Source organism: Wyeomyia smithii, chromosome 1, assembly GCF_029784165.1.
Source record: "Wyeomyia smithii strain HCP4-BCI-WySm-NY-G18 chromosome 1, ASM2978416v1, whole genome shotgun sequence".
Classification (NCBI taxonomy): Eukaryota; Metazoa; Arthropoda; class Insecta; order Diptera; family Culicidae; genus Wyeomyia; species Wyeomyia smithii.
The window spans coordinates 14,212,718-14,501,075 of record NC_073694.1 but is presented as its reverse complement, the minus strand read 5'-3'; the positions used below and the strand labels follow the sequence as shown (position 1 = coordinate 14,501,075).

Genomic DNA, 288,358 nt, shown 5'->3' with positions numbered 1-288,358 from the left:
GGACAAGCATAGCGTCAGTCTATTGGTAATTCTCTGGTAATTGTTTAGTTTAACTTGGAACTGTTTAAGTTCAAAGTAGTAAGTGTGATTTATACAGGGGGTAGACAAAATAATTGGGATAAATAAAATTCTCTCGAATTTCAAATGGCCAGAACTTTACGAAAAATGAATCAATTTTGATAACCGGTTTCATTTCACTGGAAAACAGTATTATATTAGTATTACTTGGGAACTTGATGTGACCAACCTACACCGAAAATGTTTCGGATTTCAAGAATGTGTGTCAAAGTGTACATTTTTGCAACGCATAGCACGTTTTAGGTAACTAAATTGTCTATCTAAAATACTTCATTTAAAAAAATCTAAGATCACCGATATTTTCTAAAATCATTTTTTGTTTTTAAAATTATATTTTTTTCAGAGTAGGATCTTAAACTCATATTTTTATATTTTTGAAGGAAAGTTCAGATAATTTTTACTAAGATATATTGATTCATAAGAAAAAGGTTCAAACACAGTTAGGTTTCCTTACGCGAGGGATACATGCCTCGTGAAAAAACCATGTTAATTCAGAAATCCGATTCATTTTTCGGGAACTTTTGGCCATTTAAAAATTGGCAGAATTTTGCCTGCTTCAATTATTTTCCTTATTATACAACCTTCAAAATATACTTCGGCTTGAAACTATTCCGTAGAAAGCACTCCCGGCGTAAAACCCGAAGACTTTCCTAAACAAACTGTTTAACTCGTCCGGTTGTTTGAATTTTCATTCGCAGTATCGTGAGATTTGTCATTCAACGCCTTAACACAATGGATACGTTGCGGCTGCGTTTGCGGCAATTTGACAGTTAGCCCATACATTTACTGTCAAATTGACGTCAACGCAACACAAACGTATCCATTCTGTTTGGGCAATCACTGTCTCTGTTTTTAACAAATTTATATAGCAAAATTGCATTTGTCGAATAACGTTTTCGGTAAAAAAAAATGGACAAAAATTGCCGATTTTTCATGGGTTTACCTTAAATCGCACTGACGAAACTACTCATGCATCATCAATCATAGTAACCCATGAGTTAGCAAAACAAATTTGATAGCTCTATCAGTCAAACTCTAACTGTGATGGCGAAAAAAGTGAAGCTACTCCGTTCAGGAGTGTGTTCAAAGAACGGTACCCCGCCGCGTCAAAAACGGACATCGTGCGGCACTTTGTGGACGCCGGATATGCCGGTTCTGGCATCTACAACATCTTGACATTATTGGACAACGATCAGAGCATCGAAAGAAAGCCCGGTTCCGGGCGGCAAACGACCCTGAGCGACAAGAAGCTTCAAAGGATGCTGAAGAGGAAGACCGAAAAAAAAGTGGCTAAATCGCTGCGTACACTTGGCCGAGAGGTTGGTGCATGCTCTAAAACAGTAAAAAAGTATCTGGAGAACATGGACATACATGCAGGAAGCGGCATTCCCGTCCACTGGTCTCGGAGCTGCAGGCAATGACGCAGCGACAGCGGTTGAATAAGATGGTTTAGTCGATTTTCCTGGCGAATCGCGATGTGACAGTGGTGATGGACGACTGGACCTATCTCACCATGGATGGCAACGACTAGCAGGGCTCTTCGTATTTCACCTCCCCCACGAAATAAGTGAGCACCGAGGTAAAGTTTATTCCACAGACCAAGTTCCCCAAGAAGGTGCGGCTGTGGCTGACAATCAGCGAGAAAGGGATGTCAAAGTTGCTCTTCTTTCGCTCCGGGCTGGCCGTGAACGGGGAAATTTATAGTACGAAGTGCCTGACAGAAGTTGCGTCGTTCATCAAGAACTACCATAAGCGCGAAGACACGGTGGTCTGGCCAGATTTGACGTCGGCCAACTACTCGAAGCGATCGTTGGAGGAGATGGAGCGGCGGAATATCGATGTGGTTCCGAAGTCGGCGGATCCGCCCAATGTCCCCCACCTGCTTCCCATCGAGAATTTCTGGGCAAACTTGAAGCGCAAGATCTGTTCCAACAATTTTGTCGCGAAAACGGAGGAAGAATTAATAAAAAAACGAAGAAAGAGCTTAAAAACATGGCTACACGCATATTTTCGTCCGCCATGGCGAATGTTGCGGTTAACTGCCGGAAGGCCGGACGCAAGGACGTAATATTTTTTGCGAGGAAGCTAACATGATAAACTTCCATGGGAAATTTATCCAACTCAATTATCTGTCATAGTTTTTTTCATCACCATCTAAAATAGTTTATTTTTTTCATCACCATCTGAAAATTCTTTTTTTACCGCAAACGTTAGCTGTCAAATTATCGATACTTATCGATAATATCGATTAAAGCCCCGGAATTATCGATGGTTACCGATGTCCGTTTTGGGCGATATTTCCCATCACTATCACTGACCGACATGCTTACATTGAAAAAAAAAACCAAGGGAATGGTATGGTAGCCTTCAAGCGTTACGAACATCTATTTCTGTACCGTTTGTCACAAAACTACTTTTTCTGCTGTCACAGTTTGCTTTACTTTGCTTTGGGACACAATTAATGTACTAAATATCACTTAGAATATCACATACCATGTGAAAACCTTAAGAAATTGCTCAAAACTGTCTGATCTGCTATTATTAATTGCAGTCAATATTTAGCCGGTTTGCCCGAATCTACATGAGATATCAAATGTATGGTAGCTGACAGCGATGCCATTCCCGTGAAAAAAACAGCCTGCTCACACTAACATGACGTTCCGTTGACGACTCTGCTGATATTTGTCTGATTTTTGCTTGCGAAAAAGAAGGAAGGAATATGTTTGCTTTTGTTCTCACACATGATTTGATAGAATATTACATATGAGAATTCGCGTAGGTGCGAACAGCATTGAAAATCTCTTTTACCTGTACAGCGCCAATTAAACGGATTCAACCGTCAGAAAGTTTGCAAAGCATAATATCGATAATGTCTCTCTCTTCCAACACTGGAAGGTTGCCAAACATGTTATTTGCAAGTATATTAACTCTATTTTGTATACATTCGCTAGTGACACATTTTTGAGCAAAAAAAAATTAGTGGAAAATTCGAAAGTTTCCTAAACTTGCTAAACTTTCCAAGAGTGAATTTTGACCGCATGCGCTGATTGATATTTATCTATCGATTCTTAGTATTTGCATATATAATCATTTCATACAGTAAGCATAACTCTTTCTTATACCTGCTCTGAATTTAATAATTGCTTGATAATTGCTTCTAGATTAAAATGCTGCTTGGAAGAGTATCCAGTGATATTTGGTATCATTTCACTAAAGAAAAAGGAAAAGGTATTTGTCGTTATTGTAACGCATCTATTTCAATGTCATCCGGCTCCACATCGAATTTAAAGCGACATTTACAAGGAAAACACCCGTTGATTCCTTTGAATAGACAGGAAAGTAAGGAGAAAGGAAAAGATGCTGTTGTAAGTAAGGAGAAAGGAAAAGACGCTGTTGTTGACATAAGTACGACTGAAAATAATTAAAGCGGAGAACCATCTCAAAAATCTGCAGAGCAACGATCGCTTCCAGTTTCGATCTCGTCTGGGAAACCACAGTCTTCCATGACACAGTTCATTGTAAAACGATTGCCGGTTCAGAAAAGCAGAAGTATTGATACCCAACTATTAACAATGATATGCAGAGAATATCATCCGTTATCCATAGTAGAGGATAAGGAGTTCGTCAAATTCGTCGAACTTCTAAATCCATCGTATAAATTGCCAAGTCGAAAGACATTATCAAATAGTTTGTTACCTGCCGTATATAATGAGCTATTGGAAAAGGTTAAACTTGACCTAATAGATCCTCCCGCTATATGTCTCACGTGCGATGGTTGGACAAGCCTAACAAACACAAGCTTTTATGCCCTGACTGCACATTTTATCAAAAATGGTAACCTAAAGTCGTATTTGTTAGAGTGTTCTGAGTTCACGGAAAGACACACAGGAGAAAATATCGCTGACTGGATTAGTGGAATTCTTCGTAAATTCAATATTGAATACAAAATTACGGCAACAGTAACGGATAACGCTTCCAATATGAAGGCAGCAGCTGCAAATTTAAAACTGAGACATTTGGGTTGTTTTGCTCATACGCTGAATTTAATTGTTCAAAGTGCAATAACAAATTCAATTGCGGAGGTAGTAGACAAGTGCAAGACCTCCGTTCAATTTTTCAAAAAGAGCAGTCATGCGTCTTCAAAATTACGAGAAATGCAAATAAAACTAGGACAAAAAGAATTAAAACTTAAGCAAGATGTTATTACGCGGTGGAATTCCACCTTCGATATGATGGAAAGGTTACTACTTAGTAAAGAAGCAGTCGTATCTACGCTAGCCCTGCTAGATGCTACCCGATGCACACTAAATGACTGGGAAACCATCAAAGAGAGTATTGAAGTTTTACAAACATTTAAGGACGTGACTATTGAAATATCATCTGAAAAAACCGTTTCTCTTTCAAAAACTACAGTTATATCACGTTTGCTAAGTAGACGCCTTCGAGAGTTAGAAGAGTCTCCAATTCCAAACGTCAAAAAACTTATTTTTGAGTTGCTCGAAGGGTTGAGTTCTCGTTTTCGAGGGCGCGAGTCCAACGAACTAATAGCTCAGGCAATGCTCTTAGATCCCAGATTTCGAAAGCAGGGATACGGAGATGGCCAAAAATTCCGTGCCGCATATCAATCGTTACTGCACAAGATACAACAGCTTCCAAAATCATCAAATGAAGAGTCCCAAGTTAATCTAGTCGCTCAGCAAATAGTGAGTCCCTCTTCTTTTTGGCAGCAGTTCGACGAGTCTGTATTTAAGCTACAAGGAAAAACGGATTCAACGGCAGGCAGTATCGTTGAGCTTGATAAATACTTATCAGAACCATTCATCCATCGAACTAGTGATCCACTAGCCTGGTGGGAAACGAGGAAGCATATATTCGAAACTGTACCAGATAATGCTCAGAAGGTTGTGTATCAGCCACATCAGTTCCGTGTGAAAGGATATTTTCGAAAGCAGGGCCGTTGGTCTGTGAGAGACGTTCAAGATTATCGAGCAAGCATGTTTCCGAGATCATGTTTGTAAATGCCAATACCCATTAAGAAATCCCGCAGCTATACATAAAGTGGCAGAAAAATGACCGGGGAAAACTAAATGTAATGAACTAAATGTACGATAATTGTTTTAACATGAATTTTGTATAAACATACCATTTTTTCTTTCAGATTTTCTCCTTAAGCTTCAAACTAAAACTATATTTCTCAAGAGAAAAGTGCAGTCCAGAAATCACTAAAGAAAATCACTTCGCAGAGAGTAGAAGATGAACATCTAGAAGAATTTTTGAAGGCGTAGATCTCATGAACAGCTTGCTACACAATTTGCGGAACGAAGACCACTCGTACAACAGCATTCTATTTTTTTCACAGGAAAGTGAATTTACGTTGTAAGTTAGCTCTAATACTTTGTTGTTGTTACTGTTTAATACTTTGTTACTGTTTATTACTTTGATACTGTGTATTACTTTGATACTGTTTATAACTTTGATACTGTTTATTACTTTGATACTGTTTATTACTTTGATACTGTTTATTGTTTTGTTACTGTTTATTACTTTGTTACAATGTTCTTCATATGATTGCTACGAGTAACTTTTATACCAGAAAATTAAAGTACACGCAAAAGTTGAAGTCTTGTACAATCATTGTGTCTTCCCGATTCGCACAAATGTTGCACAGAAATCGCACAATAAATGTGTGAAACGCATAACGCAACAGTTGTACTGCGAATACATTGACATAGAATGAAATCAGAATATGTATCATATACCGACACTTTATTTCTCACGTCGAGTGTATTGGTGACTAGACTAGACACACCACATACAATTTGCATGTTGCTCTTTCGCTTCTCTTTCGGTTCGGATTGCGACGCGCAAGGCGATATTTCGTTGCTTCACGAAATGAGCGAGACACCCGTGCTGTACATACTTGATACCATAGTGTTGTTAGTCTCACTCATACTGTCGGTGCGTGCTTGCTGCTATTCAGAGGAATGCATGAAGAAGAAAAAGTATCTCGAAAGCGTGTGTGCAAAAGACTTGAAAAGCGTAGCATATGTCTCGTCCTCAAGTAGAAAGGAGGAGAATGGTTTTGCTTCTCGCTCGCTTTGCAATGCTGCTTGATACCAGTTGAAACTATTAAGGTGTAGTAGTTTGGAGCTGCCAAATACATTGGAGAAACGCTAGAGCATTAATTGCGTTATGCCCAACACGCAACCATTGTACTGGTTCCGAATTACATCAACAATTGCACTAAAAACGCACAATTTTGTACTGGTTTCGCACAATCCAACTTTTGCGTGTACATATAAATATTCACAGAAACCCTGATTGTTTCCATTACATTTCAACCGACTTTTAAAGAAAATATTTCCCTATGTGATTAATTCAATAACTGACAACTGCGTATTTTCCTAAACTACTTTTCAAAATTCAACATGTTTTAGCTTTTATTCAATTCATCACATACTGTACTGCGGAGAATATGTCTTTTCACTAATCGTTACAGCAATACAAACTGGTAAGCATTTATTCTGTACTTGAAGCTAAGAAAAATAAAAAAATTCTTCGAAGACGGGTTTCACAAAGGTAATATAGGCATTCAAAATTTGAGTTTAACCTCGTCCTCTTTCTTTTATATCTCTAAGCACTCTTCTAGCCAATCTCGTATCGGAATCCGTGTCCACAAACAGCATTATATAAAACAAATCTCAAATTTTCGGAAAGTAGAGATCAAAATGCTTTCGAACAACACCACGTCGGTCGGATAGATGACAAGTTTTCGGTCCGGACAAACGGAATTTGTTCGATAATCGTACTCGTTAATTTCCACCTTTATCCATGCAGAACATCTTACAGCGTTTTTAGCATACGCCGCTCGTTGAACGCATCCGGATAGTCAAAGTTAAACTGAAGTTTCTCTGCTACTGCCAACACCCGATAGAAACTATTCTGGCTTACAGTTACCACTAGTCGCAGTGTGTGATCCATGTCTTCCTGGCTTAGATGGTCCATAATCCATTTGCGTATCGTAAACTTGTCGCTAGCTGCCACCGCTATTAAAGGGCCAATCAAAGAAAAAGTTCTGCTGGATGATTCCATAGCCATATTACTGAACGAAAAAACTGTATTATTTTTAGTACCTGCCACGGTGTCCACATCAATTCAATTTTGTGCCATCAAACCTTGGCAATCGCAATATCCCCAAAACGAATAAAATTATTTAATTTCCACTCGCAACAGAACGAATCATTTCGACAATGACTGATGACAAAGTAGTAACTGAATCTGCCCGTCTAATTTGTCCTAATTTGCACAATCATGGACAGCGATGCCAGGCGTATGAGTAGCAAAATAAATTATTTGCTTTGTATCAAAAGAGCTGATTTTCTGCCAAGTTAATTAGCACAAGAGTGAGCGAATGTGTTTACAACGTTAATAGCTTTAAAAACTAGTAGATTTATAATTTATGTCTAACCAGCTTGTCGGTAGACGTCTTAACATGTGCATGCAAATCTGGAAATTAATCAAGAGCACGTAAATCTGGCATGCCTGCTCATGTAATAAAAAACAGAAGTGAGCGAGTGAATCGTTTGAAAGAACTAGCTCACTTGAATGAGCGGATCAGTTCAGAGTCGCTCACTCTGATGAATTGTTTTGCCCATCACTAGTTCAAAAACGTTAGTGTTTATTTTTCGTAATGTGATGATATTTATCTGGCCAAAACACACACTTTTCACCGGTATGGTGTTTTGGAAGAAATGGACTCATAATTTCGTTCGAACATTAGTTATCAATCAAACTGTATGCCATCAGTTTGATTGATAGCCAAGCCAACTAGGCTTGAACCATGATTTAGACAAAAAGGAAAAGTCCATTTTCTGTCCAGTACTCTGGCTGATCTTCCACTACATTCCTGGCAGGTTATTGTAGAGGTTTGCAGGAAATTATACACAGTAGAAACCGGAACATTTACAAAATGAACATTTTTTTTCTGATTCAATTATATATACAGTGGAGGAAAAAATAATAGGTTTGAGCATTGTTTATAATTTCTTCTGAATTTTTATTTAGAATATTGCATAAAATGAGAAAAAAATGCTATCTGTCAAAATTCATGGTATTTTGTCCATGAGCGGAGAATAACTTTCATTGACAAATATTTAAGTGGAAAAAATAAAATAATAGGTGTAAAGTAAACTATACATCGTGACGTGACTGTTGATACTATTTGCTTATTGATAAATATCGATTTACGGTTTTTTGTGAGTGGAAACAGTATATCTGTACTGATAAACTAATATTTCATAAGTTGGGTTTATAATTTTGCTTTTTGTTTACCGGTAAAGGGTCGCGGTAAACATTTCAGCCCTGATAAAAAACGGCTGATCAAATACTACAATATAAAGCCGAAACTTTCATTGATGATGATGATGATGATGGTCCCACTTCATACCCTTTCATCGGTTTGAGCTGGTCGATTTATCTAAGTAAGATATTATATAGAGCCATACAATCTAACCAGTTGACAAATAAATAACGGACTGGTTATTAATACAGACACAGTAACCCTTCAATAGAATACCAATAATTTGAAAATAAATTAAAAAAAACGGTTTTCCAATAACAATGATCCAGGGCTCATCCAGAACGTTTCAAAAAAATAGCAGAAACTATCGGCTGTTCACAGAACATAGTTGAAAAATCGGCGAAATATCTGAAAAAAAATCAGAAACACGAGGGTGGAAAGGAAAACTAATTCTAGGAAAGACCGCCGAGTACTGAAATTCATAAAAAAGATGCATTCCTCACATCTATAGCCATCTAAACGGAACTTGAATTAAAGGTGACGTTTAAAACCATCCGGAACCGTCTGGTTGATTGTAAATACCGTGCTCGTACTATCAGAAGAACTCATTTCGCATGGGGAAGGTTTTGCAAAAAAAAAAACTTGTGTTTTTGTAAATATCATCTGGAAAATCTAAAACTATTTCTCGCTATTTCTGAATCGTCTAACATAAAGTTGGCCATCTGTTCCGGATTGAATTACCTTTGTCCCGTCACTCCATAGCATATTATTAATATAGCTAGTGTTTTTCGCTTACGGACAAAATACCACGAATTCCACAAGTAGCACTTTTCTATTCATTGCCCACAATGTAAGCAACCTCACACGGATATTGCGTTCAAAAATGCCTCAAACATAATAGGTTAAAATGCAGATGACTACAGACTACACTTAAATGTTTTTTTACGCGGATTTCTAAGCGAAGTTGTTTTTACGCGGCATGTTTTAAATGGTTTTTCATTTTCAAATAGTTCATTTAGAGAGTCCGATGAGTTGAATATTCACTGATTTACCCTAACCTTTTAATATTTTTTCTTGATTTTAAGCACAATTCGTAGGACAAGAATGATGTTAATTCTTTTTCGAAAGAAATTTAGCAGAAATAACTGAAAACCATTAGCAAATGAAGATTTCGGGATTCACGCGATTTTTCATGCGGATTTCACGTATTTTTAAGTATCTCCCGCATAAAAAAATTAAGGTGTGTATGATCTTACCTGTACCGTATTTGACGCCAATGTGGTTATGAGTGAGGAGTTCCACAAAAAATGTTCCAGTTTTAACATTTTTTTAAATTGTTATTTTTGATTTGGCTGAAACTTTGCATAGACGCTTCTATAGTCTAAAAATACCATTTTGTGCTATTAGTTAATTTTTTTGAAATACGACTCAGTTCTGAGAAACTTTTGAAAAATGCTACCTTGGGAAGCTATTGATGATTACAAATATTCTTAGAGCCAAAACAGTTTGTTTGATCGGTGTGATGTCTTCGGCAAAGTTGTAGATAATAATTTTGTCTTTCCGAAAAAAATATACACTCTAATTTATTTTTTATTTTTTGAAAAAAAGTTTGAAGAAAAATTAAAACTACCTATCTAAAAAGCTTATTTTTTGAAAATCCATTTTTTGAATAAAAACTACAAAAGATAACCCAAACAATGAAACCGGTCCGATCATGGAAAAATCAAAAGAAAAAATGAAAAATCAAATCAAAAATGGCTTGGCTTGGCTTTAAAGTTAAGGAATAAGGCTTTTTGATTTTGGATTCTTGATTCAAAATTCAAGATTTAGAATTTTCAAATTGCGCTTAAGGTTACAGAGTTAAGGACCTGGAATTTAGAGCTCAGGCTTCAAGATTTTGGAGTGTTTCTCAATGTTTGTATGGTTCGAAATTTGGGATTCAAAATTCAGAATTAAGGATGAATAAATAATGATTAAATAACGATTTGTGATTGAGGATTCAGTGTAATATAATTAACGATTGACCACCGATCGGAAGCCAAGAAGTGAAAGAAAAAGTATTCCATACAACACCAAAAATCACAACCGCGTAGTTGGGGCCTTCAACCGAAATCCGAACGCCTCCGTTCGGGATGTGGCTAAGAAGCTGCACCTTAGCCGAAGTTTTGTCCAGAAGGCCAAATTTAAGGCTGGACTTCGAACGTTCAAGGTACAAAAGGCCCCTAATCGCGTCGAGAAGCAGAACAAGTCCGCCAAAACCCGTACCAGGAAGTTGTACCTCAACATGCTGACGAAAGTTGAATTCTGCATCATGGTCGACGAAACATATGTGAAGGCCGACTTCTAAAAGCCAGAAAAGGCTGAAATAGAAAATGATCCCAAATTAAGCTCAGAATCGCCGAAAACCCCTTCTAAAGGCTGAAATAGAAAATGATCCCAAATTAAGCTCAGAATGGCCGAAAACCCCTTCTAAAGGCCAGAAAAGGCCGAAATAGAAAATGATTCCAAATTAAGCTCAGAATCGCCGAAAACCACTCCTAAAGGCCAGAAAAGGCCGAAATAGAAAATGATCCCAAATTAAGCTCAGAATCGCCGAAAACCCCTTCTAAAGGCCAGAAAAGGCCGAAATAGAAAATGATCCCAAATTAAGCTTAGAATCGCCGAAAACCCCTTCTCAAAGCCAGAAAAGGCTGAAATAGAAAATGATCCCAAATTAAGCTCAGAATGGCCGAAAACCCCTTCTAAAGGCCAGAAAAGGCCGAAATAGAAAATGATTCCAAATTAAGCTCAGAATCGCCGAAAACCACTCCTAAAGGCCAGAAAAGGCCGAAATAGAAAATGATCCCAAATTAAGCTCAGAATCGCCGAAAACCCCTTCTTAAAGCCAGAAAAGGCTGAAATAGAAAATGATCCCAAATTAAGCTCAGAATGGCCGAAAACCCCTTCTAAAGGCCAGAAAAGGCCGAAATAGAAAATGATTCCAAATTAAGCTCAGAATCGCCGAAAACCACTCCTAAAGGCCAGAAAAGGCCGAAATAGAAAATGATCCCAAATTAAGCTCAGAACCGCCGAAAACCCCTTCTAAAGGCCAGAAAAGGCCGAAATAGAAATTGATCCCAAATTAAGCTTAGAATCGCCGAAAACCCCTTCTTAAAGCCAGAAAAGGCTGAAATAGAAAATGATCCCAAATTAAGCTCAGAATGGCCGAAAACCCCTTCTAAAGGCCAGAAAAGGCCGAAATAGAAAATGATTCCAAATTAAGCTCAGAATCGCCGAAAACCACTCCTAAAGGCCAGAAAAGGCCGAAATAGAAAATGATCCCAAATTAAGCTCAGAACCGCCGAAAACCCCTTCTAAAGGCCAAAAAAGGCCGAAATAGAAAATGATCCCAAATTAAGCTTAGAATCGCCGAAAACCCCTTCTCAAGCCAGAAAAGGCTGAAATAGAAAATGATCCCAAGTTAAGCTCAGAATGGCCGAAAACCCCTTCTAAAGGCTGAAATAGAAAATGATCCCAAATTAAGCTCAGAATGACCGAAAACCCCTTCTAAAGGCCAGAAAAGGCGGAAATAGAAAATGATCTCAAATTAAGCTCAGAATCGCCGAAAACCCCTTCTAAAGGCCAGAAAAGGCCGAAATAGAAAATGATCCCAAATTAAGCTCAGAATGGCCGAAAACCCCTTCTAAAGGCTGAAATAGAAAATGATCCCAAATTAAGCTCAGAATGACCGAAAACCCCTTCTAAAGGCCAGAAAAGGCGGAAATAGAAAATGATCTCAAATTAAGCTCAGAATCGCCGAAAACCCCTTCTAAAGGCCAGAAAAGGCCGAAATAGAAAATGATCCCAAATTAAGCTCAGAATCGCCGAAAACCACTCCTAAAGGCCAGAAAAGGCCGAAATAGAAAATGATCCCGAATTAAGCTCAGAATCGCCGAAAACCCCTTCTAAAGGCCAGAAAAGGCCGAAATAGAGAATGATCTAAAATTAAGCTCAGAATAGCCGAAAACCCCTTCTTAAAGCCAGAAAAGGCTGAAATAGAAAATGTTCCCAATTTAAGCTTAGAATCGCCGAAAACCCCTTCTAAAGGCTGAAATAGAAAATGATCCCAAATTAAGCTCAGAATGACCGAAAACCCCTTCTAAAGGCCAGAAAAGGCGGAAATAGAAAATGATCTCAAATTAAGCTCAGAATTGCCGAAAACCCCTTCTAAAGGCCAGAAAAGGCCGAAATAGAAAATGATCCCAAATTAAGCTCAGAATCGCCAAAAACCCCTTCTAAAGGCCAGAAAAGGTCGAAATAGAAAATGATCTCAAACAAACTTAGAATCGCCGAAAACCCCTTCTAAAGGCCAGAAAAGGTCGAAATAGAAAATGATCCCAAATTAAGCTTAGAATCGCCGAAAACCCCTTCTAAAGGCTGAAATAGAAAATGATCCCAAATTAAGCTCAGAATGACCGAAAACCCCTTCTAAAGGCCAGAAAAGGCGGAAATAGAAAATGATCTCAAATTAAGCTCAGAATCGCCGAAAACCCCTTCTAAAGGCCAGAAAAGGCCGAAATAGAAAATGATCCCAAATTGAGCTCAGAATCGCCAAAAACCCCTTCTAAAGGCCAGAAAAGGCCGAAATAGAAAATGATCCCAAATTAAGCTCAGAATGGCCGAAAACCCCTTTTAAAGGCCAGAAAAGGCCGAAATAGAAAATGATCCCAAATTAAGCTTAGAATCGCCGAAAACCCCTTCTTAAAGCCAGAAAAGGCTGAAATAGAAAATGATCCCAAATTAAGCTCAGAATGGCAGAAAACCCCTTCTAAAGGCTGAAATAGAAAATGATCCCAAATTAAGCTCAGAATGACCGAAAACCCCTTCTAAAGGCCAGAAAAGGCGGAAATAGAAAATGATCTCAAATTAAGCTCAGAATGACCGAAAACCCCTTCTAAAGGCCAGAAAAGGCCGAAATAGAAAATGATCCCAAATTAAGCTTAGAATCGCCGAAAACCCCTTCTTAAAGCCAGAAAAGGCTGAAATAGAAAATGATCCCAAATTAAGCTCAGAATGGCCGAAAACCCCTTCTAAAGGCCAGAAAAGGCCGAAATAGAAAATGATTCCAAATTAAGCTCAGAATCGCCGAAAACCCCTTCTAAAGGCCAGAAAAGGCCGAAATAGAAAATGATCCCAAATTAAGCTTAGAATCGCCGAAAACCCCTTCTTAAAGCCAGAAAAGGCTGAAATAGAAAATGATCCCAAATTAAGCTCAGAATGGCCGAAAAGCCCTTCTAAAGGCTGAAATAGAAAATGATCCCAAATTAAGCTCAGAATGACCGAAAACCCCTTCTAAAGGCCAGAAAAGGCGGAAATAGAAAATGATCTCAAATTAAGCTCAGAATCGCCGAAAACCCCTTCTAAAGGCCAGAAAAGGCCGAAATAGAAAATGATCCCAAAATAAGCTCAGAATGGCCGAAAACCCCTTCTAAAGGCCAGAAAAGGCCGAAATAGAAAATAATCCCAAATTAGGCTTAGAATGGCCGAAAACCCCTTCTAAAAGCCAGAAAAGGCGGAAATAGAAAATGATCTCAAATTAAGCTCAGAATCGCCGAAAACCCCTTCTAAAGGCCAGAAAAGGCCGAAATAGAAAATGATCCCAAATTAAGCTCAGAATGGCCGAAAACCCCTTCTAAAGGCTGAAATAGAAAATGATCCCAAATTAAGCTCAGAATCGCCGAAAACCCCTTCTAAAGGCCAGAAAAGACCGAAATAGAAAATGATCCCAAATTAAGCTCAGAATCGCCGAAAACCCCTTCTAAAGGCCAGAAAAGGTCGAAATAGAAAATGATCCCAAATTAAGCTTAAAATCGCCGAAAACCCCTTCTAAAGGCCAGAAAAGGCCGAAATAGAAAATGATCCCAAATTAAGCTTAGAATCGCCGAAAACCCCTTCTAAAGGCCAGAATAGGCCGAAATAGAAAATGAATCCAATTTAAGCTCAGAATGGCCGAAAACCCCTTCTAAAGGCCAGAAAAGGCCGAAATAGAAAATGATCCCAAATTAAGCTCAGAATCGCCGAAAACCACTCCTAAAGGCCAGAAAAGGCCGAAATAGAAAATGATCCCGAATTAAGCTCAGAATCGCCGAAAACCCCTTCTAAAGGCCAGAAAAGGCCGAAATAGAGAATGATCTAAAATTAAGCTCAGAATAGCCGAAAACCCCTTCTTAAAGCCAGAAAAGGCTGAAATAGAAAATGTTCCCAAATTAAGCTTAGAATCGCCGAAAACCCCTTCTAAAGGCTGAAATAGAAAATGATCCCAAATTAAGCTCAGAATGACCGAAAACCCCTTCTTAAGGCCAGAAAAGGCGGAAATAGAAAATGATCTCAAATTAAGCTCAGAATTGCCGAAAACCCCTTCTAAAGGCCAGAAAAGGCCGAAATAGAAAATGATCCCAAATTAAGCTCAGAATCGCCAAAAACCCCTTCTAAAGGCCAGAAAAGGTCGAAATAGAAAATGATCTCAAACAAACTTAGAATCGCCGAAAACCCCTTCTAAAGGCCAGAAAAGGTCGAAATAGAAAATGATCCCAAATTAAGCTTAGAATCGCCGAAAACCCCTTCTAAAGGCTGAAATAGAAAATGATCCCAAATTAAGCTCAGAATGACCGAAAACCCCTTCTAAAGGCCAGAAAAGGCGGAAATAGAAAATGATCTCAAATTAAGCTCAGAATCGCCGAAAACCCCTTCTAAAGGCCAGAAAAGGCCGAAATAGAAAATGATCCCAAATTGAGCTCAGAATCGCCAAAAACCCCTTCTAAAGGCCAGAAAAGGCCGAAATAGAAAATGATCCCAAATTAAGCTCAGAATGGCCGAAAACCCCTTTTAAAGGCCAGAAAAGGCCGAAATAGAAAATGATCCCAAATTAAGCTTAGAATCGCCGAAAACCCCTTCTTAAAGCCAGAAAAGGCTGAAATAGAAAATGATCCCAAATTAAGCTCAGAATGGCAGAAAACCCCTTCTAAAGGCTGAAATAGAAAATGATCCCAAATTAAGCTCAGAATGACCGAAAACCCCTTCTAAAGGCCAGAAAAGGCGGAAATAGAAAATGATCTCAAATTAAGCTCAGAATGACCGAAAACCCCTTCTAAAGGCCAGAAAAGGCCGAAATAGAAAATGATCCCAAATTAAGCTTAGAATCGCCGAAAACCCCTTCTTAAAGCCAGAAAAGGCTGAAATAGAAAATGATCCCAAATTAAGCTCAGAATGGCCGAAAACCCCTTCTAAAGGCCAGAAAAGGCCGAAATAGAAAATGATTCCAAATTAAGCTCAGAATCGCCGAAAACCCCTTCTAAAGGCCAGAAAAGGCCGAAATAGAAAATGATCCCAAATTAAGCTTAGAATCGCCGAAAACCCCTTCTTAAAGCCAGAAAAGGCTGAAATAGAAAATGATCCCAAATTAAGCTCAGAATGGCCGAAAAGCCCTTCTAAAGGCTGAAATAGAAAATGATCCCAAATTAAGCTCAGAATGACCGAAAACCCCTTCTAAAGGCCAGAAAAGGCGGAAATAGAAAATGATCTCAAATTAAGCTCAGAATCGCCGAAAACCCCTTCTAAAGGCCAGAAAAGGCCGAAATAGAAAATGATCCCAAAATAAGCTCAGAATGGCCGAAAACCCCTTCTAAAGGCCAGAAAAGGCCGAAATAGAAAATAATCCCAAATTAGGCTTAGAATGGCCGAAAACCCCTTCTAAAAGCCAGAAAAGGCGGAAATAGAAAATGATCTCAAATTAAGCTCAGAATCGCCGAAAACCCCTTCTAAAGGCCAGAAAAGGCCGAAATAGAAAATGATCCCAAATTAAGCTCAGAATGGCCGAAAACCCCTTCTAAAGGCTGAAATAGAAAATGATCCCAAATTAAGCTCAGAATCGCCGAAAACCCCTTCTAAAGGCCAGAAAAGACCGAAATAGAAAATGATCCCAAATTAAGCTCAGAATCGCCGAAAACCCCTTCTAAAGGCCAGAAAAGGTCGAAATAGAAAATGATCCCAAATTAAGCTTAAAATCGCCGAAAACCCCTTCTAAAGGCCAGAAAAGGCCGAAATAGAAAATGATCCCAAATTAAGCTTAGAATCGCCGAAAACCCCTTCTAAAGGCCAGAATAGGCCGAAATAGAAAATGAATCCAATTTAAGCTCAGAATGGCCGAAAACCCCTTCTAAAGGCCAGAAAAGGCCGAAATAGAAAATGATCCCAAATTAAGCTCAGAATCGCCGAAAACCACTCCTAAAGGCCAGAAAAGGCCGAAATAGAAAATGATCCCGAATTAAGCTCAGAATCGCCGAAAACCCCTTCTAAAGGCCAGAAAAGGCCGAAATAGAGAATGATCTAAAATTAAGCTCAGAATAGCCGAAAACCCCTTCTTAAAGCCAGAAAAGGCTGAAATAGAAAATGTTCCCAAATTAAGCTTAGAATCGCCGAAAACCCCTTCTAAAGGCTGAAATAGAAAATGATCCCAAATTAAGCTCAGAATGACCGAAAACCCCTTCTAGAGGCCAGAAAAGGCGGAAATAGAAAATGATCTCAAATTAAGCTCAGAATTGCCGAAAACCCCTTCTAAAGGCCAGAAAAGGCCGAAATAGAAAATGATCCCAAATTAAGCTCAGAATCGCCAAAAACCCCTTCTAAAGGCCAGAAAAGGTCGAAATAGAAAATGATCTCAAACAAACTTAGAATCGCCGAAAACCCCTTCTAAAGGCCAGAAAAGGTCGAAATAGAAAATGATCCCAAATTAAGCTTAGAATCGCCGAAAACCCCTTCTAAAGGCTGAAATAGAAAATGATCCCAAATTAAGCTCAGAATGACCGAAAACCCCTTCTAAAGGCCAGAAAAGGCGGAAATAGAAAATGATCTCAAATTAAGCTCAGAATCGCCGAAAACCCCTTCTAAAGGCCAGAAAAGGCCGAAATAGAAAATGATCCCAAATTGAGCTCAGAATCGCCAAAAACCCCTTCTAAAGGCCAGAAAAGGCCGAAATAGAAAATGATCCCAAATTAAGCTCAGAATGGCCGAAAACCCCTTTTAAAGGCCAGAAAAGGCCGAAATAGAAAATGATCCCAAATTAAGCTTAGAATCGCCGAAAACCCCTTCTTAAAGCCAGAAAAGGCTGAAATAGAAAATGATCCCAAATTAAGCTCAGAATGGCAGAAAACCCCTTCTAAAGGCTGAAATAGAAAATGATCCCAAATTAAGCTCAGAATGACCGAAAACCCCTTCTAAAGGCCAGAAAAGGCCGAAATAGAAAATGATCCCAAATTAAGCTCAGAATGGCCGAAAACCCCTTTTAAAGGCCAGAAAAGGCCGAAATAGAAAATGATCCCAAATTAAGCTTAGAATCGCCGAAAACCCCTTCTTAAAGCCAGAAAAGGCTGAAATAGAAAATGATCCCAAATTAAGCTCAGAATGGCAGAAAACCCCTTCTAAAGGCTGAAATAGAAAATGATCCCAAATTAAGCTCAGAATGACCGAAAACCCCTTCTAAAGGCCAGAAAAGGCGGAAATAGAAAATGATCTCAAATTAAGCTCAGAATGACCGAAAACCCCTTCTAAAGGCCAGAAAAGGCCGAAATAGAAAATGATCCCAAATTAAGCTTAGAATCGCCGAAAACCCCTTCTTAAAGCCAGAAAAGGCTGAAATAGAAAATGATCCCAAATTAAGCTCAGAATGGCCGAAAACCCCTTCTAAAGGCCAGAAAAGGCCGAAATAGAAAATGATTCCAAATTAAGCTCAGAATCGCCGAAAACCCCTTCTAAAGGCCAGAAAAGGCCGAAATAGAAAATGATCCCAAATTAAGCTTAGAATCGCCGAAAACCCCTTCTTAAAGCCAGAAAAGGCTGAAATAGAAAATGATCCCAAATTAAGCTCAGAATGGCCGAAAAGCCCTTCTAAAGGCTGAAATAGAAAATGATCCCAAATTAAGCTCAGAATGACCGAAAACCCCTTCTAAAGGCCAGAAAAGGCGGAAATAGAAAATGATCTCAAATTAAGCTCAGAATCGCCGAAAACCCCTTCTAAAGGCCAGAAAAGGCCGAAATAGAAAATGATCCCAAAATAAGCTCAGAATGGCCGAAAACCCCTTCTAAAGGCCAGAAAAGGCCGAAATAGAAAATAATCCCAAATTAGGCTTAGAATGGCCGAAAACCCCTTCTAAAAGCCAGAAAAGGCGGAAATAGAAAATGATCTCAAATTAAGCTCAGAATCGCCGAAAACCCCTTCTAAAGGCCAGAAAAGGCCGAAATAGAAAATGATCCCAAATTAAGCTCAGAATGGCCGAAAACCCCTTCTAAAGGCTGAAATAGAAAATGATCCCAAATTAAGCTCAGAATCGCCGAAAACCCCTTCTAAAGGCCAGAAAAGACCGAAATAGAAAATGATCCCAAATTAAGCTCAGAATCGCCGAAAACCCCTTCTAAAGGCCAGAAAAGGTCGAAATAGAAAATGATCCCAAATTAAGCTTAAAATCGCCGAAAACCCCTTCTAAAGGCCAGAAAAGGCCGAAATAGAAAATGATCCCAAATTAAGCTTAGAATCGCCGAAAACCCCTTCTAAAGGCCAGAATAGGCCGAAATAGAAAATGAATCCAATTTAAGCTCAGAATGGCCGAAAACCCCTTCTAAAGGCTGAAATAGAAAATGATCCCAACTTAAGCTCAGAATGGCCGAAAACCCCTTTTAAAGGCCAGAAAAGGCCGAAATAGAAAATAATCCCAAACTAAGCTTAGAATCGCCGAAAACCCCTTCTAAAAGCCAGAAAAGGCTGAAATAGAAAATGATCCCAAATTAAGCTCAGAATGGCCGAAAACCCCTTCTGAAGGCCAGAAAAGGCCGAAATAGAAAATGATCCCAAATTAAGCTCAGAATCGCCGAAAACCCCTCCTAAAAGCCAGAAAACGCTGAAATAGAAAATGATCCCAAATTAAGCTCAGAATGGCCGAAAACCCCTTCTAAAGGCTGAAATAGAAAATGATCCCAAATTAAGCTCAGAATGGCCGAAAACCCCTTCTAAAGGCCAGAAAAGGCCGAAATAGAAAATGATCCCAAATTAAGCTTAGAATCGCCGAAAACCCCTTCTAAAAGCCAGAAAAGGCTGAAATAGAAAATGATTCCAAATTAAGCTCAGAATCGCCGAAAACCCCTTCTAAAGGCCAGAAAAGGTCGAAATAGAAAATGATCCCAAATTAAGCTTAGAATCGCCGAAAACCCCTTCTAAAGGCCAGAAAAGGCCGAAATAGAAAATGATCCCAAATAAAGCTTAGAATCGCCGAAAACCCCTTCTAAAGGCCAGAAAAGGCCGAAATAGAAAATGATCCCAATTTAAGCTCAGAATGGCCGAAAACCCCTTCTAAAGGCCAGAAAAGGCCGAAATAGAAAATGATCCCAAATTAAGCTTAGAATGGCCGAAAACCCCTCCTAAAAGCCAGAAAAGGCTGAAAAAGAAAATGATCCCAAATTAAGCTCAGAATGGCCGAAAACCCCTTCTAAAGGCTGAAATAGAAAATGATCCCAAATTAAGCTCAGAATGGCCGAAAACCCCTTCTAAAGGCCAGAAAAGACCGAAATAGAAAATAATCCCAAATTAAGCCTAGAATCGCCGAAAACCCCTTCTAAAAGCCAGAAAAGGCTGAAATAGAAAATGATCCCAAATTAAGCTCAGAATGGCCGAAAACCCCTTCTAAAGGCTGAAATAGAAAATGATACCTAATTAAGCTCAGAATGGCCGAAAACCCCTTCTAGAGGCCAGAAAAGGCCGAAATAGAAAATGATCCCAAATTAAGCTCAGAATGGCCGAAAACCCCTTCTAAAGGCCAGAACAGGCCGAAATAGAAAATGATCCCAAATTAAGCTCAGAATCGCCGAAAACCACTCCTATAGGCCAGAAAAGGCCGCAATAGAAAATGATCCCAAATTAAGCTCAGAATCGCCGAAAACCCCTTCTAAAGGCCAGAAAAGGTCGAAATAGAAAATGATCCCAAATTAGGCTTAGAACCGCCGAAAACCCCTTCTAAAAGCCAGAAAAGGCTGAAATAGAAAATGATCCCAAATTAAGCTCAGAATGGCCGAAAACCCCTTCTAAAGGCTGAAATAGAAAATGATTCCAAATTAAGCTCAGAATGGCCGAAAACTCCTTTTAAAGGCCAGAAAAGGCTGAAATAGAAAATGATCCCAAATTAAGCTCAGAATGGCCGAAAACCCCTTTTAAAGGCCAGCAAAGGCCGAAATAGAAAATGATCCCAAATTAAGCTCAGAATCGCCGAAAACCCCTTCTAAAGGCCAGAAAAGGTCGAAATAGAAAATGATCCCAAATTAAGCTTAGAATCGCCGAAAACCCCTTCTAAAGGCCAGAAAAGGCCGAAATAGAAAATGATCCCAAATTAAGCTCAGAATGGTCGAAAACCCCTTCTAAAGGCCAGAAAAGGCCGAAATAGAAAATGATCCCAAATTAAGCTCAGAATCGCCGAAAACCCCTTCTAAAGGCCGGAAAAGGCCGAAATAGAAAATGATCCCAAGTCAAGCTTAGAATCGCCGAAAACCCCTTCTAAAAGCCAGAAAAGGCTGAAATAGAAAATGATCCCAAATTAAGCTCAGAATGGCCGAAAACCCCTTCTAAAGGCCAGAACAGGCCGAAATAGAAAATGATCCCAAATTAAGCTCAGAATCGCCGAAAACCACTCCTATAGGCCAGAAAAGGCCGAAATAGAAAATGATCCCAAATTAAGCTCAGAATCGCCGAAAACCCCTTCTAAAGGCCAGAAAAGGTCGAAATAGAAAATGATCCCAAATTAGGCTTAGAACCGCCGAAAACCCCTTCTAAAAGCCAGAAAAGGCTGAAATAGAAAATGATCCCAAATTAAGCTCAGAATGGCCGAAAACCCCTTCTAAAGGCTGAAATAGAAAATGATTCCAAATTAAGCTCAGAATGGCCGAAAACTCCTTTTAAAGGCCAGAAAAGGCTGAAATAGAAAATGATCCCAAATTAAGCTCAGAATGGCCGAAAACCCCTTTTAAAGGCCAGCAAAGGCCGAAATAGAAAATGATCCCAAATTAAGCTCAGAATCGCCGAAAACCCCTTCTAAAGGCCAGAAAAGGTCGAAATAGAAAATGATCCCAAATTAAGCTTAGAATCGCCGAAAACCCCTTCTAAAGGCCAGAAAAGGCCGAAATAGAAAATGATCCCAAATTAAGCTCAGAATGGTCGAAAACCCCTTCTAAAGGCCAGAAAAGGCCGAAATAGAAAATGATCCCAAATTAAGCTCAGAATCGCCGAAAACCCCTTCTAAAGGCCGGAAAAGGCCGAAATAGAAAATGATCCCAAGTCAAGCTTAGAATCGCCGAAAACCCCTTCTAAAAGCCAGAAAAGGCTGAAATAGAAAATGATCCCAAATTAAGCTCAGAATGGCCGAAAACCCCTTCTAAAGGCTGAAATAGAAAATGATCCCAAATTAAGCTTAGAATCGCCGAAAACCCCTTCTTAAGGCCAGAAAAGACCGAAATAGAAAATGATCCCAAATTAGGCTTAGATTCACCGAAAACCCTTCCTAAAGGCCAGAAAAGGCCGAAATAGAAAATGATCCCAAATTTTACTCAGAATGGCCGAAACCCTTCCTAAAGGCCAGAAATGGATCAAACAGATCCCCGGCAACCTGTTTTTCACGGCCAAGGATAAGTTCAGCGTTCCGGAGCATGAAGCAGCACCTTCTTAAACAACCTAAGGTAGTGAAGACAGTCGACTGAAGACTGAAGAAAGTATGGGTTTACATGCAAAAAACGGTTGATTCACAGGTTGTGCACAATCTTATGGCCGGGGTTAAGGCCAAGGTGCGGGCATTTGGACGGCGGCGTATGGACTGTAAATAACATACGAGTGAAATGGTGAAATGAAGTTTAATAGTTATTTTTCAATCCCTGAAAGTTTGATGGCAATCGGATGAAAACTCGAATTTTGCGAATCAATTTTGTGTGTGGCAATTTTATCGCTTTTTATACGGGGGATACAGTACCGCATTAAAGGAAACCGCGTAAATTCCGAAATCCGCGTAAAAAATCGTGTGAAAAGCGACCTTAGTGTATTCAGATTTCTGCTTCAGGATTCAGAATAACTCGGAATTTAAGATTCAAAATTTATGATTTTGTGTTCAGAATTTTCGGTTTTTAGATTAGAAATTCACGATTCGGATTAGTAATAATGATTCTGGATAATGATTAAGGAATACGATTATTGATTAAGAATTTTTGATGACTAGTAAACACAGGAGCTCAAACTAACTTTTCAAACTAACTTTTTCAAAGACTTGCATGAGTTTTCTCAAAAACCAACGTAGAAACGACGAACCCGTTGAGCAACAAGTCTGTGGCCCTTCCACGCGCTTCTGCGTATATTAGGGGCATCAAAATTCAAAAAAATGTTGAAAAAATTATAATCTTTTTAGGGTAACTGTTTTTTCGCTATTGTAGACCAGTTTAATTTACTTTTGTGAATTCAGGATCAGCGATGGAACAAAATCACTTCTAGCGATTTTGAATACATTTAAATCAAGGCTAAGATTCGTTGACATCGTCATCGGCATGCGAGTAAATAAGTGTCGGTGTTGGTGCACTATCTTAGCCTTCTCTTTTTTCTTTTCTCGTTGTGAGTGTACACCACAACACGTGGTTCTCAGTGTGCACAACTCAGAATATGAAGTTATTCGGACAATTTGGCACCAATCGAATGAACCAAATCTACTCGTATTTATTTGGCTGATCATCGTGATTTTTTTGTCAAAAAAGAGTGTAATAGACAGTATATACTCTCCTACTCTCACTCAACTCAACTGCAGCAAGGGTTGCCACTAGGTTTTAAATAAAATCTGGCAAAACGCTAATAAAAAGTGTGCTAATAATTTGGCACTCATTTCGTTCGACAATGGACCTTTTTTCGTATAAAATTGCGGACGAAATTCAACGAGTGACGCGTTTTAGTGAGCTAATGTAGTTTAATCATGTATCTGTTGTCTCTTAGAAACCAATGCACAAAACCTGTTATTCCGATCTGATTGAAAAGTCTGATTGAGAGGATCCAGGTTCGTTCGCAATCTGTACAACTCATGAGTTGTGAAGCTCAAGATAAAACGACGATTGAGTCATATTCGTTTCATTTCCATCCCTTAATCCAAATGTAGGATCCAGGAGTTGGAATTAACGTTTTCGAGTTAAGATTTGGGGTTGTGGATTTGGGATTTAACATTTGGGATTTAAGGAGGTTTCTCCATCAGTCGGCGACATTGAGAAATAATCTTTTTCATTTTTGAAGGTTGCTTGGACAGGAAAAAAGCAAAAATTTTCGAAAGCCTTCGGCATGCTTTCCCACCTGTTACACACAATAAAATTATTCATATAGGGTAGATGATCCAATAGTTGTGGTAGCACCAATAGTTGCGGTATCGCTTTTAAATTCATCGTTCAAATTAATTAGAGGGGAATTGCTTATGCTACATGTTGAAGAAACAATAGATTAAACATAAGTACATACGTTACTATATCAATATATACTGAAAATATCCAAACTACTGGAAAAAACTGTATTTTCCAGAAACTTATCTGGAAGGCACCCTTCACTACCTATTTTCTTATTTTGTCCACAAAGTTTTTAAGATATGTGTGTGTTTTCAGTACGATTAATACTCATATAATTATTTTCCCAGATAATAGATTATTATAGAAACTGTTTCACAGGTGAAGTTCGTTAATTGGTGATCATATTATCTATCAATTACTTCCTCCACTATTGGATCACAGGATATACTGTTCTCCTGTAGTTGCGGTATGTTCCGCATTTCTGATTTACGTTTATTAGAAAAGATTATGTGGGACTAATTGCGAATATTAAGGATAAGTAGGTACTAGGGGACATACTTAAATTATGTAACTTATCACTGTGGAAGGGGAAGGTTGGGTTCAAAAATTATCACACCTTCCCCTTCCCCCGCGTTTACATGATCGGTCACAAAGTCTGCCCCCCTCAGCCCTTAAACGCTACGTTACTTATGTATGACCTCTTAATCGATGCTTACTCACTGCTTATGGTCTTGTAATTCTTTTGACGAGCCTTTCGCAGTATGTTGGTGTGAAACAGTCAGAAACTAGATGGCTCTTTTAGTAAACACTAACGTAGAAAATGTAGGCGCAGACATGGTACGAAGCAGAGGTAATAGACTCTAGCTTTTTTCAAGAGAAACACAAGAGAAAGAGACGTTTAGGAAAGTGTCTAAAGTTTTACTTGAACAAAAAAAAAAGATTTCAAAAGAAAGTGAGTTGATATGGAAACTGTTATTTCAGATTTCCAAAAACCAAGGTTTATAGACAAACACTTTAGTCGCCTAAAATTCTTCTAAGCATTTCAAAATGAGCGCATTGTTTTACGTTGAAAATGTTCCATAAACATGACTGAATTTTTGTTAGAAAAACTTTTTAAATCGTTCAAAAAAGATTTAGGTAAATTGACTATCTAAAAAATCAAAATTTAAATCACTTTTTATTTTTCATGCATGTAGGATCTCAAATTCAATTTTCCAATATCTTTATATGAAATTTCAAGCAATTTTCTAAAAGTCATTCCTTTACAACTTTTTTCAATATTGGTGGCGAACCAGCCTGTGGCTGAAAGCCACCCTAATGAAGTAATAAAAAAAACTTTTTTCAATATCAGTCAATATCCAGATACGTTGGTTAATAAAAAAACTGCTCAAAAACTTCAGCCCTTTTTAAATGTTAGTCTAGAGAAATGTTATAAAAAGCATGCAAAATTGTTTAGTTTAATAAAACCTACATAACCACAAACTCTCACTGAACTCTGCCAAAATCTGATCAAGTTGGTGCATAATCCGTCTCTTGGTTAACTTCGTGCATTTTTGTATTCACTTGTCAACCTACTAGTCAACCGATTAAAAACAACATGATAAATACTAAAACAATTAAAAACCACTTCAAGCGAGTTGAAAACCTTCATTTAACCAAGCAAACACGAATGTTTTATATACCGCAACTATAGGAACACGCATTCGCAACTATAGGAACTCTACCGCAACTATTGGAGCAAAAGCGTACAGCATATATTTGTTAATTTCAAGCCTCAAAACGTGTTTAAAGTCAATTTTAAGGCGCAATACTATCAAGTAGAGCCCATTTCAACAGAAAATAATGAAAAGTACCAGCTAGACTCGTTTATCTTAGCCAAAACATGGCTAAACATGCATAACTTGTGCTTAGCTCCTCCACTATTGGGTCATTTACCCTAATCGAAAGAGTCTGCTGCATATAGTCAGTCCGAAAATAACTAGAATAAAAAAATATTCAATAATGCTCTTTTTTCGCTAGTTATGTTTTGCCCTAAAAAAATAACAAAAAACCAGTCACCAGTTAGTCTGATGAGGAGACTGCCAAAGGCAAAGGAATTAGGATTTAGGTTTTGAGATTTAAGATAAGAGATATCGGGGTATTGGGATTCAGAATTGTGGATTTAGGCTCCATAATTTTGAGCAAAGGATATGAAGTAGAGTTCAAAATTGGGGATCTGAAATTTGAAGTTAATTGTAGTAATCTAGTCTTTAAGAATTGGGGTTTGTTCAGCTTTTAATTCAAAACGTAGGGGCCGTGAAACTGTTAAATAAATTTATAATGCATTAATAAGAATTTAGGATTCTGGAATTACCAATTTGATTTTATGTTCTTAGAACTTCGTATTGAGAATATTGGAATTAATATCCTAAATTTAAAATTTTGGGATGGAATGTAGGCATTCAGATTTAGAAATGTATGATTTATCAACATCATCGTTTTCCATTCATCATTAATCAATTTTCCAACTCTCAGTTCTACTATTTACGTTTCAGATTTTCAACATCAGCATCGCTTCTCCGCCACTAGTGACTGACGTTGATTTATTTTACAGCGATTATTCAAATGCTATCAAATCCTTCCGCAGAACAGGCCCCGACTGGTGGCAGTTGTTCGAATGGATGGATGGATGGATAAGTTGTAAATTAACTGATTCGACCATGGGTATTGTCGTCTGGACGCAGACGATCGGGAAAAAATGCGACTGCGCATGTACGGAACCGAGAGACACAGTGCCTGCAATTGATGAGTGTAGAAGCGGTAGCAGCAGTAATGGCGGCAGAGCGGCGGCGGCTGGTGACTTGTTTTGCTTGGAAAAGAGATGAACTTGTTTTTCTTTCATTTTCATTGCAATTCATAAGTTTTTTTTTGCGCTGCTCTCTACGTTGAATGCAGCGCACTTGCAGAAGAAGAGCCAACCCGTCAGGTTTGCTTTTCACTTTTTTTGCACCATGTGTGTGTGTGACTAAATCCGCAAACACTGATGGCCATGGTGACGGCAGCAGCAGCGGCGGCGGCAACCGCGGCGTCCAATGGCAAGTGCTTTATGTTCGTTCGTCCCAGAACCTGCTTGCAATGGGATGCGCGACTTGGCCAGCAGCGGTTGCAATGCAACGACGGATAGAGCGTTGCAGATGGTACCGTACATGGATCTTGCCGCCGTCAGCAATCGGGTGGTAGAGTGCAGCAGCGGCAGTATGTGGACTCGGTGGACATTCAGCCAGACTCGTCGGTCGGTCGGGCAAAGAAGTACCTGTTTGACACATATTTTATATAGCGTTTGGCCACCGGAGCCAGTTGTCGATTGATGGCGATATTTATCAATTGATTTCTAATCGCGCGCCCCAAACTCGTCCAGGAACTCAACGACGCCGACGACGACGATGACAGGGTCGACGAGGATCGGAGGAATGAAAGAGAAAGACGCACACGATAGCCGGAGATGCCTGTTTTTTTTATTTGTCGTCGGTTGCTCTCCTATAAGTCAAACTGGAGTGATAAGTGAAATCGGTTTTGCGCATAGGCAACTCTGGTAGTCCGGTGTGGTGACCAACAACGGCAGCTCCGGCGCAATTACCAAAAACAGCTGGTACTAGACTTGTGCAGTACCTGCGAGATTGTGCGGATTGAATCCCTGATTGACGCTTGCGAGGGATAGGGAGGTGCGTATGGAAAAAAGGGAAACCCGAGCTAACTCACAAAAAAAGTCCGTTTAAGCTCCCGCAAGCAGTGAAGGCTCGGAATCAATTTTCGCACGAATTGCCATTAGATATCGATTTCGGTCCGAAACGTGCTACGAATCCGTCCGGGGAGTCGCGTTCTCCAAAAAAAAAAAAAAAAACTTTCGCTCATTAGCGTGATTTTTGTTTTGTTTCGCAGATTGGGATCAATTGCTTGCTACCACGGCTGGGATGACCCAGCCCACGACGGCCTGACGGAAGGCGGTTCGGGTTTGCTGCTCATTTGACATTCCGTTGACGTGATTTCGCAGCAGCGAACAACTGGCTTATGGCATGCCTCTTTCCGTTCGATCCCGATGCTGCCGGGGACATACCGAGACAGCAGGCATGATCTTCATACGTAACGAGATCGCGTTCAGGTTTGGCTGACCGAGGGCACCCGGAACTGAAGCTTCTCGGGTTTAAGGCTGAAACGGTTACTCGTAGATAATTGATGAGTGAATTATATTATTATCCAATTGTTGAGGAATTTTGTGAAAAAAAAACAGATGACTCACACTCGGTACGAACACTTTTTGGTTAAATCGAGTCGTTTATGCAAATCGGTACATCGGAGAGGATGTCGTTCGCATAATCATCACAAATGGCGCGCGGTACCCTACAAGATTGCTTTTTACTCAGTAATGCGAGTCGTAAAATTTCTCTTTCACTTAAAAATGCGAAAAATCAGCATATTTTTCCGTACTTTGCTGTACGTCAATTTAGTTGGCGAATATTTTCACTCTAATTCGTATGCTGCACCGAGCCTAGATCGCGTCTCCTTTTCGCTGCTGAAGGAGGGCCCAAGCGATCTTTTCTCGTTTCGCCATAGCTTTTCGCGTTGTTAATTGGCTGGGTGACTTTTCTGTGTAAGATTTTAGTAGATTTCTTTTGTAAGTTAAATAGTTTTTTTTTAGGTTGGTGGTTCAGCAGCAGCAAAACGAAATGAAATTTGGTTTCAGTTATTATCATTTGCTTACGACACTCGCAGAATAACATACCGCAAAACATCGATAGTGCGCTGAATGTGCGGTGTAACGGAATTATCAAAAAGTAGGCGGGGGATGGAGAAGCCTTTTCTTCGTTAAATGTATAAGGGCTGTAGTACTCTCACTCTTTGACCAAGCGTAAAATATTTGTCACTTTTTGACAGATCAAATTTTACCAAAATGTTGGTCAAATATAATTGTTTGCCAAACTTTTTGACGGTTGATGCTTAACTTCTTCAGTCGCTGTCAAGATAAGCTATAGGGGTTTGAAAGTTCGTTTATTGATTGATTGTCGCGTTAAAGCTGGCTTGCGTTGACGTTCATCAAAAGAAATTTATACGTTTGTCACTTTTAAAATTTTGAGGTGAAATGGGACGGAATCCAAGCATCATAGCATCATTGTTGACACCACTACATCTTCACACTCATATGTGGTTGTATTGGTGCAACACGATAAAACAGTACATGGTTGCCAGATTATTTTATTTAACTTAATATTAGAAATTCCATTATTTGATCCGCTGTGTTGTTCTTCAGTTATGTTCAAGGATTTAGGCTCTCAACATTAGGCACAAAAAATAGAAATCTTAAACAAAATGTCCCTCCTTTGCCAAAACAGCTGTAATGCCGTTAGATACAGAACCGTCAGATTGTTTGCGAATATGTAGTTAAAGTCACTCTGTACAGTAATTCTTCAAGTAAATGTAAACCATTTAATGCTCCACCGTAGCTACAAAACCGAAAAAATTGCTTGCGAATATGTAGCTAATTCACTATGTTAAGCAATTCTTCAATTTAAAAAAATGCACACCCGTCTCGTACAAGTGCTTACTCTAACTAACTTTATTATATTAAAACCCCGATTCGACACCGACTCCACGACAACTGCACCGGTGTCAACTGCTTACTTAGCTAATTTGTTCCCTCAACTACTGACAACTACTGCTACCACCGAAAGTCAACGGCCAGCTTCGATCAGCTGTGCCGCAACGTTCTGTGGTGCTGCACAGCTTTTGAAAACTCACATTCAAAACAATTGCAAGGATAAAAAGGTAAACAAATGATAAAGAATTTATCTCACCTTTACATTCGACAGACTAATCAGAAAATACCACATCGTTTGGGATATGTACAGGAACGTTAATAGATGATGAGGTTTCACAATCGTCGGAACGTGTAAGTTTTTGTTTTTTCGATTTATCTAACTGGTTGGGTTGCTCCACGGATTTTCATATGTTCATGCCAAAGGATCAACAAGATTTCTCTTCATTTTTTTTTGCGTTCTCGCGAGCAACCGCTGGCGCTGCTCTTCTTAGTTTAGTTAAACGCGGCATGATGATCCAAAAACCACTAAAATCACACACACTTCACAAATGAAAACACTACTACTTCACACAACTCATTTCAAACTTTATGCTCTAAATGCTCGCGTAGTGTGCTGACTTTGCTGCCAACACGGGCGCACAGTTTGACAGGTGCAAACGAGTTGAAAATAGAAAAAAGCAAAAACGGTAATTTCGCGACACTTAAAGGCAAGTTTTAGCCCATTTCGGTCGAATTTTTGTGAAGATTAGATACGATCTCGTTGATCATAAGTGTAAAGAGTATGTATACGTAGTTTGAGTGATTACGCGACTCGTACGTGCCGGTATTCGTGGAAAACATTCTCGTGGCTACCGGCGTGAGAATATAAACAAAACCGGGAGAGAAAAAACAGAGGTGTGAAAAAACCAAATGTGCAAATTTATTGAACTAGGTGCTCCGGTGCTGAGTTAGCATTTCGACAATAAACAATTGCAGGTTAGTCGTATAATTTATGATATTTATTAAGGCACTCTCGAAATGCATTAGTATGCAGGAGGAAGCCATCGCTCCTCCCATGCTTGGATCCGGTCCCGATTCACCTTAAAAGCGGCAAACACGGCCAAACAACAATCATGAAAAAATTTGATCAACATATTTGGCAAACGTCTATACACCTTCCAGTTGGTCTCGAGGTACGATGCTGGCCTAACAAGCCAGTCGTCGTTGGTTCGAGTCTCGGCTCGGAAGAGACTGTTAGTGTCAGTAGGATCGTAGCGCTAGCCCCGCAATTGTCCAGTACACTAACAGTTGGCTGCGAAGTCTGTGTAAAAGAAACAGAAGGTCAAGTTCCGAATCGGAATGTAGCACCACCAAGGCTTTGCTTTTTGCTTTACACCGTCTGACAAACACACTTAAGATGTTTGGCGAAATAGTAATAAAATATTTGACAGAAGTGTTTGATGTCAAACAAATTAGACCATTACAATGACGGTCAAATATATTTTCGGAAAAACATCAAACATTTGGTCGGCGTGCGACCAGACCGAACCAAGTGCCATTTTTTTGAAAATTGAGTTTTTAACACTAGTGGATGTTCAAACTGATAATCTATCTTTTATGAAAAAACGAAATCATTTGAACAGTTTATAATGGTATTATAACAACATTTCTCTGCAGCAGCTTGCAGGAAGCATACGGGGTGGTTAAACTTTGATCGCCGATTACTCGAAATAATGTTTCTGGCGCTCGGTTCGGTCTGGTCGCACACCGACCATTTGATCATTGGTCAAAAAGTGTACTAGAGCCTTAAGAGATGATCCGTTATCTAGTACAGTTAGCAAATTATTTTCGTGTTTGTTTACAAATCTTTTCTTCCCAGTGGAAAGTATCTCTCAAACAGGAATAGAAAAAGTTGTATTCTATGGTTATTTGCATTACAAGATAGAAGTTTTTCATGGCAGAACCGCCATTAAGCAAAAACGTTGAAAAGACGGTTTGCAAATGGTTGGTCACGTGTAATCTGAGTCCCTAATGTGGTCATTCACCTCTGTCCAGCAACTCCTATCCCAACCTCCACGAGGTGCCGACCGGGATACGAGTAACCTTAGCGGAGATCGGGTAACCACCCCCGGTGGAAACTATGGTCGTATGCTGACTGGGAAGGGGGTCGTAAAGGGTGTCCACGATGAAATTGCCACACACAAAATTGATTCGCAAAATTAGAGTTTTCATCCGATTGCCGTCAAATTTTCAGGGATTGAAAAATAACTATTAAACTTCATTTTACCATTTTACTTGTATTTTATTTACAGTCCATACGCAAATGCCCGCACCTTGGCCTTAACCCAGGCCATAAGATTGTGCACAACCTTCGAATCAACCGTTTTTTGCATGTAAACCCATACTTTCTCCAGTTCCTCGACTGTCTTCAATACCTTAGGTTGTTTAAGAAGGTGCTGCTTCATAATCGCCCAGTATTTTTCGATGGGGCGGAGCTCCGGAGTTTTGGGAGGGTTGAACATTTTCGGCACGAAATTGACCTTATTGTCCGCATACCACTTCAGCACGTCCTTGGAGTAGTGGCATAAGGCCAAATCCGGCCAGAAGATTGTTGGGACGTTGTGGGCCTTCAGGAGAGGATGCAGCCGCTTCTGGAGGCACTCTTTTATATACACTTGTCCGTTCATCGTGTTCTGGGTCACGAGAGGTGCACTCCGCTTCCCGCACGTGCAGATGGCTTGCCAAACCAGGAAACAACGTCGTCCATGATGCAGCATTCAACTTTCGTCAGCATGTTGAGGTATAACTTCCTGGCACGGGTTTTGGCGGACTTGTTCTGCCTTTCGTCACGATTAGGGGCTTTTCGTACCTTGAACGTTCGAAGCCCAGCCTTAGTTTTCGCCTTCTGGACAAAACTTCGGGTAAGGTGCAGCTTCTTAGCCACATCCCGAACGGAGGCGTTCGGGTTTCGGTTGAAGGCCCAACTACGCGGTTGTGATTTTTGGTGTTGTACGGAATACTTTTTCCATCACTTCTGGGCTTCCGATCGGTGGTCAATCGTTCCTCGAACCGCTTTATCACTCGCGACACCGTGGAATTCGCGATTCCCAACGTTTTAGCGATGGAACGATGCGAGAGATCCTTGTTCTCGTGATGAATGCGCAAGATTTTATCACGCACGAGCTGTTCTTCCGACTCCATTTCCGCGAGTTTTGATCGCAGGACTTTAAAACTTGCAGCATGTAAATAATGCACTATGAACTAAATCCACCCAAATTTTCATTAAATTCTACCCAACGGTTAAAAAGTTAGAGCAATTTCATCGTGGACACCCTTTACGCGGCTGTGTCCCCATATCAGGGGCGGCGTACAACAGCAACTGACCCGGAGCGGGAAAATTCTTCACCTACAGTGTAATACAGTGCACCTAACCACCGACAAACGACAAATCCGATGAAATCAAAGATGAGTTCTATGACAAGCTTGAGTGAATCTATGACGGAGATGCACAGGTTGGGAAGGATGAATTCTTCCGTCCGGTCAATGGAAGGCAGGTTGATAAACTTTGCTGCGACCAGAGGAATGGTCATATGTCGGTCCTACTTTCCACGTTTAAATATTCTGAAACACACCTGGAGACATCTAAATTGAGAAGCCAGCTCCCAAATCGATTACATACTGATTGACGGTCGGCACTTTTCGGATGTTATTGATGTTAGGTCATTTCGGGGACCAAACATTGACTCTGACCATTATCTCAACGTTTGTAACATCCGCGCACGGTTGTCGACGTGCTGAAATCTCGCACTGAGAAGACGACGCGTTTCAACATTCAGCGGTTGAAAGCTGATGGCGTGGCAGCAGAGTACGCCAGAGAGCTGGATCAACGGATCGCAGAACAGCAGGAGGGGAAGTGGAAGAAGCAGGAATGTCCCTGTGCCGGTCAGATGCAATGACAAGGACGACAACCTGCTTACTGATAAACCGACGATTGCAGCCAGGTGAAAGGAGCATTTTCAGGCACTGTGGAGCCACCAATACAGGAGGAGGTGAAAAAAGCGATTAGTGAGCTGAAAGACGTCAAGACCGCTGGGAGTCCCGGCTGAACTTCTAAAAGTGGAAAGCTAGCGGATGTACTTTGTGATCCACCAGATAATACTAAGGATCTGGGTGGATGAACAGGTGTCGAACGACTGGTTGGAAGGCCTCATATACCATATCTATAAGAAGGGTCATCGATTGTTGCAACTATCGAGGCATTACGTTGCTCAACTCCGCATATACAGTACTCTCCCGTATCCTGTTTTTCAGATTGAGACCGTTAACGGAATCCTTTGCTGGCGAATACCAGGGTGGTTTTCGACAGGGGCGTTTTACGACGGATCAAATTTTCACCCTGCGACATATCCTCGATAAATTCCCTGTATAACCTGCAGACCCACCATCAGTTTATAGATTTTAAGGCGGCATACGATTCGGTGAAAAGAAACGAGCTGTGTCAGATAATGCTGGAACACGGTTTCCCGACGAAACTAATTGGGCTGATTCGTATGACGCTGGAGGGATTGAAATCAGCATTGAGACATCAGCCGCGTTCGTATTTTTGTACATTTTTTTTTTCAAAATAAAAAACAATAGTGAGATTTTCACTGAGTCAGCAGAAAAAAATTAACTCGAACTCTAGCCGTGATGGTAAGTGACGGTAAAAACAGTGAAACTACTTAACCCAGAAGTGTGCGCGTTCAAAGAACGTTGTTCTTCGATTTTTAAATCACGAATTAAAACTGCTCGGAATCTGCTCGAAATCTCTACAATGACAGTTGGTATATGGACGAACTGTTATTATAGCGCTTTAGTGTGATTTTTAAATCTTCATTTAAAAATCGAAGGACAATGATAAAAAAAAATTTAAAAATCATGTTTTGCTCAGAAAATTACACTCTTTTAGCTGATATATGAATTAATTTAATGGTCTCTCTGATCCAGATGACGTTTACCTCTATACTGCCCCTGTTTACATAGTAGACGTGAGAGCCAAAATGACCAAAATACACTTTTTCCATGATTCAGCATTGTCTGGGGGCCTTAATTGAACGAAAAAAACTTTGTCCTGGCTCTGTGCTGTCAAGTTTGCATTTTTCCATGTAACGATTACCCACCTTAGCGTAAATGTAAGTCTTTATGCATGTGTTTGTGTGTGTATGTATGTGTTTGTGCGTGTTTGTCTAATTGACATTGCCGATGGACTTGACCGATACACGATTGATAAAACTGAATGAACTGCGTGGCAGAGTAGGAAGTAGTCGAGTTTTTTACGCCAGGCTATGCGAATAATCTGCGAGAAAAATGCATGTTTATTCGCATAAACCGGCGTAGTGGTTTTTCTGGATCAATTACCACGGGCAGACCCGTAAAATCCATGCGGCCTCTATTCAAACATCACTCTTCATAAAATTGACATACTATTTTGTTGAAATTGTATCTCATTATAATGATTTGGATTAAAATAACAAAAACGCGTTTTTCTCGCAATGATGGTGTAGGTTGTTACGTCAACTATGTAAACAAGGGCAGTATATAGCAATGATGCCGATGTTCGCTGCTGCTGCCTACTACTAGTAAACTTATTTGCTTGAGAAGAAACAGTCTCTTATGTAGCCCAAAGAGTGCATTCCCGGTTAACTAGGTACTCAATTCTGTCGTCCGTTTTAGGGAAAGGCAGAAAGCGACCAATCAAAAGTCGACATTTATGTTACGACAATGTTCAACAGTTTTCAATAGTACAATAGTTCGAACAATCAGATTACAATATCTGCATTTGGACGGGTGTTTAAATGATTTTACAAGCGATTGCTGCAAAAATGACAGAAATCGGTTGAAAACTGACTGAGTTCAAAACGTTTGAAATTGGACAATTTTTGTTACGCTCTCGGATTGGATTCCTGTATTGAAGTTGGGTTCCTGCATATGTTGCCGTAAGACGTATTCTACGTCAGAAAAAAAACGGCTCCAAACGGCCGATGACCCTGAGCGATGGCTTGCGTGGCTACATCGCTGCGTGCGCTTGGTCGGGAGGTTGGTGCCACCAGCCAAACTGTGAAAAATACCTGGCGAACATGGCTGGAAACGACTGGCAGGGCACTTCGTATTTTACTTCCTCCACAAAGAAAGTGAGCTCTGAAGTGAAGTTCATTTGACACACCAAGTTCCCCAAGAAGGTTCTGCTGTAGCTGAAATCAGCGAGTAGGGGATGTCAGAGCCGCTCTTCTTTCGCTTCGGACTGGTCGTGAACAGGGAAATTTATAGTAAGAAGTGCCTGCCGAAGGTTGCGTCGTTCATCAAGAAATACCATAAGGGCAAAAACGTGTTGTACTGGCTAGATTTGCCGTCGGCCCACTACTCGTAAGCGTTGGAGGAGATGGTGCGTCCCCCAGCTGGCCCCATCGAGATTTTCTGGGCAAAACTTGTCGCGAAAATTGATAAATAAAACGAAAAAAGAACTCAAACGATTGTTCCGGTTTACTGCTGGAAGGCCACTCATGAACTTTCTCTATTCCTCACTCGGGAAAATAGTGTGACGCCGGCCTTGGATGCACGATCTGCTGGTGTACGAGGAGACTGAAGAACGGCTGTGTAATGTCTACGGTCCATACAAAATTTTCAGAATTCATATGGGCAGTTGTTCACGGAGGGGGAGGGGGGATCAAAATTGTTATAAATCTGTGAACGTGGAATGAGGATGGCCCCTTAGCTGAAGTATTTTTAGATTTTTAGATTAATTTTAAATCATTTTTCATAAACTTTGTTTTAACACTATGAGCACTTTAAATTAACTCTCTATTGCCCAAGTTAATTTTTAGACGGACTTCGAAAAATCACTCTGAAGCCTTATAAACATTTTTAAAGTATTTATTGAAGCTTTTTAGAGGTTTGAGTGAAGACAGTCTCAAGGCAGCACTGGGCACTAGAGGGTTAATCTGTGAGCTAAATATAGACTTAGTTTTTTCATGAGCCTCATCCAACTATTTTTTTTTCCTGTAGGAGCCTATGACCACTGCTACCATTAGTTAGATATATTGTGGTATACTCCGCGTTAATTTTTATGCACTGTCAGTTCGTTCCATCACTATGGGTATCAGTGATAGTCGCACCCAGACTTTGCATTTCACCCCAAGAAGGTATGACTTCTTTGATGAAGTTCCTTACCTTCATTTTTTCAGCAGACCATATCTCGTTAGGCGTGAGGATACCTTTTCCAAGAATACGCAGTCTTTGCTGAATTAATGCGCTGCATTGGCACAGTAAGTGTTCCGAGGTTTCTACTCCAGAATTACAGAAATGACATAAGTCATCTGTCAGTTTACCTATTTTTTTAAGGTGATACTTACTCGGACAGTGCCCAGTAAGTAGGCCAGTTAACGTACTCAGATCAGCTTTATTCATACTGAGTAGGTTCCGTGTGATTCTTTTACATGGTGTAATGAATAGTTTAGATTGTCTTGCTTTGGAATAAGCCTTCCAGTTGGCATCAATCATCATTGATTCCCAGCCTCTTAGCTCAGATTTCAAACAGGATGAAGATACCCCACAGAATGGCTCCGGCCCGACGAAAGCAGTTGAAGAACCAATTCTCGCTAAGAGATCGGCTTTTTCATTTCCTTCTATACCACAGTGACCAGGCACCCAGTATAGATTGACAACGTTTGTTACAGTTAGTTGTCGTAGGGATTGAATACAATCCCATACCAACTTCGGCTGACATGTGTATGCTTTTAAAGCATTGAGAGCTGCTTGACTATCTGAGAAAATGCAGATATTGGCATACCTATATTTCCTAGTCAAGCAAATACTTGTGCATGTTAGAATAGCATTTATTTCCGCTTGAAAAACTGTGGGCCACTGCCCCATTGGAATTGATATATTGATTCCTGGTCCAGTGACCCCAGCGCCCGTAGACTCACCCATTTTAGAGCCATCTGTATAAAAAATGACTGATCCTGGACGAACCTTAGGACCTCCTTCATCCCATTCGGTGCGATTGGATTCAATCACCTTGAAAGGAACACTGAAGTTAGTCTTAGAGTCTATTCGATCTTCATTCATGGTTACTAAGGTGTTCAGTTGGAAATTTTTGAGGATTCGTAAATGTCCCTGTAGATCTCCTTCTTGAAAGAATTTAACACGTTTTAGCCTAAGAGCACCTTTTTCGGCTTCAAGTTGTACATACTGATGTAAGGGTAGAAGATATAAAAGAGCTTCTAAGGCTTTGGATGGTGCACTGGCCATTGCTCCTGTTGTTGATAAGCATGCCAGACGTTGTAGTTTATCTAACTTTTTCTGAGCTGATAATTGTGAAGTTTTAGGCCACCACACTAGCGAGGCATAAGTTACTCTGGGTCTCACTATTGCTGAATATATCCAGTGAATCATCCTCGGCTTGAGTCCCCATTTTTTGCCAAATGTATTGCTGCAAGCCCAAAGAGCGTTGTTTGCTTTTGAGATCGCATACTCTAGATGGTCGTTCCAGTTGAGCTTGTGGTCAAGCATAACACCTACACGCAAAAGTTGGATTGTGCGAAACCAGTACAAAATTGTGCGTTTTTAGTGCAATTGTTGATGTAATTCGGAACCAGTACAATGGTTGCGTGTTGGGCATAGCGCAATTAATGCTCTAGCGTTTCTCCAATGTATTTGGCAGCTCCAAACTACTACACCTTAATAGTTTCAACTGGTATCAAGCAGCATTGCAAAGCGAGCGAGAAGCAAAACCATTCTCCTCCTTTCTACTTGAGGACGAGACATATGCTACGCTTTTCAAGTCTTTTGCACACACGCTTTCGAGATACTTTTTCTTCTTCATGCATTCCTCTGAATAGCAGCAAGCACGCACCGACAGTATGAGTGAGACTAACAACACTATGGTATCAAGTATGTACAGCACGGGTGTCTCGCTCATTTCGTGAAGCAACGAAATATCGCCTTGCGCGTCGCAATCCGAACCGAAAGAGAAGCGAAAGAGCAACATGCAAATTGTATGTGGTGTGTCTAGTCTAGTCACCAATACACTCGACGTGAGAAATAAAGTGTCGGTATATGATACATATTCTGATTTCATTCTATGTCAATGTATTCGCAGTACAACTGTTGCGTTATGCGTTTCACACATTTATTGTGCGATTTCTGTGCAACATTTGTGCGAATCGGGAAGACACAATGATTGTACAAGACTTCAACTTTTGCGTGTAGGTACTTGGTTCGCTTGGATAGCACCAACTGTGTGTCTCCCAACTTAAGAGTTGCAATATTATACTTTCTATTTCTTGTAAATGGGATAATGACTGTTTTAGAAGGATTGACGCTTAGTCCTTCCAGGTTACACCATTTAAGTGTGTAGTTTAAGGCGTATTGCATTCTATTGGAAATAGTAGATCCGCATTTACCCATAACTAAAATAGTAATGTCATCAGCGAAACCGATGATTTCATATCCTAGGTTCGTTAAGTTGTTAAAAAGATCATCGACAACAAGAGACCACAATAAGGGAGATAAAACCCCTCCTTGTGGGCAACCCCTTGTTGGTTTTGTCGTTAAAGTTGATCTTCCTAAATTGGATGTTATCAACCGGTTTGATAACATAGCGATAGTCCAATTCAAGATGCACATGTCAAAACCGCGTTTTTTCATAGCATTTTTCATAGATTCGTGAGAAGCATTGTCAAATGCTCCCTCAATATCAAGAAAGGCTGTCAGTGAGATTTCTTTAGCCTCAAAAGACTTCTCTAGTTTTGAAACCAGCGTGTGGAGTGCTGTTTCAGTTGATTTACCAGTTTGATAGGCAAACTGAAATTTGTTTAATGGTCTACTTTTTAAGTAAGATAATTTGATGTGTAGATCAATGATTTTTTCCATCATTTTCAAAATGACAGAAGTTAGACTGATTGGTCTATATGCTTTGGGACTCGTCCTATCACGTTTTCCAGCCTTAGGAATAAATATGACGCGGACTTCTCGCCATTTACTCGGAATGTAGCTTAGTGTCATGCTAGCCCCGAACATCTCCACCAGACAGGGGACAGCAGCTCTCGCTGTTTTCTTGAAGCTCGAATTTTTGGATTTTCTGTTTTTCTAAGAACTAATTGAAGTGAAGTTGAATTATTTTTTTATACTCCCTGTTTATAACAGTTTCGGTCAGTTTGCTTGTAGCGTTTTCATGCATTATGAGTAAAAGTTGTTGTATTTGTTATTTTTTAAATCATTTCTAAGCTTCTACAAAAGCTTCCAGTTTATTCGATTTCTTTATTGTTAAAAATAGCAGGAGTAGAAGAAAAATATTCCAGAGAACAGAAAGCGCCATCTTGTATTTTGAAAAGGCTTGATACATTTTCACGAAAGTTTTTTTTATTTTTTTTTAATAGGGGGGTTTGTTAGTAGCTTAAGTATTTATGATAAATATTAGTAAATAATGAGTTTGTGTGGCCAATCACAAATGGTGACTTCTCAACACTGTTACAAATTTGTTATTATAATTTTCATGATTTGTTTGCTTCCGCAATTAAGACTTATCTTTCGTAGGGATTTAAACCTACTTGTCAAATAGGGGAAATAAAGTTATAACTAACTTAATCCCTAACTTATCGGCTATAAACAGAGCTTATCGTAGCAATTGAGGATTGCAACGATTTTTGTTGGAAATGGGTAATAATTTTATTTGACATAGCTTCTAATGTTTCGACACCAGTAAGTCTATGTAATTCGAGTGTACCGAACCAAGGCGGACGCTTCAAAATCATTTTCAGAATTTTATTCTGAATCCTTTGAAGCGTTTTCTTCCTTGTTAAACAACAACTTGACCAGATAGGAGCATTGCTGGTCTGCAAAATTTTTTTGTAAATCAAAAGTTCGTTCTTTAAGGATATAAACATCTCGTATATTTGATGCACTTGGCTTGTATACTCTCAATGTGCTCTTTGAAAATAAGTTTTTTTTAACCCAGCGGTCTTGTCCCATACATAACCTCTTCAATTTTTTAGTACTGTTTGGACATTATTTCATATTTCTCGATATTTGTTGATGATAATGCACAGTGCAAATAATCCTTTAGAACTTCATAATTTTTTAAACATTGTGGGCACAGTTTTGTAAGATTTTAATTTCTTGTAAAAGTTTCGCAGAGGCGAACATTCAACTTTTGAAGGAACAAAATAATGATAGATTTGTCAGCATAAAAGCAAAGTTTTACTTGTATCGAATTTCCAGTTGGTGAAAAAAAACCCTGCAACTAAATTTGAATTAGAGAACTAATTTTTTTGAATTAGAGAACTAATTTTGCGAGATTCAGACGTTTTTTTGAAAGTTATAAACAATGTGATCGATACTCATCGTTCAGCTGTCATTTTGCCATTGTAATTTTTGGAATTTTTACGATAGTTGAACTCAAAATATTTTATCTAGAAGAACGCTTGCGTCTTCGTGATAATTCGCGAGTTCTTGAGGGTCGTTACAAGTGTTCACAGCGGGAAAAAACACCAGTAAAAGACAGGAAAAGATTAGCCCAACAAGCAATGGAATGTTTCCCCCCTCGCCGGGGAGAAAGCGAAACTATTCGCCTCGTTATATGCGCACGCACACCAGCGCGTACATGTGTGTGCTCACAAACTTCCGAAAAACCAACCCAACAACGCCCCGGTTGATCCAAGCAGGCGACATAATCGCCCGAGGGGACCAAGTTTGTTTTAGAAAGTGATGCAAAGCGTTGTTGTAGCCATCGTCGTCGTCGTCGTTTTGGCTCTCCCGGAGACCACGGGGGGAACCCGTTTGTAAGCTTTTTTTTCGCTGTCCGGCTCGAACAGATCATTCTTTATTATCTCTCTTTTATTTCCGCATTGTTTTCCTCCACGGTTTACAATCGAAACCGTATGGACCTATGGATGGCGACCGCGAAATGATGCGGACCAACGAAAGCTCGGATGGAAATGAAAATTGACGGTATAATTTTTCATTTGAGCTAGTAAAGAGGTTATGTTAGTGTTTTTGTTTCGCTCGATTCAACAGCCGCTAAGTGGCTATCATCCCGCAAGGCCACGGCCGTCTCGGCAGTAGCGGCGCGTTTCACAGATTATCGCGTAATGCACTCCAGCAGCTGCAGCAGTGCCCCATTGAGTGAGTGGCCAACACGAAAGTAAAACCGTGCAACTGCCGTCTCAAGACCCTGGGATGATGCCCGTTAGGGGCCGTTTTTTCCCGCAGACTCAGATGAGGTGCGAGATGAATTATGGAAAACAGCCAGGAAAAGTGTAAATAAAGACGACACAGACTGTCTAAGACCAAGCTGCGAACTTCATCTTCTACTGCGATTGCTAGTTATCCCCTCGCCACCTTTCGAGACCGATACGGTGATGACCACATTCCGAACAAAAGGAAAAGCTCAGTACTGAACCCCTCCACCTCTCTGCCAGAGGGGTGGTGACCAATGCCGAAGACGAAAGCGAATGAAGCGGTGACAGCAACGGGAGGGCCTAAGTATGTGCCGTACTCTAACTCCGGTTGTGGCTGGAGGTGATTTATATTTGTTTTGTTAGGGGAAGCCTAAAGAGATTTCAAACAACTTTCCCAGGGAAACTCGGAGACCAAAAAGTTGCCGCCGCGACGTTTCGGAATCCCGGACGATCGATCATCGCTGGTCAACAATCCGTTTCCGAGATTCGATCGGTAACAAGTCTGTTCTGATGACAGTTCAGGTGGCTTTTTTTCCAAAACCTTTCATTCAACATCCAAAAAGTTCGCACTCATGATCATAAAGTTAGCCGCTGCACGCGGCCACGATCATGGATGGTCTTGTTGTGAAAGCACTTCAAACAGCCGCCTTTCCCCCCTAAGTGATCACCATTCTCGAGCTCGTCACCGAGCGCACGAAACCAACGATCATCACTACTATATGGACTGGCCAGCGAGCGGCGACGAAACACGGCACATTGATGGCTCTGATGAGACCAAACGTCAAACCTGGAGCTACTTTCACGGATCGCGCGCCGGTGCCAGGAGAACGACGATGGCGATTGGCCATCGTGAACGCGCGGAGAATGTCAAAAAATGTTCGCAATTTGGGACCGCCGAAGCCTCGAGGCTATCGCGAATATTTTCTAGTGTGCGAGGCGATCGATCGCACACAGGATCACGCCTCGCGGTATTTCTCCTGCTTTCGAGAGTCCAGCCAGAAGTGAAAACTCGTTTTCTCTGCCTGCGCCATGGCTTCACACACATATCGGTGGCGTTTGTTCGGATGTCCACAAGTTTTTGATTTGTTTTAGATTCTGAAAATTAGAGCTTTAAAAGGCGACAAAATTTTTACAAACAGAAAATAAGAACTACCCCCAGACTATGAGGAAAATAGGCAAGCCGCGAGCGGTCTGCGGAACGCTTTTCCTCAATTGCTTATTAACTTTATCAGGTCATTGTCATCGGGTCGGTAAAGCGTTCTGAAATGACCCTTAATTTCTGGCATCGTTTCTTTTCTGCCTTTATGGCGGGTGTGTTTTGGCAGATCGCAAGCGCCATTGCAACACGCCACCAAACGATGCAGGCTTCGGGTGTCGAGGGGTGCCTTAACGGGCGGAATAAGATTATGTCATTTATTAATTTATTTACTCATCAATTTGTCAATTTATCAATTTATCAATTTATCAATTTATCAATTTATCAATTTATCAATTTATCAATTTATCAATTTATCAATTTATCAATTTATCAATTTATTAATTTATCAATTTATTAATTTATATATTTATCAATTTATCAATTTATCAATTTGTCAATTTATTATGTATTATTTATCCTGACAATTTTTGAAACTTTTTATATTTTTTTATCATTTTTTTTCTGACATTCACGACCTATATTGTATTGATATTATTGACGTTTTTTCGATATGTTTAACCTTTAAAACAACACTGGCTAAAATCAAAATCCCACAGTTGTATGTTATTGATGGCAAACGTGGCCCAGAGCTACACCAGACACTCCATGCAACTGAAGAAAAGACTAAAATAATATCTCTTGAATGGTGCTGTTTTTCACTCGTTGCGCGCCGATCCGAAGACGAGCATCAAGCACCGAAACTGAACTTTTTTTTTTTTTTAAACGAATGCGCACGTATTTCGCCGAAATTTTTTGACAGTAAAAGCATGTTACAGGTGTACTATTGATCTCACGATATTACTTATTCTTTATTCTTTATTTGTAAAAAATTCATCTGACAAAAATAGTCTTAATGAATGTGCACTTTAACTTAAAAACTACGACGAACTCTCATTGCGAAATTGTATGATGGTGTGCCAAAATCAAAAAGGTCTTGCACTTTGGAGAATGATCGAATACAGCAAGCTAACGGGTCGTTAAATCCGAAATTGGTACGGTGAAAGCTAGGTTGTAGCAGTCCAGTAGAGCGAAGGAGACGCTGTGAAGCCCGGAAATTCAATTTGGAAAGGATATTGGGTGAATCGATTTCAGAGTTCAGAGTTTCAGAGTTCAGAGAACTTTAGCTACGAACACCACTTGCTGAACTTCTCTGCGCCGTTGCAATTTGTCAATTCTAAGAAGACGACAAGGGTCAGGATATGGAGGCAGGATAATCGGGTCACGCTACGGAAGATTTCTTAACGCAACCCGCACGAATCTTTTCTGCACTCGCTCAAGTCGCAAATTCCAGACTAGTTGTTGAGGACATCAAACCAAGCTAGCATTTTCGTGGAGTGGCCGAACAAAAGCACAGTATAACGCCTTCATGCAATGGGGTCCCTGAAGTCGAGAGCAATTTTCGAAACGAAACCAAGTTGTCTCGTGGCTCTAGCGATTATATTAGTGCGATGCAGATTGAACGTAAGTTTCGTATCCATTACAACTCCAAGGTCACTAACGTGGTCAACTCTTGTTAGGTTTTGATTATCAATTTGATAGTTGTATAATGTTGGGTTCACTTTGCGGTGAAAGGTCATCACTGGACATTCACTAATGCTGACCGTCAGCCAGTTTTTGCGGCACCAATGAACAAATTTGTCCAAAAGCCCTTGTAGCCGCCAACAGTCGTCGATGGAGCGTATTATCAAATACAGCTTAAGATCGTCTGCGTACACTAGTTTACAACCAACATCTAATAGCAAGCAAACGTCATTGAAGAACAGCGTAAACAGCAACGGCCCTCAGTTGCTTCCTTGTGGAACGCCGGAGGTGTTTGAAAACTGTGTAGAACAGCAGGAATTAATGTGCACTCGTAGAACTCTGTCACATAAGTATGAACTAAGCCAACCGAAAAACCTCTGCGATGCACCAAGCCGTGAGATTTTTTTAATGATATTTTATGGTCAATCCGATCAAACGCTGCTTTCAAATCTGTATAGATTACGTCGGTTTGAGCTTTTTGTTCCATGTGTGATATACAAGTCAAAGTGAAGTCAAGCAAGTTCGTACTTACTGAGCGGCCAGGCATAAAACCGTGTTGGTCACTAGAGATATAACTCCTTGTACGTAAGTGCATAAACGTACTCACAATTATTTCGAACAGTTTTGATGCAGTCTTTCGACAAGTGACACACGTTGGTATAGAATAGTTGACGTTACCTATTCCAAGACATCTCTATCATCTATCACCAGAAAAGCGCAAAACATGAAGGCTAATAGAACAAGTACCGATAACAGCATTAAAGCAAGCCAACTTGATAAAATTAAGTGGCAAAATACATCTCGAGTACTGATACGGCAATGCGCAAATCTGTTGCTATGACAACTGTTAACCAGCGCACGCGCAAATGTGTTGTGTCGGCGCAGTGCAGCTAGATCGACAGTAGCTTTTATCAGTGGCAGTTTTAATCGATGACATAAAATAATTTTCAACCTTTCAAAAAGAGTTGTTTTTTTTTGCTTGAATATTAAAATTGTTTTCGCATAGTTTCAACGTTATCTGGATATAAAATCTAACGAAACTAGTAAACGTTGTTATATATACAATAACAAAAACTGAATTGATATTGGTTACACTGCAAGCATTTTATTTATCTTTTAATGGCACGTTTTGACCCGCTTCGAATAAATATAGAAATCGTTCATATAATTTAAACATTAATTTGATCAAGTATTTTTAAGTTGATTGTTGAATGCTACGATTGTTGTGCTAAGGAAAAGCATTTAACAGGTACGTAATGTTGTTATTAGATGGTGTAATGTCTTACGAAAAGACCAAGTGATAGTGATTGTTATTCTTGAACTCGTGTTATTAAAAAACATCTCCAAAACCAGAAAAAATGAGCTTGTTTTCGAAATCGTCTTTAAATCCTGGACTCTGTTATAGACTGGAGTCTGTGCGTGGAATGTAAAAACAAAAATGGCGAATCTTGGGTCAATTTAATGCTACAGTAGAACAGGGTAAAATCGTCAGGCGAAGAGTAACACAACAAATAAAAGAAGAAAAATTAGACTGAAATTCGAAACATGTTCCAAATCTGAAAGTAGCGCCCTAGCGAAAGTTAATAAAACCCCCTTTGGTTATGCGCCCGATTCCATCCAATATCTGTACACGCACCGATAAAAAGGCTGCGTGGTTAGTAGATAAGGTAAAAAAGAACCCCGTCATGCAGGGAAAAAGCGTTAAGCATTGGTGGAATAGGTTGAGCAGGTAGTATCTCTACAATATTTAACGTGAATACCTAAAACGTTGCTCTTCAAATCAAATTATAACAAATCTATGAACAAACCTCTGGCCTTAGTATGGGCAGCAAACTATCTCCGCTGTTACCCGAAATTTCCATGTCCAATTTCGAGGTTGATGGGAACGGTATGTGGACGACATAATTGCTCTGCTGAAAGAAATAACACAATCAAATTCACTGTTAAAAAAGAAGCAGAGCGTATACAGTCTAGAATTCAGAGTCCAGTCCAATATCCAGAGTCTATATTTCAGGGCCGCAAAGTGCAGAGTTCAGGGTTTGGCAATCAAAGTCTCGAATTCAGATCAGAGTTCAGTCAAGAATTCGGCGCTCAGAGTCCAACAGTCAAGGTTCAAACTGGTGTATACTCTCTACACCTGACCAAGGAATGCAGAGTACAGCGCAAAGTCTACAGTGTTCAGTCTGGGTTCTGAGCTACAGAATCCAAAGATTAGAGTCTCTATAGCTTAGCTCATACCATGTATCTCGTTTATTAACTTGAGCGGTGTACCTCAAGGAAGAAACTTGGGGCTGTTGCTTTTCACAATATTTTTTATTGATGTCGGTATACTGTTCGGTGATGGGTGTAAACTCATACACGTGGATAACCCAAAACTATATTTCGTCGTGAAGTGCATAGCAAATTGTCACCGTTTGCAGCAGTTACTGGATGTATTTGTAGAATGGTGCCATCGTAATAAACTGATTGTCAGTATTCCCAAATGCTCTGTAATAATGTGATGTGATCATTTTTATAACAATATTGCTGTTTACAACTTTGCCCATACCAATCTAACAAACCTGTCTGGCTTCAAAACTTTCCTTGCTTGCATTCCAAACTTAACCTAAACTTAACTGAAGATGCGCATTACTTACTTACTTTACTTTACTTTTTTGGCTAACGGACCGTTCACCGGTCTAGAGCCGAACGAATTAGAGATGTCCAGCTTCTTCTGTCTTGGGCAGCCGTTCTCCAGTCTCCCCGTACACCAGCAGATCGTGCACCTTCTTCCACCGCGCATTTCCACCGCGTGCGAGGCCTACCACGGAGTCGACGGCCTCTTCCTGGTTCTCTACGGAAGATAGTTTTGGCGGCTCTCTCGTCAGGCATCCTGGCTAAGTGTTCAGCCCACTGAAGCCTGCCCCGCTGTATTACCTTCACTATATCAGCATGTTTGTATACCTGGTACAACTCGTGATTCATGCGTCTGCGCCACACTCCACCTTCCAATTTACCGCCATGTATCGATCGCAGAACTTTACGCTCAAAAACTCCGAGCACTCGTCGATCAGCTTCCTTCAGCGTCCATGCTTCATGTCCGTAAAGGGCCACCGGGAGTATCAGCGCTAGTTTTGTGCGAGTTTGCAAACTACGGGACCTTAGCTGGTTACGCAGTCCGTAGAAAGCCCTGTTCGCAGCTGCAACCCATATCGTTGTCACATGTCACAAGCGTACCAAGATAAACGAATTCGTCAACCACTTCAAATCGTTCCCCATCTATCTCCACCTCAGCACTAACACCACGGAGACTCCCACGCACTCTGCCAGCTACCATGTACTTCGTTTTGGCAGAGTTAATGACAAGTCCCAATCTCGCTGCTTCTCTCTTAAAAGGTACGAAAGCCTCCTCCACGGCTTTACGGTTGATACCGATGATATCGACGTCGTCCGCAAAACCAAGAAGCATGTGAGATTTCGTGATGATCGTACCGTTTCATTCGACGTTTGCTCTTCGTACTGCACCCTCAAGAGCGATGTTAAACAGTAGGTTGGAGAGCGCATCCCCCTGCTTCAGTCCATCCAACGTTACGAACGCGGCTGATGTCTCGCCAACTATCCGCACGCACGATTTTGATCCCTCCAGTGTCATACGACTCAGCTTTATTAGTTTCGTAGGGAAACCGTGTTCCAGCATGATCTGCCGCAGCTCGTTTCTTTTCCCTGAGTCGTATGCCGCCCTGAAGTCCACAAACAGATGGTGAGTCGATAAGCTGTACTCCCGGAACTTATCGAGGATCTGTCGCAGGGTGAAAATTTGATCCGTCGTGGAACGCCCTTGTCGAAAACCAGCCTGGTATTCGCCAACAAAGGATTCCGTTAGCGGTCTCAATCTGAAGAACAGGATACGAGAGAGCACTTTAAATGCGGAGTTGAGCAACGTTATCCCTCGATAGTTGCCACAATCCAATCGATGGCCCTTCTTATAGGTAGGGCATATGAGGCCTTACAACCAGTCGTTCGGCATTTGTTCGTCCGCCCAGAATCTTAGTATTATCTGATGGATCGCATAGTACAGCCGCTCGCTTCCCGCTTTTAGAAGTTCGGCCGGGATACCGTCCTTCCCAGCGGCCTTGCCGTTTTTCAGCTCACTAATCGCCTTTTTCACATCCTCCTGTGTTGGTGGCTCCACAGCTTGTTCGTCACTCATAATCGTCATCCTGTTCCTGCTCTGCTCATCCGGCTCCTCACCGTTCGAAAGCGCCTGAAAATGCTCCTTCCACCTGGCTGCAACCGTCGGTTTATCAGTAAGAAGGTTGCCGTCCTTGTCATTACACATGACTGGCACAGGGAAATTCCTGCTTCTGACTCTGTTGACAGTTCTATAGAATCTCCGCACGTTCGTTTTCAGCATAGCTGTCCTCTGCGCTGGCGAGCACCTGCTCCTCGTACTCGTGCTTCTTCCGACGGTGGACTCTATTTTCGGCAGCTCTTGCCACCCTGTACCTCTCTATGTTCTGACGCGTAGCCGCAGTGAGCATGCGGCTCCTGGCACGGTTCTTCTCATCTGTCGCTCTCTGGCACTCAGCATCGAACCAGCCGTTAGGCCATTGACATACTGAGGCGTCAAATGAAGCGAAGCAAGAAGCGTCCGAGCTGCTTCTTCGAACGTCTATATGAAACGCTCAAACCGGTCATACTCAAGCGGCAACGACGCGTCGGTAGAGGCGGCGAAACAGAACGAGTAGTGTTTTGACGCGCGTATACTTACGCGGTAATACCTTGTTCAGGCAAAATCTTTCATCGCAAGGTGCTTTATATTTGCTTCGTTTTGGTTTGGTAATTGAAAAAAAGCAAATAGAAAACATTTTCGTTTACAAAATGTTAAAATGTTTAAAAAATGTTAGTGAAGTAATACCATGTTCAGACTAAACCTGATATCGCCAGGTGCTTTATATTCGCTTTATTTTGGTCTTAAATATTGAAAATATCGGGAAAATTTTTCAGGTAGTCAGGAAAATAACACTGGAATTTTTGAATAATATTGCATGCCTAACATGCTGCACTTCTTAAGTCGCGAAACGCCAGTCGCTGAGTTACTAGCTGTACTCACAGGGGTTATTCAAAGCCTAACAGATATCATAAACTAGTTGTACGTTACTCGGGGTCAGCGGGTTTAAAATTTAGAATAATTTCTTTTTTTTTTTCATATGTCTGTAGCGCAACTGACTTCAGAAATATTATTTTACTTCATAAAAAAACATAAATGTTCATAAATGTTTACTAAAAACGTGATTTACCGTGCTTGAAGAAGCAAATAAATCTTTATTGGACGAATTCATATTTCCTTTAAACGAAACCGCTGCTGGAATCTACAAATATGACAGCACAACGCATTTGCGACGCTCGCTCCAGTATGTCATAGGAAGCTTCACCCAACGCGTCTGTTTATTCCGCTTCTAATACGCTCAACGCTTCGCTTCATTTGACGCCTCAGTATGTCAGTAGCCTTAGGCTGTCTTCCACGCGTCGTACCTACCACCTCTCTTGCAGTCGTTTCGATGGCGCCGTGAATACTGCTCCACAGCCCATTTATGTCTTCCACTCCTTCCTCCTGCTGTTCTGCGATCCGTTGATCCAGCTCTCTGGCGTATTCTGCTGCCACGCCATCAGCTTTCAACCGCTGAATGTTGAAACGCGTCGTCCTCTCTGTGCGAGAATGAGCACGTTCGACAACCGTGCGCGGATCTTACAAACGACGAGGTAATGGTCGTGAGCAGAAGAGAATTAAAAAAGCGGCCAAGCTAATAGCACGCAACAAGGTTCTTTTTGGTTAAAATATGAATTAAAATATTATTTATTTTGTTTAAAATTGTGTAAATCAGACTATAAAAACAATACTAATGGTAAAACTTATTCTTACGTTATGAAGTTCTTAAAATTAACTTAAATCAACTGAAACTAGGTCCTAAAAAATTGTGCCTATCTACTTAACCTATAGCACAATTGGGTTGTTTAGTTATTCACGGATTGCAGATTTTTATATATCAGTTAAAAGAGTGCAATTTTCTGAGCAAAACGTAATTTTTTGAAATTTTATATCATTGTCCTTCGATTTTTAAATGAAGAATCAAAACCGCTTCGAAATCGCTACAATGACAGTTGGTATATGGGCGAACTGTCATTGTAGCGATTTCGGGCAGATATCGAGCAGTTTCAATTTGTGATTTAAAAATTGAAGGACAGCGATGGAAATTTATTGAAAATCACGCTTAGAAAATGTAGCTCTTTCAGATGATATAAAAAACTGATATAGCTTAACAACCCAATTGATTTTATGATTCTACCGTTCCGCACGGTTTCACAGAAGGCTAAAACGCAAGCTGCCAAATTAAAGGGAGAATAAACGTAAGTTGCTTACATTCCAAACTTTACCTAAACTAAACAAAAGATGAGCATTAATAATTCAATAATTAATATCCCATGTATACCTTTGCTAACCTCGAATATGTTTCTGTGACAAGAAAATTATATTCTCGCTATTTTTAACAACGGATCAAAGTGCGTTTTATATCCGTGTTGCGGAGAGTTATAATTTTGGAAAAACTCTCGTTGAATTAATTTCAAGTTCAACAACCACATTAACGAACACGGACACAAGGACAAACGATAGGAAACTAGATGCTTGGAACGTTCGAAGAGCTGAAGATAAAGCGACTGGGAGTGGAGATTGCGGCCCGACATTTTCGACACATAATGAAACTGAACATTTCGCGCAGTCATTTCGATTCGAGCAGTTTCATTTTTAGTTAATTCCTTTCGGCTACTGTCATCGAATCACATTTTCTCTGTAAAACAGATTTGATAAGAGATCATTCATATAATACATAACGCGCTCAGGGGTGCGAGGGTATTCAGCGAAGCGTTACACTGCGTGTGGCAAATATGTAAAATTGCCTTACGTTATTGTGGGTGGCTAGATGGGTGCACTCAAAATATTTTTCACGTTATTGTTACGTGAAATTTCCTGTACTTATTCATTTTCTGTCATTTTGCATGATTTATGTGACAAACATAACATCTACGCGAAAATCACATGCATACTATGTTTTATCACGTAGCATTAACGTCAACTTGGCAACGTCAAACAGAATGAAGTATCGCGTGAACTCTCCGTGCGAAAATACACAGAAATCAAAATGGCGAAGCTGTTGTCTGATGTTGTCTTTGAACATGAATGGAATTCCTCGATGACTTCCCAATAAATGAGCATTAGAAAAACCATAAGAATCCGGCATCGAGATTTCACACAGATTCAGTTCAAATTGCGAGGAAATTACTGAACATAAACAGTTGCAGCTAACAGTGATTATCGCCAGCGAATGTCTCAATATCATTTTGCCATTTTGTACGTCGTTTAATTCATTTACGAATTGGCGATTTTGCATGCCCGTGCGACTTATCAAGCAACATATTTGAATAATTTCTTGGAACTATTCCTAAGCCTCTCAAGAATTTGGAAAACCACAATTGAAAATTATACGTTGTATAAAACGTAAAACCTATCAGACAATCAAATGCTTTTCACTTTACCGGGAGTTAAATTCTACGTGAAACTCACATGAAAACATATGTCTACTGAATAAGATTCACAGGATAAATCATCTCACCAGTTAATGATGAATTCAAATGACAATCACGTAAAATCTAGAGTGCCTATATATAACTAGAGTGGCGCCGTGTCATCCAAAGTAACGCTGGTAACACTGGTAACACTGAACATCCTTCTCTTTTCCCCACACGTGTTTAATAGGTTGTTTGCTCAATTGGAATGACACTGACAGAAAATTTTTATTCCAATTTTGACAGTATCGCCACTCTATATATTTACAGGCACTCTAGTAAAATCTACATGAAAATGACAGTGGAAAATATTTACATAACTTTTCCGGTAATTATAACGTGAAAAATATTTTGAGTGTGGGTAATGAAAGTTGCCAAATTCCGCGTTATTTAATATTTAAATGGTTCCTAACGGGTTTTTCCCGTTTGTTGTTCATCAAGTTGTGGATCATTTCAAGTTAAACTGATGACTGTTTCAATTGACGTAGACAGGGACGGAGAGAGAGACTTTCCTTTCCTTCAATGTTTCAATTGAAATTAGCACTGCATCGCATTGTTTGATGATAGTTTCCTAATACCGCAAGCCGCAGTGGCATCCAATAAATACGTCGAATCAATCCGATCAATATTTCTGAGTTTTTTGCTGTTGATCAGTCAGTCAGTGTTCATTGTCGTTTCAAGTTGACAATCGTTCCAATTGACTATCGTCATCGATAGTGACGCTGTTAATCTCCGCTTTCAATTGGAAATCTTTTTTTTTTCCTTTGAAGCCCTTCAGCTGTTAAAATTAAAGCAGAGCTTTCGAGTAGTTTTCAAGTGATTCACAAAGTGCTCGAAAACGAATGCTTTTCAATTGAATGCGTCGGGTCAAGCATCACTATAAGTTATAGTCTATAACCTGATAATTGTCAATTGAAAATGACTTTGTCAGGCGCTGATATTGGCAATACAGGGGACTAAGCAGCCAAATCCTGGAAAAAGGGAGGTCCGTGCTGTCGACCTTGAAAAAGTTTTTATTAGAAGATTGTTTCTCTTGTCCATTTTCATTTATTCAGAAAAATTTTTGGGCAACTAAATATCTGACCATTTTTTTTGTTTTTAAAATAAACTTTCTTCAAAGTAGAATTTAAAGTTCATTTTTTTCAATATATATTCAAATAAAACTTCAAAATTTTTTTCCAAGAGTCATTCATCGACAACTTTGCTTTATCTGTCGTTTTAATCTAAATAGGGTATCGGCTCTATTACCGTCAGGTTTTATCTATTATCGTCAGGGGGTAAATGATGTCTAAGATCGTTAATTTTTTGCATGACGGTTCTTCATAATGCAGAGTACTTCTCTGTAAAATATAAGTTCTTTATGACTTCATTAACCCTCCGGACGATAATAGGTAAAACCTGACGATAATAGAACCGATACTCTATATCGGTTTGTGGTAAAGAGGCTTGAACAGTTCAAACCTTTTTAAATGTTATTTCAGATACGTATAAAAACTATGCAAAGATGTTCGGTTTAGTTTTATTAAATACTGAGAGGAGCTGCCAGCCTCATAGCCGAGATGGCGCGAAATGCGTCTACGGAGGCCTCACGTTGCTAAATTCCGTGTACAAAATCCTCTCCCGTATATTGTTTTCTAGATTGAGACCGTTGGTGGAACCAACTTTTCGAGAGGGACGCTCCCCGACGGACCATGTCTTCGCCCTGTGACAGATCCTAGATAAGTTTCGAGAAGACAACCTGCAGACTGACCATCTGTTTGTAAATTTACAGGCGGCGTACGACCTAGTCATAAGCTTTGGCAGTTTTAGCTAGAATACGTTTTTCCGATGAAATTTATTAAGCCGTTTCGAATGAAGCTGATGTCCCTTTGATCTGCAGACTCGCACAAAACTGGTGCTCTGTAGAACACTGATGCTCTCGGTTGTCCTTTACGGTCATGACTCATGGACGCTACAAGAAGCCGATCGTCGAGTGCTCAGTGTTTTTGAGCGTAAATTAAAATGCTGTTTTCAATATTTAGCTGCAATTTAAAAGAGTTATTTGGCGGCAAATTAGTGGATTACACACAGCAGGTTGCAGTGGGTTGGACATGTAGCCGAATGCCTGATATAAGAGTCGCCAAAACTATTCTTACTCGGTGGTCGAAAGACGAATGAACTGCTGGTTTACAGGGAGGCTGGAGAACTCAAGACCGAAAAATCTGGGCATCGTTCGGGTCCTGTGCACTAGAATAACTATTCGAATTTATGTTATCAAATGTTGTGATATTTTTGACGTTTCGAGACGTTCGTTGGCCAGCTTTTAGTTTTTGTGACCTCTCTGGAGTTTTCGATCTTTCATTAATTTTTGATATTTATGGAAAGCTTCTTCGCCAGTTTTAACCTCTTTGAAATTTGTATTGTCTTGCAACATTTTTACATGGTGCAACGGCTATCCCGGTACGTGCAATCATAAATGAAGCTTTCGCAAGGATTTGATTCTGATTGAAGAATCATTCTGTTAAAAGAACCACAATCAATCTTACCCTACTGAAATAAAACGGTTCTTTACCCCATTCTTCTATTGTCCTGCGGCCGTCTTTGTTTCCTATGGGAAACAAGGTGTCGAATATCATGAAGGAATGTGGAAAAATATACCATTTTTTCTATTAGAACTTAATGTTTAGTACTATAAATGCAGAATTCACCTGATTGTCTGTGGAAATGAAATGTAAGCTGATTCTGGGAAGGGGACCGGTGCATCTCCTCCCACTCATGAGAAGTGAGTCATCTAGAAGAAATGACTTACGCCGATCAGCTGATGGCTTAGGCGTTTAAAATAATGTCGAAAGCGGAACACTAAACTCATTACAACAGCTAACAGGATTTAATGGATTGTGAAGTTCTAACATGTTACATGCTGTGAAAAATCTAATAACTTGCATTCTACAATAGATTATTTCTAAATCCTTTGGCTTGTACAACTCTGATCAAAGAGAACAGAAATGGTTCAATTTTCGCGGATTGACCGATTTGAACAAACTTCTCTTGCAGGACGAATTTATTCACAAGTAATACTATTTCGGTTGCGTGAGGTAATGGCATAGCCAGAAATTTCTTTTGGAAGAGGGGAGGCGGGGGGTGGTTTATTGATATGAAAAGTGAATTTTGAGAATATTGAAGAGAGGTAACCTAAATCTATGACAGTTATGTAGCAAAACGGGATCAGAAAAACAGTGGTTTGCTCACACCGAGAATATTGAAGAGAGAATATAGAAGAGGACAACGTTGAAGATATTTTTTTAAATATATCTTCAACGATACTGCTTTCCGTAAAACGCTCCGTGCTGTTCAAATAAACAATTGCGTAAGTCAGCCAATCGAGGAAAATATTCGAATTATTTTTTATCGCATGACATAAACCGCAGGGTGCTAATAGTAATTCCTTTAGCGGTAGGTATCAGAAGTTTTGTCTTCTCAAAAAAAGTCCCCATAAAAATTCCAGCTCAATTGTGCAGTATCTCCCTTCCCAGAACCAGGAATGTTCATCAAACTCCATTTTCACAGACAGACAAAAATTCGAAGCAGCTATCTGTTGCTTAGTCAATGATAGTTTTTCAATTTGTCGAAATTTCTTCGCTAGAATAAATTGCTGATACTAAACACCTTGTTTCCCGCGGCAGAGACAATGACAGCCGCATGGTAGCGAATTAAGTAGGTGACAAAAAAAGAGTAGCGATAAAGTTTCCTTTCTAGGTAATTGTGACAGAAACAGAGTCAAGAACTAAAAATCTAGAGAATCGTTTCCCTCCGGGGTTTGAGAGAGCTAGGTTTGAGTAGAATTTGTTTGATAAAATCAATTTACCAACAGGTTTGATTCCGGGTGGTCAACATTTTCGACTATCTTATCATTTTTGTCTCATTAGTATCATGGTGTTACTGTTAATTATTTTTTAATCTTTGCCTTCTCTGGCAAATGTTCGATTTTGTTTTTATCTTATCCAAAATTAAAAGTTTAAATGTCGTACACTAAACAGCATTTAATTCGTATCAAATCTTCAGTAAACTTTTCGTTTGACTGGCAGTTACCTACTCTCTATTTTTCTGCATAACGCAATTTCCTGTTTTTTAATGTTGAAAATATAAATATAGGTACTTGATCATAGCACGCGATATATGAGGGTAATGGCTGCTGGTAATAGTGCATAAACAATGCATTTAAAAGGAAACGGATGTGGCATCATAGCAATCGACATTGTTTTTATTTCTCGCCTGTTACAATCCCAAAATGGTGTTTACTATTTTGGCGTTTAATTTCATAATATGTAGATAGTTTCGTAAACCACGTTGAAGAGTCCCCTGCTGCTGTCCGTTTTCAATCGGAGCGACGACGAGGAGAAAGACTAGGAAGAAGTGTTTTATCGGGACGTAATTATCGAAAATAAATTTCCTCTCTTGGCGATGGTCCTTCCATGAATCGCTTTGTCGCGGCGCACCGGACGAGCGATCGAGCGAACGAACGAACGGACCAACCGAAAACCGACCAAACTCTTTGAGACCCTAATGACGATGATTATAATTATTAAATTAAATATTTTCGGTTGTCCGTCGCGTCCGTTTCCTCCCTGCCTACTGCGACGGTACAGTGAGGATTGTTGTTGTTCGACATGCCGTCGTGGTGGGCAACTCGTTTGCCGCTTTCTTTTGCGAAAATGAGATGTTTTGGTTGCGATTCTTTTTTTTTCGAGAGGCGATCCATTGCGGAAAGGTTCCCTGTGTTGCGCTGCGCCCCGAGTGGTTAAATGGCGGCTTCGGCTAATAGCTGCAACTTAGCGCTGGTAACATCTTTCTCGTTGAACGTATATGTTTACGTCGAGCCTCAACAAGAAAAGTTGAAACCGCTGATTAAACTATGTCCAAACAAAATGAATACAGAAAAAGTTGGGCTTTCGAATAGTAACGCAATTGCCATTTCACCGAACACTCGGATAACAGAACGCGCTCCTGCGGTGGGCAGCACAGTAGGCGCTGCGGATTACTGTCAACTAGTGTACAATGATCACTAAACGGTTGTGGAAATCAGCAATCAACGCACTAAAACCCCTCGTAACCGCCAACCCAGCACTCGCTCGCGAAACAGTCGGTGGCGGCATTTGTGATAGGATTTATTTCGTTGGCCATTCCTCCGTTCGAATCCGAGACGTTCGTCGCTCGCTGATAGACACTAATTGTGGGAAGACTATGCGCTTAATTCGCAACGGTAGCGAAAACATTGCTGCAGTGCAAAACGCTCCGAAAGTGCATTCCCAAGCGGAAGCGAAGGTAATCGCGCAATACGAGTGCACCCGCGCGCGCGTCGTTTACTCCAAACGTGTGCCAGTTACAAATTGATGCCCGATGAAACCAAGCCGTGCTTGCTCTAGGCTAAGTCTCTTCAGTCCCCGGTCGGTCTCCTCCGGTTCGGAGTAAATGCAGCACGGGATTTGAATGCACTCTGCTCCGCTTTTTCTCCACCGGCGGGGGTTGGTGGGAACCGCTTGGAGACAGGAAGGGAAGTTTTATGGATTGCTCTTTTCATCATCCACGGCGAATTAGACGGAGATCAACCGCGCCACGAATGGAGTGATTTATTTCATTTGGCACGTTAATCCTGGCGCTAATGCGCCGTTCATCGCTCGTCTTAACCGTTGATGACATTGGCAGACCCCGTCGCCCCGATTCAAAAGAGACAATTGTGCGAACGTGAATGGGGGGTAATAATCAAGCGGCGGGGACCACCCACGGGTCTAGCCCTCCTCCCATCGAACGATGAGTGAATCGTTTGCTGCGCGATAATTGGACTGCATTTAGTTTGGCAGTTGGATTAGAAATGGGAGTCAAATACCTTTGGAGATAGTTTGACACCATCGAGAGACTTTCATCATGGCGGATAAGAAGGTTAAATCTTTGAACCGTCTTGATGATAATTCCATCTGCACAAGTGATCATCAAAGTCACCTATGCCAGCTTGATTTTGTCGCCATCATTTGGCATCCTCGTAGCAGGCGTTCGTTAACGAGACACACTTTAACTACAGAGTAAATATGATCGTACGACTTCTCCTCGAAAAATCTCTTCCCGCAAAGGCTTTTCACGACTGAAATATCACCGAGACATATTTAATCGAATGTACTACTTTTTCATGCTCAACTTTTTCGAACACTGTGTCAATATGAATGGAGAAAAAAGTGGTCGTTATGAGACGTGATTAACACAGTAGAGAAACTCTTGTTTTGTACGGTTGTTTCGGACGTTTTCGTAGAAAACGAACTGAAGAGGTAATAACGACTGGCTTTTTATTTTGTTCGATCTATTAATAATATTTAAAAATGTAATTACTTGCAGTACTACTACCCTAGGCGTACAGTAACGGCTGCTATTATACTTTAATTTTGATGTCATAATTTATGACATTAAAATTAAAGTATAATAGCAGCAACAATTTGCGAGAAATGCAAAATTGTCGAATCGATTTTAACGTGAAAGTTAGAGTTAGTTATATTCTGGAGGAAATTGTCCCGCAATGTTTCTTCTTTTTCGTGAATCGGTTTTCTTTTATCTCTCCCCATTGCTTAATTCTCTTTTACTTTTATACCACTTCTCTCTCTCCTATATGGATCTTCTTAATTTTTTCATTTTTTCTCAGGCTTCCTCCTTTCCTTTATGCTTTCTCTCCCTTTTCCCAATCCATTATTCTTCTTTTCCCCTCATTTACTCTCTTCACTCACTGCTTCCCCTTCTGATCCATATTTGACTTTTTACTTGTTTCTTTTCTGATTCCTTTGAATTTCCTTTCTTTTCTTTATATTTTGACTCTATTTGAATTTTTTTCAGTTTTCGTTGAATGAGATATTACTTTCGACCATGTTTTTTCATTTTTCTTGCGTTTTTCTTTCTTTCCATCAATTTCTTCTCATTTTATCAGAGCAAACCCTTTTTCTTTTCTCTTATCCCTCTCTCTCTATCCTGCTCTTTTTTTTCCTTTTTTTAGTCTTTGTTCTCTGTTATACAATTTCTTCCCCTTTATTGTTGTTTTCTCATTTCTTACAATTTTCATTAAATTTTTTACCTGTTTCATATATCTTTGCCCTCTCTTCTCTCCATATTTTCTCCGACCTACATTCTTTCCTTTTGTTCTCTATATGTTTTTTTTGTGTTTTTCATCTTTTCTTCTATTCTTACCTTTTAATCATCATCTTCTCCCCTTGTTTTTTTTTCATTTTTTCCCCACGATCTTCTTCTTATTGCAATTTCTTATATTTTGTTAAATTTCCCTCCTTCATCTTTTCCAGCTTTGTGTCTTTTAAATTTTTTTGCTTGTTTTGTTGGGAATCTTCTTTCTTTCCAGTTTTATATTCTATTTTCTCGCTCTAATATTTTTTTTCATAACATTCTCAATTCTTTTTCTTCTCTTACTTTTCTGTTTTTGTTTAATTCGATTTCCCCTTAGCAGCCTGTTTTTTGTTTTTAGCGGTTTTATTTTTTCCACTGAATGCTTCTCTTTTATTCCTTATTTTTCTTTCGGCCTGGTTTCAATTCTTTAAGAATGTTTTGTCTTTTTTCTCCGTTGCTCCTCTTTCTTGTTTTCTTTTCCACCTTTCCACTTTTTTTTCTCGATCTTTGTTTCGTCTAGTTGTTTTGTTTTTAATTTTAATTTTTTTCATACATTTAATTTTACTTTTGTTTTACATTTTATTATTATCTTTTGCTTTTTTAAGTTTTTCAACTTTCCGTCATTTTCTTCCGCTTGGTTTATTTCATTTCTTCTTTTTGTTTTTCCTCTCTTATCTTTCTTTTGCATCGTTTGTTAACTTTCATTTTTGTTTTTTTTGCTCTTTTTATTTCCCTTGTCTTCTTGTCTTCTTTTTTCATTTTTTTATTCTATTTTCTCGCTTGGTTATTATTCTTAATTTCTATATTATTTACGATCTAATTTTCTTTCTCTGTTTTTTTGTTTTTGCATTTTTTGATTTCTTTCTAATTTGCTTCTCACTGTCTTTTTGTGTTTTTATTTCTTTTGCTAGACGCTGTTCTCTTTTTTCAACTTCTTGTTGAATCTTTTCTTATTTTTTCTATTTTTTTCAAACTTTTTTCTCTCTTCCATTTTTATCTCTGATACATTTCTTATTGTACTATTTTTTTAGTTTTGTTCATGGTGGAGCATACCATTCACTCTTTTCTGTATCTCTGTTTCCTGTCGTAATATTTTTTCAGACCATTTTCATTACTTTTTCCCTTCATCATTTTTTTATTCTTCTTAAAATTTGTTTGCCTCTCTTTTTTTATTTTTTACCTCATTATATTTTCGTTTTTGGCTTTTTTCATATGTTTTACACATTTTGTTTCTAGGCTATCGTCATTTTCTTCCCTTTTTATTCTATTTTACAAATTTTGTACTTTTTTCTCTTTCCTCGTAGCTTTTCTTTATTTCTTCCCTCTCTTTCATTCCACTTATTTTTGTTATCACACTTTCTTTCTCTTTATCGTTGCTTGTCATTATTTTACATTCCCCTTATTTTCTCGATTGCTTATTTCTTCAACTTTTCGTCATTTTTGCTTGGTTTGTTATTTCCTTGTTCTTTTTTTGCTTTTTCCCTTTTACTTCATTTGGTGACTCTTTTTTCCTTTTTTTCTCTTCTATTTTTGTTTTTTTTCTTCTTAGTTGTCCTACTTTTCACTTTATTATTCTTTTTTCTTGCTTGATTATCCTTCTTCATTTCTATACCATTTTTTACACTGTCTTTTTTCTCTGTTCTCTCTCTTGTTTTCGATTTTTTCTTAGCTTTCCTTTCCTCGCTCTTTCGTTGCTCTTCTATTCATTTTGCTGAATGCTGTATTTTTTCTTACTCTGTTTTAAAACCTTTTAATTTTTAAGTATCTCTAATTTTTCTCTCTTCTCTTTTTTCTTCTTATTCTTATATTTCTTTTCATACCTAGTTATATTCATCATATTCTCCTTTTTTACACTCTCGTTTTTTTTTGTTTTTTCTCTATATTTTCATCTTTTACTCTCTTTCCTGTTTAGTTTTGCTTCCTCATGTTTCTTAATTCTATTTGTTCGTTTTCCTTATTTTTATCACGATTTTCGTCATTTTTTTTTTGTTTTTTCAATCCTTTCTGTTGATTTTCTTTTTAATTTTCAACTCATTTATCTGTTCCGCTCTCTTATCTCATTGCTCTCCCTTCCCGGCTTTCTTATTTTTAATATTCCTTTTTTCACTTTTGAAATTTTTCATCTATATTATATTTTGCTGGTTACTACACCTCCTATTCTTTTTTTCTCAATTTATATTTTCCTGTTTTCTATCTCTTCTTCTACTTTCACACTTTAAACATTTATGCTCAGTTTCCTCACTTCTTCTGTTATCTATTTTATTTTTTCTTTATATTGCGCTTTGTTATATTCTCTCTCTATCCTCTTTTTATTTTTCTTGTTATTTCAACTATTAGTCATTCTTACGCTTAGTTTTCTCAATTTGGTGTTTTCTCTTTTTCTCTATATCTTTCTTTTTCTTTTTTATAACCCTCCCTCATTTCTATCACTCTTGCTTCTTTCGATAATTTTCTTCCTTTTCAATTCTTCATTCCTTTTTCTCGCTTGGTTATTTTATTTTATTTCTATACCAATCCTTATCTAACCCTCTAGTACCCAAATTAACTTTTAGACGGACTTCGAAAAAATCACTATGAAGCCTTATAAACATTTTTTAAGTCCTTATTGAAGCTTTTTAGAGGTTTGACCGAAGACCGTCTAGAGGCGGCACTGGGCACTAGAGGGTTAATCGCCTCTCGCTGTTCATTTGCCTTTTTATTTTTTCTCGATTACTCCTTGTTTTTGTTTGTTTTTTGCTCTTTTTTCCTCTTTTATATCGTTTGTTGGATGCTCTCTCTGAACTTTTTGTCCTTGTTTTTCTTTTTTCAAAAAGTATTTTCTCTTCTCTCCCTTTTACTAAGTCTTTTATTTCTTTCTATACTAAGTTATCTACGTTGCTTTCTTCATCTTTACACTCTCTGTTTTCTGCGTTTTTTTTTTCTCAATGTTTCCTTCTGTTACTCTCTTTTCCGTATCTCCGTTTTCTGAAATGCTCTTTTGTCTTCTTTAGGTCGTTTTTCTCACTTTTTTTTCCTCATTTTTTTCTCCTTTTTTAAACTTTTGCTGTTTACGAAGTTTCTTCTACAACTCTTTTGTTTGTATCTTTTCCCTTTTTCTAGTTTCGTATTTTTTTCCTTTTTTAGTGCCCTTTTTATGTTTTTTTTCTCGCCCTCCCTCTTTTGTCCACTTTGTCCTTTCTAGCTTTTTTCCCTCTATTCTGTTTATTTACTCTCTCTTTTTTCGCATTGCTCCTCTCTGTTGTTTTCCGTCCCACTCTTGCATTATTCCTTTTTTTCTCGAGTCTCTGTTTCTCTACTCGCTCGTTTCTATTCGGACTCTCTTTTCACCTTATTTCCTCCTATTTCGTTCCTTTGTCCACTTATTCACCATCGTGTTGGGTACCTCTTTACCTCATTTTAATATTCTTTCCATTCGCTATTCTCGTATCATCTTTTTCTCTCTCATCAATTCATAGGTCTCAACCTTATACAAGTTTACTTATTCTCAGAATATCTTAAAAGGATTCTAAGTGTTTGAGCTCTGAGAAATTTTATTATATTTTGTGTGTTAATAAAACTATCCATTGAATTCTACAATTTCCTGTCAATAAGTTCAAAATACCAACCGAATTGGCAATTATATAAAAAGAAATATTGTATTATCCAAACCGTTGGAGCAGAAATGATCATACAAATATGGAGTCATATTGTTTTAAACTCGAAACTTTTTTTCATAGATTTTGAGCTTAATCTCATGTGCAAAATAATTATAAAATAATAAATTAAAACCAAACCTGTAACGCTTCACCTGCAATAAAACCAACCACCATTGCGAACCTCACGGCATTATTTCCGCGGCAAAAAAAAAATTCAGCAAATCGATCAACACTTGAAACGATAATGACATCCACGCCTCCCGGCCCCGTGCTGGACCAGGGCATTGCTGCGTGGTCCCCTTGTGCGGACGACGACGTGGAAGCCACTGCTGTGAACCCCCTCCCTGCCCTGAGGGCGCATCACATCGCATCACACACCAGGCGGGCCGAAAATCGCACGGCAAAATTTCACCCGGTCCGATCCTGATCCTGGGCGGCTGACCGTGAAAGGTCCGCCAATTTTCCCCCGCACCATCAATCATGCTGATCGTTGTCAGCCGAAATGCTGTCCTGCCCAAAGATGGATTAAATAACGAAAATTTAAATTCTTTAAACTAATTTCTCCGGTGCGGTGTGGAGCGGCGCGCGGCTGCAGTTGTGTGTTTGCGAAGCCACGAAACGACACGGAGCGCAATGAATGGGCCCTTCTCTCTACACGGTCTTTACACGGGGGTCACACGCAGCCGCGCAGCGACCAGGGTTTCGATCGTTGTCAATGGATCACTGCCAGTTGCTTCGTCGCCGTGCTCCCAGACCCCGAATCGACCAGTTTGGTTTGGCACCAAAGCTGCCGATTCGAGCGTGCGGGTAATTTTCACTTTCGACGTAATCTGCACCGGCCATTGTTTGGTCCATTAGCCGATTAGACTGGCTTGGTTTGAAGTTAAAAGTTGGTACCGCCGCCAGTGCGCTGCGATGAGTGTGATTTTTTTTTGCACATGAAATACCGGTCAATGAACGATGCGTCACATCGGAGGCTCTCGCACAGCGCACAGCATCATTATGCGCGGTCCGCTTATCGGCTAGGCCACGGCTAGGCTACAAGGCGGCTTACTTTCAACTGACAAGTGAGCGGTGGCGGTTTTGACGGTGGCGAGGACGACGGCAGCCGGCGCATCGATTCCGAAATCGTAATGACCACACGAAGTAATAAGCCCGGGCCAAAGTCTCCTCTTCCGGAGTGGAGCGGGTCTGGAAGTGGCGAAACTGCAATTCGTTGTTGTTTTTCTTCTTCTCTCGTCTGCTTCAAGATTTGCAGTGCCGCCATCGAATCGCTGATGTAAATTGATGCAACTCCAGTAAACCCCGGCGCGGATGATGTCAATGACCGCTCGCTTCCAAAAACGATAGAGTTCACGTTGCGGGTGCTGGTGTTAAGCGAAAAACGTCTCGGAAGAGCGGACGAGAAAAAAAGGTTAACTTGTATTCCGCCGGTTTGACGGCAAAATTGATAGGGTAGATGATCCAATAGTTGTGGTAGCACCAATAGTTGCGGTATCGCTTTTAAATTCATCGTTTAAATTAATTAGAGGTGAATTGCTTATGCTACATGTTGAAGAAACAATAGATTAAACATAAGTACATACGTTACTATATCAATATGTACTGAAAATATCCAAACTACTGGAAAAAACTGTATTTTTCAGAAACTTACCTGGAAGGCACCCTTCACCAGTGCTGATAAAAGTCATTTTCCCCAGCAAAACTCTTCGAAAATTACAGCCAATCATTTTTAATTTTCACTTCCAATGATCGCAGCACTCTTTCAGATACACTAGATTTTCGTCCTAGTAACGTGCTGTTATACCCAGATGAAATAGATCGCGCGCATCGTTCACGGTTACGGAATAAAATTTGACGATAAATCCAACCAAATGATCTTCAATTTAAAGCGAAAAAGAAAAACAAACAGTCCACTCAACCAAAATAAACCTCACCGAAACACTTTTTCACTGACACTGACCGATGCCTTGACAATCTTCGTTAACTGATAAACTGATTTTGTTGTCTTGCTTTCATCGCATGAAATGTAATGAAGTGTTTTGACAGTTCACTTCCATGTAAAAAGCGGGAAGGGAGAACTCTGAAAGGATTGTAAAAAATAATGTTTATGGATGCTTTTTTTCATTTTCACTCAAGAGTGTCAACAAATATCAACCCTGCCCTTCACTACCTATTTTCTTATTTTGTCCACAAAGTTTTTAAGATATGTGTGTGTTTTTAGTACGATCAATGCTCATATAATTATTTTCCCAGATAGTAGATTATTATAGAAACTGTTTCACAGGTGAAGTTCGTTAATTGGTGATCATATTATCTATAAATTACTTCCTCCACTATTGGATCACAGGATATACTGTTCTCCTGTAGTTGCGGTATGTTCCGCATTTCTGATTTACGTTTATTAGAAAAGATTATGTGGGACAAGAAATGTTATTTATAGTATTTCATGCAACGACTGCAGTTCACAATATATTGGCATGACTACAAATAAGTTAAAAACACGAATTAGCGGACACAGATCGAACTTGAATGCACTGCAGAAACTTGTTGACACAGGCACCGACATAGAAGATCCACAATTCGCAACACTAAGTCAAAAGACAGCACTCTTGCACCACTGTATTAGAACCCAACACTCATTTGATCTTAACAATGTTAAAATACTCGACCAACACAGAAACACAACAGCACTACCGATTCTGGAAATATGCCACATAGCAACGAACAACAATACAGTTAACAAGAAAAGTGATACAGACGGGTTAAGTTCTATTTATGCAGGTGTGTTTAACACAGTAAAAAACAATAATAAACAACATAAAATTCATAGACGTCATGAAACTGACAATCATGCGCACTCAGACAATCTGATCTAGATAAAATTTCGACAACACACTAGTAGAAGATTAACAATTGTGACCATAAATAAGGTTTTTCCGAGTACAAGTTTTTCTAGATTATTCAATGACAAAAATTATTTAAAATAGTTCCATTTTATGTGATAAACGCAAACAGACCACAGTTAATTATGTATTATATAAGTTACAAATGAAAACAAAATGAAAAGCTTTAGTAAGTACCAGACATTCGGAAAAGGTTTTAAAATAGGGAAAACACATCTCTGCTTTGTTTTTTTGTAGACTTCTTGATAAAGACAAAATATATTGTCGAAACGTTGAAGGAAAAGAGGCAGTACTTCGTTTAGTTAAGCTTAAAGACTGATGAGCCGAAAATCCAAGCAATAATAGATTATGTGGGACTAATAGCGAATATTAAGGATAAGTAGGTACTAGGGGACATACTCAAATTATGTAACTTATCACTGTGGAAGGGGAAGGTTGGGTTCAAAAATTACCACACCTTCCCCTACCCCCGCGTTTACATGATCGGGCATTAAGTCTGCCGCCCTCAGCCCTAAAATGCTACGTTACTTATGTATGACCTCTTAATAGATGCTTACTCACTGCTTATGGTCTTGTAATTCTTTTGACGAGCCTTTCGCAGTATGTACAGTCAGAAACTAGATGGCTCTTTTAGTAAACACTAACGTAGAAAATGTAGGCGCAGACATGGTACGAAGCAGAGGTGATAGACTTTAGCTTTTTTCAAGAGAAACACAAGAGAAAGAGACGTTTAGGATAGTGTCTAAAGTTTTACTTGAACAAAAAAAAAAGATTTAAAAAAAAGTGAGTTGATATGGAAACTGTCATCTCAGATTTCCAAAAACCAAGGTTTATAGACAAACACTTTAGTCGCCTAAAATTCATCTAAGCATTTCAAAATGAGCGCTATTAGTCTTTTTTATGTCCAACATTGTTTTACGTTGAAAATGTTCTATAAACATGACTGAATTTTTGTTAGAAGAACTTTTTAAATCGATCAAAAAAGATTCAGGTAAATTGACTATCCAAAAAATCAAAATTTAAATCACTTTTTATTTTTCATGCATGTAGGATCTCAAATTCAATTTTCCAATATCTTTATATAAAATTTCAAGCAATTTTCTAAAAGTCATTTCTTTACAACTTTTTTGATATCAGTCAATATCCAGATACGTTGGTTTATAAAAAAAACTGCTCAAAAACTTCAGCCCTTTTTAAATGTTAGTCTAGAGAAATGTTATGAAAAGCATGCAAAATTGTTTAGTTTAATAAAACCTACATACCCACAAACTCTCACTGAATTCTGCCAAAATCTGATCAAGTTGGTTAACTTCGTGCATTTTTGTATTCACTTGCCAACCTACTAGTCGACCGATTAAAAACAACATGATAAATACTAAAACAATTAAAATCCACTTCAAGCGAGTTAAAAACCTTCTTTAACCAAGCAAACACGAATATTTTATATACCGCAACTATAGGAACACGCATTCGCAACTATAGGAACTCTACCGCAACTATTGGAGCAAAAGCGTACAGCATATTTTTGTTAATTTCAAGCCTCAAAACGTGTTTAAAGTCAATTTTAAGGTGCAAAACTATCAAGTAGAGCTCATTTCAACAGAAAATAATGAAAAGTACCAGCTAGACTCGTTTATCTTAGCCAAAACATGGCTAAACATGCATAAACCGTGCTTAGCTCCTCCACTATTGGGTCATTAACCCTAATACAGTTAGTGAATAATGAAAAAGTGTTTATTTGTGTTTCGTTAGACAGGATACCTTAGCATGATTATGAAATAGTTTCAGCTTTGAAATGTACTTATTGCGAAACCAGAATGACCACACGCAGATTGATTATGAAAAACCTAAATTAATCCACCTTGCGGTCAGACCCAGCCTTTCTCATTCAAACTTATTATTTGTAAAAACAGATTTACATGGACCAAATAAAAAAAATCCAAGTCCAATGAAATTATATTCACTCTTTGAAATTTGACGCAATGTTAGTGCTTAAGAAATAGCGAAATAAAAGAAATGACTTTTAATTTCGAACAATTTCATCACGAGCGATACCGGGAACGTTCAAATAGTACGATACTACATTTAAATAATGTTGATGCCACGTATATTGATCAAAGCAGATATAGTTTTAAATAGTCTTTGAATTTCTTTTCTTTCAAAACTTATGAACCACATATCAAGTTGTTATGAAGTTAGTTAATTGTAAGGTTGAGAGATAACTCGTTCGTATGACGCTAGTTATGTTGAATAAGTCGTATAATCTTCGAGATAATAGACTTTCGTTGTTTTAACAATTTACTATATAACGGTTGCTTAAGTTCGAATCGAATGAAATGGGAACGTATAGAGCAGCCGAATTATGAAACCACTTGATCAATCATAATTCATCAGTTAACCCTTAACTAGCCCGTTCATCTGATATCAATATTGTTCAAATCGGTTGTGTAGTTTCTGAGATAATGAAGTTTCGTGATTTTCACATTTCGATACATTACAGACGAAGTTACAGTCCGATTACAATAAAATTCAATAGGGTGTTATGAGCCAGCTGGAGTTCTCATAAATTAAAAATCGGTTCAGCCATCTCTGAGAAAAGTGAGTGAGTTTAAGTAGTCTTGTGAATATTTTACTTTTCATAGCTGGATTTCATATTTTCAAACATAACAGGCAAAGTTATTGTCCGATTGCAAAAAAACTCAATAAGGTCTTATGGGGCAACTGGACCTTCCATTTGACACCGATTTTATGAAAATCGGTCCAGCCATCCCTGAGAAACATGAGTGAGATTAAATAGTCTCGGGAACACGTTTCTTTCCATAACTTTTGAACCACAAGTCCAATCTTAATGAAACTCAAAAGTTGAGGGTTTTTTAGGTAGCCCGTTAAGTTGAAATTAATTTTGTTCAAATCGGTTATGTAGTTTCTGAGATATTGATGTTTCGTGATTTTTACATTTTGATACATAACCTCGAAACTAGAAATCAGATTACAATAAAATTCAATAGAGTCTTATGGGGCAAATAGACCTTTCATCTGCAATTAATTTCATTGAAATCGGTTCAGCCATCTCTGAGAAAATCGAGTGAGATTGGGAGAGCTCTACACACACCTATACAGAAAATGCTCAGCTCGTCGAACTGAGCCGAGTGATATATGACATTCGGTCTTTTTGAGCACTTTTATACCGTTAGTTTTTGCAGTGATTGCTTTACCTTTCTAGGAGAAAGGCAATAAAAGAAAGGCAAAAAGTGAAATGATAAAAAATGACTTTTTATTTCAACTTCAATCCTGAGCAAGGCCACAAACATTGAAATAGTACAATATCAAATTTAAATGATGTTGAGGCCACATACTTTGATCGTAGCTATAGTTTTAAACAGTCTGCGAATTACGTGTCTTTCTATAACTTTCAAACCACATGTTCAAACACTATGAAATTCATTGTTTAAGGGTTTAAAAGCCCATTAATTTGAATTCAACTATGTTCATAGCTTCTGAAATATAAGAGCGATTTTCACATTCTGACGCAGCGCCAAAACTAAAAGTTTGATTACAATGAAATTCAATAGCAACCTAAGCGGCAAATAGACCCTTTATTTGACACCAAGATAGAAAGAATCGGTCAGACCATCTCTGAGAAAAGTGAGTGCGAAAAAAGGTGCACATTCACACGTACACACCCACACACAAACATATACACCTATACATGCATATATGCGAAAAATGCTCGATTCGTCGAACTGAGTCGAGTAGTATATGACATTCGGCCGTTTGGATCACTTTTCTACCCTTTAATTAGCCAGTGATCGTTAGGAGAAAATCAATATGTTTACTTTCATTATGTGATTTCACATTTTTATGAACATTAGACAAATTTACATTCCGATTACAATGAAATTCAATAGCAACCTATGGGGTAACTAGACCTTTCATTTGACACTAATTTTGTGAAAATCGGTTCAGCCATCTCTGAGAAAAATGAGTGAGTTTAAAGAACCTCAGGATAACTTTTCTTTACATAACTTTTAAACCATATGTTCAATCATAACGAAGTTTAAAAGTTAAGGGTTTTGAAGACAGCCCAATCATTTAAAACCAGTTTTATTGAAATCGGTTATATGGTGTGTATGTGCAACTTTTTTTCCTCACTCACTTTTCTCAGAGATGGCTGGACCAATTCCCGTGAAATGAATTGCAAATGAAAGGTGTAGCTACCCCATAGGTTGCTATTGAATTTCATTGTAATCGGATTTTTGGTTTAGAGGTCATGTATCAAAATGTAAAAATCACGAAACATCAATATCTCAGAAACTACACAACCGATTTAAACGAAACTGATGTCAAATGAGCGGGCTATCTTCAGAACTCCTAACTTATTAATTTCATAAAGATTAAACATACGGTTCAAAAGTTATGCAAAGAAATGTTTCCCAGAGGCTGTTTAAACTCACTCACTTTTCTCAGAAATGGCTGGACCGATTTTCACAAAATTAGTCTCGAATGAAGGGCCTAGTTGTCCCATAGGTTACTATTGATTTTCATTGAAATCGGTTGGTAACTTTGTCCGTTATTTATAAAAATGTCAAATCCATGGTGGTGATACGGTGAACATGGTAGCTTGTGTACCGCTAGTGTCTCAATTAAAAAGTTTTTTTTTGTGTGAAATCAAGTGCTTCAGGTGATCTAGTACTAGTGATCCGACGGCCAAATTAGATACCTAAACGGATAAGTAGAAGTGTCTTTGCATGCTTTCGATTTATTCGTTCTTCTATTGATTTAATTTGTGTCAGCGCCGACCATCGCGTTTATATCACATAGACGCTACGGCTTCTGGGTCAAATATTTATTGTTATATTTTTCCATTGTTCGCTGCCTTTTGCCTTCGCCGTTGCTGCTGGACGAGTCCAGCCGGCGGTTGTTTGTGCGTTTGATATGGACTGTGCAAAATGTGGTAATATAGTTCGTGTTAGCGATGATCCCGTTGTTTGCGTGGGTAAGTGCAAGTCTCGATTTCATCGACTTTGCACACCGCTCACTAAAATAGCGGCGAAAGTCGTTAACGATAATGAGAATATTGTTTTTAAATGTGCTGCATGTTTATCGGCCCAAGATGATGGCGGGATAGATGATGTTTTGAGTGGTGAGATGACAAAGATGATGGGTATTTTGTTATCTATGTCTGAGTCGCTTACAAATACTCAAAGGGGAATCGAAACTAAGATAAACATCGCGGTTGCTAACGGTATCGATACTATTTTGAAATCGATCAGCAATTCTCTTCGTGAGAGCATGGCATGCATTGAAGCCAATGTTGCCAAAAAACTTGAAGATTTCAAAATAGAAGTAATCGAAAATGTTAATCGAGAGAAAAGTGTGCCAATGAATAGAAAGATATCTAGAACTGAGAGAACGGTTCACTCTGAACTGGACTTTATTCCCAATAAGAAAAAAATTATTTCGAATAAATATGATGAACCGATTGAAGGCGCGATTATGCAAGATAACGAGGTTTTTTCTCAAAAATCTCCGACATACGCGAATGTTTTAGCGGGATCGATTGGGAATACGGTAAATAAATTGAAGCGCGCTGAAAACCGTAAGACTCGGCCGGTCATTGTGATTAAACCAGTCGAGTCTTCTCAATCTAGTGAAGACACTAGAATTTTTTTGAAAGAAAATTTGGATCCGAAAGTACACAAAATGAGAAACTTTAGGAACGGGAAAGCTGGCTCGATAATTGCTGAGTGTGCAATAGGGGATAATATTGAAGACGTGAAAAAAAACATTGAAAGCAATTTAGGTGAAAGGTACAATGCTGTTATTCCTACAAACGCTAAGCCAAAATTGAAAATTGTGGGAATGAGTGATCAATATTCCCCCGAAGTCTTCATTGACTTATTGAAAAGTCAAAATGATGGCATCGGAATCAATGAAGTCAAAGTTATTGCGCAACTTGAAAATTCACGCTTCAAATACAATAAATATAATACAATTGTTGAAGTTGATAGGGACACATTCGACCGCCTGATGTCTGCTGGTAAAGTAAGCATTGGGTGGGATAGGAGTTCTGTTCAAGAGGCCATTAATGTTCTACGTTGCTTCAAATGTGGAGAATTTGGTCATGAAAGCACAGAGTGTGTTAATTCCGAAACATGCTCTAAGTGTAGTGCACAGCACAAGACATCGGAATGCTCATCAATTGATTTTAACTGCGTAAATTGTTTAAAATCTAATAAAGACTTCAATTTAAATTTGGACGCTAAACATCCAGCATATAGTACACAGTGTCCAGTATTTCGGAGACTGTTTGAGAAAAGAAAGAGCAACATGTTGTTAAGTAAATAGCAGCTGAAGAAAACGCAATGTCAAAAGAAATTAGAAATGATTTATTTGAATATTGCTGGTTTATCTACAAATTATGTTGCTTTACGGTATCTTGTGGAAACAACACGTCCAATGTTAGTATTGCTAGCGGAAACTCATATAGTGGAAGCTGATGCATTTGATCAGTATAGCATTCAGGGTTACAAAGTTGCTTTTTGCCTTTCACATTCCAGACATACTGGTGGGGTTGCTATTTACGCCAAGAAATCAATCAAATTCAATATTCGATTAAACGAATCTTTTGAAAATAATTGGTTCCTAGGAATATCAGTTGAAAGAGGCATGACGGTAGGAAATTTTGGAATTGTGTACCACTCCCCCAGTACAAGTAACCAGCGTTTTTTAGAAATTTTAGAAAAGTGGTGGGATAATTTTATTGACTTGAGTAAATTAAATGTTATTGCTGGCGATTTTAATATCGATTGGCTTAATATACCAAATTCGAACCAATTGAGGCAATTAGCAGATTTTTTCAATTTACAACAAACGGTTTTTCAAGTTACAAGAATTTCCAGACACTCTCGTACATTAATTGATCACGTGTTTTCGAATTTTGATAATGTTCATTCTTTCACTGAGGCCGATTATAAAATCACAGATCATGAGACAATTTGTGTTGTACTTGAGGATGATCAAAACCGTGATAATATAGTAAAAATTAAGTGTTGGAATAGATACTCGAAGCAAGCAATGTCTCAGCTTGTTTCGAGAAGCCTGAATTTTCAGCCAATAACAGGGAATTTCGACAATAAAGCAGCTGTTCTAACTAACACGCTAAAAGAGTGTACCAATAGCCTAGTTCCCGAAAAGTGTGTTGAATTGCATAATCCGAACAGCTGGTACTCTTTAGAACTTTTGCGTTTAAAACGTAAAAGAGATAAAAAGTACAAAAAATTTTGCAGAAGTAATGATAGCAATGATTGGAATAGGTACACCGCTGCGCGGAATATATACTCACGCACCTTGAAAAAGGCACGATGTGAATATATACAACGGAAGATTGATCAACATCAAAATAATAGCAAAGAGTTATGGAAAATTTTAAAATCATTAATAAAAAGTAAAGATAGTTGCCCGCAAACCATAACTTTTAATGGCTTAGAAGAACATTCGGCGCGAGTGATTGCAAGTAAATTTAACAGTTATTTCGTTGATAGTGTTCAATCGATCAATCAGAGTATTGATTTGGTCAACGAACCTCTCGAAATAATACAGCCGGTCCATAATAACTTTAATTTTTCTGGTTTTCATCCTATTACTTTTGCACAGTTGAAAGATATTTGTTTTTCTCTTGAGAGATCGGCTGGTATCGACAATGTCAACGCAAAAGTAATACAAGATTGCTTCCATGTCATTGGACACGATCTGCTGGACCTTATCAATGAATCACTGCAAACAGGGCACGTGCCTCAGGTTTGGAAGGAATCACTTGTGGTTCCTATCCCCAAGATTAATGGGACGGATAAAGCCGAAGAGTTCCGCCCCATTAATATGTTGCACACATTGGAGAAAATTTTAGAACTAGTTGTGAAAGGCCAGCTGATGGATTATATAAATAGTAATGATTTGCTAATCCCAGAGCAAACAGGTTATCGAGAGGGTCACTCTTGTGAGTCTGCTTTAAATCTGGTGTTAGCAAAATGGAAAGAAAAAATCGAGGCTAAAGAAACTATTTTTGCGGTGTTTTTGGATCTAAAACGCGCTTTTGAAACAATTTCTAGGCCCTTATTGTTACAAACATTGGAGCGCTTTGGTATCGTAGGGACAGCATACAAATGATTTGAGAGCTATTTGTGTGCTAGAACTCAAAAGACTCGTTTTAATGATTCTGAATCGGATTCCATTGCTAATACACTTGGTGTACCGCAAGGAAGTGTTTTAGGGCCCATTTTGTTCATTATTCATATTAATGACATGAAGCGAGTTTTACGGTTTTGCGATATCAACTTATTTGCTGATGATACTGTTCTGTTCATTGCGGCTAAGAATCCTAATGACGTTGTGGCACTTTTAAATCAAGATTTACATTATCTGGCGAATTGGTTGAAATCTAAACAGCTTAAATTAAATATTAGCAAAACAAAGTACTTAATCATTTCTTCTGCCAACTCCAGACCAGACGTAAATATTGCAATTGATGGTGAGACGATTGATTGCGTAAACGAAATAAAGTATCTTGGAGTGATTATTGATGACAAATTAACTTTTATGTCTCACATTGACAATGTCATCAAGAAAATGGCAAAAAATACGGTATTCTGTGCCGTTTGAAAAATGAATTGACTGTTAGTAGTAAAATTAGTCTTTCTAAGTCAATCATTTCACCACATATAGATTTTTGCCCATCCATATTATTTCTTGCAAACAATACACAAATATTGAGACTGCAGCACTTACAAAATAAAGTTATGCGATTAATATTAAGATGTAATAGATACACTTCCTCGAGTTTTATGCTGGACGCATTGCAATGGCTTTCTGTGAAGCAAAGAGTATATTTTCTGACAATGGTGTTTCTATATAAAATTTTTAATAATATGCTGCCTCGATATTTGTGTAATCGAATTGATAGGGGAAGTGATTTTCATAGGTACAACACTAGAAACGCGGATGATGCTAGAACACCAAATTTTCTTTTTGGAAGATCACAGAACTCTCTGTTGTACAAAGGAATAATTTTTTTCAATGCGATGCCAAGACAGGTAAAACATGCAGCAACAATGGCGGAGTTTAAAAGGCTTTGTATTTAACACATGAAGTCTGTTTTGTATACAGATTATATAGAATTTTTTGTAAATTAATGACGAAGATTGTAAAACTTATGTATTTTTTTTTTAATTTATTGGGTAAACTAAGCTATTATGTTCACTGATGATGATGGATTTTTGTTTGAATTAGTTGTATAACATTTAATAGTAGAGTTTAAAAAAGAGTCGACTACACATGTTTGAGCCACGCGCGCGTAGACTGACATAGACAATCTGGATATTGAGTACATCAGGATTAAACCCCTGAAATTGAAACAAAAAGCATATCGGGTTGGAAAGTTGCTTTTTGGTATGAAATAGTATATATGCTGTTATTCTGATTTTTGATATTTATCTGTTTTTACGATTTTGAACTAGGGTTGGGAGAAAAAACTGAAAAGGCTTGGGTTCGCCTGTGGACTGTAAAGCTCGTTATCGAGAACTATAGTATCACAGGATCTCTCTCGTAGTTTTGGATCGTTATCCAGAATCAATTCTGATTAGTTAACACTCCTAAATGTTAGGTTCAATTCCTAACCAAGTCCAGATAATTTTCGGGTTGGAAACGTTCTGGATGAGCCTTGGATCCATGATGGTATTGGAAAATCGTTTTTTTATACTCATTGTTAAATTATTGGTATGCTTTTGAAGGGTTACTATGTCTGTATTAATAACCAGTCCGTTATTTGTTTGCCAACTGGTTACATTGTATGACTCTATATAATATCTTACTTAGATAAATCGACCAGCTCAAACCGATGTAGGGGTATGAGGTGGGACCATCATCATCATCATCACGTTATAAAAGCAAAGCATATACTAAAGACTGCTTAAACTCACTTACTTTTCCCAGAAATGGCTAGACCGGTTTTTACAAAATCAGTTGAAAATGAAAGATCTAGTGGCCTCGTAACCCCCTATTGAACTTCATTGTAATCGGATTTTTAGTTTAGGCACCGTGTATCAAAATGTGAAAATCACGAAATTTCATTATCTCAGAAACTAAACAACCAATTTAAACAAAACTGGTGCCAAATGAACGGTCTGTCTTGAAAATCCTCATCTAATGATTAAACATGTGGTTCAAAAAAGTTATGTATAATAGATATGTATAAAAAAAGGAAATCACATTTTGAAAACAAACATATTCCAAAAACTGCTTAAGCTCACTCAATTTTTTTCAGAATGGTTGGACCGATTGTAACTAAATTAGTCTCAAATAAAAAATCTAGTTGCGCAATACAATCCTATGTAATTACACTGTTATCGGACTTTAACTTTGTCCGTTATGTATCAAATTGTAAAAATCACAAAACTTAATTAGGTACCACATAAACTACACAACCGATCTGAACATAGTTGGATTCAATGGACCCAATAAACTTGTTTCTAAAACCATCATAATGTTTAAGCATGTGGTTTAAAAGTTATGGAAAGAAAAGTAGCTCGGAGACTGTTTAAAACTGTAGCAACGATCAAAATATGTGGCCTCAACATTTTTCAAATTCGATGTTGTACTATAACCAGATTAGGCAGAATTTGGCCATTTTAGGAAGTATTCCGGCAACCAGTGAAGTAGTCAGGGAGACTGCGGGTTCAAGTCCCGTCTGGATGCGGTATGTTTTTCCAAAGTTGTATCATATTTTCAGTTCGCTTATTTTTCGCTTCCCCGGCTGCACACACTGTCTGCCTTTAATGAACTTGAATGTTAACGGGTAAAAGCCGTTGTTGAAGATAGGAATTAATTCGAAAAAAATTATCCCTACGAAGCAGACTGGCTTTGGTCTCGATCACACAGGTCTATAAGAGTTATCAGCGTCAGCTGACTCTCCTGTATGTGATGAGACATTTCTTTCAGTCGCATAAACAACGCCTGCACAGCAGTGTGTGTAGTTAGGGGTGAGCAATAGAATAAGTCGGCAGTGGATTTTTCGCGTGATGTATTTGAAACATATTTATTTCATGGTATTTGCATGTGTAAGTGTTAATGTATGCTCATATGTGTGTGAATGTTAGGTTTTGAATGTTCGTTTAGTTGTGCTGTTGGCTACCAGAAATTCGTTATTTAAAGTGGAAAATAAATCCAGCAGAAATTTTCAAGGTGTATTTTTTTTAAATGGGAAAGTTGTATTAATCTATTTGAACCAATAATAACTTCGAATGAGAAAGGCTGGGTCTCACCACTAGGTGGATTAATTTGGGTTTTTTCCAATATTACCATATTTTCTGGACTATCATTGAATTTTTTCGCACTTTTGAATTCCTTTTGTGTTCTTTACTTCAGCGTTTTGGTAACGTTTTTGGACATTGGCTGATTAATGTTTTCTGATCCAATTTGGAACCCTTTTTTTGCAGGTTCCACTCTAAGAAGCGTTTTTTTCACTTTTCGAAATTCATTTTGCGATCACGTTTTTGTAGTATTTTTGTCTTTTTGAGCTTGTTTTGCAACCATTTTTGTCCTCTTATGGCTTTTTCGCCATTCTGAGTCCAATATTTATTGACTTTTCCCTTGCTATTGTGTTAGCTTGTTTTTTGCCTTTCTGAGCTTATCTTGTTTTTATTCTGGTCTTGTCCTTATTTTAAGTTTTTTCCCTTTTTCGACACATACGAACATATTTTCATTCTGAGTCTAAATTTGAATATTTTTTTATTCTTCGGAGAACTTCTGTGGCCATTTTGAACTCCATTTGGGGTTATCTTTGTTAACTTTTTTCTACTATAAGATGTTTTCGTTTTTCGCTTCCGGTACAGGGTTATCTTCACATATCTCCACCACAGCCAGTTCACCGTAGCTCGCTTGAATCTTTCACTTTGCGTTCGAACCCATGCTTGCCGAATCCTTCCATTTCCGGACACGATATGCGTTTCCACCACTCCACGAACCCAACATTTCCGGTTGTAGCGGCCTGGTTTCACTTGGTCCTCGGATTCAGCGATGGAACGTAATCATTAATCCAGCGTTCCCACATCACGCTGCCTAGCTGCTGCGAACGCTGAAAAGCGTCCTCAAGGACCACGGCATGAAGCGGCGTTGGTAAACTCTCACAAGGCTGATTCGGTGAAGCACCCTTCAGGAAATGGTTCGGGGTGAGTGCCTTTGCTTCGTCTGATTGCTGCGATTCATAGGTGAGCGGTCGTGAGTTCACTACACTCCTCGCAGCTCAGTTCCGTTATCGGAGAAAAACTCGAATGGCCAGCCCCGGCGACCGATGAATCGGTGAATTGCCATCAAGCATGACTGAGTCGTTGGACCATGTGCCACTTCTAAGTGGACTGCGCGTGTCACCAGGCATGTAAACAGCGCGATCCAACGTTTTTCTGTTCTGCGGCCTACAGTCACATCGAACGGTCCCAGATAGTCGACGCCGACGTAGCTGAATGACCGAAGATACGGCGTGAGTCTCTGCACCAACAGCGAAGCGCGTAGCTCCTCGGTCGTGTTCGCCGGTGGCAGTTCTTTCATCGGCCACTCCCTCTCGCTGTTGTATAAGAATGCAGGTCCTTGAACCCACGTACTGTTTGGCTGCATATTCGTACCCTTGCCCCACTTCGTTAATTGATCGGCCACGTTGAATCGCGTCGGTACCCAGCGCCAATCCGTTATCTTCGTTCGGCTCAGTATTTCACCAATCCGAAACCCAACGAACTGCTTATATCGGCGCTGATCGGAACGAATCCAGACAGTACAACACTTGCATCGACCACTAAAACGACCACTAAACCACTCGCTCAATCTTCAAGCTGTGACTCTCGATAACCGTCTGTGCTAGTCGTGCTCCGTGGACAGCAGCTAGAAGCTCCAGGCGCGGGATTGACAGTTGCTTCAAGCCACTTTTGACCGGCTCATAACCAGCGCACATTTCTTCTCCTTGTACGATAGCGCGGAAATATGCTACGCAGCCGTACGCTGTCTCGCTTGCATCAGCGAACACATGTAGCTGCAAATCGGAAAACTAATCTGACCTGGCTTCCGCGAAATAACTACGGCACAGCTTGAACGACTCGATACTTCGCATCATCTGCACCCACCGCTGCCATCTCTTGAATGATATCTCATCAATTTTGGCATCCCGGTCACATCCGGTACGCCAGGGATCTTGCATGACAATCTTGCCGCACACTGTGATCGGAGTGAGAAATCCCATAGGGTCGAACTGGGTCATCACGAAACTGAGGACTGTTCGCTTCATTGGATACACTGCGTTATCGAGAACTATCTGAAACTCTGCCTTCGACGCGGTAGCGAAACGGAAAATGTCTTCAATCGGCTCCCAGACGATCCCCAGAACACGTTCGTAATCGGTTCCCTTATCCCGAGAAAAAACGACTGCTTCGTCTGCACTGCGCTTGCCTAGTGCCTCCAAAAACTTCGTCGAATTCGACATCCAGTTGCGTATGTGAAATCCACCACGTGAGTGGATGTATCTCAGCTCCTGAGCTCTCTGGATCGCCTGCTCAACAGTGTCTACGCTGTCGTAGTAGTCGTCTACGTAGTGCTTTTTAATAATCGCCATCGAAGCTTCCGGGAACTGTCCCGCGAATTCATCAGCGCTTTCATCTTTCGTACTGCTATCGGATAGCTGTCGGGAAAGTTCCGTTTGTCGTTTCGTCACGTCAGTCCCGTTTCGAAACAATCGCCCTCTCTTTTTGTCGTCGCTGTAAGGATTTCTCGTGCACGCTTCTCTTCAGCAGGCTCAGGTACAACGAAAGACGTCACCGCCGCCTCGTCCATCACGTAATGCTTTCGAATCATGTCGTGTAACTCCTGGTTACTCAGTGCTGATACAGAAAGCAAATTCAGGTAGGTATGGATAGAGGGCTTACGCCTCTGCGGACCGTAAATCGACCTGCCGAGTCTCTAACGAACTGCAATCGGATCGCTGGGCTTTCCAATCCGTGACTCCAACGCACAGTGGTCCAATAAGGCAAAAAGTGGAACTTAATTCCATAGCGCCTTTCAACTTCATCCTAGCTTAATAGTGTCTTCGGAGCAATTGTTTGTATGAATGACCCGCATAATTGCAAATTATCAAAAAATATGAAAAGTTTACTATACTAAAACTAAAAAAATTAACTTTTTTGTGTTAAGAGATAGAAGAATAGTTTATTCAGCAAAGTTGTAGAAAATTCAAAAATATGAAACTTTGTTGAACAAATGAAAATCCTATCTCTTTTCGGTACAAAGTTATAAAGTACACTACATGGAACTTATTTAAAAGTTAGTTTTTTGTACTTAACTTTTGTTAGTTGCATTTTACACGAAAGTGTAGTTCGGAGGAATTGTTACGACACATAAAACTCACATTTTTGCCGAAGACTATATATCTCCAGGACTTTTCCTTACAAAGTTATACCATATTTTAACTTATTTTTTTGGTAACTTCAAGAACGTATAGGTTAAAAAGGGGCAAGTGGAATCATGATGTCATTACTTTTCCTTGAAGTTAAGCTGAAGTACTATAAACTTCTTCAGGTTCCATTTGTCCCAATCCACTCATTTTAGAGTACGGCGAGCATATGTTACAGTAGGTTTTCATATATTAAATATACTAACTTTTTTGTGTTAAGAGATAGAGGAATGGTTTATTCGGCAAATTTTTAGAACATACAAAAATATGAAACTTTGTTGAACAAACAAAATTTCTATCTTCATTGGGAATAGAGTTACAGAGTATTTCATGTAAAAGTTACTTAAAAGCTAGTTTTTTGTATTTAACTTTTGTTAGTTACATTTTACAAGAAAACGTCGTTCTAAAGAAGCATTTTGGCATACAAAACACACGTTTTTGTTGAAGGCCACACATCTCCAGGACTTTTCCTTACAAGTTATAGCGCATTCCAGCATATTTTTCCGATAACTTTAACAACGTATAGAATAAAGATTAGGTGGATTGGGACGGATGTAACTTATAGTAGTTTTGTGCATTTGAGCTAAACTTTGAGAAAAAGAATTGACATCATGATTCCACTTGCCCCTTTTTCCTTTATACGTTCTTAAAGTTATCGAAAAAATATGCTGAAATGTACTACATCTTTGTAAGGATAAGTCCTGGAGATGTGTGACCTTCAACAAAAACGTGTGTTTTGTATGCCCAAATGCTTCTTTAGAACAACGTTTTCTTGTAAAATGTAACTAACAAAAGTTAAATACAAAAAACTAACTTTTAAGTAACTTTTACATGAAATACTCTGTAACTCTGTTCCCAACGAAGATAGAAATTTGGTTTGTTCAACAAATTTTCATATTTTTGTATGTTCTAAAAGTTTGCCGAATAAACCATTCCTCTATCTCTTAACACAAAAAAGTAAGAATATTTAATATATGAAAACCTACTGTAACATATGCTCGCCGTACTCTAAAATGAGTGGATTGGGACAAATGGAACCTAAAGAAGTTTATAGTACTTCAGCTTAACTGCAAGGAAAAATATTGACATCATGATTCCACTTGCCCTTTTTTAACCTATACGTTCTTGAAGTTATCGAAAAAATAAGCTAAAATATGATGTAACTTTGTAAGGAAAAGTCCTGGAGATATATGGTCTTCGGCAAAAATGTGTGTTTTGTGTGTCCTAATAATTCCTCCGAACTACACTTTCGTGTAAAATGCAACTAACAAAAGTTAAGTACAAAAAACTAACTTTTAAATAAGTTCCATGTAGTGTACTTTATAACTTTGTACCAAAAAGAGATAGGATTTTCATTTGTTCAACAAAGTTTCATATTTTTGAATTTTCTACAACTTTGCTCAATAAACTATTCTTCTATCTCTTAACACAAAAAAGTTAATTTTTTTAGTTTTAGTATAGTAAACTTTTCATATTTTTTGACAATTTGCAATTATGCGGGTCATTCATACAAACAATTGCTCTGAAGATACTATTAAGCTAGGATGAAGTTGAAAGGCGCTATGGAATTAAGTTCCACTTTTTGCCTCATTGGACCACTGTGCAACGGTGCGAACAGATACAGGTTGTCTAAACCGGGGAGAACTGTTGGCAACCCCGTTGGATCTTTCACTGGAACTCCAGGTGCCGCTTTGCGGTCTCCGCAACTCGTACATTCTGCTTTGGGAGCTTTAGTTTCGACACTGTTCTAGTGTTATTCAGCGGAAACTTCTCCCGAGACCCCTTTTACGATCCATGTGACGATCAGAGGCTCCAAATTACCGTCTGCTCTCAGCCGCTTGGCGACCTCTTCATCCACCAGAGTAGCGGACGACCCTTCGTATAAAAACGCCACAGTATCGTACTGCCGATTGCCCACGTGAAGCGTCACTTGAATCATGCGAAAAATCACTGAAAAATCCGTCTATTTTACTACGTCGCACTCTGCTTTCTGCAATTGGACTGATTCTTCCACACGATGCAGCAGCGGATGATGGTTTCCCTGACAGTTCTGGATCGAACATCGGATCTTCGAAAAGCATCGCCCGTTTCCGTGCTTGTGCAGACAGAGTTCGCATAGTTTCTGCCTGCCGATCTCCCTAAACCGCTCAGCAACGTTCATTCGTTTAAATTCTTCGCAGAACTTGATGAGACGACCCGAACGCTTACAAATCCAGCACGCCTCCGAACGAACTCTTTTTTTTCGGGTAGCCTTTCCCATATCGCACTGGTTCGTTCATCGACAACGCATCGGACTATGTTACTTTAGACACATCAGATCTCGTTGGTTAAATTAGTCAACATCCTTAAAGGACTGTCCACCTTGTTTCGCTTGAAACGAACTCAATCCAGCTTATAGCACGGAAGCAGCTTGTCTACTAGCTCCTGCCCCAACATCGGGTTGTTCAGGTGGTCGTTCAGATGAGCGGCCTCCAAATGATCGCACAACTGCTTCACCGTGATCCCAAAGTGTATGAAGGATTCCAAACGGTCCGCTTTCGGTGATGGTGCGCTCCTCACTTTTGCCAGCAATGTCTTAAGCAGCTTCTCCGGCTTGCCGAACAGATTCCGAAGATCCATGATTACATCCGGAACCGAATCCGGCCTTGAAGTTCTGTCGTGAACTCGAAACTGCTGATGAACAGTGGTCAGACCTCCGGTTCTCCTCGGAATTTGAGAAGACTCTGTGACACTGCTTTCCGGACTGCCAATTGGTCATTTGATAGCCTACCAATGCTTACCAATGCTGCGCCTCGGTCCGCCTTCTTCTTCCAAATTCGTATAGTTCACGGTTCTATACGAGCGTACACTGTGTGCTTCTTCTCCATTGTCACTTCCATCGCTAACATTCTCATCGCCTTCTGTCGTCTTCAACTGACTGGGAACATTTTTCCCCCGATCCTCGCTCATCGAATTTCCTTTTGGAAACGCGCCCCAAAAGTCATCTGTCAGTCCCAAAGTGTCTCTCTCATGCAATTGTCTCACTTTCTGCCTGACACGTTCATCCGAAATACCATGGACTACGCCGTCCTGCTCCTTCAGCGCGTTGACGTATCGGGCGCTTTGCTTTCTTTGCTTCCGGATTTCATCTCGCTTCTTCAGGTATTTCCGTTCAGTGGCAAGTTGATCGTCCAGCTTCTGCTGTTATACTTTTCCACTTCACGTTGGAATTGGAGTTCTTGCTCACGCATCTCCCGCTTCAGCTGCAACTGTTTCTGAAACAAAGCCTATTTCCTCACCAGTTGCTTTTTCCGGTCTTCCATCTGCTTCGCGAACACATTCCTCATCTTCTGTTCCCCGTCCGACTGCTGGTCGGTCAGATCGGACACGGAACCAGGGTGATTTGAGCCAGAATAGTTTGACCCGAATTTCTTCTTTGCCTCCAGAACTTTCAGTTGGTTGCCGGACGGTGCACACTGCGGGCAGTACCAATCGACCTTGGTTATCTTCTGGTCGACACCAGCACAAGAAAAATGAGCTCAAAACTAACATTCCCTGCACTGGACCCAATTTACATCCTCTGATTCGTCCGCCTTCTTGGCGCAATACAAACACTTCTCATTATCCCCGAACGATGTAGCCATCTTTTCAGATTATGTCCGGAAATTTTGAAGTTTATTGGGTTTGTGTGCTTCCCGGATAGTAAATACAAATTTCACAGCAGTTGCAATGTGAACAGCTTCAAACTAGAAGTAGGTTTTTTTAGGGTGGTCGGTATTACCGACTTTTCGAAAAACCGGTATTTCGGTATTCATAAAAATAAAAACCGGTAAAAACCGGTATTTTTATTTTTTCTGACTAATACATACCAGAGGCGACTCGTGGTCTTTAAACCAACTTGTTCAACTACAAAATTCTGAAAATCAATAATGACAATCATGCCCGCGGAAAAACGCAAGTCATTCTCTCTGTACTATTTGAAAATAAAACTGAAAAATAATTAAATATATACAGAAATTTGGATTTGATATTTGTTTTTCGCCTAGCGTTTCAGGTCGCATCTATGGACGTGTCGCTGCATAATTATGTTTTTGCATTTATAAGTACCTATGCTTCATTACGACCCATTTTTTTCTGTATGATTTGGACCACTTGTTTTGATCTCTTGTGGTTTTATACGATTCAGATACAACACTGGATAAATTTATTAGTGTTTGGAAAACTTTAATGAATGAATCCAGTGATATGATTACGAAGAACATATTTTCGAAACTTTATTTCAAAGTTCTATCACATCGCAAAACTTAGTTTTAAATAAATGAATAAATTTGAAATTCTTAGAGGAACAACCGTTGAGAAGAGTAAATGAATGAAGAAGAAAATGAAATGACGATCGGACACAAATTTACATTCTACGAATCCGAAGGAATCGAAGGTAAATACTTCTCTATTCTGTTTGATGCTCTTTAAACAGTTCTTCCAAATTGAGTTGAACCTGAGAAAGCTTTTTTCTCCGCTAGAATGATTGCTAATAAAATTCGCTGCGGTTTGGGCAACGAAGCTTTGACCATGCTACAGCTATTTAAATTTCACTTTCTCAAGGATAAGGAGCAGTAATTTTTAGGACGAAATTCTTCATTGATTGATTATTTCATCCTGTAAACGCTTTGTATCGACGCCAAACAAAAAATAAACCGCTCATCCAAATTTATATTTATATATTATTTTTTTTTTCAGTTTTACTTTTAAATAGCACAAAACGAAAAATGACTTATGTTTTTTCGCGGACAAGAATGTGATTACAGCCCCAAACTACGATTTTCAGAATTTATGGTTGAACTGGTAGGTTCCAAATCCACGGGTTGCCTCTGTAACTATGAGAGTGTGAAGAGACTAGCTGTTCTACCTAAAAAATAAATGTCTTGCTTTATTGATATGCAGTTTTTTGTCATATTATCGATACACTCAAATACATCATCTGAATCCAAGCAAAACAAATAAGAAGGAAACAAAAATTGATAAATAGGTTAGAGTAAATTAATATTCAATGTTGCTTCTGTCTACACGCTGAATCCAAAAAAAGTCGTTCGGTAATTTTTTTTACAATAATCCATCGGTAAAGTGTAGTAATACCGGTATTCCTGCAAAAAAGCATCAAATTAACGACTGTTCTGTGAGATCTGTAAGTTTTACCATAATTCTGTTAACTGTTACCGAAATATTTGCTTAATTTTACATTTACCGAAAATTGTATAACTTTTCAACGAACAACCTGTAAAAATGCCAAATTGTGAATGTGGTGGCCATTTTTCTCATACGTGCAATCGTGCAAGACGCGAATATTTTCTACTGGTGCTGCTGATTTGTTTTAATTGTTGTGTGTAAACATAGGATATTTATAATTTGGAAAGTGTTAATGGATGTACGAGTCGCTAGCATTTTTCGTAAGTAATCTGGTTAATTTAGTTTGATTTTAGACGGTACCGGCAGGCTCATTTATAACCGACTATTTCTGCCACCGGTATTTTTTACAGGTGCGTTCGGTATTTCTGTTCATTTTTCAAGCTTCTTTCGGTAAATTTTACTGGCTGCTCGGTTTGGAACATTACCAAAAAGCTGCGAAAATTACCGACCACTCGGTTGGTGGTTTCACAAACTGTTCGGTAATTTTCGAAAACACCGAAGATTTCACCGAACGTTCAGCTGTTGAGATTCCGGTAAAATTTTACCGAATTCGGTGTTTTATTTTAAGTGTGTAAATATATTTAGTATATACACCGTCATGTGATTTGTAACGCCTACCTAAGTGGGTAGCATTCATTAACCTTACAATGATTTATGAATATTGTGACAATTAATTTTTTAATTTTAAGAAAAATACCGGAAATACCGGTTTTTTCGCCTCTCCAATACCAGTATTTCGGTATTGGAAAAAATATCGGTATTACCGGTTTTTGTTTTACCGGTAAACCACCCTAGTTTTTATTAAACATCATATTTTAACTTAATATACCCGAAATATACATTTTAGTGTTCCTTTAAAAGCTCTATCCAGGTTACAAACTCTTCACTCAAAAGGATCGCACTCAGGCCTCGATTCTGTAAATCAGAATTGTTTGTTCAAATATCACCCGTTTGACGTCAGTTCTACTCACGGTAATATCGCTCTAAGCATCGGCTGATCCGTTTAATTTTTCTGTACCTATTTTAACTAAATAAGGATCACTCTAAATAAGCCACACCGTAATTTCTTTCTTCGATGAACCTTCTTCTCCGCTTCAACTTTGTTTACTTTTCCTCTATTTACGTTCTGACAATTCGCTTCTCTCTATTTGACATTTCTTCTATCCTCTTAACTACTCTCTAAGAGCAAGTGCACCGGTGAGTTGCCATTTGAGTTGCTATTTTCACAACGCTAGCCGTTGCTATTTTGGATAGCAACCGATGTTCGCACCGGTCGTTGCTATTGGGGATTACCAATTCATCTATTTCTTTTTAACGCCGGCAGTTGCTAATTTCTAAAGACCGTCACTAGCTAGCATTAGCAAAATGTTTGTGTGTGTCGTATTTTCCAAAAATTCTGCGCATCTAGTAATAACCAATTTATCTGTCCGTGAATTGTTTCCGGAATGATCTGCGTTCTTTCTACTTCATAAAATATCCCCTTCATTTCAAGCAACTCTGTTTTAACTTTGTTTTCGTTCTCCAAAATTATCGATAACACAATTCTGTTGCAGGTTTCTTCGTTTGTGGTGCATGGATTTTTTTATCCTTGTATGTTTAATTAAAGTAATTGCGTTAGACCGTGGAACGTTTCGCAACGTTGCCTTCAATAACTATTATACTCAAAAATGGCGAGCTGTCATTAATTGCATTTTGTACTTTGTGCTGTCTCGATTCCTACAATTTGTTATTAATATTTGCAAACTTGCAGCCAAACAAAATTTGAATGTGGAACGCGGAAATTGTTCTCGAGTATTTGGTTAATTCTAGTGACGAAGAAAATGATTTCGCGAAACAAATCTTTTTATACGCGAGTATGAAATGATTTTTGGAAAGATTCGGGGTGGCTCTCAGCCTGGAAAACGGTTAAATATTGACCGCTATGCTGAGAAAGCTTGCCATCTAGCGTTTTAACAATATATATATTTTTTTTGGAAACACCGGTGTTGGAAGGTACTATCATTTCACTTTGCTACCAACCCATCCAAGTGAACGTATGCAGCCACTGGTCTAATCTACACAATCAGCTGTCAGAGTGCAGATCGATATCACTCTATCGATTCCTATCACCGAGAAGAATAATCGTCAACTCATCGTTAGATTCACCAACGACGGTGAGATCAGTCTCCAACCGATCACGGCCGCATTCGGGTGTCCCAAGGGGGAACCCAACAATCAACCTAAATCAACTTATCGAATAATTGTACGCTAGTCTAAGAATAAAGTTAATATAGTAGTACGTGTAGTGTCATCAATAAAAAGCCGTTGTTTAAGTGGTATCGAAGTGTATTTGTTCTGGCACCCACATTGCCCAGCTCGGAAAGAAATTGGACCTACAACTCACCAGCCAAACAACAACCCACCACAGGCGGAATCGGAAGGTCAGTCGTCATTTCACCTACATAAGCTGGTCCTTCGAACCGGATCCAAATTGGTTGGATCTGGACCCTTCAAGTGACGACAGCGTGGATCCATCTTTTCGACGTTACGGAACACAAAGGATCGAGGGCTATTATCATCGGCAACAAAGGAACGACGCCGCCTTTGTCATTCTACGACGCTCACGACGCCATTTTGGACGCTACAATCATCAACTCTGGTAATGTACTTGAACCGCTAATGCATGGTGGCGGAATTTCTGGATTTCGGGGTTGGACCTTTATCTTCGATCGGGAAATTAACTGGAGACTGGAACTGAGGGCATCATTTTTTAACGGGACGAGACATCATTAGCAGTGGGTGGTGCCAATCAACCGTGATCTGGATTCGGATCGCCTTTACAAGTAGACGAGATTAGCACGGTGGGCTAACGTGGTTCGTGCAATCATCCCAGGGCTTAATTAAATTTCTGCAGTATCGCCATTTGGTTTGGGCACTGGACATCGCACATCGGCCGTTTTGGCCAGGTAAAATTATACATAGTTATGTCCAGCTGTGGCCTGGACTCTTTCGGATATTATTCTAAATATAAATTTACCTTTCGATGCAATTTGACTTGTGCTTCTTTGCGGACTGAGCCTTGTTGGTAGTTCTGACGTATAAGGAGTGGTCTTGGATGTTGATCGATTTCGTTTGTATCATCAAATAGTTCTCAAAGGTGAGACTATAGTATATGTCCTGCGAAGCAGGACGTCTTTTGAATACTACACCCGCATTTTCCTTTTCGAACGCATTGGTTAAATATTTCTGGTTGAAAGTCACTCTGGTTGTCGTTGGTTGAAGCACCTACACTGGTTAATAGGAGCAGACAATATTTGTCCAGGTAAGGCAACGGTATATGTCCTGCCGAAGCCGCATGTTAGATACTACAATTACTTGAACTCCTTTCGTAACTGGATCGACGAGATATTGAGCTCACTTGTGTACCGGAAACACTCGAGGCCATTGTCAGTACTGGTGTGAAAAGATTTGGTGCCGCTGTCAGTTCTCCAGGTAGGCTGAGACAGTATATGTTTAGCCGAAGGAGGCCTATTTTGGAATACTACATTCGAGTTTCTTCTCCACTAAATCATTTCACACGAACCGGAGCGTCATCATGCCAGCTGCAGCATCCACGACAAAAAAGGTGGCCTCACTAAAGTCACTTCAAGCGAAGCTAAAGGGTTTGCACGCTTCGTTCAACAACATAGTGGACTTCGTATCAAATTACCCCGAGGATGTTACCGCTAGCCAGATATCAGTACGGTTAGAGCATTTGGCGGAGCTGTGGGAAAAGATTGGAGAGTTGGTTGCTGAGGTGGAGTCCCATGAGGACTTTGTGGTTGAAGATGATGCCTTTGCCAAGGAGCGGTTGGATTTCGAAAACCGTTATTTCCATGTTAAATCTTCTTTGCTGGACAAGACCAAAGAGTTGCAGGATCCTCCGGTTCAAGATCAATCTTCAGCACAGGTCGACAATTCCATGCATGTTTCGTCGGATCATGTTCGTTTACCTCAAATAAAACTCCAAACTTTCGACGGTAACATCGACGAGTGGCTTAGCTTTAGGGACCTTTTCACATCGTTGATTCACTGGAAGGTAGAGCTACCAGATGTGGAGAAACTGCATTACTTAAAGGGATGTCTACAAGGAGAGGCGAAGGCGCTAATCGATCCTCTGAAAATAACGAGAGGAAACTATCAAATTGCTTGGGAAACATTACTGAAACGCTATAACAATAGCAAATTGTTGAAGAAGCGGCAAATTCAATCGCTTCTAAAACTTCCTTCGGTGGCTAAGGAGTCTGCAGTCGAATTACATACACTTTTGGAGAGTTTCGAACGAGTTATTCACACCTTGGATCAGATTGTGCAGCCAAATGACTACAAGGATCTGCTGTTGGTTAATATTCTCAGCTCCCGTTTGGATCCCAGCACACGCCGAAGTTGGGAGGAACATTCAGCGAGTAAGGAACAGGATACCCTAAACGATCTAACGGATTTTCTGCAGCGTCGAGTTCAAATTTTAGAATCTTTGCCATCCAAGTTTACAGAAAGCAAGCGCGAATCGTCACCTACTAGGAAAAGGATACAACCATTTCGAGTCAGCCACAATGCAGTTCAAACGTCAACTGGGAAATGCTCCGCTTGTCCCGAAAATCATTGGCTATACACTTGTCCCACTTTCCAAAGGATGTCGGTAGCTAGTAGAGAATCGTTGTTGCGCACTCAATCGCTGTGTCGTAACTGCTTCAAACGAGGTCATCAGGCTAAGAGCTGTTCTTCCAAATATTCTTGCAGGAAATGTAAAGGTCGGCATCACACACTGGTTTGCTTCCAGAAAAATGGAGAAGGCGAGAAACAAAGGACAACCGAAGAACCTGGACCATCTAGAAACAATGCGGTTTCGTTAGCGGACACGAGTACGAGAACTGCAAACACATCAGTAACGGAAATAATATCAACCAACTTCTCGCAAAAGCGAAGCACTAATATACTACTTGCTACTGCTGTGGTTCTGGTCGAGGACGATGAAGGCTTACAGTACCCTGCACGGGCGTTACTCGACTCGGGATCGGAATGTAATTTCATCTCGGAGCAACTTCGTCAAATGTTAAAGGTGTCCAGGGAAAGGGTGGACATTGCAGTACTCGGAGTAGGTCAGGCATCGACAAGGGTAACTCAACGCATCGCGGCTACAGTGCACTCACGGGTTTCTGAATTTTCAAGGAAAATGGAGTTTTTGGTTTTACCAAGGGTTACGGTGAGCCTACCGATAACAACGGTGCAAATTTCGGAATGGAAATTCCCAGAAGGAATTCATCTGGCGGATCCAGCCTTTTTCCAATCAAAATGTGTCGATTTGGTTCTCGGTATCCAGGCCTTTTTCAGCTTTTTCCGGACTGGCAACGAATTCACACTGGGTGACGGTCTTCCACGGCTAACTGAATCGGTTTTCGGTTGGGTGGTGTCCGGTGAGATACAATCAGCGAAAACTTCTTCATGCATCACGTGTAACTTGGCGGTATCAGACACTTTGGAACAGTTAATGGAGCGGTTTTGGGCCTGTGAGGATATGGGCAACTGCAACAACTATTCGCCCGAAGAGGCGCGCTGCGAGGAGCAGTTTGGGCGTACTACTCGAAGGGAATCTGATGGTCGGTATACTGTTTCGCTCCCCAAGGATGAATCAACATTTTCGCTGCTGGGTATGTCAAAGGATATTGCTTTAAAGCGTTTTCAAGGGCTAGAGAGGAGGTTGGATCGAGACACCGAACTTCGTAAGCAATATGAAACTTTCATGATGGAATATTTGACCTTGGGACACATGAAAAGGGTAGAAACTGGCGAGCAAGCAGAAGTCAAGAGATGTTATTTGCCGCATCATCCTGTGGTAAAGGCTTCTAGTACTACAACAAAGGTCAGGGTGGTCTTCGATGCTTCATGCAAAACATCGACTGGCATCTCTCTCAATGACGCACTTCTCATTGGCCCGATGGTTCAGCGAGACCTGCGTTCTATAATACTCCGTAGCCGAACTCGCCAAGTAATGATTGTCGCAGACGTGGAGAAAATGTTCAGGCAAATTAACATGGATCAGGCGGATGCTCCGCTACAAAGCATTTTATGGCGTTTTAATCGTGACGACGAAATTGCAACGTACGAACTCAGCACCGTTACATACGGGACTAAACCGGCCCCATTTTTGGCCACTCGTACACTGAAACAGTTAGCTATGGACGAGAGTGAGAGGTTCCCCTTGGCAGCCCAGGCAACTGAGGAAGACACATATATGGACGATGTGATATCTGGGGCGGACGACATCGATACCGCAGTTGAATTAAGAAGGCAGTTAGTTTCCCTGTTTGAAAGTGGAGGTTTTCGATTACGAAAATGGATATCCAACAACGAGCGAGTTTTGGAAGGTATACCCAACGAAAATCTGGCACTCCCCAATACGAACGAGGTAAATTTGGATCATGAGTCATCGGTAATGACATTGAGGTTGACATGGTTGCCCAAAACGGACTGCTTTCGGTTTCAGTTTGCTATTCCGGCATTGCTTTCTGATCAACTTCAAACCAAACGCAAGATTCTCTCCATCATCGCATCGCTTTTCGACCCCCTAGGGCTCCTGGGAGCAACAATTGTGAGGGCTAAAATCTTCATGCAAGGACTTTGGCATCGTGTTAATGCAGGAGGCAAACGATTGGAGTGGGATGAGATACTCCCAGCAACGGTGGGTGAGGAGTGGCGTATATTTCATTCTCAATTGCCCACATTGAACACTCTTCGCGTTCCTCGCTGTGTCGTCGTAGCTTGTGCTGTTTCTACTGAGATACACTGTTTTTCGGATGCTTCGGAAAGGGCATATGGCACTTGTCTATACTTGCGAAGTACGGATAAAAACGGGAATTATACAGTCCATCTTCTAACTTCTAAATCGAGGGTCGCACCACTCAACGTACAGTCGCTGCCTAGGCTAGAGCTGCGGGGCGCTTTGCTTGCTGCACAACTAGTGGACAAGGTGTTGGATGCCCTTAAAGGGACGTATAGGGTCCATTTGTGGACGGACTCGACCTGTGTCCTTCAATGGATTAAAGCACCACCAAGTACATGGACAACATTTGTGGCAAATCGGGTCTCAAAGATCCAAGCACTTTCGGAAAAACATAATTGGAACCATGTGCCCGGAATTTCAAACCCCGCAGACTTGATCTCGCGTGGTATTTTACCAAATGCATTGGAAGGAAACCGCCTTTGGTGGGAGGGCCCAGACTGGTTGAAAAAGGAAAGGGAAGAGTGGCCCAATCAACCCGATATAAGGCTGGATACTATATCAGAGCGGCGACAAGGCACGGTGATATGCGTCGCGTCGGACGCGCCTTGCTTCAGCACTATGTTCGTTTCTAAATTTTCCGCATATTCGAGACTCATTCGGGCTACGGCATATTGGTTACGTTTCATAGCAATTTATGTAAAAAGGGTTAATCCAAAGCCAAATGGATTCCTCACTACTGTGGAGCTTAGGAGGGCAGAAGCAGTTATAATTCGGCGAATCCAAGAAGAAACGTTCTCGGAAGAATTGAAAGCGTTAACTAACAACAAGGCACTTCCTCGCAAGTCCCCTTTACGTTGGTTTAATCCCATGATTGATTTAAACGGAGTTTTACGAGTAGGTGGAAGGTTGGGACACTCGCAAGAGACCCATGACACAAGGCACCCAATGATATTGCCATGGAAACATGAATTTACTACCATGCTCTTTAGACACTATCACCAAACTTTACTGCATGCAGGCCCTCAACTGCTTCTCAGCTCAATTCGGTCACGATACTGGCCGCTGGGCGGAAGGAAAACAGCCAGAATGGTTGTCCACCAATGTCAGCGATGCTTTAGAGCAAAACCAACATTACTGAAACAACAGATGGGTGAGCTGCCAACGGCGCGCGTTACAGTAGCTAGGCCATTTTCCAGAACCGGTGTGGACTATTTTGGACCCGTGCATATTCGCGACGGGCGAAAGCGACCTGCGATTAAAGCATACGTCGCGGTGTTCGTATGCATGTGCACTAAGGCAGTGCACATGGAGTTAGTCACTGACCTGTCAACGGAACGCTTCTTACAAGCACTACGCCGATTTATCTCAAGACGGGGAAGGTGTACTGATTTGTATTCCGATAATGGGACAAATTTTGTCGGCGCGCGAAACCAATTAAAGGAATTGCGGAATTCACTAAGGGACAAAGAGCATCAAGAGAAGGTTTCTAAGGAATGCGCACAGAACGGTATGCAGTGGCACTTCAACCCACCTAGTGCCCCGCACTTCGGAGGCCTTTGGGAGGCTGCCGTTCGCTCAGCCAAACATCATTTGCTTCGTGTGTTAGGAGAAAATCCAATTGCGTTTGAGGATTTCAACACCTTGTTAATCCAGGTTGAGGGTTGCTTGAACTCCCGCCCACTCACTCCACTGTCGGATGACCCAAGTGATATGGAGGCGCTTACACCTGGTCATTTTTTAACCGGAGGATCCCTGCAAGCTATCCCAGAACCGGACTACACTGACGTGAAACTTAATCGCTTGAGTCGATGGCAACTGGTACAATGGCAGCTGCAAAACTTCTGGAAGCGTTGGCGGACAGAATATTTATCCCAACTGCAAGGTAGAACGAAAAATTGGGAACCTCCGTCGAAGGTAGAAATCGGAAGGTTGGTGATCATCGTCGACAGCAACCAACCACCAATGCGATGGAAGATGGGTCGTATACATAAGCTGCACCCTGGTCCTGATGATGTAGTCCGCGTAGTCACCGTAAAAACTGCAACGGGATATCTGCAACGGCCAATCGTTAAACTGTGCATATTACCATCTCCAGAGACCGAAAATTCAGCTGACTCGACAAGCAATTAGAATAGTCGCGGCTAAGTATCTCCATCCAATGCATCGAAAGGGGTTTGTTTATTTATTTCAGAAGTTCCTGTCACTTCAGGGTGGGTGAGGATGTTGGAAGGTACTATCATTTCACTTTGCTACCAACCCATCCAAGTGAACGTATGCAGCCACTGGTCTAATCTACACAATCAGCTGTCGGAGTGCAGATCGATATCGCTCTATCGATTTCTATCACCGAGAAGAATAATCGTCAACTCATCGTTAGATTCACCAACGACGGTGAGATCAGTCTCCAACCGATCACGGCCGCATTCGGGTGTCCCAAGGGGGAACCCAACAATCAACCTAAATCAACTTATCGAATAATTGTACGCTAGTCTAAGAATAAAGTTAATATAGTAGTACGTGTAGTGTCATCAATAAAAAGCCGTTGTTTAAGTGGTATCGAAGTGTATTTGTTCTGGCACCCACATTGCCCAGCTCGGAAAGAAATTGGACCTACAACTCACCAGCCAAACAACAACCCACCACAGGCGGAATCGGAAGGTCAGTCGTCATTTCACCTACAACCGGTCTACACCGATGACCATTTCCGACGCTGCTTTCGAAGATTAAAACAGCTGTAGATGCGAAAAATGGTTTTTTATTCAACAACCGGACGCAACGGGAAACTAAGACCAACATGCCTTCAAAAGAGTCAGCAGCAATAGTCGGTAATAGTTCCGAGCAATTCGCTCGAACCTTCCAGTTTTATTGAAATAATGACATGGTTGACCAATCTTTTGAGGACTTGAGCTTTATGCTTCGTGTAGATTAGAGTGCCAACCAAAATGGTCATTTCGAATTTCAAAAAAAAACTATAAATGTTTACCCGCCCGAAAAACACCCTGTGTAAAATTTCAGCTCGATCCAAATTAAAATAGACTGGTTCACGCCGATACTAGCGTCCTACGACGTGTTTAACCAAGGCAAAGCGTTTCGTCTTCCGGGGCCGACCAATTATGTTCGAAACACTTATTATTTTCATAATATTGTTACGAACATTTACTATCGAGCACAACAAAACAAACATCAGTTTGACATTATTCAAATATATCAAATAGCTAATAACTCGCTACTACCCGTGGTGGTGATTGCTATTTCCCTAACCAACATAGCAACGCCCGGTGCGGTTGCCGCGTTAAGGTGGGAGTTGCAAAACTAGCTTTAGAAACTTTAATTTAGCCACTGGTGGGCTTGCTCTAAACGATGCCATTTGGGCACGGCCAGTGCGACCAGAACACTCATTTTTAGTTGATTTTGAATCGCTTCTTTCTTTATGCCATTTATGTCATTTTGACAGTATGATTTTGCAAATTATGCGTATGGAACCTAAAATTGAATCGAGGGTAAAGTTGTACAATATCACTTAGTTCTATTGGTTTTCTAGTAGTCCGATTGAGTTTGAACTGTAGTTGATAATTAGGATAATTTCGCTAATATTTTGTTGTTTCAGAACTAAATTGGGACACAATTGTGGGTAACACAAAATCACACGAGAACCAATACTAGATATTAACTGTCATTGATCCTCTCTCAGTTGAAACTGAATTCAACGCATACTAGATTTGTTATGGGGTTGCTACCCGCGTAGCGCGTAAAAATAACCCGCGTAAAAAAACTTCAATTGCTAAACATTTATAATCACCTCTGCTAAATTCTTTCGAAAGAGAATCAAAAGTATTGTTATTTCCGCATGTGAATCTAGTCGATAATCAAGAAAAAATATAAAAAATGTAAATTTAGAAATCCGCGTAGAAAAGACGCATAAAAACCCACGTAAAAAAGCTTAGTGTACTTAGTAAATTTCCATGAGCTTGAAATAACAAAAAAAAAAAACTTTTTAATATAAAAAACTGTTACAAAGAAATTTTACTAACATTATATTTTAAATTAATTCGATAAACCGAAAAAAATGCTCTTGACGGCTAGAATAGAATTTAATCCCTAATTGAGCTCAGAATGATGGAAATTTGTTCCTAAGAATAGAAAATGACAATAGAAGAGTGATCCCAAACTGGGATCGATTTTACTAAAAATTGCCACAAAAAGGTCCAAAAAGGATCATTTCCTAAATTGATTGAAATGTCCAAAAACTGGGCTCAAAATGGCAAAAAGTGCAAATAGAAAGGCTTTAAATTGAGTTTAGATTTAAAAAAAAAGATCAGAAAAAAGATCAGAAAACTGACAAAATGGACCAGAATTTAAAAGTGCATACAGAATAGCGAAAAAAATATTTCTAAGAAACAGAAGAGGCAAGAAAAAATGAAATGATCCCAACATAAGCTCGAAGCAATGGAACACCACAAGAAACTGTATGGGGATATTTAACCTTGAACTTTTCCTTCAATTTCTACCACGTACTATGAAAAATGTAATCGATCTACAGCAAACCCAACTTACCGGATATAATGCTGCTTAACCACACTGTTGAGGGCAACCGGCCCGCCAAAATGACTTGCATTGAGGGCGTTTCCCCTGTGTGGTGGCATCGTGGTCACTTTTCGCGATGGTGCGTGCAAAGTAGAAACCGACCCCGCAAGAATGCCGCCTGAATTAGCAATAAAATTTGCACAAAGTAAAGAAAAAGCGAATTTCACACCGCAAACAGCTGCTGAATGCCGAATGCGAATGCCCGATCTTCCGCACCCCGGGGGGAACCAATGGCGACAGGGAATGTGGTACTTTTAACTGCAGTTTATTTGCACTTGGCGTACAACAAAGTGTACGACATAATTCCCTGCTCTGCAGGTGAGGCACGTGCAGAGTTGTCACCAAAGAGAAACTGGCTAGCCACAAAGTGTCTCGCGCCTCATCTGCATCTGACTGCCGCGCCGCCGGAGAAACGTCGTTGCTGGCGATTTGTGGGTACTTTTGATGGGTTTCATTTTCGCACAAGACGTGCCTTGCTGGATGACAACCACTCCCTACGTTCGCCTGAATACCATTCACAACGCCATCGGTGATGCCGGGATGTAAATAACAGCAGCTTGAAGTGTCTACTAAATGGCTAATTACGACGCAAACCTTCCCTCCCTGACTAATTTGCGCCGGGCGAATGCAACCTGCGGACGACCCAAAAGATTCAATTAATTATCAAAAAAAGTAATAAAAATGCATTCAACTCCAATCCTTCACCCGACGGGGCCATAATCAAAGACAAAAGGAAAAGTCCGCCTCCGGTCAGACAGAGCCGAATCGGGTCCGAAATAAAATCGAAACCTGGAATCCCAACTCGGTCATCCGCTCTCGGCGGATAATAGTGAGAGTTTTTTTTCGCGTGCTGTGCTGTGGGAAAATCGGCCGCTGCATTCGGTTCGGCACTCCCTCTCGGATGGACGGACAGTCCAGTTTTGGTAGCTTAAAGTAGCCTTCTCTCGTCGGACAGAAGGTCCAAAAACGAAAAAAAAAAAAAAAATCAAGACGAAAAAAAAACCTTATCAGCAACGCTACCGGATGTGCGGTGCGCGAATGCCACCAGAGTGAGCGAACATGGCACAGATCGCCCGGGGCCACGTAACCCGGTCCGGCTGGCATGATATATCGAAAAATATTTTCACCGATATCGGACACCGATGATAGTGCGAAATCTGTGCTGCAGCTACCGTAAAGATGACGGGCGGAGATTCTGCTGATGCATTGTTGGAGAAGTGAGAAACCAAAAAACCGTCGAATTTTAAACATTATTTCCAAATTGTATAGTACGCGGAAAGTATGTAAAACGCTACAAAACCGCTGTTCATACTTGAAGTCTTTGTAAAAGTTTAAAAAACGAAATCACAAGGCCCTTTTCCGAGTGATGAGCAAATAAATATTCTACTTCACTTGTAAATTAATTAGTACCAATGGGAAATTTCTGACGTCATCAAATTTACAAAATTTCACCCAAATCTTCGTATTCTGTCCACTCTTTTTTTCCCTTGTTAGGTTATAAAATGCAAATATAATTTGCATGTGCGGCTTCACACTAGAGCCCGATTGGATGGATTAAATCTATCACTGTCGCTAATTAATTCGCCGACTCGTTCGCCTGTGAAAGGCGGCTGACTGACAGCTTTTCGCCAGCTGGGCTCTGCTGCCCCTGGGTAGTCCTGCCTCTGGCGATGATCACATTTTGAGAGATCGATATTCACGCTTCGCGCGCGCTACTTATTTGCGCGTTATCGGCGGTTTAACGACGGAGAAAGTGCGTAAATTTTTGGTTTGCGATTTTATTGATTGTCATTTTACGCACAACTTTTGCTTTGATGGCGACAAAAAATAGCAGCTTTGAAATGGTTGCTAAATAGTGAGAAATTTGCGATCACCAGCGCAGATATAAACAAAGTACAATCTCGCAAATCGCAGCAAGCTGAAGCCTGAATTACTCTGTTCGGCGTTAGGTCAGTTAATGACAGCTGCAGAAGAACATTACTGCTGGTTACCCCGTGTTTATCAACTAGGAGTTAATAACAAAATTACGGCGTACCTCAACGCGCACGGTTCGAAAGTGAAATGATAGGTCTGCCATCTGTAGCGCTGCGAGCAGGAGGTACGTTACTGATCATCGACTCCAGCGCAAATGTTCTAATGCCGAGCAAAGCCAAGCCAAGCTAAGCAGTTATTGCATCAAACCACTTTCTGTTTTTTTGCATCTAAGTAAACTCTGGATGTTGCTCTCTTCCATAACAAACCCCAGCAGCGCCTGTTGCTTGGCTGATCGATTATTATTCAACATTTCACTCTGGATAGAAAGGAAAAGTCTGCACACTTCTGCTCAGTCGTCGTCTACTGTTTGCCTCTCCGCTCCGGGACGGGAAGGGAGGGGCCAAGCGACGAAGGTGCGTAGGGGAGGTGAGTTAAGTTTTTCTGTTCCCTACCTCCCTGCCGATCAATGAAATCCAGCCAGCCAACCATCCAAACAAGCAAGCAAACAAGCAGCGGTGTGGTGAATGGAATTTGCTTCCATCCGGAGAATCTGAGTCTCGTTTTGGCCTGACGCGCTTCTTGCTGCTCGGATGCTGAAGAGCCTTATGTGCGCGGTGCAAAATACTGGTACTCTCCGAGCGGGCCCATAATGTGCAGAGCCCGCAGGGATGAAGTGTTATGGGCTCGGGACAGCATGCCGTAGAAGTTGGACATCATATAATATTGAAGCACTGCCAAATTTTTCATATCAAATCGGTCTAAACAGACGGCTTGATATTAAGGTGAAACGGTTTAGAAACTAAAAATGGGCGATTTCGAGCCACCACATCGACTTTTCAACGGCACAAGACTCGGTAATAATTAATGCGTGAAATCGCTCTTTTATGTTTGCTGTGGTGGGGCAAACATAAAATAGCGTTCTCACGGATTACGCATCCACTGTTACCGTCTTGTGCCTTTGAGTTTCACCTTAAATGGGCAACAAGTGAAATGAGATGAAAGATGAGGTAATGCTTATTTATGTACCAAATAATCGTCATTTGTGGGAAGTCTTACTTCACTTATTCCATTCAAATAAAACAGCGGCTGAAGCGCATCGAGAGTTAAAAACGTAAGGATCCTAAACAATTTAAATTGTCTAAATCATGTTGAAGTAATAATGCAAGAGTAGGGGAAAGGCAAAGTTATTAACCCTCCAGTGCCCAGTGCCGCCTTTAGACGGCCTTCAGTTAAACCTCTAAAAAGCTTCAATCAATACTTAAAAAATGTTTATAAAAATTCATAGTGATTTTTTCGAAGTCCGTCTGAAAATTAACTTGGGCACTAGAGGGTTAATATAAGGAAAAAAACCACACTTTCGAAATCGAGAAGGAAACAAAGAGTGAAAAACTTAAAACAAGATGAGAACGAGTACAAAAATAAATTTAAAAAAAAACTTCTATACAAAACGGAAGGTACATTGAGTCTTTGAAACAAATAATGGAAAACGTTTAAAAGCTTGAGCTTGAGCTTGAACGATCGTACATTTCGTAGTTGCTCCTCCGTGATGGATCTGAGCTAATGAAGTTGCACAGGGAACCACGTTTATGGCAACTTGGGATTAGTTTACCATCTTCAATGTACAATAATTCAGTAGCTTCCGCTTTGAATAGGGTGAGGGTAAGAAAGGATGTCGGAATCGGAATAAAGCACCAATCGCTTTGCTTTTTGTTACGCTGGTCGAGAAAAGCGGAAAAAACTTACTCAAATTGAGAGCTCAAATTGATAAAAAATGAATTATTACAGCTATTAAACCGTTCCTGTGAATTTTGGTGCCCCCAGCAAGCTCGGAATCATGTCAAAAGACCGCAGAGTAATTGCTCACCAGGTTCGTCGTTTCTACGTCTTTGAAGTCCTTACGCACTTTTGGCTTGGCCAGGAGCATCAAAATACGCAGGAACTATTTCAATACATTTTTTCTTGCATATCTTTTACCAGTTTTAACTTTAGGGAAAACTGAGAGTATGGCAAAATTTGAAAAAAAGGTGGGGCCACTTACAACATGAGTCTAACACAAACATGGCTAAGCAAGATGATATTATGGTTAAAATTTTCCTTTGAAAAGCAGGACAAGATAAGGGATGATATAATATCAGTACGGATAACGTACGCGATTTGAACATGACGTATTCATGCGATAACTGAATAAAATTTATGGTTGCAATAATTACAATTTTTAAGGTTATTACACATATTCGGAAGCCAGTTCTGGAGGTCGTGCGAGAAGGAAATGCTCTTATAGGTTACGCTGGATCGTCTACCTGATACTGTGACATTCAGCAATCATAACAGTTTCCATTCCGGTTACCCAGTCAACCACAAATCGTATATCAATGTATGAAAATTATCGCAAATATATCTTAACGAAGTCTAAATCGTATACCACGCTTATTATCCTGCGCAGAAATTCTGTTTCAATTGTATATCCTGGTGGAGACTAACCGATTTACGATTGTAGGCTTAGAATTGCAAGAAAGTGTAAAACAAATCACTTTCAATCGGAAATTATCGTATATAAACACGTATATCAATAAATTGCATACTTTTATCCCTCAGTACGTATATCGCCTTCAAAATAGTACGCATATACTGTTTTTGTGCATCAATTGTGAGTTTGTATGATCTATATGAGTGCGGATATTGGGATTGAAACATTATTATACGTATGAAAATGTTGACTGGGTTGGGTACCCTTACATCAGCAACCAGCACATTCAAATAGTTAGCTGTTCAACATTCCTCCGGAGGTTGAGGACTGAGAGATTGCTATGGTCTTAGCAAAATTCGGAAAAAATCAGCGACTCGTCACGGAAAAATACTCGGCTGATACAGATTTTCCTAAATGGGCGAGTACACGTGGTGCCCATATGGAAATCACAAGTAAAATTTCCAGGGCGTGCCAGTATTGGAAACAGGTCAGTCATAGGGATGAGAGCAATCCGGAGCAGAGTCAAATGGTGGTCATCGAGATGTTGAACCCTCGGCAACGTGCTGAACGCATCGCAGAACTAAACAGAAACACCCCTCAAAAATAGTTTTTTGTTCATAACTTTTTATGTAATCGTCGAAATAGTTCAAGACGTTCTAAGATTTTGTTCATTCTGCTAAACCTCGCAGCTTTGTTTCTCGAAAAACTCTATTTTGTCATATCAGTCTCTCCCGAGTCAAGACTCGAACCTACGGCGACTAGCTTGTCAGGCCAGCATCGTACCTCGAGACCAGCAGGGGAGGCTCATTGTTTCATATATATGTTGTCTTTCTAATCTGGTTTCTATGGTTAAAATAGGACATTTAAATACATGTATAAAACCATGAATTGACAACTTACTAGACATTGAATTAGGTGGTGCCGCTGAAGTTGAAGGCTCCATAATAAAATTTAACGAATTTAGGAATTTGAAAACCAAGACACTGAAATCACACAACGTTCTAAATGAATACGAAAAGATGCGAAAGGCGACAAATGTTCTTTGTTTTTTTTTTCTCATACAGCAAACTGTGTGCTTTACTTTCGTATCCAAACAAGTGCGAAGCAAAAGCAATCTGCAAACGGGCTATTGTTTTTGCAGGAGTTTGATGGTATGAATTTGCTGCTAGGATTTGACACTTCAATCAGCGAATTTCATGATCATAAATTGAAAAGGGCTGAATGCTTTCAATGTAGTTTTAAATATGCAGAAAGTGATAAATTAGTTTGACATGATTAGGATTTCATAAATATTAGTTTACTGTTTTTTTAACACGTATTTTTTTAACTTTTTATTGATAAATTTTGTGACTTTTGCCCAAATTTATATTTTATCCTCACGGATTAAGTTTGATATCTTGAATTTTCCATAATGGGTTCATGGTTATGATTAAAATTAATCTTGGATGAAATTTCAACTTCAAAAAATTAAAAATTAAAAAATCTGCTATCGATTTTTTCACTAAGGGGACAATTTGCGCAGTTTTGCGCTACAGCGGACAGTATGCCTTTGAAGGCCTAAATTTTGGAAGTAGTCGCAACCGTGGCAAACTGCGGCGTCTAAACTTTTAGGCTACTTTTCTACAAAAAATCACGTTTTTTTTTAATTTTTTTAGTGTCAGGCCTACTATGACCAAATTTTACAATATCTATTGAAAGGGGTTGGTTTTGCACAATATTTACAACAACTTTTCCTTTGACATCAAAAAAATCCAAGATATCATTGAAGCTACAGAGCGTTTCAAAGTAATGTACTTTTTTTCAAAAAAAAAAAAATGTCAAAAAACATTAGTATGCCATGCTTTGAAAAGTCATAAAAAAATCAGATTTCATGATATTGCGCCCAAATTTTGGATCAAGACATTTGAATGTTATAGCAATAATGGAAAAATATTATGAAACAGCTAACGAAAAAAAAATTTTTTTGGCTGATAGCCAGCGATTCTCCACTGTGCACTGTGCAGTGGTCCAATAAGACAAAAAGTGGAACTTAATTCCATAGCGCCTTTCACCTTCATCCTAGCTTAAAAGTGTCTTCGGAACAATTGTTTGTATGAATGACCCGCATAATCGCAAATTATTGAAAAATATGAAAAATTTGCTGAAAATTCAAAAACATGAAACTTTGTTGAACAAATGAAAATCATGTCTTTTTTCGGTACAAAGTTATAAAGTATATTACATGGAACTTACTTAAAATTAAGTTTTTTTGTTAGTTGCATTTTACATGAAAACGTTGTTCGGAAGAATTGTTAGGGCACACAAAACACACATTTTTGCCAAAGGCCATATATCTTCAGGACCTTTCCTCACAAAGTTATATCATATTTTAGCTTATTTTTCCGATAACTTCAAGAACGTATAGGTTAAAAAGGGGCGAGTGGAATCATGATGTCAATACTTTTCCTCGAAGTTAGGCTGAAGTACTATAAACTTCTTTAGGTTCCATTTGTCCCAATCCACCTGTTCCGAAATAGCGGAGTTGTATGAGGAACCGAATTCTTTTTAGCAGCACGCAGTTTTTTAGCGAATGCAGCTTTTAGCTGTGAAATATTTATTTTTAATTGATTTTTTTTTTTTATATAATCCAATGCGACTTACATAAACGGTCTTTCCTACAGTAATACAAGCAAATTCTGCCTTTTCTCCACCTGGCGGTAATCTCTGCTCAGACACAGTCTGTTAGGTTAGATTTTATTTTATATAAGTTATTTTTACTTACCTATTCGTACTCAATCCTATTTTTTAATCTCTAATTCTATTTAACGACAAAATTTTATTCAAAAAGAAAATTTTCATATATCTTTAATTGTAATTCACTGATCTATTGTAATATAATTCTAATTCGCAACTTCACTCTAAAAAGGTGTATGCTGTTGGTCTCCTAATCGTCGTCTGCTGCTTCCGCCTGCTTGACAGCTCCACTTTCGTTTTGGGTAGCAACTTCTTTATCGGAGATATTGGTAGCTGGCATAGCAGTGTCGCCAGAGCCAACATCCTCCCCCCCGTAACACTGACCCTCTGGGTCTGTTTTACATTTTTCATCTACCTCTAATACCGCCAGCTTATTCACCGCCCTACGAATCAACCCCCTCGCCGTTTGTACTATAGCCTGACGGATCCTCCCATCACTGCTTCTATCACCAGTGTTTCTAAACTTTCATCATCCAATTTTGCATGACTCTGGTACGCAACGTTCATGCCATTTTTTATTGAGCGCACCATGCGCTCCCACGCGCCCCCCATGTGGGGTGTACCGGGAGGGATAAACATCCACTTAGTTGAAGTGCTGGTGAAGGTAATGGCTAGCTCTTCCATCTGCTCCTGCAATAATCTATTTGCTCCCTGAAAATTCGTTCCGTTATCGGAGTAAATAGTAGCTGGTGATCCACGACGAACGACGAACCTGCGAATGCTTTTTATACAGGAACTAGTGCTGAGGCTGTGAACCACCTCAACATGAACTGCTCGTATAGTAAGGCAGGTGAACACCGCAATCCAACGTTTCGCATTGCTCCTACCAATTTTCACCACTAAGGGTCCGAATAAATCCAAACCGGTATGCGTAAATGGTCGTTCAAATGAAGCCAGACGTACAGCTGGCAACGGTGCCATTCGGGGGATGCTGGGTTTTACTTTGTACACTTTACACCATTGGCATGCTTTAGCGACCTGCTTCACGGCAACTCTTAGTTGCGGCACGTAGTATTTTTGACGAACCTCGTTCACGACTGTTTCGTGGTTGCAATGGCGAAATCTGCGATGGTAATCATCCAACATGAGATAAGTAAATCTATGTTTTCTGGGGAGTATAATTGGAAACTTAGAGCTTTCTGTCACGTTGGGGGCGGCTGTTATGCGCCCTTCCATCCGCAAAATTCCAAAGGTATCAAGCATAGGCGACAACCTGTACAAGCTGCTTGATTTTTCAAGCTGTAATTGTTTATCCGTCGAGTTCTGTTGGTTGTGCGTTAGAAGCACCATTTCGTTTGGAAACGCTTGCCATTGCGTTAAACGAATCAGTGTCCGTTGCCCTTTAAGCAGCTCCTCCGAACTCAAATAGCTGCTGTTCTGTCTTTTCACGATCGACATTTGTTTTCGGGTGTCGAAAACGCGATGTACGTATGCGGCTGAGCCAATCAGGCGTGACAGACGTGAGTACCGCTGTAGGTCGAACACCATTCCGGGTATGAAAATATGGCGGTGTACGTGACACGGTCGCAACTCTTCTTCCGTGGGTAACAATTTAGTTTTCTCACGAGGCCATTCGTTTGGGGAACCTTTCAAAAACTCCGGCCCATTGAACCAAGCGCCAGCTATGTTTTTGCATGGACCCTTCCCCCACTTTGTTGCCATATCAGCTGGGTTTAGTTTGGTTGGCACCCAATGCCACTCTCGTACGTTGGATGCCTCGAGTAACTCTCCTACTCTACATGCCACGTATTGTTTGTACTTTCGATGATCGGCGCGCAGCCAGGACAAAACGGTGGTTGAATCACTCCAAAGAAAACGCTGTTGAATCTTGACGCTGTGGCTCTGTTCAACAAATTGCATTAACCTTACTCCCAGCACGGCGGCCCGTAACTCCAGTCGAGGAATTGACAAAGGTTTTAGTGGTGCCACTTTCGTCTTCGCGGCAACCAGTGTGCACTCCACTATACCGTCTGGGTTTGTGATCCGAAAATAGGCTGCAGCGGCATAAGCTACTTCGCTTGCGTCTGCAAATATATGCAACTGGAGGTTTTGGTAGTGGCGAACGGTTGCATTCTGAAAATAGCATCGGGGAATGCGTATCTCTCCGATATCCTGGAAAAGGCTCGCCCATCGAGTCCAACGTTCAAAATCAGCATCATCGACTTTCTCGTCCCACTGCGTTCCTTTTCGCCAAACATCTTGTAGCAAAATTTTCCCATGCACAAGCAGCGCGCTCCACAGGCCCAGTGGATCAAAAAAACCCATTAGACATTTCAACAGTTGTCTCTTGGTTGGCCGCTCTCCCTCGTCGATTAATTTCTGGATAGCTTCTTGTACTACTGTGGACAAACATAAAATGTCCTCATTGGTCCACCACATCATCCCCAGTACGCGCTGGAATTCTTTTGTGTTCGACTTAATATCCTGACTGGACGACGGTTTTATTTCACCGAGACGGTGCAGTACTTCTGTGCTGTTGGATAGCCAGTTTCTTAATTCAAAGCCAGCATTGGCATGTATTAACCGCATCTCCTCAGAGACTCTGATCGCCTCTTCTATGCTTTCGTAACTTTCCAGCGAATCGTCTACGTAGTGGTTTTTTATTATTCCCTCCACTGCTCGGGGATACTGTTCTTGAAACTCCTTCGCATTCTTGTTTTTGACAAATTGTGCGGACGCCGGGGAGCATGTTGATCCGAAGGTCGCCACATCCATCAAATAAATTTCTGGGGGACACGACGGATCTTTCCGCCACAGGAACCTCTGCGAATGCCGATCTTCGGCACGAATTACGATCTGGTGGAACATTTCCTTTATATCTGCTGAAACCGCTACTTTAAACTGCCGAAAGCGCGACAAAACAGCTGGTAAGACGGTCAATTGGTCTGGTCCCTTCAACAGGAGCGTATTTAGTGATATACCTCCCACCTTCGCTGCTGCGTCCCATATTAAACGAACCTTTTCAGGTTTTTTAGGGTTTATAACTACCCCGAGCGGTAAATACCAGATCCGATCTTTGTTCTCCAGTACCAGTTCCGCTTCTGTCGCGCGGTGTGCATATCCTTTCGCCTGGTATTCCATCAGCTGTCTTTCGATATTCTCCCGTAACTTAGGCTCCCGGTCCATTCGCTTCTCGAGACACTGCAGCCGGCGCAGTGCCATGGGATAGCTGTCAGGAAACTGTACCCGATCGTACTTCCACAAGAGCCCCGTTTCAAAGCGGCTCCCAACTCGGACCGTTGTTTTCTCCAAAATTTGTTGAGCCCGCTTCTCTACCGCGGATAGCAGAGGTATTGTAGATTGAACGGCAACATCTTCAAGTGTGAAGTAATCCTTTACTATTTTGTGTAGTTCATCGTCGTTAGTGCAACTACAAGAATGGCAGTTCAGCGATTGCTTCGTGTTTTGTCCGTCATGGCCGCCATAAACGCACCATCCCAATCTAGTTTTCGCAGCAACCGGCTCACGACAGCTTCCTTCCTTCACCTTTAAGGGAACGATCAAATTCAAATTGTTCACACCAATAAGCAACCGAGGCGTAGCATTTACATAGCTAGCTACGGGAAGCCCTCGTAGATGTTGGTATTTTGCCACTAATTTTTCGTACGACAGAGTTTGTTTCGGAAGTGAAAGTTCCTTAACTGAGCGTACATCATCTAGAGGATACATACTCTGTCCGCCAACCGCGGAAATTGATAGAGACACTTGCTGTGATGTTGTTTCCATTCTAGTTACGTTACCCGTCCACATTAGGCACAGCGGTCGCTTGTCACCGTGCACACCAAGTTGATTCACCAAAGTCTCCTCAATCAATGTCATTGACGAGCCGTCATCAAGAAATGCGAACGTATTAACCACTATGCGTGGCCCGAAGAGAGTCACCGGTATGATACGGAAAAACAGCGATTGCTCTACTTGTCGATGTGTGTAGTTTTCACCAGAAGATATGTACGGCGGGCGGCTCAGTGCATTATTGGATCTCATAGTGTGAAGCAAAGGATGATGGCGGTATTGACATCCATTCGTCCCACAGTAACTCGAACGCCTGCAGCTCCTCCTGCCATGGTCACACAAACAGTTCCGACACAGTCTCTTGGCATTAATGTAGTTCCAACGTTCATCGACAGATAACGCTTTGAATGTTTTGCAATCGTGCACACGATGTCCAGTTTTCTTACATACGTAGCACAATCTTTCCTTGTCACGCACCTCCTCTGTTATGTCTGAGTGTGCGTTGAAAGTTCCGCGATATTTTGGTTTTAATTTTTCTCCGGACTCACTCTTGATATTTCTTCGTTCATACATTGTCACTTTACTCGCAGATATCACGATGTTTGACATGAAGTCTCCGAAAGTTTTCAAATTAACTTCCGAAACGTTTCGCAAAAAATTACCCCACTCCATCTTTATATGAGCGGGAAGTTTTCCAACCAATTCCATCAAGAGTGTTGGGTTAGACAAATGCGCGAGTTGCCCTGCAGCTTCAAGATGATCACAGAGGCTTTGCACTGCCATCCCGAAATCGATTAGCGTTTCTAGTCTATCGGCTTTCGGCACGGGCACGGAACGAACTTTCTCCAGTAGCGCCTGTATAAGCAGCTCTGGTCTTCCATAGAGCAAATACAAGGTATCTAATACGTGCGGAACTGACTCCGGAAGAAGAAGGCGGCTTTGTACCGATTCATAGGCAGCACCTTTGAGGCTGCGTTGGAGACGACATAAATTTTCAGCACTGCTGTATCCACAAGCAAGCGTCGAATTTGTAAAGCTGCTTATGAACACAGGCCAATCGGCAGGGTTGCCCGAAAACTGAGGCAAATCCCGTGACATAACCTGACGAGCGGCTAGCTGCGAGGGGGTGGGGATATATTCGGTAATTTTCGAAAATTCGATGGGGGTTGTTACATCTTCGTGTAGTGAATCAGTACTTGATTGAAACTGAACACTTGGGTTTGGTTTAGGTAAAGCGGTGGAGTATCGTGGTGGTATTGGTTTCGGTTTGGTTTGAAACATATTACCAAACTGATCAATTAAACTTTGAAAATTTCCATCTTCAGCCGATAGGGCGGATTTCTTATTTATTGTTGGCTTACCTTGCTGCGGTGCTACGGGGGGTTCAGGAATGACTTTACCTTTTGCTTTCGAACGATTATCTCTTTGAGTAAGATTCGATTCATTTTGCAGCACCTTTGGTGCTGCTCCTTTGCTCTTCTCCAAAATAGTACTTTCCCTCGATTGGTTAGCGGTTGTTGCCAGCATGGATGAACTACTTGGGTTCATCAGTTGTTGCTGAAATTTGGCGAACAAAACTGCTGCATTATCGGTGTGTACAGCAGCAAATTCTTTATTAAACTGTAAAGATGATTGCAAGTTAGTTGGGTGCTTCTTTGCCCCAATCGACTGTCTAAGCTGAGACAGTATCGATGGATGTCTCAATGGACTGGATGCGGGAGCAATCATATCGGCAGCAGCAACTTCGATAGGGTCGAGTGGTGCGGGGGGCAGCGTCGAGGAGGCGGCTTTGTTGTCCTCAGTGTGGCCTACTGCGCCTTCAGCTTGACCTGCGTTCTCGTCGATCCACTTCCTCACCTTATCATTGTTGGCCCGTTTACTTGCTCGTGTCCGGACACTATCGTTCTCCTCAGACGCATCCAGTTCAGCCTCAATAAGCTTGTATTTTTCTTCGATGTATTTTCGCTCCACTTCACGCTGCTCGTTCAGCTTCTGGACCTGCAACGCAAGGCGAGTCGATCTTGCCACGGATGACACAGTGCGTATAGATGATACATCGTGCACACACAAACGACAGCTCCATTGTCGATCGGCTATAGAAGGCGTAACTCCAGCACAAGATAGATGCCACCATGCATCACATGTGTCGCACTGGACGAAGTTATCATCGCTGTCCGGGCGGTCGCAATTCACGCAGCTCGATAAGTCCGCATTGGGTGTATTTGTTATTTCGTTATCGGCAGCTGTGCTATCCATGATCGAACGTTTATCTAAAAGATTGTTCCGAAATAGCGGAGTTGTATGAGGAACCGAATTCTTTTTAGCAGCACGCAGTTTTTTAGCGAATGCAGCTTTTAGCTGTGAAATATTTATTTTTAATTGATTTTTTTTTTATATAATCCAATGCGACTTACATAAACGGTCTTTCCTACAGTAATACAAGCAAATTCTGCCTTTTCTCCACCTGGCGGTAATCTCTGCTCAGACACAGTCTGTTAGGTTAGATTTTATTTTATATAAGTTATTTTTACTTACCTATTCGTACTCAATCCTATTTTTTAATCTCTAATTCTATTTAACGACAAAATTTTATTCAAAAAGAAAATTTTCATATATCTTTAATTGTAATTCACTGATCTATTGTAATATAATTCTAATTCGCAACTTCACTCTAAAAAGGTGTATGCTGTTGGTCTCCTAATCGTCGTCTGCTGCTTCCGCCTGCTTGACAGCTCCACTTTCGTTTTGGGTAGCAACTTCTTTATCGGAGATATTGGTAGCTGGCATAGCAGTGTCGCCAGAGCCAACACCACCCATATTAGAGTACGGCGAGCATATATTACAGTAGGTTTTGATATATCAAAAATACTAACTTTTTTGTGTTAAGAGATAGAGGAATGGTTTATTCGGCAAAATTTTAGAACGTGCAAAAATATGAAACTTTGCTGAACAAATAAAATTCCTATCTTCTTTGTGAACACACACAATATCGCACGCAAGCCTGGGGGGCTTATGCGGTCTCGATCAACTAGATTAGTTGAGAGAATTCGTTATCGATATTGTTTTTGGCACATTTTGCATGTGTAGGATAAGTACAACGATACACCGTGCCCCAGTGCTGAGTCGAGAAAATTTCCAGCTCGAAAAGATCCTCGACCTGATCGGGAATCGAACCCGATATCACGACCGTGTGGGAGAGCTAGCAGACCGACATCGCTAACCACAGAACCATTGGGAACAGAGTTACAGAACATTTCTTGTAGAACTTACTTAAAAGTTAGTTTTTGTACTTAACTTTCGTTAGTTACATTTTACAAGAAAACGTTGTTCCAAAGGAGCATTTAGGCATACAAAACACACGTTTATGTTGAAGACCACACATCTCCAGGACTGTTCCTTGCAAAGTTATAGCATATTTTAGCTTATTTTTTCGATAACTTTGAGAACGTATAAAGTAAAAAGGGGCAAGTGGAATCATGATGTCTATACTTTTTCTCAAAGTTTAGCTTGAGTGCTCAAAATTGTTATGAGTTCCATCCGTCCCAATGCACCTAATCTTTATTCTATACGTTGTTAAAGTTATCGAAAAAATATGCTGAAATGTGGTATAACTTTGTAAGAAAAAGTCCTGAAGATATGTGGTCTTTAACAAAAACGTGTGTTTTGTATGCCCAAATGCTTCTTTCGAACAATGTTTTCTTGTAAAATGTAACTAACAAAAGTTAAGTACAAAAAACCAAATTTTAAGAAACTTTTACATGCAATACTCTGTAACTCTGTTCCCAATGAAGATAGGAATTTTGTTTATCCAGCAAAGATTCATATTTTTGCACGTTCTAAAAGTTTGCCAAATAAACCATCCCTCTATCTCTTAACACAAAAAAGTTAGTATATTGGATATATGAAAACCTACTGTAACATATGCTCGCCGTACTCTAATATGGGTGAATTGGGACAAATGGAACCTAAAGGAGTTTATAGTACTTCAGCTTAACTTCAAGGAAAAGTATTGACATCATGATTCCACTCGCCCCTTTTTAACCTATACGTTCTTGAAGTTATCGAAAAAATAAGCTAAAATATGATATAACTTTGTAAAGAAATGTCCTGGATATACATGATCTTTGGCAAAAATGTGTGTTTTGTGTGCCCTAATAATCCTTCCGACCTACACTTTCATGTAAAATGCATCTAACAAAAGTTAAGTACAAAAAAACTAACTTTTAAATAAGTTCCATGTAATATACTTTATAACTTTGTACCGAAAAAAGATAGAATTTTCGTTTGTTCAACAAAGTTTCATATTTTTGAATCTTCTACAACTTTGCTGAATAAACTATTCTTCTACCTCTTAACACAAAAAAAGTTATTCTCTTTTATTTTTAGTTTAGTAAACTTTTTATATTTTTTCACAATTTGCGATATGCGGGTCATTCATACAAACAATTGCTCTAAAGAAACTATTAATCTAAGATTAAGTTGAAAGGCGCTATGGAATTAAGTTCCACCTTTTGCCTTATTGAACCACTGTGCAGCGGCGTGAACTTGCATCGGTATGACAACAGATCACACGAAGTTTGACGTAGCAGAACGCAGAAGAAAACAGTTCTAGCAGAACGCACTGATTCCTACGAAATATCGAAAAAAATTGCGACGAAATAAGACACCAGTCGTTTATTTCGACTCTAGATTTTCATCATGTCAACATTATACCTATAAGATTTTAATTCGTTAATTTTAGTGAAGTCATTGCACGGAACCACAAAGGATTGCTTTCCATAAAATTACTAAATAAGTCAAAGGGAAAATGCAGCTTTCCTAGGACGATTGAAAACATTTGATTCCAACGCACTACATGAAAAAAACAGGAGAGTTGTGTGCAAAGCTACAACCGCAAGGTTGAAGTAGAATACTTTTACAAGAAAGATAACCCGGCTGCTTACGTGTCAGTCATTTTTTCTATTAAATAAACCTTGACTAATCAGATCAATCAAATTTTGCGCTTCAACAAGGATTGACCATTTTCAATAATATAGTAAGTTGCTTGTCATGATTGAGGCTTGTTTTTAAATTTTGATTATGCGTAAAATTGATTTTTATGCAGATAATGAAAGTTTCGGCTGTCGTGTCCATTACTGAACAAAAAGATAATTCAGTACGTTCTGAGACACGGAGATAAAGTAAAATTTATAACTTTTTCAAATTAAAAAATGTGAACTAACTCATTAGAAAATATTAACTCTTCAATTAAGTTTTTATTTCATCCTGAAAAGGACAATTTGTTGTTCATTTTAGTATCGGATGAGATGCCGATCACATCTTTGTGTTATCACTGACAGTGTGAATAAAGTATTCCTTGTGATAAAATAATCAGTGAAAAGCTGATTTATCACTCAAAACTAGACGGCTCACGTGTTGTCAAAATGAGTCAACTTTTCATTGAATGCATTTACTAGTGCCCATTATCGTACAGACACTGCATTTCACTTAAGTGCCTCACTGCATCAGGCGCTATCGATGCTGAGATCCGCTGCAACTAGTGCGCTATCCATTGCTACGCCACAGCTGTGGCCGCTTTCCGCCATCGCTGGTATCCACTGCACTGCTCGTGCTGCTGCTAAGGGAGGACAACTCTGTCGCTGTCTAGAACTTTTATGAGCGGCTTCGGCTGAAACAGGCTCTTATATAGGCCAAATGGCATGTTTTAAATTGCAAGGTATATGATTCTGTCGGCCCTGCTTGGGAAGCAATCATATAACGACCAATCAGCGGTCGAATTTTTCGTTTTGACAAGGCTTGACTATTTTCAATAGTACAATAGTGTGAATAATAAAATTACAATTATCTTCTTTTGGGAAGAATTTTAGAAGATTTTCCAATCTATTGCTGCAAGAACGAAGGAAATCCATCGAATACTAACCGATTTATTAGCATTTGAAATTGGACATATTTTTCACTTTTTTTCGGTTTTAGATTTTCATTTCACATCCCAATGTAGCCGAACTTCCTGAGAGAAGTATTCTACTTCAAAAAAACAGGAAACAACTGACAGCCAAGGATGATGCTCATATGAAACGTGTTTTTAACAAGGATTTTTACAAAACCTACAAAGAAAATCAACTTGTCTGAAAAACTGAACTTGTCTATGAGTTCACGAACAATCCAGAGACGGTTCGAGGAGCGTGGGAATTGGTAGTTAAAGCCCCAGGAATGTTTAGCGAGGTTGACGTTTGCCAACAACCATTTCGACACCGCCCGAACTGTGGAAGAGTTGTTTACTGATCCCAAGGTCGACATTATGGAGTTGCCAGCCCCGTCACCAGACTTAATTCCATCGAGAATCTATGGCACATCGTAAAGAAGTCGATCGAAAAAAATCCGAAAACAAGCGGGAATTATGGAAAAGAATCCAAGCAGCCTGGTATGCGATCCCTGTTAGTAATTGTTGAAAGCTGTTCGGTCGATTCTATGTCAAACAAGATGAAAAAAGTCATCTTAAACAGAGGTATTTTTGTTATCAAAAACAAAGTTAAAAAATAAATAAAGCAAAAATGTTTAAAAAAGATTGAAAAAGAGGAGCAATACAGGTGCCAGAGTCTAGAAAAAACAGGAATTAAATCTGAAACAATGGAATGAAACTGGTTTGAAAAATATGTATAAAACAAATAAAATGTTGAAATGTGTAAACTATAATACATGACTAAGACGTAGATAAAAACATTGAAAAGAATTATTTTATGAGCTATTCACATTCAAGTTCTATTACTTATATTTCAAGTTGTAAAGTAGGCAATGTATGTGATTTTTTCGAGGATGCGAAAAAAGAACATCGGCTGAGGATGGGATTTAGACTTAGACTCGTCCACACGGGACCCCGTCCGAGACCTCGTTCGAGTCCCTTCTGGAAGAGGGAAATTTTTTTTAAGCATAAATCACATCCTCAGCCCGTGTTTATTTTGCGCATCCTCGAAAAAATCATATACATTGCCTACATCAAAAAGAATACAAAACATAGAAAACCTTTCAACAAACAATAAAATTAACTGTGCATGAGGCAGTTTAAAATTTTAAAGCTGTGAAAAAAAGATCCATCAAACGAAAGCAATAGGATTGATTTTCTAGACAACATTTAGTGAAAACCGATTGAAAAAAAGTTTCAAGCAGTCCTTAATACGGCTGAAATTAATAAAATGAATGAAAAAGAAAACACAGTCCTGCAAAATCTTTTCAATTAACTTTTTCGTAGAGAGGGATGCTGTTTTAAATTTTCTGAGAAATCAATTTTTATCTGTGTCTTCCGGCTGCAATTAGACTTCAAAATTTTAGTTACGGAAATAAGCAACAGCTGAAACTACACCCCTGTCAGGAGGTGCACTTTCGCGTTCATTTCACCGCACTGGCCGTGGCCTTTCGCATTCGCATTTGGATGCTGCACTGCTGCTCTCTTCGTGTCCCGACCGTCGTCGTCGTTGTCGTCGTCATCACAGTCATTATCACATTACACTCTCACTCTCACTCTCGCGAATGATTACAAACGGTTTGTGGTCGGTCTGCTGCCCCTTTAGCCCCTTGGGCCACGGTATGAGGAGACCCCGCAGGGTTTTTTTCTTTACAATTCTCCACGATAACCGGCCCGCGTGCCGAGCTCGAAGCTCAAAGCTCTAGAGAAGTGAGAGAATACTTGATCGTACCGTAACGTACGTAAGAAGTGCACCTTTTGGTGGCACTTGATCGCAGGATCTGCTGCTCGTGGTTTATAGAAGTAGCGGCGAAATTTTCCTTCCCCTGGTACGACGAGAGCCCGCACGGTGAGAGCGAACTTGAACTTACCTAACCACGCCACGGTTGGGAAGGGGGTGCTCTGCCGGCTCCTCTTCTCTAGCCTGACAACGATCGCGCGACTGCCGGATCGGATCGGGGTCTCCTCTCAGCGAGACCTCGTGGACCCCACAAACTTCGCTCAGCAGACTCATTGACTTCTGGCTGGCTGGCTGGCAGGCTGGCACACAGACTCTATACTATCTATCTTTTGTGGGCCGTTCGGGCGGGTTGAAGTATAACGTTGAAAGCAAACAGGTGAATTAAACACTCCTGTCGAGACAACCGCACCGTTAAGACGTTACACGATCGCCGCGGAGACCCGCAGAAACAGAAAATCGGAAATCTTTGTGCAGATTTTGTGTATGTGGACTTGATTTTTTCTTTTGGTTTTTCTTTCCTTCGGTGACGGTGATTTGCCCGTTCGCATTCGAGGAGGCTCCGGGGGCTCCTGACTGGACCAATTCGGAAAGCGAATTTGTGCTCTGTTAGTGGATTTGTTGTACACGAATTACTGCGCTTATTCCCATTGGATTATTGTGTCAGAAAATTGTTGTTGCTGTGCAATTCTAGCTGCAAGTGCAAATGTGACAAAATTCGTCCCATTAAAAACAAAAATTCAAGGGTGAAGCTTTTCTCTTGTGTGCCATACTAAATCAAACAAAAAAAGTGTGTGCAGAGCAGAAGAAAGAAGGGTGTACAAATCGATTGAGCAGTGCGAAACGGAACGAAAAGTGATTGCAAAGCTGAATAAAATTCACCTCGAAATCGAAGGTCAATCAATGTGCGAACAGATCATACGAATGGATTGATAGATTCAATGCTTTTGTGAGAGAGAGAAGAATCTGGCCCCGGCAGAAGGCGCGGACTCGACTGGATTGGATCAAGTTTGAGCTGTGTACGATAATCGGAAGGAACCAAAGTTCATTTTTTTTCTAGCAGGTAAATAACAAGAACGAAAATATTTTATGAAGTGACGAACTGTGTGTAGAATATAGAATATTGAAAATTAGCGTTTTGCACTGTCCATAAAGTCATTCATTTTGAGCAGATTGAAAGTGAAACTGTACGAACAAGTTTTATTGCTTCTGTTGAAAAAAAAAAGTTCAAGTTGATTTGCTGAAATCCATGTGTAGCAGAAGAAAAAACACATAAAAATCCCACATTCCAATGTTATATCAAGCGGAGTCGTGTAATGAAAACCTCAAAAACAAAAATTTAAAAAAAATCAGCTGTTAAAAATTCTGGTGCTTAGTGCAACATTTTGATTAAAATTTGGAACGAATTCTTTTTTTCGGCCGTTTCGGATATTTATAAGAGTTGATTTGCGTGTTTTGGTAACAAAGTATTCAATATTTTGTGGCCAAAAGTTGTCACAATATTGTCAAGAATTGAAAATCATAAAACAAAAATCAGTTTGGAAGCTATAAATATTTTTAACGATCTCATCCCAAAAATGTCATCAAATTAATAACAAAACGTTGAACTCCGTTAAGTAAAGTTTTAAAAACCGTTATGCTGTAGACAAAAAAAGAGTTAAAATAGATATGGGTATTCAAGGAGGCTGAAAGTGAAACTGAATGAGTAAATTTTCCGCTCCTGACGAACAAAAAAAAATTATTTCACCAATACACCAGTACTCCAGTTAATTATCTGAAATTCATACGTAGTGCCCTGAAGTATTTTTCACGCATATTAAAGAGTTTTCCCATTTTTTTACTTTGATTTCGAAATTTACGCGTTTTGTCTAGCATGTTTTAAGTGGATTTTCAATTTTAAATCGTTCATTTAGACTGTCCAATGAGTTTTCCTAATCCAGTTACTCGAAAGTATTTAGCAGAAATTATTAAAAATCTTAAGCAAATGAAGTTTTTTTTTCACGCGGATTTTAGAATTCACGCGAATTGCGGAATTTACGCGGTTTTATTAAGCGCTACGTAACCCTCGCGTAAAAGAGACTTTAGTGTACCTAAGCACACCAGCAGAGAATATAAACGGAAATCGTGTGATGAAAATCTCATCGAGAAGAAAAACATTACATGGCGACCGTGTAGTGACATCTCGGAAACAAAACCAAATCAAGAAATTTTTGGAATTTAGGCAGATTCCCCAGAAAAGTCGTTTTTTTACGCGACATATTTTTAATGGTTTTCCATTTTCAAATCGTTTATTTAGTGTCCGATGAGTGAACCTAATCTAATTACTGAATATTCCTTGCTTTGACAGATACTGTTTATATTTTCTTGATTTTCTTGAAATAACACTGCAATTGATTCTTTATTCAAAGTTTTTGGCAAAAATGGTTTGAAAACATTAAAAAATGAAGTTTTTAACGCGGATTTTAGAATTTACGCGGTTTTTTACGCGTTTTTTTTACACATGATTCGCGGTTTTCGAAATTAACGCGTTTTTCGCGGGTTTCGGAATTTGACGCGTTTTTTTACGTGCTAGCAAAAGACTTGAGTTCACCTCAGTGCTCCAGTAAAGAATATCGACAAAAGTCGTGTAATGAAAACCTCATCGAAAATAAAACATTACATGGCGACCGTGTTGTTATATCTAGGAAGCACAACCAAGCTCACTACCGTTAAGAATAGTTCAAAATCAATCTGATTATCTCTGGTGAGTTGAATATAAAGCAAAAATTGTAAAGAAAAAAGTATCCTTGGTTCTGCTGAAAGTACATAACGAAAAACTTGTAGCGAGTGTAGTGAGCTAGAAATGGATAAATAACACTGGTCGACGAAAGCGAAAAAAATGATTCCCCAAAGCTCAAAATAGTTGCCCTAGGAAGATTATAGGTTTTCAACCATTCCTGTGAAACTTGATGCCTCTAATCATTGTCAAAACCAGTTTCTCAAGTTAACGTAAATGTGTCGCATAGTAAGTACTCACCGGGTGCGTCGCTTCAACGTTATGCTCACGAGACTCATAAGGGTCTCTGAATACCACCAATAAAATAGAAAGAAAATGTTTAGGATGGCTCCAGAGAATAGCAGAAAATTAATAAAAAATCAACAAAAGTTAATGAGGTCTCCAGAATATTATAAAAAAAAACCTAAGAAAAACCTGGCGCAAGTCATCAAAACCAAACTCAAATCATCAAATTTTACAAATTTCAAACATAAAATCATCATTTGTAATAATTATTCTAAATATCAGTTTTTGAAGTATTTAAAAAATTACAATGATCGAAAAAAGTGAAAAACAAATTATGCCCTAGAGCTCAAACTCGAATGAAATGAAAGCTTTAACTTTTCACCCATTCATGTGAAGTTTAGTGCCTGGAAGTGCGTCAATAGGCCAAAAAGTAAATGATAACCGGGTTCGTCATTTCTACGTTTGCTCAGGGGAAAACTTCATTTGAGTTGTCAACACGAGTTTGTCTTTTATGCTTTTTAACTTTTGTGTTTTTTTTTCGCCATTTTCGTGAATCTCGGGGCTCCTAATCAAGTCGGAAGCGCGTAACGCCTTCAGACACTCAAATGTAATTTCCTTGTAAGTAAACGTAGAAGCGACGCAACCGGCGATCATTTACCTTCGGCCAATTGACTTACTGCCGAGCTTGCTAGGGGCTTGCCAAAATTCACAGGAATGGAAAAAAAGCTGTATTATTTCATTTTTCCCAGTTTGAGCTCTAGGGCGAAACCTGTGTGTTAGCAAAAAAAAAAATATTTTTCAGCAGCTGAAATGTCAACTAATCACTGAAATGTTCACCAAATCAGTGGAGTAACCGAGGAGGCGTAGGGTTCATCTTCCCAAAGCCTCCGACCTTCTAATATATTCAAATGTCAGGGTTCTGCGTTACTTTTTCTAGAATGCTAATGTAATGTGTGGAAGAAATTTTTTCTTCAAATTTCGTTTAGAAGTAGAGTTCAGAAGCTTCGTATTCTCGAAAAAAATCATCATGCAAAATATCAGCTCAATCGGATTTCCGGTTGTGGAGCCTAAAAGCAGTCATTCCTTCACTTTTTGACCGATGAAAAAATGCACAGAAATTGTCGGTATAAAATTATAGAATTAATTATTTTTAACCAAGTCTCTTAGAAATGTATAAAACTTCTAGAACTGGTGTTATTCAGAAAAAAAACCTTCAAAATTTTTTCTAGGGAAAGCGCCAGATTTCGACCATTCATATATTACCAAGGACATTTGGCATTAAAAAACGATATCGAAAATTTCACGCTATTTTTCATCGGTTAAAAAAGTAAAACTTCGACGACTCTGAGGCACGACTTTCGGAAGTTCTATTACAAAGGCTTAAGTTTTCTAGACCGTTGCCAGGGGCGTGTAGTGAACAAGTACGTGCGGAGAAATCAACGACCGCCCGGAATCAAATCAATTGTTTAACTCTTGGGCTTGTTTCTGTCGTCTAAAAAGGGAATTTCATCACTACTCTTTTTTCTATGGCTTACTCATTTCACTGTCATGCGGCCGTCATTGTTTCTCCCGCGAAACAAGGTGTCTAGTATCAGAACTTTATTCCGACGAAATAAATTCGAGAAAATATATTATTTCAAACTACGCAACAGAAGGCTGCTTCGAATGAGTATCTGGTGTCTGTGCGAATGGAATGTTGTGACTCTACCTGGTTCTGGGAAGGAGGCAGCTGCACGATGGTGCTGGAATTTTCTTGGGGATTTTTTTCAGGAAAACAAAACTTTTAATACCTACCGGAAAGTCGATTTCCATGGGCACTAGGGTGTCCCGAAAAAAATCGATGTTGAAAAAGTCAAAGTGCTCAGCCCTAAAATTGTCTAAAAAATTGTTTCCAGGTTGCCCAAACGTGATTTAAGAAAAATGACTTTTTTAAGCTACAAAACTACCCTTTTGCATTTTTTGCAATTCCGTTCGATTTCCACATTTTTTCATATATTTTTTTTCGTTGAGTTAATTTTGAATATTTTACATGGTTTAGTTCAGCATCGCATGCAGTTATTTGACTCACAGAGCTCATTAAACATCGTAAAAAAGTGAATTTTTCCTATATTTTTTAGATAAAACTCTTTAAAACACATATAAAAAAGTTTCAGTCAGAAACTGAAATTTTAACTGGAAAGCGGGATTCATGAAGAAAATTTATATGAAAAAAGATCCTAGATATCTTATAAGGTAGCTGAGATATTGGCATTTTACATGTGATGGAAAACTAAGCATTCGTACAAAAATACCACTAAAGCTTAATATCTCCAATACTCTGTGTTTTCTTTTGCCGTTTGTGCGACTAATTACCCAAATAGTGATTCAAATAATGATTACAGCTATAAAGTGTGTTCAAAAAACTTTCGGGATATTCAAAAGGACATCTTTTAATGTAGAATGATGGGTGATTAATCCACCAATGAGTGAGATAAAAAATTTATTTTTTAATCAGATTATAATAGATGCAAGGTGTCTTCGACAAAATTTTAGGTCATCTCAAACCAAGAAACTTTGCCGAAGACATCATGTTTCTTTCTCTTACATATTACGAGCAACATAGAGCTTTCTATGAGAAGACATTTTCCATGTAAATTTTTGTCAAAAACTCCGCTTTGCAGAAAAAATTCAGTTCTTGATCAAAAAATTGTTTATTTGTGTTTTGAAGGGTTTTATCTAAAAATTATTTGCAAAAAGATATTTTTCTTTGATGTTTTATGCGCGCTGTGAGTCAAAAAACTGAATTCGATGCTGAACTAAACCATGCAAAATACTCAGAAACAATCCCACAAAAATAAAAAACATATATGGAGAAATGTAGGAATCGAACAGAATTTAAAAAAAAAAAAGCAAGCGGGTGGTTCTGTAGGTAAAAAAGTCATTTTTTCATAAGTCACAATTGGACAACCTGAAAATTTTTCAGAAAGTCTAAATGTTCTACGAAAATGCTATAAATAACATTATCTTTCAATTTAGGGCTGGGTACCTTGACTTTTTCAACATCGATGGGCACAACTGTTCATGCCATGCGTTAACAATAATAATTCTAGCATTGTTCTCGAACTGACCATAGACTGCGTTACACGGTAAGCAGTATCACTGAAAAGCAAGAAAACACTTCGTGTTTTACGTAGTTCTCTTCTATTCTCTCACTTCAATAATCTCCCGCACTCATATCTCTACTACAACATAATAACCCGCATTAAGAGTGACTGATGTGAGCGCTCCAAACCACTATTTTGCTAACTCCGTTTTGCTACATGATTGTCATTGGTTTTAGTAGCATATAAGCGGGGAGCTGCTCTCCACAGAAAAGATTTGTTTGGCTACGTCAATGCACCAAATATCAAAAGATTTTCTGAATATAAATATGCGAGAAGCGACCGAAGAACAATCGAAAAGTTGCTCAGGAGCCGCCACAAAAGTTATGGGAAAACTATCAAAATGCTAAGACAAGACGCGACAGCTGGCTTCTTATTTTTCTTTTCGTAACGGCCGTCATCCCCGTCGAAATTTTTTTGAACGTTCCATACCGTTGATGCCAGAGTGATTATTTTTAACAACTTCTGCAGGTCAATGAAAATAAAAAAAATTAAAATTGCAATATATAGGCGAATAATACTCAATTCTTATTTATTTTTTTATGTTCAATAAAGCATACTTCTACTATCAAATTTTTTCTTCCTAAGTTTCTTGGTACCCAAATTTTTTCTTTCTAAGTTTCTTGGCCTTCAACCGAAATAGTAATAAACGATTAATCAATGCATTTTTAAAGTTATAACAGTGAAATACATTACTCGGTAATATCATGTGCCTTGCATACTTTTGCATCATTATTTATGAACAATTAAAATAGCTAAATTATGACTCTCCAGCATCACTGCTTTACAGTGAAAAGTAACCTCGTTGTATTTTCTACGTGACGATTGCGTTAGCGAATTCAGCCAATCAGCAGCCGGTTCAAATTGGTTGAATGTAACGGTGACCAGCTGTCACGTCTTGTCTTAGTTAAAATGTACTTAGTTGATAGTTATTTGCATTGCATTTGCACCAGTTACGGTGAAGACAGCAGCACTGTCAATCCATTTAGTCACGCATACAAGCTTCTATGCAAGTCTTCATGATGGAGATTGACAATTCCAATGCATGAAGTACAATTTTAAAAGTATTAAGAAGATCACGTTTGAACCGCCTGTGCACTATACTTATATTTAGCAGGAGCGTTTCAGTATTCACTTCCAGTATCTCACGTGAGTCATTTATAGAAAAGAAGATCGAAAATTTAAAATTAAAGTTACATATTAGGGTATCGGCTCTATTATCGTTCGGTTTTACCTATTGTCGTCCGGGGAGTTAATGAAGTCATAGAGAACTGATATTTTGCAAAGAGGCACTCTGCATTATGATAAACCATCATGCAAGAAATTGACGATCTTGGACATCATCTACCCCCCTGCCGATAATAGGTAAAACCTGACGATAATAAAGCCGATACCCTATTTGTCCAATTTATTGTAAAATTTTGCTACTTTTTCAAAATAAAAGTAATTGCAAATTTAACTTTCTATTTACTCGTTTACGTTTTACTCTGCAGAAATATAGTAAAATTTGAAGGTAAATTCGACAAATAAGAGCGATAAGATGAATTCAGGAGCAACTCCTCTATGTCTGCACCAATTTCTTTGTGCTAACGGGTAATCTATCTTAAGGACTATTTCCCGAACCGAGTGTCCTTTTTTGTGTGTTATTTTTTTCTTCCTTTATCTTCAAACAACTATCATTGTGTAGCTAACATTGGGTAATTTTCGTGTAAAAAACCCAGATTTTTGAGAAAATGTTTTTTATGGAATATATTAGGGTATCGAACGTCTTCGTCAGTGGTTTTCTTCGGCAGTTTTTCTGCAGCAATCTTATGCAAAAGGGGGCCGAAGAAAACCACTGACGAAGACGTTCGATACCCTATTTATAATAATCTTTTCTTGTTTTTCCTTCCTAACTTTTTTGTTTATCTTACGTTTTTTTCGAGAAGATTAAATTATTTACTACTATGTTTACTAGAGTGCCAATGAGTTGCATGAAAAAAAAAATTGACCTTCGAATATCGTTTAGCGGTAGGGCTCAAAAGTTTCGTCTTCTCGAAAAAAAGTCCCCATGTAGAGTCCTTTCCGGAGGACTCTGCCAGGATCCTGTACGTACGGTCAGACGGTCCGTACGGAACCACTTTTAATTTTGGATTGAATAATGTTTTACATGAGATCTTACTGCTAGCCCTAGAGTGTATTCCGCGAGAGACAATTTCCCCTTGCGAAATCACTGCCTATCCTTATTACTCTAATGGATTTTCCTCGGCCTGTCTCTATTTTCGAACATTACTTCGTGGGTTTAATCCCACTTAGTCTAGTTCTACCGAGAGCGGTGAGCCGTGCGCTCGCCACTCTGTCTTGTTTACAAACATTTGCCAGTAACTCACCCTCGCGGTGCGGCGACGAGTTACCGGCCCATCAAGTATCGAACCGCGGGCTCTTGTTTTAATTAGTTGTGCTTACGGATGGCGGTTTACGTCACCCAAGCCAAGCGGAAAACTTGGCTTCAACTGTAAGCAAGCTTTGGCCTTCTTTCATGCACAGCTGAAGGCTGTGCCAACGTAGAAAGAATGCGGTAGAATACTGGCTTCTTTCCGGGTTTTAAGTATGTCACCTAATATGATGGAACCCTATAGGCTTTTACAGGACGCGTGGGTGCCGTAACACCCATGCAAAATTTCAGCCTGATCGAACATCTGGAAAGTTTCACGAAAAATATCGATGAAAAAAAAGCACAGGAAGTGATACACGAAATTGTCGATATCAATTTTTTTCGATGCCATATGTCTTAAAAATGCATGAAACACGAAAAAATAAATTTTCTGAAAAATCAACTATCTGTGTCTTAGAAAATTTTCGAGCTTGTGGCCAATATACAATATACAAAAAAAAATCAACTTTCGAATTTGGTTCAGCGGTAGGGCTCAAAAGTTTCGTCTACTCGAATAGAGTGCATATGCCAAATTTTATTTTTGCTCGATTGGACATCGGGAACAGAAGCCTCAACGCGATCAAAGTTCCAACTTTTTGACCGATGAAAGTAATGAGTAGTTCATGAAATTGTCGATATCGAAAATTTTTTTTTGATGTCAAATGTCTTGGAAATGCATAAAACGTCGAGATCTGGTGTTAACTCGAAAAAAAAAAATGTTTACGAAAAAAATCGAGTTTCTGGGACTCAGAAAATTTTAAGGCTGGGAGACATGAAACTTTGACCGCTTTGAGGCACGTGTTCCCGATGTTCGATCGAGCTGAAATTCTGCATGCATAAAATTTTGCATGGGGACTTTTTTGAGAAGGCGAAACTTATTTAACTTATATTTTGTCCATGGGAACATCTGTGCAAAGTTTCAACCAAATTAAAAATGACAATTATAAAAAATATCAAAATTGTGACTTTTTCATGAAGTTGCTTAGAAGTAGCTTTGAGAAAATTTACGAATTTTATTATGTGGAAAATAACTGTATGAAATACGACAGAACTCTTTAACTCATAATCAAGTCATCAGTCTCTGCTATACTTGTGAACTATTGAAGGATCCCTCAAGGTAGTAACTTGACACTTTTCCGCTTTATTTTCGGCTACAATTTGACTGCTTCGAAGTTCCATAGCTCAAACTGTTGAACAAAGCCTAATTAAATGTTGAAAAATTTCTACCAAGACAAAATATTTTCGGACCTCAACAAATCGCGCGAAATCGTCGAATCGTCGAAAAACCTGACGTCAGTATTTTGATTTCACTGGCCAAACAACAGCGTGCCCCGGTTCCGCGCCGCGTGCACTCTGCTAGAGTGGAGCATAAAATTCCAAACATCTACCGCCTGATTAAAAGGCTCTATAGATTTTTGCAACCCCGGTCGCCGTGTGGTTTCACTTTCCGAAGTGAACCGCTCCAATTTCCCCGCCTATAAATTCCGAATCATAATCGTCACACCAAGTCTCGCCGCTATCTGTTTCTCGTTTCATCGCACTTGTCACTCATTCATTCACTCCCTCCGACCGCAGACCGGGTTGCGTATCGCATCAGGTTGTCAACATTCGAAAATAGGTTTTAAATTATGGAAATCACAGCAAGCGCAACCGAAAGCTTCCTGAGCAGAGGCGCTTTGGACAAACGGAACGCGCACGCATATTTTGTTGTATTTTTATGATTGACTAATGACACGCATCATCCGCTGCCGGTGGATTTCGCTCCCGCCCGACAGACTGACAGTTCTTCACAGCAGCCGGTCGTACGTACGTTACGTGACCATGGAAGCCAGGAAGCCCAGGCGATGAACTTTCTTTCCAGAAGCCAACACCGAGACCGCCTTTCGCATTTGCCTGTCGAAGGGCAAAGGGGGGCGAGGTGAGAGTTTTTGATCGAATGGTCACGTTTCTCATGTTGGTTTACCTGTCGGACGAGACACTGTTTCTGGGGGTTGAGCGTTTGTTTTGATACACGATGCGCGAGGTGGAGGAAATTCAATAAACCTACTGCCAGCACTGGTCTGCGAGTGCGACTGTCATCGAACAGCTCATTTGACTAATAATTTCACTCTGCGGGGGAGAGACACGGTAGGTATGTGATGCTGACCCACCAACCGAGAGACTTGTTTTCACTTCCGAAGGTCTGCGGAGTTTCCAGACGGGCTGAAGCCGGCCATAAAACATATTATTTTATTTCACCTCGACACTGACGACGTTGATGATTCCCTGTGAAATGCCAATTACCGGGTTAGACCGTGTTAAGATGAATGCAGTGGGGATATGCACCGAGGTATTTATTCGAGCGTATCGGACATGATTTATTCATTGACCGAGTGGCAGACTAAAGATTTTCTGAGTGTTATAATTTAAAAAAGAGGCCGAGCCCGGACGAAAATACCAAAAGAATGTAGAAGCAATTCAACATATATCAAAACCATAAAAAAATTGACAATACTGAAAGTTTCTTATTATTGCGGGTAAAATAGTCATGATTTCAATGTTTAAGCTATTGTTATCGTTTTCGTTTCTGGATCAAGTCTCATTGAAGCACCACAAAGACGAAAAAACTCACAAAAAGGTATTTGCTACTCTTACTCGGAATGGAATTTACCATTTTCTATTGTCGATAATTCGTGTTCGGTGAGAGGCACTAACGGCCAACCCGTTGAATAACTGCACTAGTGGGCAGCGTTTCTGGACGGTGACCACAGCCGCAGCCCATCAGTGGGTCAGACGGTGCGATTTTCCGGTACTTGTGCAGTACCGTAATGTCTTTTTTTCTGTTTCCTACTTTATGGCGATCAATCGTCATCATCGTCACGGCAATTATTTTTCGATTGTCATAGTCCAATTGGCGGGCGCCAAATTGGCGGTGCACAGTGAGGTTAGAAACTGTAGGTCAGAAGCTAACTTTTTCGTATTAGATTAGAATGTATTGATGCAAGCAAGACAGTTGAACTTAACGGAGGTTAAGAATGTACCACTAGCTGCTGATGACTTTTTGATACGATTAGCCGCTGCAAGCAGCGGGCAACCGGCAAAAATACGGTTATTTTATTTACGTGATTATGAGCTCGTTTCCGGTGCGGTGTGGTGCGAGCAAATCTCCAGGCACGACCTTGCGGGGCTCGCCGATTACGGGTTTTTAACACGAAAACCGCAACAACGATGGGCACGTAAGTGAAATTTTCGGCTAATTATTTCAGCCTAATTGAGAGCTGGCGAAAATGGGCAAAGCTGCACGGCTGCTGTAACTGGTCATCGTCGTTACGGACCTTAAGTGTGGGGATCGGTTTTGCGATGAAGCAGCCGAGCTGTAATTTGTTTTTTAATCGTCGATCGCCAGGTGGTGCACGAGGTAATCTGCAAGTATTACTTTTAATCAGCCAACTTTATCCGGAATTAAGTGGTTAGCAGATCCGAGTACGGATTGATTGGCTTAATTAGGGTAGAACAGACTTGAAATAGACACCGTAACTGAACGAAGAACGGCAATGCTCTCAATTATCTAAATAAAAAAATGAAGGTCCAAAAACAATTCCAAAAGCCATTAATAGTCATCTCAAAAATATTTAAAAGATAAAAACAAACCATTCCTAACCAACGTCGAAAAAAGCGCCGTTCACACGCTAAAGGGCCCTTCTTCTAATGCGTTACCAAACAAGTCAACAACGCAAGAAGAAAAAGTATCGATATAGAAATCGAAAGCGTACATCTCCTCTCTATGTAAACTCGATCCGAAGGGCACCCAGGATGGCGGCACTGCTGGAGCGGCTGGGTATTTTTACTCATACGCTTTCAACGCTTGCCTGCTTGCATTCTTATTCAATGATCATTACAAAGCAGCAGCATCATTGCCGGAGGCAGGTGCCCGTACGACAGTAGCTTCTGCATGCGTTCGGTACGCCATCAACGCACTTCTTGCTGGCAGCAATTTGACACACTTGCGAGGCGGGAGAGGCCTTATCGGTTGTCGATCGTATTACATTACATACCGCGCGCCGCAATTGTTAATATCAAACGCTGAGGCAGCAAAGGTCACCCGGCCCCGTTGTGGACATCGGGAAAAGATTTCCGAACCAGAGACTATCTATCCGGTGTTAAAGTACTTTAGGAGTGTACTTTTATCAATTTAAGGTTAAGTGTTTGTACACCTCGAGTTGAGAAGGACTTTTACAGCACTGGGTAATAAATTTATAGATTATTTATGTTTACGCGATTTTCATCCATATGTTACGATGGATAGTGGATATCGCTACCTTACTCTACGTTTCCTTCTTTTGAATTTACGCCAAATTGTTTTAAAAGTAAAATGTGCTTGGAAAGTGCTCGATAATATTTCCTCCACATCAACCATATGCTGCAAATATTTACCCAAACCGAATTTTCGGGCGAAAAAGAATCGAAACTTGAGTCGAGTAATCGCGAACACAGACGGAACACGACGAGTGATTAGACAAGACACTTACAGATATAAAAGGATAATAATAAAATTACCTTTCGTCTACCGGTTTCGAGCTAAACACTGCCCATCGACTGAACGAGATCCCATGTCCACCTGGTTAAGGTTCTCGTACGTTGTATCGCACTTGAGCCGAAATTAACAAAGTCATCATAATTATGATTATGATTATTATGATGAATTTGTTAATTTCGACTCAAATTTCAATTCTTCTCATCATAATCATAATCATAATCATCAAATCATAATATAATAATTTTTCACTTTTTAAAGTTTTTGACCTAATGAGTTTTCACCGGTAATTTGTTATTTTTAGAATTTTTTTTTTCAGTTTTTTGATTCCTTTTTTTGTCTACTCTTTGAGCAATTCATTCTTGATTCGTTTTTCCTTATCTTGAACCACTGCAGCCTATCTCACGCATTGTTTGTCGTTCCCAATCGAAATAAAGGACGCAGCACGAACACGGCAGCAAAAGGCGCCAGTGTTACTCACATAAACTCCTGTTATCATCCGTTCATGTGCTTGATTCTTTTTAATCGTCATTTTTGTTGATGTTTTTATCATTTATTTTTACCATTATTATTCAGTGGATCTTTTCATTTTCATTAATTTTGCTATTACGTAATTTTTTTCTATTACGCCTTTTGTCATTATTTTGTTCGTCATTTTTGGCGCTGTTTATTGACATGTTTGTCACATTTTTCCTAAAGTTTTTACTGCATTTTACTGTCTTGTTGTTATCATTTTTGTGTTCATTTTTTCCGTCACTATGGTTATATTTTTTGTAGTTATTCTTGTCGACCTTTTTGTCATTAGTTTATTCAGTTTTTGGCCATTTTCGTCAGAATTATTGTCGTCATTTCGGTCATTATTTTTTATGCAAGTTTCACTATTCTTTCTGTAATCATTTTAACCCCTTTTTCCGCTTTCTATGTCATTATTTTTCCATCATGTTTGCTATTTCTGTTTTCATTCTTTTCATTTTTTCATCTATTTTTCGCCATTCATGTCATTATTTTGTTGTCAGTTTTGTTATTATTTTTGGAGTCATTTTTACTCTTATTTTTTTTTGTTTCTATCGTTTTTATCACTTCTTCCGTTTTATTTGATCACAGTTTCCGTTTTGTTGCCAGTTTGGTCGTATGTTTTTGTCTTTTTTGTCGTTATTTTTATCTTCATCACTTTTTTATCATTTTTGCTTCCGTTTTCGTCGTCATTTTTTACATAACTTTGTCATCATTTTGGTTGCCATGTTTGTCATAGGTTTTGCCAAAATTCATGTCGTCGATTTGTTGTCATTTTTGTCGTTATTTTTGTCATTAGTTTTGGTCCCAGTTTTGCTGTCATGTTTGTCACAATTTCTTCTTTTCGGGCTTTGAAGCTGTCATTTTTATTGTCCTTTTGTCGACATTTTCGCCGTCGCACAGGGGGGCCTTGTTGAAAAAAGACGGTCAAAAGTCTTTTCTCACTTTTCTTTTCATTTTAGGGGTTTGGTGTCTTCGGAAGAGTTGTTCAGAATACTGAATAGAATTATCTGACATTTCCATTTAATTGTTTATTAAGCTACACTATTACACTTAAAAAAATTAACTTGTTTATTTTAGGAGATATTCAATTTCTGTCTTCGGCAAAGTTGTAGAGCTATCAATTTCATGAAAATTTGCCGAAGACACAGAATTCCTAGGTCTTATCTCTGAAGAGTTATAACTATCTTTCTTGAAAGACTACCTTAAAACTAGTTTGTTCACTTAAATTATATTTTAACTACTTCTGATCAACTTGAGATGTTCTAGAAAGTTCAAAAATTATATCAACATGAATCTATACAAAACAATAATCGGTAATAGTATTTTTTTTAACTATGAAAACACGAAGCTCCCGAAGAGTCCCGATTCTGAAAAATATGTGTACTTGTACCTCAAAACATGCCAAAACAAATGATATTGAGTAATACTTCACAAACATTCACAATTTTAAAAAATTTGGTTTAAAAAATTTACATAAATTTACCTTGAAATCGCTCTATTTCGGAGCTGGTTCAACAGAATTAACTTCTTTTTTTAGAAAAATTTGTATTTTGTTATTATTTAAAACTTTCTAGAACATCTCAAGTAGTTGAAATATAATTTAAGTGAAAACAAATGGTTTTAATGTAGTCTTTCAAGAAAGATAGTTATATCTTTTCAAAAATAAGACCTAGGAATTCTGTGTCTTCGGCAAATTTTCACGGAATTGATAGTTCTACAACTTTGCCGAAGACAGAAATTGAAAATCTCCTAAAATGAACAAGTTAATTCTTCTAAGTGTAATTCTAGCTTAATAAGCAATTGAATGAAAATGTCAGAAAATTCTAATCAGTATTCTGAACAACTCTTCCGAAGATACCAAACCCCTAAAATGTAAGGAAAAGTGAGAAAAGACTTTGGACCGTCTTCTTTTTCAAAACGGCGCCACTGTGCGTCGCTTTAGTGTCTATTTCTAGTTAATTTGAGGTAAATTTTGTTATCAATAATGTTATCATTTTTTTATCGACATTCTGAATCATTTAGATTTCCATTTTCTCTTAATATTTTCATAGTTATTATGGTTATTTTTCTTCTCATATTGTTTTTTTTTCGTTATTCATTTATTGCTCGTTATTCATTGTCGTCATTATTTATATCACGTTTCGTACTATTTAAGCAATTTTCGAAATCATTGTTAACATTAATTTTATTACTTTTTCATCATATTTGCTACCAATTTCGTCGTTATTTTTGACAAATCAGTGTCGTCAGTTTGGCTAAGTTGTTTTTATCATAATTCATGTCGTCATTTTGGTCATCATTTCTGTTCTCATTTGTACCATTTCTTATCTATTCCATTTATTATCTAGCATTATCGTCGATTTGGTCGCGTTTTTGACATTTTCATGAATTTTTGTCATTGAGTTTATAGTCTTTTATTGCGATTTGTATTCATTTGTGGCGTCAAATTTGTCATAAATTTTGGCATTTTAATTATAACTTAGATCTGTATTTTTTGCATTATTTTCACAGCTGTTGTGATTATTAATTCTTCGCACATTATTATTTTATTATTTTTCATTTGTTTTGGTCATTTTTGATGTCACGTTTCGTTTTCAGGCCATTTTTATAATCAATTTTTGTCATTAATTTCTTCCCATTAAACCATTATCATGTCGTCGTTGTCAGTATCGTAATTTTGATTGCCATATTTGTCATCGTTTTCATCATAATTCATGTCGTCAATTTGGTTGTCATTTTCGTCGTTTTTTTCATGTCGTTTTCGACGTAATTTTTCACATCAAAGCAAAGCCTTGGTGCTGCATTCCGATTCGGAACTTGACCTTTTGTTTACTTATACACAGACTTCGCAGTCGAGACTCGAACCTACGACGACTGGCTTGTTAGGCCAGCATCGTACCTCGAGACCATTTGGGAGATTATTTTTTACATCATTGTACCATAATTTTGGTTGCCACGTTTGTTATAGTCTTTATCGTAGTCCATGTCGCCATTTTGGTCGTCATTTAGTCGCTATTCGTGTTATCATTTATACCATTTCATGTCTATTTTTGCACCACTTTTGTCAAATTTGTTCACCATTATTTTGGTGATCATTTTCATTGGTGGTATTGTAGTCTCTTGTATTTTTTTTTGTCACCGTACTTTTGTCGTGTTTGTAATCATTTTCGTCGTCATTTTGTGAGAAAGTTTTTGGTCACATTAGTTTGTGATTTTCTGAATGAGATTTTTAAAATAACATTTTGACCCTATTTTGTCTGTTTATCTTTCTTCAATTCGACAATTTTTAATACAATTCGTTTCAGTTTTTCGATCCAATTATTTTGACTATTTCGATATTCAACTTTCATTCCAGCGATGTTCCTTTCTCTTCGCTTTTATTTATTTACTTGTTTGATTTTCACTTTTGATTTTCGATTTCCGATGTTTTTTCCGGATTCTTTTATTAATTTTTGACAGCGTTTTGGCCTTCTTTTTCACTTTTTCGACCGTATTCTGTATATTTTGTTCATGTTTATTTTGGTTTCGATTTCTTGTGAAGTTTTGGTGACGTTGTTCTTGCTTCCTGTTTCGCCGTGGTTTATATTGTTCTGACTTACTTATGAAATTCGTTGAAAGCCCTTTGAAGACTTATTTTCACTTAATTTCACTATTCGATTTTAATTTTATTGTTCAATCTACTTTTCTTGCTGTTGTTTTTTTCTAATTTCACGACTTTTAAGAATTTTTGCAGTTTGATTTGATAATCTCCTATTCTACATTCTTTTGAATTTTTCGGTTCGTTCTTTGTTCCACTTTTGCGTATTGCTTACGGTTGTTGGAGATATTTTATTATTTTCATTTATGCCTACTTTAATTATTATTTTATCATTCTGTGCCGAACACGCATCAGTATCGGACGTGTGATCGGTGATCGCTCCGATAGAATATAAAACAAAAGACGTGTGAACAAGTGTTGGCATTGTTTGCCTGGTCGAGTGAAATAAATCTGGGTTCAAGGTCGCGCCTTTGTGCAATTGTTTCGCATCGTGACTACCAGCTGGTGCGTAAGCCGATTTGGCTGCTGGCTGAATTGTGCTACAGCAGTGGACGAGACACAAAAGAGGAAAAAGAAGAAGCCATCAGTTGACAGTGAGTTGTATCGCTGTGTGGAGTGATCTCACACCTGGCTCGCTGCTGGTGGCTGTTTGGTGCTGCTGTATTGGTGCTGCTGGCTGTAACGGCTGCAACTTCGAACGATCGGACAACCAACCTTACTGGAAGGGAGAAGTAAAAAGGTACGTGCTCTTGTCGGCGCTAGTGCGCTAGACTTAGCGGGATGGATGTAGATCCCTCGCCTCCCGCGCCACCATCCTCGAACCCCTCTGACCCTGACCCTTCTGTTACCCCCTCCCCTGTTCATTCTTCAGTCCCCCCTCGCCCCAGGCTTTACCCAGACGGAGCCCAGGGCAGCTATACTGTCTATTTTCGGCCAAAGGCGGGACCGAAATCGAAACAGTTGAACCTCTTGCAGATTTCTAAAGACCTGACGAAGGAGTACAAGGGCGTGACCGAAATTTCCAAGGTCCGGCCTAACAAGCTCCGTGTCGTAGTCAGTAACCTGAAAGAGGCCAACGATATAGCTTACTCTGAGCTCTTCACACGCGAGTATCGCGTTTACATACCCGCACGAGACGTGGAGATCGACGGTGTCATAACCGATTCGAGTCTGTCCTTCGAGTGTATACTGAAAAGTGCCAAAGGGTGCTTTAAGAACAAAACCTGTCCCGATGTAAAGGTGCTCGACTGCAAGCAATTGCGGTCAGCATCGATCATCGGTGGCAAAACAGTATACACCCCGTCAGACTCGTTTCGAGTTACGTTCGCCGGGTCAGCGCTACCAAGCCACGTCTCGATCCACCGGGTTCGTCTCCCTGTGCGATTATATGTGCCTCGCGTCATGAACTGCCTGAATTGCAAGCAGTTAGGCCACACAGCCGCTTACTGCTGCAATAAGGCACGATGTAGCAAGTGTGGGGAGACTCATGCGGAAGATTCTTGCAGTGTTAATGCTGAAAAATGTATTCACTGTGGGGAAAACCAGCATGAGCTCTCCACATGCCCGGTGTACATGCACCGCAGAGATAAAATCAAGCGGTCACTTAAGGAGCGTTCAAAGTGTTCTTACGCTGAGATGCTGAAGAAGACCGTGACCACTTCTACCATAACATCGAACCCCTTTGATCTGTTGTCCTCTGATGAAACCGATTCTGACGATTCACCAGCGGGAACATCTTACGCCAATCCTGGGGAGTCTAGAAAGAGGAAAAACATTTCCTCTCCTAAACTTCCCAGAAAAGGTCCTAAGATTTCCCAAAGTGTAATGAAAAGTACGAACAAACCAAACAGTGCTGCGGAAAACCCGAAGCAAACTCCTCCTGGGCTTGCAAATTTAAAGTCCCAGAAGGAGTTCCCAGCACTGCCAGGAACATCTAAAACCCCAGTTGTTCCTTTTGCACATCCAGTTGATGAAACAAACTCTGGATTAGTGAAATTTTCTGACATTGTGGACTGGATTTTTGAAACTTTCAATGTACCCGATCCAATTAAAATTTTTCATACAGCATTTCTCCCAACAGTTAGATCATTTTTGAAGCAGTTGACTGCCCAATGGCCCCTCCTTGCAGCGATTGTATCCTTCGATGCCTAATTCAACTGCGTATATGAAGGATTCTATCTCTGTCTTACAGTGGAATTGTAGAAGTATTATACCAAAAATTGATTTGTTTAAAGTTTTGATAAATAAAAACAAATGCGATGCATTTTCCCTTTGTGAAACTTGGCTTACTTCAAATATTGATATCAACTTCCATGATTTTAATATTATTCGCCTTGATCGAGACACCCCATATGGAGGAGTACTTTTAGGGATTAAAAAGTGCTATTCTTTCTATCGTATTAACCTCCCCTCGATTCCAGACATCGAAGTTGTCGCATGTCAAATGACAATACAAGGTAAAGAGCTTTGTATTGCCTCAATATATATTCCTCCCAGAGCACAGGTTGGGTAACGGCTGCTCTTTGATTTAATAGAACTTCTTCCCTCGCCACGTTTGATTTTGGGAGACTTCAACTCTCATGGCGTGGCTTGGGGTTCCTCTTACAATGATAACCGCTCCTCTTTAATCTATAACCTTTGCGATGACTTCGACATGACTATTTTAAACAACGGCGAAATGACACGTATCCCGAAACCTCCAGCGCGCTCAAGCGCTTTGGATCTATCCTTATGTTCGACGTCGCTACGGTTGGTTTGCATATGGAAGGTAATCCTCGATCCTCACGGTAGCGACCATTTGCCTATTCTTATTTCAATTAATAACGGGTCGACTTGCATGCGACCAATTGACATTCCGTATGACCTCACACGGAATGTCGATTGGAAGTTATACGAGGAAATGATTTCAAAAGCGGTCGAGTCGATACAACATCATCCACCACTTGAAGAATACAACCTCCTCGCGGGCTTGATTCTCGACGCCGCGTTGCAAGCCCAAACGAAGAAATATACCGGCGTAACGATTAAAGAACGGCCTCCCACTCCGTGGTGGGACCAAGAGTGCTCCGATGTCTACACGCAAAGATCCGACGCGTTTTTGGCCTACCAGAAGGGAGGTATACCTGGCGACTATTTACGGTATTCGGAGCTTGATACCAAGCTTGAAAGCTTGGCTAAAGCAAAGAAACGCGGATATTGACGTCGGTTCGTGAACGAGACGTCGAGGGAGACATCGATGAGCACTCTTTGGAACACAGCCCGAAGAATGCGGAATCGCGTAACGGTCAACGAAAGCGAGGAGTCTTCAAGTAGGTGGATATTTGATTTTGCCAGGAAAGTATGTCCGGACTCTGTTCCTGAGCAAAATATTGTTCGTGATGCGTCTCCGGGCCACGACGCGATAGAATCACCTTTTACGATGGCAGAATTTTCAGTTGCCCTCCTGTCCTGTAACAATAACGCGCCTGGGTTAGATAGAATCAAATTCAACTTGTTGAAGAATCTACCCGGCAATGCCAAGAGGCGCTTGTTGAACTTGTTCAATAAGTTCCTGGAGCAAAACATTGTACCGCAGGATTGGAGGCAAGTGAAGGTGATCGCCATCCAAAAACCAGGGAAACCAGCTTCTGATCACAACTCTTATAGGCCGATTGCAATGCTATCCTATATCCGGAAATTGATGGAAAAAATGATACTCCGTCGTTTAGACCATTGGGTCGAATCAAATGGTCAACTATCAGATACTCAATTTGGCTTCCGCCGTGCCAAAGGGACGAATGATTGTCTTGCGCTGCTTTCAACAGATATTCAGCTGGCGTATGCTCGCGAAGAACAAATGGTGTCTGCGTTCTTGGACATTAAGGGGGCTTTTGATTCCGTTTCTATTGACATTCTTTCGGGCAAACTTCACCGACAAGGATTTTCTCCAATTTTAAACAATTTTTTGCACAATTTGCTGTCCGAAAAGCACATGCATTTTACGCACGGCGATTTGGCAACTTTTCGCATTAGCTACATGGGTCTTCCCCAGGGCTCATGTTTAAGCCCCCTTCTTTACAACTTTTATGTAAATGACATCGACGAATGTCTGGCAAACTCATGCACGATAAGACAACTTGCAGACGACAGTGTAATCTCTGTTACAGGAGCCAAAGCTGCCGATTTGCAAGGACCATTGCAAGATACCTTGGACAATTTGTCTGCTTGGGCTTTACAGCTAGGTATCGAATTCTCTCCGGAGAAGACTGAGATAGTAGTTTTTTTTAGGAAGCATGAACCTGCTCAGCTTTAAACACAATTAATGGGTAAAACGATTTCTCAGGTTTTGGTACACAAATATCTTGGTATCTGGTTCGACTCTAAAGGCACCTGGGGTTGTCACGTAAGGTATCTGATGAAAAAATGTCAACAAAGAGTGAATTTTTTTCGTACAATAACCGGACAATGGTGGGGAGCCCACCCAGGAGACCTTATAAGGCTTTACCATACAACGATATTGTCTGTTATTAAATACGGGTGTTTCTGCTTCAGCTCCGCAGCAAACACACATCTGATCAAACTGGAGCGAATACAATATCGTTGTTTGCGTATCGCCTTAGGTTGCATGCAGTCGACCCATACGATGAGTTTGGAGGTCTTAGCTGGAGTACTACCATTGAAAAACCGCTTCTGGAGCCTGTCTTCTCGTATTCTTATCAAATGTGAGGTCTTGAACCGTCCCGTGATTGAAAATTTTGAAAGGTTAATCGAACTTAATTCTCAAACCCGTTTTATGACATTGTATTTCCATCACATGTCCCAAAATATTAACCCTTCTTCGAATATTCCAAATCGTGTCGACTTATCAAATACTTCTGATTCTACTGTGTTTTGCGATACATCCATGATAGAAGAAACTCGTGGAATCCCGGATCATTTACGCGTGCAGCAGATCCCTAAATTTTTTTCCAATAAATATCAAAACATCAACTGCGACAATATGTTCTACCCTGACGGATCACTTCTTGATGGGTCCACTGGCTTCGGTATTTTCAATAACAATTTAACCGTCTCCCATAGGCTCGATAATCCTGCTTCTGTTTACGTCGCAGAATTAGCTGCTATTCAGTACACCCTAGGGATTATCGAAAAAATGCCCACGGACCATTATTTCATCTTTACGGACAGTCTCAGTTCCATTGAGGCTCTCCGATCGATGAAAGATGTTAAGCACTCTCCGTATTTCCTGGGGAAAATACGGGAACATCTGAGTGCTTTATCCGAAAAATCGTTTCAGATTACCTTAGCGTGGGTCCCTTCTCACTGCTCGATACCGGGCAATGAGAAAGCGGACTCTTTGGTTAAGGTGGGCGCAACAAACGGTGATATTTATGAAAGACCAATTGCTTTTAATGAATTTTTCGCACTTGTACGTCAGAATACGATCATCAGTTGGCAAAATGCTTGGACCAGAGGGGAATTGGGAAGGTAGTTACATTCCATAATCCCCAAAGTATCGACGAACCCGTGGTTCAAGGGGTTGGATGTAAGTCGGGATTTCATTTGCGTGATGTCCCGGCTTATGTCCAATCACTATAGATTTGACGCGCATCTCCGTCGTGTTGGGCTCGGGGAAAGTGGTATCTGTGCCTGTGGTGAAGGTTATCACGACATAGAGCATGTGGTTTGGTCATGCCCTGTACACCGTGACTCCAGGTCTAAATTAATAGCTTCCCTGCAGGCCGAAAGTAGGCAGCCGGCTGTTCCTGTTCGTGATGTCTTGGCGAACCGAGACCTATCCTACATGTCCCTTATATACGTTTTCCTGAAATCCATCCACGCCCCAGTTTAATCCTATTCCCTTCCGCCTACATCCAACCAAACGACAAAAACACGTTAAGACCCCGGATCCGGAAACAGCAACTAGACCCGCACGATACTCTCAGGCCCCGAGGGAGACAACCCAATATGCCAGTCCGTAATATCTTGGCCCAGCAGCGGAACATATTCAATATGCTGCTTACCTATGGTGATGGAAAACCATCAAACAACAAATCAGTGCTTTTAATGCAAAACATTCTAGCTTTAAGTTAGATTTAGTTTCAGCTCGTAGTCGGCAGCGAGGATAAAAAATTTGCTTTTAGTTATAAGGATACTTTAGAAAGTAAGCTACCAGATATAATTGGCGCCGTTAAACATTAAATTGTATTTGTGCCGTGTCAAATAAATTATAGATGAAGAAAAAAAAAAATATTTATTTTATGCTTACTTCCGAAATTTTTCTGTTAGTTATAAGTTCAGATTTGTTCTCAAGGTATTGATTTTTTCTATTTATTTTTATAGCATTTTTTTGCTTTCTTTTTAACTTTTTTGGGTTCTATTCCGTTTATCTTCATTTTCGTTTAACCTTTTTCAATATTTTTCTTAATTTTCGGATTTTGTTATTTTCTTTAATGTATTTTCGTACTTTATTCCAGTTGTTGGCTCTGTTTGATTTTTTTTGAAGTTACTTTTCGGGTCTTATATTACAGTTTTGGTACCAGTCTTTTAATTTCTTTAATTCCAACACATCTTTGAATCATTTGATATTCAACTTACATTTCAATTATGATTTTCTCTTAATGTTCTCATTCGTTCCTGCTGGCTTTAGTTCGTGAATTTATTTCTACTTCCAGAATTCCCCTGTTGGTTATAAGTTTCGACTTGTTACTATGGTTCCTGATTCCTAATTCTTGTTTAATTTTTTCCAATTCCGATTTTTCGATCCCGTTGGCTTCGTTCTTTATTTTTGACAGTTTTTGGTGTTCGTTTAATTTCTCCAATATGATTTGTTTCTGTCTGTTTTTGGTACTTGATTTTGTTCTATTTTTCTTTTCTACTGTTGTTTGACAGTAATTTGACTTCTTCAGTTTTATTCACATTTTATTCTTTTTTGTATATTTCCTAAATTTTGAAACTTCGGTTTATTGTTATTTTATGTGATGTTCTCTCTTGGTTTATCGGTTTCTATGTACTATACTTTTCTGTTATTTATCAATTTATTTTTGATTCGGTATTCAAGTTTTTACTTGATTTATTTTGATTAGGTCTTAACTCTGTTCCAATTTTTAATGAAACTGCGATTTCGTTCTTATATACATTTTTTGTATTGTGTTTTTTGTTTGCTATAGCAACTATTGTTTGATTGTTTTTTATTTCAGTATAGTAGCAGTCCCTTTCGATATTGACACCTTGACACTTTTGGTCAAAAAGTTGCCTTAAATCAAAATTTAAACACCTTCGAATTCGTTTCGAATATCCAATTTCAAAAACTTTTAACTTTCAAGCCACTATCCGGTTTCAAATCTATTAGCATCAAATTGAAGGTATTCGTTGAGCCTTTTAGGGAAAATTATTGGATTGTACTTTAAAAAACAATGACTATGCAAAATTGATGACACAAACCGTTTTTTGACACAGGAGACCCTACTATAAGATATTTTTTTGAAGTCCACATAAAATTTTTGCATGAAATATTAAATTTACAAGAAGGTATTTTTATTTTATTTTAGAAATTGGTTTTTTTATTCTTTAATATCTACCATAACAACCCACCATGCGTCTCCATTAAAAGCTACTGCAATTAAAAATAAGGTCTCCAGGTTCTTGAATCTAAAGCGGCAAAATACGATTATTGTAATGATTCTGCATTGCAGTAGCTTTTCTCAATGAAGACGCTTGGTGGTTAAGGTGCACATTGAAGATCAAAAAATTCTGTCTCCAAATCAAAAGTATATATTACTTTCGTGAGAATTTTGATATTGACTGAAGATTTTGATTGATCATCGATTTTATCCCAATAATATTTATTCACTCATGATTATTAGTACATGTAAAACATGCTATTTTTTAAGATCTTCGTTAAAAAAATTTGTTTTTTTTTTATTACGTTTGAGTTTTTGTTGTAGAGTTTTTGTATCTGTTATGTGTTTTTGTTTTAATTTTGATCACTAAATTTCTCGTTGCTTATCTCTTATAGATCTTTGACTCTTTCTTATCTTCTATTCTCTCTTCTATCTATTATAAATGAAGTTCTGGTTCCAAATTTGATTTATTTCTGACTTCATTACTCATACATTTTTTCTTCTTATTTTTCTATCTTTTCCGTATTGGTTACATTAAATTCAATTCAAAGCTTAAATCTCACACATAAAAAAGGAGTAAACGATGCAGTTATTTCAATTTCAACGCATCCGAATAACAGTAGTTCACCACATGCAACCGCGTGAGCAATCCTTCGCAATAGGAAACCGTTTTTCCATCAATTTTTTCTTCTTCCCAATACTTTCCCGGACCCGTACACTTGCGACCAATTTACGCGATGACGAGCATCCGCCCTCTGCTGTCAGGCGAGTTAAGCACAGTCAGTCAGTCAGCACACGGTGTAATTATGTACCTATCTATACTCATGCCACGCCCGTCCGTGGCCGTAGTTTTCCCAAATAATTTTATTGTCTGTGGTCTGATCGCCGCAGTAAGAAAGTGAATTGGATAATTATCGAGTGTAACCCTTTACCGTTCCCATCAGATTGGGGCTCTGGCTCTGGTACTCGTACTCGTGCTCGAGCACCATCATCGAAGCAAGCGGCGCTGAGTACGACAATGGTGACGACGACGACGACGGTGGCGGGCTATCATTAGCGGGGCGGGAAAGTTAGCTTCGGCAAAGAAGTGCACCTTGACTAGCTCTCAATTTCACTCGACCGTCAATTCATGTCAATGAGCAATAGATAGAATAGGGTAACCAGGGAGTTTGCCGGAAGGAAAAGAAGGGAAGAAGTGTGCAGTAATTAGAGCGAGTTTTACGGTGCACGCGTGGCGTGAGTTCGATACATCTACCTACAAGCAGAGCAAGGTGCATGAGAGGCTCGGACAGCGGCTATTATAGTTAATGGCATTTTGCAAAGCGAGTTAATCAATTTAAGATGGATTATCTAATCGGGTAAGCAATTAGCTAAAACAGAGTGGCTTCGTGAATACGTTTCATGATTGGGTGCAGTTAGTTTATGCTCCAATTGAAGTTATCTAGCAGGTAGCTATTATCTACTTTGCCCGCGGATCGTGGAAGGTTTTTCAAGCCAAGATTGAACCAAATACTTTGTATACCCAAATTACTAGGTTGGGGTTTGCGATAAAGTTCAATCGAACTGTGTGGGTTAGGTTACCCAACAGTGTAACGACCAATCCGAACGGAAGCCGAAACAATTTGCGGCTAGTAGCCCCTTCAATTGTGCGGAAATAAAATCATTGCTTCGCATTCAAATCGAAAGTGAAAATAATCATGCCAAAGGGGGCGCCCGTCTAATCGTGCTTGCTGGGAACGAGAGAGAAAATCACACCGCAACCCGGGTTTTCAATTGATTTCTTACTTCTACAATCTTAAACTGAAAAACACACAAATTTATCCACCTAACGGTGTATTATGGTCGTCCTCAAACTTTCTGAATAATCTTCTAAAATCGTCCTCATCATTGAAAAATTTACCGTGTTTCTTAAGACGACTATTTTCTGGAATTAAGTTGAATGATTTTTTCGCACGAATTCTTTATCCTCAGCAAAATACAGCCAATATCGAGCGAAATCGGGTTTTCAGCTACAATTATCCTGTTTCGAATACTTGCCCCAAAGTGTAGATATCTTTGATAGGTTAGAATTAGGTTAAAAAAGAACTGAAAACTGATCAAAATAGGAAAAAAAAGGGTCAAAGCGAGACGAAGAATAACTAAAAAATGGTTCAAGAAATCAAAACCAAAAAATGATCGAAGAAAAAACAGCAAAAAAACTGAAGGTCTCTTTAACAAAAATGGATAAAAAACTAGATAAAACAAATAAAATATGAATTAAAAAGTGTGTCGAAACTATAATGATGAATCCAAAATAATAGTCTATAAATTGAAACAATGAATGATGAAATAAGAATAAAAAATGATAGGAGTTGGGTAAAAATAATTCGGAAATTAGTTGAAGATGGTCCAGAATTTAAAAATAATGGTTCAAAGATCGATCTAAATGTATTCAAGTGGGCCACAAATTTGTAAAATGTGTAAAAAAGAGACAGAGAGGCCAAATAGAACATAATAAATCAAATACAATGATTGAATGGATCTGAAATGAATTCAAATAAGTCAACATTGAATGTTATTAAATGTGGAATAAATTTGTCTCATGAAAATGCATGAAAATAGGTCAGAATCAAATTAAACATTCTGAAGCTTTATAGAAAGTGATCAAAACAACTAAGAATTGAGACTACAATGATTTTAATGTAGCAAAAATTGGCAAATAACAAGAATAAAACAAAAAAGTGTGGAAGGTGTTAAAATTGTTGAAAATCCTTTTATAATAAATCAATTAGCAGTCAAAAGTGCTCGGAAACAAAAAAATGTCACATCGATTGAAAACAAATTAAAACTAGATCGAAAGTTAGTCATTAATATGATCGAAATAGTTCAACAGGTCACAAAATCAGTGAAAAAAAGTCAAGTGAGTCAAAAGTATATCCGAAAGGGTCTAAAGCAGAATCAAATATAATGGAAAGAGAATTAAAATGGGTAAGAATCGAGTCGATGATGTGATACTAAAATCACACGTAAGCGGGTGAGACGACACCCCGCAAAGCTGGGTCAAAACCATTGAATCAGTTAACAACAACTATCGAGACTACTGGCACTCGAAGCTCATTTTAATTATACATTCTCTCTCGCTATCTCCTTTGAATGACTTACACCTCGTGAGCAGGGGGAGATGCACAGGCCTCCTTTCCAGAATCAGGTATAGTCGCTACATTCCATTCACACAGAGTGTTGCAAAATCTGAAACAGTATATTTTTACACATTCCTTCGCCGGAATGAATTCCGATCTTGAACATCTCGTTTCCCATGGGAAACAACGACGGCCACATGGCATAGATGTGGAGCGAATAAGGGGGCAACCAAAAAAGAGCATGTTTTCTTTGTTTAGCAATTACACTGTGCTGCAAATAAAAAAAGTGCAAGAAATAACCAAGGAGGGGTCCGAGGAGGAGGTCCAAAAAACGGTATTTTGACTTCAAATTTTGGGGGTGTTTGTAAAATTTCTAGTATGAGCGAATGTTACACTCAGGAAGACCTACAATCTACACTAGGTCGCTTTAGAAGTTCTGAATCGCTGTAACACAATGTTATAAGTGACAGGTACAGATTCAAGAAAAAGGTAAAAAAAGATTAAGAGAAAAATCGGAAAAAACATGGATTACACTGAATTCTATGTAATCTTAAAAACATGTTTTTTTCTGCACACACAGGGCCTGGATATCATTTGTCCTTGGCAAAGCCAAACATAGCTTTGCGAATGTCAAAATTTATTTCAAAAAAGTTGAAAGTGCAGAAAACATTAAATAATATGTAAACTGAAGTTAATTGAAAAAAATCAGTAATAAAGAAATGAATAAAAAGCAATAAAAGAAACCATTGACTAGAAACAAATAAAAAGTTTTTGAAAGTAGAGTAAAAATGATTCTAGAGGTGGAAGACGAATTATAACGAATCAAAAATATACCGAACTGCAGCTCACTTACTCAAACTGATACTAATTCAAATTTGATTTCACTATTAAGAAGAAGTAAGAATTGAAGGTGAGTCTATGTATCTGATTCTACCAAAGCTCTCGAAACAAATTCTAAGTTTTGTAAAAAACTAAATTAAAAATGAATCGAATATTCTATGAAAACTAGACTAAAAGTAGGACCAAACAAAAAAGGCAAAAGCTGATCAAAAACCAAAGAAAAACGTGGTGAAAAAAAGAGCCCACAAGTTGATCGTGCTTTAGGAGGTCACAAAATTAGTGAAAATGAGTCAAAAGTAATTTGGGTTATGAATGGTTATAATCAATAACGAAATCAGTCAGCATTAGGTTCAAAATTTACCTAAAGTAGTCTAAAACTAAGTCAAAAATTATACCAAAAGAGAATCGAAATTGGTCAGAATGGGTCGAACATAAGTTGTAAACGAGTTGAAAATGGATCAAAATTTAGTACAAACAGTCCAGATCTGTAATTAAGCATGTGTAAACATTTAGTTGAAAAATAGGAAATGGAATAAAATTGAAAAAAAAAACATGAATAAAAAAATGTTGAGAAACGAATCACAATTATTTTTTAAAAACGAGCAAAAGTTAGTAAAAAGAGATTTAAAACGAATCAAAATTTGAATAAAGCAATACAATACAGACTGAAGGAACAAAGTTGTTTTAAAGAATAAAACAAGTTAAGTTAGGTTCTGGAAAGTATTCCAAATGGATCGCTAGAAATAAATGCTAAAAACTTAGCATTGAACCAAAAATAAATCACTTTAAAAATAATCAAAAATGGGATTTGAGACCAAAATTATTTAAATAAATAAAAAATGTGTAATAAAAATTGTTTAAAAATAAGTCGTAGATGATCGAAAATGGAACAAAAAAAATTGAACTTGGCCACTAAATTGGATCACATGTGAATCAAAACCAGACAAGAAGTGAGAATCAAATCAAAGGTGTGTCTAAAGTAATAAAAAAAATTATTGAAGAGGACAGTACGTAAAAACTGAGATAATAATAATTTAAAAAAATCAAAAGTTGGTGAATACAGATTAGAAATTCATCTAAAAATGTATCGAAATTGAGTCGAAATCGATCGAAAATAGTACAAATCGCGTCGAAGCTTAAACAAATCTTTTGAAATGAGATTCGAGACGAATAAAAGAGTTGAAAATCGTTCGAAAATAAATTAAATTAGATCAAATATTGTGTCAATAACTGGCAGTTTTCACTAGGTAAACAATGAGAAGAAAATTGATTAAAATAGAGCAAAGAGTGAGTCAAAATGGGCTTAAAGTTGAACATAAATAAGTTCAAAATAGTTTCAGAGGTCAAAAATAGCATGGGCACAAATTAGTGAGCATGCGTCAAGAGAGTCAAAATATCATATATAGTAAATAACAAAAGTGACCAGAATTGAATCAAAAGTTGATCAAAAAGGGCTAAATTGGTGAGAACTGGATCCAAAAAAAAATGAGTTGTAATAAATTAGTACCACTACCAACAAATACCAACCAAACCAATAGTTAATCAAAAATATGAACGAATAAAGGTTAAAATAGGTCGAAATTGGGTCGAAAATTGGTTAGAAATGAATAACACTTAATCAAAAATAAAAAAAGTCAAAACGAGTCAAAAAGTAACTAAAAATGGTGCCAAGAGCTCAAAAACAATAAAATAAAAAATAAAAATAGTAAAAAAATGATCGAAAAAAATCAAAATTGATTTGAATATTATTGTGTCTCAAACTGGGATTAAAATGAGTCAAAAGCATATCAAAAATTGGTCAGAGGCAAGAAAAAGTTGGTCGAACATGGGTTTAATCGTAAATCGGCCGAAAATATAATGAGTGATCACAATTGTTGGTTGAGAGTGCTACGAGTTTCGCTACGTTAATGTGTCTAGTATTATTTTCATAATGTTGTTAATTATCTGTTTTGACAATCAATACTCTAGCTGACGAATCACTTCACAGGGAAATGGTTATCTCGAGCCTTGATAAAGAATATAAATTATTCGAAACGTCGGTGTAAGAGAAAAATGACGTTTTCGTTTTCACATTGTAAAGACTGCGAAGCCGAAAGAAACTTCTCTGAGTAATCACAAAAACGAAAAAAAATGTTTCACGTACATTAAAAATACATAAAGAAAAGTCATATTCAATAACAAAAATATTCAGAAGAGGGATAAAAATAAATCGAAAATAGCCTTCCAGTGAATGAAAAAAAAATTGTCGAAAAAAGGTTAAAGAAGGTAAGTACTGTGTAAAAAATAAGTCAAAGATTAAGTTGAAACTTTAGTACCAACAAATAGATCAAGAGTTATTCTAGTCAAACGTCCAAATTAAGTTGAAATAGGTTGCAAATGGAACAGAAATAATGGATGAAGCATTGATGAATGAAAAACATTTCTTGAATGATTTCAAAAAGAGTTGACCCTAAACAAATTAGCAGTAAAAATGCGTCGAAACTCAGTCATAAAAAATGCAAACTGGTCAAAAGTATGTAAAAACTGGATGAATAATAACTCATCCATGAATAGAAAATAAAAACTGCATAAAATCTTTTACAAGCAGCAATTCCGTGTGGACGTTTTGATCGCACGTACGGTAATCTGTGCGTATTTTAAATTCGCTATCACAAGTTCCCGCTAGAGCAAACCGGAGAATGCCCAAAATTGGTGGTGACAGCGGTAGAGTTCGAACCCACACCATTTCTGATTGGTGCCTAAAATGGATGCATCGGACCCCCCACCAGCAACTTGTGATATTTCGCGTAGAAAAAGTAAACACAAGAATTCCTGTACGCACGTGTGGAATAGTTCTCAGGAGGCGATCAATTACAATTACCGCTAGCCTAACTTCTATCGCCTATTCTGTTTATTCTTAAGCCAAACTATTACCAATTCATTCCCTATGAACGAAAGCTCTAGTGACTAGGAGAGCTAAGAGCGGCTACTAATTAATGCTCTCGATCTATGAACTCACGTAAACCACTCACTCCCCCGCTGAGTACCTTGCGCGATGGTGGTAACTGATCTGCTTTTAATGTATGTTTGTTTAAATACATAGAAAGAACGTGCAATTTTGCGTGGTTTTTCATTTCGGTCCTAGTTAAACACAGCAGATTTTATCACCCGGTTGAATGCCAGTTCTTCCCCGGGTTCTAGCTACGTCAAACAGAGTGATGGAACCCTGGTGACGTTACACAACAAAAAAAAAGGAACAAGAGTAGTGGACGCCTAAAGAAAGCTCAAGATCAGTTAACAAAAAGGACCAAAAATAAACCAGAAATAATTAAAAAATTTGTAGATTAGAAAAATTATTAAAAAATGTTTCATATATTACCCCTTTCCCGCTCATGGTGACTCTAAAGCACCAAGAATTATAATCATCATATCTTGACATAAAATAGTTTTTTGTGGTTACGATTGTTCCATGAACTTTTATATGCTGCCTCATAGCATCACTGGGCATTTTCTTCAAAATACTACAATTGACAGTAATTTTAGTAAGTATAAAAAGTGTTCAGCTTGAATTTTCTCGTGAAGCTATATATTTAAATGACAAACCTTGTGAGCGGGGGAGGGTTCAAGAATAGAGACAACAATTAGGCAAAAAATGAGTCGAAACTAGATGAAAATAAATCAAAATAAACCAACTATTGTGATAAAAACTGAGCTAGAAACATGTAACAACTAGTAAATTGACCGAAAACCAAAGGAGATGAGATCAAAAATCGGTCGAAAGTAAGTTCAAAAAATTGTAATTGTTCAAAAAGTTCAAAAATAAGTAAAAAAAAATGGGTCAGTGAGTCGAAATACATCGAAAATAACACTAGTCGACAGCTCAACCTAAAAAAAAATAAAGATTGTAGGTTTTCAACTGTTCTGTGGATTTAGTTGTCCCTAGCCGCCGCAGAAGTGCGTCGAAAGGTTACAAAGTTTTTGCTCGCTTGGTTCGTCGTTCCTTAGTTTGCCTACGGAGAGATTTCATTGAAGTTTCTGAGGACATTCATTGAAGTCTCTCCGTGGGCAAACGGAGAAACGACGAACCCAGTGAGCAATTATTTTGCGGCCATTTGACGCTCTCCGCCTCGGCTGGAGACATCAAAATCCACAGAAACAATTAAAGATCCATAATCTTTATTTTTTTTTAAGTTTGAGCTGTAGGGAAAACCCTGTGCTGACTAGTGAAAAATGGATCAAAAGTTGATCGTGAAGTAGTTCAAAATACTTCGAAAAAAGTTAAAAATACACAGAAAAGGAAACATAAATTCACGAAAAATTTATTGAAAAGGTTAAAAAATCAACTCACAACAAGTTAAAATTATATCATACATCGGTTGACAGTTGATCAAAGTAGGATGATTTAAAATAGGTGAAAATATAGTCAAGAATGTGCTCAATATGGGACTGAAATGAGCTTCAAACAGATCAGAAATGAATGAACAATTTGCCGAAAATAAATAAAAAAAATAGTCAATAAAAGGATAAAACTTGGTCAACATGACAACAGAATGAGTAAAAAAGAATCAAAACAGTTATAATAACTGAAAAATGTTTTGAGGGGGCAGAGCCAGTTTAAAATTAGTAAAATTAAATGAATAAAATTATCACAAGTTACGGGTAGGGCATTCCGGAGATTGACCTATATTCTGGTGACAGCGGTGGGATTTGAACCCACGCCATTTTTGACTAGTGTCTAAAACATATGAGTAAAAGCTCTTGTGACAAGGAGAGCTAAAAGCGACTACCAATTAATGCTTTTAATCTCTGAGCTCATGCGCAAGAATGTGCAGGTTTTCGCGATTTTTCATTTCTGTCCTAGTTAAACACAGCAGACAGCTATAGTACACAGTTCACTATATCTGTTTGCATCTTATTACGCGGTAAAAGAACAGTTCTTTTTGGGGTTTTAGCTACGTCATACAAAGTGATGGAACCCTGTAGGCTAATGTGGGAGGAACAGTGAGTGATGTTACACAGCAAAAATTTGGAAAAAGAGGAGTGGACGCCCAAAATAGTTCAAAATCAGTTACCAAAAAAAAGGATAATGATGAACCATAAACTAAGTCGACCATAAACTAAGTTGACTAGAAACAAATGAAAATTAAATCGTAAATTGGTCTGAAATAAGTTCAACAATTCATAGGAACGAAAAATAAAATTAAAATAAGCACATAATTAGTAAAATGGGTCAAGTGAGAAAATATATCGAATAAGGAAGAGAGAAAAAATTTGCTTTGGAGCTCAAAGTGAGAAAAAAATGTAGCTTCTAATTGTGTTTATGGATTTTGTTGTCCATTATCGCCTCGAAAATGCGTCGAGAGGCTACAAAAAACTACATCGAAGTTTCTAAGGCATTCATTGAAGTCATCCCGTGAGCAAACGACGCACTTAGCGAGCAATTATTTTGACGTACTTCCGAGGCGACCAGGGACACCAACAATTAACCAAAAATTGGAAAAAATTGGATCAAAGTAAGTTACAAATGGATTCAACATGGGTCAACAATAAATAAAAATAAATAAAAAATAAAATATGAAAAATTTCGTCAAAATTGTGGTACAATATGATGAAAAAATGAAAAAGGTGGAGAGTGCGTCTTGAACTGTCCTACAGATCAGACGTTTTTTCGGTTGCTTGTGGACTGGTCTTTGACTGCCTATAGCTTCAAAGTTTGTGTTTTGTCAGTGTGTCTTTTAAAGATTACCTGAAAGTTATTTCCCATCAGTCTTTCTCAAGACTACCTACTTTTGAATTTAACATTTGTTTTAACTTTTTTCGTATCACCTGAAATGGCTGGACGGAAAAAGAAACCTCGCATCGCTGCGGGGAGGAAAAGAGAGGCATCTCTTTCTGACACATCGAGTGTCTGTAGTGACAATCCTTTTGATATTTTGCCTGAGCAAGAAGCTGGTGAAATGGAAGTTACAAATAATGAAACTATACAAAATATAAAATCTTTAAAAAAGGAGAAAGTTCCACCTATTGTGGTAACTATTTCTTCTGAATTTAATATATTCAAAAAGGAACTTTCAACGTTTGTTTCTGACGTTAAAGTTACCTATCAAATTGGCCGTAGAGGTGAATGCCGCTTATTAGCCGACTCAGTAAAGGGTCGTGATCGTCTTGTTCAGTATTTAACTGACAAGATGTACAAATTTTTTACATATGACACCAAGAACGCCAAGCCGTTCAAGGTTGTTTTGAAAGGTCTCACCAACGATCAAACCGTTGATGAGATCAAACTTACTTTAACAGAATTACTTGGCATAGCCCCTACCCAAGTAATTCTAATGAAACAAAAATCACGAGGCGAAAACAGTCAGAGAACTGGAATTTCCCTTGTTAACTATTTAATTCATTTTAACCGCAATGAGGTTAACAACTTAAAATTTTTTGAAAAAGCACATGCTTTGTATAATGTGCGTGTAAAGTGGGAAATTTATAGGAAGTATGGCGGAGGTGAAAAGCATATCACCCAATGCCGTACTTGCCAACGTTATGGCCATGGTTCTAAATTCTGTAACATGGACCAAAAATGTCTTAATTGTGGAGACTCTTCTCACAAAAAGGACACATGTCCTGTGAAAGAGAGTAAAAATTTTCGCTGTGCGAATTGTAACGGCAACCATATGTCAAATTTTCATCAATGCCCAGTCCGTTTAGCAATTGTTAAGGCAAGGCAAGGTAAACAAAATTCAATTTCTCAAATAAAACCAACTTCAAAACAAAATTCTCCAAGCGTACCAGTGACGCATAGTTTACCTACTCCTTTGCATACCCGTTTAACTTATGCACAGGTTACAGGTAGTTCGAACATTATACCGCCTAGTGTTGGTAGTTCGAAAATAACCGTTAATATGGGTAAGCAAAACACGCTAGAAAATAATTGTACACCTATCACTCCAGCTAATATTGCTACCGAAAATATTTTTTCTAATGTCAACTGCCTGGGGCCTATTACGGCAGGTAAACTTTCTTTTTTGCAACAGGCAATGTTCGATCTTATGAACGCCATGTTGCAGGCAAAATCAATGTTTGAAGCCATTCAAATAGGTACGAATTTTACTATTAAAATTGTTTCTAATTTAAAATTTAGCAATGATTTTAAATAAAACAATTAAAATATTAAATTGGAATGCTCGCTCATTGAAGGCCAATGAGAATGAGCTTTTTAATTTTTTAACAGTAAATAATGTGCATATTGCAATTATTACTGAAACATTTTTGAAACCTAACATAAAATTAAAATATGATCCCAATTACGTGGTTCATAGATATGATAGGATTCAGTGTTCCGGCGGTGGAGTTGCAATTATTATTCATCGCCGAATCAAACATCGTGCTCTTCCCCATCTTGAGACGAAAGTTATTGAAACTTTGGGAATTGAAGTTCAAACTGAACTTGGGATTTTATTTATTGCCGCAGCATATTTACCATTTCAATGCACACGCGAGCTCAAAAATTATTTTAAAGGTGATTTACAAAAACTCACCAGAAATCGTTCGAAATTTTTCATAATCGGCGATTTTAACGCTAAACATCGTTCATGGAATAATTCTCAAAGTAATTCCAATGGCAAAATTTTATTCAATGATTGTTCTTCAGGATACTATTCTATTTTGTCTCCGAATAGTCCCACATGCTTTTCTTCTTTAAGAAACCCTTCAACAATTGATTTGGTGCTAACAGATCAAAGTCATGTATGTAGTGATTTGATCACACATGCTGACTTTGATTCTGACCATCTTCCAATAACTTTTTCTTTATCACATGAATCAGTTTTAAACCCTATGAGCTCTGTTTTTAATTATAACAAGGCTAATTGGGAAAGATACAAAACTCATATTGAGAGAAATTTCAATAATGAGCTTGATTTGCAAAACGAAGTGAATATTGATTCCGCTTTGGAAGCATTAAAATGTGCAATTGTTGATGCCAGGAATTATTCTGTTCCAAAGGCTCAAGTGAAATTTGATTCATCAATAATTGACGAAAATCTTCAACTTCTAATTCGTTTGAAAAATGTCCGCAGACGTCAATATCAACGTTCTCGTGACCCTGTTTTTAAAACTATTTATAAAGATTTACAGAAAGAGATTAAGCATAGATTTACTCTTCTGAGAAATCAAAATTTTGAGACTAAAGTTGAAAAATTGAAACCATATTCAAAACCATTTTGGAAGCTGTCGAAGATTCTTAAGAAACCTTCAAAGCCTATTCCAGTTTTAAAAGATGGTGAACGTTTTCTTGTATCCAACGAACAAAAGGCTCAAAGACTTGCTCAGCAGTTTGAGAGTGTTCATAACTCAAATTTGAATTTTGTGAGTCCAATTGAAAATGAAGTCACACGTCAATTTGATTTAATTTCTTCCCAGAATTTTTTACCTGCAGAAATAATTGAAACTAACTTGAATGAGATTAAATCAATTATTAAAAATTTCAAAAATATGAAAGCACCTGGTGACGATGGAATCTTTAATATACTTATCAAACATCTCCCTGAGAGCACAATGGAATTTTTAGTGAAAATTTTCAATTGCTGCTTCAAAATTGCATATTTTCCCAAATTATGGAAAAATGCAAAAATTACTCCCATTTTAAAACCGGATAAAAACCCAGCTGAAGTTTCAAGTTATCGACCAATCAGTTTGCTTTCTTCAATAAGTAAACTGTTTGAGAGAATTATTCTTAACAGAATGATGTCACACATCAACGAAAATTCAATTTTTGCAAATGAACAGTTTGGATTTCGCCATGGGCATTCCACAACTCATCAATTGCTCAGAGTTACAAATATGATACGAGCTAACAAATCTGAAGGTTATTCCACTGGAGCTGCTCTTTTAGACATAGAAAAAGCATTCGACAGTGTTTGGCATAAAGGTTTGATTGCGAAATTGCAAACTTTTAATTTTCCAATTTTCCTAATCAAAATTTTAAAAAATTATCTTACTGATCGAACTCTGCAGGTTGTCTATCAGAATTCAAAATCTGATAGATTTCCTGTCAGAGCAGGTGTACCTCAAGGTTCAGTCTTGGGTCCAGTCCTGTACAACATATTCACTTCAGATCTTCCTGATTTGCCTCCAGGATGCACAAAGTCATTGTTCTGCGATGACACAAGCATTTCCGTAAAAGGAAAAAGTCTTCGTGTCATATGCAGTCGATTGCAGAAAAGTTTAGATATTTTTTCTTCCTACTTGCAAAAGTGGAAAATCTCTCCCAATGCTTCTAAAACTCAAATGATAATTTTTCCGCATAAGCCTAGGGCTTCTTTCCTTAAGCCAAACAATAATCACGTTGTCAAGATGAATGGGGTTATTTTAAGTTGGTCCGACAAGGTTAAGTACTTGGGACTAATTTATGATAAAAAACTTATTTTCAAAGAGCACATTGAGAGTATACAAGCCAAGTGCATCAAATATACGAGATGTTTATATCCTCTCATTAACAGGAATTCTAAACTTTGTTTAAAGAACAAACTTTTGATTTACAAACAAATTTTTAGACCAGCAATGCTTTATGCTGTACCGATCTGGTCAAGTTGCTGTTCAACAAGGAAGAAAACGCTCCAAAGGATTCAGAATAAAATTCTGAAAATGATTTTGAAGCGTCCTCCTTGGTTTGGTTCACTCGAATTACATAGACTTACTGGTGTTGAACCATTAGAAGCTATGTCAAATAAAATTATTAACAATTTTCGACAAAAATCGTTGCAATCCTCAATTGCTACGATAAGCTCTCTTTATAGCCAATAAGTTAGCAATTAAGTTAGTTGTAAGTTTACTTCCCCTTTTCTGACAAGTAGGTTTAAATCCCTACGAATGATAAGTCCTAATTGCGAAAGCAAACAAATCCTAACAATTAAAATTACAAATTTCTAACAGTGTTGAGAAGTCACCATTTGTGATTGGACACACATACTCATTATTTACTAATATTTATCATAAATACTTAAGCTACTAACAAATCCCCCCTTAAAAAAAAAAAAAAAAAAATGAAAAAGGTGGAAATAGGTATAAAATAAAACTAAAGTTAATAAAAAATTGATAACAGAGAATCAAAAATAAAACAAAAATAGCGCAAAATGGTTAAAAAGATCCAAAGATTTAGAATTGATCAGAAATGTATCATAACTGGTCAAAAGTGGATCAGAATGCACTTCATTTTTCCCACTTATTCAAACTTAATAAACTTTGGTGAAAAGTGGAAGTGAAGTGAAGTGTTGATGCTACCAAAACTTTCGTAATAATTCTTAAAGTTTTTATAAAATGTGTTCACAGATTCCAAGTGGCTGAAACAAGAAAAAATAGATTGAGGTTAAAACTAATTTAAAGAATGGAACAAGATAAATAAAGCTTTGAAAAGAATACATGACGGATCACCAAAAAAAAAATGGAAGTCGAAATTGAATCAAGAGTGCGTCGAACTTTTGCCAAAAAAGAGTCGAAATGGTATGAGTTGGGTCAAGAAATGAGTTGAAAATGAGTCCATATATAAATATACGGAGTCTCCATTTTTCAAATTGTTTTTAACTGAATTTTGTATACAGAAAATCTAATCAGATTTTTTTTGTTTATTTCGCTAAAATGTTTCGTTGCTTTCGAATAAATGAGAAGAGTTTTAGTTTTGACTAACCCTCTTATAATAAGAAAACACATTTCTTGCAGAAAATTATACTTTGGAGTTATTTTAAATAAAATGACAGTCAATAGTTTAATTTAATAATTTCTTTTTGTTTATTTATCTTGAATTTTTTAGTTTTTCTTAATTCATTTTTTTTTAATTTAAGGAAACATCCATTGATTACGTAGCGCAAAAATAACTATTTTGATTGGATTCTGAAAATTTTCCCTATGGGTTACAACGCTCAGTTAGTAGCCTTCCCTCCAAGCGTTACGTATTTCATGGATATTCTTTTGCGACGCTTTAGCTTTAGATAAGTCATATTTGAAATTGAAAAAAAAATTCCTGCCAAATAAAAACAAGTAAAATTCCATATACTGGAATGTGTTTAAATGGTTGAAAAATCAATCCAAAACGAGTCAAAAATAAATCAGAAATTGGTAAACGGTTTATTAAAAATAGGTAAAAATATAGTCAAGAGAAGGAAAAAAATGGGTCGAAAATGAGCTATAAACCAGAATACAAATGAATGAGCATTTTACCAAAAATAAATGAAGAAATATTCTAAAAAGAACTCAAACAGGGTCAAAATTTGAAAATGAAGTGTGGAGTGTGTGTGATCTTACCAAGCCAAAAATATGTTGAAAACCTAAAAAAAAAACAAATAACTTTGAAAATAGCACAAGACGAATGAAAAGTTGGCCAAAAATAAATCTTTAATGAATCCAAAATGGATCAAAATATAGCAGAAATAGGCTATAATTATTCGAACTAAATTTCTATTTTTAACAACGGCTTTTACCAGTTAACACGCAAGTGCATCCCGTCGGGATGCGGTATATTTTTCTAAATCTGTATCATATTTCCTGTTCGCTTATTTTTCGCTCTCCCTACTTCACATACTGTCTGCGCAATGAACAGGCTATAATTAGTTAAAAAACAGAGAAATTGAGTAAAAAATTGATTTAAAAATGGTTCTTTTATTGGGCCAAACATAAGTCAGAACTTGATCGAAAATAAATATAAACTGGGACGAAGACGTAATCGGTCAAAAGTAAATAGTAAATCAGTTGAAAAAGGTCGACTTTGAACCTGACGTCGAAATTAAGGACAAGTAAGTCAAAAATACATGAAAAAGGAATTATAAATAGTCAATTGAAACTAAGGCTTCAGAAATTGTTTGATAGTTGGTCAAAAATAGCTGAAAATAAATACACATAAAAAAATTCATAAAGATGAAAAAATAGTTAAGTATGAGTAGAAATCTGGTCAAAAATGAGTCAAAAATAAAAGTAAAAATGAATATAAAATGATCCAAAAGAGGTCAAGGAATATTCAGAATAAGCGAACACTGAACCGAAAAAGGGTCGAGAAGTCAAACCAAAGTCATAAATGAATCTAATTGAAGTGAAGAGCGAATGATTTAATAAATTCGTCTTATTTAGAATTTCGGTTCTCTCAGTGATTGCTATACTTTTCTTGGAACGGAATAAAAAATGCAAAAACGTTCAACCGAGGCATGAACATAATTTCTTCCTCCATTATTATTCATTGCCCGCGCTCGCTGACATAAATGCACATCATTTTTCATATTCAACGAGATCGACGAGATCATTTGCAATTTATCATAGCCACGACGGCGCAATGCGCCGCCGGTGTCCCGGCTGCCCACCTTCCGGCCTTGCTGGGCACAACATAAAGAAGAAGAAGAAAATAAAAACAGCAACTCGCGCAAGTGCAATCGCGCCATTCATATCCGGACGAAGAAGCAGGGGGCCCATGAGGGATGCAACTGTTTGGTTGCAACCGCAAGAAAGTGATTTGCATGTCCCAGTCTCAAAGCACGGGAGCACAAAAGCCTGCCCTGGTCGGTGTCAGTGGTGGCGCCGCTGCCCCCGAGCATCGGTAGCGACGAACTCGAGCTTGAAATGGCAACACTACAAATTGACCCACGCGCATCGGATGAATAATGGATCAGATTCGGACGGAACGGTTGGCAAATTAGACCCAAACGGAGCAGCAAGTTGGAGTGTATCGACTCGAGCCCATACCGGGGGACCGATCGACCGACCGCTGGGAAAAATCGATCAGGTAGCGTCTAATGGGCCAATTAGTGTGAAGTTGGCATGCATATTGCAGAGCTGCATATTGCTTGCTGTTTTATTTCGAGGGGAAAAAGGTTGACGGAAATTCCTTTGGATGTTGAATTGATTTCGATTTTCGTGTGCCGGTGGTGCTGCTGGTGCCAGATGGACGATTGAAAGTTGATAATTAACTGCTAACTGGTCGACACGGTTTCGGTTTCCGAATGTTGGATTGCCCCAGTTTGGTGTGACTTTTTCTGCTTTGTTCCCGAAGATGTTGGCTGTGTCAAATGATTTCATTTCAAGGACTAATAGTTGGGGTCATTTGACACTATACTTTCAAAATAATACAAAGGCATAAATGATGTGAAAAATTTGAAAATGTCGTTTTTGTTTAGATTTGATCCATTTTTGGATCAACTTTCAATTCATACTAATTAACTTTTGTGTCAGTTGAATCATTTTTGACCATTTTTTTATATTGTTTTAGATCCATTTTCGACGTAGATCCAGACCTGTATCTATTTACATCTATTTTTTGTTCACATTTGGTAACCCATTTTGAAATCATTGTGGATTCATTTTTGACAAATTTCTCACTCATCTTGTCCCATTTATAGTTTATGTTTCTTTATTTATTTCAGAAATTCGACACTATTGTTTATTGACTATTTTGAGAGCATCTTGGTAGAATCAAACACGGTTCACGAGTGCTTTTCATTTATTCACTTGAAACTCTACGACTTTACATAGCTACAAACGAATATACGTGTTTCGGCTTCTACTGAAAGCTGTCTTGAGTGCTTAGGCTATGAACAAAGCTTTAAGTAAAAGTGAATTTTGATACGTTTTTGATCCATTTTGATTCATTTTTGCCTTTCTCCTAGAAAGGTATAGCAATCACTGGCAAAACCGAAGGTATAAAAGTGGTTCCAATGGCCGAATGTCATATACCACTCGACTTCTTTCGACGAACTGAGCATTTTCTGTATGTATGTATGTATGTGTGTATGTGTGTGTGTGTGTGTGTGTGTGTGTGTGTGTGTCTGTGCACCTTTTTTTTCTCGCTCACTTTTCTCAGAGATGGCGATTTTCGTAAAATTAATTGCAAATGAAAGGTCTAGTTGCGCCATAGGTTGCTATTGAATTTCATTGTAATCGGATTTTCAATTTAGAGGTTATGTATCAAAATGTAAAAATCACGAAACATCAATATTTCAAAAACCTTACAACCGATTTCAATAAAACTGGTTTCAAATGATCGGGCTGTCTCCAGAGCTCTTAACTTTTAAATTTCGTTATGATTGAACATATGGTTCAAAAGTTATATAAAGAATAGTTATCCTGAGGTTGTTTAAACTCAATCATTTTTCTCAGAGATGCCTCAACCGATTTTCACAAAATTAGTTTCAAATGAAAGGTCTAGTTGCCACATAGGTTGCTATTGAATTTCACTGCACTCGGATTGTAACTTTGTCCGTTGTTAAAAAAAAGGGGAATTTACATAATGAAAGTAAATATATTGACTTTCTCCTAACGATCACTGGCTAATTAAAGGGTAGAAAAGTGATCCAAATGGCCGAATGCCATATACTCCTCGACTCGACGAATCGAGCATTTTTTGCATATATGCATGTATTGGTGTATATGTTTGTGCGTGGGTGTGTACGTGTGTGCACCTTTTTTTCGCACTCACTTATCTCAGAGATGGTCTGACCGATACTTTCTATCTTGGTGTCAACTGAAGGATCTATTTGCCGCTTAGGTTGCTGCAGTGAAATTATTTGCAAATGAAAGGTCTAGTTGCCCTATAAGACCCTATTGAATTTTATTGTAATCTGATTTCTAGTTAAGAGGTTATGTATCAAAATGTAAAAATCACGAAACATCAATATCTCAGAAACTACACAACCGATTCTAACAAAATTGGCTTCAAATAAACGGGCTACCTAAAAAACCCTTAACTTTTGAATTTTATAAAGATTGAACATGTAGTTCAGAAGTTATGGAAAGAAACATGTTCTGGAGACTATTTAATCTTACTCATGTTTCTCAGAGATGGCTGTACCGATTTTCATAAAATTAGTGTCATATGGAAGGTCTTGTTGCCCCATAAGACCCTGTTGATTTTTTTTTTCAAACGAATTATTACTTTGCCTGTTATGTTCAAAAATGTGAAGTCCAGCTATGAAAAGAAACATATTCCGAAGACTACTTGGACTCACTCACTTTTCTCAGAGATGGTTGAACCGATTTCCACAGAATAAGTATCAAATGAAAGGTCTAGCTGCCTCATAACACCCTATTGAATTTTGCTGTAATCGGACTGTAACTTCGTCTATAATGTATCGAAATGTGAAAATCACGAAACTTCATTATCTTAGAAACTACACAACCGATTTGAACAATATTGATATCAGATGAACGTGCTAGTTAAGGGTTAGCTGATGAATTATGTTTGAACACGTGGTTTCAAAGTTTGGCTGCCCTATACGTTACCTTTTCATTTGATTGTAATAAAACTTAAGCAACCGTTATGTTTTAATTGGTAAAACAATGAAAGTCTATTATCTCAAGTATTACACGACTTATTTGAACATAACTAGTGTCATACAAACGAGTCATCTCTCAAACTTACAAGTAACAAACTTTGCTTTGATCAATATCTATGGCCTCAACATGATTTAAATGCGGTATTGTACTATCTAAACGTTCCCGCATCGCTCGTGATTAAATTGTTCAAATGTTATAGTCATTTCTTTTATTTCGCTATTTCTTAAGCACTAACATTACGTCAAATTTCTTTGTGAAGAAAAAAAAAAATTACGTCAATATCATATTTTATACTTTAATAACAACTTTAATATTTAAGAATCCAAAGAGTGAATATACCTTTATTGGATTTAAGCATTCATGTAAATCTATTTTTACATATAATAAGTTTGAATGAGAAAGGCTGAGTCTGACCGCTAGGTGAATTAATTTAGGTTTTTTTTTTCAAGTGCTTTATTATGGATTCTAGAACTGTTTTCGATCTCTTCAACAGTTTTTGTCTTTTTTTCGGCTTGTTTTTGACTAATGTTTGACTTTTTAATTTATTTATAAAAATAGATATACAGTGGAATTTAGATTTTATCACGGTAAACACGATAAAAAAACACCCTCCCGTGAATCCAACGAATCTGTGAACTTGGTGAAATGATAGAAAAAAACGATTTTTCGTTAGATTCCACTTCTATGCAACAAAAAATACTAACTTCCATTATTTCCTCGAATCCAAAGTTTCGCTAGATTTACCGGAAAGCATTTTTTGATCGTGATAATATCGGAATTCCACTGTACATGAATAAATTTTCGATCAATTTATTCTATTTATAATCATGTTTGTTCGAATTGGAACCAATATCCGTATACATACCATTGAATCAACCTTTTCATCAATTTTCAACTTATTTTTGATCCAGTTTCACTCAATTTGTGCCCGATTCTTGTCCATTTTGACCCTCCTTGACTAAATTTGATTCATTTTTAGACCGTTTTCAATTCATTTTTAACCCAATTCGCATAGTTTTTAATTTATTTTTTATTAATTTCTAATCGTTTTTCAGCGCCCGGTTGAACAAATGTTGATCGTTTACGATGTTAACTTATTTCAAACCAATTTGGACATATATTTTGACTTGTTCTATGTATATTTTTAACCTGTGAACCTGTTTTGACATAGTTGGTTGTGGATCAAATCAAATCAAATCAAATCTGCTTTTTTGTTCAACTTATTTATTCAATTGCAACCCTTTTCAAACTTTTTTTACCTAATCATTGAATAATGTTGATTCATTTACAACCCAATTCGGATTGATTTTGGATTTTGGAATTTCATCTAAAAACTTAAGTCTATTTTGAATTCAATTTGAAACGTTTTTTAGCATATTTTTCATCCGATTTGGATTCATTGTTAATTTATTTTTCTTCAATTTTGACATATATTCTTACTCATTTTTCAATTATTCTAGGCTTATTTTTGATGCATTTTTTTCATAATTCCCGTTTGATTTTGTACCTGTTTGGATATATTTGTGGCTCAAATTTTTATTCGTTTTTAACCCATTCCCCACTCGTTATTCATCCGATTTTTACCCACTTTGAACTTTTTGTGGCTCAATTTAAGATTCAACTTTTTCATTTATTTATAACCCAATTTCTAGTAACATATTACTAACCAATTGAAAAAAAAAACAGTTGAAATCATTGTTAACTTCGATTTGATCAATTTTTACGTATTTTTTCCTGTTTTATATTACTTTTTGATTCATTGCTGACAAATTTTCACTCTATTCATTTTGAAAGAATTTTTGATGTTAAACCTACTAGGAACAACACTAGGTGCAACTTTTTTATAACTTCTGATTTCTGTAAACAGATCGCCAATCTAAATAGGTTGAAACTGAATCGAAACTGGTCAATAAATTGTCAATTTTTACCTAATTAGAATTTGTTTTGAATATTTTTGATTTTATGTTTATTTTCGACTCGTTTTCTGCGAATTTCTAAGCATATTCAACCTTTTTTAAGCATTTTGACAGAGTTGAAAATTTTTGGAAGTTTTTATCTGTTTTTACTTATTTTTGATCCAGTTTTCGCCTTTTTTTTTGACTCATTTTACATTCATTTTTAACCCAATTCTTATTGATTTTGCTTTATTCTTAATCCTTTCTCGACATTTTTTTTCTGATTGTTGGATTTTTTTATTTATTTTCGACTTATTTTTATCAATTGCTGCCAATTTTTGTTCTATTGCGATGTACTGTTTCGGATACTTAGCTCTGTAATATAATAACATTTTTACACATCTCAAAATTGAACATATGCTTAGATTTTGAATGCTTTATTAAAAAAAATATTGAATAAAAACTTTATTCAAGATTTTTGTTCGCATTGTTTTCAGTTTAGCAGAGTATTGCTACTATTTTCCTTACGCTCATTTGTTTTTTGTTTTCAAATTTCTAACTATGAGCAATGTGACTTGATCACTTTTTTGAATATATCTTAAATATGTTAAGAATATGCTGAATACAAAATTGTTTGATATTTCTAAAATGAGTACTGGCATGCATTGAGCAAGATGATCCAGTTACTACTTCAAAAATTAAGCAACAATTCTGTTGTTTTTAAATATGCTCTGAAATTTTTACATCAATCATCATTCCAGGGTGACTTTGATCACTTCATTGTTTCGATGAATTCGGAGTGAAACTTTGCTGCTTGGCAAATTTGAACAGTCTAAAACGACCTAAATAAGTTTATAAATATGAGAAGTGATTTGGAGGCCATTCACATTCCACGTGAACAGTTTATTTCGGCGTATGACTAAGATTCATTTTAAATTTTTAGAATATAGGTATATGAACTAACGAAAGGGAAAGGGGTTTCAAATCACCGAAAAATAGTCCATCCAATATGGCTAATCCAATAGTTGAAAGTTGCATGTTGCGTGACGTTTTGGATTGTAGTTAAGAAGAAAACATGTGATACACTGTTGAGATTATTGGGACTCAACTTTGCCTTTGAGGAAAAAATGCAATAGTTGTATTAATATTTTCTTTTCTTAAAACCCAACCTGGGGACAAAACTAAAAAAAATTAACGTATCGCAGCTTGTTGTTTATTTTTAGTTCACGTTTTAGCATTGAAACATTAGAATAATAGCGTTTATACATTATGAAACATTAGAATATAAACGAACTCATCGTGAAGCATTAAATGAAACATGTTCCTTCTGCGGTCATGATGAGAGTGATTTGTATTTTTCGTCTTGACTTAAGCCTAGGCCCTGCTTAAGTCTATAATACAATTCAGGGAGGAGCCTGAACATGCATACATTAAAAGCAAGCATACGCAGCCCGTAAGACTATTTTTTTTTTTTTTTTTAAGGGGGGATTTGTTAGTAGCTTAAGTATTTATGATAAATATTAGTAAATAATGAGTATGTGTGTCCAATCACAAATGGTGACTTCTCAACACTGTTAGAAATTTGTAATTTTAATTGTTAGGATTTGTTTGCTTTCGCAATTAGGACTTATCATTTGTAGGGACTTAAACCTACTTGTCAGAAAAGGGGGAGTAAACTTACAACTAACTTAATTGCTAACTTATTGGCTATAGAGAGAGCTTATCGTAGCTATTGAGGATTGCAACGATTTTTGTCGAAAATTGTTAATAATTTTATTTGACATAGCTTCTAATGGTTCAACACCAGTAAGTCTATGTAATTCGAGTGTACCAAACCAAGGAGGACGCTTCAAAATCATTTTCAGAATTTTATTCTGACTCCTTTGGAGCGTTTTCATCCTTGTTGAACAGCAACTTGACCAGATCGGTACAGCATAAAGCATTGCTGGTCTAAAAATTTGTTTGTAAATCAAAAGTTTGTTCTGGAGGCCATTCACATTCCACGTGAACAGTTTATTTCGGCGAATGACTAAGATTCATTTTAAATTTTTAGAATATAGGTATATGAACTAACGAAAGGGAAAGGGGTTTCAAATCACCGAAAAATAGTCCATCCAATATGGCTAATCCAATAGTTGAAAGTTGCATGTTGCGTGACGTTTTGGATTGTAGTTAAGAAGAAAACATGTGATACACTGTTGAGATTATTGGGACTCAACTTTGCCTTTGAGGAAAAAATGCAATAGTTGTATTAATATTTTCTTTTCTTAAAACCCAACCTGGGGACAAAACTAAAAAAAATTAACGTATCGCAGCTTGTTGTTTATTTTTAGTTCACGTTTTAGCATTGAAACATTAGAATAATAGCGTTTATACATTATGAAACATTAGAATATAAACGAACTCATCGTGAAGCATTAAATGAAACATGTTCCTTCTGCGGTCATGATGAGCATTGAAACATTAGAATAATAGCGTTTATACATTATGAAACATTAGAATATAAACGAACTCATCGTGAAGCATTAAATGAAACATGTTCCTTCTGCGGTCATGATGAGAGTGATTTGTATTTTTCGTCTTGACTTAAGCCTAGGCCCTGCTTAAGTCTATAATACAATATAGGGAGGAGCCTGAACATGCATACATTAAAAGCAAGCATACGCAGCCCGTAAGACTATTTTTTTTTTTTTTTAAGGGGGGATTTGTTAGTAGCTTAAGTATTTATGATAAATATTAGTAAATAATGAGTATGTGTGTCCAATCACAAATGGTGATTTCTCAACACTGTTAGAAATTTGTAATTTTAATTGTTAGGATTTGTTTGCTTTCGCAATTAGGACTTATCATTTGTAGGGATTTAAACCTACTTGTCAGAAAAGGGGGAGTAAACTTACAACTAACTTAATTGCTAACTTATTGGCTATAAAGAGAGCTTATCGTAGCAATTGAGGATTGCAACGATTTTTGTCGAAAATTGTTAATAATTTTATTTGACATAGCTTCTAATGGTTCAACACCAGTAAGTCTATGTAATTCGAGTGTACCAAACCAAGGAGGACGCTTCAAAATCATTTTCAGAATTTTATTCTGACTCCTTTGGAGCGTTTTCATCCTTGTTGAACAGCAACTTGACCAGATCGGTACAGCATAAAGCATTGCTGGTCTAAAAATTTGTTTGTAAATCAAAAGTTTGTTCTTTAAACAAAGTTTAGAATTCCTGTTAATGAGAGGATATAAACATCTCGTATATTTGATGCACTTGGCTTGTATACTCTCAATGTGCTCTTTGAAAATAAGTTTTTTATCATAAATTAGTCCCAAGTACTTAACATTGTCGGACCAACTTAAAATAACCCCATTCATCTTGACAACGTGATTATTGTTTGGCTTGAGGAAAGAAGCCCTAGGCTTATGCGGAAAAATTATCATTTGAGTTTTAGAAGCATTGGGAGAAATTTTCCACTTTTGCAAGTAGGAAGAAAAAATATCTAAACTTTTCTGCAATCGACTGCATATGACACGAAGACTTTTTCCTTTTACGGAAATGCTTGTGTCATCGCAGAACAATGACTTTGTGCATCCTGGAGGCAAATCAAGAAGATCTGAAGTGAATATGTTGTACAGGACTGGACCCAAGACTGAACCTTGAGGTACACCTGCTCTGACAGGAAATCTATCAGATTTTGAATTCTGATAGACAACCTGCAGAGTTCGATCAGTAAGATAATTTTTTAAAATTTTGATTAGGAAAATTGGAAAATTAAAAGTTTGCAATTTCGCAATCAAACCTTTATGCCAAACACTGTCGAATGCTTTTTCTATGTCTAAAAGAGCAGCTCCAGTGGAATAACCTTCAGATTTGTTAGCTCGTATCATATTAGTAACTCTGAGCAATTGATGAGTTGTGGAATGCCCATGGCGAAATCCAAACTGTTCATTTGAAAAAATTGAATTTTCGTTGATGTGTGACATCATTCTGTTAAGAATAATTCTCTCAAACAGTTTACTTATTGAAGAAAGCAAACTGATTGGTCGATAACTTGAAACTTCAGCTGGGTTCTTATCCGGTTTTAAAATGGGAGTAATTTTTGCATTTTTCCATAATTTGGGAAAATATGCAATTTTGAAGCAGCAATTGAAAATTTTCACTAAAAATTCCATTGTGCTCTCAGGGAGATGTCTGATTAGTATATTAAAGATTCCATCGTCACCAGGTGCTTTCATATTTTTGAAATTTTTAATAATTGATTTAATCTCATTCAAGTTAGTTTCAATTATTTCTGCAGGTAAAAAATTCTGGGAAGAAATTAAATCAAATTGACGTGTGACTTCATTTTCAATTGGACTCACAAAATTCAAATTTGAGTTATGAACACTCTCAAACTGCTGAGCAAGTCTTTGAGCCTTTTGTTCATTGGATACAAGAAAACGTTCACCATCTTTTAAAACTGGAATAGGCTTTGAAGGTTTCTTAAGAATCTTCGACAGCTTCCAAAATGGTTTTGAATATGGTTTCAATTTTTCAACTTTAGTCTCAAAATTTTGATTTCTCAGAAGAGTAAATCTATGTTTAATCTCTTTCTGTAAATCTTTATAAATAGTTTTAAAAACAGGGTCACGAGAACGTTGATATTGACGTCTGCGGACATTTTTCAAACGAATTAGAAGTTGAAGATTTTCGTCAATTATTGATGAATCAAATTTCACTTGAGCCTTTGGAACAGAATAATTCCTGGCATCAACAATTGCACATTTTAATGCTTCCAAAGCGGAATCAATATTCACTTCGTTTTGCAAATCAAGCTCATTATTGGAATTTCTCTCAATATGAGTTTTGTATCTTTCCCAATTAGCCTTGTTATAATTAAAAACAGAGCTCATAGGGTTTAAAACTGATTTATGTGATAAAGAAAAAGTTATTGGAAGATGGTCAGAATCAAAGTCAGCATGTGTGATCAAATCACTACATACATGACTTTGATCTGTTAGCACCAAATCAATTGTTGAAGGGTTTCTTACAGAAGAAAAGCATGTAGGACTATTCGGAGACAAAATAGAATAGTATCCTGAAGAACAATCATTGAATAAAATTTTGCCATTGGAATTACTTTGAGAATTATTCCATGAACGATGTTTAGCGTTAAAATCGCCGATTATGAAAAATTTCGAACGATTTCTGGTGAGTTTTTGTAAATCACCTTTAAAATAATTTTTGAGCTCGCGTGTGCATTGAAATGGTAAATATGCTGCGGCAATAAATAAAATCCCAAGTTCAGTTTGAACTTCAATTCCAAAAGTTTCAATAACTTTCGTCTCAAGATGGGGAAGAGCACGATGTTTGATTCGGCGATGAATAACAATTGCAACTCCACCGCCGGAGCCCTGAATCCTATCATATCTATGAACCACGTAATTGGGATCATATTTTAATTTTATGTTAGGTTTCAAAAATGTTTCAGTAATAATTGCAATATGCACATTATTTACTGTTAAAAAATTAAAAAGCTCATTCTCATTGGCTTTCAATGAGCGAGCATTCCAATTTAATATTTTAATTGTTTTATTTAAAATCATTGCTAAATTTTAAATTAGAAACAATTTTAATAGTAAAATTTGTGCCTATTTGAATGGCTTCAAACATTGATTTTGCCTGCAACATGGCGTTCATAAGATCGAACATTGCCTGTTGCAAAAAAGAAAGTTTACCTGCCGTAATAGGCCCCAGGCAGTTGACATTAGAAAAAATATTTTCGGCAGCAATATTAGCTGGAGTAATAGGTGTACAATTATTTTCTAGCGTGTTTTGCTTACCCATACTAACGGTCATTTTCGAACTACCAACACTAGGCGGTATAATGTTCGAACTACCTGTAACCTGTGCATAAGTTCAACGGGTATGCAAAGGAGTAGGTAAACTATGCGTCACTGGTACGCTTGGAGAATTTTGTTTTGAAGTTGGTTTTAATTGAAAAATTGAATTTTGTTTACCTTGCCTTGCCTTAACAATTGCTAAACGGACTGGGCATTGATAAAAATTTGACATATGGTTGCCGTTACAATTCGCACAGCGAAAATTTTTACTCTCTTTCACAGGACATGTGTCCTTTTTGTGAGAAGAGTCTCCACAATTAAGACATTTTTGGTCCATGTTACAGAATTTGGAACTATGGCCATAACGTTGGCAAGTACGGCATTGGGTGATATGCTTTTCACCTCCGCCATACTTCCTATAAATTTCCCACTTTACACGCACATTATACAAAGCATGTGCTTTTTCAAAAAATTTTAAGTTGTTAACCTCATTGCGGTTAAAATGAATTAAATAATTAACAAGGGAAATTCCAGTTCTCTGACTGTTTTCGCCTCGTGATTTTTGTTTCATTAGAATTACTTGGGTAGGGGCTATGCCAAATAATTCTGTTAAAGTAAGTTTGATCTCATCAACGGTTTGATCGTTGATGAGACCTTTCAAGACAACCTTGAACGGCTTGGCGTTCTTGGTGTCATATGTAAAAAATTTGTACATCTTGTCAGTTAAATACTGAACAAGACGATCACGACCCTTTACTGAGTCGGCTAATAAGCGGCATTCACCTCTACGGCCAATTTGATAGGTAACTTTAACGTCAGAGACAAACGTTGAAAGTTCCTTTTTGAATATATTAAATTCAGAAGAAATAGTTACCACAATAGGTGGAACTTTCTCCTATTTTAAAGATTTTATATTTTGCATAGTTTCATTATTAATAACTTCCATTTCACCAGCTTCTTGCTCAGGCAAAATATCAAAAGGATTGTCACTACAGACACTCGAAGTGTCAGAAAGAGATGCCTCTCTTTTCCTCCCCGCAGCGATGCGAGGTTTCTTTTTCCGTCCAGCCATTTCAGGTGATACGAAAAAAGTTAAAACAAATGTTAAATTCAAAAGCAGGTAGTCTTGAGAAAGACTGATGGGAAATAACTTTCAGGTAGTCTTTAAAAGACACACTGACAAAACACAAACTTTGAAGCTATAGGCAGTCAAAGACCAGTCCACAAGCAACCGAAAAAACGTCTGATCTGTAGGACAGTTCAAGACGCACTGCAGCCCGTAAGACTACGCATGCCGTAACCAATCAAAACATCGATCAATGCATTGCCCGCAATAGCGCGCCTGCATGATCGAGATAGCTAGCGTCATCGGTGCCGACAAGTGCATCCACGATGATTGAAAGAAAGTCATCAAAGCGGACCACGAAAAATGATCGCAATGATAGCTGAAAAATATTGGTGCATAATCGAATAGTGCGCGCGTCGGCATTAAACGCAGCGCCGCAAGAATCGTGTGAAATTATAATTTGGTTTGGTGCACTGGCGTGCACTTGAGGTTATTGCCGAACTGTGAATTGATGTGGATTGCGTCTATGGAAATTGATACTAAGAACAATCGATTTCGATTGTGGGAATCGGTTTGTTGGAATGTTGGCTTGGTATTAAGAAATCTGACTGTGGGAAAGTGTTTACGTAATGAAACTGGATATTTGGATTAAGTGTTTGGGACGGTTATAAAGTTTTGAGTTATAGACTCATAAACTTGGGAAATGGAAAATTGTTTATTTTCAGGATTATTTATGGGATCGTAAACTAGGAAAGGAAAGTTAGTGTATTTTTTAACTATGCCACAGCATGAAGAACACTTTTTAAATAAGAGAAAATGCATGAATGGTAGCAATGTACGCGTATTTAAACACAATCAATGAAGATTACGACAAATCCCAATTTCTACGAGGGCTTTTATCGCAAATTAAAAAAAGAGGTAGAGTGATCAAAGTCACCCCGGTTTACGATAACATTCAGTGCACAAACTGTTTGATAATTCAGTCATTCCAAAAAAGTGTGGAAAAGCGAATAAAATAAAAAAAGGGTTGTGTGCAAAGTTTGACTTGAAACTACATAAAGCTTTTTGTTACATTACTTGCATTGTTGCATTCAGGAGTGATCAATAGCAATAACTTTCATCCAACACTAATAAAATAACCCATTGAAAATAATTTGGTGACGCTAAAAAGAATCAATATGGCATCCGTGGACGATTAAGGCCATTCTGAATTTAAGGGTGTTGACTTCTGGGAAATAGCAAAATCACCAGATAAAATAATTGGGTTGAGTGATTTATTGATTGATGTCTTTAAAGGGACTTCGACCCCAAAATCGGTCATTCTCTGATTCGGTGGTATCTGCATTGGTTTGAGCAGAAGCCCTTATGCAACCAAAAGAGTGCACTCCCGGTTAACTAGGTATAATGTTCTGTCGATCGTGTTAAGGGAAGCAAACATTAGACAACCAATTAGAAGTCAAAATCTGCGTTTGAACAATTTTAAATTTTATACTACATCTCTATATAGCGGAGCTTCCCGAGATCCGTAAGTGGGGGGAGGGGTTCAGGAAAGCCAAGGCTCTCGGCCCCCCACAAAATTTCACTTCCAACAAAAAATTTAGTGACACTTTAGAAAAAAAATTAGAATTTAGACGAAACGAACACAATACTTCTATAACCTTTACTTTATTTTTATTTATGTATGACATGTTCCTTAATTGAAATTTTGACAAGTGAAAGGGGCCTCGACATTTTACTTGGCTCCCGAGCCCCCCCAACTCTACGTAGCTCTACGACAAAATGTTCTTCCTCTTTCCAAATCACCAAAACTAAGGAGTTTGAGAACGTGCCAAACCATTTATAAAATGAATATTGTTTAATTAAACTATTCTAATTGCTATAAATTATCAACTTACTAACTGGTTCCGAGGTACGATGCTTGTCTAACAAGCCAGTCGTTCGTATGTTCAACCCCGGCTCGGGAGAGACTGTTAGTGTCAGTAGAATCGTAGCACTAGCCCCGCAATCGTCCTGTACAATTGTCCTGTACACAGTTGGCTGCGAAGTTTGTGTAAAATTAACAAAAGGTAGGGGAGCTTCGTAGCCGCAAGGTTACAGAGTCCGCTTGAAAAAGCGGGTGGCCGGGGGTTAGAAAATTAGTAGAATCAGGCCATTTGGTTGTCAAAGGATTTTAACATGGGTTCTAAGGCTCTCCACTACATATGCCCGTCCACCAAGCTGAATTCTATAGTATCCCTACTGACTTTCAACTTAACAAAATCAAGTCCCTCTTATAGCAAAGCAAAGCAAAGCCTTGGTGCTACATTCCGATTCGGAATTTGACCTTCTGTTTACTATACACAGACTTCGCAGCCAACCGTTAAGTGTACAGGATAACTGCGGGGCTAGCGCTACGATCCTACTGACACTAACAGTCTCTCCCAAGTCAAGACTCGAACCTACGACAACTGGCTTTTTAGGCGAGCATCGTACCTCGAGACCAGCTGGGGAGGCCAAGTCCCTCTTATAATAAAACTAAATATACGGAATAAGGATGACACCTAGTATAAGAGTTCTCTTCGGGGAATTGTAATTTTGGCACGGTTTTGGCTCGATGAACGAGTTTTCGATAAGACTCCTTCCTCTTGACAAAATAAGCCGTCCTCATGAAAATTATCTTCCTTATTTAATTTATGCTTCTGGGAGCTACGTTCGCCTGGCTTTTTATTTGAGCATAGTATTTTTTAGTAAAATTTATCACGCAGTTGTCGAAAAGAAACCTCAAACGACAAATCTAAACGAGCCAACGAGCATTATAGCGCTTTGAAAGCGTAAATGTCATTGAAATCATTGGTGGCTCGCCGAATAAATCCTTGAGCTGCGAAGGCTTTAGCCGTAGTGAAGTTTACTAGCAACGATGACTCTAAAATCTCGGATAGAAGCAACGCGTTCAAGGTTTTTGCTCCAAAAGAATAAGCGTATCAACTTCTAACTATCTGGCGAAAAAATGCAATGGATTCACATCTATATCCATCTACAGTGGGTAACAATCGAGATGAGGTCTCGTCAGCGTACATTAAATTATTACATTTTTTAATAGAGCACAGATCGTTGATGAGTGATATAAACATGAGCGGACCTAGAACGCTACCTTGTGGAACACCAGATGCGATGGAAAAGATGCGGGAATTCGAGCCGTGGATGTTGACGGAAAAACTTCGCAGCCTATTCGAGATCGATTTGCTTCATTCACAAAAGCTAAGTCCAGTTAATGTCCGCTTCAATTCAAAAGGTTGTTGATTTGATGGAGATCAGAAGCAATCATCGATTCAACTAGTAAGATTTCTTTTTCGGAAGAAGCGTTCGACCATTGATGTCTTCGTTACATTTCAATGACTACGATCTTGTCGAAATCTGACACTCGGTCGACAAAAGCGAAAAAAAGTGGCCCAAAAGCTCAAAGCATTTTTTTGAAGGAATATCGATAAATATTGCTAGAATATCTTACATACTCCTGATTATTGGCGACATGCTAATCTGAGTTTTCAAACTTATTTTCAATCACAGGCGTTCCCAAAAAGTTTACAAAAATCGATGTATTATAATCTTGTATACAAACAGAACATTCTTTTACGCAGTTGGTTTTATTGATATTTTTGTCTTTTCTTCTATGGTGTATTCAACTGTAGAAGCCGAAGCCGGAAACCGACGTTTCTGAAAAATAGTCTAGAATGTCCAAGCACTACCCAGGATGGTTTTTTTTTTCAGAAACAGAATAATGTCTAGAAAACCGGAAAACAGTCTAAAAATAGAAAAGGAGTGTTTTCGAAACCAGGATGATGCTTGAAAGTCAGAAATCAGCTTCGGACGCCATTTTGAAAGCTAAGATGGCGATTTTTGTTTTCTAGAAAACAACCTGAAATGGTTCAATACTAACCAATATGGCTATTTTCAGAACCAGATGTCTTTTTCTCATAGACACCTGAGAACAGCGTTCAGAGTATGAAGATGGGGTTAGGAAGTTGTGTTGAGGTAGTTGGGGCACTCCCCTAGGTTCCTGCTCGGCGTGCCTCAACCCCCTAAAACCCCACGAGTCTTCAGTCCTTATGTTCCAGAAACAACGGTTGATTGATGCACACTCTTCATTCAAATTCGTCGTAGCTAACTGCCTGGAGACGGGCAGTTTGCTACTATTGGTATAATGGTGATTGACCAGTCACAAATGATGTAGCTCTAGGACAACCTAAGAGGCAATTGCACAGACTGCGCTCCAGTTTGTCTGGAGTAGTGTAGAGGCTCGTGTAGACACAAAATGGGGGCATACAAAGAAGACATGCTTAGTAGTGCCCCCCGCATCCGCGCCACATGGGCAACTTACTTGCCCAAACCTGAATAGATACAGTAGCAAACCTGTACAGATACAGAAGCAGCCATAGCCAGACGGAATCTGTTTCAGGTGGAGGTTAACTTTTTCATAATGCCTCTCAACTCATCCGAATAGCACCAGAATAAGTTAAAGCGTCCATCCACCCCTCGCAGAATTGTACCATTCCCGCTGCCATGTGGTCTTCGTATGCCCCTTGTGTCACGTTGAGCTTAATGGCAATACTGAGAGACATCATGCCAAACAATACGCAAAGGGACCTTCTAGTTAACACGATAACTGTGAGTATCTATCATACGGGAACTCGAGTGTGACATTGACCTTGATTTTTTTTTTCGGCTTAGCAGTCTCAATAAAAACAGCGCTGATCTCTATGGGGTCATCGCCAACGTTTCGATCCGGTTGGTCGGGATCTTCATCAGGGTCTATTTTGTTAGTATCTAGCTCTTCGAGTCGCACTGGTTCCAAGTATGGACGAAACCACGCTGACAAGAAGTTTTTGCTGTCATACACCACTGAGCTATTCGACTCAACTCGAGAAAATGATGCAATAGCCGGGGAGGCCCTCTGACCTGTGCATCCAGCATACAGTGCGTGGCCATCGACTCGATCTTTTTTCAAACGACTTTCAGTATACTCTTCAGCGCTTGTCGTCCGTGAAGCCGCCGATCAAAACCCATACAGGGAACTTTAGCTTCAACACTCCGTCAAATATGACATTTCATACCGGGCCCCGAAGCAATACTTAGCGGTCGTCCCGGGGAGTATTATGGGCTGGAGGCTGGAGGGTTTTTAGTGGGTCAAATCCCACACTACCTGAGGTTGGTCTCTCAGGTGTTTGGCAGCAAACTTTCCCTCTACCTAAAAAAAACATCCGGCCCAGGATGGAACCCTGCGGTACTCTTGCGATTATTAGGACGCATTTCTGACCCTCCTTCGTGTTGTAAACAAGTACTCAGTTCTGAAAGTAATTTTAAGGCACATTGAACGCATCCTTCTAGTGATAACGGAGAAAACTCCAATAACTCATTCCTGATTATTTGATGGCCCTGAAAAGGGCAGTTTGATGAGGTTGTTGATATAAGATTCGTGCATCCACCATAAGAAGTATATCGAGTAGTCGTGAACTTTTAAACGCGAAAATAAAAACGAAATAGTTGACTATTTAAAATGTGTTGTTTGTCGACTTATTCAATTTTTGTTTTAGAAATAAATTAACAGCAGTTAGTAGAAGTTTCTACCAGACCTTTTACGGTTGTAATTGTAATGTAATTGCATACTTTACTTCTCTCTTCATGATACCACAATTTTCTTGAAGTAATAGAAATGAACAAGTAAAAGCTATCATATCGAAATGTAATTATGAAAGCTGTCATTATTAAGCCCTATAGGGTTTAATGATAGTAGCAGTTTCAGTATCAATAAAACTTGTTTAACATCGTAATTCATGATCACCATTTTCACGAACAGTTGAAGCGCCTGGGAATGAAATGCGTCCATTGTCCATCCAGCTCGGGTTAATTACAAGTAGAGCAAATACGAGTGAGCTTTCACTCGGACACAAAACTCAATCATCACTGCTCAAAATCACAGCCGACAGAAGTGACACTCCACGCTGCTGATGGTTCGTTCCATCCTTTCATGATTCTCCAATTTGCGCTGCGTTTGTGTAAACAACGCACCGCGATAAAAAGTCAACAATGAAACTATCTCTGGCATTTTTCGGCATCGTGCGAAGCTGGGATTAAAAGTGACCAAAACACAGTTTCTCATACAGTTTTCACACTCGCTACCTCGTGACAGCTTGAAACAGATGAAATAATAATGAACAGTTTAATACCTGCTGTCCCTTTCGTCGCGTTGCTCGAATGTTTACTATTTTAAAGTAAGTGAATTTATGAAATTTCTTTCTATTATTTTCAGACACATCGGTCCACACACTCACACAAGCGGCTGAGGATGCGGTTGACGCGGCTGTTCTACACGACGCTGCTCATCGGCATATTACAGGTGAGTATCGTTCCGTTCTCGTTTTATTCAATGATTGGCTTCGCTTTCGTGTGTTCGAGAAACCTGCCCCGGCTAATGTTCGCCTGGATTGTGAAACACGCGAAACCGTCAGCGGACGTTTTAAAGCCATTAGCCACAATTGATGACAACTTCGTCGCAGTGACACGCACACACGCATCACGAAGCACATTTCGATTCGGTTGTCAGCCGAGTAATTCTTTCTCGATTTACACGCTTTTCGCGTGTGATTCGACCGTAACGGAACGTAAATCGATTAACCGGATGGACCGAACTCTCCGGTCGGTTTCTTTGAACCATTTAAGAGTTAACTTAATTTTTCTGTAAAAGAAAACATGAAGTAAAAATTTGTAAACAAAACGCAGCAATTCACGCGCCGCTTCGCGGCAGACGTCATTCACGAAAGTCAACGGCCTACTGAGTGTGCGGTTTCTCACACCTGTCGTAAGGCATAATTTCTCACCCGGTAACCTGTCCTGTTCCCAAGTTTTTTTAATTATTTATTTATTCGGGTTATTCGCGTTGAAAGAGACTTTGAAGGCTGTTCGCACCTACGTGAACACTCATATGTAATTGTCAAAATGTGCGTGATGACAAAGGCAAAAATATTTCCTTCCTTCTTTATCGCATGCAAATACCAAACAAATATCAGCAACACCGTCAACGCGATTTCACAAAGTCGCAAAATCATCTACCATCCATCCATCGGCGTCTCGCCGTCTACGGCGAAGAGCTTTACAAGAATAGCTCATTTAAATGCCATTCCCCAGTTTATTGCGGAGGCGACAACGACGATGTCAACGGCAGAGACATGCGGACAATTTCTTCGCTCGTTTTTTTCGGGGTGTGTCAATTCTCAGACACGACGGAACGGATTGAAGGTTCCCACCTGCTTCTAAAGTGAAGAAAATCGTCGCGTTATGTCCCTTCACCCGGCGCGGCGACTTCGCAATCCGTGCCGGCGGCACGTGGATTGCAAATTAGTGTGAAAATTTCTCTTCCGTAGTCTAATCAGTCGTCGTCGTTGTTGATGGTTCTGCGGACGGACAAAAATTTCGCTGCAGGCAGGGACTTTCGATTTGTTTTGCGATCCATTCTCTTCGATAGCATCGGTGCGGGGGAAAAACGCGAGAAGAGGAGAGAAGCGATGTGTGTAATTTCGATCGACCATAAAAGGACTCCGTTCGTGATTGGACCTCTTCAATTTGGAGTTGAGCGGAACTTTTTTGCCCGCAGTTAGTGCTGGCACCAACGCTAAGTGGGTTGGCTATTCGTGTGATAATGCGATTAATCATTTCTTCACCTGAAATGCAAAAAAAAATTGTTCATTTGCCATTGATAGTTAGGTCACCCAATTCGTAAGAAATGCTAACTCTGTGACCTACCACGGAGTACACGGTAAACTTCGTAACATTTCGAGTAATGATTTTGATTACATAAAGAAGCATTTGCTTCTAGCCTTTCGGTCCACACCGCACTTTTTATCAGCGCGGCGGCATTCCAATCCAAACCAAGAGAGCAAGCGGTGGGAATGGGAAACCAGCCGTACGACTGTAATTGACCTATTTTATCATCCATTCGCTCGCTGACTGATTGGACTGAAGGGAGAGAGAGAGAACGAGGGGTCAGCGGATTGTCCACTCCGCATTGCCAGTCGCCACACAACCAGCCATTGCAAACCGGCCACATTCTCATTCACTTTCTTTCCAGCCGAGCGGCGGGGCGGTCGCCAGTACCGCCCTCTGTGAAGGTGATGGCCAACCATCTGCGGCCATCAGACGCTCAGAACCAACAAGCGGGAAGCTGCGCACAGAAGGGAGCCGCAGCAAAAGATTGTGTCTTGGGTCTTGGGGTTGGGTCTCGGGTTTTTCACCGGGAATTGCGCGTAAGGTCAGTGAACCGTTCGTTGGCTGTTGCTGGCCTGTTACGTTAGTTGGTGCGCGAAATCAAAGTGTGCGCTGCTGCGCCGCCCGCGGGCACTTGATTTCGATTTCGTTTTCGTTCGCCTCGGATTGTTGTTGACCGTGGGACCAGCAGCGTCGGGAATTCGAACGTGTATTGGAAGGCGAGTGGCCACTTCACTTCACACCGAAGCAGGCGTAGGCCGCTGCTCTTTGGAACGTTTAAGTGTTGTTCGTTGTTGCCTTTTTTTGGCTTTCCGCTCATCTGGTTATGCAAATCGTGAGAGCTTGGTGAGAATTGGGTTGGATTACGACGGCGGCGCAGCTTGTCGAGTTCAAGTGGACAAATAACTGCCATCATTGGGTGCTTCGGAAATCGATTGTTTTGGGGGAAAATATTTATGTTGGCTATTGATACGGGGCGTGTGAAGAGCAAGGAAGTGAAATGTTAAACCACTGCCTTCTGTTTATCTACATGATCGGAAATTGTTTCGTGTTTATTTGTATTAATAAAGTTGCCAAGTAATGTCGGAAAAGCTCGCTGATGTACTATCGCAATCAAAGCAACCGTGGATTGGATTGGAACAAAATGGACGATTCGTAGGAAGATAGGCGAAGAAAGTGAAGTGTGATTGACTGCGAAAAGCCTGACAAGCTGTAATCTTCACCGAAATTAACCGAAGGTTAATCGATTGCAAAATGAGGCGCAATGATTATAGGCCGTGGAAAAGCACGAACTGACAGAGGCAATAATAAGTTTAAGAACTGACATTTGAGGCTTGTGATTAGGTAAAGTTTAATTCGATAGTCGTTATGTGAGTGGCAATAATGATGGTCACTTAGTAGGACTCACGGATTTAAGAGAACGTTTTATGAAATTATGCATGGAATGTAAATGTCACTTCTGAAACTGCTAAGATAATCATCATAGTTTCTTATTTCCACAAACAATCTTCAAGTCCAAGATCCTCGCACAAATGAAATCACGTGTACTTTGTTCTAGTGATAAACTGTCAAAAAGATGCACACGAAGCTGACAATAACTACTTTTTCTGTAGAAATTACTCTGCTGATATAGAACTCAAACGAAAAATTTTGACAGCTGGTCTGAAACTCACACATTTTCACTCTTCACTATTTTTACGTTCTGACAAGTTTTTACTACATTTTTAGAGCAATAGACACTGAGGCTACCCGCAAGTCACCTTCGATCTGGCCGAGCAATCGTGCACGCTAAATCCCTCTATTTACAGTGCCGATATACCTTCGCCATTCTCTGCTGCCTCTTTCGTTCGAAAACTTCAAAGGAGTTCAAGTCCTCCGTGGAATTCTATTCGTGAGATTCGATCAAAGCATCTCTCGAAGTCAAAAGTAGCCACACGCTCTAGCCTGGAACCGTCTCTGGATCTCTTTGCGGGTGTTATTACCGGGAGTTACCAGTGACTCCAAATACATGAGCTCGTTGACCACCTCAAGTTTATCGTCCTCTACAGAGACTTGAATTGGGAACCTGATGCTGCTCTCCATAGAGCCCCTCGCTCGCTTGTATTTCGTTCCCGAGGCATTTATCCCCAGTGGCCTCGATCAATCGTATCAGTTTATCCTTCTCTTTTTCGCGCAGATCACGATGTCCATGCTCGGTCGGTGGTGCTTCAGTGCTCAAATCTCTCAAAGTTAGTAGCTCAGTGCGCAAGTTCCTTCCGAACAGCAGTTCAGCTGGGGTTTTGTCAGTGGTGCTATGTGGAGTCGAATAGTACATCGACGGGCAGACGAAAAGGCCATGATTCCAATCACGTTTAAGACTCTGACTGATTTTAGGACGCTTTATCAAGTAACGGTTTTGGCGTTGTTCTGTTCAGAAAAATGCGTCTACTTCCGTGCTTACAAATTGTCGATCGTTATGGTTCTGTATAGTGTTATGGTTCTGGGGAAACCCAGCCTGACAAACATCTTCCCGAGTTTATCCGCCGTCTCTTAAGCCGTAATTTCCTGAAACATCTCTACTTCTTTACACCGGCTATAGTAATCGAATGGCCCCAGGAAATCTATGGCAAGATCGATCAATGGAGCTTCCGGCATCCTCTGTCCCTCCATTGATTCAGGTCTATCCGGATGATTGACTAGTCGACAACCTTCACAACCATCTACTTTATGAGCAATGTCTACATCCATTCGAGGCCACCATTGTGAAAGACGAAACCGGTGTTGCATTTTGGTTCAACTCGGGTGACCCTCATGGGCCGGCCAGTTGAAGCAATCTTTGTCGCAAACACGATGGTACTACCATTCAAGAGGCTCGAACCATTAAATCACAAACTTTCCCAACTCATTCCGGAACGCATGATAAGGTTTGATTGTAACGGAAGTGTAGTTCCACACTTCTCAATCCAGATACTCACGTAACTCACATAGTTCAGGATCCTCATAAGATGTCTTCTCGAACTCCCCAATGTCTACTGCTTTAACTCGAGCACATTATGCAAGTTCGCCTAAGGACCCAACGTTCTACCCTGAAACATGGTGACGAATTCAGGGAAAATATAGTTTCGAGGGGTTTATGAACCTGCCTCCTATCGATACACAATCGAATCTTTCCGCTGTCTTTAATTACTACGACCATGGGTGAAATCCACCGGCTGAGCTCGGCCACCTTTTCAATTATGTTTTTCTAAGAGTAGTTCCTTAAACTTATCTTCTACACGTTCCAAAGCAGCGAATGGAAATCGCCGTTGAACTACTGGCTGGACAGATTTATCGATTGGAATGTGTATCTCTACACCACGGATCATGGGGGGTGCTAATGCTCCGTACCTGTTCAAGTTTGCTAGAAAGTCTAATTACTCTTAAAAGTTTTGCCGTTTGCTTGCCCAGTAGAGGGTTTGGTCCGTCTTTCACGACGTAAAGATGTGCGACATTTCCATCACTACCGGGCAATCCCTCTGTGCATATGACCTGCACTTCTTGTCAGCCTGATCGTGCCTAATCAACGTCTATACTCCATTCCTCAGCATCATTCCTCAGGTCTTGTAGTCGATGATATTTGAATGAACACCGGAATCTATCTGCATTTCGACGATGACACCTCACATTTTAACCCATCCCAGCTCATCAGAATCACTCGCCGACAACACCATTCCTACCAATTCCGTTTATTCTTCTTCTTGTTCGTCACCAATCGCATGCACCTGTCCAGACGATGTACGATTATTGGACTGGAAAGCTTGGGAGTGTTTCGTTTGATAGTTAGCTTCAATAGTGGCTGCCGGGAAGACCCAGCGGAGTTTCCTGAATGTCTACGCGACTGTTACAAACTTCACGAAAATGCCCCAGCTTTATTCCAAGCTGGACATTGACCTGGAATGTGATTCACAGAATTCGCAGAGTCCCTTAACGCGTTGCACAATTTCCGGATTCTTACATACTGCTGGTAAAATTGAATGACCGCTGATTTGGTCGCTGGCTGGGCGAGAAGTTCCAAATGCATTCACCTGCTTGACAACTTCTTCCAGGTTCAGATTCGTTACCTGCAAAAGTGTTTCACCGAGCGAACTAGGTACAAACTGAAGCATTTTGTCCACTACAGCTATTGCAATTTCGCCATGACAACATTGTAAGGGTCTGTATCCGTGTCTTTGTCAGCTCCATAGTACCATGGGCTTCCTCACTGCGACCAGAATCGTAGATCTATTGTGAGATATGCCCGGGTGTCTGCTGTATCCCGCACTTCTGTTAATAGCAATACCTCTATTGAGAAGTGGCATGCTTATTATTATTGTTCATCAGTGCTTGTGTGTAATGTGCTACTCTTCCTTACACGCTTACTGTTCTACTATACCGATACTCGTTCCTCTTGCCAAATATCACCAATTATAATTCCCTGTAGAAGTTTCGTCGTGCGTCCTTCTGGCCAGTTTTATTGATAAGAGGGACTTATTTTTTGTTAAGAGGGAGTCACGCAAAGGTATTTGTAGATTTCAGCGTAAAGGAAGGGTAATTGGTGGTGGGGAGCCTGAGAATAAACCCATGCTTAAGTCCTTTTTGACATCGGATGGCCTGGTTCTACTAAGATTCGAACCCACGACCATCCGCTTGACAAAGCGGACTCTGCAACCTTGCGGCTACGCAGCTCCCCGACGAACTTCATGAATATCGGGTACTGTTCAACTATTGGTACTCTCTCATCTATTTCTGGTGCTCCTAGGTCAATTCCTGTTCCAATTCTGCTTGCTGTATCATCATTTAGCCCCCTTCTCCTAAAACTTCCACATACCGCTGGTACGAGACAGCTGCTCGAGTTCCTCATGATCACGATTCCCTTACTGGCGCTTCTTTCATCTAAGATTTAGGGTCATGACGGGAGCCTGTTTGTATTGGCTGTTCGGATGACTAAATATTTTGTAGCTGCACTTTTGAAGTGGCTCAAAATTCAAATAGTCTTCTCCTTCCTTACGAATTTTGGTCTTCCTAAACATTATACGCCGTTCCCGCTTGTTTTTCAATTAAATTTCTGTACCAGTCTACGCAATGCTACGGTATTTTGTTGAATAGACAATCGCAGTGTTTTACTCGATACTAATTCAAGGAAATTCAACTAAATTCATTCCTACGTCCGAATTATTATTTTGTAATCAAAATCACGTTTGCACAATTCAGCGAAACTTTATTCTTGTTTTTCTCTCTCCTCTTCTTCTCCCTGACAGTTCGTTCCGCCTTCGACTCACCTTGACATATGAGTATACTGTCATTCATCCGTCACTCGAAATGGTATGGTCTGCAGTCTCTACCCGGTGATGTGAATATTCCTCTGCCCGTAACTTTTGGTGGACAGCTTCCTGTATTTGCGGATTCACCATCCTCGATTTCCATCACCGCCAGATTAGTCATTTCTCGCCGAGATACACTTTGCCATCCGCCGTCCTTACTTCCGCTTGCCGAATTCTTCCTTCTGCTCTCTTCACAACTGCCTGTACGCGTCCTCGTCTTCAGTTCTTCCGGTTCTTCTTTTCATAACAAACATTAGATCACCGACTTCTAACGGTTTCCTGTTCTCGAACCATCTAGGACGATGATTAAGAGTCTGCAAATACTCCTGCGACCACGGTTCCCAAAATTTTCTGATTGCGCGAGGTTCCATAGTGTTGCTTGCTTGTTCGAGAACCGTCTGATAACCATCAGGTTGGACTGCGTGTTCGAACTGTAAACTAGGTCAAAATGCACAGCCCTTGTCCAAAATAATCGACTCCTACTGCATTAAACGGCCAAAGGTATGAAGTGGTGCGTTGAAGGGGAAACGTTGCCATCATGGGAGCAGCCGGAACACCCACTGACCCACTTCTAGCTTGAGGTTCGCTGTAAGTGTGTTCATCTCATCTGGAAAACTAGCGAATTGCGACTGCTTCCAAAGAATAGTCGAAGTTCTTCTTGTTGTATTGCTTGTTGAACCTTCGAAAACCGTGCTTTGATTAGTCGACGATGATGCATCGTAGCCTGCGACAGGAACATCACTAGACCTCTTGCCTCTTCGCCAGTTTCTTCGATTAGGTCGATTACCGGCCACTGGTTGCGCGGCTGATACAGCATCTTCGGACCATTCACAAAGTCCGAACCGTTTTGTAACGGTGGTCCATGACCTCACTTGGTGAGCACATCCGCGATGTTCTGCTTGGTCGGTACCCATAGCCAGTCTCGCATTTTGGTCAGTTCCAGTATCTCTCCAACTTTGAATGCGACGAAATGTTCGTATTTGAACTGGTCTGACTGTAGCCCCGACAGTACAGTTCGAGAGTCGGTCCAGAGAACATTCAGCGTAGTGGTTTCCAGTCAGATTCGTGCTCCAGTTTCAGTCTGAGAATAAACAGACGCTTTAATGGCGCTACCTTTGCATGAGACATTATTGAGACTGCAGGTAACTTCTCTTCGTAGCCGCAAGGTTACAGAGTCCGCTTTGACAAGCGGGTGGTCGTGGGTTCGAGTCTCAGTAGAATCAGGGCCGTTTGATGTCAACGGACTTGAGCATGGGTTTATTCTCAGACTCCCCATTAGCCCTTTTTTCACGTTGAATTCTACGAAACCTCGACAAATACCTCTTGTCAAAATTAAATCCTTCTCACAGTAAAACTGGTCAGAGGAGTTGAAACCTCTCCAGAGAATTGTAATTGGCGATAATATTGGCCGGTGGCAGCGAGGCTCGGAATAGTAGGCGTAAAGAGAAAGGCATACTCACAAGAACGAATTCATATCACTCACTTCCAATAGTGATATTTTTTTTTGTTCACACAACATTTATTTGACACGGCACAATACTCCAATAGTGATATTGTGTAGTAATAGAAGTGCGGAATACACCAAACACACGTGCGATATCATAAAAGTTCGATGTTTCTGGTCGCAGTGATGAGTCCATACTGGGAAAAAAAAACTTTTCTATCAACGACCACCCGACCCGAGCGTGTTCGCTCGCGTCACTAAAGGTGTGTAGTTCGAGGGACTCTACCGACGAAAACTCAGCATCACCCAGATAATGTCGTGGAATTCGCAGTGCTTCTTAACATCCGAATTGCTTTCGTAGGAGACGTCCGTAAGATGTACCGTTAGATGGAAATGATAGCCAAGGATCAATCAGCTCAACGGTTCCTGTTCCGAAATATTGGCCTTGTTCAGGTCTTTTTCTTCACATTCAATGCTGCATCGCAAGTCCCTGCCATACCAGTTATTTCTACTCCTAGTGTTGTCGTTGCGGTTTCCGGATAGCTGTGCGAACCCTACATCAACCGTTCTCGGGAGACAATGCACAAAGTTCCTCGACGCTTCGAGTTAATGGTCGTATTCCTCCACAGACTGGGAGTTGATGCCGTGTGTAATGTTCGGTCAATATTGGTGCATACGGTGCTAATGTCTGAGAAAAACATTGTTGTTCGTCTTGGTGTAGGTTACTGGTTTGAACATTTCTTTCCTTTCAATCTGAGCACCCTTATTAGGAAGCCTAGTATCGGGGCTTCCGTCTTGGGTGTAGCTGGCAGAACACCGTATTTCGTATTTCAGTCGCTCCTCCTGAATTACAAACGCCCGCAGCTGGGTGGGTTGGACGCTTATAGCCGCTATCACTCGCTTTACTAGGTGCAGTAAGGGAACTTTGTAGAGTCCACTACGTAGTTCCGTAGCCTTCTTGCTGACAGGCTGTTTGTAACCTTTATATATAGAGGACGTCCGCAACCCATAACCTCGCAACCCATCCGATTCCTTGCTGTACACGTAACCAAACCCGTAATGAACCTCCACCAGAGCCTGACGATATAATTTTCAATTGATAATTATCAGATTATAGTGACGATGTGAACCGTCGCTTTCAATGAACAAACATTTTTTTCATTTTCGAGCACTTTGTGAGTCAAGTGGAAACTGCTCGAATGTTCTTGCTTTGATTTTAACAGCCGAAGAGTTGAAAAGAACAGAACTGATTTTCAATTGACAGTGAAGATCAAGGTGAACCTCCGTGCTCGAATTTTGCGAAAATAATTTTCTCGAAAATCATTACAATTACGTGTGTCAAACACCCGTGTCAAATAAACTATCTAAACTAAAAAAAAAACCTGTGTGAAACATTGATCGATTGTTTGCACCAATGACGCATACATTGACAGCAAAAGAAAATTTTAGTCTGCGGCATTTCAAATGCTCGCATATATAAGTTTTATTCAAGTTCATCAGATTTCCTACGCGAGTACAAGCGACATAAAGTTATTCATAGGAAAAACATGGTCATTCGAGATCCAATACGCAAACTTCAAGTGACTGCCCCTGAGCCTTGTTGATCGGCATGGCGAAAGCCAGTCGTACCGGGAAGCCGCTGCAGATCCGTTGGGATCATTGCGAAACGTAGTAGCAGAACATTTTCGCCTTCGTAACCGCCATTTTAAACGATTGCCTAAACGGATTATCCATCATGTTTTATACAGCGAGTCGAGTGCTGTTGCAAAGCCGCGGGAGGTTTTGAGTTACGCAGCTAGCGACAGACCGAGTAACTCAAGTGAGTTGGTGAATTCTGTCCGACATTTTACCAACGGTGTTGAAGCCACAAATATGAAATAGCCGACTTTGAGCCACCACTTCAAATTTTTTTTCACTAGAGTGGTTTCAAGTCACGGGTAGCACTGAAAATAAGAGTTTTGATATCCCGAGAAAGGTTGTGAAGGTCCCATTTGTCCGCTGTATTTTCGTGTTATTTTAGTTGTATGTGCTCTATAAAATCCAATATTTTAAACCAAATGCATCAAGAATAACAAAAATGACTGTTTGAAACATTGAGAATCAAACTGGTTAGGTCTGAAAAGCAGAGTAATAAATTATGGAGCTTTATTTCTTACCACAAAATGTCAGTAAGAAAGCTATATCCCCTGAGACAAAATGGAAGGTTTAAAACGCTAATAGCTTTTTCTGCCTCCAAACAAAATATTACAAAAATGTTTCCATCTGATTTTTTTCCTGATTTCGAAGCTTCTTGAACACAGATTTCAACGAAATATCAATCATCAAATCATTCAAAAACATCCGAATAGGTTCACGTCGTTCTACTTTCTCTAAGTGATTTGAATGACTTACCAATTTGACGAGTGGTTCCAGTGCCGTTGCAGTTCTGAATTTAAAAAAAAAAAAATCACAGGAGGGTTGTGTGCAAAGCCACGACCGCAAGGTTGAAGTAGAATACTTTTACACAGCTCTACTTACGGCTGTACATTAACCAACGGCCGGGCGAATCGGTTCGCGCCGCTTTTCGCGTTTAGCCTGGCAGAGGCCTATACGCACGGCCAACACAATAGAAAGGTGTTTTCACATTGAGAATTAGACACGGCTTTACTGGAGTAAGTGTTGGCAAATGCATCTACCGCTAATACCGCCGCTATCGTACGAAAACGCTTCGTTCATGTGGAATAATATCAACAACGAAAAATGACGCGCGTCTAAGCACACCCGAACTGTTTCGCCATGCCGATTCCATTTACTTCCTTATAACATCCGCCTCATGGAAGTACCGGCTGCACCTACCGCTGAGGCTGTTACCATACTGCTACTGGTACCCAAAGCTAATAACTCTTCAAATTAAGTGTTTTATTTGTCCTCAAAAGAACAGTTGTTCAATTCCATATCGGATATAATGCAATCGCATCTCTGTAATATTATCGACAGTAATATTCTTCTGAACAAAATGATCCAACTTTTCCATTAGAGGAAGTGCCGGCTGCTGTACGGCGAAAATCTCGCCCGGTCGCTCGCGTTGGCGTTCATCCTGGCAGAGGCCTGAGACGTGGTGACCAACCACAGGGCAAGTGATTTGTTTAATTTGAAGGCAGCCACAGGCACAACCCGCTGCTATCCTCTGTTACTGCTGAGTGCTGATATCTGCTGCTACTGATGTCAACGTTGTGTACGGTCCATCCAGCTCACCATCCGATTGATGAATGTAGCTAGTTTTCCCAGAAACACTCTTTTATAGCCGAAGGGTGCTACGAAATAGGCCACGCCTTTCTGTTCAGTTTTTCCATTCTCTAATGTTCTTTAGACGAATTATTCCACAATTCGCATTTGATTTTTGTATCCAGCGAATAAACACCGATGGTGCTCTCACACACGCAACAATTTAATCCCTAACCGTATTGCGGCTTGTAACATCAAGCGATTTTGTTTGCTCGCTGTTGCGTGTTGCATCATGTTGCAACTTGGCAGCTGGGAGACGACGAAATTATGTTCATGCTTATTGATTGAATCGACTTCATATTAGCTCTGCACAGTCGAACTAACTGCTTTTGTAAATGCGTTTTAACAGGGCAGTTTGTTATTCGAAGTCGGTTATGCTGATCACAGCCTTTGCGCTGCCCCAACAGTGGGGGGTTTACTAAATAAAGTGAAAGTAAAAAATAGACAACTACAACAGAATTTGATTGCATCCCGCACAGAATGTCCGCTTGTGTTGATGCCAGAAAATTATTAACCTTCAACTATTTGTTTATTTGCCTTGAAAAAGGCATTTTGCGGTTCAAAATCGGTTGCTAATCGCAACCTTTGAGCTACCCTAACAGTGGGGGAATTAAGATACACGGACAACATGCTCTGTGGAAGCTATTTCACATTCAGTGACTTAGACGGGTGCGACAGATTTAAACTGCTAGGATCCAACACAGAATGCTTACTTGCGTTGTCAAAAACAACTTTCAGTGACTTGTTTATTTGCCTTGAAAAAGGCATTTTGATTTTCAAAATTGGATTTCCTGATGGCAATCGTCATGCTGCCATGGCGACACACGCTGAGAAGGACCGCGCTGCTCCTGAGACGTGGTGACCAACCACAGGGCTAGTGCTGCTGCTAAGGAAGGACGATTGCTGTTGCCGCTGTATAGAACTATTGTGAGCGGCTTCGGCTAAAACAGGCTCTATATAGGCCAAATAGCATGTTTTTAATTGCAAGGTATATGATTCTGTCGACCGTGCTTGGGAAGCAATTATATAACGACCAATAAGAGGTCGAATTTTTCGTTTTGACAAGGCTTGACTATTTTTAATAGTACAATAGTGTGAATAATAAAATTACAATTATCTTCTTTTGGGAAGAATCTTAGAAGATTTTCCAATCTATTGCTACAAGAACGCAGGAAATCCGTCGAATACTAACCGATTTATTAGCATTTGAAATTGGACATATTTTTCACTTTTTTCGGTTTTAGATTTTCATTTCACATCCCTATGTAGCCGAACTTCCTGAGAGAAGTATTCTACTTCAAAAAAAAATTATTTCTATAATAACAAAGCCAAACAATTTTGCCAGCCCTACAAAACCAATTATTTCTCTTCAATTCAAAAAATGTTGCACAAAAGCGGCCTATTTTTGAATTTTTTACCTCATAATGCAACGTAATTTACGACGTTTTCAAACTCTTGGAAGCCCGACGCGAAATCTCATCCACTTGTTAGCCAATTCTGCATCACCTAAAAATTCCCACAATTCGCCATCATAAGGTCGCGGTCACGCGGAGATTTTTCCTTTCGACTAACGACCGTCGGACCAACCGGCACACAAACATCTATCACATCGTTTATGGTTTTTCCGAGACCGCCAGCTCCGGTAGCTTCACTCGCCGACTGACAGCTGGTCTATTCCGCGCGAGCCTACTGCGATGATTTATGTGCTGCGGCGCGGCGCGCTCGGTGGCTCGACCTTTTGCAGCGTTGGCGGTTCTTTTATTTTCCCGCTAACCGAAGCAGATTATCGCTTTCGCTTGAAGGTTAGACCTGTCTGATCCTCCCCCGCAATAGCGACGCAAGCGATGGGAAAAGAGAAAAGTGCTATCATGAACAATTCAGTTACTGATACAGCCCTTTGCCGTTTGGCTTGTAGAATATCGCGGGGGCAGTGACTTAACTGGTTTAGCTGGAAGAAAATGTGCACACGCATTCTGACACCGGTTCGGTTCACTTGACGACGGTTAGGAGGGCGGGAAAGGTGAGGTGTGCGTTGTTATTGACCCCTCCAGCCTAGGTTGGGTGGGAACTGGGTGAAACTAGTTTTGCTGTGGTTTATCACGACTTCATTTTCCGCCACTGCTTCTGGTTTTTTGTGCAATATTCGTAGTTCACTTTCTTCTTTTGTTTTTCCTTTACACATGTTGGATGAAAAAAAGAATGTGAAAAAAACCTCGCAGGCCCTTTGACAGTGGCTGGTTGGACAGTTTGTTTAACAAGTGTTTACTATGCTCGAAATGACGATGGAATTATGATGCAGTAGGCATTGTTTGCAGCGGCGCTGCTGCGTGGTTGTCATCATCGTAGTAGCTGGGAACGGTGTAGAAATATGCAACCATTTTGCAGCTAGGCTAATTCTGGAATCCGGATTCATTTAAAAGTAGATGCAAATTCACCTGATAATAGGTACAATCCACGCCAATGCCAAAATGCACTTAAAACTGTGAAAAGGTTAGTTACCGCCGTAAACAGCACCGCGTGGTTTGCTTGGAGACATATTTGACATTAAAATATGGCCTTTATCTCGTTTATAGCTTCTGACTAATATAATATAGAGATGCATTTCCGTTTTTAAACACCGGTTACTTTCACAGATTTTAAACCAACCAAGTTTTTAGTGGATTTAAGCATGATATTTTTCTTATAAACATATCATCCACCGCTGGTGAATATACTTTGAAATTTATTATTTCCACCGGCAATGTTTTATTTGCTTTGATGAGATAGATTTCTAACACTCGTGGCGGGATGATTAAAAGACTTAAACCCGTTTGTAATCTACAACGCATCACACAGAGACCAAATGCGATGCGACGCACGGAAAGATTGATTCGTTTAGTTAATGGATTTTAATCGATCCATCGGGCGCCGTCTCTGTGATGCCGCAATTGATTTATGTGTTTTTTGATAACTGACTACGTTTATACTTATCACAACCAGTGACAACGAGTGGGTTGATAAATGATCCTCTGCCTTATTTTTTTTAGAGTTTCTACACTTTCTCTTTAGTTGATCATCACTTGGTCAACAGCTTAGAGAGTAACGATTTTTCTCATCTTATCTTTGTTTCCTGGAATAGAATCCTTTCGGATGGTCTTTAATGAGTTCTGTTTAACGCAACTTTTCAGTGAGAGTAGTTTTTTCCATTTCTTTTCTGATACAATTTGTCTCAACTGAGTTCGGAATGGATTTTGAAATATTTATCTCACTTTAGCGGAATTCCATTCAAGCTATGTTTTATTTTTGTCTATTCAGAATAAATTGTTGTTCCAATACAATTTCTACCAATTTTTTAAAATAATTTAACCCAGGCATCTTTAAGTCGAATAATAAAGATTGTCAATTCGAAGATTTTTTTTTAAAATTAACTCATGAAAGTACACGCGAAACTTTTCCTTATTACTTTAGAAGCAATAGCGCAAAATTGCCTTTTAGGTAACAAACCTATTACTTAAAAGGCAATAAAATTCTTTCCCAGTCAAGCAACAACACATACTGCCATATATTTAGCACGTGTTACGGGAGTACGACTATCTAATAATGGTCGTTTCAACCATATGCAAGATTTTTTCTGTCAAAAACTGCTCCCTTTCCATCTAAAGTAAAAAAAATCACACACCGTCGCATATGTTGCACATGTTACAAGTTTCTTCAATCTCCAATTCATCCGGTGAGCGTGTATTAGTTCGCTCGTTGTATGCATACGGAGTAGAGAAAGAATATGACAAGAGCTGCTAAGCAGCATTTTTCCCGTCATAGAGTATGCAAACGTTGATGATTTCAAAGATTTCAAATGCGTCTTGAAATGACATCACGATCTGTAAACTGCGTTAGAGAAAAACAAAAACATTCGCTTTCCTGCAAGATATCTAAAACACATACTCATTGGTTCATGGAAACTCATTTGCACCTGTTTGAAAATACAATACTCGTGCCTATCCAGACAATATTCGCAACTTCGGCAACTCTGGTCAGACTGTATTACATATTTCCATATCAAGTAAACACTGGGGGACGAAACGAAAGTGTTTCTTATTAGACATTTGAGGTTGACGGTTGAGATTCTGATTATGTGTGGATGAAGGGGACAAAAATGAACAAAATTGCTAACACATGCATTGCGGTGCTTGGCTGTATGTTCTCCTCCAGAAACACATACAAGCGTGTGGCCGTCATAATTTTTATTACTTTTTGTTTGTTACTCTTTGTGTATAATGCGCAGTCATAAGACACAATAGGTAATAAAAAATTGCCCTAAAGTAATAGAATGTTCCCAGTTTGCGTTGGGTGTATTGATCGTGTGATTTTGTGAATAAATTGGATTTCAGTAATATAAGAACTTTTCTCTACCATTCTTCTGGAATTGAAAAAAGAAAACTTCAACAAATATCATAGTAAGAGATTGTTTTGGTGTATACTTTTTTGCCAGTAAAAGATGATGCTACTCTTAAACCATTCGCTTTGGAGGGATTGTCTGATATGCTCTCAATAATCTCAGAAACCACGGTGCTCCCAGCAGATCGTTGAGTCATGGAGAGTTCTCATTGGAAATGGTACATTTTCTCTTAGTATTTGCGTTTTGCGTCTCTTGGTTCGATCACTGCAATAAATGCTTTGCTTGGACGTCATGAATGTGAAGGTTCCAACCAACTGAAAATTTTAATCCTCAACAAATTTTGTCATTTTGCGAAGCTGTCAATTTTTATTTAAACTAACTTTTGAAACGACTCAGTTGACATCTTAAAGATCGAGTGTTTCTTGGAGGGCATTTGAGTATTTTTTGTAAGATTTGAACCACTGCGATCATTGTTTTTATCTCTAGTGGTAATATTTGTGAGTTTCTTCAAGTTTTTCCTGCAGAAACAGAAATCTTTTATCAATGGAATGTTCAGAATGCATAATCAACCCGAATAGGGTATTTCTGGAAGAAGCTCGGCAGGTTAGAACGAAAAAAAAACAATCAAATTCTAAAAATCGATGTATGACAAAGGCATGATAAATGCACGCATTCCATAACAAAAAAAAACCAGCAAATCTGAACGTTCCAACTTCACATTGGCCGCAATTACGAATGGGTGAGGATGGGGCAGATTTTCTACCTGGTACTTATTCAGAAACACATAACCTTTCCAATGGTAAGTGAATTTTTGCTGGGACTTGCTGGGGGGAACCCAAACAAAAATTTCTTTTTTGTGAAAATTTTATTAATCAACAGAGGCTGAAAATCACGTGTATGGCAAGGCCTTGTTTTGAAGCAATTTTTTTAACCCATACAACACATCACCGGCACAAATTTACTAATACCTTTATTGTTACCACCCATATTAAATTTACATACAAGAATCACTTGAAAGTTAAAATAACATCATTGGAAGTTTATATTTTTCGTAGAACAATTTGTGACTTGTTCATGAGCTCTAAGTAATACCAAGGTTATGATAGCTACAGTCGTTTGTAAACAACTCAGATAAATTCAAGATGGCCAGCATACAACTTAGTAACTATCAGAGAATGCAAAAAGGATCAATAGCATGAGGTACACTTGAAATTTTCTTTTTCGTATTTTGGCCAGGTTTTTGACTGAAATACTCCTATGTGAGACGCTCGGGTTTACGAAACATTTTCTCCACCGCCGGATTTGGTTTACGCATCTTCTCTCTTAGCTATTGTCGGATGACAACATTGCCCAGGCAACACCAACCAGTTGTATCCATGTTTCAACCGACAGTCTATTGTAATCATATGACTTGTGTGGTGAGAAAGGAACTTGTGAGGGCCGAAGCTACTTCCAGGTTGTCAACTCACCATTTGTAGCCCGTGGTGTGGTGTGACCTTCTTATTATCTTTACTGTCGGCTCCATCATGATCGTCTCATCATCTTCGTGCCAGCTTTTAATTGCTAACGTCACTAGGCAAGAGGAATACTAAAACTGTTTGAAACTAACCGGGTTATAAGCATTTGAAATAGAACAAAAAAAACTACTTGTTCCGATGACAAACTTCCGTTCTAACGTTTGCGGTGAAAAAATGGACTTTTTCAGATGGTGATGAAAAAAAAACTAAGACAGATAATTGAGTTGGACAAATTTCCCATGGAAGGTAAACATGTTAGCTTCCTCGGAAAAAAAATTAACGTCCTTGCGTGCGGCCTTCCCGCAGTTAACCGGAACATTCGCCATGGCGGACGAAAACATGAGTGTAGGCATGTTTTTGAGCTCTTTCTTCCTTTTTTTTTTATTAATTCCCCTCCGTTTTCGCGACAAAATTGTTAGAATATATCTTGCGCTTCAAGTTTGCCCAAAAATTCTCGATGGAAGGCAGCTGGGGGACGTTGGGCGGATTCGCCGACTTTGGTACCACATCGTTTTTCAGCCGCTCCATCTCCTCCAACGATCGCTTCGAGTAGTGGGCCGACGCCAAATCTGGCCAGAACACCGTGTCTTCGCCCTTATGGTATTTCTTAATGAACGGCGCAACTTCTGGCAGGCACTTCGTACTAAAAATTTCCCCGTTCACGACCAGCCCGGAGCGAAAGAAGAACAACCTTGACATCCCTTTTTCGCTGATTTTCAGCCACAGCCGCATCTTCTTGGGAAACTTGGTCTGTGAAACTAACTTCACCTCGGTGCTCACTTCCTTCGTGTGGGAAATTAAATACGAAGTGCCCTGCTAAATCCACTTGACCATCTTATTCAACCGCTGTCACTGCGTCATTGCCTGCAGTTCCGAGACCAGTGTACGGGACTGCCGCTTCTTGACATGTATGTCCATGTTCTCCAGATACTTTTTCACTGTTTTACCGTATGCACCAACCTCCTGGCCAAGTGCACGCAGCGATTTAGCCACTTTTCCCTCGGTTTTCCTCTTAAGCATCCTTTGAAGCTTCTTGTCGCTCGAAGTTGTTGGCCGTCCGGAACCGGGCTTTCTTTCGATGCTCTGATCGTTCTCCAATAGTGTCAAGATATTGTAGATGTCGGAACAGGCATACCCAGCGTCCACAAAGTGCCGCATGATGTTCGTTTTTGACGCGGAGGGGTACTGTTAGAGTTTGACTGATATAGACCGTTCCGATAATTATAAATACACTTACGATCAACCGTCATTTCAAATAACGTGCAGTATTCAACCAAACGTTGGCTGCGTCCTGTTGTTTACATCCAAAAGAAACAGATGCTGTCATTTTTTCTAACATTTAGTGCGAAATTTTGAAAATGCTTGGCCTTTCTCCCGAGCAAAGAAAGCGAATTGTGCACAAATGGGGCACCGTGAGTGGTCTTGCTATAAGAAAATTAGCCAGAGAAGAAGGTCTAAGTGTCGGAGCAGTTCAAACCGCATTGCGGAAGTATTGTGAAGAGTGCACATTTACTGATGCCCCAAGACGTGGTAGAAAACCCGGGCCTGTTGATCCCACAATGGACAAAAAGGTTAAGGAATACTACAAGCGGCATCCTTCAGTATCAGTACGAGATGTGGCGAGAAAGCTTGAAACTTCGGCGAGTAACGTTATGCGTGCCAAGGGAAGAATGGGTCTGCAGACCCGTCGGAAGCAGAAACAGCCAAAACGAAATCCAAAACAAGCTGAATCTGTGAAACCGAGAGCTCGGAAGCTTTATGACAAACTTCTGACCAAAAAAATGAGGTGTGTTATCATGTATGACGAAACCTACATAAAACTGGACTATAAGACTCTGCCAGGACCGCAATTTTATACATCACCGAAGGGAAAGGATGTCCCTGGACCAGTGAAAGCCATTTACACCGAAAAATTCGGCAAGAAGGTAATGGTTTGGCAGGCTATTTGTGAATGTGGAAAAATATCTCGTCCATTCATTACGAATGACACAATGAATGGTAAAATTTACGTGAAAGAGTGTTTGCAGAAAAGGTTGTTACCCATGGTTATGCAGCATAACAATCCTTCAATCTTCTGGCCCGATCTTGCTTCCTGCCATTACTCTAAGGATGCACTAGGGTGGTATAAAACAAATAATGTCACATATGTCCCAAAGGAGATGAATCCTCCAAACTGCCCTGAAATTCGCCCTATTGAAACTTTTTGGGCTTTGACCAAAGCAAAGCTGAGGAAATATGTCAAACCAGCGGACAATGTTGAAAAATTTAAACAAGGATGGCTTAAAGTGGTAAAAATGGTCGGAGAACACACTGTGCAAAAGCTTATGAGTAGTGTTAAGAGAAAAGTTAGAGAACTCGCGTATCCTACGAAAAATAATCTCAACTTGAATTGAAACTGGAAAGAAAACACTTATTATCTATATTTCAGAATAAAATGACCCGAAAAATCCTGTATTTTTTGTTTTATTCAAGAAAGAAGATGTATTTATAATTTTCGGAACAGTCTATAGAGCTGTCAAATTTTTATTGCTAACTCATGGGTTACTATGATTGATGATGTATGAGTAGTTTCGTCAGTGCGATTAGAGGTAAACCAATGAAAAATCGGCAATTTTTGGCCAATTTTTTTACCGCAAACGTTACGTCAAAAATTATCACTATATATAATCAAAGATGTCCAAAAAGAAGCTCTACAAAAATTATGATGTGCCATACAATGTCAAGCGAAGTAAATATTCTTCTGTGTCTCGGATGTTTATTTTTTTTTATTAAACAAGCGCTATCAGTGTCCATAGAAAGGCCGTATAATCTGGTTGACGTTAAAATGGAACAAAAAACTACCAGAGTAGCGGAAGAAAATTTGATAGTCTCGTTTGGCAGAATTTGTGTTGAAATTTCTAAGCCTGTTCAAGTTTATTTTCAGCTATGTTTTATTGGTTTTGTTTTAGTATTTTTTTTCCAAAAAAAATCTACGAAGTAAAAAATGACAAGAAAATCAAATAAATTTCTTTTTTAACGTCTTAGTAGAATTGAATTGAATATTGAGAATAGGTTATGTTTCCATTCAATTCTACTACAAAAAATCGAATACCCTCTAATCGAATACCGTCCGCAGATACGTATTTCGGCTGCTACATGTTACAAACAGTCCACATAAGCACTGATGATGGTTGCATGTAGCAGCCGAAATACGTATCTGCGGACGGTATTCGATTAGAGGGTATTCGATTTTTTGTAGTAGAATTAAATGGAAACATAACCTATTGACAAGAAGATGTTCAAATTGGCTGAAGAGGTTGAATTAAATATATTATAACGATATAATAAGCTCAGAAATTTCGATGGAAAATTCTAAACGGGTCACAAGTATCAAAAAGTCAAAGTAAGCGCAAACAAGGTAAAAATCTCAAATAAGGTACAACATATTTAAAAACAGTTAACATGTCAGAGAGTTAATTAATATCCAAAGAAATGATAAACGCCCGAAAAACTTGAACATGTCGTGAAATTAGAAAAAACAGGTAAATTATCGGGTTAAGAAAAAAAATCAAAAAAAAAAAAAACACCGCGACAGATCGAAAATGTAAAATTACCTCCAATGTCTAACACAATTCAAAAATTATGCCTAAAAATGTCTGAAAATGGTATGAAAATGATTTAAAAATTATTAAAATTGTCCAAAGTTTAATATAATTTTGGCATACGGATGTTTTTAGGGGTAACAAATATGGCCATGGTGGCCATCAACACCCCTCCCTCTTCCGTAAAGGGGGGGTTCTATACAAATAGAACACAAATTTTTGCGCATCCATAGGAATTCCATACAAATGAAGCACAAATTTAAGTATAACTCAAGAACCAAATTGGGTATATGGTTCGACACCCCTTTCTCTTCTGGAAAGGAGGGCTTCAAAACAAATTATACACAAATTTGAGCATAACTTGGGAATTAAGCAAATGGAAAATATTCCTATGATGGTTTGGCACTCCTATTGACGCTCAGAGGTCGGAAATTAACTTCACATGTCATTTTGAAATCCAAATTCATTTAAAGGTAACGACGACTGAAGCACATCGAAAGTGAAAAAAGTTTACTAAAACGATGCCCTAAGTGATACAATGGCCGTGATTGGTTTCGTCGCTTTAAAGACGATAATTTCGGTGTTAATGACTGACTATCTACGTAAAGGAAGGTCAAAAACCTTTAAAGATACTAAATTGGTTTAACTGCTCGATGAGGATCCATGCCAAACGCAGGAACAGCTTGCATCGGTATTAGGAGTAACCCACCAAGCCATTACATTAGGGTGTCCCAAAATAACGTTTTGTCAGATAGTCTGGGAGCTCAACCGGAAAATGATTAGTTATGGTGTAACAAAAAAATTTTTGTATGGCGACAACTCTGGGAAATGTTTAGTCGACGTGCATATTCAACATGCTAATGCAACATCGATCAGGCTTCAAGGAACGATAAATACTGGTTATTCTGCAGCGCCTACTATGTATATTGATACAGCTTCAAACAAACTAATGTTGCTGAGCAGCCGAACACCAAAATTAAGATTCAGAAGAACTAAAATATTTGTAACAAAATTTGAGCCACAACAAGACGCAACTTATTTTTCTCTTAGTTTGAACCACAGAGGATGCGCGAAAAATATGTTTGGGTTAGGTTTTACAGGATATTCAAGTGAAAAAATAATTTGAAATAAAAATAACATGAAAAAGTGGATTTTTCCACAAAACTGAAATTAGCACGACGACTGAACATTTTCCGAAGTTGTCGCCATGCAAAAGTTTTTTGTTGCACTATAACTAATCATGTTCCGGTTGAGCTCCCAGACTATCTGACAAAACGTTATTTTGGGACACCCTAGGTTACATGCTTTGGGAATGATTTTAAAACCAGGAATTTGGGTTTCTTATTATTTGAAGCCAAAGGACGTTGAGCGTCGTTTCTTGCCTGTGGACAATTGCTCCAGCAGCAAAAAAGGAAGGGTTTCCTTCATCGCATCGTGCTGGGTGATGTTAAATCGAGCTCATTACCCGAATAAAGTAAAATCTTCCAAGGCATCTCGAAAACAGATCAACAGAATCATATCAAAAATGTAAAAATTGCCTACAATGTCTAAAACAATGCAAAAATTATGCCTAAAAATGTCTGAAAATGGTATGAAAATTATTTAAAAATTATTAAAATTGTCCAAAGTTTCCGAATAAACTTCAAAAGTATTAAGATTATATCCAAAGATATATGTGAAACGAATTAAGGTCAAAATGTCATATGATAAAAAGGAAAGTGTCTCAAAAAAAAAAAGAATAACAAAATTGTTTCAAAATATCTAATATGTTGAATAAGGAAAAAAATGTTTTTATACCCTTAAAAAGTGAAGATGATGACAAACTTGTGAAAATATCAAAGCTAGTCAGAAATGTATAAACAAGAAAAAAAAATATCAAAATATGTCAAGTACCAAAACAGAAGAAAACATTCGCTATAGATTAAAAACGTCAAACTTTTCTATCGACCAAACAATTCGCCAAAAAAGCTAAAAACCGCTTGACAGATCAAAAACTTCGAAAGAGGTGAAAATGTCATACCAGGTGAAACATATAAAAAATTAAGGTCAAAAACAAATCAAAAGGGGAAATAAGGTCAAAATTTCATAAAAGATTACAAACACCAATGGTGTCTGTCTTAACGAGATCGCCGCTTCCGACGGCGAATCGATGGCCGGGACGGTAGACGGAAATCTCGGCTGATTTGGGCTGTTTCGATTTCTTGCTCTCAATTGTGCGTCTTCGTCGTGTGTAATTTTTTTTGTAACATTCTGTTTATATTTGTCAACATTCATGAGGATATTCTTCTCATGCATTATGCTTTTTTTTCTATATGTTTTTTATTCCCGAATTTCGCTTCCGAAATGAATGTGCTTTATTGTTATATTGTTCCGGGTATAAACAAACGCTTAGCATTTCTCCCACATATTTCCCACCTTAGTAGTGGATAGTAAAACAAGCAGCGAAAAGGTTCGAAGTTGTGTAATGGCTAGTTTAACAACTAACATAATACCAGCTTTCCGATTACACCGGAGCAAAACTCATCAATTACTAATTTGATTCCTGAACGCTATTAATTTTCATACCCGATACTTAGCAACAAAAACATTCCACAAATTCACTGGAGGTCATCCTCGGATTACGTACACCCAATAGGTATGCAATTAGTAGGTCCTACTCTCACTCTACTCTGAGGGGCCCTCCGCGATCGTGGGTGCGTGTCGTGACCATCGTAGGCGAAGGGATAATTTAGCTTTTTTTGTTTTATTACGAAACCCCCGCCACCAAATTCGCGGCTTTATTCACGGTTCGAAAAGAAGTGCAAAGCGTTTAATTTTCTTCCCTATCCCCCACCCTGATGCGTGACTGTGGAGAGTTTCGTGTAATAATCCATAATTTCATCCCATTCCAATCCATATTGTGAGAGATCCCGATCGCTTATTCAGTGGAAATATTTTCCCCAATTCGACGAGAAAGAAGAGAAACGGGTGCGGTGGAACATCGAAAGATGTTAAAATAAAATAAAAGTTTATTGGTTGCTAATGAAAGTCCGACTGAACGAACCGCGCCGCGCCGCGGTGCGCCCCGCCTCGCACCGCGAGGAAAGATATACGAAGGCAAGACAAGTTGAATACAAAACATAAATAAGGAAACGATCGCGCAGGTCAGATTTTGGTGCGGCGTGGCGCGGATCGGAGCTGTTGGCCACACACACACACACATACACAAACACACTTGTTGTCGGGGTTTTGTCGGGATTTTGCCCCCAGGCTAGAACTTGTTCTGTATCTTTCGGTTTCGCGCGCGGTTTCACTTTCGCCGAAAATATGCCGGCCGCCGCCGGAGAGGTTCGCGTGAGGAAGTTTCGCTTTTTAGGTGGTCGCAGGTTTCACTTTTTGCTGCTGGAGGCCCTCCGGAAATCTCCGGATTTTGTTTTGTTGGTTGTTGTTATTACTGTGTTTCGTTGGCTGTGGGTTCACAGCATGCAGTGCCAAACATGATTATTTAATTTGATCTATTTCATAAAAACAACGTACTGTTTTCTTTTTTTCTTCTCTTCTCTGCTGCCAAATTATTTCCAGATAAATCATCATCCCAGCTATTTAGTTCACTGTGAAAGCTCATCGCTGGTTAAGTGTGGGAAGGCGCTGGAGGTAAGCTTTGTCGACTCTACTGTTGCTCCAATCTACATACTATAAACAAAAAACTTCTACACTCTCTGTCACTGTCTCCCGTCCCACCCTGAATGTGTACAGCTTCATCACCAGCCGCCTTCCTACACTTCGCAGCTCCAGAGTCGCCAGAGTCTGAACTGCCTGTGGGGTACCTTTTTTATTCAGCAAAATCTCTTCTCTCCGTAGTTGCTGTTGATTGCCTAGTGTAGTGTTCTCTCTCTCTGTCCTTCAAATCCCCTGCTCTCAATCTGCTATGTATTTTTTGTGGAACAAAACCATCTCCAATTCAATTCAAGTTTTCTGTACTCTAATAAATAACAGTAGTGAAATCCCTTACTCCGAACCAGGTGATGAAAAATCGCTCTAACTAACAAGTTATGAAATTTCGGTAAGTGTCATTCTGTGTAAAATTTACTATCATCATCATCGATTACCAAAATTTAGATTCGAATTATATGTTGAAAATGTCGAAATATATATGCAAAAAAGTAGATACAAAACTGGGAGAAATGTCAAATATTCCAAACACAAAAAAGTTAGAAAAGTTTCAACAATAGTCACAAGTTGTCAAAATATAATTAAGCATTGTCGAAGCTCCCAACAAAACAGATCTGTCTGGTCGCTTTTTTTGGAGGATGGTGCACCCAACGTTCAATTCTTGTGATCCAGCCTGGCTCGACGACTATTACAATGCCAACCCTCAGCAAATCAATGACACAATACTTAGATGGATTGAATTTTATCTGACAAATAAGACACAAACGGTTAGGTTTAAGGAACACGTTTCTGTACCAGTAAAAGTGACAGTTCCACAAGGCTCCCATTTAGGCCCTTTGCTCTTCATTTTATTTGTTAATGACGTTACCCTTGTGTTGAATCGTCTCAAAGTACTGATATATGCCGATGACATGAAATTGTACATAGAAATAAGAAACAAATCAGACATCCAACAATTCCAACAAGAGGTTGACGTTTTCTACATTTGGTGTAAAAAATGTCTTCTTGATCTCAACGTAAAAAAATGTAATATTATATCCTACACAAGGAAAAGAAATCCTGAACATTCCAGTTGCACTCTTGGGCATCAAATTGTAGAAAGGTTTTATCAAATTAGTGATTTAGGAGTGATTATGGATTCTAAGTTAACATTCATTGATCACTACAATACGATCATCAATAGAGCCAACAGTATGCTAAGTTTTATAAAAAGGTTCAGCTATCATTTCGTAGACCCGTACACTATAAAAACTCTTTTCGTTACATATATTAGATTTTTTTTTTAAGGGGGGATTTATTAGTAGCTTAAGTATTTATGATAAATATTAGTAAATAATGAGTATGTGTGTCCAATCACAAATGGTGACTTCTCAACACTGTTAGAAATTTGTAATTTTAATTGTTAGGATTTGTTTGCTTTCGCAATTAGGACTTATCATTCGTAGGGATTTAAACCTACTTGTCAGATAAGGGGAAGTAAACTTACAACTACCTTAATTGCTAACTTATTGGCTATAAAGAGAGCTTATCGTAGCAATTGAGGATTGCAACGATTTTTGTCGAAAATTGTTAATAATTTTATTTGACATAGCTTCTAATGGTTCAACACCAGTAAGTCTATGTAATTCGAGTGTACCAAACCAAGGAGGACGCTTCAAAATCATTTTCAGAATTTTATTCTGAATCCTTTGGAGCGTTTTCTCCCTTGTTGAACAGCAACTTGACCAGATCGGTACAGCATAAAGCATTGCTGGTCTAAAAATTTGTTTGTAAATCAAAAGTTTGTTCTTTAAACAAAGTTTAGAATTCCTGTTAATGAGAGGATATAAACATCTCGTATATTTGATGCACTTGGCTTGTATACTCTCAATGTGCTCTTTGAAAATAAGTTTTTTATCATAAATTAGTCCCAAGTACTTAACCTTGTCGGACCAACTTAAAATAACCCCATTCATCTTGACAACGTGATTATTGTTTGGCTTGAGGAAAGAAGCCCTAGGCTTATGCGGAAAAATTATCATTTGAGTTTTAGAAGCATTGGGAGAGATTTTCCACTTTTGCAAGTAGGAAGAAAAAATATCTAAACGTTTCTGCAATCGACTGCATATGACACGAAGACTTTTTCCTTTTACGGAAATGCTTGTGTCATCGCAGAACAATGACTTTGTGCATCCTGGAGGCAAATCAGGAAGATCTGAAGTGAATATGTTGTACAGGACTGGACCCAAGACTGAACCTTGAGGCACACCTGCTCTGACAGGAAATCTATCAGATTTTGAATTCTGATAGACAACCTGCAGAGTTCGATCAGTAAGATAATTTTTTAAAATTTTGATTAGGAAAATTGGAAAATTAAAAGTTTGCAATTTCGCAATCAAACCTTTATGCCAAACACTGTCGAATGCTTTTTCTATGTCTTTGCTTTGCTTTTCTATGTCTGCTCTTTTAAGCAGCTCCAGTGGAATAACCTTCAGATTTGTTAGCTCGTATCATATTAGTAACTCTGAGCAATTGATGAGTTGTGGAATGCCCATGGCGAAATCCAAACTGTTCATTTGCAAAAATTGAATTTTCGTTGATGTGTGACATCATTCTGTTAAGAATAACTCTCTCAAACAGTTTACTTATTGAAGAAAGCAAACTGATTGGTCGATAACTTGAAACTTCAGCTGGGTTCTTATCCGGTTTTAAAATGGGAGTAATTTTTGCATTTTTCCATAATTTGGGAAAATATGCAATTTTGAAGCAGCAATTGAAAATTTTCACTAAAAAATCCATTGTGCTCTCAGGGAGATGTTTGATTAGTATATTAAAGATTCCATCGTCACCAGGTGCTTTCATATTTTTGAAATTTTTAATAATTGATTTAATCTCATTCAAGTTAGTTTCAATTATTTCTGCAGGTAAAAAATTCTGGGAAGAAATTAAATCAAATTGACGTGTGACTTCATTTTCAATTGGACTCACAAAATTCAAATTTGAGTTATGAACACTCTCAAACTGCTGAGCAAGTCTTTGAGCCTTTTGTTCATTGGATACAAGAAAACGTTCACCATCTTTTAAAACTGGAATAGGCTTTGAAGGTTTCTTAAGAATCTTCGACAGCTTCCAAAAAGGTTTTGAATATGGTTTCAATTTTTCAACTTTAGTCTCAAAATTTTGATTTCTCAGAAGAGTAAATCTATGTTTAATCTCTTTCTGTAAATCTTTATAAATAGTTTTAAAAACAGGGTCACGAGAACGTTGATATTGACGTCTGCGAACATTTTTCAAACGAATTAGAAGTTGAAGATTTTCGTCAATTATTGGTGAATCAAATTTCACTTGAGCCTTTGGAACAGAATAATCCCTGGCATCAACAATTGCACATTTTAATGCTTCCAAAGCGGAATCAATGTTCACTTCGGTTCGCAAATCAAGCTCATTATTGAAATTTCTCTCAATATGAGTTTTGTATCTTTCCCAATTAGCCTTGTTATAATTAAAAACAGAGCTCATAGGGTTTAAAACTGATTCATGTGATAAAGAAAAAGTTATTGGAAGATGGTCAGAATCAAAGTCAGCATGTGTGATCAAATCACTACATACATGACTTTGATCTGTCAGTACCAAATCAATTGTTGAAGGGTTTCTTACAGAAGAAAAGCATGTAGGACTATTCGGAGACAAAATAGAATAGTATCCTGAAGAACAATCGTTGAATAAAATTTTGCCATTGGAATTACTTTGAGAATTATTCCATGAACGATGTTTAGCGTTAAAATCGCCGATTATAAAAAATTTCGAACGATTTCTGGTGAGTTTTTGTAAATCACCTTTAAAATAATTTTTGTGCTCGCGTGTGCATTGAAATGGTAAATATGCTGCGGCAATAAATAAGATCTCAAGTTCAGTTTGAACTTCAGTTCCCAAAGTTTCAATAACTTTCGTCTCAAGATGGGGAAGAGCACGATGTTTGATTCGGCGATGAATAACAATTGCAACTCCACCGCCGGAACCCTGAATCCTATCATATCTATGAACCACGTAATTGGGATCATATTTTAATTTTATGTTAGGTTTCAAAAATGTTTCAGTAATGATTGCAATATGCACATTATTTACTGTTAAAAAATTTAAAAGCTCATTCTCATTGGCCTTCAATGAGCGAGCATTCCAATTTAATATTTTAATTGTTTTATTTAAAATCATTGCCAAATTTTAAATTAGAAACAATTTTAATAGTAAAATTTGTGCCTATTTGAATGGCTTCAAACATTGATTTTGCCTGCAACATGGCGTTCATAAGATCGAACATTGCCTGTTGCAAAAAAGAAAGTTTACCTGCCGTAATAGGCCCCAGGCAGTTGACATTAGAAAAAATATTTTCGGCAGCAATATTAGCTGGAGTAATAGGTGTACAATTATTTTCTAGCGTGTTTTGCTTACCCATATTAACGGTCATTTTCAAACTACCAACACTAGGCGGTAGAATGTTCGAACTACCTGTAACCTGTGCATATGTTAAACGGGTATGCAAAGGAGTAGGTAAACTATGCGTCACTGGTACGCTTGGAGAATTTTGTTTTGAAGTTGGTTTTAATTGAGAAATTGAATTTTGTTTACCTTGCCTTGACAATTGCTAAACGGACTGGGCATTGATAAAAATTTGACATATGGTTGCCGTTACAATTCGCACAGCGGAAATTTTTACTCTCTTTCACAGGACATGTGTCCTTTTTGTGAGAGGAGTCTCCACAATTAAGACATTTTTGGTCCATGTTACAGAATTTGGAACCATGGCCATAACGTTGGCAAGTACGGCATTGGGTGATATGCTTTTCACCCTGCCATACTTCCTATAAATTTCCCACTTTACTCGCACATTATACAAAGCATGTGCCTTTTCAAAAAATTTTAAGTTGTTAACCTCATTGCGGTTAAAATGAATTAAATAATTAACAAGGGAAATCCCAGTTTTCTGACTGTTTTCGCCTCGTGATTTTTTGTTTCATTAGAATTACTTGGGTAGGGGCTATGCCAAGTCATTCTGTTAAAGTAAGTTTGATCTCATTAACGGTTTGATCGTTGGTGAGACCTTTCAAGACAACCTTGAACGGCTTGGCGTTCTTGGTGTCGTATGTAAAAAATTTGTACATCTTGTCAGTTAAATACTGAACAAGACGATCACGACCCTTTACTGAGTCGGCTAATAAACGGCATTCACCTCTACGGCCAATCTGATAGGTAACTTTAACGTCAGAAACAAACGTTGAAAGTTCCTTTTTGAATATATTAAATTCAGAAGAAATAGTTACCACAATAGGTGGAACTTTCTCCTTTTTTAAAGATTTTATATTATGTATAGTTTCATTATTGGTAACTTCCATTTCACCAGCTTCATGCTCAAGCAAAATATCAAAAGGATTGTCACTACAGACACTCGAAATGTCAGAAAGAGATGCCTCTCTTTTCCTCCCCGCAGCGATGCGAGGTTTCTTTTTCCGTCCAGCCATTTCAGGTGATAAGAAAAAAGTTAAAACAAATGTTAAATTCAAAAGTAGGTAGTCTTGAGAAAGACTGATGGGAAATAACTTTCAGGTAGTCTTTAAAAGACACACTGACAAAACACAAACTTTGAAGCTATAGGCAGTCAAAGACCAGTCCACAAGCAACCGAAAAAACGTCTGATCTGTAGGACAGTTCAAGACGCACTGATCACTGTTAAGTGGATTATTCACAAAACTTAACTTCTATAATATGAAGAATAATTAATAAAACAACTTTACTGAAGGCACTGTGGCTCTAAAATCAAGTTTTTTGGGTCAAAATAATTTCGATCACGTTCTTGCAGCTTTGAAAACAGTGTGCGCAGGAGCGAAAATGGAAGAAGGAGACTTGGTAGCTCAACTATTCTTAAGTTCACGTTGCTTGTTTTCCTAACTGGATTTAGAGCAACTTCTGCTGCTGCAACTTTTGATGCAACAGATCCATCTTCACCCTATGACAAAATTGACGGGAGTGACGGCAAGAATCGTCCGTGATGGACTGCTTAGTAGCAGCCCATGGAGAACAACCAAGGGCGGTAGCTGGTGAAGCATCCAGCAGGAGTGAAGCCCTTGCAGTCTGCGTGAAGGACTATGCTATGGTCTCGATTACCACAAACCCTATACACCGCACAGTGGGGTAAATTGGTCTGTTGGTGCGACAAAACCTCATAACTCGTCATGGTTGTTTCTACAGTGTTCATGTCTTTGGCAATGTTGTTCAGCATAAAAATATCTTTATCAAAAATGTATTAAGGTAGCTTCAATGTTCTTCCTACAGATGGCGCTGACATCTATCTTCTGAAAAAAGGTGCTAGCAATTTGGTTTCTTCGGGAAAGTTGTTCATATCATCAATTGACATAAAGTTGTCGAAAACATTAAAATTGTAGGATTGAGTGTTAACGAGATATGACTATTTTCATTATTCACAAAACACCATAACTCCTCAAATTCAAGTCATAGAATATTGGTGTCTTCGGCAAAGTTGTTCGAATGATTGTGATCTGTCTTGAATGTTTGGTCTAGATCAGTTTATGCTTATCAAGATCACTTTGTTCGAAAAAAAAGCTCACACAACTTTTTAGGTTCATGTTATAGAGGTTCAAGCGTCACGCGAAGTTGATCAACTGTATACGATTTACCATTTTGCATGTCCTATTTGATCTATGGACTTTTTTTATCTAGGAATCTTTATTTTAATGGACTATAACTTCTGTCTTCTTAAATTCAAAGCAAGGAGGTTTGGTATTTTCAGGAAATTTTTTGGATGGATTCCTTGTACATTCATGTACAACATGTATTGCTATAGATTATTATTTGATCTAGATCGCTCAATTTTGAAAGTGGAATTCTTTTTGCTACTCAAGTTCAAGTTTAAGAGATTTAGTGTCCTTAGATCAGTTGTTAGGATCGTTTAATTATTTGGATCGAGGTTTATCGTCATGCTTAAAATGGTTTAAGTCACTCTTTTTCGCACGCATACAAATACACATTCTAAACGTATTAATAATGAATCATTATATATAACAAAAATTATTAAATTCAAATAGATGACAGAAACGTTTGTTCATCGTCTTCTAATTCATTTTCAACGTAAAGGAGTTTCACGACAGCTTTTTTTTGTTTCGCGGGTATTAGTTGAATCGAAGTTTGTTCCTAAACTGGGCAAAAAGGGATCAGATGTTGTAACCAACATACCGTTCAATACATCTTGCATGGTTTCAATTCTGCTGGACTTTTGGTTGTGCGCTTCACGAATTTGTGAAAATGTGATGTCATCATAGAGCGCTGCCCCGAAACGCATGATTTATACGTAAAAACTTGGTGTACCAAAAATCAAATAACTTTTGAAGCGGCAGGAAGCGGCAGCTGCAGTTGGTTTTTTTTTTAATTGCTGAGACTGCAATCTTTGAATTTAAGAAGAATATAGAGATAAAACTCGCTGGTGAATCACTTTTTCAAATGTTTGTAATTAGTGAAATATTGAGTTTTCTGTCTGTGTGAAACGTTGTGCTCGACCGTGGCATGGTAAGATATACTTGCCTATCAAAGTTTCTTTTCATGCATAACATCATTATTATTAAGGCGAACCTGCATTTTTTAGGGTGGTAAATATGATCGAAATATTTTTTTTTTTGATTTTATCAAATTTTAAACCCCAACTTTTCCTACCTCACGATATACTAAAACATGCGAATTCTCTACAACCTATGCTTGATTTTTGGTATGTTGGTATTCTAGTTTTTGAATATTGGGAATAGGTTATGTTTCCACTTTATTCTACTTTATTTCTATTCTAGTTTTATTCTAGTTCTTGCAAAATATCGATTTCGAATCAAATTCCGGAAAAAAATCTTAGGTTTTGTCCAAGCTTCTGTATGGGGCTGCCCCAGTTTGCACCGGTAGCCTGGCGACAATAGTTGAGCCGTTTTGACAAAAAAACGGTCAAAAGTCTTTTCTCATTCTTCCCTACATTTTAGGGGTTTGGTGTCTTCGGGAGAGTTGTTCAGAATACTGATGAGAATTATCTGACATTTATATTTAATTGCTTATTAAGCTAGTATAACACTTACGAGACATCCAATTTTTGTCTTCGGCAAAGTTGTAGAACTATCGATTGGCAGGAAATTCCTAGCTCTTAACTCTGAAGAGATATAACTGTTTTTCTTAAAAGACTACCTTAAAACTAGTTTTTTCACTTGGATTATATCTTAACTACTTCTGATTAACTTGAGATGTTCTAGGAAGTTTCAGATAACAACAAATTATAAATTTTCCCAAAAAAAGAAGTTAATTCTGTTGAACCAACTCCGAGATAGAGCGATTTTAAGGTAAAGGAAAAATTGCGGGGTTAGCGCTACGATCCTACTGGCACTAGCAGTAGGAGTCCCGAGCCGCAACTCGAACCTACGACGACTGGCTTACAAGGTCAGCATCGTACCTCGAGACCAACTGGAAGGATAAACACGTATTTCCACGGATCTGTTAGTGTTTGTAATATCTGAGTAACCGAATGAGTTTTACATTAGATTTTGATCTAAGCTGTCTAATACATCTTAAACTGTTCAGAAATTATTAAGATATCATTTAATTGGAAAAACTAGTTTTTGGGCAGTATTTAAAAGAACAGAGCAGTTAAAATGCAATATATTTAATAAATACAAATGTAAATGTAAATACAAAGTTCCCGAAGAGTCCCGATTCTGAAAAACATGTCAAAACAAATGACGTTGAGTAGCACCTCACAAGCATTCACAACTTTAAATAATTTGATTTTAAAAATTAACATAATTTTACTTTCAAATCACTCTACCTGGGAGTTGGTTCTACTAAATTAAATTCTTTTTTTTTAGAAAAAAATATATTTTATTGTTGTTTTAAACTTTCTATAATAGTCTTAAAAAAACAGTTATATCTCTTCAAAGATAAGTCCTAGGAATATCCTGCCTTCGGCAAAGTTCCATGAAATCGATAGCTCTACAACTTCACCAAAGACAAAAATTGAATGTCTCCTAAACAAAAAAACTTCATTTTTCTAAATGTAATACTATGTACCTTAATAAGCAATTAAATGAAAATGTCACATAATTCTAATCAGTATTTTGAACAACTTTTCCGAAGAAACCAAGTCCCTAAAATGTTAGGAAAAGTGATAAAAGACTTTTAACCGCCTTTTTCTTCAAAATGGCCCACTGTGCGACGGTTCGAACTGCTCTAGCAGTCGTGATAAAAAAAACGACCTTCCTGCATGGTGAACTCAGAGACAATTTTTATGGCTGTACCTTATGGCATCGAAGAAAATTCTGATACTGTTTGCCAGTCACAGAAGTTTTTGCATGGTCCCAAATGTTAGAACGAGAAGCTGAGCCAAGCTTGGGTTCAAGAAACCGTAGCATGACTATTGCTTATGCACCTAGATCGACGATAGAGAGAGAGAGAACGATAATGTCTACCTGTTGAATACGTCGATGTGATGCTTTGAGTGAAACAACTTGCCGTGAACCGTTCCGTGTCTTTGAAGACGGTAATTTCGATGTTAAAGATTGTCCACGAGAAAGAAGGCCACAAACTTGACCCATGCCAGTAACAGCTTGCTTCGATATTATGTGTTATCAGGCAAGCAATTCCCAAACGATTACATGCTTCTGGAATGATTCAAAACCAACGAACCTGATCCGAAATCAAGTGACGTTGAGTGTTGTTTTTCGCCTGTGAACAACTTCTCCAGTGGCAAAAAAGGAAGGGGTTTCTTTATCGCATCGGGCTGGGTGATGCAAATTGGATTCATTACAGCAACCCAAAGAAAAATATCAAGGGGACGGACTGCCAGGTCATGTTTCTACAACTCAGTTTAGAAATTTTTAAGTCCCACCTACATGGTCTTCCGTATTTTTCGGATTTTCGATGTTGGGACAATGGGTGCTTATCCCAGCAGCCTATGCAACGCGTGGTTCATTCGTGTCCGTCACGATCCATATTCCGTCTGCCCTCTAAAGCCTGTATCAGATTAACCGTTGCAGCGGTCAACCGCTACCGTTCCGTTCTTTTTCGACCAATCAGAACACAGCGGTCGACCGTCGCTTGTTGTTGTTGCAAAAAATAGAATCTTTTCTATTTTTGCCGCCGACCGTTCCCAACGGTTGCCGGCTGCTGTCATTGACATGAAGAAGGCAAACGAATCTCTTCACACCTACACAAGATCACATATAGAAACTTGACAAATGAAAATGTGTGCTTCTCTTTTTGGCACACACGACAGCCAGTCAAAACTTCGATAGCACCGGCAACGCTGGTTGGCGATGTCAATTTTCGACTAACGCACACTGGCAAAAATGAATCCAAATTCCCACTAATTAAAAGCCGCTGGGCTTAATACCTTAAATATAGCATTTCTTATGTAAAATTGGTCAACAAATTGATTGGTCTTTTTCGCCTCTTTTCACTCTATTTTTGCGTATTTTTGGAAATATATACCCTTTCCCATGCCCTGTACAGAATGAAAACATCATCTATCGATTTATTGGCCAATTTTACATAAGAAATGCTATATTTAAGGTATTCAGCCCAGCTTTTAATTAGTGGGAATTTGGATTCATTTTTGCCAGTGTGCGTTGGTCGAAAATTGACATCGCCAACCAGCGTTGCCGGTGCTATCGAAGTTTTGACTGGCTGTCGTGTGTGCCAAAAAGAGAAGCACACATTTTCATTTGTCAAGTTTCTATATGTGATCTTGTGTAGGTGTAAAGAGATTCGTTTGCCTTCGTCATGTCAATGACAGCAGCCGGCAACCGTTAGGAACGGTCGGCGGCAAAAATAGAAAAGATTCTATTTTTTGCAACAACAACAAGCTACGGTCGACCGCTGTGTTTTGATTGGTCGAAAAAGAACGGAACGGTAGCGGTTGACCGCTGCAACGGTTAGTCTGATACAGGCTTAACTTCGTGCGGTGGCGAATTTTATTCGAGCTAAGCAACCTTCGGATTTTTGGTTTAGGGTGAGTTATACCTTTCCCAGTAGTTTAATTGGCCAAAACACCTTGCCGGAGACAACGGAGATTGCGGGTTCGAGTCTCGTCAGGACGAGGGAAATTTTTTCTAAGCCCAAAGTCACACCTTCTACTCTCGTTCATTTTCGCATTCTCGCAAACTACATACATTGCCCGCTTTACTAAACTTAAAATGTAAGTTATATAACAAAAATAAAATTAGTTCGTAAAGTTTCTGGTACTTACTTTCCCCAAACGCAATCTATTTTTATCAAAACACATGTTTTTCCTATATAACCCCATTGCGTCTTACTACCATTCGTCCGTGAGCCCGTGGTGCTGATTTTGACAGCGGCCTAAAAAAAGGGCGTGAGCCGTGTGGTTAATGTGGCGGATACGCACAATACTCATTAAGGTGGTTCAAGGTTGCAAAAAGCAAGTTATCTCTTAGAAATCTTTATACAAATTTAAAATGCAATACGACAAGCGGAATCACCAGTAATTGACTTCCGATAAGTTTAAGATTTTTGAGGGCTCAAATGGAAGCAATAAAATTTTGTTCTGGTTCTTTGCTATCAAGTTTTGACATTTCCATCTGACGGTGAACAGCTTTAATACTCTTAGCCAAGCAACGATATCTAATTCTGGTGTGAATGAAAAAATCGATAGTTTCAGCAATTTTTTAATAGATGGCAATACACAAACAGTTGCGCTCACTGATGTGATTTGTTAGCAAAAATTAACGGCGGTGTCCCATTGATGGTAAAAATATTTTCAGATCCAAACAGTTTGTTTGATCGGTATAGTGCCTTTGGCAAAATTGTAGATAATAATTTTGTCTTTCAACATTGTGAAAGAAGTTTTTTTTTTGTATTTTAACTTTTCTATTTTGTTTTTTTTTTTGTTCGAACAATTATCAATGTCTAATTAACACTGTTTTCTTCCTTCATTTTTTAGTTTTCATTAAAAAATGCGATTAATAAAATGACCACTTTGAGCAGTTAATTTAAATTTTTTATTTATATTTATTATTTAAAATTTTTTTTTGCCGTGTATATTTTTTTCTTCGGTAACAACATTGCCAAAGATGTCACACCGACCTAGCAAACCGTTCTGATTCTAAAAATATCTGTTATTATCAATACAATTCTTACATTAGCTCTTTTTAAAAATGAGTCGTGATTGAAAAAACAGTAAATATAGTTGAAAATTTTAAAAAAAATCAACATATTCGTCAAAAACGTTTAAAATTAAATATACAAAAATGTAAAAAAATACAGAAAAAACAATAGAAATATTGAAAGGTCCACTTAAATCGTCTTTAAAATAATAAAATACTCAACATCAATACTGTCAAAATGAACACAAGTGTTCAAATGAAAAGAAAATGACAAAAATGAAAGAAATCATTAAAGAAAAGTTACACAAAAATGTAAAAAACGCCGAAAATGGCCAGACCGTAAACATTTTTTATAGTGGTTTTAACCCTTAGGGCAATTCGCCACTCTACCGTAAGCATGTCAATATGTTGAATATAACAAAAATGTCCAATTGTAACCAATACCGACATTTAAAACCCAAAACATGACAATTATATTAATTTCAAAAAATGAAAAAAACTCACAAAGAACTAACTACACTCAACTGGAGCGGTTTGAGTGACTTGTATTTGTAATTGAGAAATCACCCTCCAGATGATAGAAAATGGTGTTACGAACAAACTTTTGTTCGGCGGCAGCTTTTGAAAAAATCGGTTTTTCTTATGTTAAATCCAAAAAACATGTCCAGTTATTCAATTTTCCATGAAACCTAATCCTTTTATATTTTTTACAGGTTCCTTAGGGTCCAAACTGTAAAGGAAAAATTCGTTTCAGATTGATTATCGTCAATTTATTTTCCTAAAAAAAAACTATCGTTTGGAAAAGAGATTTTTCAAGAATACATTGAAATTCAATCAATAAAAGTGGGTATTAAACCTAATGCTCTCACCAAATGAATACCATTAAAAGTTGGAAAATTTTATGGGGAAGAACATTGCCAAAGACTACATGGCTCTAAAATTACTTGATTTTGAGATATTCGTGATTTACTGTGAAATAAAAAGTTGAATTTTAATAATCAACAATAATCAAGGTCGAGTGAAACAATTGCATAAATATTATCAATTTTATAAAATCAAAAAAAAAAAAAACTATCGGTTTCCGTTAGACTTTACTAGAAATTTGGGAAATAAATATTGAAATTCAGTCCGCGCAAATATATATTTCGACTGTGACGTACAGTCTTCCTCAGTGCTTATGTGGACTGGTAAAGAGCAAAGCGTTAATCCTGTTTTTTTATTTGTAGTAGGTAAAATGGAAATTTAGCCCTCTTAATTGGAGTTAGGTAGGGAATTATGCGGTCGGTTTGTTTACCGTACCATGTCTGCTCTTTACCAGTCCACATAGGCACTGAGATGACTGTATGTCACAGTCGAAATATTTATTTGCGCGGACTGAATTGCAGTATTTATTTCCCAAATTTCCAGTAGAGTCTAACGGAAACCGATAATTACTTATTTTAATTTTATAAATCACTCTGCTAAGACGCTCGGTATAGATTTTCCAAATTATCAAGTTTATTAAAGGGGAGGAAATGTAAAAAATTTAACGAGGATGCGAAAAAAATAAGAAAAAAAACTTATTCATATGGGACTCGAACCCGCAATCTCCGGTGACTTCGGTACGGTGCCGGGTCTACAGACTGCACTTGTGGTATCTTCCGGAAGTCAATGTTAGCCTGGTATTTTTCGATAAAAATGTTAATGATGACTCGAAGAGGAGGTGGCACAAAACTTGAAAAAAGTGAGCAGTGAAAACGACAATTCAAGGGTAAAAAAATTTGTAATCTGTAAAAAACCTAGTGGACTCACAAAGAAGTCACTAAAGTTTTTTCGATAGACTGCGGTTTGGTATCAAGTTTTTTTATTCAGGAAGATCCCAAGGCCTGGATAGAAAGAAATTATTATCTTGATGCCGAAATGTTGAAGCTAACAGTTATCAATGACCCTGCAGAACGGGCCTTTTGAGTAGCAGGAGATTTAGTTGAAATTATAATACTATATGATACGACAAATGAACATTTTAAATTGGAAAGCATCAAAATGTAACTTTTTATTCCACAGTAAATCACGAATAACTCAAAATCAAGTTATTTCAGAGCCATGTAGTCTTTGGCAATGTTCTTCCACATAAAATTGCCCAACTTTTAATGGCATTCAGTTGGCGAGAGCATTGGGTTTAATACCCACTTTTATTGATTGAATTTCAAAGTATTCTTGAAAAATCTCTTTTCCAAACGATAGATTTTTTTTTAGGAAAATAAATTGACGATAATCAATCCGAAAACGAATTTTTCCCTTACAGTTTGGACCCTAAGGAACCTTTAAAAAATATAAAAGGATTAGGTTTCATGGAAAATTAAATAACTGGACATGTTTTTTGGATTTAACATAAGAAAAACCGATTTTTTTCAAAAAAGTCATCGGGGCCAGTTGAAAACATCATTTTCTAGAGCTGCCGCCGAACAAAAGTTTGTTCGTAACACCATTTTCTATCATCTGGAGGGTGAGCCCCAGACTTGTGCAATTTTGGGACACCCTATTGAGTACACATTTCCTGATTTTACTGTAACACTTGAGACTACTAACTTAGTATTTACTACTTGAAAATTAAGACCTGCGGCTTAGGGTGCTTAGGGTTCCAATTTTCAATTGGAAAATGGAATTTATAATTTCAAGCTTCTGTTCAAGATCTGAAATTTGTAAATTTACCTATAAACCAAACTAGAAACTAGAATTATGATCTGTAAATACTCAAACAGCGACTTTTATCGATAATTCAATACAAAACTAATATGATTATGAAAAACTCTACTGTGCTCTTGCTGAGCTAGTTTGTTAGTTTTGTTATTTCCCTTTAATTAAAATTGCTTGTTCGTTTTGAATTCGATTTTATCGTCTGTGAAATTGATTCAAATCTACGCTAGTTCCTACTCGGTAGTTTATCTTTTCCACAAAGTCTTTTACAGCGCGCAATTTGAATGCACAAATCTTCGACCTACCAAAGATTTCAATGCAAGGTACCTCGAGCAGGCAACGAACCGTTATTGAAATTGTTTCCCCTCGACAGCAAAAGCCCCCGGACGGGTTGAGGCGTGCTGTATCAGTGATGTCGTAAAAGTTTACGACCCTTTCCTACGGGACGCGTATCGGACCGCGAAGCGATGTCTTACTTTCGACTGGCGGCTTCGCCTTGCATCAATTTTCTCCATTGGGTGGTGTGGCGGCCGCACTGTGTACTTAATTCGCCAAATTACACCGTGGTCCTTTTTTAACGAGGCTCCAGCTTCGAGGAGGGGAGCAGCAGGAAAAAAAAAATCAACAAGAAATATGAAATCGATCGTCCCTTTTCATTATCGCGGCAGAGCGGCGGCGTCGAAGGTTGATGCGAAATCAAAAGTAAACTGTGAATCAAAAGAGGGTTTGCCGCGTGAACGCGCTTCGTTTCGCCCCGTCGCCGCCAGGGAGTGGGTTCCGTGCGGGGCCGGAAATTAATAAGCCTCACGAATTGTGGCACTGCACGGGGGGCTCTATAGGGCGTCCTGCTGGAGAGGATCGATAAGAGCGCTGCTGAGCGATGCCGCGATAATTATTGGGTCCTTTTTTTCGGGACTCTGTGCTGCTGCTGCAGCTGTCGGATGATTTACCGCGGCAGTACCGGGTATGGTTATTTACATGCGCCGGTGACCTCGTTTCAGGGCGGTCGATTTATGTGCGGATTTTTAGCCGGTAGAGAAAACTGCCCAATTAAAGTTAAGATACTACCGAGAGGATATTTTCGGTTGTACCTACTATAAAGTGTCAATTGTGACAAACGAAAATTAACTCGAGATCCTTATCGACAAGCACATATAGTTTCAGTTTCCTTTTTAGATGGGGCTAAACAATGGAGCAAAAAGGCTGGACCTCATGCGGCGCAACGCAGAAAGCGATCGTTGCTTGTGATTCCCTACAAACCCTGGCATTGTTCTCCGTCCGAACGGGCGGGGGAAATTTGCATCCGCAGTCGTCAAAACCAACGCGCGAACCCCCGTGCCTCGAAAGGCACGTCCAATCGATTTGTTGTTCGATGCTTTCGGTCAGCAGCAGCAGCAGCACCCTAGGAAAGGTGCGCGTGGTGAAAGATGATCGATATAGATTGGCCCGCGGGGTCGGTCGGTCGGTTGGTCCGAGCCCGCAAAAGCCGCTCCATCCGGCCGGCCGAGGTTCGAGTGAGAGGTGAATGACAGCGAGTTGATTTTCTCGGTTTCTTCCTGCTTCACAACTTTACTACCTCTGCTACTTGACGAGCCACGCGGTTTTGGTTTCGGAACTTTCGATTTTTTGGCATCGGGATTGGCGCGCGGTGAAGGCCAACGACCCCTCGGACGATGGATTACTGCATTGACTTGTTGTGCAGACAGTTGAAGTAATTGTTACCGATGTGTGCTTCGCAGTTGCATTGCTACGCAATGGCCGAAAGATCGCTGACCGTTTTTTTCTTCGGATCTTTCTTCGGACCTATTATACTGATGGACTGTCGGAGAGGAGGCCCGCTTATCCACGCTAAGTAGAGTGGCTTTGGCTGGCAGGCATGCTGCGGCCGCGGTGATTGGATATGTACGCGATACGATGATCTCTGGGGTGCGATCCGAGCCGATAAAGTCAGTTGGGAGTCCGTGCGTTCGACGGCTGTTAATTGGTCCGCTCTGTCTGCCATTGTTAGCTATAGTGATTAGATATTAGACGCGACTCATCGGAAGTTAGTTTGCGATCATTACGAGTGTATTTTATCGCCAACTTTCGGCATGTACGAAGGCTGATTTGCGTTCGTTGGCAGGAACAAGTAAATGTTGGGTAACATAGTTTGGCGCTGATTTAACTTTCAATTACCAATTGGAGATTGCAAAATTGAATGTTTCCAACAACTCTCGGAAACTCTCGGAAGCCTTCACTATTATATATAAACTGTTTCGAATTCAAATTAGTCATTCAAATTTTTTATTTCATACATGTGGGGTATGGTTTACAACTGGTTTACCCTGTTAAAACAACATAAATCACTTGAGTTTTGCGCTTCACCTCGCTCACAGAGTTAGTACTTTTGGTTACCATTAAATACCAGAAATAATTTTAAAAAAGAAGATAAATTTGAGATTATTGAAATTACTTTGATTGATCTGGAAGTTATACACAATAAATCTAAAATTTAAACAAATTTGGAAAGAAAGAATCAACTTGAATTCGGTGCTGAAAACCACTTTGAAAGATTTAAAAATATAAAAAAAAAGAAAAACAATCTCCTATTCAAAGTTTATAATCGTCAAAACGAACACTGCCAAAAACCATAAAGGCAAAAAAATTCATCCTAAATTTATCCTGAAATCGATAAAAATTTCTGAATGTGCAAAAAATATTTTTCTATTTAGGCTAAAAGCAACAAAAACTTTCTCACTTAGGCCTGAAAATGCTCAAAGAAATGAATTAAAATATCAAAAAGAAAAAAAAGCTATTCACACAAGAAAGTGCTTAGAAAGCCACTGATGAATAGAGTTCTTCGGAAAGTGCGAAAAAATCGCATGTTTATTCAGAAGGCGCCGTTGAAAGTTTATTGGTTTACAATCCAGAAATCACAAAAAAACGTAATTACCTGTCTGAAGAAGAAACAGAATTCTACTAGAAAGACAATTTATCTTGTCCAGAACGTAATTCCGAGTACGTGATTTTGTCGTCGATTTTTTTGTTTGTTTACTATTACTATTATTTTATTAATCCAACGAGTCGTGCCTTTTTTGACATAATACTTTTGTATAAATCCTGCTATCTTCTCACTCTTCTACCGACAGCACGATACATGTCTCGCGTCAAAGGTAAAAGGAGACAGGGCCGGCGTCACATTATTTTCCCGAGTGGGTAGTAAAAAACAGGGAGGCTTCATGGGTAGGCCGGGGGGGGGGGGGTACTCGACCTACTGATACCTGAACATAATTTTACGAAAAATTGACAGTGCATCAATACTAGGGTGTCAATGGAATATTTAAGAGAAATCTAATTTCGTTCAGTAGTAATATTTGCCCAAGACAGATAATTGATTTTAATGAATTTCCCATGGAAGGTAATTATATAAGCTCACTTGCAAAAGCAATTACACGCCCTTGCGAGTGGCCTTCCGGGAACATTCGCCATGGTGGACGAAAATGCGAAACGAAATGCGTGTAGGCAAGTTTTTAAGTTCTTTCTTTGTTTTATTCATCAATTCCTCCTCAATTTTCGCGACAAAATTGTTGGAGTAGGTCTTACGCTTCTAATTTGCCCGGAAACGCTAGATGGGACGCAGCTGGGAAACGTTGGGTGGGTTAGCCGACCTGGGTACCACAACGATTTTTAGCCGCTTCATCTCCTCCAACCATTGCTTCGAGTAGTGGGCCGACACCAGATCCGGCCAGAGCACCGCGTCTTCGCTCCTATAGTATTTCTTGTTGAACGACGCAACTTCCGGCAGGCACTTTGTACTATAGCTCTCCCCGTTCACGGCCAGTACGGAGCTTCTCGCTGACTGTCAGCCACAACAGCACCTTCTTTGGGAAGTTGGTGTGTGAAATTAACCTGAGGTTTCTTCGTGGAGGAAGTAAAATACGAAGTGCCCTGCCAGTTGTTGCAATCCAGGGTGAGGTAGGACTCGGCGTCGACCACCACCATCCCGTCGTTATTCGCTGGAAAAATCGACTCGACCATCCTATTCAGCCGCTGCCACTGCGTCATTGCCTGCAGCTACGAGATTAATAGATGGGACTGTCGCTTTCTGACATGTATGTCCATGTTCGCCAGGTACTTTTCCACTGTTTAGCCGGTTCACAGGCTTCCCGCTCAAGCGTACGCAGCGATGTAGCCATTTTTCCCTCGGTCTTCCTCTTCAGTATTCTCTGGAGCTTCTTATCGCTTAGGGTCGTCGGCCGTCTGGAACCTGTCTTTCTTTTGATGCTCTGATGTAGTCCAACAGTGCCAAGAAGTTGTAGATAGCGGAACAAGCGTAGCCGGCGTCCCTTTTTCATATGATGTCCATTTTCGACGCGACAGGGTAGCGTTCTTTGTAGAGTAGAGCACCAAATATCTTAAAATAACAATACAGTTCACTCTTGAACTTCCCATATATTTCCGTGAAGACAGACAGGGAACACCCCCTCTTCTAGTAAAAAAGGTAACTAAGCTCATTGCACAGTGGTACAGTAAGGCAATTTAGGCGGATATGAGCTTTTCGTTGCGATTTTGGTTTGCGATTTAAAGCCATAGTTTTTGTGAAAAGTTGTTTCTTATACATAGTCCTCTATTTATGTGCAAATGAAAATTACGGTGGTCCTAAAATCAACGAAATAAAAACAAACTAACTGGTTTTTATTTGCATAAATAATTGTAAACATTCTTTGGCAAACTTGTAGATCAACTAATTCTAAGTAACTTTGTAAAAAACTTTTTTGTAGACATTAAATTTGGTTTCCAAAAACAGTCTTATTGCTCTATTTTTTCAATTCAATTTAAAAACAAAGTTTTCTTCGGTAACTTTAATCAAATATATGCCAATTTTGACGAAAAAACATTGTCGATATATTGTACAGATGAAGAGTTTTCACTATTTCTATTTTAAAAATAGGCCCTTTTGAAATATTGATGTCTCCGTTTAGGGCAAACATAAATAATATTTTTTGGTATCATTTGAAAGAACAAATATTGTATAAATATTGTGAAGAAATACCGAAAGTTGCTTAAAATTAGTTGATCTACAACTGTGCCGATGAATGTATACATTTATTTCTGCAAATAAAAAAGTTATTTTTTTCATTTAGTCGATTTCAGGACCACCCTAATTTTCATTTGCACATAAAAAATAGACTAAATATAAGAAACGAGTTCTTAGAAAAAAATTTTACTCTAAAACCACAAAATCGCATCGAAAAACTCATGTCCGCCTACATTGCCTTACTGTACCACTGTGCATTGTTGTTGAATTTTTGTGAGCGTGTGACATTCTCACACATGAAACAGATTTACTCAATTTTAGATTTAGTTGACTCAATTTCATACTTTCACAGAAAAAAACATGTCGTAGATTTCGTGCGTATATTGTTTGTATGTAAAACTAACGCCATTCCGAGAGTTAAATATTGATAATATAATAGATGTAGCTTATCGAGGCACGAAGAAGAAATATTCAAATAATCAGGCCACGACGTGTAAATGCTAAACTAATCCCAAGTTGCTATAGATGTGGTTCCCAGGCCACGAAGTGTACAATTGGATGTATGTTTCAATTACCTCGTGGAAAAGATAAAAGGAGAAACCGCACAATGGTTGTCAATAGTCGTATATGGTTGTTGTGCAATTTTTAGCTTAGATAACAGTTGAATGTTCTATCAATTTAACAATTTAAGTCAGTGCGTCTTGAACTGTCCTACAGATCAGACGTTTTTTCGGTTGCTTGTGGACTGGTCTTTGACTGCCTATAGCTTCAAAGTTTGTGTTTTGTCAGTGTGTCTTTTAAAGATTACCTGAAAGTTATTTCCCATCAGTCTTTCTCAAGACTACCTACTTTTGAATTTAACATTTGTTTTAACTTTTTTCGTATCACCTGAAATGGCTGGACGGAAAAAGAAACCTCGCATCGCTGCGGGGAGGAAAAGAGAGGCATCTCTTTCTGACACATCGAGTGTCTGTAGTGACAATCCTTTTGATATTTTGCCTGAGCAAGAAGCTGGTGAAATGGAAGTTATTAATAACGGAACTATACAAAATATAAAATCTTTAAAAAAGGAGAAAGTTCCACCTATTGTGGTAACTATTTCTTCTGAATTTAATATATTCAAAAAGGAACTTTCAACGTTTGTTTCTGACGTTAAAGTTACCTATCAAATTGGCCGTAGAGGTGAATGCCGCTTATTAGCCGACTCAGTAAAGGGTCGTGATCGTCTTGTTCAGTATTTAACTGACAAGATGTACAAATTTTTTACATATGACACCAAGAACGCCAAGCCGTTCAAGGTTGTCTTGAAAGGTCTCACCAACGATCAAACCGTTGATGAGATCAAACTTACTTTAACAGAATTACTTGGCATAGCCCCTACCCAAGTAATTCTAATGAAACAAAAATCACGAGGCGAAAACAGTCAGAGAACTGGAATTTCCCTTGTTAATTATTTAATTCATTTTAACCGCAATGAGGTTAACAACTTAAAATTTTTTGAAAAAGCACATGCTTTGTATAATGTGCGTGTAAAGTGGGAAATTTATAGGAAGTATGGCGGAGGTGAAAAGCATATCACCCAATGCCGTACTTGCCAACGTTATGGCCATGGTTCCAAATTCTGTAACATGGACCAAAAATGTCTTAATTGTGGAGACTCTTCTCACAAAAAGGACGCATGTCCTGTGAAAGAGAGTAAAAATTTTCGCTGTGCGAATTGTAACGGCAACCATATGTCAAATTTTTATCAATGCCCAGTCCGTTTAGCAATTGTTAAGGCAAGGCAAGGTAAACAAAATTCAATTTCTCAACTAAAACCAACTTCAAAACAAAATTCTCCAAGCGTACCAGTGGCGCATAGTTTACCTACTCCTTTGCATACCCGTTTAACTTATGCACAGGTTACAGGTAGTTCGAACATTATACCGCCTAGTGTTGGTAGTTCGAAAATGACCGTTAATATGGGTAAGCAAAACAGGCTAGAAAATAATCGTACACCTATCACTCCAGCTAATATTGCTGCCGAAAATATTTTTTCTAATGTCAACTGCCTGGGGCCTATTACGGCAGGTAAACTTTCTTTTTTGCAACAGGCAATGTTCGATCTTATGAACGCCATGTTGCAGGCAAAATCAATGTTTGAAGCCATTCAAATAGGCACAAATTTTACTATTAAAATTGTTTCTAATTTAAAATTTAGCAATGATTTTAAATAAAACAATTAAAATATTAAATTGGAATGCTCGCTCATTGAAGGCCAATGAGAATGAGCTTTTTAATTTTTTAACAGTAAATCATGTGCATATTGCAATTATTACTGAAACATTTTTGAAACCTAACATAAAATTAAAATATGATCCCAATTACGTGGTTCATAGATATGATAGGATTCAGGGTTCCGGCGGTGGAGTTGCAATTGTTATTCATCGCCGAATCAAACATCGTGCTCTTCCCCATCTTGAGACGAAAGTTATTGAAACTTTGGGAATTGAAGTTCAAACTGAACTTGGGATTTTATTTATTGCCGCAGCATATTTACCATTTCAATGCACACGCGAGCTCAAAAATTATTTTAAAGGTGATTTACAAAAACTCACCAGAAATCGTTCGAAATTTTTCATAATCGGCGATTTTAACGCTAAACATCGTTCATGGAATAATTCTCAAAGTAATTCCAATGGCAAAATTTTATTCAACGATTGTTCTTCAGGATACTATTCTATTTTGTCTCCGAATAGTCCTACATGCTTTTCTTCTGTAAGAAACCCTTCAACTATTGATTTGGTGCTTACAGATCAAAGTCATGTATGTAGTGATTTGATCACACATGCTGACTTTGATTCTGATCATCTTCCAATAACTTTTTCTTTATCACATGAATCAGTTTTAAACCCTATGAGCTCTGTTTTTAATTATAACAAGGCTAATTGGGAAAGATACAAAACTCATATTGAGAGAAATTTCAATAATGAGCTTGATTTGCAAAACGAAGTGAATATTGATTCCGCTTTGGACGCATTAAAATGTGCAATTGTTGATGCCAGGTATTATTCTGTTCCAAAGGCTCAAGTGAAATTTGATTCACCAATAATTGACGAAAATCTTCAACTTCTAATTCGTTTGAAAAATGTCCGCAGACGTCAATATCAACGTTCTCGTGACCCTGTTTTTAAAACTATTTATAAAGATTTACAGAAAGAGATTAAACATAGATTTACTCTTCTGAGAAATCAAAATTTTGAGACTAAAGTTGAAAAATTGAAACCATATTCAAAACCATTTTGGAAGCTGTCGAAGATTCTTAAGAAACCTTCAAAGCCTATTCCAGTTTTAAAAGATGGTGAACGTTTTCTTGTATCCAATGAACAAAAGGCTCAAAGACTTGCTCAGCAGTTTGAGAGTGTTCATAACTCAAATTTGAATTTTGTGAGTCCAATTGAAAATGAAGTCACACGTCAATTTGATTTAATTTCTTCCCAGAATTTTTTACCTGCAGAAATAATTGAAACTAACTTGAATGAGATTAAATCAATTATTAAAAATTTCAAAAATATGAAAGCGCCTGGTGACGATGGAATCTTTAATATACTAATCAAACATCTCCCTGAGAGCACAATGGAATTTTTAGTAAAAATTTTCAATTGCTGCTTCAAAATTGCATATTTTCCCAAATTATGGAAAAATGCAAAAATTACTCCCATTTTAAAACCGGATAAAAACCCAGCTGAAGTTTCAAGTTATCGACCAATCAGTTTGCTTTCTTCAATAAGTAAACTGTTTGAGAGAATTATCCTTAACAGAATGATGTCACACATAAACGAAAATTCAATTTTTGCAAATGAACAGTTTGGATTTCGCCATGGGCATTCCACAACTCATCAATTGCTCAGAGTTACTAATATGATACGAGCTAACAAATCTGAAGGTTATTCCACTGGAGCTGCTCTTTTAGACATAGAAAAAGCATTCGACAGTGTTTGGCATAAAGGTTTGATTGCGAAATTGCAAACTTTTAATTTTCCAATTTTCCTAATCAAAATTTTAAAAAATTATCTTACTGATCGAACTCTGCAGGTTGTCTATCAGAATTCAAAATCTGATAGATTTCCTGTCAGAGCAGGTGTGCCTCAAGGTTCAGTCTTGGGTCCAGTCCTGTACAACATATTCACTTCAGATCTTCCTGATTTGCCTCCAGGATGCACAAAGTCATTGTTCTGCGATGACACAAGCATTTCCGTAAAAGGAAAAAGTCTTCGTGTCATATGCAGTCGATTGCAGAAAAGTTTAGATATTTTTTCTTCCTACTTGCAAAAGTGGAAAATCTCTTCCAATGCTTCTAAAACTCAAATGATAATTTTTCCGCATAAGCCTAGGGCTTCTTTCCTCAAGCCAAACAATAATCACGTTGTCAAGATGAATGGGGTTATTTTAAGTTGGTCCGACAAGGTTAAGTACTTGGGACTAATTTATGATAAAAAACTTATTTTCAAAGAGCACATTGAGAGTATACAAGCCAAGTGCATCAAAGATACGAGATGTTTATATCCTCTCATTAACAGGAATTCTAAACTTTGTTTAAAGAACAAACTTTTGATTTACAAACAAATTTTTAGACCAGCAATGCTTTATGCTGTACCGATCTGGTCAAGTTGCTGTTCAACAAGGAAGAAAACGCTTCAAAGGATTCAGAATAAAATTCTGAAAATGATTTTGAAGCGTCCTCCTTGGTTTGGTACACTCGAATTACATAGACTTACTGGTGTTGAACCATTAGAAGCTATGTCAAATAAAATTATTAACAATTTTCGACAAAAATCGTTGCAATCCTCAATTGCTACGATAAGCTCTCTTTATAGCCAATAAGTTAGCAATTAAGTTAGTTGTAAGTTTACTTCCCCTTTTCTGACAAGTAGGTTTAAATCCCTACGAATGATAAGTCCTAATTGCGAAAGCAAACAAATCCTAACAATTAAAATTACAAATTTCTAACAGTGTTGAGAAGTCACCATTTGTGATTGGACACACATACTCATTATTTACTAATATTTATCATAAATACTTAAGCTACTAACAAATCCCCCCTTAAAAAAAAAAAAAAAAAAAAAAAAAAAAACAATTTAAGTATGGATTCATATAATGTTGTAATTGGTTTAAAAGCTTTATTATATTATATATAAAAGATATTCAACAAAACAAACATAATTAGTGATAACAACTGTTATGCAAAAACTATTATTTATTGTTTAGTTTCTTCGTTTTGAAGGTTTTTTTTTGTTTTTTTTTTTATCCCTCCAAAATTTTTGCTCTCGAGTTCTAATCTTCGTATTCATCACTTGCAGCTTTGCTTTAACCAGCATATTTATGTATTTACTAGCTAACCCGGCAAACTTCATCCCGCCTATTTTAGTGTTTAATTTAATAACTTTAAACATTTCATTGATTCCTGGCGATTTGTTTATATCGTTTGAAATGATTGGTTTTATCGGAATGACAACATCCTCGACTTTTGGCTTTTGTACATCACCTCTATTCCGGAAATATATTGGGTGGTATTCAGTTATTTTCGTTGTTTTCCAGAAACTGAAAGTGGTCATCTCGAATTCAAGATGGTGTCCAGGGTCAATGCTTGGCTTCTATACATTATTTCGATTAGGGAAGTATTCATATGCAGTAGTATTCGGCTGTTTCCCAGAAGTTGTCATCTTACAATTCAAAATGGTGTCTGAGGTCAATTTTTTAGCTCCATGCATCATTCTGGTTAAAGAAACTCTCATATTGGGTGGTATTTGGTCCCTTTAGGCTATTTTCCAGAAACCGGAAGTCACCACCCTGGATTTTAAAATGGAATTTGGAGACAATTTCTGGCACCTGAGCGTCATCCTGGTTTAAGAAACACCAATAATAGGTGTTATTTAGTCATTTTCGGCTGTTTTACAGAAACCGGAAGTCACCATCTTAGAATTCAAAATGGTGTCTGTGGTCGATTCTAGCTCCTGTGTATTATTCTTGTATCAAAGCATCTCATATTGGATGGAAATCGGCCGATTGAAGAAATACCCATATTGGGTGGTATTTGGTCATTTTCGGCAGTTTCCCATTCACCGGAAGTCGTCATTTTACAATTCATAATGTTGTCGATTTGTAGCTTCAGTGCATCATAACTATCCCGGAAATACCCATAATGAGTGTTATTTGGTCTTTTGCCACTGTTTTTTAGGAACCGGAAGTCGCCATATTGGATTTCAAAATGGTATTCAGAGATAATTTCTGGCCTCTGAGCGTCATTCTAGTTGAAGAAACATCCATATTAGGTGGTATTTGGTCATTTTCGTCTCTTTTCCAATCACTGAAAGTCGCCATCTTACAATTCAAAATGTTGTCTGAGGTCGATTTGTGGCTTCAGTGCAACATAACAATCGAGGAAATACCCATATTTGGTCATTTGCCTTTGTTTTTCAGAAACCGGAAGTCGCCATCTTGAATTTCAAACTGGCATTTGGAGACAATTTCTGGCGTCATTCTGGATAAAAAAAAACACCCATATTAGGTGGTATTTGGTCATTTTCGGCAGTTTTCCAGTCACCAAAAGTCGCCATTTTACAACTCAAAATATTGTCGGAGGTCGACAGACGTACAAACCGTGGAACACCACCCATGGACTGCCTCATACATAGGCGAACTTTATTGTTATAAAATATTCGGCCGAAACCATTTCACAATAATATGTGCATTTTTTTCAGTGTACCCATTAGGGTAATATTATTGTCAAAAGTTACTCTTTTTCGCATGTCGTGTAGAACAAATTCAGAAGTGGCGCACCTAGCGGTCGAAAAGGTGACTAACGCTTCTGTCATTTTCAATTTGTCTTCATAATTTCACGTAAGTGAACTATATTGGTATTTAAGATATTTGAGAGCACTGAATAATTGGGCTGGGAAAAAAGTTTTTTCGTAGAAAGTACCGAATTTTCAGTTTACAGAATAATGATTTGAACTCGAGCTTGTCCAGGGTAATTCACTTTAATTCAAGAGTGATACTGAATACTCGGCCGAATATTTGGCTGAACAGACGGCCGAATATTCACTGGAACATGATAAGATGAGAAAAATTAAAAACCAAACAATTCTTGATTTAAAGTGAATCAGAATTCGGTACTTTCCACAAAAAAACTTTTTTTCAGCCCCATGATTCGGTGCAACGCTAGTTTATTGATCGCGCACACTTCTGAAGACTTCTAGCTTCACTGTTATCGCCTTCACGGTTAGAGTCCGAGTCTTTTTTTTCTGCTGACTCATGGGTTACTATGATTGATGCTGCAAGGGTAGTTTCATCAGTGCGTGTAAAGCTAAACCCATGAAAAATCGGCATTGTTTGAGCATTTTTTTAATGCAACAATTTTGTCTTCTCGAAAAAAGTCTCCATCCAAAATTTAGGCTTTATCAGTTTCACTTACAGTCTTGAAAGTCTTACATTTTTTATCAACGAAAAAATGCACAAGAGTAGTTCTTAAAGTTTCCGAAATCGACTTTTTATAGCAGATCTATTAGAAATGCATGACATGTCGAGATCTGATGTTTTTTTTTTATTAAATTGTTTATTTGACACGGCACAATGCAACTCGGCTTCACGGTGCCAGATACAAAATTACGAGGACGACTTTTGTTTATTTAAACGAGTTATAATTTTTTTCCGGGGTGGCGAGGCAGCCTCTGCCCTTACTACCTCAGAAAATGGGATATCCGAGTTCATGCCTTCATCTTCACTGCTCTCCGATACGATCTGTGGTGGTTTCTGCTCTTGCCCTTGTGTCATCTTTCGTCTGTTATGTTTTTTGTCCACGGTAGTGAACTTATCGGCCAGCTCATTGAGCTGTAACGGGTTCGCTCCAACTGCTGCTTCTGCTACGTTCGTCTCTGTTGGTGTCTCAGCTAGTGGTGGTGTCTTTGCTGATGATTTCGGGGTTGGAGTCTTGGCTCCGCTGTTGGTACAGGCTAGTTGAGTGGGAGCGGTTGAAGTGATGTTCGGTTGCATCTCGGATGGTAGTGACGAATTGCCTTTCGCTGCTTCAGTGCAAGATTTTCCGAAATGCACCTCCTTAGTGCAATATTGGCAAGTTGCAATCTGGTTTTCATAGGAAACGCGACTCACGATTGGCTCCGAATAATCACTCATTACAAAGCCAACATAGCTCGGGATTGGTCGGTGTAAGCGCATTCGTAAAATACGTACACCGCTGTAAACACCACCAAAAAAGTTCTTCCACTTGTCGTATACGGTAGATACGATCTCTCCATATGCTGCCATTTGCTTACAAATCGCGTTTGATTCGACATGAATCGGCAAATCGTGCACTCGAACTTCGATGGCATCGTCTTCAATGCACTGGGATGGTGTATCGAGTTAGTTGATGGGAGATAGCGTTTTTAAAGCTGTTCTGTTTCACAAATTGTTCAGCATTTCACGTCCACCGTGAAATGTTATCAGGATACAATGCCGTACATGGTGCATCTGTATAGCCTTGCACAGACTGAAATCCAATTTCATTCTGTCTCTGAGGAGTTTTTCTACCTCTTTAATCGGCGGTCGTATCGGGCATACTGGAAAATCGACACAGACAGTATCTCCACGCATTTTTGGAATGTTATTCACTTCCATCAGTCACATGCGGCAGGCAAACCACTGCGAAATAATAGCAAATATAGCAACGTACGGCAATCTTAATCAAACAAAAAGGTATCGAAAGCGTATTGTTCTCGCGATCAAAAGCACTTGCATCTGTTCTGGCTGGAAGACGAGCACGAACTGAGATCTGATGTTATTTCATAAGAAAATGTTAAAAAAATAGTTTCCAGTGACATGTAAATTTTTGCGCTGGGAGACTTGAACTACACAAGAGACACTCCCTGTTCGAATAATTTTTCATCGATCAAAAAAATGTAACTTTGACCGCTTTGAGCTTCCCAAAGCCGTTTGAGCTCAAATTTGACATGGGAAAATTTTACGAGAAAACAAAACTTCAGAGCTCTGTCGTAAACGAAATTCGAAAAGTCGATTTCTATTGGAACCCTAATCAACTATCAAAAAATTATGAAAATAAAATTTATTCAGGTTGGTACAAAATAAGAAGAATTTGGGATTAAGGAGGGATTCTTTTATAAAAGTATTTAGCCATTAAATATGTTAACGTGAATTTCAGAATAGACGCGTTTTTTCATACGGATATTTGTTTTTTTTTTAATATTAATTTCCATTTTGCGGCTACTGCTTTGAAAAGCTGAATATGAATATAGCATCGCCACGTAATAGAGCCGATTTTGAACAATTGCTTTTTTCAAATAGTTTTGAATTCGGCATAAATTCCGTGTGGGTAAGTACCCACATGGTTATTTTCCGAGTGGGTACTACTACCCATACTACTCACATGAACCGCCGGCCCTGAAAGGAGATAACAAAAATTTCGCAAATGTCTAAAATATAAAAAAAATCGTCGTATATAAAAACTGAGAAAAGTCTTCACCCTTTACCCTTATCTTTACAGAAAATCAATTTACGCGTATAATGCAAACAGTCATCGCACTGTACGCGCATTTATACGTAATAATTACATCGCACAAGATGCTGCGAATGTTGCCTATACATGCAAAAGTGGGGCGATATGCGTGCATTTCCAAAATGTTAAAAAACCTTCACGTTAAAAAAAATTCAAGTATGCGATTTGAACTGTCAAAGCTTGTTAACTTATCCGAGTTGCTTCATTATTTATTGCGACTCCACAACTATATGTTTGCGATTTGAAACGAAACTATAAGCGATATATGAATATACACTACGGGTTCTTTTATTACTTAATGTGACTTCACAAGTCAACATCAGCAAATCATTTCAGATTTTTATGCGATGTTCTCCTTGCATTCCTACGTGTTAGTTCATTGTAGCATGCGACCAAAATTCTTCCTTTTCATAAAAAAGCAGCGAACAGTAGCAATTATTATTTATTAACTATCCCTTGCTATTTATATCACAAGTAATAGTTGATTACAAATGTCAGTCTTTAATTTTTACATTCTTTTTCCTGTGAGCACATGCTGTAATATTTTGGGTATCAATCCGGATTCGAACCTTAAACTCTTAGATTGTCAAGCAGCATTCTTTTCACTAAGTTTCGGTGATAACTTTCTAATTTCATCGCATAAATAACCACGAGACATCGTAAAGCATGAATCTAATTAGATCTCGTATTGGGAGTTAGTTTGTAAATTTCTGCGGGAATGTTCGTTGTTTACATTTCGGTTGAGCTGTTATGGCCGCTCGACGAACTGAGTGATTTAACCGCCTTCAACAACAATTAAAAACAAGTCCCCAACAAACAAGTTTTGATTTTCACGTACAATCATCACTTTGTGAAATGACAACTAGTTTGAACAGGCATGATACGAGTTTATTTGTATTGCTATGCGATTATGTTACACTCATCGCAAGAAGTTCGCAAAACAACACTATGCGATGAAACATGTACGTCGTTCATTTAGCTATATGATGATGATGTACCATAGAACTTTATACGAAGTAATCCGTGCAATCTTATGTGACTTCTGGTTATCTGAGTACGCTGTGTACTTAGTAGATGGAGGTGGAAGAAACCTGGATGCTGCAATCCGCGTAAATCTTTCACGGACACCAAACTCAAGCGGAAGACAAGAGAAGCACGCGACACTAGTGATGACGACCTGGTAGCGGCATTGTTGCGAAAAACCTCGTCGAGATATTGGAGCACTGCGATGTCAAACGGTGCAACAAAAAAAATGGGCCTCGGAACGAGAGTCCTAAGCAACCTGCAAGTCGCCGGTGTGCCAATCCAAGTGGCTTTTCCATCAATTTCCAACGCCTCGACAAATCGACAGAGGGATGAACAGAAAATCGACCTCCGTGTTAGAGCGAGAATTAAAAATCCACCTTCGGATCCCTCTCCAGGAGGTAACTAAAATGCGCTCTACGGATTTGTCGAGCTGTGGACCATCTTCAACGAGTGCTGCGACCGTATGAAGTAGTGCAAAAAGAAATCGGATCAAGTCCGAGTCGTTGGTTATATGGTTTGCAGATACGGCGTCAATTGAGCGTCGCTGCATCCGTATTGCCAATCTGTAACACTCGCTCTGTAAGGGCGAAAAAGATCGAGTTGAGTAACTTCCTTGCTCAACAGAACATCGACGCAGGAGTTATCAAATCCAACATCCAACTACTCGCGCCCCAACCACATCATGGTCCGGCTAGATCGCCCCAACTCGTGTAGTAGCAGTGTGAAAACAGCAGTGAAAACTTTCCGCATCCAAAAACAAGCAAAATCGAAGCCATCGGTGTGAAAATTCATGTTCTCAACGGAGACATCATGCTGTTCGTCGTCTACTGTCGTCGTCAGTGTGTGGGCAGTAACGGTACATGCAAGCTCTACGCGAAAGACCTTCAAAAACTCGTTGATACTAGAGTCAACTTTTTGGAGGCCGGTGCCCTTAACGACCATCACACACTGTGGCGGAACCGAAACTGCAACAAAAATGGTGATTCACTGGCAGAACACTTTAGTGCTATCCATTTTCCCGACGAACCAACCTTCCTATCCCTCTGGTACCGCGTCGAATCTGGATATCTTCTTACCCGATCTGGCCCAGTTTAAGCCGGTCACTTATCACAAACTGAGCTTCGACCACTACCCGATGGTGTATGAACTCGAGCTAAATGCAACACCAGCCCCAGTCCAGATGAGGTGTGACTATTACTGAGATGACCTCCTCGATCGACTCGCCGTAGACTTCTAGCGTTAGGTAGTCTGCAAAGCCGACGATCACAACTCCTACAGGGAACTTGAGCTTCAACACCCCATCATACATGACATTAAACAACACCGGTCCTAGGATAGAACCTTGCGGAACTCCTACGGTAATTGGGATGCACTTCTAACACTCCTCCATGTTGTAAACAAGTGCTCGGTTCTGTAAGTAATTTTCCAGAATCTTGTACAGCGACACCGGTACATGGATGCTCCTGAACGCAAGTGCTATGGAGTCCCAACTGGAGCTATTGAACGCATTCTTCACGTCAAGCGTGGCGATTGCGCAATAGCGAATGCCCCTTCTCTTGCACTGGACTGCTACCTCCGCTGTCTTGGTGACGGAGAGGATGGCACCCAGCGTGGACCTGCCTTTCCGGAAACCGAGCTGGTTACTTGCCAGACCGTTTACACCCTCAAGGTACCTCATCAGTATGTTGAGGATAATCCTCTCAAGCCCCTTGCAGTGTCTAGCAGGCAAATAGACCTGTATGCCGATGGGTCGCCTGGCGGTTTCCCAGCTTTTGGCAGTAAGACCAAACTCTGCCGCTTCCACCTCTCCGAGAAGAGGCAGTCATCCAGGCCGGGGTCGTTTTTATCGCCAGCCTTAATGCCAGGTTAAGGATTTCTTCCGGTCCCGATGCCTTGCTCACTTTTAGGGAGTTGGAGATCACGATGAGTTCCTCATTCGTAACCCTAACCTCTTCATCGTCTTGCGCGGAGGCACGCACTGCAGAGGTCCGCTATCGCATCAATCCACCAGTTAACCGGTGACTTCCCATTCCTAGGTTGGCGAGTGTGTGAGTGTTGACTCTGCCCGTCACTTGCCGCCTCGCGTTGTTTTCTACACTATGGCAAACCGAATGGTGGCCGCTATTGGTGTAGCGACGGACCTAACGGCGTTAGACCCGCTGGTTCCTTGGATAACTAGTCGACCATCTCGGTGAACCTTTAGGTAGACCAACGTTGCGGCAAGGTTGCATATTCAATTCTAGGGTGTCAATTCAATTTTATTGTCCGCGTGCCGATAGTTCGCTCCACAAGTACAATTTGAAAAAATGATGTATTACAAACTTGTAGTTCTTAAGAAGTACTACAAGTTTGTCGAAAAGAGAAATGCTCTAAGTTTTATGCCTGAAGTGTGAGATCCCATATTTAGTGCGACATCCAGCCAATATTCGCGTTGAATATCATGATATTCACCGTGAATATTGGCTAAATACTGTACTCAATATGGGCTCTCACAGTTCAGGAATAGAAGTTAGAGCATTGCACTACTTGGAAATTTTGTAGTGCTACCTAGGAACTACAAGTTTTTCATACAAGGTTTGAGGTTGAAACAACCTCCTGAACCGGAAACCTGCTCGTCGTCCATACGGCCGCCATACTGGACTTCCGCAACCTAGTTACCGTTTCCGGGATGGGATGCGGTAGGGGTCCGATACGATGGCGATATCCGACAGCGACTCAGTGACCGCTTGATATAGCAGCTGCTGAGCTGCGTAGCAGTGATTCAGGTTCAATTGCGTTACCCTTATGCCCGTGGTTTCGCAGCCGGCTCACCGGCTGGGTACCTGGGGCCTCCCATAAAGTGTATGGCGTCCCGTTTCCCAGAACATACCATGCACTTGGGAGACTCCCCGCAATCCTTCACTTTATGGCCTGCACCCCCGCAACGCCTGCATAACTGGGTCCTGTCGGGCACCTTGCAGGTCCAGGACTTATGTCCTCCTTGAAAGCACCGGAAGCAAACGTCTGCTTGTTGGAGTATAACCAGAAAGCATACTGACCAACCGGCCTTTAGCTTACCTTCCTTTAGTGCCAGGGCAGCATCCGCCGATGTTAGGCAGAAGGTAGCCACCTGGGTCCCCGCTGGACCCTTTCAGAGGCGGAGCGGCAACATCGCACCCCTCGGTGATTTCATCCAGGTTTTAAGCTGAAGAGTCACCTCCTAGGTGAGTGCCCGAACCTGAACCTTTTTGCCAAGCACCTGCTCGGCTACCGCCTTGTAGAAAGCGCCCTTGTTCTTCGCATCCTTTCGGAGCCCAAGAATCATCTCGCCAGTGCGAGATCGACGGATGGTCCGCACATCCACCCCTAAATCCTTGAGGTGGGTTTCGCTCTTCATTTTGTTCAAGACTTCAGAATACTTCGACCCGTCAGTCTTGAGTATGAGGGCGTCCCGCCTGCTCATCGCTTTTTTGACATTTGGCGGACGTTTTGTCGCCGCTCCTTCTTGCGGATGATACTGACAAATGGACAAATGCCAAAGGACTACCTAACCCGGCTGCAGCGTGGGGTCGAATGGTCAACCAAGGCAGGCTGCCTCGGTGTAATCATCAACGAAAAAGTTTTCTACAATGCTGACACGGACAACCTCGGAAACGATGCATGATGAAGCAGCTATACTCGCCGACATGCTGTATGTCGCGGCTGTCGCAATGGAATTAAATCGCAATCTTTAAGATGATAATCGCTCCGATAGTGAACTACGCCATGCCATTATGGCCCATAGAATGATATGAGGCTCATGTGCCCAGACCCATAAAAAGAAGCTACAGGTAGTCCAAAATCATCTGCTAAGAAATATCGAGCGGCCGGATGCAAGACAGTACATGAGCGAATAGAGGACTCCTACATCAGTTTCGTCGAGAAAGCTCTTTCCTCAGAGCATCAGCTCATTATAGGTCTGGTAAATAAGGTTATAAAATTTTAGTGTAAGTAGGGTTTTCAAATTTAAACACTGAAGGTTGAACCAATAAAACACCTTAATAAAAATATTACAAATATTAAACAAGAAATCAAAGTTGAAAACAAGACATTGTAAATCTCTTGAAAATAGTGATATTCTTTAGGCGGAAGGTAAACTAGACGCAGGTGGTTGTAACAGTGGCAGCAGCGGATTGCGCCGGTATCAGCTGGCTTTCCGAATTTGCTTTCGGTTCAAACAACTCACTTGCCCGGTTGGTCACATGTCTCAGCAGTAGCGCGGTCCTTTTTAGTATGTGTTGTTAGGGTGCCTCATTCCCCCACTGCACAGTGTTTTATTTTGCTAATTTCGTGCGCAAAATTGATAGCTTCTTCAAATTAGATTTTAGTGATATACTTATTCGGAAAAGTTTCTATGTATTTCATGGTGCTTCTTTTAGAATGTACGATTTAGTGATTAATTCACCTAGAAGTGATATGGAAAATTTATTTTCTCAGGACAGTGAGATAGACAGCTAGTGTCTTCAAAAAAGTTGTGGCAAATGGTTTTACTAGCAACTTTGTCGAAGGTGTCGGACTTCTATCTCTTATGTTAGAAAAGTTATAAAAAGTTTCATATGCAGAGTTCACTCAAGTCATAATTTTAAATATAACTTCTTTCCTGGATTTTCTACATATTTTATACCTTCTACAAAATTATTAGCCAAACAGAAATACACATTTTTGCTGATGCTGACGTTTGATCTAGCTATGATTCGAAATAAAAAAGTTATTCAACCATTAACGGATTTTCAAGGGTTAGTTTAATTTCAAATTACTCAGCCGTACGCAAAAATACGCAGAAACATTTTGATCTTTAAAAGCACGTTTATTTTAGTTTCAAAAGAATATAAAATCATTTGTCCAATAGAGTCTTTTCGATTGTTTAAATGGAAAAAATCTTTTGCATGAAAATTCTAACTTTATCAAATAACTTTGTTATTTCTAAATATAGCGTTTTACAATCTTCAGCAGAAATATGAATCCAATAAAATCGCGTATTTTTTTTAGAATGTCATAAAAATAAAGAAAATCATGGGAAAGCGTTAGAATGAAAAATATGAATCTTTGGTCAAAGTTCAACACATTACGTCATCTAACGTCAATCAAAAACCGTATTAAAAATACGATAAAAATATTACAACAGCCGCTCATAAGATAATATTGCGTATGTTTGCGTTGTTAGAAGTAAGGTATTAGCACGGGTACTCACCTCGTGTGTTGACACCCGAACTGCTCCACACTGTGTGGTGTACATTGGCATCACGGCACAGTGGGCATCCCAGCACAAACGCTAAGACCTTGAGTGGCAATAGTAAATCCACGTCCCCCTGGAAGATAGTAGAGGCAACAGCCAACACTATGCTTTGGAAACATAATCCCGTTGGATGAATTCTGTAATGGGAACAAGTTTAATATTTCTGTTCAACAAAACTGCAGTCCTAGGATTTGACTGTTGGCTCCAATAAATCAACTTACCGTTTGTGTTGGTTAAACCAAAAATGATGGCGTCGTGGATCCATGGTGCTTGGTGAAATTCCGGTAAAGAACACTAGATGCGCCCTTTGCATGATGGAGATCCATCTGATCGCACCGTAAGCTGCACGCTTATGCGGACGACGCATCCTTTATCGGATCTGGTGGATTGGTGTTAGGCTGTCTATGCACCTCCAGCAACAGGCTCCCGTTGCAGCATTTAATACCAATTAGTACGGGTTGTACTGCTGGTACGCCTAGACCGTTTACCAACCAATTGTGAAAGTGAAGTTGGACAAAATTAGCTTGTTGGCTTCCGTTCTGTATTTTTTCCTGTAGGAGATTGAAACACTTTCGACGGCTTTGAGAATCGTCTGATTGTCGGAAAAAATACGAATATTTGCACGAATCTTTTTGGGCAGACTTGAGTGGTTTTGCAGTAGACGTTGTTGTTTTGTTCAGAAACTTCGCGGGAGGGCAATTTGTCTTGTTCCACCGGGGAAATAATTCAAGCTGACAATAATTTCAGTATTTCGTTTTGCTTTGGAACTTAAAGTTATATTCCAGTTAAATGTTCTTAGACGAACTATGGAAAAAGTATAGTTAATGTTTTCACTTACCAATATTGCCATGCTACTGGTTCTGAATAACCGGATATTAGCTTACTAGTGTGGGAAGTAATGCCTGGTATTTTATCATTGTTTGCTCATAGTTCCTAAAATGAAGAAACCTGTATGTTTAGATTTCCTATTGAGAACTGTAAAAAACTTTTAGTAAAAAACTTCTGAATGAAAAACTCTCCGACAATGTTTCCCACAGCAGTATAAAAAACAAATTCGGAAATATTTTTTCCATGTTTACTAAGATTGCCGTCAAGCATTAATCCCGCACAGTTTTGGAATTCAAACCGCTCCGTGTGACCCAGTACATCACATCACATTGGGAGGCCCATTTGGGGGAACTGGAGGGGAAACGTAAACGCACTTTCACGCACCGCGACCGCACTGCTGTAGGGCTGCTGCTTGCTCTCAGCTGCTCTCGAGTTGATAGCAGGTTGGCGTTTGTTTGTGTATGTATGTGGTGTGCGTCTGCTGCCCTTCTCAAACGGGTCCGTCGTCGTCTGGGGCACATTGCACATTGCAGTGTGTCCGGTCTCCCGAAGCCGAAGCGGATTGCGGGGGGTAAAAATGGCAAAAATTGGAAAGCGCATCACACGAGACGAGCCGCCGCGATTGTGGAACGCGTATGTCACTCACTCAGCCGACTGCAGCGGCGGGCAGTCAAACAAAAATGCAATCCACTGTCGCATCGAGAAACGGGAGGTAGAGGGAAAAAAACAGTAAACAGGCACCTGACAGATCTCACTTTTAGCCATTTTTATAGGAATTAGAAAACGATTGCGATCGTAGTAACCAGCGCACTGCACTGGAAAGTGACAAAATTTCACTTTCCCGTTTGTCCCTCTGTACTTTGAACATTGATTGATCTGTTTTTTTTTTTCTGTTTCTTTCGAACAGCTCACGGGGGGCGACGATACGGTGGAGGTGGTTAAATCGATTAGCCCCGGCGAGGAAGTCGAGAAGCGCGAAAATGATCCGGATCAGGTGGCGCTGGAGTCCGTCGACCAGGATCACCAGGGAGCGTCGTCAGCGTCGGTGCATTCCTTTCCGCAGCACATTCCACTTTCCATAGGTCACGGGCCTGGACCCCAGTCGCATGGTCCTCCGCCAGTTGGACCCCATGGGCCACACCTAGGACACGGACCGAGCAGAGGTGAGTTGTGCGATTCTATTTTCTGTGTGTGGTACAGTCCAATCGTTTTCACTTCTCTTTCTCCAAATAGGAGCCCCTCATGGACTGGGCCAACCTTTTGGTCCACCACCTCCTCCGCTGCCGGCTGCTCATGCATATCATGGCCCACCACCACCGCCGCCGCCTCCGAAGCTGCAACCGTCGACCGATTTGGGCCAGGATAAACTCTATGGTGCTCCACCCCCGCTTGCCGGGAACGACCTGTGGTCCTCACCGCTACAGGATATGCCCAAAATCGTTTCACTGGATGTGAAATGCGAAAAGCAGGGCATGAAGGTTTTCGTTCAGTTCGACAAACCCTTCTTCGGCATCATCTTCTCCAAGGGGCACTACAGCAACATCAACTGCGTGCATCTGCCGGCTGGACTGGGCAAGACTTCTGCAACGTTCGACATCGGAATCCACCAGTGCGGCACGGCTGGCAACACGGATAATGCACTGTATAATGGCTACTCGGGAACGGAATCGGGTGCTGGATCGTATTTCGAGAATATTATTGTGCTGCAGTACGATCCTCAGGTGCAGGAAGTTTGGGATCAGGCGAGAAAGTTGAGATGTACGTGGCATGATCAGTACGAGAAAAGTGTGACGTTCCGTCCGTTCCCGGTGGATATGTTGGACGTGATTCGGGCTGACTTTGCTGGTGATAATGTTGGCTGTTGGATGCAGATTCAGGTCGGCAAGGGACCCTGGGCTTCCGAAGTTTCCGGTTTGGTGAAGATCGGACAAACGATGACGATGGTGCTTGCGATTAAGGATGATGATAGTAAGTTCGACATGTTGGTTCGTAACTGTATGGCTCACGATGGTAAGCGAGCTCCGATTCAGCTGGTGGATCAGCGGGGTTGCGTTACCCGACCGAAGCTAATGTCCCGGTTTACGAAGATCAAGAACTTCGGTGCCAGTGCTTCGGTACTGTCTTACGCTCACTTCCAGGCGTTCAAATTCCCCGACTCGATGGAGGTTCACTTCCAGTGTACGATTCAAATCTGTCGCTATCAATGTCCGGAGCAGTGTACCGACCCGGGAGTGTTGGATGTACATCATCTTTCTGGTGGTCCCGAACATCAACAGTACGGTCCTCCGCCACCTCCTCCACCGCCGTCTACTTTGGATGCTCACGTGTATGCGAACCGCAAACGGGATGACCGACGAATCCGTAGAACTCGTGAAGCCGGTGAAGCCCCGGAACAAAAGGAAGATGTCGGAATGAAGCGTATTATTCGTGTGGTAGCACCCGGAGATTTAACCTTCCCAATCGGAAGCCAAAATAGTACCAACGATTCAACGATGATATTCCCAGCTCGGGAGGAAGGTTTAATCTGTATGACAACGCCTGGTTTTACCGTCACGATTGTAGTGCTCCTCTCGATTCTTATCGCCTCTTGTCTGACGTCGGCGTTCCTTTGTGTACGGCTGAAGCCGTTCTCTCTGACTTCGAGGAAGGAGCGTGCGGTAGCCTTCACGAATCCCCGCCTAACTCCTTCGACGGCCTCGATCGTTTCCAGTGGGCCCAGTTCACTGGTAAGCGGTACCCTCAAGTCCACCAAATCTCTCAAGTCGAGAAATTTCTACTCGTAATCGTCGCACGAAGGACGAAGAGGAAGAAAGAACACACAATAGCCAGGTAACAAGAAATACATCACGCACACACACACATCTGTAAGTACAAGGTTCTCAGTGTTGAACACAACCCAAACTTCCCGAACAGCTGAAAAAAAGCACTCATCCTGCACATTATCCGTTTTTCTGGAGAAAAAAAAAACCGACTCTTGGAGAGAGTGCAAACAAACAAAAAAAAGCACACAATCCAACACGTTATACGAATGCTAGAGAAAACAAACAATAAGCAAGAGAAAAAAACACATTTACTAAATTATTTATTTTGTAGGTTAAGTCCAATTAGTCAATCGTTCGAAAGGCAGCCAAGTGACGTTCTGTTAAGTTTTTGTTTGGATTCCCGTCGTTGTTGTTATTGTTTTGTTGTCATTATGTTGAGAAACAATATTAAGAACAAAGTTCATCAGAGCAGGCGAAGAAGCTCGGGCAAAGAAAAAAAAAGAAACAAACAAGCAGACGTGAAACACTTTAAGGGTCAACTGTAGGCAATTACTTATATACATAGGCGTGTGTTGTAAGCGAAAGTTGACAGCGGAATTCACGCACAGGCATCGGGAAATTTTTTTTCGTCCGTGGTCGCGGTCGGAGAGCGGAGAAAGAAAATTCCTGCTCTAGCAATGGGTCGCCATATTTATTTTTAATTACTTTTAAAGGACGCGCGTACGGCGCAGCATGCGCTCGGTTTTTATTTATGCTTTTTTCCCCGTCTTTTGTTGTTAAATTTTTTTTTTTTTTAATGAAGGGTGTCTTTTTCGTTCCATTAATTGATATTTTATCTACGTAATATAACACTGCCTATAGACAATTCCAATGGTTCCACCGTGCACGGTCGCTGCATCTCAGGTCGGCCTATCATGATTCGTTCCAAAGCAAGGGTGGAAAGGAGGGAATAATTTAATTTTTCGGGACTCTCACGTCCCCACCGTTCGCCGCGGTGCGGTAAACATGACAATGCCCTGGAATGCGACGACGGTTCTTCAGCCCTCGCCACAGCATTGTGGAACCATTGAAAATGAGAGAAAACTAAAAACGCAGCAAATGCAGCTTTACTTGCTTAAAGCGGCGCACGCCGCCGCACGTACTTTAATCTCCTATATTTATGCTCACTTAACCCAACAGCACAGGGAGTGAAGACCTCCGTATTTATTTAACCCATTCCGAGCTGTAATCTTGATTACTTATTGAATCAGTGCTAACAAAAGGTAAACTCTCTATTTTTAATAAATACACATATTAACGCTCCTCGCTGGGCCGAAAGAGTCGAGGGACTGCGGTGGTCACATTTTAAAAATGTGACCCCCTCGGGAATCATCATTCTCCTTAACCCGCTAACCCCGTTCCTGTTCCGGCGGCTACTGTTCCGAAAACTTACTTCCCTTACTGTCAAAAAAAAAAAAAAAAAACAAACATTCGGGTCTATTTAGACTAATAATATTTACTGCTAATGATATTTATTTTAGGTTAGTCGAATACTCTGAGCTATTAAATGTAGTGAACTTCAATTGCATTAATCAGACGAAGAAATAAAGGATAAAAATATGTAAGCAATTATATATTTGTGCGAGTAAAATGTATCATATTTATACTGTTGAGAAGATAGTTTTTAAAAGGAAAAAAATAATTAAAACAGAGATCAGTACTAGCACCGTAAGTAATTTATTCTACCTTTAAACCGTTTACTTTTAAACGGCGCCTGTGTGCCCAGGGAGGCTCCATCGGGTGCATTCCAAAACAGGTTCGCAGTTTACATTTCCTCCTCCCCACTTAGAGATACTGCTGTATGTCACACAACCCGAGCTAATGCTCGCTTATAAGCGAGCGGCGGAATCACGGGAAATCACTAGTTTAGTAAATAAATATTGCAATAAAACAAAATATAATAATTTGCATTGCTCCCAGGTGAGGTAGTGATATTGTCACAGCCTTTTGAATGGGTTTCCCAGAAGTCGAAGGTAATATTTTTTTCAGTTTACTAAAGTGGGCATTACGTGGAGTTTTACAGGGATGCGAAAAATGAACGAGAACAGAAGGTATGACTTCTCATCCAGACGGAGCTCGAACTCGCAATCTCCGATGTCTCCGGTATAGCGTTTTCACCTATTGAACTGTTGGGTTGGTAATTTTCTTTATGAATAATTCGCGTTGACGGTGTTGTTAATATTTGTTTGGTTTTTGCATGCGAAAAAGAAGGAAGGAAATATTTTTGCTTTTGTCATCACGCACATTTTGACAATTACATATGAGAGTTCACGTAAATGCGAAAAGCCTTCAAAATCTCTTTCAACGCGAATAACGAATCACTCTCTACTATCGTGTCCCGTTCCAAACATGCTACGATTAACACACTGCTACTACGGCCAATTAGCATTCTATGTGCCCTGCCAAAGTCATTTGAGAAACTGCTGAAGCAACAGATATCATCCTTCATAACGGAAAATAACCTGCTATCAGATTATCAGGCTGGTTTTCGTAAAGGGCAAAGCATTCAAACAGCAGCGGTTCATGTTTATGATGGTCAGGCAAATACACTTGACAAAAAAGGTACGGCCATTTTGTTGCTAGGGGACTTTTCTAAAGCCTTCGACACCCTCCATCATCGAAGACTTTGCTCGAAGCTGGAAACTCAGTTTAACTTTTCCGTTTCAGCTGTTAACCTTATCGAGTGGTATTTGAAGGAACGATTCCAAACTGTTTTCTGCAATCCGAAGTGGGCCAATCAACCACTGGAGTTCCTCAAGGCTCGGTGCTTGGACCATTGCTCTTTTGTTGTTATGTCAACAATTAGCCTTTCGCCCTCAGGTATTGCTCAGTGCAAATGTAGGCAGATGACGTTCAACTTGGTCCCTGAACTTATTATGATGATGAATAAAGATCTCGCAAGAATCATGGAATGGTCTCAGAGGAATCAGTTATTTCTCAACAAATCAAAAAGCATTACAGCCCAAACCAATCTCCTTGTTACTATGGATGGGCAACGTATTGAGTGGACGGAGAATGCGAAAAATCTCGGTTTCATTTTACAGACCGCTCTACTACGAGTCACGCTTGACCGTTATGCCCACGTAAGTCAGTTGCAGCAAAATCTGATCGGATGTCGACTGGTGAAATTCTACGGACACCGCTCATGCGTGTTCTTGCGCAAGCTGATCAGGAAGGAATCTCCATCGATACTCTTCGAGAAGCGGTTGCCATCCCACGGACGTCGTGTGCAGAACCTGATAATTTCTCTCAACAACTCGACTTGCTTTTCCAATTCATTGCACAGTGGGAAATCACTGGCCATCGACCCAAAAATGAAAATGCGAATTTCATTTCAATTGTATTTATCCTATAGTTGTATACTATTGAAGTGTCAGAATCCAAATTTTTAGAGCATTACGACAAAATTCGAATTTTCTATGATTTTTCAAAGTATACTGAGTTAGCGTTTTTCTTGAAAAAAAAAAGCATTGTTGCAAAATTTGCTGGAGCCTCAAGGGTAACTTGAATCTTGATGACGTCTAAGAAAAAGTTGTCTGTAAAATAGTGGAGAATAAATCCTCATCATTCGATAATGTATAATTTCATTGTAATACTCAAAAAAAATTAGGCGAAATCAAAAAATTACGTATTTTTTGCATAAAACAGCGTTTAAAGTTTGGACGGCAGGATTTGGCACTGTTGGCACTAGTTTTAAAAGATAGCTTGGAAAAACCCTTCTTTTGAAGAGAAACAACGAGTGTTCGGTACATATCGCATTTTATAAATGTAAATTTAAATTGCACACTGCAAACCGTCAACAGAATAACAAATGGCTCGCATTAGTTTGTTAATAACAACGTTTTCAAACATGTTTCAGTATAATTGATCACACCATATTCATATTTACAAGTTAAACTCATCTATATTCCGTTTTTAACGCAGTATCAAAAACTAATCATTGTTTATGTTTTGGATCACCAGTACTGAGTACCAAAACCATGTTTTAAGTTTGTATCATACTGCCGTTCTACGCACGTTTCCTAATACAAAGTTCGTAGTGGGGATACAAGGCTTTTTAATCTTTCACGAAAATGATCACGCTAATCTTGTTGTCTTTACACGCAAGTTATGATAGTCGAGATGAAAATTTAGTTGATTGAATAAGTATCAGATGACTTACCATTACAAAGAGGAATTGTTTTTTTAGATTGCCCATTCCTATCATATTTGAAAGTTGTTGGGCTTTTACCATTTTAGCTACCCACAAAAGACAGTTCTTACAATTTTCAATTAGTATGAATCTCATGCATTTATCCTCTCATATGCTCGAAAAGGAAAGCATTCAAATTACAAACCAGCAAACAAGGTTTAGGTATCCCTAACAAAGATATGAACGTATCGCATTTGAATAATCAACCAAAGTGATTTTCGGTACCGACTTTCTGAAACCCGTGATGTAACCAAACGTTGTAAGGAGAAGTTTCTAGTGCTCTGTGGCACTTCCCAAGTTGTAAATATGGGAATTAGTGGTTAGTGGGATGAATTAGAATAGAAAATATCTAATGGGACAAATTTGTGTAGAAAATCATCGATGGGACAAACAGACTTGGTATGGTTTTTCAAGATTTTCAGAACAAACAATGTTATTTTTAAAGTTTTCTCAAAAATATACATGGAAATAGACTTATTGGTGATAAAAAATGAAAATCGACCAAAAGTAACATGGGATAACTATGCGTAGAACGGCAGCATACCAGTCACATGTTAAAATAATCGTGTAAACTCAAACCAAGACATAATAAATCGCCTGCTAATTTCTACAATGCAAATAGTAAATTATTATTTTGATTTTAGAAACTGCATTTTGGAAACTTTTCTTGAATGTATTAAAACTGTGTTGAAAATGAACACAAATATGAAGATGAAGGTGGAAGTGAATAAAAAGAAGAATGCGATGAAAAAAGCAAAGTAATATAGTCCCTTTTAAAAAAAAAAACATAAGTGATTTTCAACACAGAGCAAATTTTTCAATTGATATTTTTTTATTTTCTTTATAACTAAATGATATTTTTATGTTTTTTTTATTGCATATGAAAGTCCTTCAAGCATCATGCATTTTATTTTGCAAAACATTGGAACCGGCGTAAAATTTTCCTCATATAATATATGAGCAATTCTCGCTGAAACTAGGCCACTAGATGCACAAGGTCTTTCAAATTTGATATAAATGCACATAGTTTTTAGAAATAGAGAAAAAATGATAATGCCATTTTTGTTTGATCGAATTTGTTGACCCCTTGGTCACCAAGGGGTGAAACAGTTTTCAGAAAAGTTGAAATTTTGACAATTCTTGATGTGTTATTTGAGCTATATCTCTAAAATTCGTTATGTGAAGTACTACAAGTAGCACTTTTCTGTAAAGAGGAATGATAGGGTTTTCATTTTAAGTAATCAGAATTCAGGCCGCCGTCTTGAATTGGGCCGCCATCTTGGATTATATCAGAAAAATGCAATTTCGACCGGGTTCGCAACTACCGATTTTCGATCTGAGACCAGCATTGGAAAGCTGAGAAAAAATGCTAAAAGATGCAAGAAAAAAATTAGGTGAGCATCAGTGTTAACCCATCAATTGAACCTATTTTCCAAGTCGAGTATTAAAATATTCAACGTACACCGCGTGATCAACGTAGTAACCTGTCTACTGCGACCCGCTACTGTTTTTTTTTTGAGTTTAGTGAGAATAATGAATACAACACTAGCATGTTTGATACTAACAAGGCGATAGGTTTTTTATTGCTGAGCAGTTCCATAAAAAATGTCCCAGTTTTAATATTTTATTTAACCGTTATGTACTCGGCAATTTTAACACACGTAAGTACTCGGCAGGGTACCCGGGTACCCACAAAATGAAATGCTTCTTGCTTTTTCATTTCTTGACCGATTTTCGATCTTGACCCGTCAAAAGATTGGAAAATTTGTCTATATTTTTAAAAATTTGAATCTTCGTAAACATTGTTCTCACAAACATTGTTTGTCTGATGATGAAAAATGATTTATTAGGAGCATTCCATAAGTTTTAGCTGGCTGAGTTGAGGTTATCCTCGTTTTTTAAAGCAATAAAGTCTGAAAAGGTACCCGGGTACCCTGCCGAGTACATAACGATTAAATTGTCATTTTTAATTTCGCTGAAACTTTGCATAGATATTTTTATAGGCAAAAGGTGTCATTTTGTGCTATTGTTTTAATTTTTTAGAGTAAGACTTATTTTTTAGAAGCTATTGAAAATGCTTTTTTGGGAAGGTATTGATGATGACAAATATTTTTAGGGCCAGAACGGTTTGTTTGATCGGTATGACCTCTTCGATAAAGTTGTAGATAATAATTTTGTCTTTCTGAAAAAATATACACTCTATAACTTTTTCTTTGGTTGCAATGTTGAAATAATCCTTTGTTAGGTATCGGCTCTATTATCGTCAAGTTTTATCGTCAAATAAATGATGTCGTAAAGCGTTAATTTTTTGCATGATGGTTCTTCATAATGCAGAGCATCTTCCTACAAAATATTAGTTCTCTATGTCTTCATTAACCCCCCGGCAAAACTTGACGATAATTTTACATTTTTTTAAATTTGATTTTCAAAAAAAATTTGTTTAAGGTGTAGATTTTATCGGAGACAAAAATATTATCTACAACTTTATAGAAGACGTCATACCGAACAAACAAACCATTTTGGCCCTGAAAATATTTGTAATCATCAATACCTTCCCAAAATAGCATTTTTAATAGCTTCACAAAAATGAGTCGTGTTGCAATAAATTAAAGCAGCAGCACAAAATGGCATTTTTTGCGTATAGAAACGTCTATGCAAAGTTTCAGCCAAATTAAAACGACAATTTAAATAAAATATTAAAACTGGTACATTTTTGTGGAACTGCTCAGTAATAAAAAAAAATTATCGCTTTGTTAGTATCAAACATGCTAGTGTTGCATTCATTGTTCTCACTAAACTCAAAAAAACAGTGGTGGCGTACTAGTTGTAGCATCAATCGATTACGATATATGGAGCTAGTAGGGTTATAACATGTGCATCCACTTGATCTCAATAGACAGGTTACTAAGTTGATCGCGCGGTGTACGTTGAATATTTTAATACTCAGCTTGGAAAATAGGTTAAATTGATGGGTCAACACTGATGCTCACCTAATTTTTTTTTTTTGCATCTTATAGCATTTTTCCTCAGCTTTCCAATGCTGGTCTCAGATCGAAAATCGGTAGTTGCGAACACGGTCGAAATTGCATTTTTCTGATATAATATAATCTGATGATTACTTCAAATGAAAACCCTATCATTCCTCTTTACAGAAAAGTGCTACTTGTAGTACTTTACATAACGAATTTTAGAGATATAGCTCAAAAAATACATCAAGAATTGTCAAAATTTCAACTTTTCTGAAAACTGTTTCACCCCTTGGTGACCAAGGGGTCAACAAATTCGATCAAACAAAAATGGCATTATCATTTTTTCTCTATTTCTAATAACTATGTGCATTTATATCAAATTTGAAAGACCTTGTGCATCTAGTGTCCTAGTTTCAGCGAGAATTGCTCATATATAAAAAACATTGAAATTCCACTAGCATCAAGAGTATGCATTTTCATGCAAAAATAAAATCAAATTCGGACTCAGCGTTTAAAAATTACATAAAAACCATGTATTTTCCATGATTTAGACATTTTTTTGCTTGGCCAGCATTTGTATGGAGTCACCCCACTGTGCACTGTGCAACGGTTTCGAAAGTTACCATGTGGTCTAATCTTGACTATTTTACATATATTTATGAATCTTCCCCTCTAGAATTTTTTTTTTCATATGTTTTAATCTGATGTTAATGCGTGTAGTGACATATTTTTCAATCACACTTCGGGAAATTGGTTTTTAAGTTTCGGAACAGACTTTTTTTCACATTTTCGACGTCTCTAAACACGGGTATCTCTCCATTCTCCCCACCATTGTGAATCCAGTCGAAATACGCGTTCATTCAGTTCGATAAATCGAACTATTCCTGCGATGGTTCCACCAGCCCACCTCCTGAGAAATCCTCCGTATAGTTGTCTTCTGATTTCTCAATCAACTGATAATGTATTATCCAAGCTCAGGGTGATTTTTGTTCAAGCGTCGTGCCAAATACCCAGATACATATTCCACACCATCCTTTTCTTCCAAGGTCTGTTCCTCTGTTCGGTATTCCCATCGATCGTCTTCATAGCTAGCATCAGCTGAAGCAATTTCGCTCTGCACGTTTACGGTAACCTTCGATCGCATTTGCTCAATATCGCTTCTTCTTCTGAACAATCTGGTCATAATGTAGTTTTCGTCAACTAATATGTTCTGAGTGTTTTGGTTGACTTTAAGCTGCTGATTCAAATTTTTGCCGAGAATTATTAAACGTAATCGTTCCAGCGCTTGCATCGGGGATGGATGGTCTTGTGATCCACTGTTCAAACGAAGTGTAGCGAAAAGATTTTCCACACAATCGTGATTTAACTTGTAATTCATCAATATCATATTCATGTTTCATTTGAATTAGGAGATGTTTGAGCGATACTATCGAAACCAAAACTGCTTTTTGAAACACCTGCAGGTGGAATTGCATATGAAGTTCAGTATAAGATTTTTCTATTTGAATACATTCAATGTTGGAGGTTATTCCACTATTCACTATTCACATTTTAGCAATTTTCTAGTGAAGTGAGTATCGGAATGAACCCTATATTTTACCTGTAAATGTGTGGAGCTGGCAACTTATGGTTACTTAATGTTCTGATATTTTTCATTAAATCAGCCATATCGTCGAGAATCTTATCTTGGCGTTCAATATCCATTCTATAGCATTTTTTAGATGAGATGGACTGATTGATTTGATGAGAATTAAGAACATCGAACCATGAGTTAACCTTGTCGATAATTTCTGCCAATAGTTGCGCTTCTTCATATTCACCGAAGTGTCTCCGTAGATTCACAGCAGTCGTATGACTAAGCAACTCAGCTGCTAGTCTTACATTTTGTCTTTCTGCCCCGCTCACCGTTGCGTGCTTAATGCTCAGTTTGAACAAGGAGTTATGTTCTTGATTTTTAAATTCTGGGCTTGTGTTGGAATAAGGAGATTTTAGTGTAGAGGCCTTTTCAACTAACTGTAGCAAAAACTTTTTCGTAACCAATCGATCTGTAAACCGAATAAACGTATTACGTTAAAATGTTAGCTCCATGGAGAATGAATTTACCTTTATAAAAAAATCCTTTCTCTAATATCCAATTCCTTATTAGTTTAAGCAAATGACGAGCGTCTCGGAAAAAATAAATATTTTTTGATGTGACGGGATGTTTCATCACCGTTCGTTCCGCCGAATAGCTAATGCCGATTTTCTTCCACAGTGATAGATTGCTACCACCACAATCGTGGACACAAGCTACTACTGAGAATCCAATATCGTGAAAACGGGTGATTAACTCATTAAGTACAATGGTACTCATTGGCTGATCAAAATCAGCATAGACAGGTTGCTTTCATTTACCGAATAGTCCACGTGCTGACACTACTTGCATCTCCTTATGCGGTCCAATTACTTTGTCATGTCGCCTGTCGTACTCCACAGTGCTTCTCACAGATACTTCGTCGTATGCCAAAACCTCCACCCTTTCTCTGGAAGTCATGTGTTTTCCGACTATGCTCAAGAATGAAAATACATCAGCAATAATTCCTTGATTCATTCTGATGCATGAGGCCCATTCACGGAGACTTCTTAGAATCGGCAGTGGTATCTTCATTTCGTTACGAACTATTTGGTAAGCCAGTTGACTATGATATCTATATTGAAAGTAAAACACGAGGTCTCATGTTGAAAGTACAATCGATTATTTTAACAATGAGCAATTCTCGCTGAAACCGTCCCATTGGTGACATAAGGTCTTTCAAAAAGGATATTTTTATGACTAAATGATTGAAAGTAGCGAAAAAATGAGAAAACGACTTTGGTTAGTTCATATTAATGGACTCCTCGGGCACAAATCAGTTAAACGGTTTTTACAAAAATTGATTTTTGAGCAATTCTTAACTTTTTTATTGATTTATTTCTCTTGAATTTGTCATTGAACTCCCCCCCCCCCCGCATAATCAATAACCATAAAACGTGCCCTACAACTAGTTCGGGATATAATCCAGACTGTATGGTGAATCGTTAAACCATATGGATTATCATCCGTTTATGGTTATTGATTATGCGGGCCTGCAACCAACACATTGTTTTAAAGAGGAATGATAGAGCTTTTATTTGAAGTAGGAAAAAATTGGCCGCCATCTTGGATTTCATCAGAAAAATGTGTTTTTGAGCAAGTTCGCAACCACCGATTTTGAATTTGACATCACCTGAACTGTTTGAAGCTCGATTTTGAAAAGTGACCAGAATGACAAGATAACCTCAATGCTCACCTAATATTTTGAATGTATCTTAAAGCATTTTTTCTTAGCTTCCCAATGGTGATGTCAAATTTAAAATCGTTGGTTGCGAACTTGCTCAAAAACACGTTTTTCTAATGAAATCCAATATGGCGACGAGATCCAAGATGGCGGCCAATTTTTCCACTTCAAATGAAAGCTCTATTATTCCTCTTCAAAACGATGTGTTGGTTGCAGGGGTTTCAATGACAAATTCGAGAGAAATAAATCAATAAAAAGGTCAAGAATTGCTCGAAAATCAATTTTTGTAAAAACCGTTTACCTGATTTGTGCCCGAGGGGTCCATCAATATGAGCTAACCAAAGTGGTTTTCTCATTTTTTTTGCTACTTTCGATCGTTTAGACATAAAAATATCCTTTTGAAAGACCTCATGTCACCAGTGGGACGGTTTCAGCGAGAATGGCTCAATGCTATTGGGGAAAAACAGCTTTATCTTTGTATCAATTGTGTTGACAGTTCATGGTGTAAGATGTGGCAATAAAGAGATATAACGATAGGCTTTTAAAGCTGAAAAAATAGCTAAATGAGAATATTTTTGCTGTTGTTTCAAATCTATTTACTACAGTATGCAAATGTATGTATTTTACAGCTAAAATACCTTAATGAGAACGCCAAAGCTATTTCCATACAACTTTTTTCTTTTCTCCCAAAATTAAGAAGGCTTCTGAAGTTTATTATTTACGTGACTTTGCGCAACTGAACGGACGTCTTCCATTGAATTTCGAAGGGTTTCTATTCTGCTAGTCAGATCGGAAAACTGACTATCTTTATCCATGTTTGAACATTGCAATTTTTGTATTTCTAAGTCTCTTTCGCTGAGCTACCTGACTAAACAGACATAAAAGTAATTGATATGAAAAATTCAAAAATATTCCAAACCTTCAATTGTAAACTTCGGATGGTATTTCTCAGATCAAAAATGGCGGATTTTAGCTGTTTAATTGTTTGGGGTGCTTCGTAAATAGGCTTCTTCTCACCAAGCGGATTGGCGCTGTTTTCAATTATAGTGCTGGGTATGACGGATCTTTCTGACAATTCAATTGCGTCCGCTAAAACATCCAGGCCACATTTCCCATAAAACTGGCAATCAAGTTCTAAAACATCATTAGTTTCTTCGACGAAACTGTTATTTTGAATCCACTGAACACAGTTTATTGCATCTTCGGTTTCCTGAAGTACTGTACGTTGTTGTGAAGCGATGTCCAATACTTGACTCACACGCTGGGCGCAGTAAACGATTTTATCCATTGGTACTACAGCCTACTCACACGCTGGGCGCAGTAAACGATTTTATCCATTGGTACTACAGCATCTTCTACAATGTTAACTACCAATTTGTTGTTTTTTTTATCGCTGCGGTTGTCCAATACTGGTGAATGTGGCCAATACTGGTGAATGCAGCTATTAGTTCCGCCTGTGCCTTACGTTTACCTCGCAGACTTCTATCAGACGGATCTCCATCAGCTAGCGTACGAATAGTTGGAACGGCTGAAAATTTTATTTTGACTGTAAGACCAGAGTACGTATTTAAGTGATTATTACTTTACCATTTTTAACTAGACACGGTCGATGACCGACAAGATACCGGCATTCGAAGTCTTCTGGTTTGAAGTGCCGGGAACATCAGTTGACAACGGCAACCCACAAAACTGAGCCCACTTCTTTCGGATTGGCTCATGCCGCGGAAAACTATGCATACTCACTGTCAGTTTTTCTTTCCGTATCTTGTATGATGAAATATCACACGATTTAACTAAACAAAACGGCATTTCAAAACTTATGCAGTGCACTCAACTTCATAGAAATAAACGAATTTCAATTTGCAACTTAAAAGAAATGAACACACTTCAATTTTCAAAACAAACTTTGTGACGTAAAATCCCCGAGCGCTTTGATCGAAATTTATGTTGGGCGTGTACATATAGGAAGCATGCAACATTTTCACCAATACGATGGTAGGCATCTGCCTAGCCTCTGCTCTAATAATATTGACACTACACTGCATTACCTTCGAATGCACTGGTTGCTGCGATTTATATATAATATGACTAACATTTATATATTAGCCAAGTTTTAAAAAAAACTCGCCTATGAAATATTTCCAACATCACGAACCTTGATTCGAATCCATTTAGCAACATTTTTGATAAGGTATAATAAAATTCGACATTAATCGAAATTTTGACACTGTGCGGCGGTTACCACCGGACAAGATGTGTTTGTTAAAGTGTGTTTTTGTATCAGTAGTATCATGAGAAAAGAGGGAACCAGTTCTAAGGGGCCTTTTAACCCTGAATGTTGTTGTTACCTTCAACTTACGGGTATCGAAGGCCAAGTTGCGTTGTGAGTTGCTGGCCACATAACACAACTTTGCAGATAGTGGTTCAACCTTATTGTACCGTAATATCGTAGATGGTACAGGCAAGGGACCTCATTCACGATAATTTCCCTTCTATTCTAAAGGCTTCCGACTTCCTGCGAGACGGGCTAGAGTGTCACAGTCTGGGAAGAAAGCATTACCGTCGCCATTAATTTTGTCATCTGATTGTACGCGCTTGGAGGAGTTGAGTTTTGTAGTGTCCGGTATAGCATTCGTAAAATTAAACAGAATATGAGACCTGATCATAATAATGGTACCGCTTCTTTGTACTGCTCTCCGTACTGCACCTTCCCAGGTAATGTCGCACAGCAGGTACGTAAACCCGTGACTTCTTTGTGACGTTCAACAGCACAAACGGATCTAGGATGGCATGAATCAGTTTCATCAGTTTTGTTGAGATCAAGTTCAGGTATAATTTGTTGTTACTCACTGCGCCTAACTGAATCGTACACCATCCTGAAATCTGCAAACATTGACTTCTCTGAACTTGTCAAAGATTAGACGCGAGGTCCGTTGTAGATCACCTTACTAATAACCACAGTGGCAAAACAATTATTTTCACCTCCAAAAACTTGTTCAAAGTCAGCGGATTCGTAGTTTGTTCCATTGACCGCTTTGTAGAACTTTTGTTTCGTGCCAAAAAAAGCATATCTGAGCTTCAACATGGAATCGTTTGTGGTGCTCGCTTTTTTGCATCAATGAAGTCTTTTTACCAATCATTTTAGTATCTCGATAAGTTTCTCTAGTCTGCTGCATCACACGATTCGCCTTAAACATGCGAGCTCGTCATTACTAGGTGTCTACAGTGTATGTAAGTTTCACATTAGAATGCTGCAAAAACCTGTTGAAGTAGTCCGATACTCTATCACAAAAAAAAAAAACTATAACTCCTTCGGTTGCTAAAGAAGCAGACGCATGGTAATTTGTAGAAACAATATACAACCATCTAAGAGATTCCTCAAATTCACAATTCTCCTAAGCTTCTAGTTTACTTTTCGGTTAAAACAGTAAATGGTGTGAAATATCACTGCGCTGAATCACATGACAGAACCCTCCTAATCTTTATAATCGTTTATTATATTCTTATCTAATAAGAATTAAAAATACTTTGAAAATATTTAGCTACACAATAGTTTTTGTTTTCTTTGATTTCAACTCCGAACGCTCGTCGTGTTTCGTTTTACTATCTCATTTCTTAAACACAATTCTCCCGTTTCTCTTCGTTTCATCACAAAATGACAAGTTCTTCACTAGGGGGAACTCTGCGTCAAATTCCATGCGTTCATTTTTGACTAAAGTGAAATATATGAGCTACCTCCAGGGACAACTTTTGCGACGACAATCCCACCAAAATCACACGCGACGAGGTTCGAGTGTTTTTCTATCTTTTTCTCTAGCACACTAGTTTCAGCAGGGAAAGCTAACCGAACCGGAATCTCCGAAGGAGGAAAAAACGGTCAACTGAATACTCTCAACAAGTCGATTTTGTTTTGATTTAAAACAGGCAACTAACAACCCTGGCACCCGGTCCGAAACGTGTAGGTGGTGGGGGGGTTCAGGTGGCAAAGTAGGCCCAAAACGATTTAAGTGTATAAATATTAGAGCTCTTTTCAGTTAAGGCATATGATTATGTGTGTGTGTGTGTGTGTTTGTTTTGGTGATGGAGAGAAAACGGTTTTTTGTTCTTGTATAAACAATGTTCGCTACTTCGGTATCAGCTATTACAGAACACAATGCAGAGGAAAACCTGACTTACCCGAATACGTGCCTCAAAGACCGTCGTGGAATACAAGTACAAGATTTGGCAGGTAGAAGAGAATTTTTTGTTTGTTGGATTCTTGCGTGCGCGCCTCGTTGGCACAGGATTGTCATGTTTCGTTACTAAGTAGCGAAGAAAGAGGCAGGGCAGGGGAAGCAGGAGAAACTGGGCTGGTCCACCCTTTTTGTGGGTGGCATTGTCAATATTTACATGCATTGCGGGGTGCGCGTTGATGAGCGCTTTTAATCTACACCAGCGAATCCTTGACTTCCTTCGATGGCTTTGATCAGACGATCCTTCAGCGCCAGATAGCTCTCGTACGGGGGTAAGTCCAATCGGTTGAAACTGTCGGAAGCAAGAGACTTAGATGGGACTAATGGAAAGATTTAATGTAAACTTACCAAGTATGCGCCCGCGGATAGTTTTCCGGTGTTCCCCACTTTTCGATCGTAAACATTTGCGGTCCATTAGAACCGTACAGCTCTTTGAAGCCATTCATCGGCACCCGACTGGTGCCGGTTACGAACTGCAGTAGCCTGGCACGCATTTCGTTCGAAAACGACAGCACCGCTCGCCAGAACCACTGAATAATCACATGATTTGCGAAATAGTCACCCTTGTACAGCGTATTTCGCTTCCAGTCCTTCACGTCGATACTCTGGATGCCGCACATCAACAGCTCGAGTTCATTTTCATCAAAAATTTTAAGTAGATTCAGCGGAACAATTTGACCGAACCCTTCCAGGAACGCTTGCATCTGATCTTTCACGCGGGCTACGAAGCGCCACTCGATCACCAGCTTTATGTATTCGTCTTTGTTTTCGTTCGTCACCTCGATGTCGGCTCCGTTCTGCTTCAGTTCCCGCTGGCTCGTGTAGCCGAACGTTTCCTCATCGACGCAAAACGTCAGCATCAACTCGTTCGGATCGTTTTCCTTGATCCACAGCAGCGAGTTGTAGTATTCCATATCCACGGATTCCATGTCCTTCAGGTCGATTGGTTTCTGCAGCATCATCTTGTAGAACGGCCGAATAAAGAACGCATCCAGCAGCTTGCCGTGGTAGACGGCCATCCCCGCGACCCGACCGATAAACTTAAAGTAATGCAAATGATCCTCGTTGCACAACCCACTGAACGGGTTGATCTGCAGGGTGTAGTTATCCATGGCCGAATACTCAAACAATCCGTAATACGGGTTGAACATTTCCTTCGACAGCAGATAGAACCATTCGCGAGCTAGCCCACCGTAGTCCAGTCCGGCCTCCCCCTCGAACTCGATCCACAGTTTCGTCTTCAGCAGGTCGACTTTCGTGATGGAATTGATTATCCGGTAGGAATCCTCCAGGATGGACGCCCGGCGGATTTTAATCTCAATCTTGTTCGGAACGTTCGCCTACAAGGAAGGGTTCAGTGTTTTTCTTCTTCTTTTAGTGTTTGAAAATTATATCACAAAACTTACCGGTTTCCGCAGCTGTCCCTTAAGGTACTCATACTTTCGCTTGTAATCTCGGGAATAGGGAACCACCTGTCCGGCAACGTTTGGCATCGACAGACGAGGGTCCTCCCATTGTGTGGTCCGGGTATCTAAAACAAAACAAAATTGATGACTCCAATCAAAACCAACTGCAGGTAAATCATAGTACTGTGATCGATGAAAAAAATCCTTCCGTCAGTGTGTACCCGTTCCTCCCATCCTTCGGGCAGCGGTGCCAGCCCTTCCTCGGGTCGTCTCGCATCACTACCAGCCGAATTATTCCACGAGTTTGGCATTGGACTTGCCCGGCCCGTTCGTGGATCCACCCAGGACGTCTTCTTCTCATTATGATCGATAAAGAAAACCCGGCCGTTGGGGGCGAGCTGCATGGACCACCCGGTTGGTAGTATTGCTTCAGCATTGGCTGGACTACTGCTGGACGAATCGTTCTCATTGGAGGTGGAGGAACGCGTTGACGAGCGATCGTCTCCGGCGTCGTTGTTGTTGTTTGTGGATGATCGTCTTCTGGCGCTCACACCTCCGCCTCCATCAGCTTCATCTTCGACAGTGGGAGGTCCCCCACTGCCAACGGACGTTGGTCCCCGAGCACTGTTGTCACTACCGATTGACGAACGACTCGAGGAACGTCGGGTAACCTCGTTCAGGTGCTGCAAAACTCGGTTCTGCGCCACATGCTCCGGGTCCTGCGAGCAAGAAAAAACAAGAATTAAATTAAATTATTGAAAACTACATTTAGGTTATGGACGATAAAAAAAACATTCCACCACCAACAGGCTCTACAATAGCGATACCCCGGCACGGCAAATAAACGACGACTATAGACTAGCAAACGCACATCGGAACATTGGCAACAGCGGCAGTAGCAGCGACAACCGAAAAGCACCAGTAAAATGACCATTTCTTTACCTCTCCACCCGGGACCCCATCTTCATTCAGCTCTGGAATGTCTCGCGGTGAAGGAGGATTTTCCTCCTGGTCCTGATCCGGGCTGAGATCGACGCTGGTTTGTCGGGGCACGAGTGGCGGAAACGCCACCGGGAGTCTTCTTCTTCAAAAGTCAAAGATGATAAAGTTAGTTTACCCACACCACAAGCCTGAAGTCTGATCTCAAACCTTCGACTAACGCCGGATGCGGTCGGGTGTGCCAACGAGGCAACCCGCGTTGGACTGCGCACCAGTGCCGCCGGCAAATGGGGCGGCGAACTGACACGAATAGTCGGCAGGGACTGTAATGATTCCGAACGGAGCACTACCGACCCGTCGCCGATTCTACCGTTCAAATCCGCTGCCAGTGAAGAAATGGAACTGTTCAACGAAGCGTCCAACCTAACTGCGGCCTGTTCCGACGAGAGGCTCACTGTACTCGCCTGTTTTGAGTCGAAGGAACCCACAAGAAAAAAAAATTGCAAAACTTTTAACAAACAGAAAACGAATCGCTAAACTACGAAACTAAACAAAAATTGCAAATGAAAATAAAACAAATCGAAAGTTGCAAACACGAAAACACAACCAACGGCACACTCGTGACCGCAGAACCACCTCTTCATTGGTCTCCAGATCTAGGTAGAGCACATCGACGGCGTCTTCCGGTGATAACCGACCGCACTCAAGTACTTCTTCTCCTGCTGCTCCATCAGCATTTTCACCTTCCACAACCGGAGAGGACCGTGAATCGATTGTTTGGCTGCGACAAAACCAAGAATGACGATCCTCTGAAACCTCGTTGCGGCAACCGCCCTCTCGGGCCAAACCGATCGATTCGTGATCCAAGCTCGGGTTGTCGGTATCCTGATTAGTATTTTTTTGTTTCGTAGAGGATGTTTCAAGACAAATGTTAAAGGAAAAGGCATCCAATGGAACAAAATGTTTTGGCATGCATCGAAAAAAAAAAAAGAACGGAAACGGAAAGACGCACAAAATGAGATTTGAGAAGAAGTGTCTGTGAATGTGTTTGTGTGTGTGTGATAGAAAGGGGACATTCCTCCTGTTGTTTATCGCCTGCTGTTAGTCTTAGTTAAGTGTGTAACGGATTCTGGGCGCGGATAGTTACCGTAATGTTGTCGTCCACGCTGATATGAACGCGTCTTTGGAAGGCAGCCGCCATGTCATTGTCCTGCGAGGATTGCGATAAACTGGAACGGAAGTATTCGATCAAAATGTTGTGGACGAGAATAAACTATTGCTGGTTGCGTACGAAACAATGGGCACTCAGCCAACCGTATACTTTGGGCCCAAATTTTGTTTGGTATTAGGTTGCAATTTTCGTGTGTCCGAATTTTTGTTGCTCGTATTCAACCTTCACATACTTACGCGGCGGTTGGTCGTTCCCATTGTGTCGAGCGCGCGAGATGATTCACGTAGTAGGTGCGCCCGTTGGCATCCTGCCGCTCTTCCCAGTTTAAAGGTAACGCGTCAGCTGCACTGCCGCTTCCGCTGGCGGTATTCGAACTCTGGAATAGTACGGAATCGTTAGTGAGATCAATTGCTGATTTAATAACGTGGATGCTTTTTCATCTTGTTTTAAGATGAACGTGAGCAATAAGTATATTTTCTTAGATTGAAAATTTTTGAGAACAGTGGAGGGGAAAGGATTGGTTTCTGCCACTAATCCAAAATTTTAGGCTTCATATTCGAGCATGCTTCTAAAGAGAGCATTACTTAAATGAAAGTTTCAGGATTAACCTCATGTTTCCTCTCAGGGCTGAGCAGTTAAATCAATAGAAGTTTCTTTGTCGCTTTTTCTTTTAAATCCTCGAAGTATCTTCTACGTTTCAGTTCTCTGTCTATCGTGAGACCAAGGTCAAATACCTTGGCCGCTAGCCGATTCCAGCCTTTGTCGTTTATGTACGAATTTTTATGTAGTCCATTATGTGGGAGAAATGTTATCTTTAACTGAGTGTGTGAATCATTTTCAAATATTATATAAAACATTCCGGTGATTCATTCTACCCCTCCATACGCCATCTTCGCATACTCCGCCAGAGATGATCGTAGACGTATTTACCTTCAATCCTACCTTTTCTGCTTCACGTTTCAGCTACCTGTACTGTTCAGTAACCGCTGGGAACGTCCTTCTGATAAGGGGCCATCCACATACCATGTGGACAGTTTTGGGGGGTGGGGGGGTTGGCTAATGTCCACAGTCCATACAATTTTTTTAGAATTTATATGGGCAGTTGTCCACGGAGGGGGAGGGGGGGGTCAAAATCGTTAAAAATCTGTCCACGTGGTATGTGGATGGCCCCTAAGGTTCTCGTCATCAGCGAAGCAGATAAGTTGACTAGATTTATTGAAAATCGTGCCCCGCATGTTTAAGGCCGCACGTTCAAACGCACTGTTGAACAGGAAGCAAGAAAGACCGTCGCCTTGTCGAAGTCCTTTGTGTGTTTCAAACGGGCTTAATAACGCACTCGAAATCTTCACACTTTAATTAAATCGAGGAAAAGGTGGTGCACGGGGACATGATATTCGCGACACTTGTGGAAGATTTGCCGCAGCGTGAAGGTTTGGTCTACAAAACCGGCTTGATGACTTCCCACAAACCTTCTTGCTAATGTTTTCAGTAAAAAAAATGGAATTTTTCATGGGTTTACCTTTAATCGCACAGACGAAACTACTCATGCATCATCAACCAAAGTAACCCATGAGTTAGCAAAAAAATTTGACAGCTCTATCAGTCAAACTCTAACTGTGATGGCGAAAAAAGTGAAGCTACTCCGTTCAGAAGTGTGCGCGTTCAAAGAACGGTACCCCGCCGCATCAAAAACGGACATCGTGCGGCACTTTGTATATACCCGTATATTCGTTCCGGCATTTATAACATCTTGACACTTTTGGACAACAATCAGAGCATCGAAAGAAAGCCCGGTTCCGGACGGCCAACGATCCTGAGCGACAAGAAGCTTCAAAGGATGCTGAAGACGAAGACCGAGGGAAAAGTGGCTACACCGCTGCGTGCACTTGGCCGGGAGGTTGGTGCATGCGGTAAAACAGTGAAAAAGTATCTGGAGAACATGGACATACATGTCAGGACTGGTCTCGGCGCTGTAGGCAATGACGCAGCGACGGCGATTGAATGAGATGGTCAAGTCGGTTTTCCCGGCGAATCGCGATGTGACAGCGGTGATGGACGACGAGACCTATCTCATCCTAGATGGCAACGACTGGCAGGGTACTTCGTAGTTTACTTCTCCCACGAAGGAAGTGAGCTCCGAGGTGAAATTTATTTCACGCACCAAGAAGGTGCTGCCGTGGCTGACAATCAGCGAGAAGGGAAGCCGCTCTTCTTTCGCTCCGGGCTGGTCGTGAACGGGGAAATTTATAGTACGAAGTGCCTGCCAGAAGTTGTGTCGTTCATCAAGAAATACCATAAGGGCGAAGACACGGTGTTCTGACCAGATTTGGCGTCGGCCCACTACTCGAAGCGGTCGTTGGAGGAGATGGAGCGGCTGAATATCGATGTGGTACCGAAGTCGGTGAATCCGCCCAACTTCCCCCAGCTGCGTCCCATCGAGAATTTCTGGGCAAACTTGAAGCGCAAGATCTTTTCCAACAATTTTATCGCGAAAACGGAAGAGGAATTAATAAAAAAAAACGAAGAAAGAGCCTGAAAACATGCCTACACGCATGTTTTCGTTCGCCATGGCAAATGTACCGGTTGACTGCCCGAAGGCCGCTCGCAAGGCCGTAGATTTATTTTGCAAGAAAATATAATTACCATTAAAGGGAATTTATCCAACTCAATTATCTGTCTTAGTTTTTTTTCTCATCACCATCTGAAAAAGTCCATTTTTTACAGCAAACGTTAGGGGCGAGAGCTGGTGAAAGATGATTTAGGCTGCGTTGAAAATCGTGATCGCTGGGTAGTTCTCTTATTCCAACTTGTCGCCCTTCTTGTATGTTGGTTAGGGTGGGGAAAAGTAATCGATTTTACAGAACCAAGTTTTTTTGGTTCCTTTTGGGGCCCCAAACAACCTTAAACTTACTGGAAGTCAATTGGTTTTGTCTCCGCGTGGCGCATTGCATTTCAAATTTGTATGAAAATTTATATGGGGAAACCTACTTTTTTGCATTTACCTTTCTAGGGAGCTCAATATTGCTCTGATGATGCACTACATTATTTTAAAGTGTAGTGTTTTAGATGCTCAACAACATTGCAGAAGACACTGAAGAGCTAGAATGTCCCTAAGAGAAGCTGTAGCTGTTCAAAGTTGAGTATGTCGATTTAAATGCAGAAAATATTGTTTTCTGCCAACATTACCAATGTACCGGCATGAGTAGGATTCCCATCAGAAGTAACCCAATGACACCTTTTGCTGCGTTGTTAATGGCTGCTTTTACAGTACTTTAGAAGAGCTTCGGTAAGCTGTTGCCTCAGCTCGACATTATCTTTTCAGAGTAATTCTCTCAATCAGTTTACTTATCGAAAAAAGCAAATTGGTTGATCGACAACTTGAAATATCAGCTGGATTCTTTTTCGACCTTAACAACGGGGTATTTTGGCTTTTTTCTATGATTTGGCGAGATATGCAATTTTGAAACAGTTACTGAAATTTTCTCAGGAAGAAGTTTAATTAAAAATGTTGAAGACCCATCTTCACCAGATTCTTTTTTTATTTTTCCCGCGGGGATAGGGTTGAATTAGGCCAATGCTAAACTGAATACTTCTTTTTAGAAAAATAATTTTCGGAAAAATTCTTCCACCTAAGACAAGTACTTGGTTTACTGAGCCAGTGCAAAGTTTCATTCGAATTAAAAGTGGTCAATTAATGTTTTGCGTATTTTTAGATTATTTGGAATGGATTTGCAATTTGGTTTTCACATCGAAAAAAAAAAAACAAATTTAACAACCTAATCAATATTGAGAGTTCTTGAGCGGTTACTGGTGAGCGTCCACATCGAACTCAATGAAATAAATTTAATTTAGAACTAATTGCGTAAAAAAATTTCGAATTACTTTTCAAATTCCCTAACATTCCCTGCTTCTCCCGGTTTTACCCGGTAGACTTTGTGGGATGAATAGCTTGATAGCGGCCTCAAACCAGGGTTAAGTGTTGGATTGTGAGCCCAAGATAAGGTAAATGTGCTCAAACCACGCTTAAGTGCTAGGTTGTGGGTCAAAATAGAATAAACTTGCCTAAACTGGAGTAAAGTGTTAAATTGTGACCCCAAAACAGGGTAAAAGCACCAAACCTAGGGTGAAGTGAAAAATCACAAGAAGGTTGTATGCAAAGCCACGACCGCAAGGTTGAAGTAGAATACTTTTACAAGAAAGATAACCCGGCTGCTTGCGTGTCAGTCATTTTTTCTAGTAAATAAACGTTGACCGTTCATTGGCAGTATTGTAATTTCTTTTTGTTTGATATTTTGAATGAAGTTCATTGAATATTTTTAAATTTTGTGCAAATGAGAAGTTGAAGTGCTGCCGAATCGTAATATGCACACTTAATACGACATCATTAAACGGGAACGGAACAAAGGCTACGGTTATGCAGAACGCGAATGCCGGCGCGATGCGATTCGCCTTACCGTGGTGAAATGTACAGCTCTTCTTAAGGCGAAGTAGAGCTATACATTTCAACAGATTTCGTCTTGCCGAATCGCATCACGCCGTTATTTTCGTTCTGCATGACCGTAGCCAAACACTAAGCGACGCAAACACGTAATAATAATCAGAGTATGCATGTAGATGAAGATAATTAACTTTGGATTATAGCGCAAAACGAGAAAATATTAACTCTTCAAATAATCATTTGTTTTCTTCAAATTTCAGTTGTTCAATTTAATATCCGATGAAATGTTTGTTCATTATCTGATGAAGCTCTTATATAGGCCAATTTACTAGGTCCATAACTCTGCCGACCGTGCTTGGGAAAGCGCGGTATAACGACCAATCAGAGGTCGAATTTTGTGTTTTGGCAAGGCTTAAGAGTTTTCAATAGTACAATAGTTCGAATGATAAAATTGCAATTTCATGCATTTGGTAGGAATCTTAGAAGATTTTCTAAACGATTGCTGCAAGAACGAAGGAAATCCATCGAAAACTAACCGATTTATTAGCATTTGAAATTTCTCTCACTTTTGTCAGTTTTAGATTTTCATTTCACATCCCTATGTAGCCGAACTTCCTGAGAGAAGTATTCTAATTCAAAATTAAATCTTCATTAATTCATTTGTTGTCCTTATAAGGACAATTGTTCAATTTATCATAGGATGTAGTGTTTATCTTACATCTCTGTGTTACCTTGATAGTGAGGACTAAGGCGCACGGTCAACACAATGAGAAAGGTGTTTTCACATTGAAAACTAGACACGGCTTTACTGGAGGAAGTGTTGGCAAATGCAGCTACCGCTAATACCACCGCTATCATACGAAAGCGTGTCGTTTCATGTGGGGAATACCAACAACGAAAAATGACGCGCGTCTAAGCATAATCCGAACTGTTTCGCCGTGCTGCTCCCATTTACCTTTACATCGGCCTAAGGGAAGTACCGGCTGCATCTGCATCTACCGCTGAGGCTGTCACTATACTGCTATTGGTACCAAAAGCTTTTAACTCTTCAAATAAGTGTTTTATTTGTTCTCAAAAGAACAATTGTTCAATTCAAAATCGGATTTACGCAATCGCAACTCTGTAATATTACCGACAATAATATTCTTCTGAACAAAATGATACAACTTTCCCATTAGGCCTCTGCCATAATTGACGCGAAAAGCGACGCGAACCCATTCGCTCGGCTGTAGGTTAATGTACAGCCATCAGTAGAGCTGTACATTAACCTACGGCCGAGCGAATCGGTTCGCGCCGCTTTTCGCGTCTACTATGGCAGAGGCTTTAGAGAAAGTTGCTGGCTGATGTATTAACTTCATGCAAGCCTGCTGCTGATGCTTCCCGCTACCACACTGAAACAGCATTTTAGTGAAGGGAGTGTCGTTGCATCAGCTGACCCTGCTACTATCGATGCTGATATACCCGCTGCAACAGCTACGCTATGCATAGCCATGCCACAGTTGTGGCCGCTATACGCTGGCCCAACTGCTGAGCAACTGCAGCGCTATCCGTAGCCATGCCACAGTTGTGGCCGCCATTGGTATCCGCTGTACCTGCATCTGCTGCTATCGATGGTGAGATCCGCTGAAACTGCTACGCTTATCCACAACCATGCCAAAGTTGTGGCCGCTATCCGCTATCGATGGTACCCACTGCTCGTTCCCGCTGCTGCTAAGGGAGGACTGCTGTCGTCGCTGTTCAGAACTATTATGAGCGGCTTCGACTAAAACAGGCTCTTATATAGGGATGAAAATAGGAATGAATTATTTTTCGTACGTGGTGGAATGATATAACTTGAAAAATATGTGTGACTTCATTCTGGTTCAGAGCGATCATTTGATAAGCTCCACCTCTTTTTTCAGTTTCTAAAGTTTTTCCTCAGTTTCGTAGCACGGATGCACAAAAATTATTTCTTGTCGAACCGGACCGATAGCACTCTCATTGAAGCAACAAAATAACATGTTTTGTGTCGTGTTGCGCAGCTTCGTTGACGAAAATGTTCCCTTCCCCGTGTCGCATGTAAGCAGATTATTGCGTTCAGTAGACAGTAGATAGTGTATCCAGCGAATAAACACCGATGGTGCTCTCACACACGCAACGGTTTTAACCCGTATCTTATTGTGGTTTGTAAAATCAAGCGATTTCGTTTGCTCGCTGTTGCGTGTTGCATCATGTGACAACTTGGCAGCTGGTAGACGACGAAATTCTGTTTACGCTGATTGATTGAATCGACTTCATATTAGCTCTGCATAGTCGAACTAACTGCTTTTGTGAATGCGTTCTAACAGGGCAGTTTATTATTCAATGTCGGTTATGCTGATCGCAGCCTTTGCGCTGCCCCTACAGGGGGGGGTTTACTAAATAAAGTAAAAATTAGACAACTACAACAGAATTTGATTGCATCCCGCACAGAATGTCTGCTTGTGTTGATGCCAGAAAATTATTAACCTTCAATTATTTTGACGTGGGACACGTCTTTGTTTACTATACTGAATGCATTCTGTAAAATTGGAAATGAAACGGGCAAATGTTGCGTCAGATTTCAAACGTTAATAACAGCATAACCACATGATGGATAACAATAACCAATATGTTGTTGGATAGATAAAATGTATAACAATTTTGTAATATGTTGATTATCACTCTAATTTCATTGCTAAGCGGTAAAATTGATAAAAAAATTCAATAACAAATTTACGCGAATAATGAACCAATTACATGCGAGCATTCCTAGCACAGACGATGTGAATGGACACCATCCGTTCCCTGTGATATTCCCTGTATCAATTTCGAAATAAAATTGACAGAGTTTCCCCGTCCCAATAGGTCAATTTATTTTTGCTTCCATGAGCTTAGATTCATATGATGTCTCGAAGGTAAAAGTTTTCCTAAAAGTTTGAAACAATACACATCCTTGAACAATTTCTAAACCTGCGTGTTAGGTACTGAAGAACCTAATAAAAACTGAAGTCTTGAAAGAAAACATGCCGGTAAAAGCAACAGTACCAGTGGAGTATAGAACCGCAGGTCTCTTGTCGTCTTTGATTGCAGTGGTACTCTTCTATTCGTACATTTTAGCGGTACACTTCTATTCGTACTGCAGCGGTACTATTCGTATTGCAGTGGTACACTTTTGTTCGTACATTTCTATTCGTATGCAATTGAGGAAAAACTGCAATGCTGCTGTTGATGGCGATTGAAAGTTTATCTCATAAATATGATTACCATAAATTACTCAACAAAATTTGTAAATTTTTGCAACGGATATTTATTTAATTTTATCTTCGATATTCACTAAATAATCGTGACTGGATAATATCGAAAGAGTAAATTCCTAAATATATACATTTATAGAAGAGTAAGAGCCTGCGAATGCTTGTGATTTTTTTGTTTATTTAGTAAGATTCGTACAGAATCTCTGTTTACATTTCAAAATTGTTAGATGATATATTATTATTCTAAGCTTTACCATAATAAACGTATATTTCCTGTCTTCGTAATACAGCGAATGTAGTTGTAGGCAAATGAAAAAAATTTCAAGCAAAAATAAAAATGTAATTGTGGATTGCTACGATTTTTTGCTGGAACTTGTTAATAATTTTGTTTAAAATATTTTCTTATGTTTTCCAATTGATGAACGTTTGTAAGGGCTTCCATATTATTTTGAAAGTAAGATCCATACTATAAATTTGATTTAGTTAGAATTAAATAAGACAAAACCATTCATTATTATAACGTAAGTATTATTGGATTTCGTCTTTGAGGATATAGAGAAAATTCTAACTTTGACGCATTGAAATTCATGAGAAATTCTTGGTGCTTCTTCAACAAGCACGATATGCTTTTGCCTTGTCAAATACATATTTTTTGCACATAAAAAATACTATAGGCATAATATCGCCAAATATAAATGATATTCTTTCGAGTGTTGTTGAATATATTCCAAAAATTGATTTCCAGGGGAGGCTGAAAATAATAATACGTACAGTCGCTGAGCAAACACATTGATTCAGTCTGCAGACTCTGTATATTTTGTAACAAAAAATCCCCTAATTACAGTGTTCAGTCCCACGTCACCATTCCATACAACCCTAGGGCTGTATACCTTGTAGTATTTTTATTTGCCTTGAAAAAAGCATGTTGCGGTTCAAAATCGGTTGCTAATTACAACCTTTGAGCTGCCCTAACATTGGTGGAATTAAGATACACGGACAACATGCACTGTGGAAGCTATTTCACATTCAGTAAATTAGACGGGTGCGACAAATTTGAATTGCTAGGATGCAACACAGAATGCTTGCTTGCGTTGACGAAAATTATTAACTTTCAATGACTTGTTTATTTGCCTTAAAAAAGGTATTTTGAAATTTCCTGATGGCAATCATCATGCTGCCCCAACACGGGGGGAATAATGGCTGTCTGGCGACACACGTTGAGAAAAACCGCGCTGCTCCTGAGACGTGGTAACCAACCACAGGGCTAGTGCTGCTGCTAAGGAAGGACGACTGCTCTGCCGTGAGATGACAAAGTGCCGTAAGTGCTACTTTCTCGAATATGAGTTTTTGATACCAATTTGTTCATTATTCGAAGACCTATCTTTTGGTATCTTCCTTTTCGTTGTTACTTATTTGTACGTTGCATAAAATCAAAAAAACAAGGTGACGTTGGCACACATTTCCATACAAAAGTGACGAAGAATTCTTTCGTTTTTGGGCCGTACTGAAAAACTGATCACTTGGATCTACGTCACAATGTCATCTCACGGCAGTGCTGTTGTCGCTGTCTAGAACTATTATGAGCGGCTCCGGCTGAAACAGGCTCTTATATAGGCCAAATAGCATGTTTTCAATTGCAAGGTATATGATTCTGTCGACCGTGCTTGAGAAGCAAGCATATAACGACCAGAGGTCGAATTTTTCGTTTTGACAAGGCTTGACTATTTTTAATAGTACAATAGTGTGAATAATGAAATTACAATTATCTTATTTTGGGAAGAATCTTAGAAGATTTTCCAATCTATTGCTGCAAGAACGAAGGAAATCCATCGAATACTAACCGATTTATTAGCATTTGAAATTGGACATATTTTCCACTTTTTTCGGTTTTAGATTTTCATTTCACAACCATATCCAGCATTCCACAAGGGAGTCGTGGTTCCCTTCTCTTTTGTTGAAGATGAAAGTTATGGTCATTATAGGTAAATAGTTGAAGGAGAAGTCACTTTAATAACAAGTTTGTTAGATCCTAACAACAAATAGGAAGTTAGTTCATTCGTTAATAAATTCCTTGTTCCGTGAAGACACCAATTATAACACAATCCGAGCCACTGGTTTAATTCGGTAAAGGAGGACGAACACACCGAAATATCCGAAATATCGTTGCAAGGAGGTTTCAAGAAATGGACGCCAAAGCGACGAATATGATCGTTTCCTTCATCCACGACTATTTACTAGATTTGATTCGTGAAAAAGAAACCACCAAGGAAGTCTACGCGAAGAAGTCGCTTTTATCACGGACGCTTCTACACAAGCAGCTCGCAAAACTTAAAACGGCGGGAGATGGATCCATCAAGGACCGTTTGAAGATTTTCGGAAAGCTGATCCAGAAGCTGAAATCAGCTAGAAGCAGCCGTTCGTAAAGCTCTCGGAATCCTACGACAGGTAGGTCACCCCATTAGGAAACATTTAGGAGGACAAGTTGACCCTTGATTTCATTCGAGAAAGATTACGAGCAGAAGATATGAGGAAATCCGACCGGTTGACGGATGTGCATAAGAGGCTGTCGGCATTTATTCGAACCAAACAAAAAATCCGGATTTTCTCAGGTAAATGCAATCGGTGCAACAAGAAAGGGCTAGAAGCGGAAAAAAGTGCTCTAAGGCTAGATCGACAGTACAACCTAGAAGAAGGAGATCTAACAGTACACCTGAGAATACTGAAAGATTTCCAAATAAATAATCTAATAAAAAGTAAGGAAGATTGGCTGGAGAGGAAACCAAATTTCGAAATTCCTTACAGAACAGTAGAGATAGAACGAGAAAGTTGGCAACAAGGTGGACCCACAATTCGGGATGGTTCACTTTGCTTCTATACAAACGGTTCTAAAACGAATGGTTCTGCGAGTGCGGGATTCACAGGACCAGGAATTAATAATTTTTTTCCCTTGGGACACTGGCCAACAGTATTCCAGGAGGAAATATACGCGATTATAGAATGCACGAATACGTGTCTGGAAAGAAATTATCGACACACAAATATATGCATTTTCTGTGATAGTCAGGCAGCACTTAAAGCCCTGAATTCTCCTTTCTGCCACTCTAAACTAGTGTGGGAATGCATCCTGTCGCTCCGAAAGTTAGCTATGAAAAACCAGGTGAACTTATACTGGGTTCTTGGTCATTGTGGAATCGAAGGAAACGAGAAGGCCGACTTACTAGCCAGACAAGGGTCATCTACTAACTTTGTTGGCCCAGAACCTTTCTGTGGAGTATCCCCGAGCGCTCTAAAAGCTGAACTCGGTGAATGGAAAAAGTGACCATCAAAGTAAACTGGGATGTCATAAGCGGACTATGACAATCAAAAAGATTCATAGAGCCAAATCGCGAGAAGAGCCTCGTGCTGCTCAGATTAAATAAGAAAGACTTGAGGACATTCACAGGTCTCATTACAGGGCACTGTCCGAGTAAGTATCATCTCAAGAAGATAGGCAAACTTGATAAATGTCGCCTGTGTGGCATCGAAAGCGAAACTTCAAAACATCTACTCTGCGAATGCCGAGTATTAATACAACGCAGATTGCGTATCTTCGGTAAGGGACACATAGAACCTACCGAAATTTTGAGGGAAAGTCCTGGTGAGGTAATAAACTTCATACGAAGTGCGTTGCCCAACTGGGATAAATGTGCAATGTAGCAAGGACATCAACTCGCCAAATAGTGATGTACCTGCCCGTACGCACTTAGAGTAAGGTGAAGCATACCACAATAGATCAAACAATGGTCGCAGTGGTTCAGTCTTCTACAAGGGGAAAGAACAAGAGAGGCATACGGACGGACTGTCTGGACTGGACTGGACTGTCGAAGCAAGAGATGTGGTAAGTGGCGAAAAAGCGGTGTAGCGATGAAAACCTAACCTTGAAGCTGAATTCTGAAGCTAGTGATCACCTCGTTAAACAGAAAGAATGTGTTATGACTCACGAAATAATGAACAAACCAGTCATCATCTTTGTTGCTAAAATTGTTGGAGTCATAAATCTCGGTGTTCAATGGTTACGCACCTAATAGGCTATAGACTATGAATCGAGGTTGCAGTTAATTTACCAAATACGGAAGGATTCAAGCAAGAGAGGAAGAATCGGATGATGCCTTCGAGAATGATGGTCAAAAACATGTCTATCCAGAAAACTACGTGCAACACATTGGCCGCACTTATTCACAACCCAAGACCTCAGGATGACAACTGATAAAACTTCAAGATATGCGTTCTCTTCACGCGCTGATTGTAGAACAATTTTTTTTCGAAACCTCAACAAGGTTTAGCGAACGGGAGCGTCCGTTTTACGGCAAGTCGAAATCAATGTTAACTTAAACAGAAACGCTTTCTGCCGCCAGATATCTCTGTGTTCCAAATGAAATCCTCGGTCGATGAGGAGAAGCGTTCCTGTTGGAAGTTGTTGATGATGAGCTGGATTCTTTGCACTACAATAAAGTGTAGCAACTGGTGAAGCGTCCTGAGGGAACCAAGTTTTTACAATCTTACGATGGTTATTAAATGCTCCTGTGACGAAGCGGAACACCATAAGGACAGCACTGGCAGACCAGAAACTGTCTTCTAAATGGTGCACGGCGCACTACCGCCTGTTCATTGATTGACGCGTTGCATTCTTCGTCTTGCCAACGCGGAAGCACACATCGCGAAGGTGCGCTATCACGTCAATTCACCAGGAATACCTTACCTATCAGACTGAGGCCTGGGTAGTTTTCGCTGTATCTAAGAGTCAACGCCATTGTACACGATCCGTGGCTGCTTGTCACCACTCTTACAGGCTGCGGAGATCTCCTTCCACTTGTTCGATCCACCGTGCATGTTGCGGGCCACAACGCCGCGTCCTTATTAGGAGGTTATACAGAACCACCTTGACTGGGCTTTCGTCCGACATGCTTACGAAAAGCCTAGTCCACAGAAGCCTTCCAATTTAAGCTGGGAGCCTCCCCAGCTGGTCTCGAGGTACGATGGTGGCCTACAAATCATTCGTCGTAGGTTCGAGTCTCGACTCGGGAGAAACTGTTAGTTTCAATGGGATCGTAATTGTCCTCTACACTCGAAGTCTATGTATATCAAACAGAAGGTCGAGTTCTAAGGCTTTGCCTTAGACCATTGGGGGGTCCCCCAGCAACTGATGCAACTCGCGGTTCATTTGTCGTCTTCATGTCCCATCTTTCATCTGCAACCCACCGTGAACCGTACGCAATATCTTCCGTTCGAAAACCCCAAGGGCACGGTGGTTCTCCATGAGCAAGGTCCAAGTTTAGTGGCCGTAGAGAACTACTGGTCTAATAAGTGTTTTGTAGATGGTCAACTTTGTGGACCGGCGAATTTTGTTCGATCGAAGAGTTTTCCGAAGTCCAAAGTAAGCGTGATTTCCGCCCATAATGCATCTTTTGGTCTCTTTGCTAGTGTCGTTGTCGGTGGTCGCTAGTTAGCCCACAACACAAACTTGTAGATCGATTTCATCACCGTCAATTAGAATCCGTGGTGGGAGGCTAACAGAGTCTTCTCTCGAGCCTCTACTTCTCATGTATTTTGTCTTCGATGTGTTTATGACTAGTCCGATCCGATTGGTCTCTGCCTCAAATCTGTTGTAATGTCAATGTCGTCATCGAAGCCAAGTAACTGGTCGGACTCCCTGAAAATGAAACCACGAACTTCCTAACATGAAATCCCATCACCCATGCCGCAACCCTCTTCGAGGTTCGAAAGAACTCGATAGTGTCCCCGAAACTCGCACTGAACACTTGATTCTATCCATCGTCGCTCTGACCAATCGCGTAATTTTGTCCGGGAACCCGTGTTCGTGCATAATTTGCCATAGCTGTTCTCGTTCGATTGTCATACGCTACTCTGAAGTCGATGAATAGGTGGTGCGTGGTTACGTTTTACTTGCGGCATTTTTTCTTCTTCGTTTTTCCTCTTTTTTCACCAGTATGCACATGGTTTTCTATTCGAAGACTGACGAGTCATAGGCATGGTCGCCTGACTACAGCGGACTTGGTGCAACCACCATCAACCCTCTAGTTCATGATCATTCCTGGGCTGGAGAGCGTCATGTTAATGATGGAATCTGCACCATTTCTGCTGTATGTACACATTTGGTCCCAACGTTGGCCAGATTTGAACATTGCTAAAGCTTTCAACCAGATCTGTCCCCTCTGGTTTGTACAGCGACTTCCCCACTCAACAACCCAACGTTTACATCGCCTGCCACCACCAACGGCTCTAAGCCTATCAGCTCAATAGATTTCAGGTCGACCATGTAGCAACTGCGTACCTTTCTTTTGAGGTTGACACAACCTCCTAAAGGGAAAACCTGCTCATCGTCCATATGGCCGCCATACTGGACCTATCCGCAACTCAGATACCGCTTTCGGGAGGGATGTGGTAGAGGAGTGATACGATGGTGATGTCCGACGACTGATGCTGCTTGATATAGTAGCTGCTGAGCTGCGTAGTAGTGGTTCAGGGTCAGTTGTGCTATCCTTACGGCCGTGGTTTCACAATTGGCTGCATGACTGGACACCTAGGGTCTTCCATAAAGAGCTCAGAGTTCCAGAACATACAAAGCATATGAGTGAATTTCCACAGTCTCTCGCTTTCTGGCCTGCATCTACACAACGTATGCAAACTGGCTCCTATCGAAACCCTTGCGGGTCCAGGATTTGTGTCCTCTCTCGAAATATCTGAAGCAAACGTCCGATTTCTGAAGCATGGCCAAGGTACATTACAACTGACAACCTTAAGATTGACTGTCTGCAATGCCAGATTTGCATCTGTCGATGCACCTGGGACAATTTCGAAAGTGGATTGACTCAGTGGCCACTTCCACTCCGCACTTCTCTTCGGGGGTTTGTACATTCCTCGGTGATTTCGTCCAGATTTTTAAACTGGAAAGTCATTTCTAAGACGAGTGCCTGAGCATGCACATCTTTCCCCAGGACCTGCTGGACTATTGTCTTTCGGGTAGCGCCCTTTTTTGGCATACTCCGCACATCCGCCCCTAAGTCCTTGAGCTGGGTTTTGTCTCTTATTTTCTTCAAGATTCCGGAGTACTTGGACCTGTCTCCTCTTCTTGGCCTTCTGTGGTACCTTCCACCTACTACGGTAACCCAAGGGTTACCCCGAACCGCACTTCCGGCAGTTTCTTCGGTGGACCTTGATTGTTACGGTTGGAAAAGCTTTGGAAGGAATGCTGTGTTCGTTACAATCTGAGATCAATCTGGTTAAGCTTGACTGTATAAGATGTTGAAAATATTTGGAACTCTTTCTTGTGAGCAGGCTAGTCTAGTACGGATTGGAACGAGCTCTTCAAATCAGTGAATCTGGCTCCATCGTAAATGTTTCCGATTATTGAAAAAGTTGGCCGTAAGCTTGCATTATTATTTTCAAAAATGTCGATCATCTTTATGGATCATTATGTTCATTCAAAGAAGTAAACATTAGTTTCAGGTTGGACTGGGAAAATTCCAATGACACAGAATGAGATAAAGCTGCAGGTTTTAGTATCATACAAATTTTTTAAAATACGCGATTCAATTTCAATTTTTTGTTCCCTGCTCTAAGTCTAAACCCTCACATAAAGCGTTTCAAAAGATGCGAGAGAAATTTGAATTTTCATCCTGAAAGTTAGACATAATCCAACGTCAAAAGTTTAATACTTACACTAGAGATTGAATTATTCGATTCAATGAGTTCCCAGTCTGTCTCTACGGAGGCGTTCTGATCCTGGATATACGCATGATACAAGTCCAACTGCCCCCGCACTTTAGAACGAGCACTAAAAGAAAAAGGAAAAAATGTTAAACATCACATTTAAAGCTGGTCTCAAACCAAATGAACATAGAATTTAAACATTATCAAATCATACAAACTAATGCTGTCGCGGAGGTTTCCGAGCCAACCTAGGAAAAAGAGGTATGTACCGAGAAAAAGGTCCACCAAAGAAAAATAAAAGAAAACAAAACGTAACAAAAATTAACCAACCAAAACCAAACCAAGGATCAAAATAATCAACTCAAACGTACCCTACTGACCTGCGGGGCCGCAGAGGGTAACTTTTGGTCGGAACCGGTGGCCCATCCGCCGACTCCTTCGGCAGCTGGGCCAGATTGAGCTCGACCATACCGAGAAAATCGTCCCGCGTCAGCCGGTTCTCGTCGAACACCTGCAGCACCAGCTTGTGCTCGTTCGGTTTCACCCGGAAGATGAACTCCTCGTCCCAGCGGGGGTTCAGCGTTTTCTTCTTCGTTTTTGTTAGTACGGAGTCGATGTTCTCGTCGCCGGTGATTGTGTTCAGGTCGATCCGAACGTACGGGTCACTGCACGTGACATGAGAAAAATTGATTAGTTGAAATTTGAAAGTGCTATACGTACGTACCTCGCTCCGAAAATGTCTTTTTTTGCTAACTGATGTCCGGCAATGACCTTCATCCGCAAGCGGCAACAGGCGCCATCCTCGTTCTACAAAATAAGAGATTATAATATTAGGAGTTTTAATTAACGGCAAGCAGACAGCAGCACACAATCGCAACCACAAATTATATTGGATTCTCGCTCTCTCTCATTATCAGTTTTACGAACGGAGTGACAAACCAAGCGCGCGCTATATTTATCAACCGATAGTAATCTGTGCTGATGAGTCATACTTTTCACGTTTAACCTAATGCGGGGCCTGTTGATAGCGTAAGTTTGTCGAAAGTTCACCAAAGAGAGATTACAAGCCAATTGACAAATCGCTGGTACCAGTTTTATGAGTTTGACGAATTAGCGTAGAATCCCTCCACATCAAAATAGGTCACACGCATTGTACGTTTTTGCTCAACCGTAGATAATTCGTATGTGCACCGGTATCGATAACGAAATCATTTTATTCTTATCACATTCTTGGCGTGGCGTGAACTTGGGCCATATCCATCCATTTGGGGCCCAATTTCCCAGTCTTTTTGCCGTGGCTAAATTGCGTGTTGATGGTCACTACCGCATACACACCCAAATGGTAATGCGCTGAACACCTTTGCGTTAAATGTCAAAGGTATATCCTTAATTGGCGAACAAAGGAAAGCCCGACCGCAGACGAAATTTAGATTTCTGTATTAAGTATTTTTCTTCTTTTCCTATTTATTGTCTACGCTGATAACGGTGCCGAGCTTGTGGCGATGAAAACAAAATTTCAACCCCGAAAAATCACACTTCAATGCGATGCGGCCTCGATTGCTGCGGTGCAGCAGCAGCACGACTCTCATAATTAATTCGTATCAATTAACACTCCGCAGCTAATCGGGGACCGTTTCGCTCGAAATAGTACCGCGACCGGTGCCAAAACACATCGGCTTGTGGCGATTCTTCCAAAGTATTTCATCATTTAACTTCGTTCCCAGATTTTGGAATGATTGTTTTTTTTTTCTTACAGCAACGAATCACTCCATAAACACTGAGTCACCGGATTACCGCTATGCGTTTTTTTTGCTCTCGTTCAAGCCATCATCAGCTTTCCCACAGGTTTCGAAACGGTCACCTGATGATAACAAACGAAGAATTACACTGACACTTCGACTCACATTCTGGTCATCCGCTCCGGTCAGGAACCCGTACTCCGGGAGGGCTGCCATCGTGAAAGCAGGCAAAATCAATCAATAACACCGCAGCAAGCAGCAATCCTTTTTCCAAACAGCAGCGAATTCCTTCACGTAGGCTCTGCCCGTCCGGGCAAGAGCGAAAAAAATGACTAATCACCGCGCCCGGTTTTGAAACGCGTAACACACAATAATCTACCTTTCGAAACACTAAACAATATGCAAAATTTTCTCCACTTTTCTTCGCTCCTCCTTGTCGTCTTCAATCTGCGGACTTCACAGAACAAATTTCCACCAAAGGTCACATTCTATACCGCAGAGGCACTACGACATAGTGGCCCGAGTCTCGCTCGTCGTCTAACCCAGTTTGGAACGTTACAAATTCCAGCTGGAAAATCCTCGAATTCCGGGGAAAACGGGAAAAACTCTTCCACTCGATTGTCACTGTGAAATCCCGCTGGGGAATGTATTAATTTAATAAGAACACAGCAGCAGACTCTCTGCTGCTGAAAATTATTCGCACACCGCGCAGTCGAACCCACTACTGTGACTGACTGACTGACAGTTGGATTGGTTGTTGGGTGTTTCGCGTGCAGTTGTACCCACTGCACCGCAGTACCGTTCAGGAGTAGGTGTGTTGCTCTATTCCTCAGTTTGTACTTGTTTTCCTGCATATTTTTCCACGTTCTTGGGGGTAGGGCGCTTCAGGTTATTTGCGAAAATTAAGCAGTTACTTTCAAATGAGGAACATTTTTTTATTATTTTGAACTCATTTTTAAATCTTCGGAAAGCCCTGTTCTGAGCTGCATTTGGGGATCATTTTGCAACTGTTTTCTACCTTTCAGAAGTGTTTTTAGTCTTTTGCTTTCACGGAGCGTTTATTTGTTTTGAGCTTGATTTGGAAACAATTTCGTTCATCATATTTTTACCGATATTTTCATTTTCTGCGCACTTCAAAATCGTTTCAATTTGAGCAAAATATATCGACGAACATTCTGAGCTCAATTTATGATCATTTTCTTTTTTGGCCTTTTCTGGCCTTTAGAAGGCGATCTGGCCATTCTGAGCTCAATTTGGGATCATTTTCTTCTTTGGCGTTTTCTGGCCTTAAGAAGGCGATTTCGGCCATTCTGAGCTCAATTTGGGATCATTTTCTTTTTTGGCCTTTTCTGGCCTTTAGAAGGCGATTTCGGCCATTCTGAGCTCAATTTGGGATCACTTTCTTTTTTGGCCTTTTCTGACCTTTTGAAGGCGATTTCGGCCATTCTGAGCTCAATTTAGGATCATTTTCTTTTTTGGCCTTTTCTGGCCTTTAGAAAGTGATTTCGGCCATTCTGAGCTCAATTTGGGATCATTTTGTTTATTGGCCTTTTCTGGCCTTTAGAAAGTGATTTCGGCCATTCTGAGCTCAATTTGGGATCATTTTCTTTTTTGGCCTTTTCTGGCCTTTAGAAGGCGATTTCGGCCATTCTGAGCTCAATTTGGGATCATTTTCTTCTTTGGCCTTTTGTGGCCTTTAGAAGGCGATTTCGGCCTTTCTGAGCTCAATTTGGGATCATTTTCTTTGTTGGCCTTTTCTGGCCTTTAGAAGGCGATTTCGGCCATTCTGAGCTCAATTTGGGATCATCTTCTTTTTTGGCCTTTTCTGGCCTTTAGAAGGCGATTTCGGCTATTCTGAGCTCAATTTGGGATCATTTTCTTCGTTGGCCTTTTCTGGCCTTTAGAAGGCGATTTCGGCTATTCTGAGCTCAATTTGGGATCATTTTCTGTTTTGGCCTTTTCTGGCCTTTAGAAGGCGATTTCGGCTATTCTGAGCTCAATTTGGGATCATTTTCTTTGTTGGCCTTTTCTGGCCTTTAGAAGGCGATTTCGGCTATTCTGAGCTCAATTTGGGATCATTTTCTTTGTTGGCCTTTTCTGGCCTTTGAAAGGCGATTTCGGCTATTCTGAGCTCAATTTGGGATCATTTTCTTCTTTGGCCTTTTCTGGCCTTTAGAAGGCGATTTCGGCCATTCTGAGCTCAATTTGGGATCATTTTCTTTTTTGGCCTTTTCTGGCCTTTAGAAGGCGATTTCGGCTATTCTGAGCTCAATTTGGGATCATTTTCTTTGTTGGCCTTTTCTGGCCTTTAGAAGGCGATTTCGGCTATTCTGAGCACAATTTGGGATCATTTTCTTTGTTGGCCTTTTCTGGCCTTTTGAAGGCGATTTCGGCCATTCTGAGCTCAATTTGGGATCAATTGCTTTTTAGCCTTTTCTGGCTTTTCGAAGGCGATTTCGGCTATTCTGAGCTCAATTTGGGATCATTTTCTTTTTTGGCCTTATCTGGCCTTTAGAAGGCGCTTTCGGCTATTCTGAGCTCAATTTGGGATCATTTTCTTTGTTGGCCTTTTCTGGCCTTTAGAAGGCGATTTCGGCTATTCTGAGCTCAATTTGGGATCAATTGCTTTTTAGCCTTTTCTGGCTTTTAGAAGGCGATTTCGGCTATTCTGAGCTCAATTTGGGATCATTTTCTTTTTTGGCCTTATCTGGCCTTTAGAAGGCGCCTTCGGCTATTCTGAGCTCAATTTGGGATCATTTTCTTTGTTGGCCTTTTCTGGCCTTTAGAAGGCGATTTCGGCTATTCTGAGCTCAATTTGGGATCAATTGCTTTTTAGCCTTTTCTGGCTTTTAGAAGGCGATTTCGGCTATTCTGAGCTCAATTTGGGATCATTTTCTTTTTTGGCCTTTTCTGGCCTTTAGAAGGCGATTTCGGCTATTCTGAGCTCAATTTGGGATCATTTTCTTTGTTGGCCTTTTCTGGCCTTTAGAAGGCGATTTCGGCTATTCTGAGCTAAATTTGGGATCAATTTCTTTTTTGGCCTTTTCTGGCCTTCAGAAGGCGATTTCGGCTCAATTTGGGATCATTTTAATTTTTGGCCTTTTCTGGCCTTTAGAAGGCGATTTCGGCCTTTCTGAGCTCAATTTGGGATCATTTTCTTTGTTGGCCTTTTCTGGCCTTTAGAAGGCGATTTCGGCTATTCTGAGCTCAATTTGGGATCATTTTCTTTTTTGGCCTTTTCTGGCCTTTAGAAGGCGATTTCGGCCATTCTGAGCTCAATTTGGGATCATTTTTTTTTGGCCTTTTCTGGCCTTTAGAAGGCGGTTTCGGCCATTCTGAGCTCAATTTTGAATCATTTTCTTCTTTGGCCTTTCCTGGCCTTTAGAAGGCGATTTCGGCCTTTCTGAGCTCAATTTGGGATCATTTTCTTTGTTGGCCTTTTCTGGCCTTTAGAAGGCGATTTCGGCCATTCTGAGCTCAATTTGGGATCATCTTCTTTTTTGACCTTTTCTGGCCTTTAGAAGGCGATTTCGGCTATTCTGAGCTCAATTTGGGATCATTTTCTTCGTTGGCCTTTTCTGGCCTTTAGAAGGCGATTTCGGCTATTCTGAGCTCAATTTGGGATCATTTTCTGTTTTGGCCTTTTCTGGCCTTTAGAAGGCGATTTCGGCTATTCTGAGCTCAATTTGGGATCATTTTCTTTGTTGGCCTTTTCTGGCCTTTAGAAGGCGATTTCGGCTATTCTGAGCTCAATTTGGGATCATTTTCTTTGTTGGCCTTTTCTGGCCTTTGAAAGGCGATTTCGGCTATTCTGAGCTCAATTTGGGATCATTTTCTTCTTTGGCCTTTTCTGGCCTTTAGAAGGCGATTTCGGCCATTCTGAGCTCAATTTGGGATCATTTTCTTTGTTGGCCTTTTCTGGCCTTTAGAAGGCGATTTCGGCTATTCTGAGCTCAATTTGGGATCATTTGCTTTGTTGGCCTTTTCTGGCCTTTAGAAGGCGATTTCGGCTATTCTGAGCTCAATTTGGGATCATTTTCTTTGTTGGCCTTTTCTGGCCTTTTGAAGGCGATTTCGGCCATTCTGAGCTCAATTTGGGATCAATTGCTTTTTAGCCTTTTCTGGCTTTTCGAAGGCGATTTCGGCTATTCTGAGCTCAATTTGGGATCATTTTCTTTTTTGGCCTTATCTGGCCTTTAGAAGGCGCTTTCGGCTATTCTGAGCTCAATTTGGGATCATTTTCTTTGTTGGCCTTTTCTGGCCTTTAGAAGGCGATTTCGGCTATTCTGAGCTCAATTTGGGATCAATTGCTTTTTAGCCTTTTCTGGCTTTTAGAAGGCGATTTCGGCTATTCTGAGCTCAATTTGGGATCATTTTCTTTTTTGGCCTTATCTGGCCTTTAGAAGGCGCTTTCGGCTATTCTGAGCTCAATTTGGGATCATTTTCTTTGTTGGCCTTTTCTGGCCTTTAGAAGGCGATTTCGGCTATTCTGAGCTCAATTTGGGATCAATTACTTTTTAGCCTTTTCTGGCTTTTAGAAGGCGATTTCGGCTATTCTGAGCTCAATTTGGGATCATTTTCTTTTTTGGCCTTATCTGGCCTTTAGAAGGCGGTTTCGGCTATTCTGAGCTCAATTTGGGATCATTTTCTTTGTTGGCCTTTTCTGGCCTTCAGAAGGCGATTTCGGCCTTTCTGAGCTCAATTTGGGATTATTTTCTTTTTTGGCCTTTCCTGGCCTTTAGAAGGCGATTTCGGCCATTCTGAGCTCAATTTGGGATCATTTTCTTTTTTGGCCTTTTCTGGCCTTTAGAAGGCGATTTCGGCTATTCTGAGCTCAATTTGGGATCATTTTCTTTGTTGGCCTTTTCTGGCCTTTAGAAGGCGATTTCGGCTATTCTGAGCACAATTTGGGATCATTTTCTTTGTTGGCCTTTTCTGGCCTTTTGAAGGCGATTTCGGCCATTCTGAGCTCAATTTGGGATCAATTGCTTTTTAGCCTTTTCTGGCTTTTCGAAGGCGATTTCGGCTATTCTGAGCTCAATTTGGGATCATTTTCTTTTTTGGCCTTATCTGGCCTTTAGAAGGCGCTTTCGGCTATTCTGAGCTCAATTTGGGATCATTTTCTTTGTTGGCCTTTTCTGGCCTTTAGAAGGCGATTTCGGCTATTCTGAGCTCAATTTGGGATCAATTGCTTTTTAGCCTTTTCTGGCTTTTAGAAGGCGATTTCGGCTATTCTGAGCTCAATTTGGGATCATTTTCTTTTTTGGCCTTATCTGGCCTTTAGAAGGCGCCTTCGGCTATTCTGAGCTCAATTTGGGATCATTTTCTTTGTTGGCCTTTTCTGGCCTTTAGAAGCGATTTCGGCTATTCTGAGCTCAATTTGGGATCAATTGCTTTTTAGCCTTTTCTGGCTTTTAGAAGGCGATTTCGGCTATTCTGAGCTCAATTTGGGATCATTTTCTTTTTTGGCCTTTTCTGGCCTTTAGAAGGCGGTTTCGGCTATTCTGAGCTCAATTTGGGATCATTTTCTTTGTTGGCCTTTTCTGGCCTTTAGAAGGCGATTTCGGCCTTTCTGAGCTCAATTTGGAATCATCTTCTTTTTTGGCCTTTTCTGGCCTTTAGAAGGCGATTTCGGCTATTCTGAGCTCAATTTGGGATCATTTTCTTTGTTTGCCTTTTCTGACCTTAAGAAGGCGATTTCGGCTATTCTGAGCTCAATTTGGGACCATTTTCTTTGTTGGCCTTTTCTGGCTTTTTGAAGGCGCTTTCGGCTATTCTGAGCTCAATTTGGGATCATTTTCTTTGTTGGCCTTTTCTGGCCTTTAGAAGGCGATTTCGGCTATTCTGAGCTAAATTTGGGATCAATTTCTTTTTTGGCCTTTTCTGGCCTTCAGAAGGCGATTTTGGCTCAATTTGGGATCATTTTCTGTTTTGGCCTTTTCTGGCCTTTAGAAGGCGATTTCGGCCATTCTGAGCTCAATTTGGGATCATTTTCTTTGTTGGCCTTTTCTGGCCTTTAGAAGGCGATTTCGGCTATTCTGAGCTCAATTTGGGATCATTTTCTTTTTTGGCCTTTTCTGGCCTTTAGAAGGCGATTTCGGCCATTCTGAGCTCAATTTGGGATCATTTTTTTTTGGCCTTTTCTGGCCTTTAGAAGGCGGTTTCGGCCATTCTGAGCTCAATTTTGAATCATTTTCTTCTTTGGCCTTTCCTGGCCTTTAGAAGGCGATTTCGGCCTTTCTGAGCTCAATTTGGGATCATTTTCTTTGTTGGCCTTTTCTGGCCTTTAGAAGGCGATTTCGGCCATTCTGAGCTCAATTTGGGATCATCTTCTTTTTTGACCTTTTCTGGCCTTTAGAAGGCGATTTCGGCTATTCTGAGCTCAATTTGGGATCATTTTCTTCGTTGGCCTTTTCTGGCCTTTAGAAGGCGATTTCGGCTATTCTGAGCTCAATTTGGGATCATTTTCTGTTTTGGCCTTTTCTGGCCTTTAGAAGGCGATTTCGGCTATTCTGAGCTCAATTTGGGATCATTTTCTTTGTTGGCCTTTTCTGGCCTTTAGAAGGCGATTTCGGCTATTCTGAGCTCAATTTGGGATCATTTTCTTTGTTGGCCTTTTCTGGCCTTTGAAAGGCGATTTCGGCTATTCTGAGCTCAATTTGGGATCATTTTCTTCTTTGGCCTTTTCTGGCCTTTAGAAGGCGATTTCGGCCATTCTGAGCTCAATTTGGGATCATTTTCTTTGTTGGCCTTTTCTGGCCTTTAGAAGGCGATTTCGGCTATTCTGAGCTCAATTTGGGATCATTTGCTTTGTTGGCCTTTTCTGGCCTTTAGAAGGCGATTTCGGCTATTCTGAGCTCAATTTGGGATCATTTTCTTTGTTGGCCTTTTCTGGCCTTTTGAAGGCGATTTCGGCCATTCTGAGCTCAATTTGGGATCAATAGCTTTTTAGCCTTTTCTGGCTTTTCGAAGGCGATTTCGGCTATTCTGAGCTCAATTTGGGATCATTTTCTTCGTTGGCCTTTTCTGGCCTTTAGAAGGCGCTTTCGGCTATTCTGAGCTCAATTTGGGATCATTTTCTTTGTTGGCCTTTTCTGGCCTTTAGAAGGCGATTTCGGCTATTCTGAGCTCAATTTGGGATCAATTGCTTTTTAGCCTTTTCTGGCTTTTAGAAGGCGATTTCGGCTATTCTGAGCTCAATTTGGGATCATTTTCTTTTTTGGCCTTATCTGGCCTTTAGAAGGCGCTTTCGGCTATTCTGAGCTCAATTTGGGATCATTTTCTTTGTTGGCCTTTTCTGGCCTTTAGAAGGCGATTTCGGCTATTCTGAGCTCAATTTGGGATCAATTACTTTTTAGCCTTTTCTGGCTTTTAGAAGGCGATTTCGGCTATTCTGAGCTCAATTTGGGATCATTTTCTTTTTTGGCCTTATCTGGCCTTTAGAAGGCGGTTTCGGCTATTCTGAGCTCAATTTGGGATCATTTTCTTTGTTGGCCTTTTCTGGCCTTCAGAAGGCGATTTCGGCCTTTCTGAGCTCAATTTGGGATTATTTTCTTTTTTGGCCTTTCCTGGCCTTTAGAAGGCGATTTCGGCTATTCTGAGCTCAATTTGGGATCATTTTCTTTGTTTGCCTTTTCTGACCTTAAGAAGGCGATTTCGGCTATTCTGAGCTCAATTTGGGACCATTTTCTTTGTTGGCCTTTTCTGGCTTTTTGAAGGCGCTTTCGGCTATTCTGAGCTCAATTTGGGATCATTTTCTTTGTTGGCCTTTTCTGGCCTTTAGAAGGCGATTTCGGCTATTCTGAGCTCAATTTGGGATCAATTTCTTTTTTGGCCTTTTCTGGCCTTCAGAAGGCGATTTCGGCTATTCTGAGCTCAATTTGGGATCATTTTCTTCGTTGGCCTTTTCTGGCCTTTAGAAGGCGATTTCGGCCTTTCTGAGCTCAATTTGGGATCATTTTCTTTGTTGGCCTTTTCTGGCCTTTAGAAGGCGATTTCGGCTATTCTGAGCTCAATTTGGGATCATTTTCTTTTTTGGCCTTTTCTGGCCTTTAGAAGGCGATTTCGGCCATTCTGAGCTCAATTTGGGATCATTTACGTTTAAATCCGAAAAGCTTCTGGAAGTTCGTTAATTCGAAACGTAAGGAGGAAGGGTTACCTTCCAGTATGTTTTTGCTGAACAATGAAGCTTCAACGAATGACAGTAAATGTGACTTTTTTGCCAAGCACTTCGCTAGCGTGTTTAATACGCGGTGTGCTTCACCCGATGAGATTGCCACAGCTTTGGCTCCTGTTCCGGCCGACGTATTCAATACCGGAATCCTCACGATTACTAACGAAGAAGTTGCCAACGCCATTAGAAACCTAAAACAGTCCTTCTCCCCTGGACCTGATGGTATTCCTGCTGTACTCCTGAAGAAATGTGCTGGAAGTTTAGAATTACCGCTAACCACCATTTTTAATCTCTCCTTGTTGAGACATCAATTCCCTCGCAGCTGGAAAGAATCATTGATGTTCCCGGTGTTTAAGAAAGGTGACAAACGAAATGTGGAGAATTATCGTGGGATCTCGTGTTTGTGCGCTTGCTCCAAAGTTTTTGAAGCTATAATTCACCATCATCTTATGTTCAGTGTAAAAAACTACATTTCTACTGCGCAGCACGGGTTTTTCCCGGGTAGATCTGTATCTACTAATTTGTTAGAATTCACCTCTTTTTGCCTCCGCGGTATGGACCGAAGCCTTCAAATTGATGCTGTCTATACGGATCTAAAAGCTGCTTTTGATCGCGTTGATCACGGGCTTCTTTGTGCCAAGTGCGACAAACTTGGAGCTGCAACTGGAATGGTAGAGTGGCTAGACTCTTACCTACGTAATCGTATGATTGCTGTTAAGCTGGGCTCGTCGCAATCCACTTGGTTTAGCAACAACTCCGGTGTTCCGCAGGGTAGCATACTTGGACCGCTACTGTTTTCATTATTCATCAATGACGTTACAAAAGTTCTTCCACCTGGCACTCGATTGCTGTACGCGGACGACACTAAAATTTTCCAACTTATCGAGACTGTTGAGGATTGTCGCAGGCTTCAATCGCTGATTGACTTGTTCAATGACTGGTGCCTCCGCAACTACATGCTGATAAGCGTTCAAAAGTGTACCGTAATCAGTTTCCAGCGCAAAAAGCAGCCGCTGTTGTTCGACTATCGCATTGCTGGCATATCTTTGCAACGTAGTGATTTTGTCACTGATTTGGGTGTTTTGTTGGACTCTCATTTAACATTCAGGCAGCATTTTACGATGATCATCACCAAAGCAAATCGACAACTAGGTCTTATCTTCAGAATTGGAAAGGAGTTCATTGATCACGGCACCTTGCTAACTCTCTACTGTTCTTTGGTGCGCTCAATTTTGGAAACGGCGTGCGTGGTGTGGGACCCGCACTTTGATGTTTGGATTCAACGAATCGAGCGCGTTCAGAAACTTTTCATCAGAAGAATCTGTCGTACATTGCCTTGGAGAGACCCTGATAATCTGCCACCTTATGAAAGTCTCTGCTCATTGGTTGGAATCTCACCGCTCGAACAGCGCCGCCAAGAAATTATTGCCAAAACGACACACAAAATCTTGACGAATCGGTATGATTGTCCTGCTATTCTAACTTCGCTGCAGCTGTATTGCCCACTTCGCCCACGACGTAGCCAGCATTTACTGCAAACTAATGCGCACCGCACAAACTACGGCTTGAATGAACCTGTTCGCCGAATGACTCTGGTATACAACCGGTACTACGATAATTTTAATTTTTAGGTTCAGTAATTTATTGTGCTCGATGAAATGTTTGTTAATTTATATTATTTTCGTTATTGTATATTAGCCATGTAATACTCGTAAAAGATGCTGGGTTTTTATGCCAGCTTGATAGTTGCCTTCATGGCTTCTCAAGGCGGCTTTTCCCAGCCACATATATATTTTTATTCATTAAGACTTAAGTCGGATGAAATAACCAATAAATAATAATAATAATAATTTTTTTTGGCCTTTTCTGGCCTATAGAAGGCGGTTTCGGCCATTCTGAGCTCAATTTTGAATCATTTTCTTCTTTGGCCTTTCCTGGCCTTTAGAAGGCGATTTCGGCCTTTCTGAGCTCAATTTGGGATCATTTTCTTTGTTGGCCTTTTCTGGCCTTTAGAAGGCGATTTCGGCCATTCTGAGCTCAATTTGGGATCATCTTCTTTTTTGGCCTTTTCTGGCCTTTAGAAGGCGATTTCGGCTATTCTGAGCTCAATTTGGGATCATTTTCTTCGTTGGCCTTTTCTGGCCTTTAGAAGGCGATTTCGGCTATTCTGAGCTCAATTTGGGATCATTTTCTTTGTTGGCCTTTTCTGGCCTTTAGAAGGCGATTTCGGCTATTCTGAGCTCAATTTGGGATCATTTTCTTTGTTGGCCTTTTCTGGCCTTTGAAAGGCGATTTCGGCTATTCTGAGCTCAATTTGGGATCATTTTCTTTGTTGGCCTTTTCTGGCCTTTAGAAAGTGATTTCGGCCATTCTGAGCTCAATTTGGGATCATTTTCTTTATTGGCCTTTTCTGGCCTTTAGAAAGTGATTTCGGCCATTCTGAGCTCAATTTGGTATCATTTTCTTTTTTGGCCTTTTCTGGCCTTTAGAAGGCGATTTCGGCCATTCTGAGCTCAATTTGGGATCATTTTCTTCTTTGGCCTTTTGTGGCCTTTAGAAGGCGATTTCGGCCTTTCTGAGCTCAATTTGGGATCATTTTCTTTGTTGGCCTTTTCTGGCCTTTAGAAGGCGATTTCGGCCATTCTGAGCTCAATTTGGGATCATCTTCTTTTTTGGCCTTTTCTGGCCTTTAGAAGGCGATTTCGGCTATTCTGAGCTCAATTTGGGATCATTTTCTTCGTTGGCCTTTTCTGGCCTTTAGAAGGCGATTTCGGCTATTCTGAGCTCAATTTGGGATCATTTTCTGTTTTGGCCTTTAGAAGGCGATTTCGGCTATTCTGAGCTCAATTTGGGATCATTTTCTTTGTTGGCCTTTTCTGGCCTTTAGAAGGCGATTTCGGCTATTCTGAGCTCAATTTGGGATCATTTTCTTTGTTGGCCTTTTCTGGCCTTTGAAAGGCGATTTCGGCTATTCTGAGCTCAATTTGGGATCATTTTCTTCTTTGGCCTTTTCTGGCCTTTAGAAGGCGCTTTCGGCTATTCTGAGCTCAATTTGGGATCATTTTCTTTGTTGGCCTTTTCTGGCCTTTAGAAGGCGATTTCGGCCATTCTGAGCTCAATTTGGGATCATTTTTTTTGGCCTTTTCTGGCCTTTAGAAGGCGGTTTCGGCCATTCTGAGCTCAATTTTGAATCATTTTCTTCTTTGGCCTTTCCTGGCCTTTAGAAGGCGATTTCGGCCTTTCTGAGCTCAATTTGGGATCATTTTCTTTGTTGGCCTTTTCTGGCCTTTAGAAGGCGATTTCGGCTATTCTGAGCTCAATTTGGGATCATTTTCTTCGTTGGCCTTTTCTGGCCTTTAGAAGGCGATTTCGGCTATTCTGAGCTCAATTTGGGATCATTTTCTGTTTTGGCCTTTTCTGGCCTTTAGAAGGCGATTTCGGCTATTCTGAGCTCAATTTGGGATCATTTTCTTTTTTGGCCTTTTCTGGCCTTTAGAAGGCGATTTCGGCCATTCTGAGCTCAATTTGGGATCATTTTCTTCTTTGGCCTTTTGTGGCCTTTAGAAGGCGATTTCGGCCTTTCTGAGCTCAATTTGGGATCATTTTCTTTGTTGGCCTTTTCTGGCCTTTAGAAGGCGATTTCGGCCATTCTGAGCTCAATTTGGGATCATCTTCTTTTTTGGCCTTTTCTGGCCTTTAGAAGGCGATTTCGGCTATTCTGAGCTCAATTTGGGATCATTTTCTTCGTTGGCCTTTTCTGGCCTTTAGAAGGCGATTTCGGCTATTCTGAGCTCAATTTGGGATCATTTTCTTCTTTGGCCTTTTCTGGCCTTTAGAAGGCGATTTCGGCTATTCTGAGCTCAATTTGGGATCATTTTCTTTGTTGGCCTTTTCTGGCCTTTTGAAGGCGGTTTCGGCCATTCTGAGCTCAATTTGGGATCAATTGCTTTTTAGCCTTTTCTGGCTTTTCGAAGGCGATTTCGGCTATTCTGAGCTCAATTTGGGATCATTTTCTTTTTTGGCCTTATCTGGCCTTTAGAAGGCGCTTTCGGCTATTCTGAGCTCAATTTGGGATCATTTTCTTTGTTGGCCTTTTCTGGCCTTTAGAAGGCGATTTCGGCTATTCTGAGCTCAATTTGGGATCAATTGCTTTTTAGCCTTTTCTGGCTTTTAGAAGGCGATTTCGGCTATTCTGAGCTCAATTTGGGATCATTTTCTTTTTTGGCCTTATCTGGCCTTTAGAAGGCGCCTTCGGCTATTCTGAGCTCAATTTGGGATCATTTTCTTTGTTGGCCTTTTCTGGCCTTTAGAAGGCGATTTCGGCTATTCTGAGCTCAATTTGGGATCAATTGCTTTTTAGCCTTTTCTGGCTTTTAGAAGGCGATTTCGGCTATTCTGAGCTCAATTTGGGATCATTTTCTTTGTTGGCCTTATCTGGCCTTTAGAAGGCGGTTTCGGCTATTCTGAGCTCAATTTGGGATCATTTTCTTTGTTGGCCTTTTCTGGCCTTTAGAAGGCGATTTCGGCCTTTCTGAGCTCAATTTGGGATTATTTTCTTTTTTGGCCTTTTCTGGCCTTTAGAAGGCGATTTCGGCTATTCTGAGCTCAATTTGGGATCATTTTCTTTGTTTGCCTTTTCTGACCTTAAGAAGGCGATTTCGGCTATTCTGAGCTCAATTTGGGACCATTTTCTTTGTTGGCCTTTTCTGGCTTTTTGAAGGCGCTTTCGGCTATTCTGAGCTCAATTTGGGATCATTTTCTTTGTTGGCCTTTTCTGGCCTTTAGAAGGCGATTTCGGCTATTCTGAGCTAAATTTGGGATCAATTTCTTTTTTGGCCTTTTCTGGCCTTCAGAAGGCGATTTCGGCTCAATTTGGGATCATTTTAATTTTTGGCCTTTTCTGGCCTTTAGAAGGCGATTTCGGCCTTTCTGAGCTCAATTTGGGATCATTTTCTTTGTTGGCCTTTTCTGGCCTTTAGAAGGCGATTTCGGCTATTCTGAGCTCAATTTGGGATCATTTTCTTTTTTGGCCTTTTCTGGCCTTTAGAAGGCGATTTCGGCCATTCTGAGCTCAATTTGGGATCATTTTTTTTGGCCTTTTCTGGCCTTTAGAAGGCGGTTTCGGCCATTCTGAGCTCAATTTTGAATCATTTTCTTCTTTGGCCTTTCCTGGCCTTTAGAAGGCGATTTCGGCCTTTCTGAGCTCAATTTGGGATCATTTTCTTTGTTGGCCTTTTCTGGCCTTTAGAAGGCGATTTCGGCCATTCTGAGTTCAATTTGGGATCATCTTCTTTTTTTGCCTTTTCTGGCCTTTAGAAGGCGATTTCGGCTATTCTGAGCTCAATTTGGGATCATTTTCTTCGTTGGCCTTTTCTGGCCTTTAGAAGCGATTTCGGCTATTCTGAGCTCAATTTGGGATCATTTTCTGTTTTGGCCTTTTCTGGCCTTTAGAAGGCGATTTCGGCTATTCTGAGCTCAATTTGGGATCATTTTCTTTGTTGGCCTCTTCTGGCCTTTAGAAGGCGATTTCGGCTATTCTGAGCTCAATTTGGGATCATTTTCTCTGTTGGCCTTTTCTGGCCTTTGAAAGGCGATTTCGGCTATTCTGAGCTCAATTTGGGATCATTTTCTTCTTTGGCCTTTTCTGGCCTTTAGAAGGCGATTTCGGCCATTCTGAGCTCAATTTGGGATCATTTTCTTTTTTGGCCTTTTCTGGCCTTTAGAAGGCGATTTCGGCTATTCTGAGCTCAATTTGGGATCATTTGCTTTGTTGGCCTTTTCTGGCCTTTTCTGGCCTTTAGAAGGCGATTTCGGCTATTCTGAGCTCAATTTGGGATCATTTTCTTTGTTGGCCTTTTCTGGCCTTTTGAAGGCGCTTTCGGCTATTCTGAGCTCAATTTGGGATCATTTTCTTTGTTGGCCTTTTCTGGCCTTTAGAAGGCGATTTCGGCTATTCTGAGCTCAATTTGGGATCAATTGCTTTTTAGCCTTTTCTGGCTTTTAGAAGGCGATTTCGGCTATTCTGAGCTCAATTTGGGATCATTTTCTTTTTTGGCCTTATCTGGCCTTTAGAAGGCGCTTTCGGCTATTCTGAGCTCAATTTGGGATCATTTTCTTTGTTGGCCTTTTCTGGCCTTTAGAAGGCGATTTCGGCTATTCTGAGCTCAATTTGGGATCAATTGCTTTTTAGCCTCTTCTGGCTTTTAGAAGGCGATTTCGGCTATTCTGAGCTCAATTTGGGATCAATTGCTTTTTAGCCTCTTCTGGCCTTTAGAAAGCGATTTCGGCTATTCTGAGCTCAATTTGGGATCAATTGCTTTTTAGCCTCTTCTGGCTTTTAGAAGGCGATTTCGGCTATTCTGAGCTCAATTTGGGATCATTTTCTTTTTTGGCCTTTTCTGGCCTTTAGAAGGCGATTTCGGCTATTCTGAGCTCAATTTGGGATCATTTGCTTTGTTGGCCTTTTCTGGCCTTTTCTGGCCTTTAGAAGGCGATTTCGGCTATTCTGAGCTCAATTTGGGATCATTTTCTTTGTTGGCCTTTTCTGGCCTTTTGAAGGCGCTTTCGGCTATTCTGAGCTCAATTTGGGATCATTTTCTTTGTTGGCCTTTTCTGGCCTTTAGAAGGCGATTTCGGCTATTCTGAGCTCAATTTGGGATCAATTGCTTTTTAGCCTTTTCTGGCTTTTAGAAGGCGATTTCGGCTATTCTGAGCTCAATTTGGGATCATTTTCTTTTTTGGCCTTATCTGGCCTTTAGAAGGCGATTTCGGCTATTATGAGCTCAATTTGGGATCAATTGCTTTTTAGCCTCTTCTGGCTTTTAGAAGGCGATTTCGGCTATTCTGAGCTCA

The 288,358-nt window shown here is 39.4% G+C and overlaps 6 protein-coding genes across 11 annotated transcripts; 2 read left to right on the top strand and 4 right to left on the bottom strand.

Moving 5' to 3' along the window:
• Positions 1–6,376: 6,376 nt before the first annotated feature.
• LOC129716586 (uridine-cytidine kinase-like) lies at positions 6,377–7,176 on the bottom strand. Its single transcript, XM_055666421.1, is given in 3 exon segments — positions 6,377–6,799; positions 6,802–6,906; positions 6,909–7,176. Coding segments are annotated over 3 exon segments (558 nt in total). The 3' UTR covers positions 6,377–6,614.
• Positions 7,177–88,724: 81,548 nt separating this feature from the next.
• LOC129716585 (uncharacterized) lies at positions 88,725–94,019 on the top strand. Its single transcript, XM_055666420.1, has one exon. It carries the CDS (start codon positions 88,725–88,727, stop codon positions 94,017–94,019), a length of 5,295 nt encoding a protein of 1,764 aa, XP_055522395.1.
• A 10,039-nt stretch (positions 94,020–104,058) lies between these two features.
• On the bottom strand, positions 104,059–115,352 carry LOC129716584 (uncharacterized). The gene is made up of 4 exons (XM_055666419.1): positions 115,210–115,352; positions 115,071–115,122; positions 109,794–109,856; positions 104,059–109,737 (listed from the first exon to the last, which is right to left on the bottom strand). Exons 1-4 carry the CDS (start codon positions 115,350–115,352, stop codon positions 104,059–104,061), a joined length of 5,937 nt encoding a protein of 1,978 aa, XP_055522394.1.
• An 11-nt stretch (positions 115,353–115,363) lies between these two features.
• Positions 115,364–239,891, top strand: LOC129720585 (uncharacterized). 2 transcript variants are annotated; one of them, XM_055672075.1, is made up of 5 exons: positions 115,364–116,139; positions 174,104–174,190; positions 198,615–198,686; positions 236,094–236,349; positions 236,420–239,891. In XM_055672075.1, the coding sequence occupies exons 2-5, from the start codon at positions 174,140–174,142 to the stop codon at positions 237,967–237,969; spliced, it is 1,929 nt and encodes a 642-aa protein (XP_055528050.1). In that variant the 5' UTR covers positions 115,364–116,139; positions 174,104–174,139; the 3' UTR covers positions 237,970–239,891. The 2 variants fall into 2 exon arrangements, with proteins under 2 accessions (XP_055528050.1, XP_055528055.1); XM_055672080.1 differs by lacking the exon at positions 198,615–198,686 and having other exon boundaries at positions 115,367–116,139.
• Positions 239,892–245,756: 5,865 nt separating this feature from the next.
• On the bottom strand, positions 245,757–247,779 carry LOC129717448 (uncharacterized). Its single transcript, XM_055667344.1, has 3 exons — positions 247,252–247,779; positions 246,749–247,193; positions 245,757–246,605 (listed from the first exon to the last, which is right to left on the bottom strand). The coding sequence occupies exons 1-3, from the start codon at positions 247,499–247,501 to the stop codon at positions 246,575–246,577; spliced, it is 726 nt and encodes a 241-aa protein (XP_055523319.1). The 5' UTR covers positions 247,502–247,779; the 3' UTR covers positions 245,757–246,574.
• A 4,141-nt stretch (positions 247,780–251,920) lies between these two features.
• Positions 251,921–274,057, bottom strand: LOC129733894 (E3 ubiquitin-protein ligase Nedd-4-like). Of its 5 annotated transcripts, none has more exons than XM_055695476.1 (13): positions 273,499–274,057; positions 272,319–272,401; positions 271,966–272,259; positions 271,604–271,718; positions 256,429–256,568; positions 256,169–256,250; positions 255,658–255,906; positions 255,232–255,485; positions 255,025–255,166; positions 254,267–254,801; positions 254,083–254,207; positions 253,025–254,016; positions 251,921–252,968 (listed from the first exon to the last, which is right to left on the bottom strand). In XM_055695476.1, the coding sequence occupies exons 1-13, from the start codon at positions 273,547–273,549 to the stop codon at positions 252,866–252,868; spliced, it is 3,165 nt and encodes a 1,054-aa protein (XP_055551451.1). In that variant the 5' UTR covers positions 273,550–274,057; the 3' UTR covers positions 251,921–252,865. The 5 variants fall into 5 exon arrangements, with proteins under 5 accessions (XP_055551451.1, XP_055551452.1, XP_055551453.1 ...); XM_055695477.1 differs by having other exon boundaries at positions 255,025–255,163; XM_055695478.1 differs by having other exon boundaries at positions 271,975–272,259.
• Between the last annotated feature and the right edge of the window lie 14,301 nt (positions 274,058–288,358).

What these genes read in the sequence shown, in the direction of transcription:
- LOC129716585 (XM_055666420.1), top strand. Translation starts at nt 88,725, where the DNA reads ATGCCAGCTGCAGCATCCACGACAAAAAAGGTGGCCTCACTAAAGTCA.
- LOC129716584 (XM_055666419.1), bottom strand. Translation starts at nt 115,352, where the DNA reads ATGAGTCTGCTGAGCGAAGTTTGTGGGGTCCACGAGGTCTCGCTGAGA. An exon ending in CACTTCTTACGTACGTTACG is followed by an intron (nt 109,857 to 115,070) that starts GTACGATCAAGT and finishes GTGTCTGAGCAG; the next exon opens with AGATTACCGCCAGGTGGAGA. An exon ending in CTGTAGGAAAGACCGTTTAT is followed by an intron (nt 109,738 to 109,793) that starts GTAAGTCGCATT and finishes AATATTTCACAG; the next exon opens with CTAAAAGCTGCATTCGCTAA.
- LOC129720585 (XM_055672075.1), top strand. Translation starts at nt 174,140, where the DNA reads ATGCGGTTGACGCGGCTGTTCTACACGACGCTGCTCATCGGCATATTA. An exon ending in TGCTCATCGGCATATTACAG is followed by an intron (nt 174,191 to 198,614) that starts GTGAGTATCGTT and finishes AATTATTTCCAG; the next exon opens with ATAAATCATCATCCCAGCTA. An exon ending in AGTGTGGGAAGGCGCTGGAG is followed by an intron (nt 198,687 to 236,093) that starts GTAAGCTTTGTC and finishes TCTTTCGAACAG; the next exon opens with CTCACGGGGGGCGACGATAC.
- LOC129717448 (XM_055667344.1), bottom strand. Translation starts at nt 247,501, where the DNA reads ATGAGTACCATTGTACTTAATGAGTTAATCACCCGTTTTCACGATATT. An exon ending in GAAAGGATTTTTTTATAAAG is followed by an intron (nt 247,194 to 247,251) that starts GTAAATTCATTC and finishes TTCGGTTTACAG; the next exon opens with ATCGATTGGTTACGAAAAAG. An exon ending in CCAGCTCCACACATTTACAG is followed by an intron (nt 246,606 to 246,748) that starts GTAAAATATAGG and finishes TTCCACCTGCAG; the next exon opens with GTGTTTCAAAAAGCAGTTTT.
- LOC129733894 (XM_055695476.1), bottom strand. Translation starts at nt 273,549, where the DNA reads ATGGCAGCCCTCCCGGAGTACGGGTTCCTGACCGGAGCGGATGACCAG. An exon ending in GATTTTTTTCATCGATCACA is followed by an intron (nt 254,208 to 254,266) that starts GTACTATGATTT and finishes GTTTTGTTTTAG; the next exon opens with ATACCCGGACCACACAATGG. An exon ending in TATCCGCGGGCGCATACTTG is followed by an intron (nt 252,969 to 253,024) that starts GTAAGTTTACAT and finishes TGCTTCCGACAG; the next exon opens with TTTCAACCGATTGGACTTAC.